Source organism: Centruroides vittatus, unplaced genomic scaffold (genome assembly GCF_030686945.1).
Source record: "Centruroides vittatus isolate TY-2023 unplaced genomic scaffold, ASM3068694v2 contig_738, whole genome shotgun sequence".
Lineage (NCBI taxonomy): Eukaryota > Metazoa > Arthropoda > Arachnida > Scorpiones > Buthidae > Centruroides > Centruroides vittatus.
In genome coordinates, this window is record NW_027122474.1 from 4,015,377 (window position 1) to 4,271,089 (window position 255,713).

General features: G+C 31.1%; 18 protein-coding genes and 1 long non-coding RNA gene across 19 annotated transcripts; 9 read left to right on the top strand and 10 right to left on the bottom strand.

The window, feature by feature from the left end:
• The first annotated feature begins 36,317 nt into the window (after window positions 1-36,317).
• On the top strand, window positions 36,318-68,189 carry san (Probable N-acetyltransferase san). Its single transcript, XM_067277129.1, has 5 exons — window positions 36,318-36,437; window positions 51,738-51,877; window positions 59,869-59,988; window positions 67,069-67,135; window positions 67,743-68,189. Exons 1-5 carry the CDS (start codon window positions 36,424-36,426, stop codon window positions 67,921-67,923), a joined length of 522 nt encoding a protein of 173 aa, XP_067133230.1. The 5' UTR covers window positions 36,318-36,423; the 3' UTR covers window positions 67,924-68,189.
• On the top strand, window positions 52,740-54,616 carry LOC136980929 (uncharacterized). The gene is made up of 5 exons (XM_067277128.1): window positions 52,740-53,106; window positions 53,192-53,348; window positions 53,437-53,519; window positions 54,137-54,277; window positions 54,357-54,616. The coding sequence occupies exons 1-5, from the start codon at window positions 52,959-52,961 to the stop codon at window positions 54,575-54,577; spliced, it is 750 nt and encodes a 249-aa protein (XP_067133229.1). The 5' UTR covers window positions 52,740-52,958; the 3' UTR covers window positions 54,578-54,616.
• Window positions 54,540-57,326, bottom strand: LOC136980928 (uncharacterized). The gene is made up of 4 exons (XM_067277127.1): window positions 57,200-57,326; window positions 56,126-56,227; window positions 55,573-55,702; window positions 54,540-55,502 (listed from the first exon to the last, which is right to left on the bottom strand). The coding sequence occupies exons 1-4, from the start codon at window positions 57,253-57,255 to the stop codon at window positions 54,639-54,641; spliced, it is 1,152 nt and encodes a 383-aa protein (XP_067133228.1). The 5' UTR covers window positions 57,256-57,326; the 3' UTR covers window positions 54,540-54,638.
• A 2,438-nt stretch (window positions 68,190-70,627) lies between the features above and the next one.
• Window positions 70,628-72,416, bottom strand: LOC136980954 (ammonium transporter Rh type B-like). Its single transcript, XM_067277153.1, is given in 9 exon segments — window positions 70,628-70,743; window positions 70,807-70,885; window positions 70,888-70,990; window positions 71,060-71,193; window positions 71,298-71,435; window positions 71,493-71,658; window positions 71,812-71,942; window positions 72,020-72,170; window positions 72,234-72,416. Coding segments are annotated over 9 exon segments (1,155 nt in total). The 5' UTR covers window positions 72,371-72,416.
• Window positions 72,417-73,240: 824 nt separating this feature from the next.
• LOC136981016 (uncharacterized) lies at window positions 73,241-75,416 on the bottom strand. Its single transcript, XM_067277275.1, has 2 exons — window positions 75,005-75,416; window positions 73,241-73,307 (listed from the first exon to the last, which is right to left on the bottom strand). Exons 1-2 carry the CDS (start codon window positions 75,407-75,409, stop codon window positions 73,260-73,262), a joined length of 453 nt encoding a protein of 150 aa, XP_067133376.1. The 5' UTR covers window positions 75,410-75,416; the 3' UTR covers window positions 73,241-73,259.
• A 7,039-nt stretch (window positions 75,417-82,455) lies between these two features.
• Window positions 82,456-84,088, bottom strand: LOC136980931 (patched domain-containing protein 3-like). Its single transcript, XM_067277130.1, has 2 exons — window positions 83,908-84,088; window positions 82,456-83,830 (listed from the first exon to the last, which is right to left on the bottom strand). The coding sequence occupies exons 1-2, from the start codon at window positions 83,978-83,980 to the stop codon at window positions 82,509-82,511; spliced, it is 1,395 nt and encodes a 464-aa protein (XP_067133231.1). The 5' UTR covers window positions 83,981-84,088; the 3' UTR covers window positions 82,456-82,508.
• Window positions 84,089-89,574: 5,486 nt separating this feature from the next.
• On the bottom strand, window positions 89,575-94,098 carry LOC136980932 (patched domain-containing protein 3-like). Its single transcript, XM_067277131.1, has 4 exons — window positions 94,016-94,098; window positions 91,417-92,411; window positions 90,979-91,305; window positions 89,575-90,905 (listed from the first exon to the last, which is right to left on the bottom strand). The coding sequence occupies exons 2-4, from the start codon at window positions 92,402-92,404 to the stop codon at window positions 89,602-89,604; spliced, it is 2,619 nt and encodes an 872-aa protein (XP_067133232.1). The 5' UTR covers window positions 92,405-92,411; window positions 94,016-94,098; the 3' UTR covers window positions 89,575-89,601.
• Window positions 94,099-95,261: 1,163 nt separating this feature from the next.
• On the bottom strand, window positions 95,262-131,848 carry Ube4A (Ubiquitination factor E4A). Its single transcript, XM_067277264.1, has 18 exons — window positions 131,767-131,848; window positions 124,365-124,644; window positions 123,399-123,490; window positions 120,743-120,907; window positions 120,211-120,346; window positions 115,396-115,613; window positions 106,868-107,053; window positions 104,754-104,871; window positions 101,266-101,481; window positions 100,887-101,144; window positions 100,556-100,812; window positions 100,323-100,483; window positions 97,163-97,355; window positions 96,980-97,093; window positions 96,198-96,449; window positions 95,853-96,116; window positions 95,621-95,778; window positions 95,262-95,549 (listed from the first exon to the last, which is right to left on the bottom strand). Exons 2-18 carry the CDS (start codon window positions 124,621-124,623, stop codon window positions 95,438-95,440), a joined length of 3,159 nt encoding a protein of 1,052 aa, XP_067133365.1. The 5' UTR covers window positions 124,624-124,644; window positions 131,767-131,848; the 3' UTR covers window positions 95,262-95,437.
• Window positions 131,849-137,348: 5,500 nt separating this feature from the next.
• On the top strand, window positions 137,349-139,843 carry LOC136980933 (uncharacterized). Its single transcript, XM_067277132.1, has 3 exons — window positions 137,349-137,416; window positions 137,482-138,077; window positions 139,777-139,843. The coding sequence occupies exons 1-3, from the start codon at window positions 137,350-137,352 to the stop codon at window positions 139,822-139,824; spliced, it is 711 nt and encodes a 236-aa protein (XP_067133233.1). The 5' UTR covers window position 137,349; the 3' UTR covers window positions 139,825-139,843.
• Window positions 139,844-140,248: 405 nt separating this feature from the next.
• On the top strand, window positions 140,249-142,373 carry LOC136980955 (ammonium transporter Rh type A-like). Its single transcript, XM_067277154.1, has 9 exons — window positions 140,249-140,434; window positions 140,671-140,854; window positions 140,918-141,068; window positions 141,146-141,270; window positions 141,407-141,593; window positions 141,653-141,790; window positions 141,895-142,028; window positions 142,099-142,209; window positions 142,304-142,373. Exons 1-9 carry the CDS (start codon window positions 140,263-140,265, stop codon window positions 142,371-142,373), a joined length of 1,272 nt encoding a protein of 423 aa, XP_067133255.1. The 5' UTR covers window positions 140,249-140,262.
• A 1,533-nt stretch (window positions 142,374-143,906) lies between these two features.
• LOC136980956 (astacin-like metalloprotease toxin 1) lies at window positions 143,907-146,019 on the bottom strand. Its single transcript, XM_067277155.1, has 4 exons — window positions 145,962-146,019; window positions 145,580-145,703; window positions 145,162-145,337; window positions 143,907-144,142 (listed from the first exon to the last, which is right to left on the bottom strand). The coding sequence occupies exons 1-4, from the start codon at window positions 146,017-146,019 to the stop codon at window positions 143,907-143,909; spliced, it is 594 nt and encodes a 197-aa protein (XP_067133256.1).
• Window positions 146,020-146,926: 907 nt separating this feature from the next.
• Window positions 146,927-152,524, top strand: LOC136980957 (putative leucine-rich repeat-containing protein DDB_G0290503). The gene is made up of 16 exons (XM_067277156.1): window positions 146,927-147,592; window positions 147,668-147,745; window positions 147,847-147,900; window positions 148,006-148,146; window positions 148,246-148,311; window positions 148,440-148,479; window positions 148,599-148,681; window positions 148,954-149,217; window positions 149,298-149,375; window positions 149,483-149,557; window positions 150,382-150,492; window positions 151,080-151,258; window positions 151,354-151,398; window positions 151,491-151,559; window positions 151,646-151,756; window positions 152,446-152,524. The coding sequence occupies exons 1-16, from the start codon at window positions 146,966-146,968 to the stop codon at window positions 152,522-152,524; spliced, it is 2,100 nt and encodes a 699-aa protein (XP_067133257.1). The 5' UTR covers window positions 146,927-146,965.
• Window positions 152,525-156,704: 4,180 nt separating this feature from the next.
• Window positions 156,705-179,590, top strand: LOC136980959 (uncharacterized). Its single transcript, XM_067277157.1, has 29 exons — window positions 156,705-156,800; window positions 157,614-157,710; window positions 157,778-157,830; window positions 157,928-158,024; window positions 158,095-158,220; window positions 159,808-160,045; window positions 161,085-161,224; window positions 161,301-161,430; window positions 161,500-161,569; window positions 161,668-161,776; window positions 161,854-161,942; window positions 162,552-162,692; window positions 162,762-162,927; window positions 163,044-163,128; window positions 173,607-173,763; window positions 174,164-174,241; window positions 175,137-175,233; window positions 175,294-175,346; window positions 175,420-175,516; window positions 175,585-175,716; window positions 175,798-176,035; window positions 176,408-176,547; window positions 177,793-177,922; window positions 177,996-178,065; window positions 178,143-178,251; window positions 178,323-178,411; window positions 178,917-179,057; window positions 179,113-179,278; window positions 179,386-179,590. The coding sequence occupies exons 1-29, from the start codon at window positions 156,745-156,747 to the stop codon at window positions 179,461-179,463; spliced, it is 3,372 nt and encodes a 1,123-aa protein (XP_067133258.1). The 5' UTR covers window positions 156,705-156,744; the 3' UTR covers window positions 179,464-179,590.
• LOC136981020 (putative nuclease HARBI1) lies at window positions 167,248-168,674 on the top strand. The gene is made up of 2 exons (XM_067277277.1): window positions 167,248-167,966; window positions 168,034-168,674. The coding sequence occupies exons 1-2, from the start codon at window positions 167,406-167,408 to the stop codon at window positions 168,538-168,540; spliced, it is 1,068 nt and encodes a 355-aa protein (XP_067133378.1). The 5' UTR covers window positions 167,248-167,405; the 3' UTR covers window positions 168,541-168,674.
• LOC136981021 (myb/SANT-like DNA-binding domain-containing protein 3) lies at window positions 170,349-171,804 on the bottom strand. Its single transcript, XM_067277278.1, has 3 exons — window positions 171,149-171,804; window positions 170,957-171,033; window positions 170,349-170,684 (listed from the first exon to the last, which is right to left on the bottom strand). Exons 1-3 carry the CDS (start codon window positions 171,567-171,569, stop codon window positions 170,379-170,381), a joined length of 804 nt encoding a protein of 267 aa, XP_067133379.1. The 5' UTR covers window positions 171,570-171,804; the 3' UTR covers window positions 170,349-170,378.
• Window positions 179,591-184,477: 4,887 nt separating the features above from the next.
• On the bottom strand, window positions 184,478-185,206 carry LOC136980960 (uncharacterized). The gene has a single exon (XM_067277158.1). The coding sequence runs from the start codon at window positions 185,204-185,206 to the stop codon at window positions 184,478-184,480; it is 729 nt and encodes a 242-aa protein (XP_067133259.1).
• Window positions 185,207-194,151: 8,945 nt separating this feature from the next.
• Window positions 194,152-195,181, bottom strand: LOC136981023 (uncharacterized). Its single transcript, XR_010881636.1, has 2 exons — window positions 195,105-195,181; window positions 194,152-194,228 (listed from the first exon to the last, which is right to left on the bottom strand). It is a non-coding gene; the product is annotated as an uncharacterized lncRNA (long non-coding RNA).
• A 37,049-nt stretch (window positions 195,182-232,230) lies between these two features.
• On the top strand, window positions 232,231-237,974 carry LOC136980961 (cytochrome P450 3A4-like). Its single transcript, XM_067277159.1, has 12 exons — window positions 232,231-232,323; window positions 233,086-233,182; window positions 233,250-233,302; window positions 233,401-233,504; window positions 235,505-235,644; window positions 235,711-235,840; window positions 235,910-235,979; window positions 236,078-236,186; window positions 236,263-236,351; window positions 237,390-237,530; window positions 237,600-237,765; window positions 237,888-237,974. Exons 1-12 carry the CDS (start codon window positions 232,268-232,270, stop codon window positions 237,972-237,974), a joined length of 1,242 nt encoding a protein of 413 aa, XP_067133260.1. The 5' UTR covers window positions 232,231-232,267.
• A 6,916-nt stretch (window positions 237,975-244,890) lies between these two features.
• On the top strand, window positions 244,891-250,825 carry LOC136981019 (cytochrome P450 3A29-like). Its single transcript, XM_067277276.1, has 14 exons — window positions 244,891-244,986; window positions 245,883-245,979; window positions 246,040-246,092; window positions 246,166-246,262; window positions 246,327-246,458; window positions 246,540-246,777; window positions 247,989-248,128; window positions 249,039-249,168; window positions 249,242-249,311; window positions 249,389-249,497; window positions 249,569-249,657; window positions 250,163-250,303; window positions 250,359-250,524; window positions 250,632-250,825. The coding sequence occupies exons 1-14, from the start codon at window positions 244,931-244,933 to the stop codon at window positions 250,707-250,709; spliced, it is 1,596 nt and encodes a 531-aa protein (XP_067133377.1). The 5' UTR covers window positions 244,891-244,930; the 3' UTR covers window positions 250,710-250,825.
• Window positions 250,826-255,713: the final 4,888 nt, after the last annotated feature.

Here is a 255,713-nt window from a genome sequence, read left to right on the forward strand (position 1 = left end):
GTCAAGAAATTAAAGAATTTTAATACAAAAATTCAAATGCTAGAAATATGTTTTTTTTTTATTTTTTCCTTTTAAAAAAACAAGAAAAATTCGAAAACAAAATTAAATTTTAAACTACTTCGAGTACAAGACGTTACTTTTTAAAGATTTCCAACGTTAAATATTAAACATTTTAAATATTTTTAAAAACGAAAATATAAAAAAAGAAACAATTTAATTATTTATAATGGTACATTCTCACTTTTAATATAAAATATTAAAACTTATTATTAATAAAAATTCGTAAATTAACCGTACGTCAACGTATAAATTAGTCAAATTATTCATTTTAAATGAAATATACGTGTTAAAAAAATAAACAGTATAATTTTTAATAAATCAATATATATATATATATATTTTATACTTTTATATTTAATAAATTTTGTAATATATATATTTTAAATGCAACAAAAACGACATGTTGAGTAAATCGCTGGAGGGTAGAAAATTTAATCAGTTCGAATCAAATAGTTGGATATTATCTTGATAATATTGATAAAGGGGTTGCATTTCAACTTGTCAAATCATAATTTGATTAAAATACATGCAAAATATTTACATATTTATCCAGATGCATCACTCGGACACACGGTTGGAAGGTGTATACGAAAGAACTATACAATACACAAAACACAAATAAAAAAACAATTATTTGTGATTACACAGCTATCTTCTGTTATATATATATATATATATATAGAAAGCTGGCTGTGTATATAAAAACTTAAATTGATGGATTTCTGTCAGGGAAAATCTATTAAGAAACTGTGCATTATAGGTTTAAGTGTAATTCTGAAAGAAAATGCTACACTTATCACACTTCGAATCCAGTTTATAACACTTAAATCCTTAAATAAATACAAAAGAAATCTTTAGGAGAATTAGGATTTTCTTTACAACGGATCCTCACTTAAATTATCCATAAAATTTCGTATACTTTTCCTCTCTTAATTTAATAGAAGAGAGATGTAAATACTTGAAAATTCGAATAATTACCTTAAAAGCATATAAAAATTTAATTATTTTAAAGTGAATTTGATCGTTTTTTTCCGGTAACCTAAACACGCAAAACAACTTATTTAAATACTGTTAAATTATTTAATTTTTTAAAAAAAATGAATTTTTAAGTGCACCCGTTCGAATTTTTTTTTAAATATAATTAAACAGATTTATATTATAAAAATTAAATAATTAGTGAGTTTTCCATTGAAAGTAATTAGTTAAAATCAAAAAAATAAAAAGAAAAGAAGAAAAAACAGCGTTATATAGAGGTAATTAACAAAGACTTTCTGCGAAATACAGTATTGGATATATTAAACAAGTGATTTTAGATAACGTATACTGTTATAAAGATTCATTAAAAAGCAATTTTCCACTTAACACGTATTTTCTAATATTAAAGCTTGTTTAAAACTCTACTTCATCATTCCACGATTTAATTAGATTCTTTTAATTTTCATAAAATATCCCTGCTACAGAGTAACACCTCACATTTTTTTCTTCACCTATGTTAAAGTTTGTACCAGTTTAAATTATTTTAATATATTAAATACAAAAAAAATCCGTTTATTATTTAAATTTTCATAAATTAAATATTTTTAAAATGACTTTTTTTTGGGGGAGGTGGATGCAAAATTTAAAAACGATTGTACGAAACTACAGGGTGGACCAATGTAAAAAAATATAATTTGAAATAAATTTATTTCCTTTTAAGATAAAAAATTATATTATTATTAAATGTCTGCATTCTTTTCTTATGTCGTTTAATATGTGAAGTTCCAGATTGGAAAGTAATAAAGACATTTAATATTAGATGTTGGAGAATATTGCGATAGGAAATTCAACTAAGGAGATATTAATTAATAATTAAATTCCATTCATAGTGTAGGCAATAATTAAATTTGACACAATTTTTTTTCCCAAATTAAATAAATAAATAAATAAATATTTATTTATTTATTTTGTATATAATATCAATGAATTAATGATGACATTTTTCATTAATTTAGTTTCTGTATTTACATAAAACCTCCGACAGTAATTAAGTAAAACAGAATTATTTGTATTCTAAACATAATTAAGGATTTAATTATATTTATTTTCCTTTTCATTCTTGAATAATTTAATTGTTATTTATGTGATTTTTTTTTTTGGTTCTATGATTGATCGATGAATTTTATTATTCATTTATATATAAATTGCTCTGTTATTTAGTATTGTGTCTTTTATAAAGTAATATATAAATTAAATATTTTCTGTTACTAAATGTTTTATATCATCAATAGTATATTTAATAGTACGTATAGTAACATTTAAATCAATAGTGTTTCGTTCATATATCGTATCAGTTTATCATCATCAGGGATATATCCTATTCAGGGACCTGGGCTTCTGAAGAATTTAGGCTATTCAAGGGTGTAGGCTACTTAAGGATTTGGGCGCTGTAGGATCTAGAAAGGAAGAGAGTGGTCTCATTCTGTAAGGTAGATTGAATCAGAAAGTACGAAAATAAATACGGTATTTGTTGAGAAATATTTACGTAGTAGTTGCAGTTACATAAAGTAACAGCTTCATTACAGTATAGTGAAGGCAATAGGACTCCTGTGTAGTATTTACAAGCATATGTATCAATATATAGTAATTTTTAGAATTACTGTAGAGTTGTTCGTATGGAAAATGGTATAAAATAAAGGTGTTTTAAAGGTGTAATATAGTTTTATTTTATTTAAATATAAAAGACGTGTTAAGAAATATATATATATATAATAATTTCTTAGAATGTCAGAAAATATGAGAGACAGACAAACTACTTCCAAAAAAAATCATTTATTATTATTTAAGTTTGTTTATCTTTGTTGCATCTTTTCTATATTTTAAATACTTTCGGAACATAAAGGATCATACTTTATATTAATTTTTTTCGATTTAATGTGATTTAATGTAAATCTCAACTCTTAGAAAATATACAGTACATTTGAAACTTTTACCTGGTAGATAAATTCTCCGTAAAAATTGTGTGTCTTGTACGTAAAGTGACAGCCTGTAACTACATTTAATTGCACTTTTTAACGTTATTACATAGAATTATTTATCTATTTTCATAAGAAATCGTAATGGTATTTTACATTTAATTTCCCTTTCTCTTAAATATAGATTTTTCCTCTTTCTACTTAAGTTAATTTTAGTCCCTGCATCGATTCCAGAAGTTGGTCGTTGGTCATAAATATTCATTCGTTTCTTCTGAATTTATTTTATTAACAATTATATTTTAAATATATTCTTTTCTTTTTTATTTTTAGGAATTAAAAATCCAAAATTGTCTTCTAAAAGAATTTGACTACATAATTCTTAACAATAACATAATTCATACGATCGCTCGTCGATTTAAAGACTTTATACATATATCTATCTATAATATATGTAAAGAAATTCTAGAATTTATCAAGAATAAGTTTATCTATTTCTAATTTTAGAAGAGGAGAAGCTAGAAAGAAGGTCGACTCCTTTGCATAAGCCTTCTTATAATGTAGAAAGTAGGGCCTCGCTAGTCAGAAAATGGCCTTTTTGAGGCCTCCAGTATTTTAAAAAGAATAAAACTATCTTAAAAAATTTTATTATTTAAAATGATAATAATAATAATATTCGTTTTTGAGGCTTCGTAAATGCGAGTCCTGCATCGGAATGGACCAACTGGCTCCTTTTATAGGAGTATAAACTCCAAAATTTCTATTTTTTTTACACTTTTAAAGAAAATTTTGTCTGATTTTTCTATAAATATAAGAAAATTTATAAACAATTCATCATTTATTTGCATTTTTTTCAAGTGTTTTTATATTTTAATTAGTTCTATTCTCTTAACTCGGTTCTTTGTATCCCAATCATTATTTGTTATATAAAGTATTAATTATTTATATTTATATAAATTAACTAATGTCACACTTAATTTTTTCCTTACATAAATACACTATAAACGTTTGTATTGTATCAAATAAAGATGTGTTGCGATCTAGAAACATTTCCTTTTTTCTCTTCTAAGAGATTTATTGGGATCAGGTGACAAATAATTTTGTCTTTTTCTCTTAACAATGTTATCTCTTCCAGTAGTTTCACTTTAGTTTCTTTTCCCTCCTCTTAGGCGATGTTTTATTGTGTTGCAGAAATTTTTAATTTTGTTTTTTTAAAATAAAAATTAAAAATTTAAGAAAACTTTTCTAATAACAAAGTCTCCATTACCAAGTACATTAAGAAGTTAAGGATTTTTTTTATTAATTTATTCTAAAGAGAATAAACACTATTCAAGAAACGACTTTTTTTTTTATTTTAAAAGGTGTATAAAACCTAAATTTGCTTTTAATATTAAAAATTATTTATTAATAATTAAACTTCTGACATTTTTAAAGGAGAAAAAAATGATCAAAATTAATATAATTTCGTGCAATTCTTTGGAATTTTCTTAGAAAATATGCTTGAAAATCTAGCAAAATTCTTTTTTTTTTTTTTTTTTGGTATTAAAAAATTGATATTTTTCGACAGGAAACAAAGTAAAACCTTTATTTTTCAACACATGTGAGACATTTTCCTCAATTTCCGCTAAGAAAAGAAGAGAATAATTCGCACATTTCTTTGCGTGTAAATTATTTATTGTATATAAAATTGCACGGAAGCCAAGAGAGATAGAGAAAAACACATTTAAATGACTTTTTAAATAAGTTTAAATTATTTAAAATGCCTTTTTTTCGTACAAGTTGTTTCTGTATTAGTTACATTCCTTCAACTTGGTCCGTTAGTCTCTTAATAAATTATTATTCTTCACTTAAAATGCAATCATTTAGATTTAGGATGATTGATGATGGTAGTTTTCCTATCTGATTTATTATCAAGAATATCAAACGACTAATTTAATTTCCTTATAAACGGATTAGAAATTACTTTTCTTCTGTTTTTAGACTCTTGTAAATCTGCTAATTCATCCTTTATAAATAAAAACAAGAGAAATTTATATATATTTAATTATAAATATGGACAAATTAATTAAATATTTTACCTTCCATTTGCCTTCGTTTTAGTATTTAAATGATTAATTTTCGAGATTTATTCGTGTTTCTCGGACCTGTTTTTTCGTATTATAAACGGAATTATCGTAAAAAAAAATTCTTAAAATTAATTTCACTGGAAACAATTTAAGATTTTATTAAACACCAAAAAAAAGACCGAAAATTTAGTTTTTATTCCGGTTTTAATATGCAGAAATTCTATTTTATTTTTTAAATACTCAACAATCTTACTGATCCAAGAGGTATGTAAAGGTACAAAAAACCCAAAAAGTCACCAATGTAAACACGAAAGTCGTGCCTTATTCAAATAATTAAGCAGCTTTTGGACCATCCTGTCTTTATATATTTCTTATAAAACAATTATTAAATTAAAATCAGTAAGAGTTCTATTGATAATTACTTAAATACGTTAGAAAAGTTCTCAGAAACATGATTTGAGCATGCAATATACAGAAGATCAGTATTGATCGTTCGATGCCAAGAACATGCCAACAAATTTTCCGCCCGTTTTGCTCGTATTAAAACAATTAAATCCAATTCAATTTATACGTTATTATGAGCTAAAAGCAATATTTTTTAAATGTAAATTATATATATATATATATATCTTTTTATTATTCTTTTTTGTAAAGCCCAGAACACTTTGAATGACGTCTATATGGCAACGTTTACTGTTATTACTCTTTATGTTTGAAGAACTTTAAACTTATTTTTAATACTTAATACGTACGTAGAGCATTCAAAATTTTCCATTTAAAGCATTTCACTCGTTTGATAAATGGAAACTGCTTCAAACAATAATCCAATAAGAAAAATAATAAAAATAAAATATCTTAGACACAAGATTGCTTCCTATTCGCGAAAGAGAGAAAGAAGAACAACTTGGATGACAATTTTACTATTTTTTCTTTTCTTTTCTCTCATCTTTCCTCCTTATTTTCATCCTATGTACACATTAACTTCTAAATAAACCTTTATCCACTCATAGAATTTCCTCCCTTTAGAAAACATACATTTGCTTTTATCATATCAACAAGATAGTTGACTCTTAATATATGATCCGATTTTTCATTTTATTTTATATATTTTTATATTATTAAATCGAAAAGTTCCGCGTAATTTCATTACGTAACCTTATAATTAAAACAAGTAATATATAAATATATAAACACGCTATGGATCCGCATATAAATTTAATCCCTCGTATTGATAAGAAGGATTTCTATTCATAAAAACGAGTCGATGACCTGAAAAAAAAATGATGAAAAATTGTGATTTTGTTAAATATATAAAAGGTAAATCAAACTTTTAATTACTGTACGTAGTAATTTAATAGACTGTAATTTGCACTTTATAATTACTTCAGTATTGAATTTCACATTTTCATCAACTTTTAATCCATTCTTTTGTTAAATTAATGAGAAAATGTTAAAAATAAAGAAATTTATTTGTAAATTATTTAAGAAAATAATGCTTTTAATCCATAGAAGAAAAAAAAAACCATAATGCTTTTACTTTAAAAACATTTATTTTATCTTCCAATTGATTCTATTCTAAAAATACTCTCATTTTAATTATTTTTCTACACAAGTTTACATGGAATTTTTTCTTAAATTTATATAAATAAATAATAATAATAAATTTTTCTTCTTTTAATACACTCCATTTATCATAAATATATTTGGAAAAATTGTAATTAAAGTAGAAATGTTATATAAATTGTGTATTTTATTTTTTAATTTTATAAAGTGCAATAAAATAAATAATTAATAATCTTCAATTTATTTTATTTTTTATATATTTTTGTCCAAGCAGAATTAAGTTCTTCTTGATAAGTGATTATTAAAAATTAATTGCATTCCGAATTCCATTAATTATGTTTTACAAAGTTAATTAAATTCATCCGTTCAATTCATTGATTGAATTGCTAATTTTCCTCTACCGGTAATTAAATCCTGAATCTTCTTAAACGTTTATACATTCCTTCATTAGTTATAAACTTAATTTGATAAATTTAAAACTAAAATGTATATTTACTTTTTATAAGTAAGAAGCCGCCATATTGTTTCAAAATGGCGGCCAAGCGAAACCACGTGTATATTGAAATCCAATCGATTTCAATATACACGTGGTTATATTCGATCGTAGACGGAATTTCAAACTTTAATAATTTTAAATCTATACGTGATAAAAATACACTGTAAGCGGCATATGAAAGCTTAATTTTTAAAGTTTTATTACACGTCGTTGGTTGCTACAGATTTCAGTTCGGTGGGTCGTAATTCACGTTTAAATTTTCCTTTATACTGTCGCCATTTTTAGTCAAAGAATCTGAAAGTAGATCGAAATTAAGAAAAAATTGCCGATACCAATACATTAAACTTTAGGAATTAAGCTCTTATAAGCTGCTTATAATGAATTTTTATCACGTGTATCCAAAGTTTACGCTTAAAATTTATTAATGCTTAAAAGTGTACGCTTCGTCTATGCTTAAAATTGTGTATAGGCAACCTTATTAAAAGTGTTTTTAAAGAATTTTAACTAATATAGAATTATTTAAATTACTTTACTCCATTTATAACTTTAAATTCAAATAAAAACACAAAGTTAAATGTTATAAATTGGATCCAATTTTATTACAAATTTCCGAAATCTTGTGAAAATTTTCTAAATTATAATCAACGACTTTTTACTTTACAAGTTACAAGGCAATGCCCAATGAACAGAAGAATCCACCCCAATTAACAATTTAAAAAAAATATATATATAGCAACGAGTTGTTTAACTTTCCCGGCAACACTTGATGGCGCCATCTGTTATCATATTTTATTTTTAGAAACTTATTTTTAACTATTATAAAATGGTAAAAAGCTTAATTTTGAAGGTATTGGTGGGTTTTTATAAAAAGTTGTAAATGCTAACAACGAATAAAATCGTCATTAAGTCCGACCATACTGGAGATACGACACACCAATCCCTTTTATCTCCCGCCCCCTCGACCTTTAATCACCAAAATTTAATAGCATTAATCCCCCTAATTCACAGATCTCCCGACAAAACATCAGAAATTTTCGACAAAAAGAGTTATTAAGCTTCAAACAGGGTGAAAAAAATCGTGCTACCCCCCCACACACACACACAAACATCCATACATACGGAAAAAACCCAATTTCTTTACATTTCTCGATGTTTCAAGATGTCCTCACAGTCTAAAAATGTAAAAATCTTGGGGATCATTATTAAATTATTCATTACTAATTATTCATTATTATTTTAGTAAAGTTAAGTAGTTAAAATATTAATTTTTAACTACTTAACTTTAACTTTTATCATCAGAAATAGTTTTATCTTTCATTCTGTTTTAGTTTATTTTTTCTTTATTGACAAGTCAGCGAGTAGAATATTATTAAAAGAAGGCATTCGTCTAACTTGATTGAAATAGGAATTCAATAAATTGTTATGTTTGACAAAAATTTCTCTCTTTCTTTTGCATAAGCTTTCATGATCTTTCGAATTTTTATTGTTACGATTTTTAGACAATAAATGAAAAATTCTCCCCCTTTTTTTTTCGTATCTTTTTTAACCTGACATTTGACATGATTTTGATTAAAATAGTTTAAAAAAAAGTAAAGATATCTAAAGAAAAAACTTCGTTCCTACTCTCTTCCTTTCTAATGAGATTTATTTTATATATAAAAATCGCTGTAAAAATCTCATTTTATTCTTATTAAAATGTATATAAATTTCTCGTTTATTCATCTCTCGATTTAAATGAATAAAGTTTAATAATTTAATTTTTTTTTAAACATATATAAATAAAAACATTCGTATAATACAATAAATGCTAGCTGATGTTTGAATAGCTTCCACATGATGCCATTAATTTTATTTTCGGATCCATTATAATATAATTTGACTCGCTTATTATCATTAGAATTTTATTTAAAAAAAAATTATTAAATTAAAGAAAAAAAATTGTTGTAATAAATAAAAAGAATTTCTATTCTTTTCTTTTTTAAATCTCAATTAAGAGAAAAGCTTTCTAACTTTCAATTAGAATAAACGAGCCATCTGCATCTTTTCATAATACAGATCCGGTGACAATCTACAGTAATTTACTTTTTCTCTTATATTCTTATATACTTATTCACTTAATGAAGTTATATACTTTACCTATTTAATCTAGAAGAAATAAAGATCTATTTGATGATTGGTTATTCTTAATTTAGATTTAAAATAATAATAATAATTTATTTTTCTTTACACGCTCCTGAACTTCTTTCCATCATTCTTGACTTAATTAATGGATAAAAATTCTCTTCTATAATCATTACTTATAGGGAAGAAAAACACAATTTAATCTTAAAATAAACTTAAGAAATCTATATTAATTAATACGACTAATTAGTTTGTTTAATTAGGAATTTAAGTCGGAAAAAAATGCATAAAATTTTAATTTATTTTTATCATTTTTTTTAAAATTGTAAATACCTTTAATTGGTAGCAAATATACACTCTTTACACTTTATTTTTTTTAATATTATATAAACAATAAGTGTGGAAAGTTAAAGGAAGAGAAAGATATTGAGTTGTCTAATGGATCATTCGATGTAAGTTAAGAAGAATTTCAACATTTACATCTGAAAGAATCCATCCCCATTTTATCACACGATCAAGTTATGAAGGTATTGGCTTGGATTCTTTTTTTATATGGATCCAACTCTTGTCCTGGAATATTGCAGCTTTATTTCAATAACTCGAACTGTGTAAGGAATAGGAAATGTAGGAAGAAAAGGTGGAGAGAGAGGAGGAGCAGGGGAATATATATATGTAGGTATATAAAGTGGCCTGGAGCAGCGGTAGAGATCTGTAAGGCATAGAAATAATGATTTTATATGAAAGAATCGATTATTCACTACTTATGAAATTTGCAAAAGGGTATTCCCTTCTTTTCTTTAATATTAGATTTGTTATAAAACACACACAAACTGCATACATATGTATAATAAAAAAGGCCTGTTTTATGAAAAAAAAAATAATAATATGAATTAAAGAATATCCGAATTATTTACTGTAATTTATATAAGGACATTACATACAAAGGTTATTTCAGATTTCGTTCCTTTCTAATAGAGAAATTCCTTTAAAAATCTAACGATATAATTATTTATCTAATTGAACTAATTCACGTGATGTTGATTAATATACAGCACATAAATTAAAATGATAATTACAGAGATGATGTATCTTAATTAATTTCTTTAAGACTGCATTTATTATATAAAAATTAATTTGCTTGCATTAATTAACGAATTAGAAAAATAAACTTTTAATATTACATGTCCTGAAATAATATAATACAAGGAAATTATGAAATTATTGTTTTCGTAAGCAGAATAAGAATATTTTATTTATAAATTATAAAAATATTAATATTCTGGAGTAGGATCACAGTATTTTATAGCATAGTAAAACAAGGTATCATTACCATGACACTAAATACGTTGAATAATCAAATGGGAACTTTTCAATACACTTGAATTCACCTTTAACTTCTATTATATCCACGATAATGCTGAATCTCTTCGTTACCATCGTGAAATTTAGACGTATCATCATCATTTTCTTCTTCTACTACCATTTATAATAGAAGATAGGAGAATCTTCATGTAAGTAGAGAAGAAAACGATGATCTACATCATCACGTTCTAGAGATGCTCTTGTAATCAAAATTCAATTCTAACCGAGCGGATGTTATATAAAAATTGTTAATGTATTATATATTGAAGCTCAAAACACGTCAATAATATTCATAAGATCGACACTACTTTAACTAAAATTTTTCGTATTTTGCCTTCTAAGTTTACAAACTTTCTTGTAAACTTAGAAAGTAAATTTGTAGATTAATAACCTTTAATTTTTTTTAATATAAAATTATAAATATTTATATTAAAAAAAACAAAAATTTTTTTGGAAATTTGAATAAATTTGTATAAAATTCATTCTTTTCGTAACTGTTTAAGAAAAATCGATTTATTTAAATAGTTTAACATTTTAATTTCGAGTAATTCCTAACATTGTACGTGAAATAAAAAAGAAAATTGCATTAGTAGAAACAAGCCACACGAGAAAATTTAACCAAGAGTAAAGTAAACTTCATTTATCTTATCTTCAATCTAAATTGAGAGATGAATACACTCATTTCGGCAAAATTTCCATTTAATAAAAATAAAAATTCCTTGAATTTATATTGTAAACATGTTTCTGCTACGTTTACAGTTAAAGAGTATTGTATGCCGAACAAATATTGGTAACATAATTACATTAAATTTCTTTCTTCTTTTTTATCTTTTTTGCCCTCATAAATCATGTCAAATTACTGAACCAAATTCAATTAGAAGCTCGACTTGATCTTGTTTACTTTTTAAAATTTTATTAACGTTCTCAACAATGTTTTCGTGTCAAAAATGTAAGTTAAGATGAGTCAATGAATTATTTTATTAATAATAATAATAATAATATATATATGTATATAAAGTAATAATGCAAGCATGGCAGAGAAATAACATGGTTGCTCGAGTATGGCATGGATAAATTTTTTCCTCTTCTATCCCCTAAAGGAATTGGATAAACCTTAGTGGAATACCAGTTTTTTGGAAAGTCGATTGATCGGCCTAACAATAACAAATCCCACTTTTTTTTTCTATGACAGAAAATTTAAAAAAATAAAAAATAAAAATTCCTAGAAATCCATCTCGAAAAATAGAATATTTCAACTCTCCGCGTTGGTCTTTTTCATCACTTCTCGTGATTTTAATAGAAATATTTCATTTATAAACCTAAAATCAGAGTTTTATACGCGTATAAAGTGTATATTTTTATGCATTTTTAGTTAAATGTTTTATATTTAAACACAAATTTATAAAGTATAAACCTTAAAAAATTAATTTCAAAAATCCCTATACAAATAAATCTCTTCTTCTATGAACAGATTTATGTTCATCCTGCTTGATACTTTGTGTACTTAAATACAAATAAAAATAAGAAATTAATTATTTTCCAAGATGAGTCACGTGTTTGATGTAATACTTCCAAATGGATATCCAAAATGGATGGTTTTTTTTAGTCATATATTGTTCATGTTGCATTATAAGTTTGACTTTGAAGGAATTCTTTCAAGTAATCTTTTGATCTGTTCAGCAAGGCAGAAGAGGCATGCTAGAATAGATATAATGATCGATAGGAAATAACGATGCAGTAAAATGTACAAGATACCTAAGAATAGTTTCTAAACTCCATGTTACTCTACTTGCATGTTGACGATAACTTAAATACACTCGAAAATATATAAATAAATAACAAAAAAACATAGGACGAGATCAGGTTTTACAAAAATGAATTTAAGAAATTCCACTTTACTTCTATCCCATTTGAATTATGTACATAAATAATAAAATAATATAAATTTTATTATATATTTAAAAAAATAAATAAATAAACGAAATATATAACACACAACCACGTGTTTTTTTTCATTGTTGAAATTAACAAATTATTTAACAAACTAAGCACGTGGTCGGTGTGATATAAACCACGTGCCTATTTTACGTTTTGTGCACGCGAGATTTGTGTTTGTTTATTTTTTTTTTGCAAATATACATAAATTTAAATGATGTATATCAATATATAGGCTAGTATACCATACGTTACACTCGGAGTAGACTTGGATCAGTGTTACTCACAAAAAATAGCACGGTATATAAAACTTTCACATAGATAAAAATATATATATATATATAAAATTCTTTAAGTGAATGATACATTATTCATACGAAACTTTCGAATTTTATTGGCATAATCTCCTCCATCTGGGGGAGGGAGCCGGTAATGTATATATGTTAAGCACTATACGTTACGCAATTATGAGTTAATTAAACACGATTATCATAATCGTTAAACACGTTATAAAGTATATAACGCATGCTAAATATACAGAGAAGATTAATGCTTTAATGATATAATATACATAACTACATACAGTTCACTTTATAAGAATAAAATATAATAAAAACATCCTGAATTTCGATGAAGAAAATAAAAATAATTCGATTTAAATTGAGTAGAAGGAAGGAAGAAAAATTCATTTTTCAATTGTCAAGAACCAATTCAATCATCGAACACATAAATATTTTGAAATTTCATTTTATCAAACTTTAAAATAAGTTTGACAGTTCTATAATTTAACGAACACTTATTTATTTATTTAAAAAAAAAATTCACTTTAATATAACTTTATAACATCCAAAGAAATCAACTGAATCGATCTAAAAGATGTAGAAACTAATTATTTAAATACAAGAATAAATTATACATAAATTAATATTTTATAAAATGAGGAAAGTATATATTATTATTATTATTATTATTCTATAAGTTAATTTCTTAAAAAACAACTCTATAATCTGATATGTTATCTAGAAAACCCATCATTTCTAACAAAATTGTGATAAAAACCAATATTTACTTTGCAAAACGTTCTTCAACTTTCCAGCTTTCACTTTCAGATATTACGAAATCTATACTTTCGTTTCCATATAAAATATTTATCAGAATGAATTAAATTCTGTCGAAATTTCTATAATGTTATCATATATTTCCAGTTTTAATAAATATATTTATATATATAAATATATATATATATATTTTTTAAAAGAAAATAAAATACCTTATACAGTTTCTTTTTATCTCTTCCTCCTCCTCCTCTTCCTTCTCTTCTCTTTCTCCTACTCTACCTCCTCCTTCTCGTACGTATATTTGTATGATTGTACGTAAGACCGTCCTAAAATTATAAAAACGTTTTATAAATATAAATTTTATAATAAGGTAAACTAAAAAAATTATTAAAAATTCAAACTAAAAATACTATATATTATAACTGCCATATTTAAATTTGATTATTAATATTTATTACTTAGCAATTAATTTTTAAAAAAAAATCATCTTTTAATTACTCTTAAATTTAATACTTTATATAATTAATTAAATTATAAAGAAAAAAGTTTAAGATGAATTACAATTAAGAGAGATGAAATTATTTAATTATAAATTAATTAAAATAAAATTTCGTTATTCATTATTTTTATATAAACAATACTCGTTGCTGATTAATTATTTAATAAAATATATATAAATATTCCTGATATTTTTATTCTACAGACACTACATCGATAAACACATTTGTAATTTTATAATTGCTTCGTATGAATTATTTTATTAAAAAATATATATGATCTTATAAGGTATTTAAAGACGATTTACTTATTAATAAGTTTAAAATAATAATTTAATTAAAGTCTTATAACTCCATTAAAGTTTAAATAAAAATATATATATATATATATATATATATATATCAAGATAGAATTTTATTTGTTTTTAGAATCAAATTTAATATTTTAAATTGAATTATTTATAAGTTAAAAAATCCTTTAATATTTTAAATAATTTGAATTTTATCTTCAATTTAATATCACGGTATGCAAAAGAAGAGGAGGAAGAAGAAAGTGGATAAAAGGATGAAGAAGAGAAGGAGAAGGAGAACGAAAATGGGAAAAATGAAGATGGGATAAAAAAGACGAGGAAAGAGGAAGAAGAGACATAGGATGACATAAAAGATGAGGATGGAGAATGAAGAGAAGAAAGATGAGAAGGAAGATGAAGGAAGAGGAGGTGAGACAGGTGAAGACGAGATAAAAGAAGAAGAGGAAAGACAAATAAAGATGAAACGAGAGAGGAGGAAGAAAGAGAATGTTTTAAGAATCTGAGGAAAATTGATAAAAATTTATTTTACTTTTTATTCCCATAATCTGCAATGCAGACATCAATAAACATCTCACTAAACAAATTATTCTGAGCAACGTTTACTAGAATAATAATTACAAGTTATCACGATAAAAAAAAAACCTTTGAAAAAACTTATCGATGCCTGAAATTTTTGATTATGAAATCACTTTTAGCTTCATTTATCTTGAATAACTTCATCACAATAAGAATAAATTTTAAAAATAACCTTGTTATATAAACATATATATGTATTTTTATCATGTTATTACGTAGGCTTTTGTATTGTTGTTATTTAGTTATCCTTATTATTTTCACTAGAACAACTTTCAATCTTCTGCGTAATTAAGAATTCTTTTCCTACTTTTTCGAGTAAAAAATAAAAAAATAAAAAGAAAATAAGGAAGAATATTTCGAAGAAAATGGAAGAAAAGGAAGAGCAGAGTCAAGTCGAGTAGAATATTTTGTTAATTGTAGACAAATTATGGTACAAAAATCGATTTGTAAACGTAAATTGAATTGATGATATTTATTGATATTTATGGGAAGTTGCGTGTCCTTTAATTTGATGTAAGGACATTGAATACCAATAAATATCAATAAATTAGACCAAAAACAAAAAAGAAAGGCTAGATAAATCAATATTAATGAATTAAACGAATTAAAATTGTAAATAATATCCCAATTAATCGATCTAATGGAGTTATTTTTAAATTTAAATTTATTATTTTCTTAAAGATAATTAATTTAATTCTTTTTTAAATTACTTTATTAATATACAGGGATGGCTCAATGTTCGGTTAACATTCTAAAGACTAAATTAAATTGCTGTCTCATTCGAATACTTACAAAAAAAGAAATTGCAGGCAAAAAATCTCTTACTAATTAATCCCTTGAACGAGGGATTAATTAGTAAGAGATCCCTTACTAATTAATAGATAGGTAATATTTTATTCCAGTCTTTAGAAATGATTTATTTTTTTACCTAACGAAGTAAGAAATATTCACTAGATTTCATTTCTTAAGGCGATTTTTATTACACGAAATCGTTTAAGACGAACTTTTTTTATTTATTTATTTATTTTAAAGCCGGAAGTTATCGAAATTCCTATATAGTTTACGAATACAAAATAGTTTGTGGATTGAATCGTTGGTCATCAGAATTCTCTACTCTGACTTTCGGATTAGATCTTCACTCGTGGGAATTGGCTGTGACTCGGGTCTACCTTAATGAACAAGTGCAGCCAATATGTCTCGCCTCATTACTTCTTCAGAATGCCAACGCGATAAACAGTGTAGCGGATGATGTATTTTCCAGATAGGAAATGGCAAGGGATAAAATCGGTTTATGACTTTTATATTTAAAAGATTACAAGAAATATTATCGCCTTTGAAGGTGCCTTAACACGTATCTAGACTGATTATCTAGACAATTTCTTCCGTAATAACATTATTCCCTCCCCCTATTCTCAACAATTAATGATTTTATCTGAAAGATTCTTTTCTCTTCCTCCTCCTTTTTCTGAAAACTAAGATAATAAATTGAGTTTTCAAAAGTTGAAATCTCTCGAGACTTTAAACTATGTTTCCAACTTGAGTTACTTGTAAGAGATGACGACTTATTACCCTCTATCTTGTGTTAAATATTTGTATAAATTTCTCGATTTTAGTATTTACTTCAATAAAATTGTATAAATTTCTTCCCATAAAAATCGAGAGGGGTGGCCAAAACCGCATTTTTTTTCTGTTCTACACAAGAGTTTATATGGGCGTTATATCTTTTCCAAAATGGTGAAAACGCTAATATAGTACATGTGGTTTAATGTTCGAGAGAGCAGTTAACTAACCCCGTGTGTTTTAAATCGTTTACATTTGGCACTAATTTACCTGCATTCGTTTTTAATTGAATATTCTGACTAAGACGTGTTCAAATCAGCCATCAATTGAAAAATATATGAAAGCTTCGAGATGTAAAACGGTGTAGAAAAAGAATTATTATTATTATTATGTTGGATTAAGTTAGATATACTCGGTTAACACCGGTGGCTGTGTATTATTATTATTCACTTTACAAGAAGATACGTGACTTTTCCCATCTTTTAACATTTCAAAATTATAGCTTTGCATTATGTTTACATTCTTCTACTATAATAGCCGAGGATCGATTTGGAGATTCTATGGATTTTTTCATAGAAATTTTTCAATTTTATTCAATTATAAAGCCCCGAAAATAAAGTTTTGCTTGTGATGAAACATCAAAATATTCTAATATTCGTAAAGTGGACAACAAATCTTGAAGAAGGAGTCGAGAGAAGAAGTAATTTGCAATTTATTCTTCATTAAATTCCGAAAGTTTTTTTTTTTTTCTTTTTTAAGAAGAAGAAGAAGGGGGAAAAATTCAATTTCTCTTGTGAATTTTTATGAAAATAAAATAAATATCCGTTTAATACGTAAACATTTTTCTCTCCACCTTCTTATTTTGCATTTTAAGCATTGGAGTCATTCAGCTAACTTTTTCTTTAGAATTATTAAAAACAAATTTACAAAATAATTTGCATAGATTTTTTTTTCTTTTTTATTTAAAGGAAAGGGGAAAAGATTAATATTAATAAAATCTTTGAAGAATTTCGCAACGTATACAGGGTGGGACCTAAATTCGGTTAACCTCTGCGAAGACTGTCTTCTTAAACGAATACTTCGTTGCAAAAATTGTTCAAAATTAGATTATATACAAATTATAGCGCTTTAACGGTTTAAATTCTAACTTTTTGACAAATTATTCCAGCGATTCACGCGGTTAATAACTGACTTTTGCACAACCCTCCTGGACGTTGGTGAGAAATGAAAATTTCAACAAAAGACCTTTACTTTTCATTACGTTTTAACACAGAGTAATGTAATGTGGCTAAGAAATTATCTTTACAAATGTTGAGGAAATTCGAAAGTGTCCTCAACATTTCCCTCAACTTGAATGGAAGCGTTTATTGGGCTGCAATTTGAAAAAAAAATTGTAGCCATATAAATATCCACTGTGGTCCGTCTCCTCCTTAATCTCGAGAACGTAGATAAATAAAAGACAAGACCAGATATGAAAATCTTAGGGGCAGGAGACCCTGATTAACTAACGAAATAACGTGACTTCAGGTACAAACAGGAAGTCACGTTATTTCAATTCAAAAATTTTCTCCGGAAAGGAGTTAGATAGATAACCGGCACGACTCTACTGCTAGCAGGAAAAGTATGATGTACAGGGGCAAGACACCACTAATTTGAGGTGGAGAGCATATATTTTAAATTAAAGAAATTTAAAATATGATTAAAAATTGCTTAAAAATAAGTAAATAAATAATTGCTTGTTTATTTATTCACTTATTTAACATAGAAACTCACCGGATCATCAATGTAAGGAAAATATGGCGATCGGTCAAAAAATGACCACCAAGATTTTTGTTTTTGGACTTTGGGACCTTGAAACCTTGAGAAATAAAAAAAATTGGGTGTTTTTTATGGTATTTATAGATGGATGTCTGTGGGGGACACGATTTTGTTCACCCTCTTAAAGCTTAATAACACTCGTGTCTTTTGCTTAAAATTTCTTAAATTTTGCTGGGAGGTTTGTGTATTAGGGGCAATGATACTATTAAATTTTGGTGGTTATGGGTCAAGAGAGTGGAGAGATAGAGGGAGGGGTCATATGACATATATCAAGTGGAGTCGGACTTAATGATTTTACTCATTATTAGCATTTACAATTTGTTTTTTAAAGATAAAACTCATCTCTATCATAAAAATTAAGCTTTTTGCCATTTTATAATAACTAATAATATAAAAAAGTTTACAAATAAAATCTCGTATAGATGGTGCCATACAATTTTAATTGTTTTGCCGGAAAAGTTACGTTAACTCGAATTTTTTTCTGTTGATAATTGTAAAAATCCATTAGAAACTTCAATTTATATATTATTTTTCAAATTTAAACTAAATTTCCGGTTCAATTTCCTTTTTTCCCTAATTAAGAGAAGTGTATACATTTACAAAAACATTAGTTTATATGATAGATAGGTAAATGATAAAATAATTTTATTTTATTCATTAATTACATTCTCCTTATCTTTAATCGAGCTTATCTTGTTGCTGATAAGTTCCGCTCTTCACCAATTTAAACTTATTTTTGCCTAATTATATAATAATTTGATCGACTGTTAATGAATATTTTTAATAAAATGAAGAGTAGAAAATTAATTAATTAATTAATTACGTAGGGAACCATTGTCTACTTGTAAGGAAACACGCGCCAAAAAATTCTTCATAAATTAGCTTAAGTTTAATAATCTAATTGATCAAAATCTATTTTAAATGTAATTCTAAACGTTAATAAACCTTAAAACTTCAGAAATGTTTACATTTATGTAGCATTTATTACGATAAGAACAACTTGTATTGTTCTTATCGTAACTTTTAACATATAACTTCTACGCGAATTCGTGTGTATAAAGAAAAATTTGTTCTAATGATTCTCTAGAAATTTTCATAAATTAAAATTTTAAATGGGAATTCCAAGTTAATGATTAAGTTATAATGAGATAAAGTCATTTGCAGCAACCAAAATTAACACTGTCAGTTAGCAGTTACATAAATTAAAATGTTATATAAAATTCGATAATTACAAATGAATTGTTTATTCATATTTTCAAAAATTTTACAACTCGTTTAAATAAAAATTAAAAAGTAAATATTTTTATTACAAATTAGGCAACCGTTCGAATATAGGGTGGACCAAAAGGGTTAACCTCAGCATAGAAAAGAGTTTTTATCGTGTTTCTATATATATGTGTGTGTGATTAAAGATTAAAATGTCCATTTGCACCGCTTTAATCTTTGATAAGGAAGTTGTTGGGAGTCTTAAATGATACTTCAGGATTATTTAAAACGCTTAAAAAATAATAATAATAATACTAAAATATTTTTTTTAAATAGATTTTTTATCGGAGCATTTAACTTAACATTTAATTTGACATTTAAACTCTTCTTACAGTCTCATAAACACTCATCTTAAGCAAAGCTGGCAGCATTGTTAGTTAAATGGAGTTTAAGACGAGGGTATTGTAGATAGTTAATGACAGATGAAGAAAGAAAGAAAAGAAAAATGGCGAAGTAGACAGACTTTAATGATATCAAAATAAGGAAAAGAAAAATGCAAATGCATACTAGCAATTTGTAAAATTTAAATGAAATGGTCTAATTACTTGAAATTCCTTCTTTGTATTTTTCAGTCCTTTCAACTATCTTTTCTGCTTTACAAGTACTTTTAAGAAAGTGGGTGTGTTGAGCTTCGTTCAAAATGGAACAGATAGAAAGTTAGTCGAGTTTTCTATTGATTTCTAAGGTTCTTCCTTTCGTATACGCCATTTTTTTCCTTTCCTCCTCCTCCTCCTTCTCCCTCTTTCTTGTAAGTCGAATTCGCTCTCTTCAATTATTAATTGAACAATTTAAGAATGCCAATGTGATAATTAATGTTATTATCTAAGGATACACTTAAATGTTAATTGCTTTTTATTCTGTATTTCGTGACTTTTAAGCTCCTTTGTGGTACTTTAATACTTCAATTTTGATTATCTTGATCGATTAATTCGAATTTTTCTTTTAAACTTCTCCTAGATTTAACCTTATAGCCGTACTAAACAAGAGAATAAACGTATAAAACCTTACTAAATAGGCCTTGTGTGTATCTAATCTCATAATGTACGAGTTAAATCTATATATTGTATATAATAACATTACTTAAAGTAGATAAAGATTTGAAGGAAAAAAAAATTCAATTTTTCTCTTATACAATTGATATATAAGTCAATATATAGAAAGTTTTCCAAAGGGAAATTTGGGATATACACTGCACAAATCTGGTTTGGATGAAGTGTGACGCAAAGCTATTTTTTTTGCCCTTTGTATTGTGTGACGTTTTCGGTGTGTAAGCAATCACGTAAATTCAATTGGATAAATGACAAAATGAAACAGGAAACTGAAGCGACTTTCTCCAGTTACTTCTTAGGTACTGAAAGAGCCACAAACAGTTAATGACCCATAGGTCTACATTTATTAACAACTAACAGATGTTAGTTAGCCTTTGGCAATCAGTAACAATCGATGTTTGTCTATCATTTAATCAACCCACTGATTACCTTCCAGCTATGATAAAGTGATGTCTAACGCATAGAAAATTTTAAGTAAGCTTCGTTAAGCAGCTAGGACATTCGATAATTCGGATTTTTTAGATATAAAATAAGTATTGAATTCTCTTTCCCAATTTTCATGCGTGTCTGTATTTTCTTAATTGTTAATTCGCAGGAAAAATATATCACACAGCTTAATTAAACAACAAATATTTAATATTCTAATATCATTAACATCAGAAAAATATATCTAAAAAAATTTAAAATTTTAATCTGGCATCACTACGTTATCATCGTTTCATTGTTAAACTTGTCACTCACGTGGTTTTGACTATTGAAAAAATGGCGGACCTATCAGACAGTTGCGACAAACATCAATAAAGATGTTTTTTTTATTTGTTTTTTTGTATTTTTTAGGCTTAAGGCATTAAAATATCAAAAATACTGAATGAAAATACAGCGTAAGAGTAATTCAAAAATTAAAAAAATGCAGTATTTTTCCAACTCTGGTCGTTTCGAAACGTTCACACCAAAATTTCGACAATGGAAGACCATCCAAAGAGTAACCATCAAAACAGTTGGCAACAGCAATTTATACTTGTAGTGTGTTGTACAGAAGTTTCTGGAACATCTGTTGTTCACATGTTTCCACCATTATTGTTGAGTTTGTGAAGCGTTGTTTTCTTGTAAGTAGTGATATATGAGTGCGTCTGTAGTTTTTGAGGAAGATTTTAAGATGAAACTATGTAAATATCTTCTAGTGCTAAAGTTATAAAGTTCGTTAAGCAAAATGGTCTCGAAGATTCCGTCTTTCCATCCGAGATGCTACCTTAAACAATAGGATAATCTAGAAAAACTCTTAGCTAAAAACAATACCTCTACTCATTCTAGTGACTTATCACAGGAGAAAGATGGAAATTTACAATGGTGGTGGTTTGTTACATTAGCTCGACAAACAGGAGATGGATAGCTAATATAATAATATCGCTTGAAACGAGAAAAAGGATGTGATCTCTGTATAAGAATGGCACGGAAATATCAAAAGTTCATCTTAAGAGGTAAGCAGATAAAGTGTTGATAAGGTTAAATAAAAAATTTCTCTCTGTTAAAGTTGGAAGAACTGTTCTAATCAAGATCCCGGAATTCGATAGAGGCAAGATCTCACCCAGGAACAGTGGCAATGGAAAAGAACGAAAATGACCATCGCCGTCAGAGGCGTAATTGGTAAGCTCTTTGTACACAATGAATTTCAGATTGCTGATGTAGAATTTCTGAAAGTAAGTAATATTCCTGGAAAAAACTTCACTGAGAAGCGTTGCAACCATCATTAGGAACAAGGATTCGTCAAGTGCATTGTTTAGATTAAATTGGATTGGATTAATGGGATAAGGTAACCCAATACACGGACGATGTAGGGAATGCTTCACGGAGAACTTTCTACTGGAAACTGGCTCCTATTTAAGTGTTAGACATGTTAAGAAAACCCGGAAAACGCCACGCAACCTGCCCGTTGGTCGGGCGCGAACCCACGACCAGTGTTCAGTGGTTTTATGTACTCTGCCACCGGTGGGCGTAAAATTAGTCAGAATAAAGGAGCTTACATATAATTATCAAATGCCTAATTTTGCACACATTAAAAAAAAAATATTTCGAACATTAATGAAAACGAGTAACAAGGCAATAACAAAATGTATAATTATCGTAACAAGAATCCATGTTTATTTATATATTCTTTGATAATCTTTTTCTGTCTTCGATATCAGTTTTGGTTTTCCTCGAACAAGAAAAATGGCATAAAATATTGAAAAAAATTGATGATGTAATTATAATTTTTCTGTATCGGATAATTTATCAATTCGGACAGAAGAATCATTCTTTTCCCCCCTCCCTCTCTAGATCAATGCAGAATTTAATTTTCTATGCATTCTTATATAAGTAATATGATAAATTCGTTGGTAGATAAAGTTCTCCTATCTCTTAATAACGAAAATTCAATTATTGTTAATAGTAATAAGGTTTCGATTAAGTAATTAAAGTTTTGAAAGTGAATTATACATAAAATAATCTTTTGTTACGTACTAGAACTTTAAATAATTAATTTCATATCATTATAATTAATCAATTAACTGGAAGCAACAGAATATTATAAGTTATAGACCCAATTACACTCATTACTAGAGGGACCAACCCTCAATGGGGTCGAACAGCACAAGCGAGGAAACGATGTCTCGACCCGTACTATCCATGATAAATTATGGGCATGGGATCGATTAGCATGGAAGAAGAATAGGAAATGACGGGTTCGATCAAGAATTCCGTAATAAATTACGGAAGAGTATGAATCAAATTCGAACCCCACGGCGGTAGGCTAACAATTTACTACGTGGCCACCCGAACGCATTAAAATTACTTTAATGAAGCAAAAGAAAAAAAAAAAAATATGGTTCAATGCCAGAAGCATAAGGCATAAATGCGTAATTGTGATATTAACTTATTTTGTAAAGAATAGCATTAAATAAATTTCATAGATTATCATTTAATCGCCTTTATAATCGCTTTTAATTTCTAATGTTTCGTCACTTATACTCATAATTTTATGATCAATTTTCTTACTTAACTGTTTAATAAGTAATTCTATAATAATTTCTATAATAATTCCGTAGTGAAGATTAATATATTTTATAACTAAAAGAATAGTTTGATACACCTGGCTTTTCATTCTTTTATAGGTACATAGAATGGAATCAGATCAATATCTTGTCTAAAGAGAGATTTACTCGCTCCTTTTATTATCGTATCTATAATTGTTCAGTATAGTGATCACTTAAACAGAGTTTACAGCACAATCATTTGGAAAATTGATGACAAAATCCAGTCATCTCCATGAATTATGCGAGCTGTTAAATAACAGAGCGGGTCCAAAATATAAAACTTCTCCTACTAATTCTTTGATAATACTTTGCTAAGTAAAGCTATGCACAGTATAAAACTCATCAAACTGATCGTTAAATTGATGTCGTAACATAAAACCTGGCTGCTGGCTCCTGGAAGTAGAAAATGACCCATAAAACATCCCTATTGACTAAATTCACCCATCCCAATTAAGAAATTAATAATTTCTAAAAATAGATGATTAAAGATGTTGTATAATATCCTGTTAAAATCGTATATTTTCTGACCTGTCGATCGTATATAAAAAAAAAAAAAAAAAAATGAGGATTGTTAGACGTCTTCCTCGGTCGAAAGAAATTTCCTCACCCCTACAGGCACTTTGAATAGTGAGAAACTACATCCTGTCTTCTATATCCTGCCGTCTAGTCAATGTGAAATACATTGATCAGGCTGCAAGAATGACAAATCCTATTTTCTTCTGCATAAAAATCTAAATTGTGACGTGTGCATTGTTGCGTTGTCCCCTTTGCAAAGAAGGAAACATTTGCATTCTCCGCTTTGCAAATAGCGAAAATATTGATAAAGATTTAAACGAATCTTTCCTTTTACTATATAAAAACACCAAAATATCTTATTTAAATATTTATTTACTATTTATTAATTTCTGTAACTCGTAAGGAAGAGTTCGTTGTGGATGCGTTTACATTAACTCAACGCTAACGTGTGCCTCCACTTCCTCATTATTAAACATTTTAAACAGTAAATTTATAATAAAACATTTAAATTCTTATAAGTGAAATTTACTTTAAAATATATTAATGAAAAATATTAAAACAAACAAACACACAAGCACGTGCCAACACACCTAATTACAAAGATAGAAACAAGTACTTATTAGTAAGATTATTGATAAACAAGACCAGAAAAAATATAAAGTTTTAAAAAATTAATTAATTCGAAACATATTTAAGTAAATTAAATTAAAATATACTTTATTTTTTATTAATTTAAAGTATTAAATTACTCTAAAACACTTAAATAAAGCCGTGCATTCATTAAATTAATTTACATGATGGATACTAAAGCACACCCTTTTAAAGTTAAATTATATATATATATTTTTTTTTATACATTTTTTTTTATAAAAAGAAATCAACAGAAAGGCGTAGACGAACAATAGAAAAAGAATAATAATAAATAGCATAAATTATATTATATCTAATATTTTTACTTAATTTTTTTAAGGAAAAATTACGAAGAATATCTCATGTGAAGCATAAAGCCAATTATGTTGAAGTCGAATAACTTTCTTAATTATAATTTTACCTTCGAAATTCTATGAATAATTAAAGATTTTAATCCAATTAAGATTATGTCATGCAACGTTTTCTATTATAAATCAAATTTTATAAAGCCTCTGGCATGTATTTTATTGAAAAGTTAAATCTAAATCCATACCCTCACCGGAGTTTTATTACAAAAATTCAAATTAGAAATTACAGGGAAAAAATATCTATCTTTAAAATTATTTACTAAAATATTTTCGAAAATTAAATTTAAAATAAAAAATATACACTTTAATATAGCTTAAAATGTCAAGACAAGGGGAGAGGAATGGCGAAAGACGTTTAAAACGTCATTTCAGAAGCTTAAAAAAAACGAGTTTTACACACCTTTTTTTAACTTTAAAAAACTTAATTTGGTTCTTTAATTTAATTACCAACTTAAATCAATTATTTTCTTAATTTTAATTAACTTTTCATGTATTAATAGCTAAGTTAATCTTCACACTTTTCAATTATTTATCACACTCGAGGGAGGATTATTAATAATTAAAAAAATTAATCATTTAAGATTATTATTTTAATTTTAATTTAAAAAAAAATTAAAAACTCGTGACGTACAGTACATACCTCATTTTTCTTACTTTAATTTTAATTGGTTACATATATATTTTAACTTTAAATAATAAACGAGAGTTTATGACACGTTGGCAAAGATTGAAAATAAATTAAGTAATTAAGTAACAATTAAAAAAATAATAATAATAAAATTTTACTATTATTTTTTTTCATTATTTTCCTTAATTCTCATTAATTATACCATATTAACTGGAATTTATAGGTGTTTAAGTAAATTAAAAATTGTAAAAAATTGAGTGTATACATATATATACTATTTTAATAAGAAAATAATATTTGATTAACCCCTTCGAGCGAGCATCTTATTAAGATTAAATATAGTTTAAGGTATAATTAATGACTTATAAAATTAATGAAAGATGCAGGAGGATACTTCTTCATCTCTAGCTTCTGACACCTGTTTGATCCCCTGCATTGCCACCTCATTACTCTCGGTAGAAGCGAATTAAAGAAAGATTCCTCAATGTGGATACCAACCTGGTATTAATGGCATGTCTTCACTACAGGAGTTCTATAGAAGATCCTCCAACATCCATCATTTCCACTCAAATGATAATCTTCATTCAGACTGCTCTTATTTAACTAGGATCAATCTTATTTTTCATTTTCTTGTAATATTTAAAAAAAAAATTTTTTTGTTTACAACTTCTATTTTTTAGTTCAGAATAGAAGAAAATAATAGTAAAACATTTGCTATTTTTTACAGCTTCAGAAAATTAAAAAAAAAACCATTTCTAATTTTTACAGCTTCTACCTTAATAAATATAATTTTCTTCTCGATTTAAATATTATTATTATTATCATTATTATTTAATTAAATAAAGTTCAATTTTAATTTTAAATAGTTTATTTTAATATTTACACTTATTCTGTTGTGTAAATACAAGGCAAAGGTGATTAAACTCGCTTCCCTGTTTAACAATATTAATTATAATAATAAAATATTTAGAATAATATAAAAATTAGTAAAACAATCTCATAATTATTCACTAATTATTCAGGAATATTTGTATGTAAATTACACAGTTAAATTTGTTTAGGAAATTTGATTTTTATGTTATAACAATAAAACGTATGTTATTAAAGTTTAATAAACTTTAAAAAATGGGTAAAAATTTAATTATAATTATTACTCATTTTTATAATTAAATTTATTTAATTTACTCGAATATTTTCCGAATAAACTTAAATTTCTTTCGTTCTTCAATCAATGTTGTATACGTTGTTAATTAAAATATTTTAAAAATAAATAAATACACATTAAAATTATTATTTATATTAATTTTTAATACGTTAAGACTTTAAATATAAATATATATATATATATATATATATTATATATATATATATATATTATTATTATTATTATTATTATTATTAAATTATAATGAAATAATTATAAATCTAAATAAAACCGATACATAGAAGCAGCAAATTTTTGGTTTAATTTTAATTAAAAAATTAAAATGTTAAAATAAATATAAAATAAAACTTTATATAACAATTAAAATATGCCGAATAAAACTTTTTACATAAAAGAATTAATGCCTAATGGTGCAAAAGTGTGGTAGGAGGGAGAATTTCAGCTTCATTCCCCAACACCTTATAGAACTTGTAAACAAGATCCCAGTTACTCTACTTTAAAATATAATTATAGAATAACTAGCAATTATTACCAATGCCAGGCTGCAATTTTTAATTTATTTAATTAAATATATGCTCTCCACCTTAAATTGATAGCGGCTTGCCCCTGTACATCATACTCTTCCTGCTAGCAGTAAAGTACTGCCGTTCATCTATCTAACTCCTTTCGGGAAAATTTTTGAATTGAAATTGCAGCCCAATCAAACGGAATATTAAATAATCTGATAAATTCAGCAGATAGATAAATACTTGTAGCAAGAAATATATAAAGATGAAAGACGAAGATGATCTCGAGAGATAAGAAGTGTGCCACTTTGGTGAGTAGATGGACTCCAACTAGCATAACAACATCCCAGGAGATTGGGACATTAAAAAGGCCGACTTTGGTCCATCCGATGCATCCAACAGTTTGCAAGTGACTAGGCATATCAAATAGGAATTGCTGCTTCTTATACAGGGAGATCAAAATAATGTCTATTATGTAGCCAAAGGCACTTTGTAGTTTTATTGCAACGATCAATAGGCGATTATTCTTCGAGTTTTCATAAAGAAACAACGTTTTAAATCGCACGAGAGTAATTAAAATTGCCTCCCTTCTCCTATACTTTTAAAATACTTTGATTGATTTATATGACAGATTTTTATTGATGCAAAATATACTTTTCCAACTGGAAAGGAAGAAAATTTACTTATTTTATTTTCTTTCTTCTTTATAAGAAAATTCGAGTGCAAAATTCCTATTTTAATTTTAAATTTTAATATATATATTGTGTGTGTTAATAAATGATAATTAAATTTTCTCCACGATTTTTATGAATTTCTTCCTTTCAATTTGCATCTAATTTTCCTTATTGTTACTTCAATATAGTCCCTTCTCCTTTTAAAAAACCTTTTATTCTTTACGTTTTCGAATTTATCAATTTAATTTTTATTCTTTTTAACTTTTTTTTAGTTTATAAATATTTTTAAATGTTAAAAAATTAATATATTTTACTCATTTTCTCTAGAAATTCACTTTAAAAATATTTTTATTCGCTAATTTTACGTTTAATTTGTATAAACCTCGCACAATAGATGCGCTTTACGACCTTGCACTTCACCACCCCCGCTTTTGCGACCGGGATAAATTTATAATTATAATTAAAGCCATATTTTCTGTTGACCAATTTGGTTTGGTGCAATTTATAATACTAAGCGTAGACTTCGATATACGATATACTTTTATTTTACAAAATCCTGGCAACGGTCAGTTAGACTTGTGGCCCTAAACTATAATATTTTACAAGCTCTTTCCCTCCACCAAATACATGTAAAAATGTGAGGCCCTAAGCTGCAGCTTATTTAGTTTATGCGTAAATCCCATCCTGGAAACGTGCTAGTTTGGTCAACTGACCCTTTGGGCCACCCTTTATATATTCAATCTAAAGTTTACAGAAATAAAATACGGTTATTATAAGTATTATACCAAAAAAATCATAGTAAAGTTGGGCAATTTTTAAAGTATTGTAGCGATACATTCCAACATGCCATAAATCTATAGAAAGTTTTTATGTATTTATGACCGGATATGCTGACGTAGCGCACTTAACCACTATTATTACGATATCATAAGAGACGTGTGTAATGGAGTCACGTACGAGATCGTGTGGTGTATTATTAGAAAGTGTCATAATAGAATGCAATGGACACAAATCAAGACACGACTCGATACCAAATTCTGTAAGAAGATTCGAAATTTCAATTGCGAGTCAACAGCCAGACGGATAGAGTAAATAACACCAGCTATACTTTATATAAAGTCATAAAAGAGTTTAAATAAATTATATATAATACAATTAATTACCTTTGTTCTTAAAGATTTATGATGTTTTGCACGTGACGACACTCTTTCTAACAATCTTCTTTTAACTAATTTGCATATTTTTAACGATTATTTTGCTCTCGTATTTATAAAATTGCCAAAATTTCTAAAGCAAAATCTCGTATATACGCTCGCAAATATTAATATTAAAATATAAATAAACTTTAACACCCAAATAGAGGTCAGTCCCCTTTGGCAAATTGCCCACGTGTTGCTTTGCTTTATTTTATCATCCCTATTTTCTTATATACACCTACATGTCGGTCCCCTAGTAACACGTTTGCTCACCCATGTATACATTCACATAATTAATATAAAATTACGCATACACTAAACACTCAGTCACGTTATATACCACAACAAGCTCGTCAAAAATTTTAATTAAGAAATGTTATTTTCGAAAATTTGAATAAAGGACTGACAGATTTATTTAAATTAACGTAAAAATTACGGGATATAAATTTAGAATTTTGTGTATCTCGACTAATTATAACCCCCTCTTTCATATCTTTTCGTTCCTATTGTTTTCATTGGATCACTTAATGGAGACGAAATTTAATCTAAGTTTCGGAAATCAAACAATCCACCCAATTGTTTGAAGTAACAGAAACCAGCCTAAGGACATTTGCACCAATCGAATCGACATTTTAACACATAAATTCACAATAACCTAACGTCGAATACGTCGATTATACGAATTAGTTGACAAAAGTGTTCCTTTTCTTGTCTTACGCATGTTTTTGAGAATACGAAACGTAAAATAGAGTTCGGTACAACAAAATATATACCCGAATTTCAAAAATTTTAGGGTATAGTGAGTAGTATTCGCAGGCCCTAAAGTCAATTAATCATGTTTCATTTTATGTTTTACATATGCCTGTGAGAATATAACGGGATTTCCATTCGTTAACACGCTTTAAAACAATACAGTTAAAACGAAGTGTGACGACTTCATTGGTAATGTCGCGTGTATCTTTAAATTCTCGACATCTGCTACTGACGCTTTCGTAATTTCAGTTAAATTTGGCGATATTTCGATCACGTGATTCACTTATCCCCTTCCATACATCATATTATCTCATACAAAACTACATTAAAAATACATTTACAGTAATGTGATTAAAATGTAATCATTTCCCATTAAAAACTTAATTTTTAAACATATTTTTATTTACATCTACCCTTCTATATACAAATCTATTATACAAATCTACCCTTCTATATAAGTATAATTAATCACTTTAAAACGTGCTTAATTATAATTAAAGAAATTATAATAATTTTATAATATTAATTAATTAATTAATATTTTTAATATAAGTTAATAAAAATTTTTAAAACATTTTTAATAACTTAAAAAATATATATATATATTTTAAAAACAGCACAAGTTGCCATCTGTTGTGTAATTTCTTAATTAAATGTTTATAATTTAAAAATCGTAATAAATAAATAAATATTTAATTAAAAAAAAATTAAATGTTGAATTTAATGTTAAATTGTTAAAAAAATTAAATTAATTTAGTGTTAAATGTTAAATTATTTAAATTTTATAAATATAAAGATTTAGAATTATAATAATACAATTGTAATATTTTATAAATTTATTATTTAAATAATGAAATTAAATAAATAAATAAACACACGTTATATGTTTAAATATATAATTTAAATTAATTTAAAAAAAAGGGATTTATTTAAAAAATATTTTAATTTAATTTCTGTTTAAATGCCATTTAAATGTAATTAAAAAAGAATTTTTTATGTCAAGAATTAAATTGTTTTTGTTCTTTTACTCGTTTAATTATTTTTTAAATTAATTTTAATTTGAAATTTTACATTAAAAATTGCAATTTTTTAAAAAAAATTACAGCAATTTTTATTTTTTTAAATAATTTTTTTCCGATTGAAAACTTCATAATCATCAATCAACGATAATTTAGTGATGATAAATGCTTACCACATCCATATAAAGAGAGGAGAAAAAGATGCTGCTGCTGATAATGATGATGATGGATACTAAATATTCATTTTTCCTTATAAAGGGAGGAGAAGAAAGAATAAAAACATGATAATGCTATTCCATTTAACAAAGAAGAAGATTACGATGCTAAATACAAGCTCCTCCAAAGAAAAAAAAAAAAAGGAGAAGGAAGAAGAAGATGATGATAATGACGTGATAAATACTCGCCACTCCCGTAGAAAGAGTGATGGTGGAAGAGAAAGAAGAGGATAAAGACCAAATACTCATCATTCTATATAAACCAGAGATGTTAATGAAAATGCTTACCACTCCACACGAAAAGAAAAGAAGAAAATTAATATTAATAATTGATAATAAAATTCAAATATTTACTTTCACGTAAAAGAAAATTAATTAAAATAAATAATTGAAATCCGATCTTACGAATTTATAAATATTTGACATTTTAAGCTTAATTTTAATTACATGAATACATTTCATTTGTTGCACATTTATTTATAAATATATAAAACGATAAATTTATTTAAAAAGTAAACAATAAAAAGTATATAATGTAATTGAATTTACAGGAGTCAATAAAGAAAAGTTTATCTAGAAATGGGCTTACAGTAGTCCTTAGTAAATTGTTTCGCATGTAAGTTATTTATCTGGATGCTATCGTTAGTTTCTTCTTTACAACATGTTTATGACTGTAAGTACTTTGATTCCTGAGATAAAAAGAAAATTTATTGTTTAACAACCGAAATGATTTCCTAATAAAACTTCTAAATGTCATAAATGGTTCGAAAGTAGTAACGTGGTAACATCTCTCCAAATACTTACAAAATTAATATTTCAAACAGTTTATACTTAAGCTTATGGGTTGGGGCCGGTTAACTTGCCTTATTAACTTATGTTTTACCTCATATGTACTAACGAATCGTAAGCGCAATTATACGAAGAACAGACGGGTAATTAAATTTTATTCCGCCCTGCCTATTATTATTTTACAAAATAATGATTAAGTAGAAAATAGGAAAAATAATTTAAGATTTATATAATTATATTCATTATATTATTTTTTTCTTCGTGTTTTATTGTACAAAAGGGTTATTATAAGCTATTATTATACTTATAGAACCAAATAATGAAGAAATAAACTAATGATACATTTTAATTGGTTGCTTCTCCGACAAAAAAAAACACGTAGCAATTATTAATCTTGCAAAAAAAAGTAATTTTTTACAATATAATTTAATAAAAAACAATTTTATAATAATAAAATGTTATATTACAATTTATTTTTCATTCTGATCATTAGTTTGTTTAAAATTAATTTAAATAAATAAACTACAGTTTATCTTATTTTTATAATTTTCTTCAGTATTATGAAATCTAAGCAAAAAATCGTAGTCATATAATCACCCTGTTTGATAACTACATTAAAATAGACGACCCAAAATGGAGTCGATCAGCATGAGCGGCGGTTTATGCATCAATTACAGTTAAGCATTTTGAAGATACTAGTGTTAATATTTGGATTTTAAGTACATTCTAATTGTAATTTTGTACTCTATTATATTATTTTGAATTGAGTAATATATAAATATTTTTATTGAAAATCTTAATATGAATTGTCCATTAAAAATCATAAGGATCCGGATTTGATTCGAGCCTGGATTCTACAAAATATTACTAAAACGGATTTCAAAAATATATTAAATTCGAAACTATAATGAATTAGTTTTGAGTGTAATTAAAACAATCTTGAATCAAGGAAAATGTGTGACTCAGAGTTATTTGCATTTTGTGAGATAATATTTTACACAATACATGATAATGTATTGTGTAAAATATAGTGTAATTGTAATGTAGGTTACTAAAGCGAAATACTCGATGATAGCTGCATGTGTCTCATGTGTAATAACACTCTGACTTTGAATCCAGAGATCAAAGGTTAAATCTAGGTAAACCCTTAATTTTTTGTTTGTATAACTTTATTACGTGTTTATATATCATTCAAACTAACAATTACACAATAAATCCGGTTAATTTCGGGAATTTACATAAGGACTTTTTAGAATAGTTTTGTTTGGAAAATGGTCAAATGAATAGAGTACTTCGTACTTTTGGTTTGTAATTCTTATTCTTGACTCTTACAATTCAAGAATAAGAATTGCAAACCAAACTTTAAGATTGTACCTTGAGTATGGCGTCTTAGACCACTCGGCCACTTTATTATATTTTACTATAAATATCACATCATACATTAGAGAGTATTAGATCATACATAAGTATCACATCATACATTAGAGGCCGAAGTTTTAAACGGGAGAACGTGTACGTCGGACGTTTAGCACCGCCTTCCTGTAAGTCTAGAAGTTTGACAATGACGTTTGGAACGTCAATTGAATCATACTCGACGTTCCAAACGTCATTGTCAAACTTCTAGACTTACAGGAAGGCGGTGCTAAACGTCCGACGTACACGTTCTCCCGTTTAAAACTTCGGCCGCAACCTCTCTAATCATAATAAGAAATACAAGAAAAAATATGTAGTAATCATAAGAAAAATAGGAACTATATAAAAAAATCACATTTTTTTCTGATTGAGCGAATTAATAGAAATTTCAGTTATTAGGGAGCAATTAGCATATGAATTTTAAAGTAGTGATAAATTCAATAACAACATTCTGTTTAGATAATACTTTGAAATAATACAAGGAATGATATGTTTGACACATTGTTTCTTTGCTGAAATGTTTTTATTTTATTTTAGTTTGTCAATTTGCAGGCCGAAATATTCTTGCGCTGATGACATTTGCAATGGCATTCGATCTTGTTTTAATGTTATATAATACTCTTATATGTTTCGGGACATGACATTTTTTAAACACAATGACATATAAAGTAACAAATACTACGCAAGCATTTTCATCGTGAATTTTAATGTAAACCAACCATTTTAATGTAATTTTGCTATCAAATAACTATTAATGTAATGTAACTTAATTTTGTACAAAAAAGTAAAAGACAAGAACAATAAAAGTGATATTAGTATTTGAATTTTTGATGGTACTATTTAATTTTTTAAATTTTTAAATTTTAAGCATTATAGTTTAATAGAACATATAATAGAAAAATATATCAATATTTTAATTATCAATAAATAATTATGAGCCTCGTGCCTTATTGTTATAAATACAGATTTATCACACATCTTTTCGATTTTTATTTAACGCACGATTTCCAGTAATGCATTTCGGCTTATTCAATAGTCATCTTCAGCCGGGTTACATGTATACTGTACTTTCGACATTGTGGTATTACAATTAAAACATTTATAAAGGAAGGAATTTAATAAATAAAATAAATACACAATATTCATATAAACCGATAATTGCTATATAATTAACCACGTACAATATTATAACAATAACTATAAAAAACATTCGTGAAAATTGATGTTATCCATAACTTCAAGAACTGTATATCACACAACAGTGTATAGAATTGATTTTAAGTATGGTTACAATATACATTTCGACTATCATTAGATTGAAATTACGAGTTTCTCTTGTTATATTTGAGTTCTCTTGATATTCAGTATAATAACCATTATCACACATAGTACCGTTTATAGTACATTACCGAATTTGCTTTACTAACTTGATCGATTGATAAGTAAATAAAAGTATTGTTACTTTTTTACTTTTTTTTTCCTTCTATCTTGCAGGCATCAAGAAGGCCTCTTTTTATATTCATTATAGGCTTGACTATGTTTGTAATAGGGCAGCCCGGTGACGAGGAACAGAACCCGACATTACTGTTTCTTTTTCGATCTCCTTTCATCAAAGCAAATATTCACGCAAATTGTTATATTATAAATTCAGTACAAAGAGATGTCTCCTTAATTCTATATGATGGCAGAATTTAGCTTCGGATTCAAAACCTAACATTTTCAAATACGAATTACAGATTTGGGCTCGAATAAATGAACGAAAATTTTCATACAAAAACAACAGATTTGAAAATATTTCTAGAATCACTACATAATACAGTATACAATCAAAATCGTAAATAGAGGCAAAATGAAATTTCAAACAGTAGTAAATAACTATGGCATTCTGCTAATAATTAATTTGAAAGCGCTTTAAAAATATAAACAATAAATTTGACAATGACGTCTATTATAAATAACACATATTGAATAATTAAGGAAAATGCTTCGTTGATTATTTTAAAACAATCTCTTCCGAAATTTACTCTTTGAAGGCCATTCTTAGGAATTTCAGAGAAGAACACATACAATTTGCTAGAATCCCATTGGGGAAACTGATCTAATTTAGGTTAAATCATCTATGAATATGTCAATGTCTAAGCCGACTCAGATTCGAACCCGGGTCCTCATGGAGACAGGCTAGTGTCAATATCGCTTCGGCCAGTTTAAGTTCTTTATCGTATAGATGTTTTCATTTCGTAATTTTAAAAATCGAGTAAAAATAATTAGAATGTGTTTGATCTATTGTTAAATATATAAAGTAGTTTGAATAAATTCGTCATTTAAAAGAATAAAGATATGACAAAGATCGGATCTCTGAATTCACACTAATCTCACATTTATAAGGGCGGCTCTTTCATAAATGTGAGCCGTTATCGCTATAAGAATTCTAATATTTTTAAAATTCATGCGTAATGAAGAGATAAAGATTAGAATCAACGATTATGATATTCCAACACAGAAACATTATTATTTTTATAATACTGTAGATAAGAAAAATTTTTACTAAACAAGAATTCTAAACTTTAATTAAAAATTAATAATAAAAATATAACGTAAATTATTAATATATTTTAATAAATAATAAATAATAATTTTAGAAATTATGTTAATTTTTTTTTTAAATTAGGGACGATTTTCAAAATGTGATAGAGGTCGCCACCGTAAAATTCTGAATGGCGGAAAAACTCGTTGTGTGAGGATAGTACAGAAACGTTGGTCAATTCAGTAATAAGTATAAATATATAAACAAACAATGACTAAATCAAGGTTAGTAGATTATATTAATGGCTACGAATATAAATAATTTAAGACTTTCTGTACACGTGATTACGGGATTATATTTGTAATTTATCTTCTAAGCCTATTTAAACGTGGAATTTTAAATATTTGCTCCTAGAAACATTTTCTTTAAAAATATTGAATTAAAAAGTGATCATTTCTTTAATTTATTGTAATTTTTTAAACTAAAAATAACTAATTTTTATATATTGAATGTTGAATTGATGTTGGATTTTATGTAAATCGATACACGTGCTCACTGTGTATGGTCTTCATATTGAATTCTTTTTTAATATATTATTTAAAAGTTTTACGAAATCGCATCGAGGAATTAGTAATTAAAACAATAAATATTTGTAGAAAGTTGTCAATATCTAGTGATGAACTCGTTAGAATGTTGGATTTGAATGATGATTTCAATTTCAACGAAAGAGCCGCGAGAGCTTACTTATAGCTGGGCACAGCGGTAGAGTGGACCTCTTTTGTCATTTGTTTGTATATGGCAATGCAACTGGTGGACGATCTGCCGAGGAGGATGGCTCCCGGAGGACTTTCCGCGGAATACTGGCACCTATTTAGATGTCGCAAATGTGAAGAAAACCCAGAAAACTCTGCCCGGCCAGCCTGTAGGTGGTGCATGAACTGGCGATCGACTACCGGTGTTTGATGGTTTTTTCCGCTTGGTTGTTGGCTGGCGAGTTTTCTTTGGACTTTGTGTAAAATCCCTGGCTATTCCTTTCGATGGTCTTGCCAATGATTCGTTCAAATCTGTAAAATTCCATCTTTTTCTTTTGCTAAATTTTTATAATTTCTCAGATGTTTAGCTCTAAAATAATGTAATCGCTTTACAATTTTTATGATAAACTTATAATTTATTTAGCATTTCAATACTTCTTCCGGCAATTATTTTCTTTAAAAAAAAAACGTTTTCGGTCTCTTCGTTGGCTGCCTTCAGTTATATTTGAGCAGAAAAAAAGGATTCAAAAGCATTTCCAAAAATTGGATAGAGTTTTAATGAAGCTAACGACGTTGGAATATTCTATACATTCAAAATTTAAATTGGCAGATATTCAAATTGGCATTTAAATTTCTGAATGTATAGAACACTTTAACATTGTTAACTATGTTAAAATTCTATGAAAACTTTGGAAATTGGAATAAATGTTGGAAGAAGTATTGAAGCACTAGGTAAATTATTAGTTATCTCATTTCCAGCTTCTATGGATGTTTTTACAATAAACATAAAGAATGTGAAAGGTCTCAAGCAATTTTTGAAGTTCTATTATTAATAATTTAATGTTTTATTTTAAATAAACATGCTTAGAAACTGAAAGTGGTATCTATTGTCAATTATGAGAATAAATGAAGACCTACAATCTGAATAACTTTTTAAATTATCCATTATTTTTACAATATGATTTAGAAAACTGCTCAACTATCAACTATAAACTATCTAGACTTTATTCCTTTGTTAACAAAGGAATAAAGTCCCACCTTTGTGGACAAACATTAATTTTTGCTGAAAATTTCAATTATAAACTAAATGATTTTTGCAACATTTTGAAAAAAGTAAAAAACAAAAAAAGAACAAATGAATCATTTAAGATATTCAAATGATTTCAATAATTGAATGATCAGTATTTTTCAACATTAGTAATGCCATACAGGGTGTTCTGCTCGAAAGTACCCAATTTTAATTTTCCATAAAAAATTAATGATGTATATGGTGTAAGATATATAAAAGCAATAAATGGTATCTAGTGGGAAAACTCATCAAGTTTTATGGAGATTTTTTTTGTACTGCAAGATGGTGCAGAAGTGGAATCGTGTCCCGTTCGCTTTTCTACAGGAGAAAGTGCAGGTCATGGTCTAGTATGCCTGATAGCGTGGCAGCCAACATCTCCCAATCTGATCTCCTTGGATTTTTTTCTGTGGAGTTATATGAAAGATATGGTTTATGCAACTTTAGCCAGAGATCTTTAGAATCTGGGAATGCTATCTTTAACTGTTAATTTTTTTTTTATAGCCAAATCAAATTGGGTACTTTTGAACATCCTGTGATAAATCCTGGAACATCCTGTATGAATGATACCTGGTGATAGGAAATTAAGTAGCAATAAAAATTTGTTGTTGTTGAAAACACGCACACACAGGGTGATTGAAAAGAATTTTACATCATTGAAAGCATGTAGAATTTTTGTCGAAAGACTTACACAATTGGTTGATACATGATATGACAGTCACATAGAACCAAATTGGTGATACAATAGTCACTCCAGCTGAATTCAGTTTCTTTTCAGATTCAGTGCAGCATATCTGTTGTTTTTTCAGTAACTGTGACAATGATTCATGTTATGAGCTCAATGAGATTTGCAGGAAAGAGTGAAATAAATGCTAGATCTTTAACATATACATTGATTGCTAAACTACAATTCTTAAAATCACTATTTCAATGCCATTTTTATATTGTGTATTTTATTGTGTAAATTTTTGTATTTAAATAAGTTATGTAACTTAGGTACTAAACTGGAACTCTTTAATATATATATATGAATTTATGCGGAGTCCACAGAGGAAGTTAATGGATGGTCCTTTTCAGAAACAAATTGTAGACCCCACAGGTGACCCAGTATGACCTACTTATATGCTGCTTTATAAAGTGTTGATTTCAGTTTCATTAGGGGCGGAACATTTTACTTTTAATATATGTACAGATTCTATATGCTTTCAAACTTGTAAAGTTCTTTTTGAGTCATTCTGTATTTTAATTTTAACTTTGCAGGCACTAAGAAGACTTTTTCACATTCATCATGTAGTTTAGTACTATATTTCTTATAATTGCCTAATTGTAATGTCTATATTTATAATCCAAGCTTAAGAATCAGATTGTAACCGAAAGTTAACTATTACATTGTTATATATTTAAAGTGAATGCTAAATAGTTAATTTCTAAATCGGCAAAAACCTTCCATGAATGTGTGTGTTGGCATCTATTTCGCTTAATATCTCAGGACGGGGTGAAAATAAAGTAACGAAATTTGGTATAGTAACTTGTATATAAAGGGCATCGATGCTATTAAATTTTGGTCACGAAAGGTCAAGAGGATGGAGAGATAGAAGGTGATCACGTGTCATATCTTGCAAGGGGTCAGTCTTAATGAAGATTTTACTTGTTAGCATTTACAGTGTTTTTATAAAACCCATCTCTACCCTCAAAATGAAGTCTTTTGCTATTTTATAATAATTAAAAATATATAAAGCCATTTAATAAAAAAATAGTTCGCACCGGTTATCGGTTTTAGAAGGTATTTAATTTTTTTAGTTATTTATTTTGATTAACTAATACAGATAAAGAAAATGTTCAAAAATTGCTCCAGTCCACGATAATGATGTTATTGATGAAAGACGTTAATCTAGCAGAACTAGCATATGAAGTTCAGGGTGGTAAAATTAGAAATAATGAAATTAAAACAGCAACAAAGAAATTCACATTAAAAGAACTTGATGAAATGTTTCATTCTGTGAAAATCTTAAGCAAAAACAAATATTGAACATTTGGTGAAAGTGTTCTAATAAATAGAAACTGCCATTCACTATTAGAGTTATGTACCAATTTTTGAAACAAAAAGTCTTCTCTTGATACATTATTTTTATGAAAATAACTTTATGATTTCTGTTTAATAATAATAATGTTTAAACTTAAAATTACAGTAGAGTCCCGCTAGTCTTGAACTATCAATAATTGGGACTGAGCCCAGTTCGGAATAGCCGAATAATTGAAACAATACAGAAACAAGCAGGTTTATATAGATCCAACACTATCAATGACGTCATCGCCCCACCCTGGACAAGGGTGAAAGTGAAATGAAATTGGCTGTAGGGTTTGGAGTGGGCAAGGCCACAAGCTGTAGGGTTTGGAGTGGGCAAGGCCACAATAATTGACCCAATAAGGTTTTTTCCAAAAATTTTTTTTTGGAAAAAAATCGAGCAGTTTTGGGCCTTCTACTTCAGAAAAATCAGTTGAAAATCAACAAACAGCAAGGATTTCAATGTTTGACAAACTTGATGAAGCCTTATTCATGTGGTTCACTCAGGAAAGAGAAGGGGGACACCCCTAAGTGGGCCTCTTGTTTTGAGAAAATTTCCTCTTCGGTGACCAAAACATGTTCGGACTAGAGGGACTCTACTGTACATTTAATTTATTACGTTCTTCCTATAAGGTACATAAATAAATATCTAGAGTAATTTTTTAATATTTAAAGTTTTAATCATAATTTTGGTAACAATCTCTTATTTCCCAAATGTTACTCCTCTCTATTATCGTGGTTTTGATTATTTCATTGCTTTCCCTGGCAACATTAAACACAATAACTGGGATTTCCCTATATATATGCAAACTAGTATTGTATGAAATAAATCCTACAATACTAGAGGACCATCTATTTTCAGATTTTAATACAAATTTTTTTAGTTGTTCATCTTATTAATGAAATTCTCTTTATTTGAATTTCTTTCACATATATTAAAGCAATATAAATTGTTATTTATGCATCATTTGTATATCATATTTCAGTATATTGTATTATTATAATTATAACGATTAATTGCAAAACCAAAACTTATTATCATTGTGACTAATATAAATGTAAAAGTAAAAATTAACAGAAAATACTCAATAAATTAAGCTTTTAAATTTTTACCGTTTCTACATATTTCTTATCATGATAATTATTTACATGTTGGTAATAAACTAATTTATCATTATACTTACTAATAAAAATTCAAAGTGACACTGCAGTTTTTATATTTTTCTTTATATTAGAAGTCACTGTGGATTTATATTAAGGGTTTAAATCAGTAGTTTCCAAAGTGGGTGCTACTGCCGCTCTGTAGGCGATGAGTAAATCTAAGAGGATAAAAAGAAAATGGGTGGCAAGAGGGTGCTGGAGGCAAGTTACCAAATGGTAACCATAGGCGAAGGTTGGGCATTGACAAGGACAGTAAAAGTTTATTGCTCATGGAAATACATTCCTAAAAACAGTGAGAATTTAGAAATTTAATTTATACTATTTTGTTAATTTTAATCATACATTAATACTTATTTAGGCTGGGACATACAAGTGTATTTGTTGCATGGAAGTATAGTACATTACACACTCGTGGTGTCTAGGCAACGCCCATACAAAAGTATGTTTGTCATAATGGATATACTTTATACACTCACGTATGTCCAACCTTATTGTATTTATGTTCAAACTGATTATTGACTTTTAGTTTAGAGCTTAAATCACTATAGTAACTGTTGCTACAATAGTGTCATTTTATAATGATTGATGCTAGTATTATGATAATTATAGTTTTTGTCTAACAGTAGAATTGTATTTTTTAAAATTATTGTTGTTTTTATTGCTATTACAAGTTTAAATCACTAGTAAATTGACTAAAAAATGTGGAGTGTGGTAAAAGGATCAATTTTTATCAATTTAAGTTGTTTTTGTTAATTTACTAGAATTTATAGCAACAAAACAATTAATAATATATCTGTTGTAAAGGAACAGTATTCTATAATGTCAGTACAACTCATTTCATGTATCTTGATAATGCTATAAAAATGACAATCTGTATCAGAGATTAGTTGAAAATTTCAGTTAATTGTAAATTTTTGCCTGAAACTAAATACATTTTATATTAAAAATATTTTACATGAAAATGTAATTAAGTAGTGATATGATATATATAAATTATATAATTTTAAAACAAAAATGTTCATTTATACAACAAACCAAGACATACACAAATAATAGTAGTGGATATGCTGAGTACTCATATTCTCATTATAAAAATGAATCTTCAACTAACGACCACAAATATTTCAAAATAAATACACGTATCATTTGCTTAATTGAAGTAACATGAAATATATACTGGTGTATAAGACGACACTAAGATTTTCAGCTCGCAATTCTGATTTAGACCTATAACTTTAATTTAAATTGATTCTGAAACATACAACAGGCTATTGGAAAGCTAAAATTGGAATTTGGATGCAGAATAAGATAGTCAATGTGTAAAGCACATAATAAAGCATAATCACTTTCATTGAAACTTTGTCTGCAATAACTTTCAAACATACAATAAATAAATATTTTATAGTTCGTATAAAAAGAAATGTACATTATGCTACAGCTGTTGGATACAGTACGCAGTGTAAACGTTCATTTATACTGAATTTTTATTATTATATTAGTCTCTAAATAAGTTCACCAAACATGAGTTTTATTTGAAAATATTGAATATTTCTAGCCTGCTGGTAGTGATGTTAAAATGCTGTTCTACTTTATCATCAGCAGTAAAGGTTCACATTTCATAATTGCCATATAATTTGACTCAGTTTTGGTCTTTTTTTTTTCAGGCTTAAAAAGTAGACTTATACACTTACAGACTTAATTTATTGCAATTAACTTTAAATTAAGAAAATAAATGTAACGGGAGAGAAAATCAGCAGTCAAATTTCTTAATAATTTACAATTACACTATAATAAAAATAAAATACCAGTAGCAAAACAGTTTAAGATGTTGATATAATAGTGATTTTGCATAAAAATTACAAATATTTAAAAACATTTTTATTCGTATAAGCAAGAATTATTTATATTATTTTTTTAATCTGATATTATCTGAGGTGTAAAATATTTCAAATAGCATACCGTGCATTTGTTCACCTTTGCAACTCTATATCAACTAGAATCAGTTTCAGTTATTTTAAGACTGGCATGTTGGCTACATAGTGCTATTTACATATTGTAATTTGGCTGATATTTTCTTAGATATATTAGGAGGTTTACACTGAGTTGCACACGCCTTTTATCTGTTTATGTAATCAAATGGGAAATAATATAGAGAAGTTAGATATTTTATATATTTTTTTAATGAAATTTGCTTAATAAGTTTATTTTGTTTCTTTAAAAGCTAAATAAATTTTTTTACTAAAAAATAATTTATTTTTAATAGATTATTATTATTATTATTATTTAGACATTGAAAGCTTGATTACTAGTCTGATTTTCTATTACTAGAATGAATATCTAAGTTAAATGAAAGAATTTAGAAAATTTTTGCTTATATAATATCGTTGTGACTTAAGTATTACAATTATTTTACTACAAATTAACATTTTTATGCATAAAAAATTAAAATCTTATAAAAATTGTTGATTTGAAAAAACTTTTCTTACTTTATATTTGTAGGTTTGACTTTCAATTAAACTTTTTATAAAAAATAATTTTTTCTCATATACAAGTATATATGTTTGTGTGTATCTTACCACAAATTTCATATATTTATTTTTAACTGTTCAAAAAAATTTCCCTCCGTTCTGATTTATATACATGAGAATAAGTTATGTTGATAACTTTCCATTACAGAATGCGTTTGTAGACTAATTTCATGAATATATGCATTTAGTGACATAGTTTCTATATGACATGAGTGAATTGTACAGGTACTCTTCACTTTACGACCTATCTGCTTAACGACCAATCGAGTTTCGACCTGCAATTCGGGGAATCCCCTTTCTCGGCTTGAGTGTCGATCGGTGGCGAATGGTGACATGTGCACTAAGCATACTATAATAGGCTAATATCGTACTGTAATAGTCTTTTTATGAATAAATTTGAAGTTTGTCGCATAATTTGTATAATTTTACAATGATCCTATATTCCCAGCACAAGCTCCTCGCTTATCGACCAATTCGTTTAACGACGTAGTTGTCAGAACGGAACTCGGTCATAAAGTGAGGAGTGCCTGTATTTCATCTATGAAGAAGATAACAAAATAGAAAGCGATAATATATATCAATTATTGAAAATTATTTGGATTGTAGTCAACTTCTTGATGATGCAAGCTACAACCTATCAGTCTATCCTCTTTTTTAAATAGCCCTGACAATGCTATACTCCTGTTTCTTCCCAATTCTCTGGAAGAGTTAACGTATTCATTAGGAGTAATGGATACTTAAAAATAAATACTACTTTGACGTATGCTAAATATAAAATTAATTTGATGTATTTCCATCATTTCCATAAATAAAAGTTATCAAAATGTTTTAGGATGAAACATTCACTTTCTTTATATTAACTAGACAAAAGATACAACTAAGTGTCATCTGATTAAATTCTTAGAACTAGCCAAAATTCTATAGATTTACTGACATTGGAACAGCAAAAAATTATTTATGATGATTATTCTTTTAGAGAAGAGTAATTTTAAATAAAAATTGAAAATGTTGGTTTAACTTCTTGATAGTGAATTAAGTCAGAATAGCAAGTGGTATGTTATAAGAATTATGGGAGTAAATAGACACCCACAACTGCCGTAAGTAATCGGGCTGTAATTTGGTAATAATAATTACGAATTACAAATGAATTTGACACTAGAGCAAATGAACAAAATGAATTTGACTACAATGCATCCCCAATCGGCACCATAATAACCGACAATGGTTATATCTTAAACTTATATACACTTGAGGAGATTGGACCGGAGGTTCCGGTAGTGTAACTGGCAATGTATCACACGATAAGCAGGAGTTGTGGGTTTGAGGCCCGCTTTGGGCCAATTCTTTTCTTCTAGTTTAATCTAAATTATTTAATTAAATATTATAATTATTAATTTTAATATGAGATGGCACCTAATGCCTCCCTCTAGTGTCAAATTTGTTTATAATTCATAATTATTATTTCCAAATTATAGCCCAATTATTTACGGCAGTTGTGGGTGTCTATTTGCTATGCATCGGGTTTTGGTTGGTGTTTATATTTGATTAGGGCAACATTTTATGGTTACTGTATTGGATACTTGTGCATTTCAGTATTTTTAACATATTCTTGAAGTATAAAACACATATGTTAACTTAGATGAAAAGCAGTTCAAAATGAGTTATGACATTTATTTTCTCAATAATTTTATTAAATACTTTACCTCAAGATTAAAGTTTCTTCATATTTGTTACTTAAAATAAGCTATTGCAATTTAATTTATTGTTTACATTAATCCAACATAATTATAAATAACATAAAAATTGCTATTGTACATGTTTTTGCATTTAGATTAGTGATATAAAATACATCAGGCATTACTGGAAGTTTATAAGTGGTGTAGTTAGTTTGTTTAAAATGTATATAAATATAATTCAGAAAACTTAAATGTTGTATACATGTAATATATTTAATAAATTATCATAAATGAAATAAATTGCTGTGAAATATCTTGGAAATCAAATGCATTTATTAAATTGAAACATTTTCTGTCAAGTTGGACCATTTGCAGTAATCAAATGAAATGTAGTGGCTGAAAATGTTTCAATTAAATAAATGCATTTGGTTGCCAAGAAATTTAGCATTCTTTATACTAATTTTGTAAATTTTCATGACATCATAACTATTTGCAAGAAAACAAAGATATTTGTTTAATAAGAAGTAGAACTCACTGTGTGTGGCGTTACTAAATATTTTTCTTCTGAGCGCTTTCACGAATGTGTTTCCGTCATCTTCAGGCGAATAAGAGATTTTTATATCAAACATGAACATTCGAAACAGAAAAGAACACATACAAATTTAAATAAAACGATTTTTGGATGACATTCGATATGAATCTGTTGGTTTCTTTTAAAGTAGAGAGCACATAATGTTGTTGTTAAGTGCATTTCACTTAAGTATAGGGCATTTTCTCCATGTCTACGAGGGACACTTCCAAGTGTGGAAAAAATGCTTCTTGCAAAACTAATTAGAAACAAACAAAAGTGCCTTGCAAAAAACGAGCATAACCTCTATGCAGTGCATCTGCAATTTAACAACAGCTGTGATCCAGATACACTTTATGATCAGTTGGGCAAAATACAGAGTATAGCAGCCAGAGCCACAAAAATTCTACAAAAGAAATTAGACAGCAAATTCCAATGGTTGCTATGTTCCATGCACAAGCAACACAGAGTGATGGTGAGCATCCCATATTACAATTATCAGGATCAGATAGTGCCTACCGTGGTACATGAAGTTCTATAACGTGGGCCCAAATACATCCCTCCTCCTAACATCAATCTTGGCCAGTTGGTCCCGGCATCATTGGCAGCACTCAAAGTCGTGCCAGGCAACAACCAAATATCCACAAATGGAGTTACTGATAATTACGAAGCTTGCAACGGCAAAACATGCACCCGATGAGTCCAACACCTTGCAGACTGCCAAACTGTTACACATTTCCTCGCCAAAGCTGACTTAAGGCTTCTAGTCTTGGACAGAGACAAGAAGTTCGTACTGTGTAAAGAAGACAATTTTCTCCTTAGAGCCAATGAGTTTCTCTCCCAGTCACGTTCCTCGGTGATAAGTGAGGATCCTAAACCAACGATCCTATGAAAAACAAAGAGAATGGCATTCCTATCAGGGGTAGTGTCGTCTCTAACTGGGTGCCTTGACCCAATGTTGCATGTCCCAGATTATTTTTTTGAGCCACAAACACACAAGGTGCACTGGCCATTATGACCACTAGTCAACAAGAAATTGCACCCCACCTACTTTTTAGAAAAAGCACTCTCTAAGTTTCTATGTGCATTGATTCCAGACTCAACATATGTTACTTCCTCATCCTTGGCTGCTAAATCCAGTATCACAGCAAGCATTGGTATGGTACAAACAAGCACCTACACCTTCTATAAACTAGATGTGGTGGCCTTGTATCCTTTGGTGCAACGTTTGAAGCTGTAATGCTGGTTAATTCTCTACTCTTTAGGAAGGGCTTTAGTGCCCAGCAGATATTGGATATACGTGATGCGCTGCCTGAACACAGTTATTTTCGTTTCAATCAAAAGATATATTTACAAAAACAAGGACTTCCCTTTTATCTGCCACTCTAGCGGAGCTCGTCATGAGAGTATTTGATTTTCCCCTCACCATCCTTTACCCACTACTCTATTTACGTTATGTGGATGATATTCTCATAGCCTGGAGGACACTGATGAAATTTTTTGTACCTTTGTGCAGCAAGTTTCTAATATATATATATATATCCATCAATTTTACATGGGATAAAGAAAGTAATGTGGCTATAGCTTTCTTAGATCTGTGTATACATAGATCCTCGGAAACACTACTATTCTTCATTCAACACAAACTTAATACGCTACCGTACATCATCCCAGCAAATGCATTCCAGCATGTACATTACGTTGATGCCACCATTGCCGCCCTACTGAGAAGAGCATTCTTGCTGCCATCAACCCAAGAGCTTATATAAGAACAATGAATTAAACAACATTAACTTAGCGGTACATGCAGCAAGTTTCTCACATGCTAAGTACACACATGTACTCAACAGAGTCAAGAAGATGCTGCTTCCAAACACCACATTATCTAACAGGAGGGAAGTTACGCTTGTACAACCAGCATTACCATACCTCAGTCTGCTTTCTCTACGCATTTGCCGCATGTTTAGACAACATGGTCTGCTCCTGCCCCTTTCTTGTGCAGACTTCTCTACAATGGCCGAGACAAGTTCTGTCTTTGAGAAGTCAGGAATTTATGTGGTTCCATTGGAAAATCTGGTAACGGAATAATACGAGATACATTGGGGCCACAGGAAGAATGTTGGCTACCCACTTGACCGAACACCGGGATGATGTGGCAAAAGGAAGGTTGCAACACTAAACTCGCAAGAAGGGTGCACTATATGAATTACAACCCATTATGGGCCCACTCTACTATACTCAGGACTTGCAGTGACCGAAAGCTCCTCTTTATATGGGAGTTGCTATACATAACAACCTTGGAAATGTGCAACGCACCTATTCTGGAACTGCCCAACATATGGATCGCCCTATACAAACAATTAAACGGCGATTTACATCATCTATCACACCATTGACGGGAAACAGTACCATGCATGCACCATATTACATCACATTCGTAACATCGTACGTATTTGAAATCGCAGCGGATTCATATCGAATGTCATCCAAAAATCATTTTATTTAAATTTGTATGTGTTCTTTTTTGTTTCAAACGTTCATGTTCGATATAAAAATCTCTTATTCGCCTGAAGATGATGGAAACACATTCGTCGAAAGTGCTTGGAATAAAAATATTTGGTAACGCCGCACACAGTGAGTTCTACTTCTTATTAATATTATTGGTGTGAATAGCATACTAGACTGTATTAAGATATTTGTTTATTAATGTCAATTATAATATGAGTTTTTGATTTATGAGTAAAACAGATTACATGTTTTAACATTTTATACTATGTATCAGATTTATTACTAGTATACTATATTTTATCCAGAATTATCTGTACTATAAACATGTTTTTAATAAATATAATAATTGTTTTTATCTTTATATTGGTTTAATTTAAATACTGACTAATAAATTTATTTAAACTTTTTTATTACTTCAATAATAATAAGCTTTTACGTCAGCAATAACCAAAGTTCATATTAATCAATAGTAAATTAAGGATTTCGACTGTAAATCAATTGCTGGATTTCAGGCTGTTTATATTACTTTTAACTTAAATTACGGAATTTGGTTTTGCTTAAATTTTAGCCAAGTTTCTTAATTTGATTGATTAAAATTAATAAAAGTAAATAAGATAATCCTACAGTTTAGAAATAAAATTTAACAAATAATTTTTTATATAATTAAAATATAATTTTATTAAGTATATTTTAATTTTTCTCAGAATTTACCAATATAAAATTTGTAATTTTTAAAGATTTGCTTGTAATAGTGTTCTTTTGCCAAACGTCAAAATCAATACATCTGTCACATATACGAGATTATAGAATAATTTAGCGCAAATTAGTTTAATAAATTTACCAGATGCATTTTGCTTATTCTAACTGTTTATAATGACGATAAATTTGTTTCAAAATATCTTATTTTTCTACTGTAAAAGAAAGTCGTCATCTGTTAAACAGAGAACAAACTATTCATAAGGAAATTGATTTTTCTCGAGTTGAATTTATATAATTAACATATGAATAAGTAGCGTGTGTAATTAAATTTTTTTTTATTAAAATATTCAATTTTTGATTTCTAAAAATAATCTATATTTTTTAACATTGTCTATAAAATTTGTTGGTACTTATGGGTTAAGAGGACGCCAGTCGGAAATTGTGATTTTTCCGAATAATGCAAGTTTTTATTTTTCAAATTTAAAGAATTAAAACAATTGTTGAATCAAACAATAAATTAACGATTTACAAAAGGGTTAGTTTTAATATTTAACAAATTTCAAAAACTGCTTACTTCTTACAATTGCAGATAACGGTTAATGTTACCTATGGTGCCAAAATGGCGGCTTGTCTCTGATTCCAGCAAACAGTAGAAACAGTGAGGACCCACGTTCTAACCTAACCTAACCTATTCTAATAAATTACCATAATTATTATCAACCAAATTATTAGAATAGGTTAGGTTAGGTTAGAACGTGCGTCCCCACTGTTTCTTCTGTTTGCTGGAATCAGAGATGTGATATCAATAATCACCCTTCTTGCTGTTTTTTCATTTTTACAACTTAAACAGTAATTTTTTTCTTCTTTTTAGAGTTAAATTTACCAGTCTATTGTTATTTAGATAATTTCATTCAAAAACGCGATTTTGATCGCAATTTCCGACTGGCGTCCTCTTAACCCATAAGTACCAATTTGTTACATGTTAAGATCTGTGTAAAAATGGTTTTAAAATATTAAAAATATTACTGAAATACATAAAATCAAAAAATATAATAATAAAAAGGAACAAAAGCTTTCAGATGTAAATTCATATTGCAATATATAAAACTAATGAGCAGTTATATATTGTGACACTTATCGTCACTGGGGTTTCTCAAACGGGATCCCGGTTACTTTTTTTATCCCGTTTGCCAGTATGTCTCTTTGGAACTGCAAGTACCAGAAAAACAATTTTCTTGCATAAGCACACACGTAGCCAAGTTCTGGGTATGAAAGTGGCCACAGCTGTTGAATATCATTCATATCAGTTACAATGGCTATTATCTTGTCTAAATGCATATTTCTTTGTTTTGTTTTCATAAAACAATGGTAATATTGCAGCTGCATTTTGGGAAATTTGCTGTCATAAGACTTTATGCTAAGACAAGGGCCATTGACTCTACAAGCTCTCAAAAAAATGATCACAGGGAAACTGGATGTCTAGGAGTTCAACCTAGTTGAGGGCACAAACCTATCACTTCACAAATAATTGAAGATATTACCACAGCTGTTGTTGAACAATTAGTGAATAATGTTCTCCAGTAGCAAATGTGCAGTATCCTGTGGCATAGTGTGGAAGAAACTGAGAAAGTTAGTACATTGTTGTTTGCATAAGATGAGCTACAATCAACAGTTACTTGCTACTGAACAGGAAAACTGGACAAAGGGTTTGCTGTTCCACATCAGTGGAACAGTGAATACTTGTAACCGTTGCATTAGGACTTCAAAAAACTCTCTTGTTTACCAGTAGATTTACTGCATTCACCTAAAGTTAGTCTGGTGTGGATTCACATGTCACATTTATTCTTGGACTATTCTTCGAAAAAATTAGTTTCAGTGGGCCTATGATGAGCTCTGATCAGAAGTATCAAAAGATGCTCAACACTTTTGTCGTAATCCAACTTCAATGGTGACAATGTCTCCACAATTACTTTCATGCAAGATGGAATGCCTCTACATATCGGGTATTGTGTACAGTAGTTTGCGACATCATTTCACTAATAACAGAGTGATTAGCTGTGTGTTTTCTATCACCTGCCAACCTCATTCTTCAGATCTTAAAAAGTGTGATTTATCAAGGACTTGTTGCAAATTTAGCAGTCTCAAAAGGCAATATCATACTTTATTGAGAAGAGCACAGTGGATTGATTGATTGATTATAGTCAGCTGTTCACTTTTAAATTTTACATTTGTAGGATGAGGGCTACATTGAGCAGTATTTCCAGCATCGCTAAGTCTCTGTATAACATGAATGTCTTATACAAATAAAATGTTTGTTGTTTACAGTGCCATAAGTGTTACAGTGATGAGTTAGGTACTAATTTTTGTTTTTATGAAAATGTGTCTTGCAAAGCATGTCCTGAAATGTCACCATAGCCTATTTGGTTACATTTGGATTTCTAAATATTTCACATCTCAGTGATAGGTTATAAATGAATTTTTCTGAGTATGATTTACTAATTTTATGGAGTAATTGTAAATATATTTGATAGTAAGAATTCTAATTAAAAATCTATTTTCAGAGGTGGACGAATAGAATTGGGAGATGTGACTCCTCATAACATCAAACAGTTAAAAAGATTAAATCAAGTTGTTTTTCCTGTTAGTTATAATGACAAATTCTATAAAGATGTTCTAGAAGCTGGTGAATTAGCAAAGTTAGGTAAGTCATAAGATTTATAATTCAGAATATAAATACTGACAAAGCAAGAATTGATTGAATGACTATTGATAAAATTCAGAATCAGTTATCAGTTTTAAGTGAATGTTATGAATAAAATGTTTATAATCATTTTGATATCCTTCAAGTATTTTAAGAAAAAATTATTTTATGAAGGTGAGAGCACTTACAATTTATTTAAAGATTGATATTTTTATTGCTTTGTGTTTAGTTGTATTTACTGATTTCTTTACTGGTTATTGAGGCCTTATTACTAGACTTGTCCCGATTGATTCTAAAGATGACAATACACTCTTCTTTCAATACCCTTTATTTTAAATTGGTATGCATTTCGGACTGTTAGTCCCTCATCAGTCAATTTTTATAAATAATTACTCTTGTTATTTTTTAATAAATACTAAACCAACAATGTAACAATAATATAATTACATTACATAGGTTTATAATAAATTAATGTATTCCTAAATTTCTTCCTATAGGGTTGTGTTCAAATGACAGGTGACCTCTTTTCTATTCAGTTTGTACATTTTCACATCGTTAAACTGTAAAATTCCAATAATTATAAACATTTCTAAAATATTTATAAAGTATACGTCTAGGAGAGTTTGAAACATGCCCTCCATGCTGAAGAAAGTGTATCAGTCTCTTTAATGCATTTTAGTGCTTGTTCTGTTTTCCTTACGGAATACCTGATGATCATCATTACAAACAGACAAAACATTTGTATAAGTAAATATTTTTATTTTCTTTACTCATTTTAAACCAAATATTATCCCAACACTTACATTTATAACAAATTTTAGATAAATATCTTGACATTTTGCAATACTTACAACTTAGGGTGGTTTCACACTATGACCGACTGGTCCGACCGGTTCGACTCCAAGTCGTGTTGCTATGGCAACAGCAGTCGTCCCACCGACTGGTCGTTCCAGTCGGACAGATTTAAAAAGTTAAATATTTGTAGTCGGATCGGAGCAGTCGGTGAGCTACAGCCAATGAGAGCTTCGAAGCTATATCCAATCAGAGTTTAGATTTATCCAATCTACGTCGAAGTTAGAAAATGGCGGAAAGTACGGATTTCTCCGAAGTTTTAATAAATGAAGTCAGAAAATATCCGTGGCTTTACGATATTCGGCGAGCCGATTATAAAGATAATATAAAAAAAAATAATTCTTGGACGGAGATTTCCAAGATACTAAACGTTGAAGGTAAGTGATTGACAATATCTAATAAGTTATCACATTATAAATGGTCAACACATATTTCAGATTGTAAATGTAAAATATTTTTCAGAATCATTAGTGAAGAAAAGGTGGCAAAATATTCGCGACCAATATAGACGAAAATGTAAAGAGGAGAATCTTCCTAGTGGTTCTGGAGGTCGCAAGAGACAGCAATGGACATATTTTAATATGCTGTCGTTTCTGCGACCAGGCGTTGAACAAATAAAGTAAGTTATCTGATTATTTATACAATAATTATCTATCTATTCAATTTTTATAATAAAAAATACTTTATCAAATATTTTATTTATTAAGCACAATAAGTAATTTTGTCGAGGAAAAGGACTCTTTCCAAAATTACATAAATCTGGGAGAAGCAAACAAAGGAAATAATTCAGGTTTGTTTTAAATATATCCTCTTATTTGACAATATTAAGAAATTAATGTTTGATTCTATAGTTTTAGTAATTAAAAATTTAATAATCCCACAATAGATGATATCATACAGAGTATGGTAAAAATTAGTTTTATGAAATAAATGTATACATAGACAAATGATGTAAAATTAACTTTGACTCTAAGCTTAATTACTGCTTATAAGAAAGATATCAGATTTTTTTTATTATTTTTATAAAACTAGAATTTATCAATTATATATTAACTTATATTAAATTTTTTTCTGTGTATCTGCTAATTAAAACAGTAAAGCACATTTATTAATAGAATAGATAAATGTACATACATTGAAACATTTATATATGAAATAACATTCTTCATATCCTGTCCATTTATGCAGAGAATAACTTGTTCACTGTTTTTTTTTTTTATTATTTATTTGGGAGGAAAAATTAATATAACAAAAATTTACAGAGTTTATTTGATTAGATAGCATTACTCAGTATGACTTCTATAGCATTTAAAACATAAATTGATATATTTTAACTATTTGCATAATACATGTTCACAGCATTTATCTTAAAATTTTTAAATGTATATTTTACTTTAAATTTTATAGAAGACTCAAATAAAGAATTTGAAAATGTACAGTTAAACACATTCGAAATGCCCTGCCCAGAAACCATATTAACCGTAGAAAACAATGACATAAATGACTGCTTAAAGGCTTGCAGTTCAACCTCAAGTTCAAGTGGCTCAAGTAAGTAAATATAATTTAATCTTATCATTTTTTACATTGTAAGTTTTCTTTTTCTATAAATGATAATTTGTAATTTCAGCTGGATGTAACAAAAAGAAGAGAAAAAATGATTGGGAGAAAGAATTGTTTGACCTTCTTAAAACTACAAATACTCCCATAGTGGAAACTAAACATGATAGTAATTACCATTACTTCATGTCACTATCAGAACGTTTCCGCGAAATAAAATGTAAAAAAAAAAAGAATAATTTACGGAAAAAAATTGAAGAAGCCTTTGCAGAAGCAGAGGAATCGGAATAAAAAAGTTTATTTTTATATGTAAATAAAATTTTATATTTTTACAGTTTTTTACTTGAATAATTTATTTACACAATTCTGGAGTTGATCCTCTTGTTACAACTTCAGTCTGCCAAGGAAGTTGACCTTGTTCACTCATAAAAAAGTCTTGATATAATTCACGAACTTTTTTAGCGTCACTACCGCTATTTTTAAAATAGCATGTAGTAGTGTCTGTCATTGCTTCATTTGTTTCGGTTTCCTTACGCCACTGACCTGGATTTATTACACCATTAAATCCTTCGGAATCCACATAATTGCTCGGGCAATAAGCTTCTTCCTGGGACAGACATCTTATGTCACATGTCCTAAGATAATTATGTAGGCATACTGTTGCCTGTACAAATTTCACAACATTTTCAGGATTAGCATTTATAATATTTTTAAATATGCGCCACCTGGCTGCTAATATCCCAAATGTATTTTCGATAATGCGTCTTGCACGAGACAAACGATAATTAAAGACTGCCCGTCCAAGTGGTAGATTCTTACCAGGGTAAGGGCGTAATAAATTTGGAAGGAGAGGAAAGGCCTCATCCCCCACAAAACAATACGGAACCTTAATATCTGTCCCTGCCAATTTCTCATCAGCAGGAAGATCCAATTTTTTTTGTTCAATTAATTTGCCAAATACAGAATTACTGAACACTCCTCCATCACTGCAGATTCCGGGTGCACCTATGTCAACAATTGTAAATCTGTATTCAGCATCACAAGCAGCCATTAAAATGATACTATTTGTACCCTTGTAATTGTGATAAACAGTTCCAGAATGTTTTGGTTGCTGAATAACAACATGTTTACCGTCTATTGCTCCTAAGCATTGGGGGAAGTTGCAATAGACATTAAACTTTTTGCTGATGTCAATAAAAGTTTTTTTATCAGGAATCTGAAATAATAACATTGTTAAATTTGAAATGATATATTCTTTAAAAATTCATAAAAAGTTTAATGTTTACCTTCAAATATTCACCAGAAAGCACAGTCCATATTGCATCGCATACTCGTTTCACTATGTTATGTGTTGTTGAAACACCAATGCGATAATTTAATGCACATATTTGTTGCTCTCCTCCATGTGCAAGAAATCTGTTTTGTTAACCGAGAAAAAATTGAATTAATAAAAAGTTACAAAAAGTAAACTACTATTTAAAATTAATATGCAGTTCAGTCAACCTGAAGAATTTATGATGATAATGTCCATAAGGAAAATCCAAGATACTATTTTCCTTACAGGCAACATTATCTAGATTCTTAAAGATTAAGATTTTTCAGATTAACTGGTTAGTGCAATTGTAATTATTTGCAATGTAATATAGAAAAATTGCACTAACCAGTATTATTTATAAGATCTAATCCACCTGACTTTTATTTTTTAAGCATGTTAAATAAGAATTATAGAAATATATTACAATTTATTTTGCTAAAATAAATATAACATATACAAATACTTTGTTTTGGAATTATATAGATATTGAAACTTGATTGTAAAGCCTCCTAAATGATACAAACCTTAATGTCAGTGCGAGTTGTTCAGCAGGTGATATGCTTTTCCTATAGGTTGTGTTTTTACGAGTAATTAGTGGGCCAATTTTACTCAACAATTCATCAAATCTAAAAATACAAATAAATATTATTGAAAGTCATTCATAAGTTCAATTTTCATCTGTTATGTAATTTTGACATTACAGAAATTTAATTTTTTTGTGAAAATTTTTAAATATTCATCTGAAAGAGAATAAGAATTTCTATAGTTTTTTCATTAGTAATGAAAACTTTATCTGGCTTGCATGAAATGTGTTTTAACTAAATACATTATAATAGTTTATTATATATTTGTCAACTTGGACATTAATCATTAATACGACAATTATACTGGTGTTAAGCATTTACACAAAAATGAGGAAGTTTTTCAGAGAACACAGACTTTCTTTATTAAGCTACCTGTACTTATACTCACAGGTAAGCTTAATGTTGGTAATCTTATTTGTTCTTTTTTACAAGTTCTCAGATACTTCTCTTGATTCTTTCTATTTCCTTTGACAATCTCTTACCCTGCATTTTCTCACTCACCAGAATATTGGCTGCTGAATTATTAAAATAAAGGTAGATTAATAAAGAAAGTCTGTTTTCTCTGAAAAATTTCCTCATTTTTGTGTAAAAGCTTAACACCAGTATAATTGTCCTGTTAATGATTAATGTCCAAGTTGACAAATATATAATAAATTGAATCAGGATGGTATAGCAATAATAATTAACATTATAATAGTGTTTCTCAATTTTGAAGTGGATTGTTTTGGAATATAAATTATTTTAGGAGTGCAATGCAGAAAAAACAAATTTTAACATTAGAAAAACAAAATTCAATAGTTTATGCAAATGAACTAACATTATAAAAATGCTATATTATAGAACTAACTAAATCATTTAGCAAAATATTCTGAGTTAGCAGAATTATTCAATCTACATTTGAGTAGTTTGTATATAAACTCGTATCTCAGATCATACACTAACGATTTATTAGATTAAAATAAGATTGAAATAAATAATAAATAAAACATGGAATGCAAAAGTGTCAAAACTTACCTTTCTGGGCTCATCCTGAAATACATATAATATCCCGATTTATCACATATCCGCATTTGCTGCACAAGGCTTCTATATTCGCCCTTTTCCTCTCGCTCCAATAAAATAGGGCGAACCCAATGCTTTCTTTTCATGCTGAATTTCTTATAGATAAGTAAAACTGTTGCAGTTCTTTTTATTTCAGACACGAAGTGTTTGACACCTTTGACATAGTTATTACTGATACATTTATTTAAGTTGATTGATTAAAAGTGTAATATACTTTTTTCTCCCAAATTTTAAAAATTTACTATCGAAACGTTTATCAAAGAGGTTCGTTAACTGTCTATAACCTGTGTGTTGTTTATAAAACATTCCGATAGATATTGTTGCCAAAGATATGGCCTGACGACAAATATTAGCATATTCAGGACTACAATTTCTGGAAACAAATGAAATATGCTTTAAAACACTTTGAAACGCACGATCGCTTTCCATGACGGCCATGTTTTCTGTCTAAATTGAAAAACTTACCATGATTCGCTAGTGTTTTGATCTGTAACACGCGTTCCGATTGGTCCTTACGAGTCGGCCACAGACATATAATCGTACTCAGTGTGAAATGCTTTACTACTAGTCGGTCCGATTATAGGCTCGGTCGGGTCGGACCGGTCGGACCAGTCGGTCATAGTGTGAAACCACCCTTACTGTTGTGCTTCGTTTACATTATTCTCTTTCCTTCTCCACTGATCTCCCTATCAGACAAATATGTCTGCCATTATGTATATAAATCATAATTATTATTAGTATTTAATTTTGTTTTTTTTTTCATTTTATTGCCTCTAAATGCTCATTTTAGAAGTATAAAGGGATGAGAATTTACTGAATAGAAAAGAGGTTATATATCATTTTGAACAACAACCCTATGGGAAGAAATTGAGGAATACATTAATTTATTATAAACATATGTAATGTAATTATATTATCGTTACATTGTTGGTTTAGTATTTATTAAAAAATAACAAGAGTAATTATTTATAAAAATTGGCTGATGAGGGACTAACAGTCTGAAATGCATATTGATTTAAAATAAAGGGTATTGAAAGAAGAGTGTATTGCCATCTTTTGAGTTAATCGTGACGAGTCTAATAATAATAGCCAGTAAAGAAATCAATTAATATTTTTATGTAAGATATGTTTGGAAATGTATTCCTTCTTTGATAAAACAATCATTAATAAGAACAAAATATTTTAATTACAAGTGTAATGAAGTTGAAATTTCCATGTAGTCTCTCCACTGTCTATTTTATATGTTTCATTAACTTTGTCTCCATTTCTTAAGAATGTGCCATTCATTCTAATGCAATGTCTAGTTTACTAAACTTTATCTCTTCATTACAGACCCTCTAATGGTGATTACAATTTTATTTTACTCTGTTTTACTTATTTTCTGCTTGTTCATTGTATTAACTAACTATTGTTTTCGCCATTAAATAAAGAAATGTCTGAATAGTTAGATATCCATTTCTCTCTTTGTAGGAACCCTCTTATATCAGTAAATAATCAAATCAACACTTTAATTTTATTTATTTTATTTTATTTCGTTTCATTTAGAATTATTGGTTGATGGACATATAAGTTTATATTGCTTTCTAGCACCTAGCACCTTAACATTATTTTAGGAATGTTTTTCCGATTTATGAGATTTTCATTTATGAGAGGTTTTTGAGGCAATTTATTAGCATACGTCATTCTCAAAAGAATGATGTATCTAATAAATTGGAGTGTATAGATAAATCTGAAAAAGAAACTACATACACCAAATGCCCAAAAGCCAGTGAAAGGAATAAAAATATTTACTTATAGAAATGTTTTTGTTTATTTGTAATGAACATCATCAGGTATTCCATAAGGAAAACAGAACAAGCAATTGAAATTGAACACATGTAAATACTTATTGCCTTGGTAACACAAGCACAAACATGCACAGCTTACCAAGGTAAATTAAAAATTGTAATTTTAAAATTAAATTGCCTATATATAGGTGTACAGAAATAAAAATACGGAAGTCCTAGGAAAGTTTGAAACATGCCCTCCGTGCTGAAGAAAGTGTATTGGTCTGTTTAATGCATTTTATTGCTTGTTCTGTTTTCCTTATGGAATACCTGATGATGATCGTTACAAACAGACAAAACGTTTGTATAAGTAAATATTTTTATTTTCCTTTATTGGTTTGTGGATATTTGAGTGTCTAGTTTTATTCCAAACAATCAGTTTTATTGCTGTGGCAAATGGTGTAAATAAACTTCATATAAAGAATGTTTTTTATAATTTTATAAATTATTTTAATATTATTAAAAGATATATTAAGTTTAGTTATACTAAAATAACTTATTTTAAACTTTAACATGTTTCTGCATCATTTCACCTTCGTTACAATGTATCAGAACCAATTTTGTATCATTTGGATGCTGGAAGTTTTTAATAAATTGTATGTGCATTATTTTTTCGGATGTCAGACTACCTTAAAGTGTAATAAACATTTTTGAGAAAATATTTTATTGCTTGGCTTCTTAGTTTTCCTAAGAATATTTAATTATAATTGTTTTTCATTACATATATCTTATGTTCACTTAAAAGAAGTTTATTATTACACAATAACAATAAATGTTTTTCGTTTTTTTTTTTAGCTTATTATAATGACATTGTAGTAGGAGCTGTTTGTTGTCGTATAGATACCTCAGAGAATTCAAGACGTTTATATATTATGACTTTAGGATGCTTGGCACCGTATCGACGTTTAGGAATAGGTAAATTATTATTTACTTTTTATAATATCATATGAGATGAATATAAAAACTGTTCACTGAATTATTCAGTTTCAAATTTTATTTGAAGTTGGAAATATGATTATTATTTTATATTCAATGAAAATTTTAAAATGTATATATATTATATAAATGCATCTTTTTATTATATAGCTTAAATAATATGTAATCAACAATTCAGTTCCAGTTTCTATTAATCAATTACCAGTTTCTATTAATCAATTACCCAAATTCTGGATTTTTCAACTCTAATGGTAGACAAAAACTGTCCTCAAAAATATAGTGTTTAGGTAATTGATCTAGAAATACAAAATGCATGGGTAATTCAAAAATTAAATTAGTCATGTAATATACAAGTTGATGCAAATTAACAATTTACTTTTTGACTTATTTCCGTATTACTGTTAGACACTTGTAGTGGTGGCCAGAAACTTACGGATTCTGTCAGAGGAAAAGTTCTTTGGTTGGGCATATAGTCAATTGTTCACTACTACTTTCACTTCTTCACTAGTGAATTTGTTACCGTGTAGTGCTTTCCTTAGAAGTCCAAACAAGTGGTATTCAGTGGGAGCAAGATCTGGGCCATAAGTGGATGGAGAAGAATATCAAACTTGATCTTTTTAATGGTTTGCATAATTCTGGAGGCAGTTTGAGGACACATTTTCATGAAGCAATAAAATCTTCTTGAACAGCAGTCCTTTATGTTAAGTGTGAATTACAGGCTTGAGAATGTCTTCAAGTAAGGCACAATATATGCACTATTAACAGTTTGTCCCTGTTCGTGAAAATCCATAAGAATATGATGTTTCATATTTCAGAAAACAATCAACATGATTTTTTTGTTAGAGAGAAAACTTGTAACCTTTTCATGTTGGTGAGCTTGGGTGTTTCCATTGCATGGTTCAACTCTTGTTCTTGGACTCATAATGCCTTCTCACTTCTCATCACCTATGACTCTCTTTGACAAAACACCGAGATTTTCATATTACTACTAAAATCAGCATGCAACACAAATTTGTTATTATTTATGGTAGGTAAAAACTACCTATCATAACTGGTCTTGAAAAATCAAACATTTAAGTTCATTACTTAAAAAAATATTTTAAATAAATTTCTAGAATAGCATTGGAAATTACATCAATAACAATTAAATTTAAAATTGTCTTAATTTTCACTTTAATATTAAAAGCTTGCAAATGAATGTGGTTATCTGCAATTTCTCTTGGAAAAGAAATACAGTAGATTGCTTATTGCAATTACAGATGTTGTCAACAGTTATTTTGTGTTAAAATACAACGATAAAAAGCTGTCTTTTCACAATAGTTTTTTTTATCTGTTAACAGAAAATCAATATTAGAGCCAAAAGATGTAATCTGGCAATTATTTGGTTTTAATCTAAAATTGGGTTTGTGGATGTTTATATTAATCATAATTAGTCTTAACCAGTGCATTATACACTCATGTTTGTAAAAATTGCAAAGCCATGAAGGAATCATGCAAATAAACAAACTTACAGGAAATGAAAAGCAAGGTATGACATGCAAATGATTAGAGTATCAGAGTTATAGTGCATGCATGGGCTAAGAAGTACCCTCTGAATGGTCGAGTTAGGGGGCTGTCCATAAATTACATAAGGTATTTTGGGGTGGGTGAGGGTCAAGGATTTCTTACGATTTCTTACTCGGGTAGGGGTAATAGATCTCGTCTTACGTAATATTCTTATTTTATTTTTTGATCTTGTTGAGTGGTGGAGTTTTGAATTTGGTTTTAATTGGGCAGTTTCTGTTAAGAATGCTCGTTGTACTAATGCCATCTCGTGACGTGATAGAATAATAAATGTAAAAAATGCAAAAAATAAACTTAGATGATGATTACCAAAGATTCTTCAAGTCATATAAAAAAGCACATGCCGACAAGAAAAGTGATAACGTTTAAAAAGATGCAAATCTTGTATGGATCGAAGCAAAAGCTTGATACAGCACTGATATGGAGGGGTTCACTACTTTTATACAACAACGTATAAACCATTACAACACTCAAGATAAAAATAGAAAAGTTGGCTTATTGTTGTATTTTAGTAAGTACCTTACTAAAATACGACAATAAGCCAACTTTTCTATTTTTATGTAAAGTAGTGAACCCTTTCGTATCAGTGCCGTACAGAGCGTTTTATATTAAGTTGCTTTTTATACTTGTTTGCTTTCATGTCAATAAAGTGTTATGAACTTGATATATATATATAATTGTTTTTTTATGAAACAGATTCATTATAACCTAGTCAATCAAAAGAAAGAGTCTGAAATCATTACAAAAATAATAACTAATTTGGCCCCTAACCAAGATGATAATACTCCTCTTCCTACTGCAAAAAGCATCGATGTTAAGTCTACTGTTGAAAACAGTATATCTTTGCCAAAAGCTCATAAAAAAACATACAAAGCTCCAGCTCAAGATGAGGTCACTGAAAAGTTACAAGTTTAAAAAATAAATTGAACATTCAGCTTTTAGCTTGAGATGCCAATCTAGGAGGAGACACGTCACTAAATAATATTTAAAAAACCAAAAATGAACTAGGTATAACCAAACAGAATTTGATTTAAAAAAACAAAAAAAAAAGCCAATTACCGGCAAAAATTCAGAGCTGCTCGAAAAAACAAGCCAAAATCGATATGTGAATCTAATGTGGCTGCAGCTTCAATTTTGAAATTAAAAACAAAAATATGCTGGGAGACTGCACATCGAAGAGGAGCAGCCGGTTTTGTTACGAACTGTTACGGAAATAGCTTCTTTCGGAGGTGCAACGCACGATTGTCGCCACACAGATGAAATAAGAACATGTAAAACTCTCGACAAGTTGCATACAAAAGTTTTGGAAGAAGGTTTAAATTTATCTAGAAGCACTATATATTTGTGACTTCTTCTGCAAAATTCTAATACCATTGAAGGAAAAAGACATGTAACAACCGCTCCCGTGAAATTATGTCGAGCTCAAAATGATAGCCATAATGCTCATCCCAATAGTCAGTTTTAGCCTCGATACGTGCTTTAGAAACGCTAGCTTCTGCTCTTGGACCGAAACAAGTTGCATTTATTTCACAAGATGATATAGCACAGGTGCCTATCGGTCTAAAAGCAGCACAGAAACAATCACCTATCCTAATGCACGTAAAGTACAGAGTAAAGCCCTTCGATCACGATTTTATTGTATCGGAAAGACATAAACTGATCCCATCAGTTTAAGCAGGTATAGTGATTAATAGACCAAAAGGACTGGGAGATCCTAAAGCAGTGAGTTACTCAAGGCCAACATATATTGCCATAAAAAGTGGAAAACATGATAAATCTATTGCTGCTAGCCATGCCACAGATTTTGAGTGCCTATTGGAGCTGAAGGAATTTGACAGTATAATGGAAATTAACAATCAAATAAAGCCAGTAGATGAATGGATGTCTGAAGAAGATGTTGAGAGTACAGAATCTCTCGAATTAAAAAACAATGGAAGTTTCTGAATCAGACCCTTTGCCTGTGATCGAATCACTTGAAAATTGGCTGAAAAATCCATGGACAAGTGAAAATTGAAATTAATATAAAAATGAATATTATGACGTTGATTAATGATGATGATGATAAAAAGATTGTTAATAATTAAAAAATAAAGTTCTTAAAATAAATTGTTCATTCGAATTCATTAAATCTTTATATTTTTATATTTGTTCACATAAAGTCTTTTATAAATAATAGTGCATATTAATTAACAAAATATATAATTATTAATTAATTAATAATTATATATTTTGGACCTAAGGTTTTTAGGGTTTCATAAAAAAATTTTTTTGTTTAAAATCTTTCTATAAAATTATGCCTAAATATTAAGTAAGATAGGGAAGGGAAAGGGGAGGGGGATCAAAGAAAATATTATGGTTTCTTAAGTAGGGTTGGGTGGGGGTTTAGAATGGCCGAAATTTCCCTTATGTAATTTATGGATGGCCCCTTAGCTGTATAAATAGAGGTCAGTAGTGGAAAGTTGGAAATACTGTTTTGTTTTCTGCTAATAGTGAATGTTTAATGAGAAATCAGTATGCCATTGTCGACGACAAAGAGTGTCATATGAGCAGGTTTTCATTTTTTTTTTATATTTAATGATCATCATTTTCCCATACAGGGATCAGTCATCCTTGTTCCATCCGTGGAACCACAAGGAGAATGTTTCTTTTAATTATCTTACTAAGATCAAACATACATTAAACAAACAAAGAATTATTACAGAGGTTCTTTATCTTGTACAGAGGTTGTACAAGATAAAGCTGGCTGATATGTAGGGGAGTTGGCTCGTCTCCCCACCTTTACAAAAATGTTTTCCTCGCAAAGAACTATAATTCTTTTGCAAGATTTCTATCGTGAATGAGGTGATAAAGTTCTAGAGTTTGGGATCTCATATTTTGTTCATGAAGCAGTCTTAACTCCAATCTCTCTTTATTGTATCTACAACAGTTTAGGAGTAAATGTTCTAGGTCTTGAGTCTCATCATCACAGTTGCAAACTGTGGTACGTCTTCTACCAAATCATTTTAAATACTCTCCACTACTAGTGTCCAATATAAATTTGACTAGTTATGAAGTTGACTTGGAGCCAACGTAAGTCTTTAGTCCGTTCCTTTATATTCGGCAAGAGCCAGAAAGTTACGCAACTCTTGTCGTGAGTGTGACGATTAGGGGGAATTTTATTCCCTTTCATCAGGATGATTTAAGGCCCTCGCGTATGTGAGTGGTGGTTTGCTGAGGCAGAAAAATGACAAGTGTCACAAACCATTTACTTGGTTAAAGGTTTTGCTTACATCCAAAAATTTGAGTCCTAAAAATAGTATGGAATCTTGATGTTGGTTTCTGTTGGTGTTTCATTGATAGATGCTGGATGGGCAGCTCTGGGTCAGTGATGAAATAGTTGAGCATTCAGACTTGTTGAAATTTGCGCAGTTGAAGTTATCATGGGAGGAGTCAACAATGTTTTCTATATTCGCACAATGTAGTTGAGGATGATGATGATTTAGATGACCAAGCCCTTCTGGATCAAACTGATAGATCGAACCCTTCTCTTTGGACAATCGGGCTTTTATAATTTCTCGTTCTCAATTTCTTTTCTGATTGGTCAGGCTTTCCCTTCCTCGCTCCCTGATTGGTCTCTTACCTGTCTCAAGGTAGAATTTGAGACCAAGATAGGTCGTTAGAAAGGTCTGCCCAGAATGGTTTATCCGACACCATCCTCTCAACTCTGATCGCGATTCATCGATGATTAAGACATCTGCATTCATATTGCGCCTCATTGCTTCCCTTTTCTTATTTGTTTTAAGTTTTAAATAATTCCCCCTTTTTATTTTCTTTTATTCTAAATATTGTTTTCCCTCTATTCTTTATGAGCAATGATGTCAAAGTCCGGTGTCGCTGTCTCGACACATATATTACTTGTTTTCTCGATGGTTTAATTTAATAAATATACATTTCCTTTTTAATTATGGACTGTTTGTGGGACCTCCACATCATTGCTAGATTTTTACAACAGACTTTATTTTCAATTTAATTTTGAACTTAATTGTCATCTGATGAAATTCTACAAATATATATACATATATTATTTTCTATTAATTTTAACTTTGGAGTTTTAATAAACTTTACATGTAACAATTGTAAAATATTTTTGATCTCAGCAACATGAGTATGTTCTGTTGTTGTTTTTGTTCCCCAGGTGGTGGAACTTGTTCTAGAGTTGCACCCACAAGATGATGATACTAAGAGATAATTTGATACGTAAGGTACTGGAATACAAAATTATTCCTCCATCTAAAATTTACTTTTGTATATTCTTCATTTCCCATTTATGTGAGATCTCACTGTTTAACTAAAATATGTCTAATTTGAAACATACTTATAATAAATAATTATAAATGAATGATAGTTTGAATAGTTTCGGGCTAATGCCCACCTTCAGAAACTGATTACAAAATCAAAGAGAAAGTACGCCATCATTCCATGGAAGTGGAATAGTTAGTTGCCATGTGAAATATAAGAAGCATAAAAATAAAAATTTAACATAGATAATAATAAATACAAGAAATAAAATAAAGTTAATTAAATGTTTAACATTTTTTATTTTTTTTTTTGTATGAGGCAAGGCTCTGGTATTTGGTAGGCTATGAATTACAGTAGCACAAGAGTTCATATTTTTGTTTTATAGTACTTCTTTAATTTCCTCTTTGTCTCTAGATTTAACTTCTTTAATAATTTCATGTTTCTCCAGAGAACTGTGACGTTTGTCCAAAGATTTTTCATTCATAGTGTTTATGTATTTTCTTTTAATGTCTCATTGTTGTCGTAGAATTTCCCTTGCTTAATTTTCTTTTTGCAATTCTGATGTATTGTTGTTCTTGGTTGTTGTCATTGACAAGAATTCTATATATTCTATTCTCTTAGAGAAGAATGTTAGCTTTATCGGTTTAAAGGATTTATAAAATCATATTTACAGTAGATTAACGTGTAAAAAATAGAAAAAGCGTCATTTATTTATTTGAAAAATATTGCAATTAAGTTAGGTAATGTTAAAACCATCAATGAAGACACTTCAAAAAATTTGTTTATTTGTTGTTTATTTTTATTGTTATGCGGGGGTGGAAATTATTTGTCTCAATCAGACTTTTCCTAATGTAACTAAAATAAATAAATAAAAATTTATGCACACTGTGCATGTAAGAAATTATTTTGCCATTTGTTTTAGTTGGCATTTTATAATTTGTCTAGATAAACTGAACATTTGTATGACATTTTAATGTACCTTTCTGGAATAGTAAGTAAAAAATGTACTATTTACAAATGTAAAAGTAAGAAAAATTAGTATATTTTATTTTTATATTTTAATATACTGGTATACATTGTGTGTGTGTGTGTATATATATATATATATATATTATATTTTTTTCTTTTGATAAAGATAACTTTAAATTATTAACTACAACATCTTTATTTATTAATGAAAAGGTAGCAGAAATATTATTTTTATTGTTTGTTTTTTAGGTACAAAAATGGTAGAACACGTGTTAAACTTTGTTGAAAAAGATGGCAACTTTGATAGCATATTTTTGTAAGTACTGATTTTGACATTGCTTTCAGAGATTAAAAACTATAGTTAATTAGGCTGCATTCACTCTGCCGATAACAATGACGGATTGTAGATGATGAGAATGGAGTGTCTCTCCTTGTATTTTGTTCATCACCAAAGTGTTCTTGGTTTGTTAGTTTTGTGTATTAAAGCATGTGCGATTTACATTATGTTTAGCATTATTCCATGGATTTCTGTACTTTTAGAATGGACTTGTTTCTGTTTTAAAAATGGATATGCAGAATAAAACGATAAGTCTTCTTCAAAAGCTGGATTTATTAAGACAAAGTCTTTTTTCAATACACAAGATTAGTCATTCCTCTATCTTGTTAAAAGAGAATTGAGGGAAGTTCCCATTGATTGATCAATACCATTACAACAAATGTTGAATCTTGGCTAACTTTTGAATAACAAGTGACTAGGACGAAAATGCAACAATAACGACTAGTGTGAAAATTTTACAAAGACAAATGATAAAAATATCTGTTGTTGGCATTGTGAATGCAGCCACACATACGATGCAAAAAAAGATGTTACACAAGTAGAATGTTTCTATTTAAACATCATAAATAAAATTACATGATTTCAGGCATGTACAGATAAATAATGAAGGTGCCATCGAATTCTACAAAAAATTTGGGTTTGAAATTGTTGAAACAAAGCAGCATTATTATAAGAGGATAGAACCGGCCGATGCGCACGTTCTTCAGAAAACGTTAAGAGGTTCCAGTCAACCGTTACCTGTAAATAATTCATGGAGATCTGAGTGATTGTAAAATTAAATATCAAAAGGCAATAAACAGTGACACAGGAAAGTTTTTACAAGTAACTTACCTTTTAAGGAACAAGAATTTAATTGTAAAACATCCAGTTTGATAAAAAAAAAAAAAGAGGGAAAGTATGGAAAAATCTCTATTGTGCATAAATATGACAGCACATAAGAGTGCCTTTTCTTTTGTGTGTGTGTGCGTACGAGTATTGGATTCGTGTTAAAATTCATCAGAGATGGAGATGAAATAAAAACAAATGTAAAATATTCTTTTGCATTTTTTTGAATTTAAAAACATAACAAAATTAACAAACGAATATTTAATAATGATATTTACCACATTATTTACTAATTTTAATCATTTATGAGTAAGGAATTAGGTGTATTCTAGTCCTATCCCTTCAGTCACATGGATCTAATCTCAATTTTTTCCACATTCTTCCTTGATCTTGCTTTATCGTAGGATAATACTAAAGGGCAGCTTTACACAATCTACTTCCTCCCATTCAGTTAACAGGCTGTAACCATTTATACTGGTATACCTATATTTCTGACCTTTAGTCACTCTCTTATATCATTATTTTTTTGATGGTTCATCCTTACTCTAATACATAAATTAATAGAAAAGTTTTTGCAATAGAATAAATCATTCTTTAACTGTTTGGCTAGATAGAACACACATCTAATTTATATGATGGGATTTCACTATATTTTTAATGATAATTATCGAAGAAACAACTTTGCCACAAAACTTATATCAAAATATTAACAAACACACGGTATTCATACTATTTCTTAAAATACAAACTGGGGGTTTATTGTATATTTTGAAAGTACAGTACATTTTTTGATTTATTTACCATTTGAATTTCAGAATAGGTGAGATTATGGAAAAACCTTTCATCTGTTAAGGATTAATAAGTATAAAAGATGGATTTACACAAAAGGCTTTGATAAGATTAAAATTAACACCAAAATGACAATTCATTTTGGTGTTAATTTTCCAAAATTTTCTATACAAAACATTATTTTTAAATACTTTCAATGAAATTACAGCCATCTTCAGACAAGAAGAAGAAATTGGAGAAAAGAACATGCAGTAAAGCAACTTTTTAATTATTATTTCTCTCAGAATAAGAATGGTGCTGCTGTTCATTAGTCTACATACGTGAAGGAAAATAGCTTTGTGTTTATTACAAAGTAGAACATAATATCCAATTCTCTATCTTGGCAAGCAAGACAATGCTGAGAAATCTCACTTGATTTCATGCATTTTTGTTGTTGTCCAGACAAAAGTTACTTTAATTTTGAAACACACTAAGACTAATTTAAACTGTGTTGCTACCTTTTGTAGGAACAGATAAGATTTTGCTCTATGAGAAGGGTGTTTGGGGATGCATAATGACAACAACACTGAAGAGTCCACTAATGATTGCCTGTACTCTTGTGCACTTATATTTAGTTAATATGTAAAAGCAGGAAGACAACCTGCTGCAATGTTTTTATTTACTTAACTGTGTATAGAACAGGTATGTTTAAACTATTGTTATCTGTTTGAAATTTCTTGCAATTTATTGTTAAAATCAGTTTGCTCATTTCTTCGAGTTTGCTTCTTCACCTTACAATTTGTGAAAGTAAGTTTTGCAACCATAATTACATCTCTTGAAATTAATTGTTCAAAATGATTAGGGGAGCATGTGACTGCTCATTGAGAAGTGGCAAAGAATCCTCCATCACCTCATTAATTCCATACCACAAATTTGCAGCAATTTGGTTGATCACAGAGATCATACACCCTGCTAAAGTCAGCGCAATATACTAAATGTCATTTGTTATGGTTATGCAGGTGTCCATGTTGATCAAGTTGCAATAAATGCAATAGATGAAAATATGATAACAATTCAGGCTTAAATGCATATTTGTTTTTCATATACAGTATTACTATATATTTATGTAACAACAACAAATGATGCAAATAATTTCCAATGCAACATCTCTTGCTCTCCGAATTGTTTTGATCAGTGGATTTGTTAAGTATTATGATTTTCAAGGCGTAGTTCTTCAAGGCCTGACATTAGACTTCAAGATACCATTTAATAACGGTATCTTAAAGTCTAATGTCAGGGCATAGAAGAAATTTTCGTAAAAAAAGTCAGTACCAAAACTTTCCATTAGGGCACTTTGGCGCTGAAAGCAACAAACTATATACAGGATGCTGAACAGGCGATACTGCTCAATATGATCCCATTCTGAGGCGTTGAAGTGTTAAATTCATCGTTATCGATTCTCAAGATGCTTCCACATGCAGTGTGATAGTCTTTCAAGGCTTCCAAATTTGAACACGTCTGCGATAAACCACATTAACTGGCTCCACAACCAGAAATCTAAAGCACCAAAAGTACCATAGTGGTGAGGTTTTCAACTAATTTTTTACAGAAATGCCTTCTGCATGTCCTGAAACGCCACCTTGCCAAATTTGACTACATTTTGACTGCTAAATATGTCTAGACAGCATTGAATAGGGTTACTTTACGATCACCCGGTAGAATAATTTTAAAAATTCCTAATTTTTTCTATATTTTGAATTAAATGTTTGTGTAAAAATATAATATAGGAATATACCATAAGATTATTAGAAACATTTTATTAAACAATGTTAATTAGATATTATTTTATACTGAACTTTATATAAATTTAGAAATTACTTATTCGATATTAAAAGATTGTCTTTGTTTAGGATACTCGTTCAGTTTCCAAAAATTAACATCACACGAATATTCGTGCTCGGAAGGATCCCATATGCGTAGCTTTAAAAGAACACCTACAAGAAATTTGCAACGTGAAAAAAAATGGCGGCACGTTAAATGGTAATTGTGTTGTTTACCTGTTAGAAGTCCTCCAATAATTGAAATTGCCAGCGTAGAAACTAACGCAACCAGTTGATAGACAGCCTGCTGTGAGGTAAAGAGCGATTTTTTCCTGCATCGATGGGTACATAATCAGCATGAATTTCGTATAGATCTGTTGAATTCTCTAATGGAGCAAGAGCCGGAAACAGTTCGTAGATACTAAACACAAGCAAAGATTTATAAATCGAAACAGAAAATTTAAAAAAAAAATCAGTAATTGATACAAACCCGAATCCATAATGGCTTTCTTTAGCCTTTAAGGTCAAAATAACACCTAAGATTCCTCCCATTACTCCGGGGAGTCCGTGTAAATTATGCACACCGCAAGTGTCTTGAATTTTAAGTTTTCTTGCCAATAGCGGCTAAAAATTATACATTTATCCTTGAAATTCTTTGGAGGTTTTATTGTGGAGGCAAAAATTTCGCCAATGTAGTATGACGTATTTTGGATATTTGCATATTTTACCTTTAGAAATGCGTAACCAAATACGGATAGGATGGATGCTGCTAATCCAACTAACATGGCACCGTACGGTTGGATCATCATATTTGCTACAGTTCCAATGGCTACACCGCCGGCGATTGATGCATTTTGTATGTGAATCTGAAATTTTACTTGTTTTATTCGTGTATTATTGTTTTACGTGACAAAAATACTCACGATATTGAATCGATTTTGTCCTTCGAGCAGAGAAGATAAGCCAAAAGTAGTCAGAGTGCAGGAAACCAGAGCTAAATACGTGTTTACAATAGCTCGGTGACTATCGTTCCCTAAGATTCCAGAAGAGTTATAACTTGGCCAAAATGCCCACAAAAACAGCGTTCCTGAGAAAATAATAATAATAATAATAATGGTTCTCTTAAGAATCTAGGCTGAAGAAAGGAAGAGAGAGTGGGTACTGAACATAAGGATGAATCAGAACGTATGAAAAGGAATATTCACATTATTCGAATTCTATTATTCTTTATTCTATTATTCTATTAACGAAAACAAATTTGATTTCCCAGAATTTATTTTTGAAAATTCGGATTGATACAGAGAAAAGGACACCGCCAAACCAAAATAAGCGCCAAAAACGTGGACAAAAATCGAATTTCCAGCATCGGTAACCTTTAAAAATTCGAAATTTGCTGTTTAATTTACCTAAATTTCATAAATTCCTCAAAATTTTTTTTTCGATGTTTTACCTTAAAAGTATTAAATCCTAGTTCTTTATTCAAACTGTACAAAACAGTTTCAATTAACGACATTATTATAAGTTGTAGGGGATTTATTCTTCCCAAGACAGCACCAGTTGATACGAGAACGGCTAGAGATGCGATATTAGCTTCCACCATACTATTTTAATGGATGATTATAATTGATAAAGTCGAAAATTCTTTTCGACGAATAAAAACTTACCTAACAATGCCAAAATGCATAACTCCAGATTGCATTTTCCAGATATTTTGCATAATGAAACTCCATTGGATGGTCAGCGAGCATAGCAATAGATTAAATCCTACACCGTTAAAGGCGTACTTCTTCAGAAAAGTCATCAGAAATCCGTATCCAACGACCAACAACACGTTAACATCTTGAAATACTAAAGTTTAAACATTTGTATATATATATATATTTTAAATTAAATTTAATATTTAAATGGCAAATATATTTTTATAAGTATGCCGGAACAGTGGGAGGATTCTCATTAATTCATCAAGAAATTACATCACTTGATGAATTAATGAGGATGTCCATTTGGATTTTATAAAATGTCTTTTATATAAAGAAAAATATTAATATTAATAGAATTATTTAATAAGTAACAGGGATTTATACCTGGATGATAATGCTGAAGCAGAGTGAAGAAATGCCCAAATCCATCCAACGAATTACTTAGAGTATTTGCCGGGTAAGCATCTTTGTGGTATTCCACAAAAAATACAAAAATAATAATAAATGCTACTTGTAATGTCGTTATAACGAAGGCAAGTTTACCTCGTTTCCACATCTCTTCTAATTAAGAAGAACGTGAATTTACTAAGAATTCGTTAGTTGACCCCACGCCCTTACCTGGCTATTGGTTAAGAGGTTTTGCATAATTTATGAAATGAATTCTTACACAATTTTCCTGTGATGAACTCCACGCTATCTACAGGAAAATTACACGAAATATTTAGAGAAGTTATTGATTTAAAATCACGGAAAATCGAATTTAGTTTTGATATACATATATATTATATATATAATTATTAAATGCGCTCTCGAATTTCCATGAAAAATCTCCCTTTTAAGCTTTCTGACATTCTGCGTGTTGTCAGTTATGTGAAATTAATTTATGAAACTTTTTCTGTGAACGGTTTAAAACGTTATAAACGGAATTTTATTTAGGATAATTTACGAAAAAAAATTATACAGGAATTAAATTTTTAAAGTCCTTTCTTCCTATGAGAATTCCTGCTCGGCCATCATGAGGACGTGAATTGCCACCACCTAAAAATAAACAAAAAATAATAATAATTTCGAATATTGTGCTGTATTTATCGAGTAGTGTTTCATAATTAAATACAGTCAAGTCTCGATTTAACGCCACCCCTTTAAAATTGGCATTAAATCGAATATGGCGGTGAATTGAAGTATCTCGAGGTTTACTCGCAACTTCAAGTCATGGAGGATCTAGAAGTATCCAAACGTAAAAATTAATTAGTGATTATTTATTGTGAGGTCACAATGCCGGGCTGCAATTTTAATTATATTTTTTAATTTATTTCATTTAAAATATATGCTTTCCATCTCAAATTAATAGTGTGTTGTCCCCGTACGTACATCGTACTTTTTTACTGCTAGCAATAGAGTCGTGCCGGTCATCTATCTAACACCTTTTGGGGGGAATTTTTGGATTGAAATAACGTGACTTCCGGTTTTAAAAACCGGAAGTTCATATATGGTCAGTCGTGGCCTCCTGGGGGCGTTGTGATGCGTTCTTGCTGTTGGTGCATTTTCTTGTTGAGTGTCAATTAGGAATTTTTTGTATTTTGGCTGGTGTTGTGTTTTATTGAAGATATAAAGAACTCTTTAAAGTGGCAACAGTTTTCAATTGATAATATGAAGAGAAATGGTTCTCCTGTGATAGACAGCCAGGAAAAATATTTACACGGATACTGCAGTTGAAAGGTCTGATCATCCAGATCTTCGTGTGTTAATTCGAGGTAACTATGATAATTTGTTTGAAAACTAAATTTAATTATGATGTTATTGAGAACTTAATTTAATCTTTGAATTCTGCTATTTGTGTGGCTTCTATACCCGCTGTATTGCGTTGCAAAATACGCCCCTGTTTCGCAACGGAATATACGGGTTCTGTTATTAATTCCGCTTATATATTTAATTTTAGCTGTTTGGTAGACAAAATGTAGTAGAATCAACGCGTGTATTAACCTTGATAAGTTTTCAATTGTGTTTTTAAAAAATACAGAGGTTGTTTGACTAAAGATAAAACGTGGTATATTTAATAAGGGAGTAAATCATCGGGTGTACTTGGATATAGGACTTCTAGTTTAGATTTTATGGAAATTATTCTTCTAAGATAGTATTAAAGTAGGTACTGAAAACTCAATGATTTCTCTGTTAGTATTTTTACATGCTGCTTTTGTGTACATTCTCGATGATATAAATATTTTGGAGAGCACTCAATTGATTTTTATAGGAAGTTGCAGTATTTTTCATTGAGAGAGATGTACTTGGGTATGCCATTCTTTCTTTAATCTTGTTCCTATGGTACAAACACAGCTCTGAATGAGGCGGTTGGGACCTTATCGGTGCTGCAAACCATGCCCACAGAGTAAAGAAAGTCACGTGGGAAGTAAAGGGACGGAATGTGTTTTGAGTACGAGGTATTTTGACCCCGGTTCCTTCTGATGAATATCCCAATCTTTTCTACATCGTCGCCATCTGGCGACTGAACACTAGTCGTGGATTCGGGCTTGACCAACCGGCTGGTTGTGTGCAGTTTACCGGGTTTTATTCCACATAAACGGGCTACTTTCCTATAGAAAGTATTCCCAGCAGATAGTTCACCTACGTGTTGTAATGCCAGGCCCTATGAAACTAAACCAAATCGATCATCTGGCGAATTTTAAGATTATTCTAGGCGAAAGAAGATAATGCAAGGGCTAAGTTTTGGCACTTACCAATAAGAATGACGTAACGAGTCCGAACAAATAAATGATAAAGCGAATTTTCTCTTTCAAGTAAAGCGTGACTACGACTCTAGAATTACTTTCGGGACAAATTGCCTTTAAGCATTTATCATCCGCCAGCAAGAGTGGTAACTGATGGCGACATTTATCCAGTTCCACTTCCTCTTCGTACGTCCAAAAGATTTTGACGTAATCGTAAACATTTGCCAAAATTTCTTTGATTCTTCTGGTTGTTTTATCGCTAATTGCCATGAATTTTCTGTAGTATTTTTTTGTTACGTCCCAAATACTCGGTTTCTCCTGTTGGGGACAGAAACAATCCGCAACAGGTACATTGCATAGATTTTTGAGATCGAGTTTCTTTAGCCATATTTTCCAAGCTGGTTCGAGTTTCATCCAATCAGCACATTGAATGACTACGGAATTTTCTTTGCAGTAAATTTGAGGAATCCAATATGAAATTTTTGCTTTCGTTGCTCTGTACCAATTAAAAATTTCGTTCCATACGCTCCGAATTAATTTTTTGCAACGTTCTTTTTGTTCTTTTTTAAGCAAGTCGATGTTTTTGATGCAATTTGCGATGCTGGCTGCAAACGTAAATTATGTTTACTATAAAAATTAATTGTATTTAAGTTTGCATTGTTTAACTTACCCATATCGACGAATAAAAATAAAGCCAGAATAACGAGAAAGGAAACGAAGAAAATCTTGTGCGCCATTTTCACTACTGGGATGTACAAAAGACTGATTTTTATTGTTCTACAAGGCGTATTTTTATCACTTTATTGTTTAACAACAATGTCATAGTGTAACAATATACCTTATGAATAAAATATAATAAAAAATTAATTTTTGGAAAGCAGTGGCGTGTCGTCATTGGAAGCGTTGAAAGCGCCGATTCCACCTTCCAATGACCTTCCCTTGTATTTTATAAAATATAAATTTTCATATTTTAACGTATAGCATTAATTAAAATTAATTTTTTATTATAACTGCATTATGTATCTTTTACAAATTTCTATACTACATGTGAAAAAAAACGATAAGCTTGCTATTGTATATTCGAATAATTCGGTGGCGGAAGGAGTGTCGAAACCGGGTCAGTTTGCAATCAGCCATATTATATAGGCATTGGCACATGCGGTTTACAGAGCACCAACGTCACCCGGTTTAGCTGGTGGATGCTTCACACATAAAGCTTCTAATTTTATATCCCGGACCGGTTATGGGTTGTTAGCCGCCTGCCTGCAAGATATTCGGCCGCCCTCGCCCGAGTATGTGAATCACGAGTAGACTAGATCAACGGCGGGCAACCCCCGGCCCGCGGGCCAGCTACGGCTCGCGAAAAGTTTCTATCCGGCCCGCGAGATCTTTAATAGAATATTAAATTGGAAAAATAACTAATTAATAGTCATTTTTTCAATTCTCTGTAATTTTCGAAAACGATAAGAGAAATAAATGTAGTAATTAACTTTTTATTTATTTATTTCATATTTGCAGACTAAAAAAATTACGAGTCACAAGAAGGCGTCAATTAACTACTACGGCCCGCGGAAAAAAACGTAAAATTTATTCTGGTTCGTGTTATAAAAAAGGTTGCCCACCGTAGACTAGATTTATATCTTAACCCAACCGATAGGAATTTACTGGTATGTTTTTATGATAGTTCTGTATAGTTGACAGGCGTTTAAAAAAAAAAAAATTCATTAAAATATTTGATATTATTCTGCGTTTATTCCCCTCTCCCATCTTATATTACTTATGGATTTCAATGTTAAACCGGTGATATTACGATTTAGTATGTCCCAACTGTAAGGGGATGCAGAAAAAACGGTTAAAGTATACCTAGGAAACCCCAATGGCCGCGCTTCCGGCAATCTCGACGGCAGGCGATGTTAGAAATTCGGTGTAGATGGCGCAATTTTTAAATAACGCTATCGTATGCAAATTTTTTGTTTTTTGTGACGGCTTGACTGCTGCGAGTGGTTTTTTGACCAGTTAAACATTTTTGTAGAAAAAGTGTTAATTTTTGTTATTTTTTACAGTAAATAGGTAAGTTTCTATTCCCTCTAGTTTTAATTGTGCAATGTGTTGCAAATTTAATAATTTTATCATATTCATATTTGTTGTCGGAAGTTTTTCTTTTTTGGTGAGATAATGGCTACCGCAGACATAAATTCGGAAAATTTTTGGAAGAATTGTACCACTGGACAATTCTTTCGACTAATGTACTCTGGTTTCGATGATTTGGCGATAGATAAGAAGATACCGAGTGATGTGAAATTTGCAATATTCTTGAATTTGCAACATGTAGAAGAAGTATGCAATAAATGTGGAAAACGTCGTAAATTAATGTATAGAGCAGATAAAAACTCTGTATCGATGCGATGTAATGTTTGCAAGACAAATTATTCAGCATTCCAAGGAACCTTTAAAGGAAAATGTGGTCGTTTGTCATGGGAGAGTATTTTGTCATTTATCTGGCACCTATTGTGTTTAGAGTGTTCGCTAACTGTTGCTGCTGGAGCTTCAGGAATCTCCAAAAAAACAGCAGTTGATTGGGCAAACTTTTTACGTTTTGTTATGATGGTTTCTATTAATAACCTATGTACTTTTAAGATTGGCGGGATAAATAAAGTTGTGGAAATAGACGAAACAGTAATTGCAAAGAGAAAATATGAGAAAGGTAGAAAATTGAAGGGGACGAGGTGGGTTGTAGGAGGTGTATGTAGAGAAGATGATACCTGTTTTATATGCCAAGTAAACAACAGAAATGAATATACTCTGAATTGGGTGATTTCAAAGTTTGTTAATTCAGGTAGCACAGTGATAACAGATGAGTGGAAAGGTTACAACAATATAAATGATTTAGAAGGTTTGGATATAGATCATTTAACTGTAAACCATTCGAAAAATTTCGTGGATCCAAAAACAGGAGCCAACACTCAGAAAATCGAAAGATTGTGGGGATTTTTAAAAAACAGGAAACATCTTCCGGTACATTATACGGAGGAATTGTCAGAATCCTATCTGTATTCTTTTATGTATAAAAAATATCACAAATGGCAATTGAAATCTGCAGGGGAACGTTTTCAAATTTTTATAAAACATTTGAGCTTTATTTATCCCGGGTCTGGAATTGAGCCGAAATGGAAAGAACCAGAGTCTGTTCCAGCTGCTCCACAAAACGACGAGTGTAAGAAGGTTAAAAAAACTAAGGCACATTCGTGTGGTGAAACTAAAAAATGTGTAAAAATATCAAGTAAAAAGAGAAAAAACAGCGATAAGGATCATAAATCAAACAAAAGTGAGAAAAAACGAAAAGGAAATGTATGACAGAGCGTCAAACACGTGAGTAAAGATTTGTTTTATTTTATAGTTAGTGAAACTTGTAAAATAATCTTGAAACATTTATTATTTACTAATGTGATAATTATTTTTTCAATAAATTCTAAATACTAACTAATTTGCATAAGTTTTTGAACATAGTACGCGTGCGTAGTACAGTAAACAAAATGGCGACCGGAAGCGCGGCCATTGGGGTTCCCTAGGTAAACTTTAACCGAAAAAACGTGTACAATTCTAGTACAGTGTTAAAAAATTAACTGTTACTTTGGCAGCATCATTTACAATCAAATTTAATGAATGAGACGTACAATGGTACAAAAAAAGCTCTAGAATTTATTTTCCTTAAATTTACGATTTATCTATCGGTTGTCATAAAAATTTCTTTTCACTTCTTTCCCAAGACTACAGACCAACTACAAAGTAACCGGTTTCGACTTAATTCTACTTAAGAAGTAGTTAAATAGTTAAGCGATTAGGGAATTAGAAACATAAATAAAACCCTGATGAAAGAGCCGAAATTTTACTTAAACAGAAGCTTAACCGAATCAATCTCTTGCCGAGTACAGGGGTCTGATCTCTTCGTAATATTAGATGTAATAAAGACAGAAATTTTTCCAGTTCAATGAGAGTGACTGAACAGTTGTAAATTTTGGAAATTTCTGTGAACTCCTGGTCCTAAAACGAATTAGTTAGAAAACGAACGACGGACAATCTGTTAAGTTTAACATATTTAGATTGTTACAGCTATGGTGAGAAACGTTTAAAATCTACAACAACCCTGTCGCGTTCTTTGATATATACTAGTGATGCGACAAAAGAGGCATTTGACATTGACCGGTATGGGCACTCTCGGGATTTGGCACGCGCACGCCTACCTGGACCGTCTCCGACTCCATTCATTAGCCACTCGTAGGGAGCTATTTCACTAAGTGGATTGTTTTAAGATTTAAAAAGTAAAGAATAATTTGTTATTTTTGTGTACGTTTCTTCACAAAGTTATATTTAATTATAAGTTTCTTTAAAAGTGTATTCATACAATTGAAGAATTTTTTGTACTAGGTATGTATATTCGTCACACATTTTGTTTTATCAAGTAAGTTTTTTTTATAATTCTAATTTTAGCCCTTGTATCGTGGCTAGTGATTCAAAAATTTATTTTAAAAAAGTTTTGGCTCGAGACCATATAATGAAAAAGAAAACATTATTAAAAGAGAAAGACCAATGCCTAAATTAAATATAAATACGTCGCCAAAAAAATTTCGACATTTTGACGATAAAATTTATGAGGAATGACGATTCTTTCGTAAAATTGAAGCAATTTGGAAATCAAAGCGGAATAGAATTTAACATTGGTAGACAATATAAAATTAAATATTGAAAATTATAACAAGATAATTACGATTAATAGATGTTACATGTTTTTTCTCAAAGCGAGAATTGGCATTTAGGGGGCATAGGGAATTTATTGAATCTAATAACGGAGGTAATTATATTGAACTTTCTTATTTATTAAGTATGTCAGATAATCTATTAAAAATACATTTAAAGAAGTATACGGTTTTTACTGGCTTATCGAACAAACGAATACGAACGGGCCCTGACGCGCAATTAATTGATTGCCCCTGTAAGTCGGCTTCCTACAGAAACACAGCTTCCCTATCATCAAATGTCACGGCACGCCACTGTTGGAAAGTACTTCTTTGTTTTGCCACTTTACACATACATACACTGGCGAACACTAGGCAATGTTTCCAAATAAAAAAAGCGTTGCTGCCATTAGACGGATGTCGCTACTGGTAAATTGGCGCTAGTGTCATCTGAGACGTTCGCTGATTGGTTGTTGGTTGCGACGCGTTGTCCTGTTTTCCAATCTTCCGGAAGCCCAATATCAGCCAACTTCCTTGTCGGGCAATACCTTCTCGGGGCATCCCTCTTAGCAGATGGCCCAAGTGTTGCCATGTCTCTTCTTATTTGTTTGTAATTTATTGCTTCAAATATATGAAACAGAAGATTTGAAATTTTCAATTGTATTTTATCCATATTTTGCTAGAGAAACAATACATTTTTCATTCGTCGTCTTTCGGAATTAAGGAAGTTTCTGCTTGAATGTGGATGATTATTAACATCGTGATTATTTTCTCTTATCTGTAATGAGATTTTACCGGGATATTTTTCAAAAATTTCTGTACGGATGAGTGACAAGTTGAAACAATTATATTATGATGCATTATTACTGTTATTTTCGTCTTTTTATCCATGGACGAAACGATTTACTATAAATTAATTTAATATCTAGGAAAGATGACGCACGAGAGTATTATAATATGTATTGTATACTATTGTATTGTAATGTTGTACAATGAACTATAGTTAAAATAAAATTCTTAAGTTTTCTCCATTGATAGATTGTTTCTTTATTTAACACCCTGTATATAACGATATATGCGTTGATTTGGTAAATAGGACACACCATACACCTTAGTAAACAGGTTGAAAACTCAACCGTTTTGGGGGTATTAATGTTGAATGTTAGTATCATCGCAAGTGAGTTATTGACTTCTACATGTCTCGTAAAGGGGATGCTAATCTTGCCAAATCTTACAGGTATGTTCGACATATCCTCCTCCCGTTCTAATGCGCTCTTTGTATATACGAACCCTCGGAAATTCCAGGCCTTCCTCTGATTATTTTGACCTTGTTTACTCAGTATACCACATAAATAAATGCTGGATGCTTTTTAATTGCCTACACAATAACCTTGACAAACAATATATAATAGAACTGTCGAGAGAAGGTAACGATAGCAGTTGGTGAGGTGATTAATAGAGCTTATATTCAGAGAAGAGGAAAATTACCGTAAAAAACAATATAATTATTCACTTTTGTTTTCCTGAATAGCTGGAGTTAAAGTGCTTTTAATTATCTGTCATTAATTACAGTTGTCATCTGTAGACGTTATGTCCATTATCCAGTTAATGTTATTTAGAATATTATGAACATGAATTTATAATAAAGTTAACTAGAAATAGAACGTATTGGATTGGATTGATGGGATAAGACAATGCAATACGTGGTCGATCTATCAAGAGGTGAAGCCCTGTGGGAGGACGTTCTACCTCTATTCGAGTATTAAAAAATCACGTGGCAAAGGTCGCGGGTTCTGACCTTTGTCACATGGTTTTACATGTTTTCACTTTTTATTTTGTAACGTTTAATAAAATATTTTACACTGATCATTATATTTATTCATCTTATTTTCGTGAATAGACACGTCATGCTGATCTTTACAATGTAAAAATAACACACACTAATAAAATCAGATAAAATTCATTAAAATAAAAGAAAATAAAAAATTACAAAATGTACACAAGTTAATAATTTGAATACAAAAAATTATAAAACAGAATAAATTACAGAATTATAAGTAAATATAATTAAAAGAGGGAATTTTTAAAATGAATTTAATTCTGTAATGAAATTAGGAACATTTAAGTTTGCATTTTATTTGATAAAAAAAAGCGTATCTAATTATGAGAATAACAAATTGATCCCTTAAATACAATATTCTTTAATACAGTTCATAAATACAATCTTCATTTAGAAAATCACAAAATGGTACCCTAGATCTCAGAATGAAAGGATGTGCCACTTTGGATCCAAGGATGGACCACTGTGGATCTCAGGGTGAAAGGATGGACCACTGGATCTCAGGGTGAAAGGATGGACCACTGTGGATCTCAGGGTGAAAGGATGGACCACTGTTGCTCTCAGGTGAAAGGATGGACCACTGTGGATCTCAGGGTGAAAGGATGGACCACTCTAGATTCAATCAGAATTGCAAACCTTCCTAAGCCCTGTCCATCATCTGATTGCTTTCGCTGTAAGCCTGAAGAACCTATGGTTTGCAAAAAAGAATTCTTTGGCTATCGTAATGCCTTCACAGTTCAGATTTAAAAATATATACGCTTGAGATAATCCATATTTGTCGTTATTTAAACAGAGACATTCTAACAGACAATAATTTATATTTTTATTATTGTTCTTTACCTTACTTTTTGGAGAATACAAATTTCTACGCTGATCAACATTTGAAAAGCAGCGATTAAAATCTAAAAACATCCCAAAAACAATCGATTTTATAAGGTAATTAGAGTTTTTCCGAATAATAAAAATTTAAATTTATACTTCCTTCTACACGTGTTTCCGCGTCATTAGTCATATTGCTCCTTTTTATTTTATTATATAACTTTTGCTTTGTATTATTTATTGAGGCCAGAAGAACTGGAAGAAAGACTAAGGCATTAGCGGCAGAAAATAAAATAACTAGAAATATAATTTTAAAAGTGGCAACAAATATATACGCCAAAGGGTAGGCTAATGGCAATATTGATATTATTGTAGTTGCGCTACCTTGAAATATCGCTAGTCCTATAGAACTGATGCTTTCACGAAGTCGCTGATTGTGATCCTCGCTGGGGCATCGCTTGTAAAAATGCGTGAAGTGTGCCGTAAAATCGACAGAAAATCCAGCGCACATCACTAAAACCACGATGGACACTTGAGCTAAATCGACACCCCACAAGGCCATGTATCCCAACGTACAGATTTCTGTACAGATTATAGAGAAGGCAACCGAAAAGGTGGTAACAACGTCTGGCATGAATATAAAACAAACGATAATTACAATAAATATGATACTACCCAGCATCTGAGCGGTAAATTTCAAGTGTAGATCGGAGTCATCCACCCAAAAGGAGTTGTAATGATAAGGGAAAACGTGGAATGGGGCTCCGTCGGTAATTTCTCGTACTTTTTTCAATGTGGCCACTTCGGCATCTTCGTTTTCCGTGAAACCCGTTTGAGCGAAGAATCTGCTGCCGATTATTGAAGTGTAATTCGAATTGAAAGCGATGTCTTCGCTGAAACGTCGAGCCACCGGATGACGTAGAAATGCTTTTCGTAGTACAGCAATGAAATCCCTCTGGTCACTTACATTGTAGGACTTCAGGAGGAATGATATTCTTTCGTCTTTAAGGAAATCTAAGTACCATCTGAGCCAGGATTCGGTTAAAGACGCCACGATTAAACCATTTTCTTCCATTTGTAATAATATTTTTTCTATATCTTTTTGAATTTTTTTATCAGCATAATTTACTTCTTCGTCGATAACAATTTGAATTCTGTACTTATTATACGAGTAGTATTTAAAATATTTTATGTAATACTTTAGTAAGTACGAATCCGAAGCGAGTGACTGGGAAGTGCTTCCTACGACGTCAACATAACTTATGCCCCACAGTCCTATCGATACGTGTAAAATTAATATTAACAAAACAATTAATTTAGTGGGCCACAATGACAAGAGATTGCCCAGTCGGATCCATATTGTGGATAAGAAATTCAGTTTACTGTTTTCGTATTCCCATTTTTGACTCGTGAGGAATGTTTTCCTGAACCACGTTTGGCCCTCTGAAAATAATTATAGAAACTGTTGAATGTTTTTATTATATTTATTTTAAATAAATAAAGCTTTATAAATAAAATACCGTTAGATTTTTCCAATTGTACGAATAGGAACGAATGCCTATTTTGTTTCTCCGCGTATCCGAAGAGGGCCATGCAAGCCCCAACGAACGTGATCTGATAAACGTAACAGAAGATAACGGTTACGGAAGCGTACGCACAGAAGTAACGAATTACTCTGTAAGGGGCCAATAATCCCGAAGAGAAAGCTATTAAATTTGTTACGGAAGTTATGGTTACGGAGATGGCAGATTCCGAATAAACGTACACCATTCTGTCCTTTACGCTATTGTTGCAATCGGTCTTTTTCCAGGCAGCCAAAAAAACAAATGCGTCATCCATACCTATACCTAAAACGGAATAGTTTAATAGTAATACTTGTGAAGGGGGAGCGCATTATTCGATTTTGGTAATTAAACATAGAGTAGTGTATTAAACTTACCTAAAATTAAAAAGGGGATAGACCCAACAGCAACTGTTAATGGTATGTCGCAGTACAGAATTAAACCAAAAGATGAAGTTAAAGCCATTCCACCGGAAGTCAGTGCTATGACCCCTATCCAAGGCTTGCTTTCGATCCAATTATTAAATAAACAAGTAAGAGTAGAGAACACTAAAACGGCAATTATCGCTAGAGGAATTCGCGGAAACACTTTGTAAATCACATTATTGAGTTCTTGAGGTGTTGAAATCGTAGCATATCTGTCGACATTTATGTACCGGAAGTTAATAGACGATGTCGCGTTCAAAAACAAGCGTTGCCATTGTTCCGCGTTACGTTTCTTCATCATTGTGTCGTCATTTAAATAATAAAACAATCGTATGGCTTTGGCACTCGTCACCATGTCGTCATCGTTCGTTTCCACTCCTCCAAGAAATAAACTGTTCAATTGATAATCATAATTTCTTTCAATATTTAATGGGTATTTTATGGAATAATTTCCATTTTCCATCATTTCGACACGTTCTTCGGCTAAAAGAATATGATTTTCGAAGCATCCTCCTCTATTGTCTATGGCGCAAAGATCTTTGTACTTCATGCTACGAATCTCTTCAATTCTCAGATTTTGAATAATTTCGTCCAAATTTAACATTTCTTTAAATATCTCGTGTCTAAGAACGGATCCGCCATCTTTGGCTGTGATCAGAACCGATGCAAGAGACGGTTCTCTATTCATTCTCTGTATACTCGCATTGTGAGATAGATCCATTGGGAATAATCGTTGTATGCTGGCTTCTTCTGTGACGTGTCTTGTGTTATCCGGAGCGAATAAGTATTTTATATCATTTACTTCTCGCCATTTTTGAAGTCCAGTAGCTAATATTAACGAAACAAATACAGGGGTTATGATGAAGTAACTGGTGTATGTCGCCACGTAAATTCCCAAATTTCCAAATTTCTTGGATAAGTATTTGTTGAAACTGTCTAATTTCATGATTCTGCAACAAAAAAGAAAAAAAAAAACATTAAAGAATTATTGAATCACGCAAAATTTCCTGACAATTGTAAGGCCAGATATGGAAACCTTAGAAGCAGGAGGCCCTAATTAACTATATACGAACTTCCGGTTTGTACCGGAAGTCACGTAATTTCAATTCAAAAATTCCTCCTGTTACGTTGCTCTGCTGTTTTACATGAGCGGATAATGATGATGATTAGCTTATTCTCAAGTAACGAATGATGTCTCTAGTAAGAATAGTTATCTAATTAAATTATCCTGTAATATCCTACATGCAGACATACGAACGGATTTTAATATATAACTTACATAACCAGATGACTTACATCTTGTTGTATGCCAAATTATAATTATTGTATTGTTAATTAACTGTATAGAAATTTTGATAAGAAGTTTCCTGTAAATTCGTAATTTCTTTCTGTTTATTTTAACAGAACAATCAGTGTAATTAATTATCACTTTGTTCTCGTTCTAGGAAATGTTTATAATAAACTTTCTTTCGTTCTTTAAATGCATTTATTTTTTTATTATTTTTAAATTTATTATAATTTATGGGGGAATTTCACTTCGTGTTTCGGTTTTACGCTTAAGAAAATTTCCCGGAGCATGTATAATGATGTCCGTGCCCCGGGGGCCTCTCCTTATAGACCTGTTTATTAATAGTAATTTTGTTCTATAGTAAAGAGGAATTACATAAATATACATAATAAGTGCGCCTCAAAAGCGCTTCGTACGTTACTACACGCAAAAGGGCCCCTTCCACGCATAATAATATAAAAGGCATGAATTTTAATCTTCGGTGAATTTATAATAAATTATATAAAGGAAGATCTATAGGAAAGGGTAAAATGTAAAATTAAATAGAATTTGCCTATTGTTGGGGGAGAGGAAATTGCCTAAAGGAGTAAATAACATTAAAACAATTAAAAAATGCTTAACCAACTTTCGTTAAAGATATACAAATTATAAAAGTCGTTTAGAATTGTAGGTAAGTATAGGCATTTGTATAATGAATACGTGCTTAATTCTAATTATCCTGCGCCTATTTTTGAATTAAATATATCTTTATACAATAATTAACAAAGCACTTACTTAGGCTAGTCCAGATTGCAGCCAGTGTCTTCGAACTATATTATCGTGACTAAATATTCGATTAATTCTTCTATTCGTACCTAGACACTATATAGGAGTCAAAATGAATGATATCGCTTCAACATAATGAGTTATTGCTTACCTGATATCGATCAGGGATCGAGCCTTGGAATGAATAAATTTCTATGATTACATATAATAATAATAATCGGAAAAATCGAATGACGTACTTATATTGTTGCTTAAAAAACAAAAATACTTCAAGGCTACGTCGATAAACCTTGTGTTAAACAAGAGGAAACTCGAATATAAACACTGGGTATTAAGGTATACGTTAATCTTGGCTTCTGTAACGCGTGGACACGTAACTAACACGAGTAATTGTGTATAGGCATTAAAAATTTAAAAAATAATTCAACTAAGGACCCCGAGAAGCTCGAGATTGTATGCAATTTTAGTCCAAATTGCTGCGTTGTACCGTAAGATACTCGGTTCCTTATTATTTTTCGTATAATTCAAATTGCTATTGAGGTCTGCAAAGGGGTGCCATCATAAAAGAAGATCCAATCGCATTCTATGGAGTACAAGCGTTGAATAAAGTACGAAAATCATCATTGTCTTCAGGATGCTTACGTGTTGACAGGGCAACTTTATTATTCCGTAATACAATACACGCAAACACAATGATCCGTAACTCGATTATCCAAGATTGTTTTCACTTTCAAATCGAATGAAGGTTAAATTTGTATTGGATTAATTAATTTCGAGTGCAACTTTCTGTATTTATCTATAAATAATCAACGTAAGTTTAAATATGGATAAATTAAATATGGCACCCCATAAATAATTGTAATGATGTTAAATTCTTTTCGTGTGGAGTTGTGTACGACTATAGTTATGAAAATACAGTAAACTCTCGATTTAACGGGAGAAAGGGGTATCCGCTATTGCCGAGAATCCATTAAATCGAGTGTTTACTGTTTCAACTTTTGAGCGTATTGTTATTAAGTTTGGTATTAAAACACACGTCACACTTACGTTATTACGACGTATTAAACGTAAGTGTGACGTGTGCATTCATTTCGTATGCATTTATTTAGTAAATACGAGGTTTTCGGTATTAATTAATTTATTTTTTACTTAGAAACTGCCACAGAACGGATAAATATTGTATAGTGTTAGTCGATTACATCCATTTCTCTTACCGTGTGTCTATTGTTGGTAGCGTGCAATTACAAGGCCTGTATGAATAGTATACATTATTTGTGTGTCACTTTATAGATAATGTATTTACAGTTTAAGTTTTGACTCCATAAAAGTGTTAGAAATACCGAGAGAATTATTTTATTTGCAATGTTTATCTTCCGAAATACATTGTTTAACCTGCATACGAAGGACTTTACAGAAGTTCTTCATATGCAAGTTAAACAGTATAATTCTGCATTAAAAAGAACTTCATACATACAAGATATAACTTTTAAAATAGGGCCTCTCCGCCTTAAAGGCCTTATCTCTCTACTAATTATTACTATTTTTGTTTTATGTCTGTATAATGCATGTAAATTACGATTTGATAACGATCCACCTTAATATTTAAGGACAGAGCGACATAACCTTGTAACACATACTGTATTTATATATATTAATATATAATGATTTCCGTATAAATTATATAAGGTAAATAGAAGATAACGAGGTGTTTTATTAGCCGAGGGAAAGGAATTTATACGAATATAATCGAGATTTTAAAGAGACAGAATAATAAAAAAAAAAAAAACAATTGTAAAGTCACACAGGGCCTTGTTTCAAGGAGGGCCTCGCCTTCTGACGGGCCTTACCTCACTGCTCATTGATAATAACTTTGTTTCATACAATACCTTTTAAAGAAGTTGAAATCGATTGCATTTTTGATTTCCGCGAGGAGTGATGTAGCATCGCGTGCACTTACTGGATAAGATCTTGTTATAAAGACAATAGAAATGCATTTATAAGGAAATAACAATGGCAGTAATCGTCTTCTGGCATATTTTTTAAATTAAAATCTCAAAATTTTTTAAACGCCAAGCACCTGAAAGTATGCATCTATCTCTACTGTACTTAAAATAACTATTATATTTCTGGTGTTGTAATTTCCTAAATTGAACAATACCTTTTGCGAGATTTAAATCGATAAATTTTACACTTTAAAATTGCTTTTGCGAGTGCGCTATATCAGTTATAATATCAATAATAAATTCTATTATTACAAGGAAAATTCGTTTTGGTATACGAGGATAATTGTATAGAATATTAAAAAGGGGTAGGAACAAGAGGAAAAATTTCAAACCTCGATATAGCGCCCTTTGTAAAATGCCACTTGTAATTGTTGTCGCCAATTTATTTTTGTGTATAGATCTTAATTCTTACTTCTTTGAGGCAGGAGCGGATCTACATAGGGACTAATAGGGCTTAAGCCTTGGGCCCAAAGTGTCAATAACTCACAAAAATTGAATCATCATAAATTTTTGATACTTTTTCATTAACAATGAGCACTTATCGTATAATAAAAAAATAGTTAATAGGTTAGGTTAGGTAAGGTAAAAATGGGGCCCCATTGGACTTCAATAAGCCCTAAGCCCGAAAAACCTAGATCCGTCCCCGGCCTGGTACAGTAAATTTTGGATTACAATGCTGACCTAATGTAGACACATTAGATCGAGCTGCAAGTACACGTGTACCTGCTCAAGCTGGAAGACCTGTAAAAGAACAAATTGCTGGTCTATGACGCCCAGAGGGAGAGCAAAATGAGCAACTTTCCCTGGGTTCCGAGGAATTAAGGGCCCTTACACGACGTTTCCTTCCTTGACTTTAATGTAACAAGGTAATTGGCTATAGGGCCCTCCTTACCCTATGGGTGCCCCTGCCAATAATAGATTCGTATAGTCAATTTGAACAGAACAGTATTGTTGCAACAGTAATAGATGATATTAAAAAACTTGTGTAGAAACGATACACTATTCTATTGATTATACAGTTTATTTTTTTATTTTATTATTAAATAACAATAAGCATTATAACACGAAATTGTTCTAACAAATCATTAATTAAAAACTAAGTAGTAAAAAATAGAATTCCGAATATTACATTGAATGCTTGTTTATAGAATAAAGATCTTCTGTGTACGAATTAACGAACGGATGCCGTTTCCGAAGAATAAAAACTCAGATTTATTTGTTCGTTTGTTTCGTTGGCATCGTTATTATTAATAATTGTTTCGTCCGAGCTGCAACAGTTACGTTGCTTTACGTCATCGAACAATGTTAAAAGAACGGGAAGAATAATTAAAGCGTTTAGGACAGAGAACAGAACCACCAAGAACACGACTTTGAACAGAGCCACGAAAACGTAAGCTAAAGGATACGCTAATGGTAACAAAGATATTATTGTAGTTACACTGCCTTGAAATATAGCGTGACCTACGGACTCGATACTGTTACGCAGACTTCGACTTTGCCGATACGCGTAACACAGGTGAACCGAGTAGTCGACGGAAAATCCGGCACACATGACTAAAACAATTACAGACACTTGAGCAAGTTCGACGTTCCACAGGGCCATGTAACCCAAAACAGAAACCTCTATAGAGATTATAGAGAAAACAATAGATAAAGTGACGACAGTGTCTGGCATGAAAACGAAGAAAACAACAACGACGACCAATACGACGCTTCCTAACATCTGAGCTGTGAATTTCACCCGAAGATCCGCATCGTCTGCCCAAAATGAAAAATACACGTAAGGGAATGCCATAAATGGTAACTGATCGGTAACGGCCCTCATTTTCTGTATGACGTCAATTTCCGCTTCTTCGTTTTTGATGGTGTTGGTCTGACAGAAGAATCTGCTTCCGGTTATAGAAGTGTAATTGGCGTCGAACTTGATGTCCTTACGGAAATTTTCGGCAGCCGGGTGCTGCAGAAAAATGCGACGTAACACCAAAATGAAATCGTAACTGTCGCTGACGTTGTAAGTGCTTACCACGAGGGACATTCTTTCGTCGTTAAGAAATTCCAAGTAGGATCTCAACCAGGATTGGGTAAGCGAATCTTCAATTAGATCTTCCTCCCTCATCGTCTGGAAAATCTTCTCGATCCTCTTCTGAATCTTTGCGTCTGAGTAATTTATTTCTTGGTCGATGACGATTTGAACCCTGTGTTTGAATCGCCAGAAGTGTTGGTAATCGTTGACGTAATACCTCATTAAGTACGAATCGAAGGCACAGGACTGAGAAACGTCGCCTATGACGTCGGTCTGCGTCATCCCCCAAAATCCCACGGAGACGTGAAAGGCGTACGTCATCAGAACTAAAATTTGAATTCGTCGAAGTGACAGGAGATTGCCGAGTTGTGTCCACACGGAAGAACCCGCAGTGTCTTTGGTGTTTTCGGATTTCCACACAGAGAAAACGTCTGTGATCCACGCAGGAAACTCTAAAATAAATAAATAAAGATTACGTGGTCGACTTTTGGGCTCTGGCGTATATAGTTATTGAATATTTCTTACTCTTGGGTTCTTCCAAGCGTATGAAGTAGAGGGAATGTCTGTTCTGCTTCTCGACGTAACCGCAGACGGCCATGCACGCGCCCACAAACGTCAATTGATAAACGTAACAGAAAATGACTGCGGTCGATGCGTATATACAGAAACACTTGATCATTCTGTAAGGAGCGAATATCCCCGAAGAAAATGCTAGAATATTGGTGAGGGAGGTTACGGTGACGGAAACGGCCGATTCCCAATACACGTCACCAATTCTCTCTGCTACGGATTTTCTGGGATCCGTTCTTTTCCAAGAGGCCAAAAACACAAATGCATCGTCCATTCCTACTCCTAAAATTCAATTATTATTTATGAGAAAAAATCTAGAAATAAATCTCTTGCATAATTAGGCCCTACAGTCTTATCCTACAAGACAATGGTACGTATTGTATTCATACTTACCTAATATGAGGAAAGGTATGGATCCGGCAGAAGCAATGAATGGTACACCCAAATACAAGATCAAACCAAAAGACGATGCCAAAGCCATTCCTCCAGATAACAGTGCAATGGCTCCTGTCCAGGGTTTACTTTCGATCCAGTTATTGTGAAGAGACGTGGCTATGGAAAACAATAGAATTGCTATTGTTGCAAATTGCATTCGAGGGAACACTCTGTGGACAATCTTGCTGAGCTCTTCTTCGACGGAAATGGAAGAGTATTTGTCCACGTGAATGAAACGAAACGAAGTTCTCGTCAAAGTATCTAGAAACTCGCGTTGCCATTCGTCAGTGATGTCATTATTGTAACTCGTTTCATCGTTTAAATAATAAAACAGTTTTAGAGCTTTGGCACTCATCACGTTGTTTTTCTCGTCGACTCGAACTCCACCAAGAAATAAGCTATTCAGGTGAAGATCAAATATCTTTTCTTTATCCAAAGGATATTTTATCGAGTAATTTCCTTTCTGCATTCCTCTAACTTGATCCTTTAATAGAAGAATTGAATTTTCGAAGCATTTCATGTTATTTTTCGCGCAAATATCTCCATATCTCAAGTCTGTTACGCGCGTAACGGTGATGTTTCGAACGATGCCGTCTAATTGTATTATTTCGTCGTACAAATCTTCTCGAAGCACGGATCCTTGGTCCTTGGCCGTAACTAGAACAATGGCTAAACAGGGGTTTCTGTTCATTCTTTCCATGCTAGCATTGGAGGATAGATCCATGGGAAACAACTTTTCTATGGTAACCTCTTCTTTAGAATGTCGTGCGTTAAGGGGAGCGAATAAATATTTTAAATCGTTGTTTTCGCGCCATCTTTGAAATCCGGTTGCCAGGAGTATCGACAGGAATAATGGAATCATAATAAAATAACTCGGGTTTCTAGCCACGCACATTCCCATACTTCGAAATTTTTCGGATAAAATCCTGCTGAAATTCACGCTCATGATTTTTCTGCAAGAATGACGGCAAAATGAATAATGTAAATAAAACAATCGATTTAACCGCGAAATACTTGACTAATTTTATGTATTTGTATTGTGAAGGGATCGAGCCAGTGGACGAATATCGAGGGAGGGAGGAGAGGATTGTCAGGTGAAGACAGTACTTGGATAGAGTAACACGCAGAAATCTTTTGCAGTAATAAGCGTAACTTCCCATTTACAAAACTAAAAAAAGTTAGTACAACGAGTTTCGTAACTTTCCCGGTTGTTATGAGAGTCTATTTAAAAAATAACTTTTATATTATTAATCACAATAAATATAACCGTGTTATGAGATTTTGTTATAACACTTTTCTATATATTTAATCATTATAAAATGGCGAAAGACTTAATTTTAAAGCTAGAGATGAGTTTTGTATACATATAAAATAATAATAATAAGTGCTAACAAATAAAATCTTTAAAGAATTAAGAATCCCTAAACTCAATATTAAAGTTAAAACACACAAATTGCAAGAATCATACAGACAATTAATAGATATTAAATATGTATCCATCTATACATACAAGTATTATAATTGATACATTAACTAATTTAAACTGTGATAATTGGGTAATTGAACTGGTTCTGTTTGTTGTAGTAATAATTTTTTAGACAATATGACGGCATCTTTATGGGTTCATATATAGGCCCTAAACTAGCTGAATTATGTATGTTAAAAATAGATTATATTATTAGAAACCTCAGAGGCATAATAGAATACAATAGATACGTAGATGACTGCTTCATAATTTATGACACTACTTTAACCAACCTTAACAGTAGCAATAATATATAGTACCCAACATAACTTTTGATATAGAATTTGAAAATAATAACAATGTACCATTTTTAGGTCTCATAACAAGTAAACTGATTACTAAGTCAATTGCCCAACATACTCTAATGTCAATTGTAACTCATATCTCTCTCTTTCTTTTGTAAAGTCTAAGGACTGAAGAGGGGTCATTAAGACTCGAAATGCATTTCCTTTAATAAAATATACATAAATCAACTGTTCCTTGTGTGATGTATTACTGAAGAAAGAAAGCCACTAGCTTTTAATTCCTTAGTCTACAAAAAGCCAGTAACGGAAACCTAATTAATTAAAATCTTCATTAAGTCTGCTCTCACTCGAGATACAACACGTGACCACTCTCTATCTCCATTCCCTCGACCTTTCGCAACCAAAATTTAATAGAATTAATGTCCCTTATAATACAAGTTTCCTTGCCAAATTTCGTTTCTTAAACTTCACTCCATCCTGAGCTATTAAATAAAATAGACACGCGCGCGGAATTTTTTTGACCTGATTTTATTGTTAATCTGTGCCCGTATGGATAACACCACTAAACACTGGAAGTGGTGGTGAATTCGCACCCGACTTAAGGCCGGCCGCGTGGAGTTTTCCGGGATTTCTTCGGGCTCCAAACACCTAATTAGGGGGCGGTTTCTTCACAGAAAGTCCTCTCCCTGGGCAGAGTGATGTGTTGCCCCATCCCGTCGATCTAATCCTCTTAATTATTATTACTTAAAATGTCGTTAATACAGAGCGCACGTATGACGTAACCTACCTGTACGAGTGTGATGATATTGTTTCTTTTCTTAAATCTTCCCGGACGATCCTCTTCAACGTGAAAATCCTTAATTTAGGAGGGCTTTTCTTGACCGTACTTCACATGTGCAATACTGAATTCCTGGTATTGTTTCGTATAATCGTCGAAGCTTACGTGTCTTCTTTATTTCTAACAATAGCATTTAGGGAAATTAAATATAATTTTTTTCTATTGATCTTTTGTCCTTGAGCCAATAGGTACCTGTACCACTCGAATAAGCCATGTTCCTAACAGAAGCGTAACTACAACCGATATAAGGAGGGGGTCGGAATTAGAACACGCAAATACCGAAGTTTTCATCCATTTGCAAAAATTTCAATTATATATAAAACCTTTACCTATAGCCACTGGCTACAGAGGTTTTATATATAACCAAGGTATATAGGTAGAGCACTGGAGAAGTGTGTGAAAAGCAACAGAAGCCTAAGAGGAAGGTAGTAGTATGGACGATCGAGGTAAAACAAACCTATCGCATGTGTGTCTGGTCTGGGAGCCGTGTCAAAGTGGACCATCGAAAGATCGCAATACCTCTTCCTATTGTGGATAAATGGGAATTGGCTGGTGGTATCGTCTGCGAGAATGCCAAGCAACTGTATAGTGACGTTAAGAAACGGGACTCATCATTCATCACTGAAGCACAGTAATTATTTATTGTTTAGGACATATAATTTAAGGTAAAAATAACAATGAAGTATCTATTTCGATAAATTAAACAACAAATATATCTTTTAGGGTCTGGGCTGAAAATTGTAGACCAATAAATTCCCATTGTCGTTCCTTAATACCGAGAACAGAGTTAAATAGATGAAAGCCGAGACCAGATAGGGAAAGATTCGGGGGTAGGAAGCCCCGATTAACTATATACGAACTTCCGGTCCGAACAGGAAATCACGTTTTTTCAATTCAAAAATCCCCCCAAAGGAGTTAATTCGCTGCAGGAGGCACCACGGTATTTAAATTGATCTTTGTTTTTGGGTATTTATCCACTTACTAGCGTTATCTGAGACTCTCTACATGAACAATATTGCTTTGAAACCTGAATTGACGTCATATTAATGGATAACGATTAACAATGACGTAAATTGTTCGAATAAGACACGCTTGAGATTAAAAATAAGTTGTAAAACAATTTATACATTAAGTTCTCGTTTGTAAGTTCTTGATATCAATATTATGTACTGTGAAAAAATTATTTATGCGTAAATGTAACAAAACTGATGTTTATTTAAATATAAGGGCACCGTGAAGAAGTGATAACTTAATCACAGATAGTTATTTGTCAACAATATATCCATTTGATTTCAATTAAATATTCTTATGTACAGTAACATTTACAAATTATCCTCACTGGCAGTGAACGCTTTCGAGTCAACAAACAATTCAAACGCCTCTCTTCTGACTCAGCCACTGTTCGATTCTCGCTTTCAATTCCTCGGCCGGTTGCACGTTGTCCATTGTCAACGGACTGCGGTTGAAAGGGTCCGTCTGATCGCTGAAATGAACAAACACTTTTAACCTTTTCCCAAAAATTGGTTAAACCGCTGTGTATTTTTAATACTTTACCTCAATAAATGACGAGCGATGGTTGCTCGATCTACGTAAATTCCAGAGGAAGGAAGTCTGACTGGGTCTCTCATCACTGTGTTCATAATGGGGTCTAGGAATTCGTCGGGTGCGTCCTCCATCGTCTCCTCTTCCCTACTTTGTTCTATCGCCAGTTGCTACACCACGTTAAACAATACGACGTGAGTATAGTGTACGAGTTACGCTGATGCTAGTTTAAAATGTAACTTACTCGGACTTTGGCGGCTAATTCGTCTAACTTGGTGGCTAATACTACTTGCCCGATTTTCAACAGTACGGCGTGAGCCTGGGGAAATAGTTCCTCGCTGTAGGATCTGCCGTCTCTACTCACAGCCAAATTAAATGCCCTGGCCGCTTTGGTGTCTCTCGAGCCCAGATGAAGATATATTCGACAGATGTCTCTCACCAGTTCCTGGGGTTTAAATTCGTACTCTCTCAAATCTTTTACTTTGAAATTCTTCTTCTGAGGTCCCACCTGAAAACAACAATCTTTTTAAAATTTTTACCAATAATGGTTTATCGGATTTGATTGTTTTATTCCAAATATTATAGTTACCAAATTTAAGAGGAAGTAATTAAGCATGGCGGTTATGCGGTCGACGATGGTGGGATGACAGAAAATGGAGGTGATTTCGGAGGTCAGCCACTGCAGGGTGTGAATGGTTTCGTTGCTCATGACGTTGTGGAATCTGGCCAACAGACCCATGTGCTGAAAATTTGCCTCGTTTTGCTGTCGTGTCATGGAAGGTAGAGAAGCCCATTCTCCATTGTCTCTCTGTTGTTGCTGCTCTCTCAACTTGCTCATGTACTTTGTTTAGTAAACAGAGGCAATAATTATATTGAAGTGTAAATTCTTACTATTTTGTTTACTATTGATATAATTATGTGCCTTATACATAGAGGTAAATTACTAGGGACGTTCGAATGAAAACGAGCCAAAGGAAATTGTGACATTTTGGAAGGTAATATAGGTGATAACACGTGCCCCACACCGAATATTTCAGTTATTGTCTTGCCAAATTTAAACGGAAAACACTCCGGCATTTGCGAGGTAGCAGATTCTGGTTGAAAGAAGAGGTGGGATGCCATTTACCAATGGTTTTGGTGGCAACTCCGCAAGTTCTACGAATGAGAAAGTGACCGTTTGGTGTCATGATCGGATAAATGCCTTAACAGTTGCAATAAAAATAACTTGCTAATACACCCTTTAGCTCATTTTCGTTTGAATGACCCTATTCAGACTAAAAACTTCAGCAATTAAACTAGATACAGCATTAACACACAATTATAAGATGAGGAGTAAGAATTTTTATTTTTTCGGAGTGGTTTAAAACTTACCGACAGAGCTTCGTCTAATAAAAATATAGCATCATTAATTAGAAGATTGATGAACCTTAAAAACAATGGAGGATGAGCCGATTCGATAAGTTCTTCGGCCTCCTTGGCTAATTGCTAAGATGTTATTTAAATAAATTAAATTTAAAAAACTCAACATATGTTTTAAATTAACTCAAATTTTACCTTCATTTTCTCTTTGTGTACATCAATGCCCCAAATGTAATCTAAAACTAAATACATGGGTCTTCGATACTGAAATTTCTCTTCGAAGGCCACGCTCTGCCCCGTCATTTCGATGCTGACGAACACGTGAAGCAGAGTGGGTACAAGCTCCGAAATGTACGGGTGCTCCTTAAATAAACGCTCCCTATAAACGCTGAAAATTAAATAAATTAATTACAGGATTTACTAATATTAAACCAAACAAATGCAGGAAAGCTCTTCACATTTTAAGTTATCTGTTGGATTTCTAATATAAGTGTGTAAGATCCTTGGAAGAAATTATACAAACAGTATGGTCCATAAATTTTCAATTTCTATCCTAAAGTACAAGAGATAATACATACATTGAATAAAAAAGTATGATCAATTGACATGTATTAAGGCTTTAGCAGCCATACAATTTTTAGAGAACCACAAAAATTCCTCTTTTTTGACTATTTTGAAGGAGACAAACTAAAACTTCAACTTGGGAAATACAAAATAGTCTTGAGGGAACAAATGTGGTGGAATTTCTTGTGTGTCAAAAGTGCATGCATATGATTGCCTTTAGGAGGCAATCATATGCATTCAGCAAACCGTTTTCTTTCCAGTACAAATTCTTTGTGAACTGCAGTCAAAAAATGATAATCATTTTCATGTGTGACTTTTGGAATTTAAATTTTAAAGCTGAATGAATTGGTGGAGATGTCTCACCAACCCATTCAGAACTTTGTTTTGAGATTTGACACAATTATTGTAAGTAATTTACAAAGAAATCCATCTGCCGTTGGAATGATGTCCTGACAAGATAAACTCGATCTTCTTTCTTTGGCTGTCAAGGCATGTGGGACAAAAACAAGCACAAACTTTCCTCTTCTTCAAATCATCTTAAGATAGCAATGATTTTGATGTTCAGTCTCACAGTTATCATCTGTGATGGTGAAGAATGATCAACAAATAACTTGGCAGCAGCAATATTTTCTTTTGTTCAAGTCAATAGTAGTTGACATCTCATGAAACTATGAATACACAGACACAATGAGGCTGTCTGGACTGTTATATGTAGTATATCAATTAGCCTTTAATCCCTTTGTTTATGTACTAATATTTGTATTACAAATATGTAATACAAATTTTACTAATACAAATGTTGCATTTTAGTCTTTTTAAACTAGATCTAGTCTTACTTTTGAATTTTGTTTAGAAAAAACTACATAGAAGTAGTAGTCTTTTTTGCAATATACTTTTACTGTGTTAAAATTTTTTTCCATTCCATGATTTCCAATGTTACCAACTGTAGCATAACTATCAATTTATACCATAATTTATAGACATATTTCGATAATAAATTATGGTACACTCAATACCATAATTGATAATTGTAACATAATTTTACCATTTTAGTAGATTATTTTTGTTTTGGATTTTGTACCCCAAAAAAAATTTTAATTGAAGCAAGCAAGCTTCCCTGGTAGAAACTCAAATTGATAAATTGCTGAAACACATTTTGGTCAAATCATTTTCTTCACAATTTGAACAAAATGTTGCCCATTAATAGAACTAATAAAACGGCATGTTGTGATGGAGACTGAATTTTAAAATTTGACCTAGAACATGAGATATTGATAGTCAAAAGTCATCCCCATGATAAGTCAATTTGTCATTGTAAAAATATAAATAAATGAACATGTGCTACACAACATTGACAAGAACTCTGCTGTATTTCTAATTTTTTCCTCCCTATTTATCTCAAAAATTAACCATGTATATCTTAATCTGTATACCTTAAACTATTATACCTTGTTATTAATTGCTTATTGAAAAAAAAATTTATACAACAGTACAGTGGGAATCCAAAACTCAATATAAGTCTATAATAGAAGTGAACTGGAATTTTTCCCAATTTTACAGGGTTTTTTTTTGTTAAAAACAGGAATATTTTAAACTACATTAATAGTGATGTGTGTAAAATGTTCCCACCACATCTTAACTTACATAATAAAAGTTGAAGTTTTAGAACAAAGCTATGAATTAACTGCTTGTGTGGAGTGACAAGTCTCTTTAGATTATTAGGGAAGCCTTAAATTTAAAGTGAGTTTACAAGCTGTTGCTGCACTTCAGAGATGAAGTTCTCCTAGTTTAAATTATACTTTGCAAAATCACCACCCTCTTCTGTGTATATATTTAGACTTTTTCAAAAAAGAAGCCAAATTCTATCCCTCCTTTACTCAATAAACTGCCTAGAGTTTTGGACCAAAAACTTTCAATTATAATCTATTGATGTCCAAGGGCATTTGTATGTACAGTCAAGGTGAATTACCAAATAATATAAAAAATGAAAAGCTGGTTGATAAACACTGATGCAAAAGAGTTTTTTCCCAAAATTATTTATCCATTCAGCCACTGATGGGCGCAATTATCCTTCTCTCCTTGATTTATTTCTTGTTCTGTAAACATGGAGTTGCACCAATACTTTACATGTGTTGTAGGTTTTAAGTTAATTTACCTGGGTGTTATTGTTTTTAAAATGGTTTAATGAAGTAAAAAATTTGGTTTATTTTGAAGAAACCGTGATGTTAAAATTGGTACAAAGGACGTAAAACCAGTGTTAAAGCAGGTCTTTCTGCTACAGAAATGTCAAAACAAAATTTAATCATAATTCAGCAACAAATGCAGTTTTTGTTGCTGGGGCTGTATTCTGGTCACCATTTCTGGTCTCTCATCTCTCACAAGCTGGTCCACTGATTGGCTAATCCAAATGATTAGCTTGTGAGAGGTGAGAGACAGAGACAGTGACCAGAATACGGCCCCTGATGTTACAACTCAGCAACTGTTGCTAGTTGCATTCAGAAATTTCTATTACTTAATTAGCACATTGGCCAATACATCACTTCACTTTTGTTCTGACAAAAAATTAACTTGTAAAACTTATGGACTGCACTGTGTATACCATTTTTCTAGAAGCCAAATTTAGGTTCTCTTATATATAACATAATAGGGATATAAGAGTTTTTCAACAAGGATGTTTATGGGAGTATTAAATAGTGTATGAATCACAAAATTAGTTTGCTTTCAAATTTACTTTTGAATTTGAAAGAAAATTAGATCATGACTATTTTTATCTTAATTTGCATAATTTTACCATGGTATTAATGTATTATAATGTTCTCCCTCTTTGGCAGGCATCAGTGCTTCTAATAATTCGGACAGTCTGGCTCTCATATGGGGATTTTTCATTCGTTCTGGACTTCCCATAAACACCAGGACCAGAGTAATCAAATGATCCAAAACTGCTCCAGAAATCTGAACAAAAACAATTGTTTTTTTTTTAGATGCACAATTCAATACTAATTTTTAAATTGTTTGAAAAATTACCTCAAATGTTTTTGAACTAAATCGATGAATGAATAAAACACAATCAGCAATATTCTCAATAATAAACTCTGGGATGGTGCGAAGATGACAAGGTACTTCACTCTGTAATGGTAGAGTTAGAGATTTAAACTGCGAGTGATCAAAATTTGTTGCCACATTTATTAACCAGGTGGCAGTCGCTATGTGGAACTTCAGCATGGAATCCAAGGTCTGCGGTTCCAGAAGGGCAGCTTTCACAGATAAGAACTTGGTCATTCCTAAAAATTGAATTCTATTTTTGATTAGTTAGAAGCTTTACACATCAAAATAATAAAAACAAAATTTAGTTAACCTTTATCCATGTTTTCCTTAATTCTCTGAACTACATCTGCAGATTCCCCACCCTGAATTCTGGCTTCTTCATACACCCTTTGAATTCTGCCCAATTCTTGGCTCAATTTAACTAAACGCTCATGAACTACGTGAAATCCTAGAGCAAGAGCACGGTGAGTGGCAAAAAAACATTCCGTAGGAAAATTATATTTCGTATTCCGAACATCTGGTAATTCATTCTCTTCGGAGGGAATGACAAACGTTTCTTTATTTAAATCTAAATTAATTAGTTTTGATTGTCAACAGTCTCACTTAATTAATCATACAATTTATACTTCACTTCAACAATTTGAAAGTTGATTACAATTAATTGGATATGATAAGCCAATTACACATACCTTTTAAGTGAATAGATCTTTCCCTGGCATCTTCATTGTTTAAAGCACGAGCGGCACAATACGTTGGATTGATTTTTAGAAGTTTGGGAGAGAAAGGTTGGCTGAAAGGACTACACAGCTTTAGTAAAACAGCACCAAAATTCAACATGAATCCGTCGGAAGACTGAACGATACCAAAGATTTCAGGCAGCTGATTGTTCCACAGTTTTGCTCTATCTAATGAGAAATAATGGATCTCTAGATTTATAACATATTTATAATATTGAGATTTTAATCTTATGTAATTCAAATATCTGGAAATACCTTGACATATTAATTCTGTTGCATTGTGAGTGCAATAAATTTAACTGATGATGATAATTTTCATTAAAAGATAACATGAGAGGATAAACTAATAAAAGTCAAGTTTTGCACAAATACAGTATACTGTGATTATACACCAATCAGTAGTATGTGTATATGCACAACACCTGGGGCCATATTCTGGTCACCGTCTCTGGTCCCTCGTCTCTCACAAGCCTGTCGCTGATTGGCTAATCCAAATGATTAGCCGATTAGCAACCGGCTTGTGAGAGAGGCGAGACCCCAGAGACAGTGACCATAATATGGCCCAATTTTACCATATATATATATAGATATAGATAAAACAGTCAAACTTTGGGTTTTGAACTTAATTTATTCCTAAAGGTTGTTCAAAAACAAATGAATTTTTCCATAATCAATATAATATAATAAAAGCAAAATGTTCCATCACTGCTGCCTGAAACCAAAACTTCAAAAGTACTGTAAATAGAGCAACTCTGACTGCCTGGATGAATAATCACCAAATCAATCAACAGACAATGAGTACATTAATTACATAAAGTGTAGACAATGAGTACTTTGTCTACACTTTCCGAAATATTATGTTTCAATTTTTTTTTGGTGTAAAGGTCATTTTAATTATTATTTTACTATTTTTTAAAATTATTTTTAGTTTAATTAACTAGCTACCTAATATTAATATTCTTTAATATATGTTATGTTAAATTAAATTAAATGACTGACAAAAACTTATTAGCATTCAAGAATTTGTGTTTAAATATGCTTATTTATGTTATGTGAATGTCAATTAAAATGGTTTTTATTAATTAATTTGATTTAAAATTGATTGTGGCATGTACCAAAAAACAGAAATAGTACCTTTCCCACATGCACACTGAAATGTAATTTAAATATCATCATTGATGATTTGTACTGTGATGCAATCTTGGTGTCACTAACTTCTGAATCAGTAGTCCGTCATTGATTGGTTGGGCTGTCAACTTCCTACATTAAAGAAAGTTGACTATTGGTGGCTAGCTCTGCTGAATAACTTGTTTGGCAACCAGGACAAAAAAAGAGTTCAAAATTTTGTTCGTAAACTGAAGTTTGACTGTACTTGTATATATAGTAAAATTATATATAAATATGTAAATAATATTATTCTCCACAAAAATTAGAAAATTCTTCAGTATCTGCAAATCACTGAAAATTATATGATTTTGACTTTCAAACTCAAATTTGTCACAGTATATTTTCAACTTCAAGTGCAATTGCTTTGCATGTGTTTTTCCATTGTCTTTTTGTATTTTTTAAACTTCTTTTGGGCTTGTTATGTAATAGGGGGTGGAAATCAACTATCTGATGGTATTTCCAAAATTTAATATAAAATAAGTAAATTTTCAACTCAAATGATTATATTGCCTGAAGCTAGAAATAATATGATACATATTCACATTATCAAGAAACACAATCTGTTTATCATCTTATTGTGTAGTCATCTTATTAACATAGTCTATTGCTATGAAGGATCAAAAGTTGAGTCTGATCTAGACTGCCATAATTAATCAAGGACAAATAGATCTGACCCTCATTTGAGTTTTTCCGAATTGTCTATCTATAAATAGATTGAACAATGTGGCAGGCAATGTAGTATTTAACATGTAAATACCTTGCATTGACAAATAACTTACAAATTAATCATGAATACAGATAGAGTAATCAATTTGTAACTTATGGTTCAATTTGGAGATCATGTTAGAAAACTTAAATATGATATCCTACCTTTTCCCTTAATGTGGCAAAACTTCTACCTACCTAGCAATTGTTTGACATCATTATAACATAAATGAAATAACATTATTTTATTTCTTCTATCATTGAGGATTTTAAACTAATTCAAAATGCAAAATAGTATTTAAAATAAAATGCTGAAGCTGAATTTGGATCTTCATTTAAACTTGCAAAATCACTCCAAATCAATTTATAAGAATTTATAGCACTGGACAAAATATCTGGCAATCTGTAGCACAGCAGTATTTCATCATGCACCTGCTTTTTGTTTTGGTTTTGACAGTGTAAGAGTCACACAATATCAGTTCCAGGGTGAATGCCAATATATAGTATGTTAAAAACAGTTTAATTCTTTACTTTCCATTGTTTATTTTGAAAATCCATAAATCTGATCATTTCCAGTCCCAAACTTGCTAGATGCTTGGATCAATACTGCATAATTATTGTTAAAGATTGCAATAGCAAGGAATGACAATTTATGGGAGAGAACTAAACATTTCTATGATCCAAAAGTGATATTTTTTGATATGTTTAGGAATAGACAATAACACATTCTTTTACTTTGAATATGTTACATCCTGATTTTAAAATATGTATATTTCAAATAGCCATGAAACTTATATTTGGTTACACAGAACAGTGAACTGACTTATTCTAAAAGTGTTTAACAGTAATATATCTGTTATAAATAGGTGAAATGAATATCTTGTATAAAACTATTCTGCATATTATTATTACAAAAATTAACTTTCTATTAAAAACCAGTTAAAAGAAGAAAATTACATAATGTGACAATAACAGCAGCTTAGCTTATGTAAAAGAAAATTAATTTAATATTAATCATCCTTTATTGTTTTATTTCAAATGTGTGTGTGTATATGTATTTGTACTGTACAATGAGCAAATCAGTTTTAAAATAAACAGATATTTAAGTGATATTAATTTAATTTTGTTTATTAATTACTAGTTTTAAATGTAATAAGAGAGTTCTCATAAAACCTCCAAATTTCTACACATGCTCTCCATACCTGATATTTCATTATTTGGAATGCAATTTCCAAAGTTCTTTCTCATTGATTTACTAATGAAAATCTTTGTAAACTGCAGGTAATGAGGAATTTTATAAAGCACAAGACCATCATAAAAATTTTTAGTTAATTAAGACTATCTACTAATACCAGAATGATCAAATGAAAGTAGAACTTTCAAGATATAGTGTGAGGAGTTTGGCAACAGTCAGACTTATCATTACTAGCTGCCACACTTCTTGCTCCACTAGCTGTCAGCTCTGCAAAACTCCTTATGCTATTTCTTGTGAGTTCTATTTCTGTTTAATCAGGATACAATAAAAAATAGCTCCTCAGTAAATTGAATATACTGAAAATGTAAATTACCATTATTTGCTTGAAGACAACAGCCAATCCACGTAAGTAATTTGTGTTTAGTTTCTGGTGACTGCCTCAGCAAATTATAAAATATATGATACATTTCTTCAGCAATACTGGAAAGTGGCTAAAATAAATAAATTCTCATTAGTAAAATGTAATAAGCCTACAAATTAACATATCTAAATGAAAGCAGGCATCATATATTTTCATATAACATTATTTATATAGATTTATATGTATGCAGTCTTTTACTTGTTTATAAGAACATTCACAAAAGAGAAATTAATTATATTTACTAACTTACTAACATATCAAAAACAATAATCTCTAAAAAATTGTAAAATTTCTTAAAAATAAGAGAGTTTAAAACAACTCTTGTTCTCTTCAGTGGACACTACACCCTTACATCACCAGTACATTTATATTCTACCAAGCTGTCCCAGCATGCATCTACAGATACGCCATTATTTAAATTGATAACATTTGCATAACCTTTGATGCAATAATGTTCAACGATGCATCTCGTTACAATGTTTTTTATTTTATACAATATCTTAATATTATTTCTATTGATTAAAGTAAAAAATCTTTTAGACTTAGAGCCTGGATGTGAAATCAATGTACCCATCAATAAAGTGGAATTTTGTTTCAGAATGCTTAAGTAACTATAGTTTACCTAATTACATTTTAGAATTTATACAATTTGCTTTTAAAAATAATTATTTTATAGTTTCTACAGATTTTTACCAACAAAAAGATGGGATAGAATGGGGTCCGAAGATTGCAGATACTTGCATGACATCACTGAATAAAAAAATTTTCCAGTTCCGGGGTATCTCCTTTTATGCTAGGTATGTAGACGACATATTGATCCTGTATGATTCCAATATCACTACAGCTAAAAACATCAAAACTTATGCAAACAGTTTAAATAATGACATTAGATTCACCTACGAAGAAGAAAGAAATAACGAAATTAACTATTTAGACGTTACAATCACAAGACAGGAAGAAACATTACTATTTCGTAAGTACGAAAAAAGTTGTAATAATAATAAGGCGATTAACTATAAATCGTATCGTTCTCTAGGCATAAAAAGAAATGTTTTTCTGATGGAATTAAGAAAAATTTTTAATAGAACAACATTGCAGAAGCATATAGAAATCGAAACTGCAAACCTTTTTAAAAAATATTTATTCAATGATTATCCGCAACAATTAATACGTAGGTGGTACAATTGTTACACCATCAATATAATGTAAAAAAGGAAAAAATTAATATCTAATTTATACATTAAAATTCCATATATTAAAAATTTTTTTGAAAAATATAAAAATAACTTTAAAAATTGTTCTGTCAACTTAGTAGGTGAACAGAGAAATAGATTGAGTATAGGCATTTATGTGGTGAATAAAGGAGTTGTTGGGCATTCAAGGAATCCTTTGGAAGTAGCAGGAGTCGTCTACAGATTGATGTGTCCATGTGCAGAAAGTAAAATCTATGTTGGCGAAACAGGAAGACAGCTTGAACAGCGGCTAAAAGAACATGAAGCGGCAATCCGACTAAAAAGAACTGAATCCCCATGGCATCAACATTGTAACAATAAAAATTGTATTATAAATAGAAATAATATTAAGATATTGTATAAAATAAAAAACATTGTAACAAGACGCATCATTGAACATTATTGCATCAAAGGTTAGCAATTTAAATTTAACATTTGCATATCTGTAGATGCATGCTGGGACAGCTTGGTAGAATATAAATGTACTGGTGATGTAAGGGTGTAGTGTCCACTGAAGAGGCAAGAGTTGTTTTAAACTCGTTTATTTTTAAGAAATTTTACACCTGAGCAGGTGAACTAAATAAAAAATATTATTTCTGATCTGTAAGACTAAATATCTGCATCCATAATTTTCCAGTATAATAAGTCCTGTTAATTAATAAATGTACTAGTATACAAAGATAAATTTAAGTTATGATAAAGGACACAAAGGCATAATAATTGAATTAACCGATCCCATTGTTTGATATTTATTTATTACTAATATATCATTTAAATTTTTTTTCATTTCTCAAAAATATATAAAATGTAATTCACACAAAAGAAGTAACTTACCATCCATAAATTCTGTTCAGTAATGCTGTGTTCTTGTGCACTGTAGAGAGACGGAGTGTTAAAAAAATCGTAACCATCTGTTTCTTTACGAGGCAAACAGGATATACTTAATGGAGCACCTAATAAACTACTCTGGTATGCTCTAGCACTGCCCAAATCAGATGGAATGCTGTACTCAATCATAGCCTAATAAAATTAAAATAAATACATTTGAATACATAGTACTGTCTAATTTCTTTGAAGCTGGGAAATCACCTAACATACAATGTTACATAAGCAAAAATGAAAACAAGGGTTGGTTGGTTGGTGCTAGGCCTAGACTTTTAAATGGGCAAAAAACACAAATTCGTTCAAACATAAAAGATTGGCTAAAGTATGAAAAAACCCAAAATAAATACTAAAATTTAATTCTTTTTTTTTATGCATAATCATTACATGACTGACTATATACAATATTTAATAGTAATAAATATGAAATAAGTTAGAAAAAATAACCCATACGGTTTGTAAAATTCAATGATAATTTTATCTAATCAAATCCAAAACCAACAAGTCTGTACAAAAAAAAACTTTGCTGACACTTGGAAACTTAAACTTAGAATTAAATTTAGTATATCTTCACAGAATCTGTCAAATATGAAAAATGGACAATTTACAAAATTCACAAAAAAGTTTTCCAATCTAACTCGCCTAACTGTCACACCAAAAGGAAAAAGACATCTCAAAATCTTTGATTGTCAATCACACTCACTCAAGAAGTTCACTTTGTCTATCTTTGGTCTTGTTGGGTCTTTTATATTCACTGGTGTGACCTAACAACCAGCCAAACCATTTCAACTCATTTACATACTTAATAACAATTGTTATTAACTTTTTTCTTTGCAATCTTTTGACATTTGTCTTTACCAATCTTTTCAAAAAAGATTACTTCTGATTTTTAGAACCAATTACAATTTGGATTAAGAGACCATTCTTTAATTCCTATTTGAAAATTGTTCAATTTGGCATGCTATAGTAGTGGTGACATAGGCAGTATGAGTGTCAGTCATGGTAAGATTTATTTTTTTCAAATTTAGATTTTTCTTTTTCAGTAGGGTGTGAAACTCTTGTTCTTTAACAAAATAAAACATCCACAAAATAAATAATAACGAGAACAACTAAAAACCCCAAAATAAAAGTAAAATTTGGACTCAACTCTTTTTATATTTTTGGTTATATTACATAATTTATTCCTATATATATATATATTAAGCAATTCATATTATCTCTTTTTATATTCATATTAATCTTTATTTAAATATATACCCGGAAAAGTGAAAAGTGAAAAGTTATATATCAAGCTGTGCAAGATTAAGCTCTAATATAGATTTCAATTCAATTGGAACATGGATGTGTACTACTATCAAACTACTGAATGAAAAATATATGTGGAATCTTAAATTATAAATCAACTAGCAGGTAGGCCCGGCATTGCTCGGGCAAAAGTAACGATAGCGAAGATTAAGATTATTACGTTATAGTCACAAAAGAAAAAGACTTAGTTTGTTGATGAAATTACTATTTCTAAAGAAAGGTCGAATTTGAAAATCGAATGTTCTAAAGAAGAACGGTTGAGAAAAACCAAACTAATGTGTTTAAATTTGAAAATCGAATATGTTCTAACATATTACTCTTTTTCTTTCTTCTCCAGCGCCTGTAAATCTTGCACGTCACTTTCTCTTGTTCTCCATTGTTACTTAACACTTTGGTGTAACACAATTGCTTACCTTGTGTACTAAATTCCAACTTTCAACTCCTAACCATTTTAGCGAAAATTAAGATTATTACGTTATAGTCAACCTTACTCGTTTTCACAGAATGCAAGAATTGGGTGGCCCGTTTCCAGACTACAGAATTTTTAGATGGGTCTAAATATATGTTCGATTTCCCGCAAAAACGAAAAAAACTGCATCTGCGTCTTGCACGTCGCTTTCTCTTAACACTTCCATTGTTCGAACAATGGAAGTGTTAAGACTTAATCCTGTTCCTCTCCCCCATGGAGAGGAATTTCAAAAAATACCTTCTTAGCATGCGTTCTCATAACGTACCCTAACTGTGTACCAAATTTCAACTTTCAACTCCTAATCGTTTGGGCTCTGTGCTGATTATTATTATGTTGGGTTAAGTGAGATAGTACACAGCCACTGGTGTTAACCGAGTATATGCCGGACCAAAGTCAAGGCGTAGTGACCAAAACAGAAATTAAAGAAGTGTATCAGTGTGTGTGTCTGTATTCAGGAATTTTCTCACAATATGACATGTATTCAATATAGTGGCCTTCTGTAGTGTGATGTATGTGTTTCTATTCAATTGTAATGTGCCCAGGCTTTTGTGTAGTGTGTGTGGTATGACACCTGTAGAGGAGAGAACAACAGGTACAATAAGCACCCTATCCATCCTCCACAGATGCCTTATTTCCTGGGCGAGTTCTGTGTACTTGCTAATTTTTTCAGTGCATGCGTTTTGTATATTGTGAGTGTTTGGAATGGATATGTCTATAATGTATGTGATTTTATTGTGTTTGTCAATGAGTGTGATGTCTGGTCTGTTGTGGTAAATTGTTTTATCTGTGATTATGGCTCTGTCGTAGTACATTTTGTGCGTGTTGTTTTCCAATACTGTCTGTGGAATGTATTTGTAGTATGGTTTGTGGATGTCTACTAATTTGTGTTTCTTTGCAAGCTCTTGGTGTATTATATTTGCTACTTGATTATGTCTGTGTAGATAATCTGTCTGTGCCAACAGCTTGCAACCAGAAGTGATGTGTTGTATAGTTTCTGGCATGACGTGACATTTTCTGCATGTGTCATTTGTGAGTGTTGTATCTTTGAGTATGTGTTTTCTGTAGTTTTTAGTATTTATGACCTGATCCTGTATGGCAATCATGAATCCTTCCGTCTCCCCAAAGAGGCATCCCCAAGCTAACCAGCTGTTTGACGCAGTTTTGTCAACAAAATCCTGGGCCAGATCATAAGGATGCCTGCCATGGAGTGCCTTTCGAGCCCACAATTGCTTAATGGTGTCTATGCTTTTTATATGTTGTGTTGTGTCCATATGATGTGAGTGTAAGTTTAATGGTGTGTTATTTGAGTCTGCTAGAGTTACTGCTTTATGTAATTGTGATGTTTCTTGTTTTTTGTAGAAAAACTCTCGCAGTGACTGTATTTGTTTGTAGTGAAGGTTAACTATGTCAATCAGGCCACGTCCGCCATCTTTACGTGGAAGGGTTAATCTTTCTGTGGCAGATTTAGGATGATGTTGTTTATGCTTAGTAAGTGTTGTTCTTGTTTTCCTTTGGAGTTGCTCAAGATCTGTGTGAGTCCAATGTATAACTCCAAAAGAATATGTTAAGTACTGGAATGACATATGTGTTTATTGCTTTAACTGTGTGTTTTGCATTTAACTGTGTTCTGAGAATAGCATTTAACCTACTTTGGTATTCTTTAATTAATCTTTGCTTTATTTGTGTATGTTCTGTTAGTTTGGCCTGTTGGAATCCTAAATACTTGTAGAACTCGCCCTCTTCCATGGATTCAATAACGTCTCCATTTCCAAGTGCAAAATCTTCTTTCTTCAGGATTCCTTTTTCTATGTGAAGTGTTTTGCATTTATCTAGGCCAAATTCCATTTGTATGTCCTTGGTGTATGAATGTGTGATTTGTAGGAGTTGATGAAGTTGTTTTTGTGTGGATGCATAAAGTTTTATGTCATCCATGTACATGAGATGTGACAGTGTAAACTGTGTTGTTTTTTCATGTCTGATATTGTAACCATATTGCGTGTTGTTTAACATGTTGGATAATGGATTCAGGGCTAAGCAGAACCAGAGAGGACTCAAGGAATCTCCTTGAAAAATTCCTCGCCTAATAAAAATTTGGTTTGTTTGTATGGAAGTGTTACTAACCCTGAGATGTAGTGTTGTTCTCCAGTGCTGCATAGTGTTTTGAAAGAATGCAATGAGTGATGGATGTATTTTGTACATGTGTAGGATATGTAGCAGCCAACTGTGTGGAACACTGTCGAATGCTTTTCTGTAGTCTATATATGCCATGTGTATGTTTCTGTGTTGTTTGTGTGCTTGCCGTAGAATGACTGAATCTATGAGTAACTGTTCTTTGCATCCCCTGTGGTTTCTACGGCAACCTTTTTGTTGTTCCGTTAGAATGTCGTGTTCTTCAACATGTTTGTATATTTTGTTTGCAATACAGGATGTCAATAATTTGTAGAGTGTTGGAAGACATGTAATTGGTCTGTATTGTGTGGGGTCTGTGGTATTGTTGTTTTTAGGTTTCATGTAGGTGATGCCCTGAGTAAGAAAATTTGGCATGTCTTGTGGATTGATGATGGTGTGTGTTAGATGTTTAGCTAGTTCCTGGTGCAGTGATGTAAACTTTTTGTACCAGAAATTGTGAATGTTGTCTACACCAGGTGTCTTCCAGTTGTGTGTTCTGTTAACAGTGTATTGGAAATCATGTATGCTTATTTCAACACAGGGCATAGTTGGTATGTTGTGTAAGTTTTTGTTCTCCTCCTCGATCCAGCCTGCTTCAGCATTGTGCGTGACAGCACTGGACCAAAGAGAAGACCAATATGTTGTGAGTTCTTCTTCTGTTGGTGTGCCACTGTGCTGTGTATCAGTGTTTGCTTTGTTATTAATTTGTCTGTAAAAGAGTTTTTCATTGTTTGTAAATAATTTATTTTGTTGTTTTCGTAGTGTACATGTTTTGTATCGTTTGAGTCTACGTGCTTTGGCAGCAAGTTTTTGTTTTAGTGTATCAATGTATTCTGTAATGTGTGTGTTGTGATGTTCATGTTTTGTGTGTGTTTTTATTTTCTTGAAAATGTTTTTGAGCTGTTTCCTTAATTTGGGTGTTATGTTGTTTTTAGTGTATTGTGTCAGCCTGCCTAATTGCTGTCTAATGTCATTTATTTGTGTTTCTATTCTTCTCTGCCAGGCAGACTTGTGATAGAATTGTGTTTTCTGTGTATTTGTCTGTGATTGTACTTTCAGTCCATGGTGTGTCACTACTGTGACTGCCCCAGCATAAACTAATGTATGAATGTCTGCGAGTGTAGAAATTGAATGAATGTAGTGTGGTAGTAAGTGAGTGTTTACATAATTTAGTGTTTTTCCTACTTCCTTTGACGTGTTGATTTTTGGTATTCGTGGTCTTTGTGTGGGATCTGTGCCTGTATATTTAGTGAGTGTTTCCTGAAATATAAGTGAGAGCATATTAACTAAATCCATGTCTATGTTATCAGTGATGGATGAGGAAGTGTCTGTAGTATCATTAGTGGTAATTGTTGTATGTGTGTTATTATCAATGCTTGTTGCTGGATTATCTGCTGTAACTGACAGGTTACATGATCTTCATTAATGTTAGATGTTTCCGTCTGTTGATGTATTTGATCAGCAACCTGTTGTTTGATAAGTTCAAGTGTTGTTTGTGGAATAAGGTTGTTGTGTATAATTGTTCTTTTTTGATCAACAACCCTTTGTTCGGTGACAGTGAGGTGAGGATATTGTTGTGTGAATCTATGGTGTAGTTGTTGTCTGTATGCTGTCATGTTTGTTTCGAGTTTTGTGATGGTGTAGTAAGTACGGATGATAAACTCGTTCATTTCTACTGTCCATTTCATCCGTTGGCGTGGTTTTCCAGCCTTTGTGGTCTGTGGATGCATTGCCACAGAAACACCAAGGCTGGGTTGGTTCCTCATATCTGTTGAGGGCATTGCAGTAGCCATGCTTGGCCGTGCTGCTTTTGCCACCGGTAACCAAGGGAGACTGTGGCCTATTTTTCGAACGTGAGCCTCTGCCTAACCCACGAACGCGGACCTTGTTAACCCGGGCAACGTCTGAGCCGGTATCACACTTATTTATCTATGGTAATAACCAGATCAATCTCCACAGAATGTGGGTGTGGTCACTCTTAGCTTCATTTCTCCCCATAGACCTTACTGGCATGGGTGTCCCTACCAGGAGCTTGTGCTCCAGCCTGCATTGCCCTATGGATCAGTAAAATTACTGGGCTCTCCCACCACAACCAGGTGGTGACCCGGGAGAGTTATAATAATAATATATTATTATTATTATATTATTATTATTATTATTACTATATATATAATCGAGATGAGCTGATAATAATAACATTTATTTTTCATAACTTGCAGCAATTTTATTTAATATAAACTAATTGATCTGTGTTTAAAGATTTCAAAGTATTCCTCTAATTTTAAGAGAGTTTAATAAACAAAGTAACTTTTATTTTTCTTTAACTCCAACTTTTAAGCTTACCTTCTCCATTGTTATAGAGATTCTCCCACCAGATAAAACTAATGTATCATCTTTCTTTTCAGAACCAACCACCAAAATTCAGCCTGGCTCAATTATGAGGAAGCCAATCTGACAGAAAATATGTTGACTAACTATAAAATGACTATGTTGAGGGAAGGAGTATGAAATTTTTGCTAATTACCAGGTCCAGACAGTTTCTCTGTATAGTGTATTCCTATTATAATCACATCTAGTTCTATGTTTGACAATTAATTCTCTCCTTGAATTAATTGCCAGTCATAGAACTATGTCTGAATCAAATACTTGAATATTAAATAACCAGAATAACTATGTGTATGTGGACAGAGCTCTATTAATAAAAAATACTTATAATTTGTATCCAAGTGTTGTCACTTTCTGTCCAACTCATACGACATTGCTTAACTCATACATAATACAATATATAATACAACTCATACATAATACAAGACATGTCTTGTATTATGTATGAATAACTATAGAGGTTTATGTAGGCCAACTGCTCAGACCTGACCACAGACCTCTCACGTAAACAACCAAGATAATTACATAGAATAAATAGTTTGCTAAAAGTGTGTATCAACATTTATATTAAAAGACTTAAGTTAATATACATAAATCTGTAATATTCTTTTCAATGTTTTGAAACTTTTACTGTAAGATTAACAAAAAATGATTATCAACCGATTTTTTTTTATTGTTAAATGATTAGAAAAAAAAGCATAGAAAATTACAAAGAAATTCCAAAAACTGAATTTAAATATTTCACTCATTTCATATATTCATAATTTCTTTTTTTATATAAAAAAAATAATATGCAGTGAGGAATCAAACAATGTAAGCTTTTGATTTTCTATCAGAAAAAAAAAATTTATATATATAAAAATTTTAAAGAAATGCTTTTATTCACATAAATATAAAAAATAAATTTCATCAATTTTTATACTATTCTTGGTATTATATGACCAAATAAAAGGGTGGAACACTCATGTTTAAAAATATTGTTAAGTTATCCTTCTTAGTTATCCACAAAAGAAATTGCTGCCGAAACCTGTAATGCATATCACCATTAACGATGTGAAAAAGAATAAGATGAAATTAATATTAAAAAAAAATCACTATTCTAAGCTTGAAGTTTGTCACTGGTTTACAGCTGAATGAACAAAAGAAATGTTATCATTAAAATAAAATAAAACTTTTTCATTTTCAACTTGCATTTTTACTCTAAGCATTTGACCTGTTTACTTGAGATTATGGTATTGTCCTTTTTTAATAACAGAATTATTTTGTTCTTCAGTTATATGAAAAATAATTATTTCAGAAGCTAATAACATTTAAACCTAAATGAACATTTAAAAAAAAAAAAAAAAACACGAAATTTTAGGAATATCTGACTTAAGTGGATAATGTAAGTAATTATCTTAAGAATTTTATTTTTCAAATTTGTTAGTAATTTTTAAAACGGAGACAATAATAAGTCCTCTTTATATTACAAGAAAATGATTATAAGCTCTCTCATTAAATATTCTTTATGCAAAAGAAAAATAATTATTAAATTTTATTATGAATTAATACCATTGTTTTCTTTTAATATTTACATTTATAACTTTAAATGATGATGATAAAGTCCCTATCAAATTTTTTTTTTTCACAGTAGTAATTACATTCTGAGAAAAACTATCACTAACAATTAATGCAGGGAATTTCTTAACAGTTAAATATTTCAAATACATGGCATAGAATTTTATGTTTTTTGGAGTTTTATTTACTTTATTATTTATTGCATTTGAACTTCCAAATCAATCCTGAGAAAGCTTACACAAGAGATGCAATACAAAAGAAAAAAATCTTTCAATAAATAGCAGATTAAAATTAATTAATGTCTATACTATAATTTTTTCTACCAAACCACATTCAATACTAAAATATATAAATATATACATTTATTAATTCTTTTTAAGCAGAAGATTTGTTTTTGTTAAAAATGGACCCAAAATGATATTAGCATCAGAAACAATAATTTACAAAAATATATGAAAACAATAAATCCAAAAGTTTGCTTGCTTCTAAAAATGTTCTGTTTTATCATCACATGTATAAGACAAAATATTTAATAATATGAATTAATCATTAATGATAACTGTTAAAAAATACAATTAATATTTGCGTAACTTACCAATGACAAGTTGACAGATTTGGTAAAATACTGAAGTATTCCAATATGAAGAAGCATCTTGCAATCTACAACTGAAATTCTAAGAAGCCTTTGTGCTAATTCGTGAAATGACGGAGAAAAAGCAGATTTCAAATCAATTTCATCTTCCCCGATTTCAAATTTGTTTTTAATATTATCGCTTACAGCAATAAGAAATGACGACAAAACATCTGGTTTTCCTGTTGGCAGATTTAAAAATAAGCAATTTTAATATGTATTACTCATATTGCTATTAAAATACTAATGATAATAATTTTTATTTCAATAAATTATGTAAAAGTCCATAATATAGTAAATTACAAATGATTTTTATATAAATCAAAATTTATATACAAATTTTTAGTACTGCATATTGGGTTGAAGATATTTTTTTGATTAGGGTATTATTATTATTATTGAGCCAAATCATTGTAAAGAGTAATAAAAGTAAAGCGGTTTAAAAATATTAAAATCTGAACAAGCAAAATTATGATAATGCTCTTTGATTTTTGTGTGTCATTATCTATCACTATAACAACATTCCATAAAATGTAATCACAACAGTAAAATCATTAAATGATCCAACATGCACTAATTACATAATGATATGTACTAAAAGATTATAAATACATAAAAAGAAAAAATTATTTGTCAATATTAATAATAAATTTCACTACTTTATAATAAAAAAAAACTTTTTATTTAGCTTTTATCAACTTGTCATTGCCTTTGAGTTTCTACAGGAGGACTGAAATTAGGTTTGAACTACGAGTTTTTACAGCTAGTTATCTCATATTTGTAATCTCAGATACCACAGTTTATGATTCTGTAGATGATGATCTTGTGATATGTGAGGCATGACATTCATCAGGACTCAACTAATATGTTATGACTATAACATATCACAATTTGTAGAAGAATTCTGGTAACTATAGTTCTACATATGTTGATTCATGTCCATCAAATTCTGGTTAAAGCCATTAAAAGTACTTTTAGACTCAAATACTGGATAACATCACTACTAGATTATTAATGGTAAAACTGTAAGAATGTCTGTAATAAATCACATAACATTGAAATTATATTATATATTAAAAACTAGAAATCAGCATTTTTTAAATAAAAAATGAATAAAACTTTGTAGTTAGGATGAAAATGTGTGTTAAAATGGAATTTAAATTCCTTTATCAGGTGTTAATTGGTTCATGAATGCAATCATTTATGGATAACTTACATCAGACTTTTGTATTTTCAGATATGAAAATTAAAAAATTTTCTACAGTAGAGCATCGATTATCCGACTTATCGGTTAACCGACCGCGTTCTAGTCGGCAAATTCAAATGTCCGCTAGTGACGTGGCGCTACAATATTTGGTTATATCTTGGCTACTTTAATATTATTTTTGTTAAATTTTTGCATGTTTTAGCTGGCAGCACTGGCTCGACCATAAAAGGGAGGCTAGTATTTAAACCAGGCCTAATATACTATACTAATAATGTATTTTTTCATACTTTTCGGTTATCCGACTTTCAGTTATCCGACCACCCCAGTCCCCAATTGAGTTGGATAATCGATGCTCTACTGTATTTCTCACTCTCAATACAATTTACACTTTATATGATATATATTCAAAATATATATTGAGATGGATATATTTAAATATTGTTAAACACTATAAATGTTTATAAAAAAATCAACTAATAACATTTAATATAAGATGAGAACTTGATGAAAGAAACTTGAAGAAAATCAAGAATTATTCATTCAACACAGGAAGAATTCTTTAAATAAAAAAATATTCATTCATTCATGTCTAGATTCAAACTTTTGCATTTCATACCTAAAGTGTGTCCCAAAAGTATATATATATAATCAACATTTTACTGCTTTTCTGAATTGTTAGAAATTTAAGAGAAATGTAAATTACTTTACACTAATTTTTGATAATTTCAAAATTAAAGATATGTTAATAATTTGACAACAAAAATATATATTTTAGCTTTCCCAAAAGTATAGATAATAAAACAGAATTGCAAAATTTGAAGTATAAGAAACTTAAAATTATGAAAATAATAATAGACACCACATAAAACTTTTACTTTGTTGTCAAGACTGTAGTGTCAAGGACGCTGCTGTTTTAATCAACAGATTTACTCCTGGAATTTATAAAATTTTGGATAAATCATCAACAAAACCTTCTACACATCAATCAGGAAGACCCAAAATCATGTCTGAAAGGGACGATAATTGAATTGTGCACCTTGCATCACAACAGGTTAAATCACTTTCAAATAAACTTTGAAAGTGAATTAAAAATATCAAAAAACACTGTTCATTGAAGAATTTCAGTAGCTCCGCACATGAAATTTGCTGCTATGATGAAAAAAACCATTGCTAACAAAACAACACAAATTGGCAAGAACGCAGTGGACTAAAGATCACATGTTGTGAAATGACCAATGGCTCTCAATTGTTTTCAGTGATGAAAAGAAAAGTTAATCTGGATGGGTGAGATGGATGGACTCATTACTAGCATGATATTATGAAAGAGCAGCACAGTTTATCAGCAGGCAACAGGGTGGTGGTTCTGTTATGGTGTAGGGCTGCTTTGGATTTAATGGTTTATCAAATTTATGATTTTAACTGGTAGACAGACATCTAAAAATTATCAAGAAGTACTAAAAAATAATTTATTACCTATTGAAGAAAAATTAGTGGACCTGATTGAATTTTCTAACAGTATAATGCCAGTACTCATTGTTCACACTCAACAACTAAGTGGCTCAAAGATCATATTATTCAAGTTATGAAGTAGCCAGCAAAAAGCCCGGACATAAATCCAATCAAGAACTTGTGGGTCATTCATGCTTGAAAAATTTACTCTAAAACAGGCATTTTATGACAGTTTCAGAGCTTATACAAGAAATCATTGACTGCTGTTTCAAATGGAACCAGAAATCTTTCACAGTTTAATTACATCAATGCCTAATTGCACTTTTGAAGTCATTAAGCATAATGGTAATTTTATTTCATATTAAAACAATTTTCATCAATTTGTTATGAACTATTGCAATATAGATAAGTTTAAACTTACCTTGTAATGTCCCAAAAATATAGATAAGTATTTTGTGTTTAACTCTTTATGTAACTGTAAGAACCTGGAATTTGACAAAGAAATGCATGATGTCGTCATACCTATTTGAATGACTGTTGTTCTTTACTACGCGAGAACATCTCGATTTACATTTTCTCAATGGCGAAAGGGACGCTTTCCCGTGACCCTTTGACCCCCGGCTGTTCTCCACCATTTTAATATCATAATTAATGGCCAAAGGAGCCAGTTCCTCCATGATGCAACAAGTCACCACCTGACCCTATAAAGGAAGTTGTTGCCCATTTCATCACAGATATAGAACCTTGTGTCTCTCTACAGCAGTGATTCTCAACCTTTTTTCGTCACGGTACACTTTTAGTAATTTAAAAATTTGGCGGCACACACAGTTACTTCAGTAAGTACTGCAGGACAACCAGTGACATCATAACAGTGATTTTTCACAGTGGCGGCACATTTCAAAAATCTTGCGGCACACTAAAGTGCCGTGGCACAGTGGCTGAGAATCACTGCTCTATAAGAACATCGAACACGATCTCCTGCCGATAACAGATTGTCATTTCCTCTGGTTCACTTCCATCTCCAGAGTCTCCATCACGTCCACCACCCAAGGAAATTTCCTACTCCTGTCCCAGATAGAACCTTCCACACCTTTCTTCAAACTGTTCCTAGTGTGCTCCGAACTTTCAATTATAAAATACTCTAAAGATGATTGAACAATCAAGTGGCTCTCTCCTGATTCCAGGTATTTATAACAACATGTGATCTCACTGTAAACGCTCTCTTGTGCAAAACACGTCGATGTCACTCTCGTACCCAATGTCTAATTATCTTGCTACTGTTAGCCTGTAGATCTAGTGACAAAAAATAAATGGGTATCTGTTTTGTTAACCTAGTATCTGAGTGTCTTGCTTCCATCTGAATTTGATCGCCTGTGCATGCGACTGCTCGTGTGACCTCACAACAATAACTCTGACATTAAACAAAAACAGCCCTAGTTACTGTGCAGTGTCTTCTATCCTAACATAGTCATCGCCAAAGCAATGTCGACAGAGGGGATGCTTAGAGCATTGTCACATAACTGTTAAATACTGTAAAAACAATTATATAACGTTGTACTGTGCTATAAATAAAAATTAGTAACCACTTGCATTGTTAAGAAATACTTAATATTTAAAAAAAGTGAACATAGATTATCTATATTTTTGGGACACACCGTGATCTGATAGAAACATACATATCGTAATAAAAATGAAAAATATACAAATTATTATATCAAAAATGTAAATGTTCATTTTAGATCACAGTTAAAAAAATAAAAATAAACATTTAATACTGAATAATAATGGTAAAAATTACAAAGATATTTTCATGATATAAAGATATTGTTAAATAAAAATATAAAATCTGTCATTCTTATTCAAAACAGTTTTGTGATCAATTTAATAAGAAGTATTATTTCTTACATTAAAAATGTTAATGTTATTAAATTTCTATTTGCAAAGAAACTTTAAAAACAGTCTTATAAAACAGAAATTGTTATCCATTTTTTAAAAATTCTTTTTGCTTAATTTTTCTATAGCTATAAATATCATTACAATTTTTATATTATATCAAATTACTTTCTATGCTTATAATGTGTTAAATGAAGAAGACAAAAATTAAATAAATTATATAAATTTACCTGATTCCATGTGATTTTCAATTAACAAATCAATAAGCTCTGTATGTGGATTTGAATGTGAAAAAAATTCGGGATGACAGAGAGCTGTCGAGACATCAGAAATTATAACAGATGCTAAAATGTACGAATCAGATTCCTATTCATAAATTTAAAAAATTAATTCAATAACAACAAAAATTTTTAAGATATTATTTGAAAATGAAATTATAAATAGTTTAGCTAAAATTTCTAATTATTAAGTTTAAATGAGATTCAAAAATCTCAAATTGTAAACTTAAATTAACAAAGTTCTTTAATATTCAAGCCATCAATCTTTAATACATATACTTATGTTAATATTGAAAATTACATAATTTATTAATGTTCAGGTTTTAAATATTTATTTTTAAAATTTTCGCTAAAAAAATATAAAACGTTTGGTTTTCATTATTTTTTAAGAAATTGGAAAAATTTATTAAATTTCAATTAATGTAATATAATGTAATTATTCCATTAATTCATCACAGTTAATGATGATAATTTTGTTACTTACTAGTAAATTTGTATGATGAACTTTTAATCTAAAATAGCAATCAAACAGATAATAAATAATGCGTTTTTCAATGGCTTTCTCTTTATTATAATCGTCGTCTTCTGCGTCTGATGACGTAATAAGAAACTTGCTTGGATCATCAATCATTAAACGTTCAAATATTACCTTATAAAAGAAACAAAACCATTAAATATTTACAACTTTTACACAGTTAAACAAATTAATAAAGGAATATAGGATATATAATAATATTACAAAATTACACTATTAAAATCTATAAACAGGATAAAAATTTTTTAATAATATATAATGATTTTTATAAAAATTTGTATCTTTTTATATCTAACTTGATTTAAGTCGAAGCTTTTAAGATAAATAATAAAAATTGGCTAACTTCTTGTCTAAAGATAAAGATTAGTTGGCACAAAAAATGATTATGGTTTTTAAAAGACTGCTTTTGTAATTGGCCTAAAAAGACTATTAAAAAAAATTTTATGTTATATAACAAATGTATTTCATATCTTTTTAAGAACAGAATATACTAAAATATAATTTCAATACATCAGTAAAATTTATGTAATTTCTCAAATAGTATATATTTTACTGAAATAAATGGGTAAACAAGACCCAAAGACAGAAAACTTTGACAAACAGGTAAAAGTAAGCTTACGGTTATGACAGCTCATAGTTGTTTTAGAATCAAATGTGAAAATTTCAAAATTATGAGAATTATTTTTATAACTGCAAAAATCTCTAACCTATAATTAGTGAAATTGTGATGTGCTATAATTTTCATATAAAGATGTCAAAGACGAAATTGTGTTTCTGAAATGTACTTCAAATTTTGTGATGTTGCTAAGCAACAGCATAACTAACTTTGAGCAACAACTGGATGTTTGTTACCTTTCTGCATGTCAAAGAACATTTTCTATTTTTTGAAACTTTTTCATGCATATTTTTGTGATAATGTTACTTGGTAACTGAATAGAAAAAAAAAATCAATTTGAAAATTAATTAAAAAATAAAATTTAAATGAGAATTTTTAAACTCATTGCATAAAAGTAATATTTCTATTATAAATTTTTAAAATAAATTCAATACAAAAAGTGAGAATAATAAAAATTTAATGAGTTCAGAAATGTTCATAATCACTGTGTACAGATGATCCAACAAAGTAATAGAATATGTATCATTTCGTATAATTTCCCAGTGAGACTAAAAACTCTAAATCTTCCATTAATTATGGATTTTGCACTAAATAAAAAACAAAATACTAAATTATATTAAAATACCTATTGAATAATTTAATTTCCTGTAATGATAAGATTATTATTATATACTTCTCTAATTTGAAGCATGGAAAATTATGTTTAATGAGTATTTGTCACATAACTGAAATTAATTTAATCAAATCTTGTGATAATTAAACAAAATTCTAAAATATTCTATATATTCTTGTGGAACTAAATTTTATATTCATATTATCTAATTTTGATGCTGATGAGATTTTATTATATTGTATTACTGGTAAATATATTTGGTATGTTTCTACTCACAATTTTGTTCAGAATTATCATCCAGACAATTAGTCTGAATTAAAAACCTTCAAATGATAGAAAATGTATAATTACTTAACTAGACAAATATGGATGAATATTAAATTAAAATGACTAATGTGGAGAGCTTCAATATACAGATAGAAACAACTTAAATACAAAAGATATGACTTTGAAAGTTATTTTTTAATTTGTATTTTTTTTTTTTTAAACATTAGAATTATATGGTTATTAGATCATAAAGATAGTTTATTATAAGATAACTCATTCTAATTTAATATATATATATATATATATATATATAAATTATATATATATATATATATATACATATATACTTTAATTTTATTTTCTATATTATAATGATAAAGACCATTCTCAATTTGTTTTACTTTACAATTTTATGGCAGATTCATTGTTATCAAAAAGAACAGCAGCAGTAATTCACAATAAATATATGATGAAAGGAAATGATATTCAAATAAATAATACAAATATTGATGATTGATAGTAAATGCACCATCGTTCTGATAAGGAAGAAATAACAAATTTTCAATAATAACCTGTGCTAAAAGAATTGTTAAGTTACAAACATTACAAGCATCATTTCAAAAATTGATGTAATAGTTTAGTAGTGTAAAATTTAAATAATAACTTTTATATGTTACAGTAGAATCTCATTTTAATGAATTGCTCGGGCTGCTGAAAATCATCCATTGTTCTAAGAATCCATTATATCCGAGAACAACAGATTTCCCACATACCCAAGAAAATATCCATTAATTAACCCCATACTTATAAAAAATACCTGTACTTGAAATTATTCAGTCTCTTGAGATATGTATTCAATTGTACTGTCTCAAGTTCATCATCAAACTACATAAATTCCCAGAAGCACCTAAGTATTAACTAAACATTGAAAAAAAAAAAATGCAAAGTTTACAATAGATGGAGGGGCTAGAAAAAATCTTATGCAATTGCTGAATAAGTAACTAAATGCAATTCCAATTCTGTACAGTTATGTTAGTTTATTATTTAAACGTAAAAGTATTTTTATTCTAAATTAATACATTATCAAAGTATTAAAATAAATATCATACTTGCTCTAAATTGTCAGAATCAAATAATTGGACTTGTAAAGCAGACGAAACTTCAGATAAATACAAGCAACTTTTCGGTCTTGTTACAGAATCTAATTTATAAAATTATTCAAGATTATTTTATTTGTATATTATATTATTAAAAATAACTATTTTAATGTTTATTAATATATATTACAAATCTAAAAGAAATTCTCAAATTTATTTACAACTTCATTTTCCAACTTTCTAGTCAACACATTTTAATGAAAATTTCTTTACTCCAAAAAAAACAGTAAAAGATCTAAGTTATTAATTTATAAGCACATCTGTTTATTACAATAATTATTTACTCTCGGTGAAAATGTTTGCTATTCTTAAAGTCTGCGATGTTTCTCATTAAATACAACAAAGCTTTTTAAAACTGTTTACATTCATTTCACTTTTATTTAATTGATAAATATGTTATTAATTAGCTGTTAAGCAATTATCATACAGAAGAAATCATGCAATTGTGACATGATGATTGCTTCTGTTAAAAAGCACAGCCAATTTTAAAATAATGATTTTATGAGTAATAATAGCAAGGTTGAGGCCAAAGTTTTCAACGCGAAAACATGTACGTCGGATGTTCGGCACCGCTTTCCTGTAAGCCTAGAAGTTTGACAATGGCGTTTGGAATGTCGAACACGATTCCACTGACTTTCCAAACGCCATTGTCAAACTTCTAGGCTTACAGGAAAGCGGTGCCGAACATCCGACGTACATGTTTTCGCGTTGAAAACTTTGGCCTCAACCTTGCTATTAATGTTTTAATGTAATCATTTTCAAATTAAATTCAAACTTCCAAAGTGGAGATAGAACAAAGTAATTCTCAGCCAGTGATATGAGATTTTACTAAGAATGTATTACTTATATTATTTAAAATTGTGATGCTTATATAAAATAATAGTTTCATACATGAAATTCAATAAAAATAAAATATACCTTTGTTTAAGGTGATCCTAAAAACATCTTCACAAATAGAATTGAACTGAAATTTATCAATAGCTTTTGTTAAATTATTATTTTGAAGAAGGCTTGATTGTTGCACATTATTTTCATTGCCAAGAGTTTGACTTTTTCCTTTATCTTTATTGTGTGCAGATAATTCTATCTGAGACTGAAGATTTCTAAAGTTTTTTGCATCTTCTGGAGATGGAAATAATGCTGCAAATGGGTTTTTTGTTATATCCCTTTCTGACATCTTTCTTCTTTAATATGAAATCTATTAAAATTAATATGTATAAATTTAAAATAAAATTATAAAAGTTAATCATCATCATTCTATTTATAATTAAATAGTTCAAAATATTAAATAATGACAATATAAAATTTATTTTATTATACTTATTAAAGATATTGAATGTGATTAACAATTTTAATAAAAACATAACTGGAAAATTAATAAGTCAAGAGTTTGTAGAAAAATATGTAAATATAATAATGTATTTTGATATTTCACAACTGCATAAATTCACTTATATAAAGGGTAAATGGAAAATAACTATGCATTGAAAAATCACTATAATTTCAATATTTATAAAGCAAAGACAATGAAAATTATTCAAAATACACCTCATTAAATGGAAATATGGATGCGTACCCTAAAATTAAATGGTGCCATCCATCAATGACATGTTTTTCTCACATCATAATGTGGATGGATGGCCACTTCTCTGTATGTCCACAACCAAACCTGCAGTCCTTTCAGTTTCAAATGACAATTTTTGATTATTTCTGGACAGACTGTGGTTTGACATCCCTTCACCATACCCTATCATCTATGAAAAACAACCACCACTGATTTCCAACCTCATAGCATGCAACAATCTGTTCTCTCTCCTGAACAGACAGGCAGTCAGCCAATGTTTTTGCTACTGCATATGCAGCTCTCTCAGTCACTGACCACATCATTAATGCAAGAATTATAAAATTCCATTGACTGATGTATATTTACACAAATTTTATTATGAGTGCCTTATTATTTCAAAAATGATAGTGATTTCTCAATGCCTAGTTACTTTCCACCCATCCTACTTAATAAATTTCTCGAATACAGTAGAGCGTCATTTATCCGAATCAATTGGGGACTGGGGTTGTTCGGATAACTTATTTTTCGGATAACCGATTATGTACGAAAAAATATATTAACTTATCCCATGTTGAAATTTTTCTCAAATTGCGTGTCGCTTTGTGTTGAATTTTCGTCGATTTTAAGCTAACGAAAATTTTTATAATAATATTCGTGGCTATTGTATCGTTAAAAATTATTTCTTTATTTTGTACAAATAAAATAAATATATTGAAAAATATAAGAACAAAAAAATTATACTTTAGAAGTTAATCTAGTATAAAAAACATTCAATTCAGCACGACACAGTCTGACTGGAAACCTTTCGGTTAACCGACGTTTTGGTTGATTGGCTTTTGGATAAACGACACTACTGTAATCTTATGATGATAAGGCTACAGACTATTTAATAATATAAAAAGAATACATGTATTTTTAAAATAAATTTTTTTTGCAATCATATGATATGATTGCAAAAAAAATTGATTTTGTAAATACATGTATTCTTCACATGTTAATAGTTTTATTTTCTTACAACAATAAGAAAAAAATAAATTTCAATTTTATTACATTCTGATAAATTTTCTTGTTTTCTTTTGAATTTATATATCTGATATATATTTGAATGATGATATAACTAACGAAGGAAAACAATTTAACTTGTAATTTGTCATGATATATGTTTTGTACAATTGTTTACTAGAAAAAAGAATTATAGGAGTAACATGAAAACTTCCAAAGATCAAAAGTATATTTTCCTATTGAAAGGAAAACACTAATGATAATGATATAATATTTTCCGTAGATAAAATAGCATTAAGAAAATACTGTATAAAATATTATATAATTTAAATTTAAATTAAAAATTGAATAATAAAATTAATTTTGATTCAAATTATTAGTATAGTTATTTTCAGTATGATGATAAATAATATCAAACACACATCTAGGTAAAAAATACATTTTTGAACTGATCTAACATTTCTATTTAATTACAAACAAAGTATGTTAATATAATTGCGAAAGTGGTTTTTCATCTAGGTTATATATCTCAAACCTAATGCAATAAGTAAGTTTTTGATCCTTTTGACCCAGAAACACACTAAACTCTTTTCTATAAATACAATCATTTAAAACTTAGTTTACTAATCATTTCATTTTTATTGATTTAATATATAACTTCTTATCTAAAACTATTATTCAAGTCAAAGATATTTAAAGATAGGAATATTTCTTACAAGAAAAAAAAAACACTGTTCATTTTTATAATTCCAAGGTCATATCATAGATTTATTTATAAGATATACTGTATACACAAACAAATGCTAAAATCTTGTTAAAAAATACATTTCTACACATATGAGAAATATATTATTTTTATTTATTGAAATTATTTATAAGAAAAGTTGGTTAATGTTACCTATGGTTCCGAGATGGCGGCTCGTCTAATTCCAGCAAGGAAACAGTGGGGACGCACGTTCTAACCTAACCTATTCTAATAATTTTGTTGGTAATAATTATGGTAATTTATTAGAATAGATTAGGTTAGAACACTCGTCTCCATGGTTTCCAGCCGCCGAGACGAGCCGCCATCTTGGAACCATAGGTAACATTAACTGAAAAGTTTAATGTTGTAACTATTACTGAAATGTATTTATCACAATCATTATCAAGAACACCATTTGGTAGCCATATTATTATTCTCAGTAATGCCTATCTACCAGACAGCTTTTGGAATTTCAAATTAATATTAAAGAAAAGATTGTATTTCTCTTCTGTTATGTATAAACTAACTTTTTAAGCTTAAAAAAATAAATTAAAATTTAAACACAGAAGAATCTGCCTATTGTAACTACTTTGGAATTTATCTCTACTAATGGTAATAACTTACTAATAAAAATCCAGCAGCAAGTTGCTTAACTTTCTTGGGAACATTTGGTGAAACCAACTGTTATCAAAAATTTTATGGAAAAACTTTTTTACTATTTTTAATTATTATAAAGTGGCAAAAAGCTTAATTTTGATGGAGGGATGGGTTTTATAAAACATGCTAATAACGAGTAAAATCATCATTAAATCTGACCCTACTGGAGATACACGTGACCCCCCCCTTTATCTCCCCACTCTTTGATCTTTAACCACCAAAATTTAATAGCATTAATCCCCCTAATACACAAACCTCCCTGCAAAATTTCAGAAATTATCGACAAAAAGCACAAGAGTTATTAAGCTTCAAACAGAGTGAACAAAATCATGCACTAACATCCAGAAAAAACCCCAAATTTTTTTGCATTTCTTGATGTTTCAAGGTGTCGACTCCAAAAATGTAAAAATCTAGAGGAGGTAATTTTTGACCAATCACCATACTTTCTCTCTGTTATATGTAACAGCCTGGAAAGTTATATTAAGTGGGAAAAAATAAAGAAGACAACAATTAGTATCAAAATGCTAATTTTATTGACTAACATTAAAAAAACATGCTAAAACAGTTAAAAAATGTAAAATGGTTTATTAATTATAAGTAATTCGTCCAAGGTTGTTCACTTACTGTTTTTTGTAATAGTTTATTAATAAAATACTCATATTTATAATGGTGTTATAGGAATGTTTAAAGGAATTAGTTAAGAGTGATAATGATTATACATTATCAGCCATATGCTGAGGTTGACAGTGAAAAAGACAGATTAAAATGACCACTTATCTGAAGATAACAACAAATATAAACTATTGACTGTAATAAGCACAGTCTTAAGTGTATTTTAATTTATATGTTTTGAGACTTGTTTAATGTTTAATGTGTGTTGCTGTTTACTGTTAATTATTATTAGAATAAGCAACTGATGATAATGTATAAATTGTATTGTCTTATAAAATGAACAGATTATAAGCTGTTTGCTTTATAATGGTTAGAAATTACCATATAAGAGCCAAATAAACTTAGAGTAGTTATAATTAAAATGACACTACTCACTTGTCAGAGCAATGCTGAGAAAAATCTACTTAATGGATTACAGTGAAAGTCAATGGTTATCTTAACATGGGAAAGAGAATTTACAAATAAAAAAAATTAGCTAGTTGTCATGTCACCAGGTGATGTTGGTGCACTAAAATAAAAAAGCGCCAAGATGAACAAACATAGCCTTTATTTACAAAACAAAATTTTCAATATGTGAACTATTAGTGTGCAAAATATGCTGGAAATGTAATATAGCATGTTTTGTAGTTGCCTGTAGCATGTCTTGGGGAATGACTAAAGTATGATGAGTAATTCTTGCCTTCAGCAAGTGGTTGACCATTACCTTTGTAAACTTGGCTTTTCAAATAACCCCATAACCAAAATTGCAAAGGTTTAGATTGGAAAAACATGGTGACCAAGTATTACAAAATTTTTGAGAAATTAACCTGTCATCATCACCAAATGTGGTACACAGCAATTGTGTTTGTTGTATGTGCAATATGGGGTAGCACTGCATCTCAAAAGATTAGGGATATTAGGCAATTACTTTACTGCAAATCTGTGTAATAAGCCTCATTCATTGATGCACAAGGCCTTCAGCCATGATCTCAGTAAAAAATGGTCTGATTATAAAGTTTGTGGTAAACCTCACCTTAAAATTATATAAAATGTAGGGACACTTCATGCACAACATTCAGTTTTGTACATCTCCACATATGGCAGTGATATGTATTCATACCTATACATATGAAAAAATGCACTTTGGTGATCCAGTAGTAGTCCACTTTTGAAGGCCATATGTCATCAAGATGCATCCTTACCAGAAATTGCAAAAGTGAAGTTGGTATGCTGTTTAGGGTCATATAATTTACCATTTTAAGATAATCCATAAAATGGATAGTTGACCATGAAAGTTGCAGTTGCTAGGATACATACGGTAGATATGTACATAGTTCTGACTCTGTATTTTTGCAACAGTAAGTGTGACATCATCTACATTGTTTTCTGCAATGTATCACTACGTTGTTGCCTCTATCCAGAGTATACACACCCAATTTACTTATTTCTTCAAATTTCTGTTTCACATTCTTCAGTCCATTTAATTAAACCTTATTGTATTTTTATTTGTGTAATGCATTGGCAGCATTAGTGAAATTGGTAAGAGTTTCTATAGTAAAGCTCAGTCCTTCTTTCATATACCAATGGTTCCTTCTAGCAGTTATAGGAAAGACATTACACTTTACAGTGTGCCTCATGCAACTCTCATGTGTGAGTGGCTACAAAATGATGAGAAATTGTCTTGTTATAACAATAAATTTAGAAGTTAATAAATTTGGCTGCACGTTTAAAAGGTTTTCGAGTAAGTGTTTATCTTGTTATAACATGCCACTAATTTTGTTTTATTTGCAAACTCTTTTTTCCATATTCTTATTAAGATAATGAATCACAATAAAAATTGGTGGTTATGTAAATTCTTCTGTACAATGCTTTGAATACTGTCAGTTTAATTATAATTACCTTGTATATCATGAGACAATATAAGTGATTCAATCTTGTATATTTCGCTAAGTGATGTTTTATGATTAAATATATTGTATAAGATATTAGATAAGATATTGTAATGTCTGTCATTATATATTTTTCATAACTTATAACATTATTGTAAGAATTACTCTGTTACAAGATCTACATCTATCAAATTTTGATTTGTAACATTTTATGTACACACTTCATGTGTGTAGCCACACTTAATGATAAACATTACTGACACAAACCGATTAATTTTATTAGATAAGACTTATAAGACTTACAAGGTGTTAAGATTTTGAAGCTGGGATTGAATATGGACAGTTGAGAAAATCCAGGAATTTTTTGCCACCATCTCTGTGACCCAGCCAACACTAGTATTGACTTGGGAAAACACAACAGGACCAAAAAAAGCTCTCAATGCCCACAGAGCAGAAAGAGTAAAATTATATAATCATAATAAAAACGAATGGATTAAATACGAATCATTCATTATCGAATCACTTATAATTTGTTCATATGAAATGTACATTTAAAAAAAAAAAAAAACATGCAAATTACCAAAAAGAGAATTTCAATATATTTTTACTCAAAGTTTAAAAAAAATACTTAAAAATGTAAATAGAAAAATTCCCATCCTAAACTAAACATTAAATAAACAAATGAAATATATTTACTATATCTTAATGAATAAGATTCTATCTAGACTGTATTGAATTAAAAAGTTTAGAAAAAAGAACACATTTTTAGTTTATCTACAAAAAATTGTAATTCATACAGAATAACTTCATTAAAATAAATGATCAATGTAATTAAATATATTTAATTCTGATTATTTAACACAGGAATCTCCAAACTATGGCCTGCAAGCACCACCAATTTGGCTTGCGATAGCGTGTCAGATAAGCCCGACATCCGGCCCGCCAGAGTTTATTTCGATTACATTGTAAAATTTACAATGTAAGTAAATCATACAAAATAATAATCAGATGTTTTTATTTAACGACCAATTAAGAAACACAATAAGTGACATACATAGGTAATTCACATAATGAAATTAAACATTATAATTACGATTACGTATCGCACAGCACGCGCATCAGCTATCTCTGCCACAACGAAACGTCCCTGTAAGTACCAACCGAAATTGCAAACGGAGCGGAGTCCACCCTGCGCCATAGATATCTCACTCACCGGCTAGTCCCGAAATGAAAATTTGCACCTAATTCAAAACTACAGTATGTCGGTATGGTGAGCTAGCTAAGGGCCACACTGACTCCCCCACTAAGTCCCTTAAGACTTAGTGGAGGAGTCAGTGTGGCCCTTTAGGCTAGAAAGTTTGGAGACCCCGGATTTAACACATACCAATCCAGTTTGCGTCACCGACAGAACATAGTGGATTCGCAAGCATCAGCATTTCCCTTAAATACTTTACCTAAACTGCTAGTAATGTATATAATGATCACTTATTTTCTAAGAATTGTGATTACTGGTAAATTATATTAATTATGAACAGTTTTTCTGTTACAGTGATCTGTTTTGTTGAAATGTGGGGAAAACACAGTGTTTCATTATATTTTCGTACATAGGGTTAATTCCCCATCTTTATCAACATTAACCCCATAAAATAAATAATATATAGAATTAAAATGTCCAGCTTAGGGAAGGTAAAGCTTGTATTTTAAGTAATGTGTTGATCTGTACGCAGAAACTGTTGTAATATTATAATTAAGTTAGCATTTTCGTTATTTCATAATTAATTTCGTATAAATAATAATTAGGAAGCAAATTACCTTCGTTCGAATGTTTATTGTAATATACAAATTTTCCTCCTTCCGACTTCTGCGTTTGATTAATTGCAGCGACCTCTGCTTTTTCACGTAGCCATAAAATTATTTTATTAATTATTAAAATTAAATTAGTATTATTATTGCGATATAAATTTTATTAAGTTAAATATGTGCTAATTAAATCGATAATTAATACAATTAATGGTATTAGTTTATCCCTTATATACCAACGTTTTTCCTCTTAATTATATTTATAATAGAGACATACATGCTAGACGTGTCCAAAACACATCGAATATATGAAAGGTAACTCATTTAAAAAACGCTATAAACAAAACATCATAGGACTACTTACCGACTGTGCACCACCATCGCTTAAGCTTGTTTGGTCGTGGAGCTGCACATTGGAGGGCGGACGCGCACACAGCGTGTCACGTGACTTGGATTCGACGTCAGTCGCTCACGTGACTACAGCTCTGACGCCTTTCCGGACAACTTTTTCTTGTAGCGGAAGAATTCGCGTGATAGAGTAAAGATACCTTACGGTGCCCACATTAATAGCGGTGGCTCCGCCGGGCTGCTGTTTGTAGACATTTGCGAACGACGGTGAAAAAAAGAGACGTCCGTAATATCGTGATCTATAATTTTAAAATATGCGTTTTTAGAGAGAAAATTTAAAAGATGGGTTTCAATAGCGTCCAAAGTAGCTGCGAAGAAACTCGAGACGACACTTACATATATTGACGCGCGTTTTCACAACTTGTAAATTTTCATTCATAAAACTACATAATGGACAGCCCGCGGACCAGTTTGACGAACTTTGCTTAGTTACGCTTTCGTAACACCGTAACATTCTATAACGAAATTCACAAGCTAAGATTTGACAACGACGATTTATTTTTCGAGATTAACTTGTTAAAAAGAGAACAATCAAATTACTTTAAAATTCAGATTAAATGTTTGTAACTATAAATTTATAAACACGTATGTTTTACACAGCCTAACTAATCCTTTAAATTTAAAAATGTAAAGTTATATAACAATAATTTATATGTAAGATGTGGATCAATACTACTACATAAAGACTTTTCTGTTTGGTAATGTTTTATTTAAAAACAACAGAAGCAACGCGCGTCAGAGCGAAGTTCTCACACCCAGTTTTTTTCTTTTTCCATTCGAATACCTCGCGGACCAATACTTTTGTGAATTAAAATAAAAGTAATGATAAGGCGGATCACAGTTTGAGTACGTCCAGTTTTTTTTTTTTTTTCTTTAACTCTTTCCGCCCTGTGGGCACTAAGAGGGCCTCTATTAGAAGGCCCATTATGGGTTCGGCCAGGCCCACAATGGGGCGACCGGGTGGTGAGGGACGGGGCCCGACATATCTGAACGGACCACCCCCCGAAAAATTCCTGGGGATTATTCGACCCGTTCGGATTCGATCCCGGGTCCCCCAGAGCGGTAGGCTGCCACCTTGACCGCTCGGCCATCCGGCCGTCGAGTACGTCCAGTTAGACCGCCAGCGACTTTCTTTTCATTTCTTTTATGAATCGCACAAATTTTACTTCTTATCAGACTTTTCAACTAAACTCGCAAATATCTGCAGCTTTTAACACCAAAAGGTATACAAAAATGATTCCATATTGAAAGAAATCGGAAGTAACGTAGTCGACAGAAAATTGTCAACCCGGATGTATTTAAAGAACGAATAACGTAACCTTTCTAGATATTTGGCTGGATTCTTAATGCTTAATGTAACGAAAACGTTTGCCTGGTAAAAGTTTTGTGCTCGATATCTAAAAAGGTTTGGTTATTCATTTTTTAGTAACGCCGGCTTAAAAACAAATCTTTAAACTTGGAAATTTTTCCTACTGCTTCGAGTCGAATAAAGTCGGATAAATGAAAGACTTCTGAACGCGTTAAGCGACAATCAATCCTAAAAAACAGTAAAATCTTATAATTTACTTGCGGTTGTAGCACCCTTAAATCTTTTCTAGAAAATTACTCTTTTAAAAGAGATTCTGTAGAAAAAGTAGTGTATATTTTTAATATTACTGTTAACGGTTAAACGTTTAAGAAAGGAATACAAACACAGCATTAAGTAATGCAAAACATGTATTATGTTACATAATTCTTTTTTACATAAATATTTGCATATACAAGCACCATAATGCGAGTCCATTTCGAAAACTGCGCAGATAAATTTTTCTTGTACTGTGTACACTCAGGAAATAACAAAAATGACACATTTTCAGGAATTGCTCGTAAGCAAAACATAGAGAATACATTGACAGAAAAATAGTTTTTTTAATGATGTTAGTAAACTTGTAGGCCTTGTACTAAATCAGTGGTTCCCAACCGGTGTTCCGCGGAACACTGGTGTTCCGTAAGCGTCTCCCAAGTGTTCCGCAGATTTAGTCAGAAATCGGAAAGTGTACAATCGTATTCGAGCCACCGAATATCAAAAAATTAAAATCATAAAATTTTCATAAACTTAAATACATATGTACGACTCGTACTTATGGAGTGTACTACTGTTTCAAATAAGATGAAGGAAATGATAAAAACTGAATGAAATATGTAAAAAAACATCAGGCACAAGTTTCCCATTAAAGTTATTTAGGTATATTTTTTCCTGTCTTAGCATTGGCGTTAATAATATGAGTAGAGATTTTGAATTATAACTGCTCAATTCTAATAAAATAACTGTTGACAAGCTTATGTATTTCATATTAACTTAAGTAAGTGTTCCGCTAAAGAAAATTGCTCACAAAAGTGTTCCGCATCCTAGAAAAGGTTGGGAACCACTGTACTAAATGAATAAGGAACAATATCGTCTGCTTGGAATAATTAAAGTATTTTCTTCAACTATCACTATTCTAGCTGTACATATGACACACGTGACAGTAATTCTCTCTTTAGGTACGAGTAGCTGACCATTTACAGTCCAGCAGGAGATCCATTTCAGAATGAGTGTAAATGGAGTATAAAGCAGTGGCGTGCCGTGACATTTGATGATAGGGAAGCTGTAGCTGTGTTTCTGTAAGAAGCCGACTTTCAGGAGCAATCAATTAATTGCGCGTCAGGGCCCGTTCGTATTCGTTTGTTCGATAAGCTAGTAAAAACCGTATACTTCTTTAAATGTATTTTTAATAGATTATCTGACGTACTTAATAAATAAGAAAGTTCAATATAATTTACCTCCGTTATTAGATTCAATAAATTCCCTACGCCCTCTAAATGCCAAGTCTCGCTTTGAGAGAAAACATATAACATCTATTAATTTAGATATACCGAATAATCGTAATTATCTCGTTATAATTTTCAATATTTATTTTATATTGTCTACAATGTTAAATTCTATTCCGCTTTGATTTCCAAATTGCTTCAATTTTACGAAAGAATCGTCATTCGTCACAAATTTTATCGTCAAAATGTCGAAATTTTTTTGCCGACGTATTTATATTTAATTCAGGCATCGGTCTTTCTCTTTTAATAATGTGTTCTTTTTCATTATACGGTCTCGAACCAAAATTTTTTAAAATAAATTTTTAAATCACTAGCCACGATATAAGGGCTAAAATTAAAATTATCAGAAAAACTTACTTGGTAAAACAAAATGTGTGACGAATATACATGCCTAGTACAAAAAATTCTTCAATTGTATGAATATACTTTTAAAGAAACTTATAATTAAATATATCTTTGTGAAGAAACGTACATAAAAATAACAAAATATTCTTTACTTTTTAAATCTTAAAACAATCCACTTAGTGAAATAGCTCCCTACGAGTGGCTAATGAATGGAATCGGAGACGGTCCAGGTAGGTGTGTGCGTGCCAAATCCCGAAGGTGCCGATACCGGTCAATGTCAAATGCCTTTTTTGTCGCATCACTAGTATATATCAAAGGACGCCACAGGGTTGTTGTAGATTTTAAACGTTTCTCACCATAGCTGTAATAATCTAAATAAGATAAACTTAACAGATTGTCCATCGTTCGTTTTCTAACTAATTCGTTTTAGGACCGAGTGTTCGCGGAAATTTCCAAAATTTACAACTTTTCGGTCACTCTCGTCGATCTGGAAAAATTTCTGTCTTTATTACATCTAATATTACGAAGAGAACAGACCCCACTGTACTTGGCAAGAGATTGGTTCAGTTAAGCTTCTGTTTAAGTAAAATTTCGGCTCTTTCATCAGGGTTTTATATATGTTTCTAATTCCCCAATCGCTTAAATATTTAACTACTTCTTAAGTAGAGATAAGCCGAAACCGGTTACTTTGTACTCGAATATCTGTAGTCTTGAGAAAGAAGAGAAAAGAAATTTTTATGACAACGGATACATAAATCGTAAATTTAAGGAAAATAAATTCTAGAGCTTTTTTGTACCATTGTACGTCTCATTCATTAATTTGATTGTAAATAATGCTGCCAAAGTAACAGTTAATTTTTTAACGCTGTACTAGAATTGTACACGTTTTTTCTGCATCCCCTTACAGATGGGACATACTAAATCGTAATATCACCGGTTTAGCATTGAAATCCGTAAGTAATATAAGATGGGAGAGCGGAATAAACGCGGAATAAATATATCAAATATTTTAATGGATTTTTTTAAACGCCTGTCAACTATACAGAACTATCATAAAAACGTGCCAGTAAACTCCTATCGGTTGGGTTGTTATAAATCTAGTCTACGGTGGGCAACCTTTTTTATAACATGGGCCAGAATAAATTTTACGTTTTTTTTGCGGGCCGTAGTAGTTAATTGACGCCTTCTTGTGACTTCGTAATTTTTTTAGTCTACAAATATGAAATAAATAAATAAAAAGTTAATTACTACATTTATTTCTCTTATCGTTTTCGAAAATTACAAAGAATTGAAAAAATGACTATTAATTAGTTATTTTTCCAATTTAATATTCTATTAAAGATCTCGCGGGCCGGATAGAAACTTTTCGCGAGCCGTAGCTGGCCCGCGAGCCGGGGGTTGCCCGCCGTTGATCTAGTCTACTCGTGATTCACATACTCGGGCGAGGGCGGCCGAATATCTAGCAGGCAGGCCTAACAACCCAAAACCGGTCCGGGATATAAAATTAGAAGCTTTATGTGTGAAGCATCCACCAGCTAAACCGGGTGACGTTGGTGCTCTGTAAACCGCATGTGCCAATGCCTATATAATATGGCTGATTGCAAACTGACCCGGTTTCGACATTCCTTCCACTACCGAATTATTCGAATATACAATAGCAATCTTATCGTTTGTTTTCACATGTAGTATAGAAATTTGTAAAAGATACATAATGCAGTTATAATAAAAAATTAATTTTAATTAATGCTGTACGTTAAAATATGAAAATTTATATTTTATAAAATACAAGGGAAGGTCATTGGAAGGTGGAATCGCCGCTTTCATCGCTTCCAATAACGACACGCCACTGCTTTCCAAAAATTAATTTTTTATTATATTTTATTCATAAGGTATATTGTTACACTATGACATTGTTGTTAAACAATAAATTGATAAAAATACGCCTTGTAGAACAATAAAAATCAGTCTTTTGTATACATCCGAGAAGAGAAAATGGCGTACAAGATTTTCTTCGTTTCTTTTCTCATTATTCTGGCTTTATTTTTATTCGTCGATATGGGTAAGTTAAACAATGCAAACTTAAATACAATTAATTTTTATAGTAAACATAATTTACGTTTGCAGCCAGCATCGCAAATTGCATCAAAAACATCGACTTGCTTAAAAAAGAACAAAAAGAACGTTGCAAAAAATTAATTCGGAGCGTATGGAACGAAATTTTTAATTGGTACAGAGCAACGAAAGCAAAAATTTCATATTGGATTCCTCAAATTTACTGCAAAGAAAATTCCGTAGTCATTCAATGTGCTGATTGGATGAAACCCGAACCAGCTTGGAAAATATGGTTAAAGAAACTCGATCTCAAAAATCTATGCAATGTACCTGTTGCGGATTGTTTCTATCCCCAACAGGAGAAACCGAGTATTTGGGACGTAACAAAAAAATACTACAGAAAATTCATGGCAATTAGCGATAAAACAACCAGAAGAATCAAAGAGATTTTGGCAAATGTTTACGATTACGTCAAAATCTTTTGGACGTACGAAGAGGAAGCGGAACTGGATAAATGTCGCCATCAGTTACCCCTCTTGCTGGCGGATGATAAATGCTTAAAGGCAATTTGTCCCGAAAGTAATTCTAGAGTCGTAGTCACGCTTTACTTGAAAGAGAAAATTCGCTTTATCATTTATTTGTTCGGACTCGTTACGTCATTCTTATTAGTAAGTGCCAAAACTTAGCCCTTGCATTATCTTCTTTCGCGTAGAATAATCTTAAAATTCGCCAGATGATCGATTTGGTTTAGTTTCATAGGACCTGGCATTACAACACGTAGGTGAACTATCTGCTGGGAATACTTTCTATAGGAAAGTAGCCCGTTTATGTGGAATAAAACCCGGTAAACTGCACACAACCAGCCGGTTGGTCAAGCCCGAATCCACGACTAGTGTTCAGTCGCCAGATGGCGACGAAGTAGAAAAGATTGGGATATTCATCAGAAGGAACCGGGGTGAAAATACCTCGTACTCAAAACACATTCCGCCCTTTTACTTCTCACGTGACTTTCTTTACTTTGTGGGCATGGTTTGCAGCACCGATAAGGTCCCAACCGCCTCATTCAGAGCTGTATTTGTACCATAGGAACAAGATTAAAGAAAGAATGGCATACCCAAGTACATCTCTCTCAATGAAAAATACTGCAACTTCCTATAAAAATCAATTCAGTGCTCTCCAAAATATTTATATCATCGAGAATGTACACAAAAGCAGCATGTAAAAATACTAACAGAGAAATCATTCAGTATTCAATACCTACTTTAATACTATCTTAGAATAATTTTCATAAAATCTAAACTAGAAGTCCTATATCCAAGTACACCCGATGATTTACTCCCTTATTAAATATACCACGTTTTATCTTTAGTCAAACAACCTCTGTATTTTCTAAAAACACAATTGAAAACTTATCAAGGTTAATACACGCGTTGATTCTACTACATTTTGTCTACCAAACAGCTAAAATTAAATATATAAGCGGAATTAATAACAGAACCCGTATATTCCGTTGCGAAACAGGGGCGTATTTTGCAACGCAATACAGCGGGTATAGAAGCCACACAAATAGCAGAATTCAAAGATTAAGTTTAGATAAGTTCTCAATAACATCATAATTAAATTTAGTTTTCAAACAAATTACCATAGTTACCTCGAATTAACACACGAAGATCTGGATGATCAGACCTTTCAACTGCAGTATCCGTGTAAATATTTTTCCTGGCTGTCTATCACAGGAGAACCATTTCTCTTCATATTATCAATTGAAAACTGTTGCCACTTTAAAGAGTTCTTTATATCTTCAATAAAACACAACACTAGCCAAAATACAAAAAATTCCTAATTGACACTCAACAAGAAAATGCACCAACAGCAAGAACGCATCACAACGCCCCCAGGAGGCCACGACTGACCATATATGAACTTCCGGTTTTTAAAACCGGAAGTCACGTTATTTCAATCCAAAAATTCCCCCCAAAAGGTGTTAGATAGATGACCGGCACGACTCTATTGCTAGCAGTAAAAAAGTACGATGTACGTACGGGGACAACACACTATTAATTTGAGATGGAAAGCATATATTTTAAATGAAATAAATTAAAAAATATAATTAAAATTGCAGCCCGGCATTGTGACCTCACAATAAATAATCACTAATTAATTTTTACGTTTGGATACTTCTAGATCCTCCATGACTTGAAGTTGCGAGTAAACCTCGAGATACTTCAATTCACCGCCATATTCGATTTAATGCCAATTTTAAAGGGGTGGCGTTAAATCGAGACTTGACTGTATTTAATTATGAAACACTACTCGATAAATACAGCACAATATTCGAAATTATTATTATTTTTTGTTTATTTTTAGGTGGTGGCAATTCACGTCCTCATGATGGCCGAGCAGGAATTCTCATAGGAAGAAAGGACTTTAAAAATTTAATTCCTGTATAATTTTTTTTCGTAAATTATCCTAAATAAAATTCCGTTTATAACGTTTTAAACCGTTCACAGAAAAAGTTTCATAAATTAATTTCACATAACTGACAACACGCAGAACGTCAGAAAGCTTAAAAGGGACGATTTTTCATGGAAATTCGAGAGCGCATTTAATAATTATATTATATATATATATATATTATATCAAAACTAAATTCGATTTTCCGTGATTTTAAATCAATAACTTCTCTAAATATTTCGTGTAATTTTCCTGTAGATAGCGTGGAGTTCATCACAGGAAAATTGTGTAAGAATTCATTTCATAAATTATGCAAAACCTCTTAACCAATAGCCAGGTAAGGGCGTGGGGTCAACTAACGAATTCTTAGTAAATTCACGTTCTTCTTAATTAGAAGAGATGTGGAAACGAGGTAAACTTGCCTTCGTTATAACGACATTACAAGTAGCATTTATTATTATTTTTGTATTTTTTGTGGAATACCACAAAGATGCTTACCCGGCAAATACTCTAAGTAATTCGTTGGATGGATTTGGGCATTTCTTCACTCTGCTTCAGCATTATCATCCAGGTATAAATCCCTGTTACTTATTAAATAATTCTATTAATATTAATATTTTTCTTTATATAAAAGACATTTTATAAAATCCAAATGGACATCCTCATTAATTCATCAAGTGATGTAATTTCTTGATGAATTAATGAGAATCCTCCCACTGTTCCGGCATACTTATAAAAATATATTTGCCATTTAAATATTAAATTTAATTTAAAATATATATATATATACAAATGTTTAAACTTTAGTATTTCAAGATGTTAACGTCTTGTTGGTCGTTGGGTACGGATTTCTGGTGACTTTTCTGAAGAAGTATGCCTTTAACGGTGTAAGATTTAATCTATTTCTATGCTCGCTGACCATCCAATGGAGTTTCATTATGCAAAATATCTGGAAAATGCAATCTGGAGTTATGCATTTTGGCATTGTTAGGTAAGTTTTTATTCGTCGAAAAGAATTTTCGCCTTTATCAATTATAATCATCCATTAAAATAGTATGGTGGAAGCTAATATCGCATCTCTAGCCGTTCTCGTATCAACTGGTGCTGTCTTGGGAAGAATAAATCCCCTACAACTTATAATAATGTCGTTAATTGAAACTGTTTTGTACAGTTTGAATAAAGAACTAGGATTTAATACTTTTAAGGTAAAACATCGAAAAAAAAATTTTGAGGAATTTATGAAATTTAGGTAAATTAAACAGCAAATTTCGAATTTTTAAAGGTTACCGATGCTGGAAATTCGATTTTTGTCCACGTTTTTGGCGCTTATTTTGGTTTGGCGGTGTCCTTTTCTCTGTATCAATCCGAATTTTCAAAAATAAATTCTGGGAAATCAAATTTGTTTTCGTTAATAGAATAATAGAATAATAGAATAATAGAATTCGTTAATAATTTGTTTGAATATTCCTTTTCATACGTTCTGATTCATCCTTATGTTCAGTACCTACTCTCTCTTCCTTTCTTCAGTTTAGATTTTTAAGAGAACCATTATTATTAATTTCTCAGGAACGCTATTTTTGTGGGCATTTTGGTCAAGTTATAACTCTTCTGGAATCTTCGGGAACGATAGTCACCGAGCTATTGTAAACATGTATTTAGCTCTGGTTTCCTGCACTCTGACTACTTTTGGCTTATTTTCTCTGCTCGAAGGACACAATCGATTCAATATCGTGAGTATTTTTGTCACGTAAAACAATAATACACACGAATAAAACAAGTAAAATTTCAGATTCACATACAAAATGCATCAATCGCCGGCGGTGTAGCCATTGGAACTGTAGCAAATATGATGATCCAACCGTACGGCGCTATGTTAGTTGGATTAGCGGCATCCATCGTATCCGTATTTGGTTACGCATTTCTAAAGGTAAAATATGCAAATATCCAAAATACGTCATACTACATTGGCGAAATTTTTGCCTCCACAATAAAACCTCTAAAGAATTTCAAGGATAAATGTATAATTTTTAGCCGCTATTGGCAAGAAAACTTAAAATTCAAGACACTTGCGGTGTGCATAATTTACACGGACTCCCCGGAGTAATGGGAGGAATCTTAGGTGTTATTTTGACCTTAAAGGCTAAAGAAAGCCATTATGGATTCGGGTTTGTATCAATTACTGATTTTTTTTTTAAAATTTTCTGTTTCGATTTATAAATCTTTGCTTGTGTTTAGTATCTACGAACTGTTTCCGGCTCTTGCTCCATTAGAGAATTCAACAGATCTATACGAAATTCATGCTGATTATGAACCCATTGATGCAGGAAAAAATCGCTTTTTATCTCAGTAAATAACGTTGGAATTTTTGGTGCATACTTCCTTAAGCTGGGAAATTGATGTATTTATTCAAATATTTTACACATTTTACGCGTCTAATTAGTCGAATTCAAATTCCCAGAACTTGTAAAACTGTCAGCGGACCTTCAAAGGATTCCACTCATACGTTATAAAGGATCTGTAATGAAGATTGACAGGTAGCTATGAGGTGTAAGGAAACAAATTATTTTTCCAAATAATTTCAAAAGAAGATATTTTAATTAATCCAAGCAGACGATATTATTATTACGAATTACACCCGCAATATTCTGATACCAATTTCATCAAAGAATTAACTGACAACAAATACTGTATACGTAACGATCGAAGATAAATTACAATACGTATAATGTTCACATTAAACACTTCCCATATGGTCAAATTTTATAAAAATAATTTTATTTACAAGCTTAGGAATGCGTTTAGGCAAGACCTCAAATGGTATTTTAGTTAACCTCTGAATAACAGAAAAACGTAATTCTCGTGCGCATGTTTGTTCTTGTAAATCATTAACATTTTAACTATTGCGATAGCAAATACCTGTAAATTAATAATTATCATCTGTATTTTATCAATCGTCACCATTTCTGTGCTTCTCATAACCATGTAAGTTAAAAAACTTTACAAATTTTGTAACAGTGCAACTAAACAGTTACGTGACAAAGAGTTGATAAGGGACTCGAAGTTCGAAAAATGCATACTCTAGGGGAAAAAATGTGATTTTCTAAAGCTTGTCCTGTTTCTAATTGATGGTATAATAAGTCTAGCGAGAAAGATCTATATTGTGCATTTTAAATAACTAAACTTTATAAAATAACGTGTTTTTAAAAAGACGCTCTTTTAAAAATAATTCTGTGTTGACGAGTCATTTCTCTTCGTCATTGTCATCCTTTGAAATAAAAAGTATCATATACGTATTTTGATTTTGAACTAATAGGAAAGGCATCTTGTTAATTTGGCTTTCTTGGTTTGACGGCACGATTATAACAAACAGTATCGCGTAACTAGTGGCCGGATGGCCGAGCGGTCAAGGTGGCAGCCTACTGCTCTGGGGGACCCGCGATCGAATCCGAACGGGTCGAGCAATCCCCAGGAATTTTTCGGGGGTGGTCCGTTCGGAGATGTCGGGCCCCATCCCTCACCACCCGGTTGCCCCATTGTGGATCTGGCCGAACTTATAACGGGCCTACTAAAAGAGGCCCTCTTAGTGCCCACAGGACGGAAAGACTTAAAAAAAAGTATCGTGTAACTTCTTACGTTCAAGTCGTGTATTGTCTGCCACTTAATACATGTTTGAAATAGTTTTTAATTACTTTGCTTATTTACGATGTTTAAATAAAAATGTGAGTTTTACTCCTTTCACCTTTTCCTAGCCAAAATTCTAATTTTTTCGATCACCGATATGAAATTTCGTTACGCATTGTTCCGTGAGTGAAGCTGTATCTTACCAAACTAAGATATTAATTACAATATTCATTGGGCTAGTCCATGGTTAGATTTTTTATTCCTATTATTTTATCTTTTTTAGGTGAAATATAAAGGTGTACTGTTTAGTAACGAAATAGTTTTATTGTCGGCATATTCTTATCCACCTTCTAAACTAGACTTATTACATCAGTCGAATAGGAATTATACGATATTCAGGAAGTCGTCATTTTTTATTTCGTTTATACATCTTTCATTTTAAAGTCGGAACCAAGATAGATTTTTCTAATTTTACAAATATCTGAGTAACTAAGTGTAAACTTTTTTGTTAGCAATTTTCTTCCATTTTTCGCTTTTATTGTCGGAAGTCTCGAATCTTTCGAGAAGAATCGTTCTTCGTACAACATAATTGAATTGAAATCAAATTCGTCGTTATGCACGTCGTATTCCGATCTTACGATAAATTGCTTCTCTTCATCTGTTAAAAATATATATAATAATAAATACGCCATGAAACCAATTACATAATTTTTGTAAATAAACTTTTACAGAGAATATTCGAGGAATTAAAGTAATTTCCTGACTAACCTTGAAGTTTGTCTCGAGAATTTTGAGAATAAATTCATCTAAATTTAGATTTTTATAATTTTGAATCGTTTTTAGATTTATAAAAATAAAAATTGATGGCTACAATGAATTTAATTCAAATTTGGAAGGAATTTTTGTAATTGAAAGATAGGATCAGAAAGAATATAGATATGATTTATATATTCTAAAGATATTTATACGATTCTATATCTTAAGATCATTAGTTCCTAACTTTTTCCTCTGTCTGTATCCTGTTAAATTTTTGGTTTGGTCATTAAGCGACGTCATACTACAATCTATGCCGAAACAATCAAGAACCGTCCATCTACCTTACGATCTGAGAAAAACGTGTTGTTGGCGAGTGGCGCAAGTGCCTACATTAAATTTTAAGGTACGCATTTATATTTTTATTTAACAAGGTGCGTTTTAAATAATTCTTATTGTCTTTGAATTAGAAATACAGAAATTACAGCGATTTCTTAATGCCTAGTTACTTTCCGCCCATCCTGTGCAATGTACGAACCACTGTTTTACAATAGATGAAAATAAATGTAATTGTAATTTAAAATATTGTAATGCTGATCAATTTAAACATTATATTATCAATAATAATTGATTGACTAAATCAAGGAAGCAGCGTAATGAGGTTATATTTTATCACAGTTTCGTCCATTAGAAACAGATAGGCCAACACGGAGAACAATGCTACAGTCCATAATAACCACGATTAAATATAAGATGAAGATTCGATCCTCCGCAGCGACAGGCTTACAATGTGGCAATAAATAAGACAGCTCAAACTTAGTTAACCTCATTAATTCCTCGAGTAAACTGTATTGTAACTGTACGTCTTTACAATGGTCAATTGACTTCGGTATATTATTTAAGTAAAAGTAGTCTTAATCTTACCATTTAGAATATTATCCCAGAATATTATAACGTTATCACTTCTTAATTTTCTTTGATGCTCGTGGATTAATCCAATGGCGTGGCATAATTCGTGAAGACATTTACTTAAATCGCATTTATCTGTATCTAATGACAATATTTGTTTACCGCCAGCACGTCCGATATACGAGGAACATCTTCAACAAAATTAAATTTTAAATTAATTATAATTACAGTTTTAATTTTATTCTAAAATTATAAATAATACAAGTTCTATATTCATAACTATAAACATAAATATAATAATTTATAAAATTTTACATTTAATTATAATTAACGTTTTAATTATGTAAAAAAATACAATAAAATAATCTTTTAAATGTAATTAAATAATTAATACTAGTAATTTAACTATCATTAATTCAATTACGTGACCTACCTCGTGCCGGTTGTTACCATAATGTAATCATTCTCATCCTCCCACGGTAAGAAAGTAATACATTTAGTCTTATAAGATAGAGTTTTCATGGCTTCTTCAATAATATTTTTGCAGTTATCTAAATCTTAAATAATTATAAGTGATTTATTGTTATTATTTTTAAAAATCTCATTAAATGTTTAAAATTAATTAATTTAATAATTCCTCTACAGATCCACTAATTAACATCGACTGCACCATAAACGTAAGCTTAAAACTTAGCAAATAGTATAAATATTTAAATTATATATTTAAAAACATATTTATAATCAAATTTTTAATACTAAATTTAATTATAATCAATTGAGATAATTAAATAACTAAAATATTTTCTCATACATACCTGCATCTGGATCATACGTATAAGGAATTTTGCCTTCAGGCCATAAAAATGAATGCATTTTTAATTGAAATCGGTTTAACTCTAACATAAAGAATAAATAATTTAAAACTATAAAAACTCTACAGTTTCGAGAGTGAAAGTAATTACTTTATTTTTAATTTTGTTTGAGAAATCGTGACAAATATATTTTATTTTGCTTTTTAATAACGGTCGTAAAGCGATAGCCTGTATAATTAATTTATATAGACCTTCGCTTTACGACCGCTTGCTGTAAACTCCCGGTTTTTACGACCGTTTACTATAATTATATACAATTTTATATTTATGCACTGCATTTTTTTTCCTATGTTGGTATAGTAAAATATAATTGAAATGGTTTTTTCAGGAACAGAACTTCAATTGATGGCATTAAACGTGTGGGAAATTACGGTTCGATTCACGACGCCTTGTTTCCAAGAACTAATTAATCATATTTATAATTTATTAATAAAAACAATTATAAAATTATCGAGTTTTTCCTCTGATGATTCAAATTTTCAATGTATTTCATGAATACTTTGTTTTATTTTCAACATTTTACTGTATAAGTTTAGGTTTGAAAAGTTGTGTAACAATATTTTTCATAAATGGTCACCATTTTCTTCATTTACGTATATAATAAATGTATATTGCGTTTATCTTCTGTACATTATATATGCAGAATTTTCAGGTGAACAGTGTGCTGGACCTGTCATTTCTAGTCCCTCAACTTTTGACACAAGGAGTCTTTCGAGCTTCAGTGCCAAATGGCTTCCCCACACACTTCACTATATTAAATACATCAACTTTATAGACGAATATCACTAAATTTCATACATTATAACGCGAATATTTGATTTGTTTTGTTAGTTTTCAATATTTTTACTGCTTTATTCATAATCAAAACTACCGAACAATACTTAATCTTCAATAATCAATTCTTTCATTCTTTGTTAAATTCTAAAGATAAAGGAAAAGTCTGCATCATGACCATTCAAACGTACTCTCTTCTTGAGTTAGTAGATTTAGCATTAAAGACTCCTATGATAGGAGTTGTAAACTTTGGAATCTTGAGAGCTGTTCTTCATATATTAATTAATGAGATGGGGCTGCAATCCTTTCACGCAAAACTAAACATCACAGATATGAAACCCCAAAAAATCGATATGCCAGCTGCACTGAGACGGCCGTCTGACATTGCTGAATCGGTTGATAGAGAATTAGAAGAAATAGAAAATATTGAAGGAGAAGTACCGGAATCAGAAAACATAAGTAATCTTTCAATTGGAGAAGAGCCTATCAAACTAGCAGAAGAAGAAGATAAAGAATGTGAAGAGTTTCAGCCGTCTACAATGGATTCTGAAGAATCTAAATCGGAGAAATCTGCAGAAACTAAATTATCGGAGAAATCTGCAGAAACTAAATTATCGGAGAAATCTGCAGAAGCTAAATTATCGGAGAAATCTGCAGAAACTAAATTAATCGACAGTCGTAGTGATATATCTGATAGTTCTTTCAAAGAACCCGCTGCTTTCCAAGAGGATATGGCTAAATTTTGGGAATCGACAACAGTAAACAGTAGAATAACCGCTTTAGAAAGTGGTTTGGAGAAGGTAAATTTATCATTTTTCTGTAAATTAATTTCCGTAAATAAATTTACATATTAACACAAATATAAACTCTTTCAGATCATTGACATAATTGATGAACAAGCAAGAGATCTCGAACATTTTAGAAGAGATACAGAAAGAAGAAGAACGAAAGATGTACTTAAAATATTCTTTGAATATTTTAATAAACTTTAAATATTATAATTAGGAGATTAAAAGATTTATTATTAAATTCATTTTAACTTGTTTCCAATTAGAACAATAATACCAAGAAACTTCAGCTCAACTTAGAAGAGCTCTGTCAAACGACTGTAAGTTAACGAAAGATACTTCAAACACTTGTTCAAAATGAATATATTTGTATGGAATTTAATTAAATTCATTTATAATTAAATAATTATCTTCATTTTTTATAGAACAAGCTTATTACTAAAATGGAATCTTGTGTAACCGAAGAAGGATTCCAGATGGCATTGGAAGAAAATGGCAAACATGTTTTACAGATTAATAATAAATTGCAAGATGTAGACGACCGATTATTAAATTTGAATAATAAGGTAAAAAATATAAAATAATTAATTTATTAAAATTATTCTAAATATTTTATTAAATCGTTAACAAGACCATAATTAAAAATATTCATATTTTTGATTTAGCTCGAAGGAGATTATGAGATGCACGAAGTTCTGGATGACATAACTGATATAAAGAGCATTTTAAAAGTAAATAATTTTATGTGACAGTTCTTCGAGATTAAATTATATATATATATTTTTTTTAATTAAGAATTTGTATAACTTTTCTTCTGATCCAATTCAAAATCGAATTAATATTTTGATTTATGTCTTAGATACCAACTAGAAAACAATTGGCTAGTCAATTTGGAACTGGTTAGTTGCGAATGTTTTAATTTTAAAAATAAAAAAAAATTAATTAAGCATTTATAATAACTATTTAAAATCATTATTTCAAAATTAATATATGTACATTTTTTTTTTTAATTTTGAAGAAAACATACAATATGGTGAATACCCACCTGATATGCAACAGATATTGGGAGCAGCAATTAACCTTGAAGAGCTGCAAACGAAAGTAAGATTCTTAGAAATTTGTCCTTAACAATGAGAATATTTAGCTTTATAATAGATTAATTGATTTAGATTATCTTAATAAATAGATTAGAGCTATAAAATGTGTTTCAACCACTGAAGAAAATAGCAACGTGTAATTCACTCTAATTCGCTTTATTACACGATGACTAAACTTTACCATTCAAATTTAATGCTTGGACCAGAATGATTAAACTCGAAACCGTTCTGGACCATCCCGTATAAGTAACAAAATTTAACTTTACAATTTATTAGGTAACCGCAGTAGAAGAGAAGGTAGAACGAATTGCAGAATCTAACAAAGAAATGCTGCGAATGAGAGCCGAAGAAGCAATCGCTAATGAAGAGAAAATGGCTGAAACAGAAGCTATTATCGAAAATATTTCTTTATACATGGATACAGCAAAAGAAAAAATGTCAGACTTTCAAGAATCGTTAAATGTTTTGAGTAAAAAATTGTCTAATTTAACAGAGACCGTTACGGAAATTGCAAAAATTCAGGACGACATGACGGTGGAGGTCATTAAAATTCATATTACGATACATGGTTAAATGTGTAATTTTTTAAATTATTTTTAAAACTTTCAAATACTTTACAGGGTAGAAAAAATCTTCAAGATGTCGAAGATCAATTGAAAGAAATTTTTAAAGAATTGAAAAAGCTTTCGATTATAGATGTATATTTTTCATTCGTTTTTAATATTTCATATATTTATAAAGTTGCTATAAATAATTAAACCACTTTATTTTACCATTTTTCAAATTTTAATTTATCAAAATATAGGATATACAAGTTCATGTGGAAGATATTCGAAATTATAAAGCAGACAGAAGTGAAATGGTAGAAGAACTTGAAAAAGTAAGAACAATTCTTTTACATTATACTATTTAGAATATGTTATGTAGAAGTATTTTAGAAAAACAGTACATTGTTTACTTCGTTAGTAAATACAGTAAATGAAACATATAATGCGCCATAAATTACATTTATCTTATCTGTTGTATAGCGGATAAAAATTATTCGTATATTTCTATAATAAACTCTTGATCTTCGACTTTACGTATCTCGATATAATTACCGATTCGTTGGTCGCCGATACAATGCGGATAACCCGTTACCATTCGAGGATGTCAGAGTCAAATATAAAGTGATTTTTAAATGAGATTTGATACGCGATACAATGTACAGTAATTATGGTAAATCGAGAGACACGAGCACCATACTTCCAAGCGTATATTTAAACGAGATGCTGCATAGTGAACGTTCCACATAATAAGAGTCGCTTTCCGAAATTCTCAATTACTGTATTGGGTAGGATATTTCAGAAAGCCCTTTTTTAAACTGTTTCCGCTTTGTGGACACTAAGAAGACCTCTTTTAGCGGGTCCATTATGGGTAGTGAGGGAAGGGGTCCGACATATCCGAACGGGCCACCTCCCCGAAAAATTCCCGGGATTCGTCAACCCGTTTGGATTCCATCCCGAGTCCCCCAGAACGATGGTTGCCACCTTGATCGTTCGGCCATCCGGCCATCTCAGAAAACCCTTATGTCGAGTTACGTGAAATCCGCATTATCGGATCATCGCGCCCTCCAATATTCCACTATATCTAGGGTCAACAGTGTACCATTTAGAAAATAAATTTTGAATAATATTTAAAATAAATGTATTAATTTCATTTCAGAAAGCCGATAAGACACAACTAGACGAAAAAGTCAATAAATCGGAATATTTAACTTCACGTGAAGAAATAAATTCAGGTTTCAACGACATAATTGCTAAAATTTCTGGTCAAGTAAGTTCATTAATTCCATTTAATAAATTAAATAATAAGCATAATTAACAAAGTTTGTTTATTACACGCTTCTGTTAATCTATTGACGTTTTCAAATACAATAGAAACTAGCCATAAAGCGGTTCAATCGAGTAAAATACGGAATCGCATTATTTCGAGGTTAATAAATAATAATGTTTTAAAATTGATTTTTCAATTACTATGTAAAGATCGGATGGTTCTGAATGGAAAATCGGGCAAAATAAATCAAAATTGTTAGAAAGCATTGGAATAATTTACACCTAAAATCGACTCATTTGTTTAAACTTTAATTGTTTTATTCCCACTTCCAAAAACTCTACTAATTATAATGGACCGGGAAGAGAAAACGTTTATTATAAGAGGAAAGAGTTTGCATTTATTTACTTGGATCTATAGCTTAAATATAAGAATAGTGAAATTACATTGTACGCAGTCGTACACTTAATTATTGTGTATAATTTATCGCGTACTCATATTCCAAAACGTGGAAGAAGGAACTATCGCGTTAATTCGAATTCGTGTTATTGCGAAGTTTTATTATAGAATAACTACTATTATTTTGATAGGAGCAAGCAATGGAAAGAACAATACAAGATTTAACTGTACTTACGAACCAGAAACTCGAAAGAAAAGAAATGGATAATTATAGAGAAAATCTGAAAGAACGACTGAAGACGATTGTCGCGAAATTGAAGCAATTGAAAGAAGCGGTGGAAGAAGGACCGAGTGCTGCGGGCGTTAAACTGTAAATTTTGAGAAAGAATTTCATAAAATTGAAATCAATCAAATTTCTAAATAATATATCAAAATTAATTTTAATTAATTACTTAATTGCATTAGACGGTGCATATCTTGCGATAGATCACTAAGACCAAATGAGAAAAAGTGAGGTTTTTCTTATATATCAAAAATACCTTAATAATTTTAATTTTTAAAATTAAATATTATATTAAATTTACAAAATTTGAATTTTTCAGTGTCGTAATAAGCGACGGTAGCCATAACGCAACGATGCCAAAACGCATCGGAGATCAATTACTAGAATGGTAAATGGATTAAATTATTCGCTATTTTTATAATACTTTTTTTGTATAATTACAAATTATGACTAATATTAAAGATTATGTTATAGCCAAGGATTTTTACCGCCTTTGCAATGCGCCGATAGATCAAATCGTTCAGTCGGAGGTGTACATACTCTTACAACTCCGCCGTTATACTTGAGGAAAGCATCGATTGTTGGGTATGTCTCATGAAATTCTACCTCTACGGTGACCCAAAACCCTATAAAGACTAAATTACTCGAATACTCGATCACTTAAGAGTTTTGAAGAACGTGCTCAAAATGAGAGCCTTCTTGTTTAGTACGCCTGTTACAATCCCTACAAATACTTGCACGTTTGCAATTCGGCCATTTCGATAAGAAAGACTTATTGAAATGGCCTAATTGCTTGGAATATACACGATTAACTGACTTTTCAGTGCCTTTTATATTTGTAGTAATTATATTCAAATTTTAAATTTATAAAATTTATTAATTTTTTATAGGTCACAGTCGACAAAAATTTGGTAATTATGAATTTTATTTTTTAATTTTAATATTTGTGGAAAATATTATGACGTTTTTAGTTAAAGAAAGATAATGTTTTTAAAAGTATTTTTGTGTTAATGTTACCCATGGTTCCAAAATGGCGGCTCGTCTCTGATTCCAGGAAATTGAAGAAAGGAAACAGTGGGGACGCACGTTTCAACCTAACCTAACCTATTCTAATAAATTACCACAATTATTACCAACAAAACTATTACAATAGGTTAGTTAGAACGTGCGTCCCCACTGTTTCCTTTCTTCTATTTGCTGTCAGAGACGAGCCGCCATTCTGGCACCATAGGTAACATTAACCTATTTTTGTAATATATTTTTTAATCTAATAGGGAAGAAGTACCTTTACAAGGATCGGATGGAAGAATATATCGTGGTTATTTAGAGAAATCAGAACGTGTTCGTGTTTAAAATGAAGTATCACTTTTTAGTCTTTTTTATTATTATAATGCAAAATTTATTAAATATTAAAAGTTTGATTTTCTTTTGTAGGTAATAAATTTTGGAATTTTTTTCATGTTTTTTAAGCAGATACCTAAAATTTAAAATGTAGTGAATAAAAAATTATATATGTTTATAATTAGATATTTTTCTTAAATACTTTTGATAATCGCAAACATAAAAATAAAAGAAAAATTGTGAATTGTTTTATTATTATTCTTTCCGCACTGGGACCTTTTAATCAACCCCCGTCGTGGGTTCGGCCATTGCTACAATGGAATGGGACTGACATATGCGGGACGGACAACCCTTGAAAAATTTCTTGTATTTTTCGACCTGTCCGATTCATATCCGCATCCATAAGAATTATATGATGACACCTTAATCGATCAGCATACTGACAACTCAAAATTGTGCTAGCCTTAATCCTTAGTGAAATCTGACGAGCGTAGATATAAACGTCATAAGGCTCGGTAGAGGTAAGCCGTGAAGTAAGCGAACGGACGAACGAACGGCTTAACAGAGCCAACCTTACTATACTGGAATTAGAACACTTTTTGTCTATCCGAATTCATATTTTGTTTAAATCATATTAGTCGTTTTAGTATAATGTTGGAACGCTGGGTTAGAAGTGGGAAAAATCCAGTTCTGCCTCTGGAACTGGAACTGAACTGATCCAAAAGTATTCCGATGAATGGTTTCTCGGAACTTCTTAGTCTCTTGGACTAGACAGTTCTACGGAATCATTATGTTCTGTCGGATTGCTGTCGAACTCGACGGGTTTTTATCGGTTATATACAGTCAAACCTGTTTTTATGCGGTCTTTTTTTGTGCGATTTTTTAATGCGATTTTTTATTTGTGCGGTATAGTTGGCGACTAGTCTCGTGCGATTTGTCATGTCTCACGTTGACTTATTATAGCCAAATAAACTTATTGTAGCATAAATCAACTTATTATAGTAATATTATTGCATGAATATGCGAATAATGAAATAATTTATTTTTTAAGTCAACAAAACACCACCTGGACAAAAATATGTAAAACACGATAGACTAGACGATGCAGTTAAGTGCTGACATCTGTTGTCAATAAATTCTATTTCGTACGGTTTTGAGTTATTTTCTGTGAGACTTTTTTTATGCGGTCCCTATCCATCGCATAAAAACAGGTTTGACTGTATATAAAACTGATGAGAAACCAATGAAAAAATATATATATTTCGGTTTTTAAACGCACACGCCAAGCGGTTCCGTTCCCTAAACACTGGGAGTTCGGTCGGGGATTCGTGCCTGACCAAGAAGGGATGGCCACGTGAAGTTTCTCGGGTTTTCTCCACGTCTGTAAACCCTGAATATGGGCCAGTTACCCTTAAAAAAATCTTCCGGAAAGCATTTCCCTAGGCAGATCGCCCAAGTGTCGCGTTGCTATAACTCAGTGGTTCCCAACCGGTGTTCCGCGGAACACTGGTGTTCCGTAAGCATCTCCCAAGTGTTCCACAGATTTAGTCTCAAATCGGAAATGTACAGTACAATCGTATTCGAGCCGCCGAATATAAAAAAATTAAAATCATAAAATTTTCATAAACTTAAATACATATGTACGACTCGTACTTATGGAGTGTACTACTGTTTCAAATAAGATGAAGGAAATGATAAAAACTGAATGAAATATGTAAAAAAACATCAGGCACAAGTTTCCCATTAAAGTTATTTAGGTATATTTTTTCCTGTCTTAGAATTGGCATTAATAATATGAGTAGAGATTTTGAATTATAACTGCTCAATTCTAATAAAATAACTGATGACAAGCTTATGTATTTCATATTAACTTAAGTAAGTGTTCCGCTAAAGAAAACTGCTCACAAAAGTGTTCCGCATCCTAGGTTGGGAACCACTAAAAGGTTGGGAACCACTGCCATAACTTAACAAAAACAAAATAAATCAAACGCACACTCGGCGGTGCGCTCATTGCACATCATCAATTCTTTTTAGTGTTGCTTTAATTAAAAAATAGAAAAAATCATTTAACATAAATAATAGAAAAAATAGTAAATATTCTTATGAACCAAATTACAAGTAACATTGAGAATTGTGTATTTTCACAAATTTTGAATTAGGTTGAACTACTTGAATTTTTTAATTTAAAAAAAAGTGAGAACGTAATCGAATTTACGAACGTATATTTAAAAATAAAATCCAAAAAATATACTACTGTGTAGAATAAAAACAGAAGAAAACGAAGGTGTAATCTGCTAATGTCTAAAATGTATGGTTCTCAAGAAAAATAAAATTAAAAACGCCGGCGCATTTCTGCGCCAGGGAAAGTTATCAAACTTTTACATTGACGCCATCTGGAGATCACAATAGTAACTCTTTTACATACACAAATAGTATTTTATATATTAAAAAAATGAAAAAAAATAACATATTAAATACTACACAATAATAATTAGAAAGTATTATATATATGTTTCATTATAATAACTTTTATGAATTTTATAATTATAATAATAATAATTTCATTATTTTATTATGTTTAAATTTAATTAATGGTAAATAACTAAACAATGAGAAATGAATTTATTTACTGAAACAATGCTTCTAAATAATAGAAAACACTTAATATTTTAAATTATTTTTATTTCTTAAATAGCTTCTACGTCATAGGAAGGTGACAGGAAATAGAATGGCGTCACCTGACCTGCGGCAGGGGTTTCTGCGGTCATGTGACCTGTCACGTGACCGCAAAGCACGTGGGTTTTTTTTACAACATTTCTTGCTATTATATTTGGTAAATTAATTAACAAAATTGAATAAAAATGTAATAAATTACAGAAAGCGATGAATAACAAATATATAAGAGCATAAATTAGTACAAAAACGAAGAAAATAATATAAATAATTTACATTTATTAGAGCAAATAAATTTAATTAATTGTAATTTTTTTTAATTACGTAATCTGACAAAACACATTGTTAAGTCTTAGAAACATTTCGCCAAGTACAATACAACAATTACACTGTAATTTAAATTTACATTGTAATCTGAACATGACCCATTCTATCCAAGTAGTATGTTTATTTAAAAAATCAAAAATGACGAATTTATTTGAAAATCGAAGACGAATAACAAATAACCATGTAAATAATAACAGAAGAAGACGATGGCGTGTTCTGCTTGTATAGTTCTCAAGAAAAATAAAATTTAAAACCCCGGCGCAGAAATCTTCCGGGAAGAGTTTAAACGGGCGTAAAAAAAAACAATCATCAGAAAACACGAAAAGTATAATAGAAATATGTAATGAACTAAATAACTTTGTAATATCACAAAAATTAGCAAAATAATTAAAGAAACAGGGAGGAAAAAAAAAAACCATTTACTCCAATACTAAACATGATACACTTCTATCTAAGCAGTAAGTTTATTTTAAAAATCGAAAGCAACGAATTTATTTAAAAATAAAATCCAAAAAGTATACTACGATGTAGAATAAAAACAGAAGAAAACGATAATGTAATCTGCTTATGTATAAAATGCATTGTTCTCAAGAAAAAGAAAAGTAAAAATGCCGGAACATTTGTGTGCCAGCGAGAACTAGTCTTTTGAACATTAATTTTATTTCGAAATTCTTTCAGTTTTTTTTAGAACTGGAATTGACTCCAAATACTTTGAGGCCTAAACATTGTGTACGTATCAAATTGATACGTAGCTTCGATACAACTAACTCGATACGCTCAAGATATGTTTATGTCACGTGTACAAATAAAGTACAATATTTTGAAAGTTGTTTTTCATATTTATTAATTAATTTATTAATATAAAATCGATTATAACGGTAGGACGATGGCTCAATTTCTTGGCGATCCTGCTATAATTATGGGTTATAAATCAATGGACGAAAATATATTAAGATTTGCCAATATTTTAATTATAATACAAGTATACAGAGTGGTCCAAAAGCTAGCTAACAGAAATACATGCATATATATATATATATATACATATATGATCGGTTTAACTGACTTTTGATCCACTCAATATCTTTAAAATCATATCAGATAAAATAGATAAGAATCGATAAGAATTTTGCTATGTCAACAGCTATCAGAAATTGCTTTATATCTAAGTGATAAATAAGTTAATTAGTTTGTTTTCATCGACACCCACTTTAATCATTAGAAATTTCGCCATGTTTGCATATATTTTGCTTTCTGTTTTCTCCTTTATTCTATGTTTATGGTATCTGTAAGTATACATCCCATTAACTTTTCGTGTTTAATCCTCTCTCATCGAAATTAAAATCTATTTAAAGAAAATATCTGCAGAAAAACCCTCCTAAACCGGAATTGCATGTTATCGAATTTTGTTTTCTGGTTTCGGTAGGTTTCCTCTTTAGATAGGTTTTACTGTAATTATAATTAGATGTAAAAATTTATTACTATTTGAATACAATTTCTTGCATAAAGAGATAAACGCAAAATATATATATATATAACAATGTAAATAAAAAATGGCGCATATGGCGCAAATGGCGACATGTCGCAAATGGCGCAAATGGCGACATGTGACATATTGAACTTCGTTATAGATATTGATATTATTTTGAATTAAGCATTGAAATTACGACTCTATCGAATAATTCGAACATTAGTAATTGCATTTATTTTGTAAATATATAACAAACGGCTTGGCACAATCACTTAGTTAATATTGGTAACATCACTTTATTGTATATTTCCGTCTTTAATGTATAATGTAACCTTCACGAGATAATAATCTGTATTGTACCCAAGATATCAACTAGTAAATAGCTTTAAATTTTATTGTTAATTTTAATTTAAAAAAGGAAAGTGTTTCTTTCCTGTTTGCAAAATTACACATTAACAAGAAATCGCTGTATGCGGGTTGAAGACGTATTAAAAGCCTTATATTAAGATATTAAAACTAAAATTCTGTATGTAACGTGTCGTTTCAAACATTTCACCATTTTTTTTTTTTTTTTTTTGTATTTTGTTTTACTTGTCAAATTGAAATTTCATTAATTCTTCCTTTCTGTAGGAAGAGAAAAAAACATTTTTCTTTGTTTCGAAAGTTGGGCATTCCCGGTCCTCCACCAAATGTACTTTTTGGAAATTATTTGGAAATATTCTTAAAGGTAAAGGCTAAAACTAATATGCTGTATTTTAAATTAATCAATATACGATAATCTAAACTTTCTTCAGGGAAGCATACGACCTCACAAACAATGGATCTCCAGATATGGTAAAGTGCTCGGGTAAATAAAATTTTACATTTAAATTCATAAATATTAAAGTATGCTCGACGTTACAATTGAAATTCTTTTAATTTCGGTTTTAACACTTTTAATCTAGATATTACCACGGCGAGGTTCCGGTTTTGCTAGTGGCGGATGCAAATTTATTGAAGAAGATATTGATCAAAGATTTTCAGAAATTCACAGACCGATCTGTAAGGAAATTCTGATATTAATATAAAAATTAACGACAAATGATCTAATTTCTTTGCATAATATTTTTAGACACTAATGAGAGAAAATTCAACTATGGGACGTGCATCTGAACACTTAATTTTTTTGAGAGGAACGAAATGGAAACAGCTCAGAAGTGTTATGACACCTTCTTTTACCACGAGCAAGATGAAAATGGTAAAACACAACCAGTGGTGACTTGGAACAAAAGTAATCTTACTCAAGTATTGTTTTAAAAAAATTATTTTTGGGCACTTGAATACATCGCGCGTAAATCATAAATATTTCGGTTTTCTCTAATAAATATATATACGGTATATATTGAAATCCAAATTTCCAGACTTCTAGTTACTCTAAGATTTTACTATTAAAAATGGATTACAGATTTGCTTGATCGAATTTTTTAAAACTCTTTCTGTCTGTGGGCACTAAGAAGGCCTTTTTTCCTTACCAATCGTGATTTTGGCCAGTGCCACAATGAGAACGGACTTGTAAAGAACGAGACCACACATTCGTTCTGCCACGAATGTGTGGTCTTTTAGAGTGATACGCTGATGACCTAACCCGTCTCGGTCAAAGCCTTTGTCCGAGACTGCCATCTGTTTGTTTTTCTTCACCAATGTTGCGTAGTCACGCATATTTATTTTTCTAGATCGGTACACATTGGAACTTATAAAAACATAAAGAGCAATTCACAGATAGCAGTAAAATGTATCGCAATTGCAATGTCAATTACTAGATCAAATTGCTGTTTTTATCATAAGAAACTTATATTTATCTTTTAATTAAAAATTTATATTAATTAGAAATAATTAATAAAGAAACAGTAATGTTCAAAATAACACTCAGTCGGTTGAACAAAACACAAAGTTTATATTTACAATACTAATGTACAAAATAATACAAAGTAGCGTTACAGTTAATTATGCACAAACACTAATCCAAGCGACAACCGTCTATATCCGTACAAGTTCGTCGGAAAAACTCCTTACGATCACCGCAAACAGACTTATAATTAGCAACACCTCCGAGTCTTTTTTTTTTTTTTTTTTTTTTTTAACTCTTTCCGCCCTGTGGGCACTAAGAGGGCCTCTTTTAGTAGGCCCATTATGGGTTCGGCCAGGCCCACAATGGGGCGACCGGGTGGTGAGGGACGGGGCCCGACATATCCGAACGGACCATCCCCCGAAAAATTCCTGGGGATTATTCGACCCGTTCGGATTCGATCCCGGGTCCCCCAGAGCGGTAGGCTGCCACCTTTACCGCTCGGCCATCCGGCCGTCAACACCTCCGAGTCAGGAACAAGTTCGTAATAAACCACTGGAGTTCACTTTCACCAGATTTCCGTAACGTCCAACGAGAGAGATAGTTAGAACTTCGATAACAACGATCCTGATCCGATCCGATCCCCTCCGATGTTCCCGCCGAAACTACTGCTTATATAGCGGTCGGCGTTTGAATCCTCCGCCAATCAAATTCGAATGTTTCTACAACGTCCGGCCAACGGTCACTTCCCCCGGCCAATCGTCCGTCTGTCGTCGATTTGAAACACAAAGGATTTTTTAACGGATCTTTCTAACGGTCCTTCCAACGGTTCTTCCGTTACGAAAGTTCGTTATCTTGCGAACAGGGCGGGAAGCGCTTGCCTAGGCGATTCCCAACCCTACAGAAACTTATATTTATCTTTTAATTATTTCAATTCCGTATGACACGCTTGCTATTTATAGTATCGATTCGATGTTAAAAACATTTGTTACTTTGTAGATGTCACCCATGATAAATGATGCCATTGAAGATCTACTGGAAAATTTTGAGAAATTTCGGAAATCTGGAGAAGATTTTGAAGCATATACATTCTTTCAAAGGTTAACTTTAGATGTGATTGTCAGAATTGCCTTTGGAATTCAATCTAACGCGCAGAAAAATTTGAAAGATCCCTTATTTCATTTGGTTTATCTTATGTTTCGTATTCCGTTTCGATTCTTGTTCTCTCTTTTAACAAGTAAGTCAATTCTATACAATAATATATAATTATTTTTAGTATAAATAACTAAAATTTTTAGTATAAATTATTAGAAGTAGTTAACATCCTAAGAATTTTTTATACAATTTGGCTATTTGTTGACAGAAGGCGTCATTTTGTTTTCCCAGTGCAATTAAACGTCAATTAATCTGATATTAAGATTTATATATTTGATTAATTATTGTATTAATTGTTTAAATATACAAACAAATTTTATTCGTATTAAATAGGACTACTAAACTGAAATATTTTATATTTCAAATTTTATGTTTTTATAACTTACAAATGTATTTTCTAGCAGAAAAATTCAAGTCGTGGTAACAGAGTAAATTATTTCTGAGAAATATATTATGCAAATATATATATATATTGCGAACCAAATTGTTTGAATATGCTCATGTCAAAGCATAATTTCAGTTCTTATTGTTTAATATTTTTTAATTTTTAATTCGAATTAGCACGGAACCCGGCCGCACTGATAATTGGCACAGAAAAAAAGGCTCTAATAGTGCGTTTTTTCTCGTGCCCATCAACTATTCCAGAAGGGTCTCGATGAGAGTGGCCGTATGTTAAAGAACAAGACTGATATATCCGTGACAGACAATGAAAAATTTTAAATTTCTGAGGATCTCGACTGAAGTCCCCTCCAAAGTGTGGTAAGCTGACAATGCCCTTCACCTACTGGAAAGTCGAATGTCTTGAATGTTATGTTAAAAAAAGTCTGTTCCCAAAGAACTAGAAAGCGAATTTAAAAATTGATTTTTCATTTCATTTTTTAATAAAGAATATATTACGATTAGCCATAGATTAAAAAGAAAACAAATGTAGTTTTAACAAATGATTTTGCCGATACCAAACATAAAAAAAAGCTGGTAGAAAAATGCCAATGCACATGTCGAAATTATAGCTTGTCCATTGAAAATTTATAAAAGTCCAAATTTGGCATACGAATAGCCATGTAGAAATAACAAAGTATGGTGCACGAGAAAATTGTCCGAACATTTTCATTTATTTATAGAATCTTTCGGTTTTCTTCAACCGTTTATGAGAATAATTCGAAAAGTAACTGCAATCATGAAAAACAAAGGTAGTAGTCCACTAGATGATCTTATGAACAAATGTGAAGCCATTGTCAAAGCTCGACAAAATGATCCAACGGTAATAACAAGAAATTTCGCCATCATTTTTCAACGATTTTTCTAATTTGTTTTAATTTATTTTACAAAATACACAGCTACGAAAACCGGATCTCCTTCAACTGTTAATCGATGCGGAAATTAAGGAGAATGTCAACGTTGATTACCAAGATTTGGCTGCTAGCGATAACGTAGAGAATGAAGGCGATGTTAAGCGAGTGAAGAATGGTATCTACAATTTAAGTTTTGTATTAAATTATTTTTGCATTTTAACGAATAATTGAAAATTTTCGACAGAAACCGTCAAATCCAGACGTTTGACTATGAATGAGATGACATCGAATGCATTTATAATACTTTTGGCCGGGTGAGAATAGTTATTTAGCGTATTTCCATAGATTTTAATCGTTATATAAATATAAGTTTGTTAGATTCTTAATGCTAAATATCTTACGAACGATTTAGATACGAAACCACGAGTACCGCTCTGGCTTTTTGCACTTTGATGTTAGCTAATTTTCCCGACGTCCAGGAAAAAATAAGAAATGAAGTAAAAACTCTGATAGAAGAAGGGGTAAATTTATGAAGGACAATCATATTTACACAGTAATTACAGTTTGTATTATAAAAAAAATTTTTGTTTTCTTTTAGAATGAATTGGATTACAGCACCGTTCAGAAATTACAATATCTGGATCAAGCATTTAAAGAAATACTTCGTCTCTATCCTCCAGTATATTTGTAAGTATTCATATACATATTATCTGCCAGTTAGAATCCCCGTAGTAGATGAAGATCAGTTGAAAATTAAACAATTATTATCAAAACTGGGTTTTTAATTATTCTCGATTAAAAAGGAACCATTGAAATAAATCTGCAAAAAACAAAATTAACATAAAAAGAGGTTTTTTTAAAAGCAACGGACTTGTTCTACAACACATGTTAAATCCGGGATTATTAATTTACCACATTGTTGCACTAGTGTCACTTATCGCCATTGCCAATTTCGTAAATTTAGCAGGAATATTGTGAAGTTCCTGAAATCTGCATATATCAACCTTCCGATTTCACAAATTACGCAATTATTTTTTTTTTCATATTTCACGAAATGAGCAATATTCTCGGTTTTGGCAACATATATTATGTAGGCCTATGTATGAAGCAGAAACATTATTAAAAATTACAATATACTATTATCTTTCATATCTTCTCAAATTATATACGTAAGCCGATAGGACTTATATGTATATAATGCGGAGTGTGTTGTAAAAACTCCCGAGCATAAATACATAAATTCACGAATATCGCGAATATAAAAATTATATTATATTAAATTTTCGTTTATCACAGATTCGTAGATCGTGAAGCTAACGAAGATGTTGTTTACGGCGACATTTTCATTCCTAAAGGGATGATAGTGCAAGTTCCCTCTTTCTTGTTACACCGCGATCCGGATTATTGGGATCGACCCGAAGAATTTCGTCCCGAAAGGTAAACTGAAGAGATTTTAATCAAAATTTACAAATTTACTAAAAATTTCGTGAAATATTTTCGTTTCAGATTCGCACCGGATGTTGCCCGTAAAAATGACCCTTTGGCATGGCAAACTTTTGGAGCTGGACCCAGAAATTGCGTAGGAATGAGATTTGCACAGATGGAAGCAAAATTAGCTTTGGCTCACATATTAAATAAATACCGCATATTACCTTACGAAAAGACCGATAAGGTAAGAAATATTAATTTTATTAATAGTACGAATATATATGAATATTTTATCATTTTCCTATAATAAATTTCATCCTCTTTCTATAAATAATAATTTTTTTCTTCGAATTCTTTCAGTTTCCTTTCGAACTGGAATTGTCTCCAAATGTTATAAGACCTAAACGTGGTGTATATGTCAAATTACAACGTTGTTCCAACAACTAAATCTTTATTATTAGGAAATAACGAATTAAAGAATGTTTAGATAAAGAAAGTTGCTTACTGTGACATTCACAGCCATTAAGTTTCATTAAAATTAACACACAATGAACAATATACCGTATAATAAAAACATTGTAAAATTAAAAACGAAGCAAGTTTTTAATACAGGCATACCTCGAATTACGTCGTTTGTCAAAAAAGCATACGGAAAAAATAAAAATCAAGTTTAAGTCATTTTATTCGACTTTAAATCCGTCCGCCACAAACATTGAAGTCGCGATATCACTAGAAAAGCGTTAAAAGCACATAAAATCATATTAAAATATGTACATTTACATTAAATGTTAATATAATCATCCTAAATCCTAGAGAACGAAACATGAAAACATCTGTGTTTCTGTGTTGTAGTCTTATTTATCGGTCTTTAAGTCCATTATTGGAGTTTTCCGCGCCACTCAATATTGGTAAATTTAACATAACTTAGTTTATTTTCTAGTATCGGAAAATAATTTTGATAACTGTATTTGTTATTTAACCTTAAAAAATCATCTTATTTTATAATGTCTTAGAGAAACCACATTCACAGATAGAGTCCGCGATGTACTATAAACCTCACCAAATTGTAAACATGTACTGTACATTTACAAGTATGTACTGTACGTAGTGTACTGTGCATGTATTCGTAAATTTAGATTACTTTTTTCTGTACTATATTAAAAACTAAAATTTATTTGTTTGTAAAGCTTCAAATAGATTCTTATTAACCATATATTATTAAAAATGCATTTATAAATGAAATACAGAACTAGGAATGGTAATTTGTGGTTTAGCCTAGTGACAAGTAAATTTGACTTAAGTCGCCTCTCCTGGAACCAATTACCGACGTAAGGTGAGGTATATCTGTAGTAATAATTTTTTTAAACAAAGATAAGGTTGTAACTCGACAAAAATGACGAAACATTAACTAGTTGTCTCGTGAATCAGAATTACCTATACGAAGTTTAAACTTACAACATCGTATTAAGTTTTTATTTACGAATTCCATTTGCATAATAAATTTCGCTTAAATATTCAAAAAGCTCGGACGATGCTGTCATGAAATTACAATTTAAATTACTGTATATTTTCAGCCGAAAAATAAAGTACGAATTTCTATTGCATAAACCAAAAAAAATTTTTTTTTGTATTTTCCGGTCGAATTTTTCATGCTAATATTTAAAAATAAATAAGAAAAAATAAAAATAAAGTAGGTTATTTTTCTTTACGTATGAGTGTGTGTCTGAAATACCATTTTATTCGTCTATTTTCAGGCTTAGTTATTCCTGTACCTTTTGTTGAAAATTCCTGAAATTTGGGAGGGAAGTTTATTTATCAGGGGGATTAATGCTATTAAATTTTGGTGGGTAAAGGCCAAGAGGACGGGGAGATAGAGAGGGGTCACGTGACGTATCTCGTGTGTAATCGGACTTAAAGAAGATTTTATTTGTCATTAGCATTTATAATGATTTTAAATATAAAAATCATCACTACCTTGAAATTTAAATCTTTTGCTTTTTTATTATAATTAATAGTATAAAAGATACTTTTTAAGAAAATTTCATAGGCGTGCCGTGACATTTGATGACAGGGAAGCTGTGTTTCTGTAAGAAGCCGACTTCCAGGGGCAATCAGTTAATTGCGCGTCAGTGATGGTCTAGGGCAGTGGTTCTTAACCTTTTTATACTCGCCGCCCACCAAATATTTCATAATTTTTTTGTGACCCCCATTTTTTAATAATAATTTATATTTGATAATTTGATAATTTATCTATAATAAATTGATTTTTTTATTATTGCTTTATTTTTTATATAATAAATGTAAATCATAACTTTATTATTTCATTATCTATTTAAATAACATTCAAACTTCACAATTAAACATGAAAACTCATTAATTTTTAACAGAAAATAAAATAAGAAACATGTCGATAAATCGATCCAATGTCGATGCTAAAACTAAACTAAAACTAAAACGCCCACTTGTGGTAAGGATTTTGCATATCTTTTGCAAAAATATTTAAATTTTCAAAGCCTACTATTTTTCCTAATTATTTTTAAAATTCCAAGCATTAATAGTTTCTTAAAATTGCTTTGGAATAAAAGAAGTAAATACTGCGGTGTAAGTAGCATATTTACATTTATTTCTTCTGTACTAACAAAGTTGTATGTAGGAAGAAATACAAAATAAATAAATAAAAACTAAATAGGAAAACTTTATCTTTCTTATTTCACTTTTCAATACGATATTCGGATTATACATCAATTTTCTTTTTATTATATTCTGAAGGAAATTTTGCATAATTTGGCGGCCCCCGGCAAACTTCTTATGGACCCCCAGGGGCCGCGGCCCCCTGTTAAGAATCACTGGTCTAGGGTCCATTCGTATTCATTTGTTCGATAAGCCAGTAAAAACTGTAGACTTCTCTAAATGTATTTTTAATATCACAATTACATTCTGAATCGCTAGCCACGATATAAGGGCTAAAATTAAAAATAAATTATAAAAACTTACTCGGTGAAATAAAATGTGCGATGGATATACATACCTGGTACAATGTATTGTTCGATTGTATTAATATACTTTTAAAGAAAATTATAATTAAAATATAGCTTTGTAAAGAAACGTACATAAAAATAACATAAAATAGTCTTTACTTTTTAAATCTTAAAACAATCCACTTAGTCAAATATCTTGATACGAGTAGCTAATGGATGGAACTAGTGCCGGTCCAGGTAGGTGTGTAGTGAGTGTGTGCGTGCCAAATCCCGAGGGTGCCGATACCGGTCAATGTCAAATGCCTCTTTTGTCGCATCACTAGTATATCTCAAAGGACGCCACAGGGCTGTTGTAAATTTTAAACGTTTCTCACCGTAGCTGTAAAAATCTAACTATGTTAAACTTAATAGTCATTCGTTTTCTAACTAATTCGTTTTAATACCAGGTGTACACGGAAATCAGTTTCCCACTGTACTGAGCGAGTGATTGGTTCTGTTAAGCTTTTGTTGAAGTAAAATTCTGGCTCTTTCAACAGGGTTTTATTTATGTCCCCATTCCCTAATCTCTTAATTATTTAGTCACTTCTTAAGTAGAAATAAGTCGAAACCAGTTACTTTGTACCTGAATATCTGTAGTCTTGGGAAAACAGTGGAAAGACAAATTTTTATGACAACGGATATATAAATCGTAAATTTAAGGAAAATAAATTCTAGAGCTTTTTTTTTGTACCATTGTATGTACTGTACGTCTCATTCATTAAATTTGGTTGTAAATGATGCTGCCAAAGTAACAGTTAATTTTTAACACTGTACTAGAATTGTACACGTTTTTTCTGCATCCCCTTACAGATGGGACATACTAAATCGTAATATCACCGGTTTAACATCGAAATCCGTAAGTAATATAAGATGGGAGAGCGGAATAAACGCAGAATAAATATATCAAATATTTTAATGGAGTTTTTTTAAACTCCTGTCAACTATACAGAACTATCATAAAAACGTGCCAGTAAACTCCTATCGGTTGGGTTGTTATAAATCTAGTCTAGGGTGGGCAACCCTTTTTATAACATGGGCCAGAATAAATTTTACGTTTTTTTCCGCGCCGTAGTAGTTAATTGACGCCTTCTTGCGACTCGTAATTTTTTTAGTCTGCAAATATGAAATAAATATATAAAAAGTTAATTACTACATTTATTTCTCTTATCGTTTTCGAAAATTACAAAGAATTGGAAAAATAACTATTAATTAGTTATTTTTCCAATTTAATAATCTATTAAAGATCTCGCGGGCCGGATAGAAACTTTTCGCCAGCCGTAGCTGGCCCGCGGGTTGCCCGCCGTTGATCTAGTCTGCTCGTGATTCACATAATCGAGCGAGGGTGGCCGAATATCTAGCAGGCGGCTAACAGCCCACAACCGCTCCGGGATATAAAGTCGCGTACTCTTTACGCGTGTGTCGCTTCTACCAGCTAAACCGTGACGTTTGTGCTATGTAAAGCGCATGCGCCAATGCCTATAATCTGGCTGCTTGGAAGTTGACAGGCAGGCGGATAACAGCCCACAACCGCTCCGGGATATACCCCCTATTTCACCAACAGACGATTAGGCAAATCGCAGGATTAACGGCTATCACTAATACAGGATTACTGATTTTTCGTTCCACCATTCTAAGATTAGACGTAATCTGGCATTAGTAACTAATCCACCGAATTCGGGCGATTAGTGTACTAATCTCGACAAACATGGCGGAAGATTTGTCTTACTTTTCAGAGTACGTGTATGAAAACGAAATAATGCAAAATTACTTTCGAATTCCACGACGATTAATTTGTGATCGATCCAATCCTATTGAAAAGTTTGACGATCAACTGTTTATCGAAAGGTATAGGCTTTCTAAAAGAACTGTTGTACATGTATGTGACGAAATCAAGCACCTCTTACCATCATATAATACAAGAAGAAACCATCCTATATCACCTCTATTGCAGTTATTGATTACTTTACGTTTTTATGCCACAGGAAACTTTTATCACGAAGTAGGAGATCTGACTTCAACATCGAAATCAAGCGTATGTAGGATAATTAAAACTGTATCTAAAGCTTTGGGGAGCCTTTCAAAAAAGTACATCGCATTTCCATCGACCATGCTGGAATACAGGAAAGTCATTAAAAAATTTTATGATATTGCTAAGTTTCCAGGTGTTATAGGTGCTATAGACTGTACTCATATTCCAATTTCATCTCCTGGAACAAATGCAGAATTATTTAGAAATAGGAAAGGTTATTTTTCAATCAATACCCAGGTATGTTAAATTTTATATTATTTTTTATCAGAGTGTTTACATGAATGAATTTTGTATGTATTTTTAGGCAGTCAGTGATGCTAATTTACTAATAAGAAACTTAGTAGCAAGATGGGCTGGATCAGTACATGATTCTACAATATTTAATAATTCAGAATTATGTCTGAAATTTGAGAATAGAGTTCCTCCTGTCACATGCTATCTTCTAGGAGATGGTGGCTATCCCTGCAAACCATATTTGATGACACCACTTTTAAACCCAACAACAAATGCAGAAGTTAAATATAATGCTGCTCATATTAAAACTAGAAACACAGTAGAGAGACTATTTGGAATATGGAAGAGTAGATTTCCTTGTCTAAGGTTTGGTCTTCGAACTAAACTAGAAACATCACTTGTTATTATTGTTGCTACTGGTGTTCTCCACAATATAGCTATACTATGCAAGGATGATTCACTTGTTTTAGATATGGTTATTCAGCCCGAAGAATGTAATGGAGATGATGCTCGGGATTGGACTGTTCAAGGCGGAACAGCTGTTAGGAATACAATAATACAAGCTTTCAATGAATGAGAAATATGTAGTTATTAATTTCTTATTGAAATTTGTGTGTAATTACAGACTTTGATATGCATAATTCATAAATAAAGCATTATAAAATTCAAATGAAACTTTTGTAAAATAGTTTATTTTTTGTATAAATAAAATTTGTTTATATATATATATAATCTATTTGATTATCAGTTGTGTTTGGTAAGTTAATTAAACACAATGCAAATTAATATAGACAGTATTGTATTTAATAATAAACAACAAAAGTTTCCTGGAAAATGTTAGTTTTTCAGATTATGCTTCCAGTTTTTAATAAATTAGTAGATAGAAACATATTTCTAGTTAAAAGGTACAGAACTTGAAAACAAAAAGAAATAAAAATTGTTATATACTGTATATGAACCGTTTATTTTGAAAGTGGTGTAAGTCCATTTTTTCTTCTTTCAAGATATTTAAACGTTTGCCTTTTAGTTGATTCAAAAATATAAATAAAGTGTACTAAGTTTGACAATGTTTCTATGACTTTAGAAATATGTAAGTTAATTGCAAAATAACTGAACTTTACAGTTCAATAATTTTGAAAGTGGTGCAAGTCCATTTATGGCCCAGAAAGAATATATTAGTTTAGTTAAATTCACATAGAAGTCTTTATGCAATTAACTTACATATTTCTAAAGTCATAGAAACATTGTCAAACTTAGTACACTTTATGTATATTTTTGAATCAACTAAACTACATGTTTAAATATCTTGAAAGAAGAAAAACTCATTAAATTTCTATTATGTAAAACTCAATTTCACTTGAAACACATTGTGTTTTATTCTGATTTTGTTTATATATAATAACAAGAAATAAAATTGTGTTGTTTATTCTGAACATTAAAAATATTTACTTATTGTTAAACTGTTTTATGATAAGTTTATCATTATGAGCTACCATTAGACACCACTTTTTATTTAGGTTCATTACATGGATTTTTTTTCCATTCTATCAAATTGTACATTTATGGGTAAAATTCATAGTTTTACTCCTCAGTTATAAGGGGCTGTCCATAATGATGTCCACTGGAAGGGAGGGAGGGGGTTAATCCCTTTCCTTAAGACAAGTTGGACAAGAACAGTTGAGCATTAGTGGACATCCATTTATTTCATTAAATTTTATGGAGTTTAAGCATTTTATTATATATATTTCAAAGTTTCTTGTATGTTTCATTTCTACTTACAGTATCTATCATTCATAAAGTGATGAAGATTTTAATGGGGGTTGAGTTATGTTGGACATCAAAAGAGGGGAAGAGGTTACAAAAACTTGGAAAAACTGGGACGAGAAGGGAGTAAAAGTTTCAAGAAAAATGCACATGTAATTTATGGACAGCCCAAGTGCTTAGACTGCAGAAAATGGACTTACACCATTTTCATAACCAATGGTTATGCAATATCATTTACCGATGAATTTTTAATTGATCAAAGCTTATGGTTATTTTAAAATAATAAGTGTGAATTGTTTATAAATAAAAAGTTCACACTAAATTATATGTATATTATGTGACTTCACAATTTTTTCCAAAAATGGACTTACACCACTTTCAAAATAAACAGTCCATATACTATATACTAGTCCTTTTGTTTCTTTTCCTTGAAAATGTTAATTTAAATTTTTAATCATTAAATTAGTCTATTAATTGTTAATGTTATCATGCAAAGTCAAAAAATCCCATTCAATAGTTAGTTTGGACCTCTGAAAGAATTCTATATCACTTTCATTAAATTTGAATGTGTAATTAAAATAAATTATTGAATTTAAAAATTATAAATAATTTTCAACAAAATAACTATAAAAATTAAATTTATTAATAAGACTATTTTTTAATGCTTTTTAATTTTTCTTGCAGTAATTGTATTTTTAATTGTTGTTCTTTTTTTTCTTCTTGCAAGAGTTCAATTCTACAGTCATGCTCTCTCTTTCTTCTTACATCTTCTTCCTTCATAAAATTCATTTTAGCTCTATGTTCTTCTTTTAAAAAATGCATTCGAGCTTTGTGGTATTCTAGTGCATATTTATCAATATTTTTAAATTTACTGCGGCGATTGTTATTGGGTGGTTCACTTGTTGGGTCGTCAGAAAATTCTGATGGATTCACTACACATAAATCCTGTATGAGTACCTGAAAATATGTGTGATATATAAATGAACACTATTTTTAAAAAGTAATATAGCTCTAAAAATTAATTTCTGCTTGGCTAATTAGTTTATAGTATCAAAACATTATCATGATTAAAATACTTTACATAATTTATATTAACATCAAATTATAATTGTTGATAAAAGTTTTATTACTTTTATGCTAATTTTACAGTACTCTATATACAGAGGATCACTAAAATACAATCCTAAAGATAAAGGGAAAGGGGTATTAATTAACTATTTAACACTTACATTTGATGCATTCAAAGGTTCACTATTCGATTCTCCCGATTGCTGTTGCAGTAATTCAGGAAATTCAGCCACATTGTCTGAAAATAAATACCAATGTTTATAACTGTATTTAATAAATTTTCATTTATTATTATTAACTGCTTTACTACTGTTTAGTTTTGATTGAGTATAATTAGATATAAGCAAATTTACCTTCGACAGGGACATTAAAATCGGCATCACTGTCAACAGGATTCGAGAGAGGCGTAAATTGCTCCGGGATTAAGGAGAAAATTTGTTGGGTAATTGGTGGCATAGGACACTCGATATCGGCACATACCCCTCCTCCAGTACTCATCCGTGCTCGTTTATTTGACGCCACATCTTTTCTGGCTTTCTGTTTTAAATTTTTCCACAAAACTTTCAAGTTTTTCGTGTCCCGTTTACTAACCTCAGGAAACTTATTAAATTCTTCGGTTAGATTTTGCCACGTTTCAGTTTTTTTCTTTAAGGATACGGCATTCGTTTCCTTCGATTCGATTATATGTTTGTACTTCTCGACTAACTCCATTAAATATTCTGTTTCTCGATGAGAAAAATCGGGTTGTCGACTTCGTTTCTTGTTTTCTGCCATGTTTTTATCTAAGCGCGTATTACGTCTTTCCGAAATATCCAATCGAGTAACGTGTAAGAAAATTTTCTAGTAACGCTGGTGTCGAGATTATCGGATTCACTAATCCTGTTCTTAATATCTCGGGATTTACTAATCCTTCGCTAAAATTTGTTGGTGAAATCCTCGCGTCAGTAATCTCGGTATTAGTCTAATCGCCGGATTTACAAATACCACGATTAGGCAATGTTGGTGAAACACCCCGATAAAGCTGTACTCTTTACGAGTGTGTCGCTTCTACCAGCTAATCCGGGTGAGGTTGGTGCACTGTAAACCGCATGTGCTAATGCCTATATAATCTGGCTGATTGGAGACTGACCCGGTTTCGACATTCCTTCCGCCACCGAATTATTCGAATATACAATAGCAATCTTATCGTTTTTTTTTTCAGATGTAGTATAGAAATTTGTAAAAGATACATAATGCAGTTATAATAAAATATTAATTTTAATTAATTCAAAGTACGTTAAAATATGAAAATTTATATTTTATAAAATACAAGGGAAGGTCATTGGAAGGTGGAATCGGCGCTTCCATCGCTTCCAATGACGGCACGCCACTGCATAATAGATGGCACTACCCATAATTTTTAAACTGCTGTTATGTTTCTTAAACAAATATTTCTGCCGGAAAAGTTATGCAACTAGTTGTGAAATTTTTGACAGATGTAAAGGTTTGTAATCACATGTTATAAGTGATGAAAAATTAGAAACTGTTCTTCCTTAATTAATCTCGTGAACGGAGTTAAGAGTTAGATAGATGAAATCGACACCAGATAAAATTGAGAGCATTGTGACGAAGTAACAATAAACAATTGCACGTTGTAGGTTAAGATTTTATCAACAGTAATAGCGTTTGTTCCTAAAATTTGTCATCGTCTATGTTAGAAACATACTGCAAACGAATTCGAACCATAGAATAATACAGTATGTAAATTTGCTTTAAAATCATTTACATTAAATGTAATTTTAGATATCTAAATAAATTCTATTAATTTCAGGTGGAAAAATACCCTAAAGTGTAATAATATACATATATAAGATAAGCCACACACATAAAAAAACAAACGAAAGGAACAAAATATACATAACTACGGAAAGTTTTTATTTTGTATTGTGATATTTTAAGTATGGAATTAATGAGCCTGTAAATAAATATTCACTAAGTATGAGTAAATATATATTATGTGATGTGAACCAAAATGTTAAATGTATGATGGCTGTCGACAGCTGTTTGTCTGTTTATATATGTTTAATGAATGAAATACCATAAAGTACTCAGCAAATCACCAAACAAATAAATAACACCTTATCATTGCTGAGAAACGTATTTATTTCAATAACAAACGTTTAATGAATATTTTACTCACTATTAGCGTTCACAATTTTTTTCTATTGAATCTGATCTAAGTGCTTCCACGAATGCTGACTTAATACTTTCCCGGCTGTTATACAGTATAGGCCTACGACAAAGAAAAAGAATGGCGATCAGTGAAAAAATGACTTTTCCAGATTTTTATTCTTTTTTGACTCGGGAAGATTCGAAACGTAGAGATGTACAAAAACATACGGGGTTTTTTCTGTATGCACGGAACGTTAGAATATGTGAAGCACAATTTAGTTCTACTACATTAAACCGTAATAACTTTTGTTTTAAACCACCTGACTCCGATTCAAAAACTGCAGAAGTTATTAAGCTTCAGTGTGAACAAAATCTTGTCCTACAAACACAGTCTAACATCCATACATGCGAAAAAAACCCTCCAAATCTTTTGCATATCTCGACATTTCAAGGTGTTCTGAGTGCAAAAATGTAAAAATTTGGGGGGGGGATCATTTGATCGATGGCTACACTTTCCCTCTGTTATATATAACAGCGAGAAAAGTAAAAATTATCGAATACATATTTATATATTGACTACGTCATTACTTAGAGGAAACCTTTTCCTCGAAATAAAAAAGTTTCTACGTTCTATCTTTATTAAAACTCTATTTATTGAAGCTTTTAGTCTGAGGTCAAATGACGACATCAGAATTTCCGGGCCTATTTTGTTAAGAAATCCGCCCCTGGCCGGAGTCGGAGTCAGTAGATTTTTACACGACTCCAAAGCCCAAATAATAAGAGAAAAACCTTTCTTTGAAATTCAGCAAACCATTCGGTAAGATAAGCGTTTATGGTAATTATTAAGCATTTAAAGGTACTTAAATGTTTAATAATTTAATGCTTAATTTTCAAAATACCTTCCGGCCATACAATGTGGCCATATTATTCATTATATCGGATAATAGAGCATTACACATGGCATAGGTTATCAAACATGACTCTTCAGAGTATTACTCTGAAGTTTTCTAACTTCCTTTGCTACCTACGAAATGCATTATTTGTAAATTTGATATTATAACTGTTTCATCGTTTATGAAATACGATAATAATTATTCGTCATTGATAAATAATACAAAACTGCAGCGTCATTTATATCGTTATCTGTAAGCAAACAAAGGTTATATATATTATGAAGTACACTTCATCTGATAAAAGACTATACTTTAACGACACTCCTACTTTCTCTACTGTCTCGTAATGTTTTTGCAAATTTTTTTACTAGTTTTCTCCATTTTGTTGTATTTATGGTATCGGTAAGTAGTACAAATTTTAATTAACTAATTTCTAAGCATTAAATAATTTCTCTTTAGTTTTATATAAAAATCGAGATGCTCTGTTGTTTTATTGAAAGACAAACAGTTTAGACCGGTCTGTCAATACTTTTACCATTAGATTATCTTACATTTTGTAAATTATTTATATAATGTCTGAGATTTTTTTATCGTTTCATTTAAATTACATATAGTAATTGTCGCAGATGAAATGAAATTATGATAGATTTTAATTGTGAGTTCAATATTTATGCATTTTTAATAATGCTAGGTAATACGGTTTTAATACTATAGTAGCTAGGTGCCATGATTTTGATGTTGATACTGAAAGCCAGTGAGGTATCCCCTTTCATTTGAAACGAGCTGTGTCATTGACTTGCTGTATCAAATGGTTTTCTAATCAGTTAATAATTATAATGTTTTTATTTGTTATCTGTATATAAACGAAAAAAATACAAAGAAATCGATAAAGGGTAGGAACTAGGTGCAACGTTATATAAAAATAACGGTGTTTTGATCACACAAAACTGCACTTTACACAAGTATATTTTTAATAAACTAATTTTTCATTCATTACTATTTTAAAAACGTATTATAGTTCTTACACATATCAAAAGAATACTGCAAACATTATAAAGATTTATATTCTCATAAAATGTTCTCATTTAAACAATCTCTAACATTTATTACAGAATATTCTATGGAATTTTAATTAAAATTTATGCAGAATTATTTACAAATATTTCATATAAAATTATTTGCGAAATTATTATTATTAAATATAAGAAAAAATTTTATAATACATCACAATGACGAAATCCTACCGGTTTCTTTACAATTATCGTTGAATAATTCATCACTTTCCTCATTTCTGTAGACAAAGAAGGAAGCAGTTTTCAGTTTTCAATAAAATCGGAATTCCCGGGCCTCAACCAAACATATTTTTTGGAAATTCGTTAGAATTATTTTTAAAGGTAACTTCTGAATTCATTTTAAATTTAACGTTAAGAAGGTAATTATAATATGATTTTTAGGAACCTTTACGGACCCACAAAGAGTGGATTTCCAAATATGGCAAAGTTCTAGGGTAAGAGAAATTTATCCATTTTTATTGCATGTATTATAATAAATATAAATATTGTACATTAATATAATTTCAGATATTATTTAGGCACGACTCCGGTTCTGTTTGTTACAGACACCGAATTATTGAAAAATTTTCAAATCAAAGATTTCCATAATTTTTCAGATCGACCGGTGAGGAAAGTTTATTTTAATATAAAATATTACTCTACAGATTCTGTAGAAAAGAAAACATTTTTTAGACTCTCCATTTAGAAAACAACAAGCTGCCTTCAAATCGTTTAGCTTATCATTTAATTAATTTGAAAGGTGCAAAATGGAAGCAGATGAGAAGCGTAGTTACACCTTCTTTTACCACGAGCAAGATGAAACTGGTATAAAAATATATAAAATCGTTATAACTTATATTATAGCAGTATTTATAATAATATATAACATTTAATATTATGTGTCAGATGTCGCCCATTATAAACGATGCCATTGAACTTCTGTTAAACAACTTTGACAAATTATGTGAATCGGGAGAAGCCTTTGACTCCTATGCTCTGTACCAAAGGCTGACCATGGATGTAATTGTCAGAACTGCCTTTGGTTTTCAGACTGATATTCAGATAAATCCCAAAAGTTCTCTTTATAAGTTGTGCAATATTTTAATTCATGCACCCTTTAGACATTTCTTTCTACTCTTTGCAAGTGAGTCGTTCTTATTTTATATAAATCAAACTTTCATAAATAAATTAGCATTAATATATGATAAATTTCTCAAATATTTAGTTCAAATATTTTAATTTATTATAGTCTTTATTTTTAAAAATATTTATATGTTACGCAGATTTGATACAATGTAAATGTAAATAGTCTGTTGATATATAAATTATAATTAGCTTTGAATCAGTTACAAATCTAAAGAGATCGCAGACAATTGAAAGAAAATAAGTTTAAAAACGATAATTAAATTCAATTTTAAACCTTTCACAATAATATTTTAATATAAATTTTGTAAAATTAATAAATTTTAAGTTTTCATTTTAATACTTACCTTTGTTTAAACTTATTTTTCCTTAGGATCTTTTGAGTTTCTTCAACCGTTTTTTCGACTTGTTCGCATCATTTTTGGTCTGATAATCAACAGAGGTAAAAATCCTCTTAAGGAATTGTTAGATAATTGTGAAGCCATCATCAACTCTCGCAAGAAAGATCCTACGGTAACGATACAAATTTCATTCTTATTTAATATTCATTTCAATAGACTGAATACAGGTATTCCTTACTTTACGACCGAGTTCCGTTCCGACGACTACGTCGTTAAGCGAATTGGTCGATAAGCGAGGAACTTGCACCGGGAATATAGGATCGTTGTAAAATTATACAAACTATGCAACAAACTTCAAATTTATTCATAAAAAGATTATTATAGTATGCTATTAGCCCATTATAGTACGCGCAAGCCTATTGTACTACGCTTAGTGCGCGTGTCACCATTCGCCACTGACCGACACCCAAGCTGAGAAAGGGAATTTCCCGAATTGCAGATCGAAACTCGATTGGTGTAAGTGCGAATGGTCGTTAAGAAGATAGGTCGTAAAGTGAGGAGTACCTGTAGTTATAAAATTAGTTTCCCCGTACCGAACTCTCTGGATGGAAAGACAGATAGGACATCGCTGTAGAAATTAGTAGGTAGTACTTATCTAGAAATATGTGGAAGCTGTTTAGAACAGAGAAAGCTGCCTGAGAGTTCTGTCACCAGGGAAATAAATGGCATTGGAAACACAATCTAAAACACGGAAATCAAAATTTCACGTTTACTGATTTCACGAATATGTTACTGAAGCCACTGCTCAATGTGCTATCCACCACTAAATCTGACATGATGAAATGAACTGCATGATTTGTATGGCAGTACTGCAGGTTCTGTTTAATGTTCACTTTCATATCCACAGACGAGTATACGCCTTCGTCATACGCTGTCTTTCCACAATCACAATGATAGAGGTCAGATGATGGTAGTTGCAGGGATGACGAAAATTTTAAAAATACTTTGTTGCTGCATGCAGCAGTTCCTTTATCTTTTGAACAGATTCAAAGGTATAGTTTTAACATATTCCCGTTTCTGCAAAGACAGAATCAACTGCACGAAATCATGATTCGTGCTTTTATTCTCAGCATGTCGTTTCCAGTTACAGACAGAACATTGAGTAGCTGCTGTAATATCATACTCGTGAAATCGATAAAGAAATTTAAATCTGTTTTTTTCTTCTTATTTTCCGATCATGCTTATTTTCCTGGTGACAAAATTTGAACTAATTTTTGTATTAAAATGCTTCTGCGTATTCTACATAAGCCACCTGTCAACTATGCAGCGATATCTCTCGTCCGTCTACCTGTAAGAGACTCCAATTTAGGGAAATGTATCTTATAATCACCCAATACGTTAATTTTCGTGTATACAGAAAAGACGAGCAGATTTTCTCCAATTGATGATCGATGCCCGAATCGAAGATAAAGCCAACATTGATTATCAATCTCTGGCTGCTAGCGAAAGCGTCGATAAAGAAAGTAACGAGAAAGAATTAATTAACGGTATTTCTTGTATTAAGGATATTAATATTCAATGAAAACTTTATTACTTCTAAACTGGTATTTTCATTTTTAGGCACTTCCAACTCTAGATCATTGACCATGGACGAAATGGTAGGAAATGCATTCCTATTCCTTCTTGCTGGGTATGAAAAATTCAGTACGATTGACTTGTTTATGCTAATTTGGAGTGTGTTAGTTAGAAATATTTACCAAATGTTAGGTTCGAAACTACAAGTACAGCTTTATCTTACTGCTCTCTGATGCTGGCTAATTTTCCGGAAGTTCAAGAGAAGATTAGAAAAGAAGTAAATGCTCTGATGGAAGAAGAGGTAAATGATCGCCAATGATTGGATTGTTTATCCTGTCGTGTTCTGCATAAATATAAATATCGATTATTCAGAAAGAATTCGATTACGGTTCAGTACAGAAATTGCAATATTTGGATCAAGTACTCAAGGAGATACTTCGTTTGTATCCGCCTGTTTATTTGTGAGTAGTTAATGTTTTTTTTTTTACAGAAATACATAAAATTTCACAAATTATTTGATAACAATATTCTAGACTTGGCATATAAAATAATTCTATGGAAAGTAGTTTAATATCAACATAAGTTTATTTCTAACATTTAAAATTACATCAGTTGTAAATAAAAATAGAAAGTAGTAAAATATTACAAAATATAAAATATTGTGGAGCTAATCATTTGTATAGAAGACTGTTTATCAAAATAATAGTTATAAATTAATAATTTAAAACTAAACATAAAAGCATATTACACTGACAGTTTTTATATTTTATCTTCCTTCGATATAACTGAACACCTCTGTATTTAATTTCACTATATCGTAGTTGCAAAAAGTTAGATTGAACAAAATAAAATTTTATATATTAACCAATAAATTAAATTGTATTAATAATACAAGTGCTATTATTAATACGTCGATTATAAATTCATTCAAAGCAATATTTTCTACAAACTTTGTACTTTTCTCAGATTTGTAAACAGGGAAGCTTCCGAAAATATTCAATACGAAAATATATTTATTCCAAAAGGAATGTCTATTCAAGTTCCAGTTTACTGGTTACATCGCGACCCGGATAACTGGGAAAATCCCGAAGAATTTCGCCCAGAAAGGTAATATATATGACTTAAATCTGTATTTTGTTGGTTTATTAACACACTGTTACAGGTTTGCTCCAGAGAATGCAAACAAACACAATCCTCTTTCGTGGCAACCGTTTGGAGCGGGACCCAGAAACTGCGTGGGAATGAGATTCGCAATGATGGAAGCCAAATTAGTTTTGGCTCGGCTCTTACGAAAATACCGTATATTGCCGTGTGAAAAGACCGACAAGGTAATTGATTTTCGAGTATCACAGTCAAATTATAATAATAATAATTTAATTTAAGTAATTTATAATATAATTAATATGTACGTCACATTCATCGAATTTTCTTTTAGCACCCCATTCAGTTGAAACCTTCGCCGATTGCCGTCAGACCGAAGTATGGAGCTTATGTTAAATTAGAGCGTTGCTGATCATTCTACATTCTGTTATGGAATTATGAAAACATTTTGCGAATTAAAATGTTTTTGTTGAAGATGTGAATAATATTCGGCCATGAATAGTTTGCCGCTAAATTTCAGAAGTTTATAAATAAAATAAATATAAAAATAAACGTTTTGAATGTTTCTAATCATTTAAAAATTGTGTAAATTCAGAGTTACGTCAATATGAAAAATACAGGAATATTTTTAAAAAACTGTTTCGCCTTATATGTTGGCTTATCTGAAGAAAATCTGTTATAAGAGCTATTTGTTTTATTATTTTCTTTTAACTTTATAATAAATTTGTAAATATTAAGGTAAGTTGAATGTATACGGTTGATAACATATATTAAGAAATTACCTTTGAACGAAAGTAGTGGTTACGTGTTGCAACGTCACGTTGGAGTAGGTCTACATTGATTCCTTTAATGAATATACAGGATGGTTATAATTAAAGTTACCCTACTCAGACCTGTCTAGAGCCTGTTCTCGTAGACGTATTTTGATGAAACTTGGTATATATGATATATAGACCATAGGAAAAAGTAAAATGCAAAAAATTATTTAGTTCGAATTTTTACCACTAGGTGAGAAAATGGCGCATTAAGAACAAGAAACACAAAATGGAAATACGCAAAAGGTTTTTATTCACAACATTTGTTCAATGTGCAATCCATTTGCATTAATAACATGTTCAAAACGTCTTACAATGCTGTAAGGTGTTTTGAACACGTGCAGTCACGTGTGAGGTAGAAAGATATTACGATTCAGCTTCATACCTTGAAAAATTTTTCTGATAATATAAAATTCCGATATATTTCGCCGACTTTCATTCTCACTACTTTTCAAGTACAGGTCGAGTACCTGAACTTCGAAAAAGTATCAAGTTGTTTTCAATATATTATGTATTGTATAGCTGTTTATTACGCTTATAATAAGTACTTCTTATGCGATATCTCTGTGAAGCCGAACGATGTTCTATTGTTATCGATTATCCGGCCAAAAAATATTTTAAATTTGAAAATTTTTCGACTTTGTTTAGCTTGAGAATGCAAGTTTCTGTTACCATAAGTGATTTAAAGTTATTCCAATTCATTCGTGGACTAAACTCAACAAAATGTGAATGCACGATTACTTATCACTCACTGAATTCGTCATTTCGTAAAGAAGATAATGCTGCATATCGATTGTTATCGTGATAATAAAATGCCTCATCATTCATATAAATCCTTGTATTCGTAGGAAATAGAAATCGCTGGCGTAACAACGATTTTCTTAGAACGAATTGTCGAAATTAAACCAAAAAAAGTAATGAAGAATACTTTATATGATTAGGAAAAATACATTTTTAAATAATCATAATACAAATATTTATAATTGCTGTGAAATTCCAAATAACGTGCGTTAAACAGTAACCTTACATAGCATGGTAATGAATATTTCAAAGTTTTAATGAGTTAATCCCTTCAAATCAGTGGGAATTTTTCGGAGCCAAACACATTTCGATGGCTCTTTTCATAAAGAAAAAGTAGAAAAAGTTTCCTTTTTACTTCTATAATTTGTTTTACAGCCACTAACAGTACAGTATCTTGGCATTTTAAAAACTTTTATATATTCTGTAAAACAGTACATATCCAATAATTATTACTTTATAATTAACCTGTGTTGGATTTCCCTGTCACTACAGATTCTAATCCCCGGAGATTCTGTAGACTGTAACGAGACTCGACAATGACGAGCCCATTCTCCGTTTGTTCAAAGTTCAGTGTCGATTTTCTCGACACCGTCTTAAACGGGAGTTTCTGTGCACAAGATAATGAGAGTTTGGCAAAAAGTCCGCCGGAAACTGTTTACAGGAGACTTCCGGCATTATCCGGAAGTCTCCTGTAAACAGTTTGTAATGAAAATATGGTAATACCAGTGGTATTATACAGCTGAGCAGATAACAGCTATGTCGTACCAGATATTCTGTTAGGTCGAATTCTCAGACACTTAGACAACACATTAGAATAGATTTACAACGGGTCCCGGGTCATGCGGGAGTTATCCGCGAGACCGCTGACCGTCTTGCCAAACAAGCTGCAAAGTCTTCAGTCACTAGTACTTTCAGTTATACTCCTACCTCGTACAGTACATCAACAATCACGTGAAGAAGCAAATCTTCATTCTCTGGCAAGACAGCTGGGACCAGGGCCGGATTTACCAATCCAGGGGCCCTGGGCACAAATTCGGTGGGGGTCCCCCCTTTAAGAGTAGGCAAATTTGATGATTTAGAAAATTTACACAAAATACTGTACTTTCAATTAGATTTGAACTAGGAAGTTGTAAATTTCATTTAAAAATAAGGTTATTGTAAACATACATATATTTTATTGTGTAAAACTAATTATTTTAATTTAACTGAAAAATACCTATGTGAAATTTTTTCCCGAAATTTTCCGATGTTTCATAGGTTTTTTTCCCGGGTTTGGTTTTCTCTGCCTGTTGCCCTCATGATTAGCCACACTAGGCTGTCGCGGTAATAGAAAAAAAAATTATGTTTAAACAATTTTTTTTTAGTTTTGTGGGGGCCCCTATTTTTTGGGGCCCTGGGCACAGGCCCCAAATGCCCTTATGTAAATTCGGCCCTGGCTGGGACCGTGACACCATTGGTAGGCTCACCTACACTTTCATCCCCAAGGTTGACATTACTGCGATTCTTCGCCACTTTTCCCTAGTTACACCCTCACTCGGCTAGGGTAAACTTGCCTAATTCGTACCCCTTAAGGAAAAACCATCATATTATCGAAATTAATAAACAAAAATTATTTTTCATTTTAAGTAACTTTTATTTGAGAAATATTTTATTACTATCATAATCAAATTTAGCATAAATCTTATAAACTTCTGAGAAATAAACAATTTAAAAAAACACTAAAAAAGTACGATTTAGAACCATTCATCTTAAATCGTACTGATATATTCTTAAATCGTACTTTGAGATCCTATCATTGGTTTGCATCTTAAGAATCAAAATCTTAATCAATAATGTATTAATACGTGTGTAGATTCGGCTGATGGTCTTCGCCAATTCTTGGCAGTCATTGCAGTTGTAATCCGTTGCTTTTTATTGGTTCCTGCGCAAAGTTCATATACCCATATCTCACATCGTGTTCATTTGATCATACTTTTGCGGTTATTTTTGAAATCAGTAACTTAGTAAAACATAACAGTTTAGGAGTCGGTAATAGCTTATTGTGACATTCATCTAAAATGGTTTTCCTAAATCGTACCAGTACGTTTTAAGAACTTGCTTTGAGTACGAAATAGGCGCAAGAGTCGAACAAGTTTTACATTTGCCTCCAAGAAATTTGACAACAAATACTCATATATCATCACATCAGGTGAAATCACAAAAATACCCATTAATACGTCACAGATAGTTAAAAAACTTATACACGATCCAATTTGAAGAACGTTCTTACGAAATGTGCAAAAATATTACAGAAAAAGTTGAAAAAACTTACCCTTTCAATATTTTTGTCGGAAGCAGCGTAACAGCGTGTTGTCTGTCAGATGGTAATATGGCCGACTGTTATTTACTTTTTTTGTCACTAAAGGCACTAATAGCTACTACCGGAGTCGAAATATAAGCGAAGTACGAATTAGGCGCAAGTACAAATTAAGCAAGTTTCCCCTACTTACAGGACACGGCAACTTTAAGCAATACTTGCATGGATTTAATCTTGGGACCAGTGGGGTGCCGTCATTGGAAGCGATGGAAGCGCCGATTCCACCTACCAATGACCTTCCCTTGTATTTTATAAAATATAAATTTTCATATTTTAACGTACTTTGAATTAATTAAAATGAATATTTTATTATAACTGCATTATGTATCTTTTACAAATTTCTATACTACATGTGAAAAAAAAAAAACGATAAGATTGCTATTGTATATTCGAATAATTCGGTGGAGGAAGGAATGTCGAAACCGGGTCAGTTTCTAATCAGCCAGATTATATAGGCATTAGCACATGCGGTTTACAGAGCACCAACCTCACCTGGTTTAGCTGGTAGAAGCGACACACGCGTACGGAGTCCAACTTTATAACCCGGACCGGTTCTGAGCTGTTAGCCGCCTGCCTGTCAACTTCCAAGCAGCCAGATTATAGGCATTGGCGCATGCGCTTTACAGAACACCAACGTCACGGTTTAGCTGGTAGAAGCGACACACGCGTAAAGAGTACGCGACTTTATATCCCGGAGCGGTTGTGGGCTGTTAGCCGCCTGCTAGATATTCGGCCACCCTCGCCCGATTATGTGAATCACGAGCAGACTAGATCAACGGCGGGCAACCCGCGGGCCAGCTACGGCTGGCGAAAAGTTTCTATCCGGCCCGCGAGATCTTTAATAGATTATTAAATTGGAAAAATAACTAATTAATAGTTATTTTTCCAATTCTTTGTAATTTTCGAAAACGATTAAAAAAATAAATGTAGTAATTAACTAAATGAAAACCAACAACTTTAGTGCCTTTGACCGGTGCTGCTTCTCTCTTCTTTCTCTGTAAAACGCAAACGTTTTCGAACCTCGTTGGTTCTTCGTCAGGCGTAACGGAATTCTGTTCGACAAAATTTTAGAAAAAATTTGCATTCTGGAACGCTGTCGCGTGTAGCCGATGTCGTCATATTAGACTTGCGCGATGTGAGTATAGCGCTACGTCAGGGATCTGTTGAGAAAGGCTTCCCAAGCCGATGATAAGATGATCTCCTTTTTAAAATTGATGCAGTGCGTGTTACTGCGGGTGTTGAGTAAGATGTATATAGCTTCAAGCCATTTGAGGTGATCTTGTCGAAACGTGGGGTGAATGATTGCGGCACGGGTGAAAAGAGGCTCTATTTCTGGATCGGATGAATAGACTGCTAGGGCGGTGTTTTGTCTATGGTGTAATATGTCCGCTTTGTGCTCTTTGATCCTCGTCTGTATGTTGCGTTTGGTGGATCCGATGTAGATGGCTTCGCTGTTATCTCTGTGGTCGGCGATGGGTATAGAGTATATTCCCGGAAGTCTGTTTTTTATCTGGAGCGTCTTTTCCGTTCCTAAGCCACTCGAAAATCGTTGGGCATCTCCTGAAAGCTAAGCGGATATCCTTTTTCTTCGCTATTTGGTAGTATATGGTCTTCAGTGCCGGATTGTAGGTGATCGGTATAAATTTAGGTGGGGAACCATTGGAAGGAGGGGTGTGGGTGGAAAGAAGCCGTAGTGCCTCAAAGTTGTTTTTGCGTGCAATGTTGTGATATCCGTGTTGTTTAGCTATATTCTTGATGTGCCGCATTTCCGAGTTGAAGGCAGCTTGTGAGGAGGAATGCGTGAGTGCCCTTTTGAGTAGCGCCTTAAAGGCTGCCATCTTGTACTGCGGAGGATCACAGGAGAATGCGGGTATATATAGAGGTTCGGTAGATGGTTTGTGATAGACTTGCGTATTGATGGAAGATTCTTCTACAGTGATGTAAATGTCCAAGAAGTGTGCTTGGGTATGGTGGGCTTGATCCAGTTCTAGTGTTAATCCATATGGGTTGTCGTTGAAGGTGTCCACTAAGGCTCTGATATTTGGGATGTCCTTCCATAATATAAGGATATCATCAATATACCTTTGGTAAAGGAGGATATGTGAGCGTTGAGAAGAAATGACTTCTGATTCCAGTTTTCTGACCACAAGCTCACAGAGGTCTCCTGCGACTGGGCTACCCATAGGTACACCCTGTTGTTGTTGGTACGTAATGCCGTTGAATTTAAAGAACGAGTTAAAGCAGATCAGGTGTTAACTTTTATAATAATAAAATAAATTATAATAAATAAATAAAATTAACTTTTTATTTATTTATTTCATATTTGCAGACTAAAAAAATTACGAGTCACCAAGAAGGCGTCAATTAACTACTACGGCGCGGAAAAAAACGTAAAATTTATTCTGGCCCGTGTTATAAAAAGGGTTGCCCACCCTAGACTAGATTTATAACAACCCAACCGATAGGAGTTTTACTGGCACGTTTTTATGATAGTTCTGTATAGTTGACAGGAGTTTTAAAAAAACTCCATTAAAATATTTGATATATTTATTCTGCGTTTATTCCGCTCTCCCATCTTATATTACTTACGGATTTCAATGTTAAACCGATGATATTACAATTTAGTATGTCTCATCTGTAAGGGGATGCAGAAAAAACGTGTACAATTCTAGTACAGTGTTAAAAATTAACTGTTACTTTGGCAGCATCATTTACAACCAAATTTAAGGAATGAAACGTACAGTACATACAATGGTACAAAAAAAAGCTCTAGAATTTATTTTCCTTAAATTTACGATTTATATATCCGTTGTCATAAAAATTTGTCTTTCCAATGTTTTCCCAAAACTACAGATATTCAAGTACAAAGTAAATGGTTTCGACTTATTTCTACTTAAGAAGTGAGTAAATAATTAAGAGATTAGGGGATGGGGACATAAATAAAACCGTGTTGAAAGAGCCAGAATTTTACTTCAACAAAAGCTTAACAAAACCAATAACTCGCTCAGTACAGTGGGAAACTGATTTCCGTGTACACCTGGTATTAAAACGAATTAGTTAGAAAACGAATGACTATTAAGTTTAACATAGTTAGATTTTTACAGCTACGGTGAGAAACGTTTAAAATTTACAACAGCCCCTGTGGCGTCCTTTGAGATATACTAGTGATGCGACAAAAGAGGCATTTGACATTGACCGGTATCGGCACCCTCGGGATTTGGCACGCACACACTCACTACACACCTACCTGGACCGTCACTAGTTCCATCCATTAGCTACTCGTATCAAGATATTTGACTAAGTGGATTGTTTTAAGATTTAAAAAGTAAAGACTATTTTATGTTATTTTTATGTACGTTTCTTTACAAAGCTATATTTTAATTATAATTTTCTTTAAAAGTATATTAATACAATCGAACAATACATTGTACCAGGTATGTATATCCACCGCACATTTTATTTCACCGAGTAAGTTTTATATAATTTATTTTTAATTTTAGCCCTTATATCGTGGCTAGCGATTCAGAATGTAATTGTGATATTAAAAATACATTTAGAGAAGTCTACAGTTTGTTACTGGCTTATAGAACAAATGAATACGAATGGACCCTAGACCAGTGATTCTTAACTGGGGACCGCGGCCCCTGGGGGTCCATAAGAAGTTTGCCGGGGCCGTCAAATTATGCAAAATTTTCCTTCGGGATATAATAAAAAGAAAATTTGATGTATAATCCGAATATCGTATTGAAAAGTGAAATAAGAAAGATAAAGTTTTCCTATTTAGTTTTTATTTATTTATTTTGTATTTCTTCCTACATACAACTTTGTTAGTATCAGAAGAAATAAATGTACATCAGGGCTACTTTAATGAGAGTTGCTATTCTTGAAGGGTACAACTGGTCTTACAATCCTCACCAACTCATTCACACACGTACAATGTTCCATCATCTACTAACATTTATATGCCTTAGTAGGGCTCTTGAAAACACTCACTCCAGAGGTACGGATGGCAATTAGCTTTTCCTTGCTTTTTTTCAACTGTCAGCATTTAGCTGCCTTTTTACTTGTATTTTAATTCTTTTTTCTGTCTTCTTTTTCAGTCTAAATTCGGTTAAGTCTAAATTCAGTCTAAGTCCTAAATGTTAGTTAGATTAGGGACTCTTAGCTTGGTTTCCAATTTAGGATATAATAAGTTAGGTTAAATTAGATTAGGGTTTGTTATCAGTGGCGTAGCGCTGGTGTCAGCCGCCCGGGGCGGAGGAAAATTTCGCCGCCCCCTTATTTAGGTATCTCAATTTAAAAAACTAAAATATTCAGTAATTCTAAGAAACTTTTTGGCAAGAACAATCATCATTATTGTGTATTGTACAGGTTACAAATAAAAAAGTCATGTATATATGTTTTACAATATAATAATCACATTTATTATAAAAATGTTTACACGTATGCCACTTATTCACACTGTAATGTAATTTGCAGGTGTTATTAGGCTATACAATATTGAACACTATTCTTTATATGATAGAAGTCATTCTCGCTGAATATTAGTCTTAAACAATCCAAGCACAAAATAAAATACACGAATCCCTACAAGTCGGTACAGACGTGTTGCCAGTCGCTACAATGAGCAAGATGTCATTATTATAGATTCATTTAAAGAAAGGGGATTTCCCAGTTTCGTGACAGAATAAGTAACAGAAAATTCCCGTGCTCATTTCAATCGGTTCGAATCGTAGGTGCGACAAAAATATGAAATGAAATGGTTCAAATTTTTACAAGATATTATTATTATTTATTGTAAAATTTTGCCGCGACATTTGATGATAGAGAAACTGTGTTTCTGTAAGAAGCCGACTTACAGGGGCAATCAATTAAGTTGCGCGTCAGGCCCACAGGGCGGAAAGAGTTAAAAAAAAAAAAAAGGGCCCGTTCGTATTCGTTCGATAGACCAGTAAAAACCGTATACTTCTTTAAATGTATTTTTAATAGATTATCCGACGTACTTAATAAATAAGAAAGTGCAATATAATTACCTCCGTTATTAGATTCAATAAATTCCCCATGCCCTCTAAATGCCAATTCTTGCTTCGAGAAAAAACATATAACATCTATTAATTTAGATATATCTATTAATCGTAATTATCTCGTTATAATTTTCAATATTTATTTTATATTGTCTACCAAAGTTAAATTCTATTCCGCTTTGATTTTCATATTGCTTCAATTTTACGAAAGAATCGTCATTCGTCATAAATTTTATCGTCAAAATGTCGAAATTTTTTTGTTGACGTATTTATATTTAATTCAGGCATTGGTCTTTCTCTTTTAATAATGTTTTCTTTTTCATTATATGGTCTTGAGCCAAAACTTTTTTAAAATAAATTTTTGAATCACTAGTCACAATATAAGGGCTAAAATTAAAATTATAAAAAAAACTCACTTGGTAAAACAAAATGTGTGATGAATATACATACCTAGTACAAAAAATTTTTCAATTGTATGAATATACTTTTAAAGAAACTTATAATTAAATATAACTTTGTGAAGAAACGTACATAAAAATAACAAAATATTCTTTACTTTTTAAATCTTAAAACAATCCACTTAGTCAAATAGCTTCCTACGAGTGGCTAATGAATGGAATCGGAGACGGCCAGGTAGGGGTGTGCGTGCCAAATCCCGAGGGTGCCGATACCGGTCAATGTCAAATGCCTCTTTTGTCGCATCACTAGTATATCTCAAAGAACGCAACAGGGTTGTTGTAAATTTTAAACGTTTCTCACCATAACTGTAAAAATCTAAATATGTTAAACTTAACAGATTGTCCATCGCTCGTTTTCTAACTAATTCGTTTTAGGACCAAGTGTTCACGGAAATTTCCAAAATTTACAACTTTTCGGTCACTCTCATTGAACTGGAAAAATTTCTGTCTTTATTACATCTAATATTATGAAGAGATTGGTTTCGTTAAGCTTCTGTTTAAGCAAAATTCTGGCTCTTTCAACAGGGTTTTATTTATGTCCCCATTCCCCAATCTCTTAATTATTTAATTACTTCTTAAGTAGAAATAAGTTGAAACCGGTTACTTTGTGCTCGAATATCTGTAGTCTTGGGAAAGAAGTGGAAAGAAATTTTTATGATAACCGATAGATAAATCGTAAATTTAAGGAAAATAAATTCTAGAGCTTTTTTTGTACCATTGTACGTCTCGTTAATTAAATTTGGTTGTAAATAATGCTGCCAAAGTAACAGTTAATTTTTTAACACTACTAGAATTGTACACGTTTTTTCTGCATTTCCTTATGGATGGGACATATTAAATCGTAATATCACCGGTTTAACATTGAAATCCGTAAGTAATATAAGATGGGAGAGCAGAATAAACGCGGAATAAATATATCAAATATTTTAATGGATTTTTTTAAAACTCCTGTCAACTGTACAGAACTATCATAAAAACATACCAGTAAACTTCCTATCGGTTGGGTTAAGTTATAAATCTAGTCTACGGTGGGCAACCTTTTTTATAACATGGGCCAGAATAAATTTTACGTTTTTTTCCGCGGGCCGTAGTAGTTAATTGACGCCTTCTTGTGACTTGTAATTTTTTTAGTCTGCAAATATGAAATAAATAAATAAAAAGTTAATTACTACATTTATTTCTCTTATCGTTTTTCGAAAATTACAAAGAATTGGAAAAATAACTATTAATTAGTTATTTGTTCAATTTAATAATCTATTAAAAATCTCTCGGGCCGGATAGAAACTTTTCGCGAGCCGTAGCTGGTTCGCGGGCCGGGGGTTGCCCGCCGTTGATCTAGTCTACTCACAATTCACATAATCGGGCGAGGGCGGCCGAATATCTGGCAGGCAGGCGGCTAACAGCCCACAACCGGTCTGGGATATAATATTGGACGCTTTACGCGTGTGTTGCTTTCTACCAGCTAAACCGGGTGAGGTTGGTGCTCTGTAAACCGCATGTGCCAATGCCTATATAATATGGCTGATTGCAAACTGACCCGGTTTTGACACTCCTTCCGCCACCGAATTATTCGAATATACAATAGCAATCTTATCGTTTTTTTCACATGTAGTATAGAAATTTGTAAAAGATACATAATGCAGTTATAATAAAATATTAATTTTAATTAATGCTAGTACGTTAAAATATGAAAATTTATATTTTATAAAATACAAGGGAAGGTCATTGGAAGGTGGAATCGGCGCTTCCATCGCTTCCAATGACGGCACGCCACAGCATTTTAATTAACAATATAAATTATTATTTAAATTAACACCCACTAGGGGCGCCTAGCGAATGTTACCAGCAAAGGTAAATAAACAAATTAAACTATTTTAAAGTATTTATAGAATGTTTAATAACACTAAATATTGATTTTTAATTATCATGAAAATTGTAAAGAATGCCCACTAGGGGGCGATCCCTGGCTCCTAGTTTATAGCAAAGTCTGTATAAGAAGGTCAGGACACGCGTGACCTACTTCTTCAGCCGCCATTTTGGGGTATTTTGAGTCGCATGTTTTATACGACCATTAATTAAACTAAAATTGCATAAATCCAGTAATTTCCAGTTTAAAATTATAATAATAATTTCGGATGATTATGCATCCCCAATTTTATGTAACTTTTCGATCAAATAGTTTAAAAGAATCAATCATCCACATCACTTCGCTGTCGTGAATGAAACTAATTAAATAGGTGCTAAAACTGATGCAATTACGTATATAAGCACTTGGTAAAGTAATGCAATAACATAAGTTATCCAAAATTTTATTTTAAAGCATTTACCAATACAATATTAATGCATTAAAAAATAAATACTGGACTAACGTTTAATTAATGAACATTTTTGGTTTTACAAAGGCTTAAACCTCATATTTTTCTAATTATATAAAATTTAATCAAAACGGATGATATTAAACACAATTTGATGATATTTTTAACAGAGCTTATCTGAGACATAACTTCTTTCTCTGTAAAAACACAAGATACAAATATAATATAATATCATTTTCGGAAGTTAGCAGAATTACGCATAAATGAGTTTTTGCTTCCATACAATTTTTTTACATTCAAAGTACTGTTCCTATCTCTAGCAAAAATATGTAATCTCACTGACAGAAAAGTTGAGATTAACAGTTCAAACTGAGATTCTTCGAAATGAAGCTGAACAACAAATAATTTAATGTAAGCTCACGTATACACTCAAACCTGTTTTTGTGCGGTCTTTTTTTGTGCGGTATATGAAAATTTCAATCAAATTGGAACATAATCGATTCCTGTAAAATTTTTTAAAACTCTATTGGATGTTTTCTATGACATCAGCAGGTTTTTTCATTTTTATTCAGTAAAATTTTTTTCTCATACGTTTTTTTCGGTCCCCTTTCATTTTAATAGCATAAAAATCATAAATATTATGTTATATTTGAACAGATGCGGTAAGTTAGCTCTCCTCCAGCTTTAGACTGTAGGTGTGAAATTTCACGCCTTGTTAAATGAAATAACACTTTCTGCAGCTATATTTATCAAATAAAATCATTTGTTAACGATTATTTTTAACTTTTTAATGTTAGATTGGTATTTAAGTGGAAATAATTAATTAATATAAAAAATAAAATTCTTAGAGGATTTTTTCCCCCATTAGGGATTGCAGAAAAAGGCTCAAGGAGTTAAAAAGCAATTCCTAGTTATTTCGTACGGTTATCACGTAGAAAAGTCTCACGTATTTTCTACGTGAGACTTTTTTTTATGCCGTCTCTATCCACCGCATAAAAAATACTTTTTAATTGTGTTGCGAAAACTTTTTTATAGCTACTCGTGAAGTTTTGTGCGATTTTTTTATGCGTTTTCTTTTATGCGGTCCCTATCCACCGCACAAAAACAGGTTTGAGTGTACATCTCAAAGACAGTACCTATAGAAAAATACATAATATACACTACTCTCACATAGTTTAGAATGTTCACTTGGCTGCCACTTATCCCGTCTGCAGTTCTGCACCCATTTCGCTTTCCTCTGCTTATCTGCAGGAAATCTAAACAATCGAAGGTCGGTAGACTTACTTTTACAATTAGGTGCCACAGAATAACCCATTGTTTAACGTTCTGAGTACGTATATACGTAATAATAGTCGACTCACGTAGGGGCCACGTATGGTGATCTCTATCGATATGCCCCAACACGGCCGCTGCCGCATAGAATCACGGGAGCGTGTCCTGACCTTCTTATACAGACCTTGGTTTATAGACTACCTATATTATCATAGTAGCGACACACGAGTCATCGCCGCCATGTTCTGTCAAATGTCATCACGTGGCCTATGGGTTTACATTAAGAAATGACGATTTTTCAGTTTAATAAAGCATTTTTTTCGTATTTTTATTCAAGAATATGACTGGGTGGATGAATCTTACAGGCTCGATAAGTTTTAAATCTCTAGCATTAGTATTTTTAAATAAAAAATAAAGTTTGTTTACTTATTAAAAAACTTCTAGATCGATATTCCAAACGTTATGTTACAGCAAACGTAAGAAATTAGTCAGTAGTTAATGAAATGGATATTCGGCTTGTCAAAACTACTACTGTATTTACTAATTTGACAGGATTTAATGTTGAGATGTACAGTACAGCGAACGCGTGCTTACGCGACATTGCAAAGGTAAAGCTGGGTGTTAGCCTGACGTAACTCATCTCCTCTCCCGGGAAAGCTTTTGAAGGTTTTATTAATAGTCGTTTTGTATTTTTATTTAACGTCCCGTCTTTATACTGTAAAAACTATTTATTTTTTTTCTTTAAATAAAATTATAGTAGTTCTCACACTCGCTGGAGTAAAGATAACATTCTTTTATGTGTTATTTCACCACATAAAACTTTTAACATCAAGGCTATTACATTGAATTACTTTAATATAATAATCAACCAAATAAAAATTATCATATTTGTATCTCTATTGCAATATTGTATGATAAAAAGTAATTTAATAAAATTTTTTACAAGTTTAAAGCTTTTTATATATGCATAATAATTACACAAGTTCATAGTAATAAAGCATATCAAGATCAAAAGGCTATGCGGATAAAATATAAAAACTTATTAAATGAACAATATGGAACTGATACAAATAAAAATGTATTTTGTTACATCAATGTTCAAACTGGTGTTGATAAATATGGAGGATAGAATATGGCTAATTTTGTAGCTTACTCATGGATTTACTTGCATATGGATTTGTTAAATTTTTAATTTTTCTTTTGCTTTTTATTTTTAACATGAAAGAAAATGTTGTCACAATTTTTTCTTTTAATTTATGGCAATCTGGAATATGGTCATTTTTAATATATTTGTTAAATTTTTCCAAATAAAATTTTCTTATATCAATGTTTTGATTTTCCACCACATTGTAATATTGCTTTTAGACATAAAAGATATGTCTTCCATGTCTAAAAACATATCAAAAGTTTTATTATTACAAAAAAACATGGATTTTTTTAAACTTTTAATTTCAACTAATTTTGAATATTCTAATAGAGGACTTTCTTTGGATCCTACTGATGTAATACATTTGTTATTTGAGGTTTGAGGTTTGTTCTATACTCGTTATTAAATAACCAGTTATATCTAATGAATTCGTTTCTGCATTGTTTACAGGCATATTTTCAGCTTCAAAATTTTATGGTATAACAACTTTATCATATTAATAAATATAAATATATCTTTTGTATGTTCTTTAGATAATGTATCATGATTTACAGAAATGTCTTCAGCTGATGTGGTTTCTTCTATATATGTTAAAGATGTTTCAAAATTTGTTGATGGTATAACAGTAGTATAAATTGTATGTACTAGAGAAGTAACTTTTGCAGTTTTTACTTGTTTTATAACAGTCCAGGATCTTCCTTTTGGTGGTTTTCTATGAATAATTTGTTTTATGAATGAAAACAAAGTTGGAAAGGCATTATGCTTTAATTTCTTCTTCCTATCAACTCTCACTTTTCCTTACATTTGTGGTTCAAAATGAACTTCACACAAACAAGAATTATTTGTAGGTTTTCAATTTTCTCGGTATACTTTTTTAGCCCAAATTTTTCTCCAAACATGATCTCTTGGAAAACATTTCATGATATATCCTTTTACAGAAGAATTAGAACAATTAAAAGCTGAACATCCAGGCATTATTTCAGTGATATCTGCATAATAAAATTAAAGGGTATATTCTAAAACTGGACTCAAAATGACTTTTAAGATACCTTTAATGCATTCAGCAGAATAACAATACAAAAATACTAGTATGTAAAAGAATCATTTGCATAATGAATTTTTATATGCCTTCTAAATTGTATTAGCTTTACAAATTATATTTTAAATAATCACATATTACCAAATAAATGCTGCCTTTCAATAAGGTAGTGTGTCTTTGTATTGTTATTGTACAGAATGTATTAAAGAAGTCTTAAAAGTATTAAAATTAAATTTGTTTTGAGCAGGATAACAAACTAAGTTTTTAGGTACTAAAGTACATGTAAATGTTTAGTTTTATTATAAATAATACTTTTCTATAGCAATATTTTTATATGTTTAAAGGTCTGTAACTATATCTCTTTCATCTATATAATTTATTATGTTAGAAAAAACTATAGTACAGCATAATTATTACAGTACTCCAGTCAGATAAGCTTCATTCGCTGGAACACTAATTTTTAAGTTATTCTAGCAAAAGAAACATGCAAAATATTAACAATTTATGCTTAGTTAAACACAAAAAGTTCTTTAAACATAGATATTCTTCGTGGATGGACGGTTTTCTAAGAAGCAATAATTTCGGAAAAATTAGTAGAAAATAAAATTTGGTTATATTTTGCTACCTTACACTAATTTTTGTACTTCTTTTTGTACAATACAAACAGTTTATATATATTTTTTCGTTTTAATAACATCGCTTAAGAGGATATCGGATCTAATGTAAACAAATGAACAAAAAAACGATAGTTTTTTTGTTCATTTGTTGCCTTAGATAAAGCTTAAATATGAACGTAAACGTAAAAATATAGCAAATTCATGCCAACCTGTTGTCAAATGTGTTCAAAAACTTCTAGATTTCTTTATAAACGACTTTAAAGAACACTTACCATTCAAAATACACGCGGAACTTTTGACACAACATGGCGGATTTTAACCACGTTATACAACTAACCAATAGAAAATTTGACAACTTATTGTCGCTACTCTCATAATATAGGTACTCTACCCGTACAGTATGTGCACCCTGATGTATCCACGAATCCAACACTTCCTCACAGCAAATTTGAACAGTTCAAATCGATTTCGCCTATGATGCTCACATACCCAGAAAATGCTGAGGGAGGCGACCCGTTCCCTGGTGGATTCCTAAACTGGCACAGATGAGGAGCATCAATAACAACCTTTAACGCAGATATCAACGTTGTCTGGACTTCCAGCGTGTCATTGGCAGAATTGAGTATCTCCGATATCAAAGAAGGTATAAAGTTGCCATCAAGGCTGCCGAAATGAAATCTTCGAAGGCCTTCTTCCATCGCAACAGTGATGATCCTTGGGCTTTATCTATAAGTTTTCCTCTGGAAAGATAACTTCTCATAGCTACTTATCCAGACCTTTCTCATATGCTGATCTGGCTATCACTGTCCACACTCTTTTTCACCAGTTCTGCCCACCGGATTTAGTGGATGATGATATTCTCTTCCATAACAATATTTGCAACAACCACGATCTCTCTAATCTTTTTCCCGATGATCTGCCTTTTAGTAATCCTGAGAATTTCATTCAAATAGCCAACGGCAGGAAAGCACCCAGACCTGAGAACATTACTGCAGACAGTCAGTGGTCTGTGGCAGATGCGTTTAGACCGCCTCTTTCATCTTTACAATTTCTGGTTAAGCCATGGTGTTTTTCCGATTGCTTGGAAAAGAGCACACTTTGCCCTGAATCCTAAAGATAAATCTCACCTGCCAACCACAAGCAACCTCCGCAACATCTCATTTTTGTCTGCCTTCGGTCCTTGACAAACTTTTATGTAACTGACTTACATGGCATTTGGAATCTACTGGACAATTATTTTCACCCTTCTCAATTTGGTTTTAGAAGACAGCGTGGCACTTGATGCTTTGATAGCCCTTACCTCCAAAGAACGTGAATACCTTTTATCATTGATATATGTTCTAGGTATCAATTTTGACCTGAAGAAGGCTTTTAATTCTGTCTGGCAGTCTCTTATTCTACACAGGCTGAGAAAAGGCGGATGTCCAGCTAACCAGGGATTTCCTCTCCAACAGAGAGGACATCTTAAGGTCAGGTCCTAACACCTTTTCTGATCATTCGGAGCGTGGCTGCCCTCAGGGTTCTGCTTGTTGTCCTCTCCTATGGTGTATCCTTATTAATGACTTTCTTTACACTGACTTTGGAGAGCATGTTTATACTCTGGCTTATGCTGATGATGCTCTCCTCCTTATTCCTGGCAACTCGAGGCGTGAGCTCGAGACTAGGACTGCCGCTGTTCTTCCTGCAGTCAGGGAGTAAGGCAGATGCAATAAGCTCCAGTTTAATTCCAACAAGACCAAAGGTATCGTCTTCACTAACCCATACTCTCCCCATCTTTACTCTTGCACTCCATGCGTCAAACTCCAAGGTTGATCCATTTGCATTGTCCCTCACTTGAAGTTTCTGGGTGTTGTTCTTGAGCATAAACTGTCTTGGAGTCTCCACATCGATCAGATTACTGATAAAACAACTGTTATTTTCAATAACTTACAAAGAATTGCTAGAAATCACTGGCGGCTAAATTATGCTGCCCTCAACTGTATTTACAATGCGGTCTTCATTCCTATTATCTCGTATGCTATGGATGTATGAGAAAGCGCTGTCTCTCTCAGTCACAAGTACCATCATCTTCAATCTGCTCAGCGTAGGGCTCTTCTCAGGCTCACCAGAGCGTACTCTACCGCCTCAAATTATTCACTTTAGGTCATCAGTAGGAAACCACCTATAGATCTTCATTTGAGACACATTGCTAGTACTTATCATGTTAGGAAAGGCCACGACATCTTTGCGAACTCTACCTCCTATGATGAAGGCACTGTGAGACAGATGTCCTGTTTACCACTCTCTCTGATCCAGCATTGATACGTGAGTTTGACACATCTTTTACAGTTGCTGCTGATTATACAATTTTCACAGATGGTTCAAAGAATAAGAAGAGCACGGGCTCGGCGTTTGTCGTTTTTGCCAATTTCGTTTTTGTCCTTTTCGTCGATTTACTTCACGTAAATCAAAGAATGTTAATACTAGCATTTTTTGATTTACTTTTAAAGATTTCGATTTTTTCTTCGTGCATTGCTAATGATAAAAAGGATTGTCGTATCATTCCATTTAACTACAGAGTGTTCTGCTTGTGACATACAGATTAAAACTGTGTTGCAGTGCCCTTTGTTAACGTCATATTTGTGCTCCTTAAGTCTGATAGCTAAATTCCTTCCTGACCCCAATATAGCCCTTTTTAATTCCTAATTGCTGACTTTCAAATGGAATTTTATATACGTCTGATTTTTTCCTTTTTTAAATGTCTTTATCACTTTTTAAAAATACTATATAAATTAGGAGATTTTTTGAAAACTATTTTAGAGTGTCTTTTGTCCGACACATCTTTCGTGATGTTCTTGATGTTTTTATTATAAGTGAACTTGGAGATTTTAAACTGATTTGTTTGGGTTTTTATTATATTGTTTCCTTCATGTCTTTTAATTAGTAATTACTTTTTTATATCCCAAGTTTGAAGCTGTTTCTTTGATTCTATTAATTATTTGTCCAGCACATTAGAGAAATATGAATACTCTCTTCTGATGAGTGCACGAAAGACGCACAATTTGTATCCGTAGAGGTCGTTCGAGTTATCCGGAATGTATAGTGCACTATGTGTTGATTTTATGTAGATACCTGTTAATAATTAATATTATCAAATATATATATATATTAATAAATTTAAATTAATATCTACAACCGGAATATAGTGTTCATACAATAATTATCTTACAGAAAATTTTTTTTCTATATTTTCTAATATCAATTCACGCAAACTTTTGAAGAAATAAAAGTCGTATCCATTGTTCGTGAATTAGGTAATATGAACTAATCGGACGAAAACCAGGTTAATGCAGCTTAAATTTTTTGCATCATTTTGGGACTTTCTGCTCTTTTACAAAATAATTACGAAGATTTTTCATTTATATTACAATTACGAAACACCTTGCAGAATTCATATTAAGAAACATCCGATTGTTTGTGGTTGTGTGTATTTTGTGATTTAAGACATCCATTTTAATAACATGAATAAACAATTGAATTACTAAAAGAGATCTCTTTTCGTAATTTAATCATTCGTCTACAAACATAATTCCATGCCACGTCCTTTATTCTTTAGTAATTTGAATCGCATTATATAAGCCTTGTGTAGCATTATATAAGCATTATATAAGCCTTGTGTAGCATTATATAAGCACCATATGTTATATCAATATTCTTCAACGCATATACGACAGTGTATGAAAGAAATAGGATCTATGCAACGTACAACTTTTAATTAGTATTAACTCGTATGAGCAAGTTATAATTTTGAAAGAAACGTTGAATATAAGAATATTATCAAATTCATTTACTCACATTATATTTAAACCTGCGCTTAGTATTTAATTTTAGAAAAAAATAAACATGGTACAAGAGATTGAATTGTGCTTGAGATGTTATTTCCGACCGTTGCTATCTATGGCCTTAGTGTCTGGTGTGGATCCTTTTTTACAGTGCGATTGCCAATGTTCGAGTAGAAGTAGTTGTCTGAGCAATTTGTTTAAAGCCTTCTATTTCGAAATGGTCGAATACATTTCTTGGTTTTATTTACTTATATTGATTCTCTCCAACATTGCAGTAATAAACGAGTGGGTTCCTTGCGCTGAAGTATTCAAAGTAATTGGAGACGACACAACAATTATAAAATTAACAATTACTGGTAACGTGATGATATATACGATAATGAACAGTTCGATGAAACGAAAAAAAATGAATACAACGATTAAATTAAGAAATATATCTTTCTCGGATAAAGAAAAAATAAATTATCAATTAAAATCACTATTTAAGTATACGGTATCCAGCATTTGCTTAGCCGTTGTACTGACACTAATTATAGTTCTTATTCTATTCTATTTTGCTTTCAAAAAAGGGTATTACTCACGTAATGAATCATTATTCTGCAATGTTGCAATGGAAATTTCTTGCATGTATTTCTTTGCCGGAGAAAACTGTATTTGGGCTATTATTACTATAGTTATTTCAGTACTAAAAACTGGATTTCTGAGTTTATCCAAAGAACTTTTATTAATTAACAAGAATGACAGAAATTTGTTTTGTCAAATAGAATCTGTAATCCTCTGTCACGACCAACTGTGGCTGTTTATAAATGACATAAACAAAATCTACGGCTCTGCTTTGTCGCTAAATTACTTTATTTTGATGTTGGTGACCTGTTTATTCGCTTACAGTCTTTTATTCGTAAAAATGCATGAAGTCGTTACGTTAGTATTTTTTTTTATTACATTGGTTTTCTTGATGACTTGTCTTATAGTCGCCTATTTAGCATCTTCATTTACTGCCGCAGTAAGTATTTTCATAATTGTTTACGTAATGGACGTTCAGTTTTCAATAAATTAACATTTATTTCAGATGCAAAATGGCTTTCAAGACATTTGGATATTCGCTTGTCATTTGAATCTTAAACAGAAGCTAAAGGTCAGTATTTATACAATTATCCTGGAACAATTATTGAATTTAAATCGTTTAATTCTCTTTAATTACAATAAAATACTATATCAAAAGTTAAATTTACGTAAATGATTTGTTTGAACAGATTTTGAATTTTATGAAGAGATTCGGAAAAGCATCTTTATCACTTACGGCGCAAGAATTCTTCCTTATAACGAAGAAATTTCCTATCAAGCTAAAATGTAAAATCGGAGATAAGTAATTCATTGTTTTTATATTATATTTTAATACTATTTTATCGAAATGTGTAAAATTATGTAACACGTGAATGTTAAACTTATTGATAATTTCACACATTTCGAATGGAGGTATTCTAATGATAATATGTAATTGTAATTATGTAATTTCACTTCTTTCCCTTCGTTACTATTGAGTTGATCGTAAATTATGTAAGACTTCTTTACCTGCTTGATTTTTATGCGTATTATAACAAAGAAACAAAATAAAAGCACAAAATTTTGTAACATTAACTTGTGATATTATTTTATTTTTATAATAAAATAACAATACATTATTTATTTAAGTTCAATTCATTACGGTTTATCTAACAAATGAATATGTTAAAATCATATTTACTGATGCGATAATCCTAAAATTATAATTAATTTAGTTAAGTTACCACAAAAAATAAAAATAAGAAACCAAAATAAAATAGCAGGAATTAAAAAATAAATTTATCTATATTCTACGATCTTGTTTTAAATATTCAAATGTTAAAAATTGTTTAAACTTGTAACGTTAAATAATTATTAACAGTTGTAATACGAATTAAAATATTCAAATAAATTACAATATTTCATTCTTTTCCGAAATGTATTTACGAATGATAATTTTTTCATCGACTGATCGTCTGTAATTTGTCTTTTCTGAATGAATTTTACAATTTTTCTCATTTAAAGGAATTCGAAACTAAAAATTACGTTGTTTAATATTTTAAAGAGAAAAATTTACAGCCAAATGTATTCGATTATTTATTATATTTAAAGAGTTGTTAAAATGGTTGTATTTGATTTGTTCGCAGATGGCAAATTCTTTGTATTCGATATACTCGAGTCTGTTGAATTTGAGAAGTGCGCAGCAAGAAACTGTAAAGTGTTCAAAAAAATCTCTGCTGTGAAAAGAAGATTCGATTTGAAAGTAAAGAGCACAAATTAGAAATTACCTGTTTGATTTTTAATGAAGAAACCGTTAATTTTAGCATCAATTTCAAAATTTCAGTTTGAATTGTTAATTCTAAATGTAATTACGAATGCAGTGTAAAGCGTAGTATTACGTCTATCACTGTGTATTTTGATTTTGTATTTTTTATGAAATAAAAATGTGAAATGTTGCAATAAAACTATATTTTGTTTACTAAGAACAAATAAAAAATGATCGTTTTCGTGTTACTTCAAATTTTAAAAATTATTTTACAATAAAAATGCACAAAACTTGCGAGGATTTCGTGTCACTAGAAGAAATAATGCCGTGATTGAACAGTTTCCTAAAACCAATCAGTATATATACAATACATACATACAATAAAGTACGGTAAGTTTCCATATTTAAAGTACACGGTTGCTTAGATTTTAATTAAAACCCATAAACTGATAAACTTCAACAATGTTAACAAAGGTATCGTTAGTAAACATGTCATTGCTATTTCTTAGTGTTCGAAATTATGCAATTTCGTAAAATTCTAATGCGTATAAAACTCTTCTAGAGCGTTTTTATTGCATATAAAAAAAAGCAACAAATTTAACCCTAGTAAAAATCGTAAAGTGACGAGTATATTTTCTATACTGCAATTTCTCATATTTTCTAGGACTTCCCGGAAATTATAAGCTCCTTCCTGATTTTATTCGTGCTATAAACACCTAATCCATTAGCCCATTTGTATCAGTTTTCAAGCGTACTTTCAATCTCGTGTGGAAAATAAAAGCTAGTATAATTATAAAATTTTCTTATACAAACATCGGCCGAAATCGCGTCCTCATTGAAGACGTTTTTTATTAATTATTATGACGTTTGGGTGTTAAACTTTTCTCAATCTCTGAAATACCTTCAAGCTTCACACCTACATCAACATTGCCATCAATCTACTGCAATGTTGTAAAGGTTAATCTGTTTTCCGCTTTTTTTTATTATAAATAATTAATGTTTAAACACTACATTTTTAAGTTTTATAGTTTTTAAAATTTTTCTGATTTAAAGTAATTTATTGTCTCCACAAGTAATGCGTGTGTGTTATTTGTCGAATGTTGAACAATTGCAATACGCAGCAAATGTTACGAATTGCGATCGTATAAATTGCTTCCAACATCAATAACATAGGCGAGATACTTGAATGTAGAAAACAAATTCCACAAATGGAATGCATTATGACGGGACAGACAAATGATTTGTGCATCGTAAGACAAGGACGAGACAAATATGGACACGAATTCCGTGTTGTATCTTTGTTAAAGTATGAAGATGCAAGTAAATTTAGGTCACTTGCGTAATTATCATTATACATTTTTTCCAATGATAATTAGAAAAATATCCGAACATTGAATATATTTATCGGCATAATGCATTTATTTTTTAATACTTATAAATTTATAATAATAAAAATAAGTTTTGCATAAAATATATCATTATATTTTGTGATGTTCGGTAAATTATTTGCTCATATTAATATTACGAAAATAAATTGTTTCACGTAAAGAATTTGGCTGCAATTTGAAAAAATTGTATACTTACAAATTCCCACTGAAGTTTCTTCCGTCTGATGTCTGCTCGTCCGTCTGCCTTTCCATAATCTATAGAACGAGATTAGACAGATGAAAGACGAGACCAGATATGGACACAATAAGCGCAGGAGGCCTTAAGTACATAAGAACTTTCGATGCGAACCGAAAGTCACGTTATTTGAATTAAAAAATTTTTCCCTGACACGACTCTATTGTAAAGGAAAAGTATGATGTACGAGAGTAATCACTACTAATTTGAGGCGGAGAACTGTTATTTTAAACTATAAAAATATAAAAAAAGTTAACCAGATTAATGTAGACAGTGAGGTTTAGATTAGAAAAATTATGGAAACAGTTTATAAAATACAAGGACTAAAATAAATGGTACAAGAAAAAATTAAAATCAATCCAAATAATACGAATATATAAAAACTCAATTTCTAGTAAGGAACGCCTAACCTAATTCTAATTAAGGAAACGATGATGATAAACATAAATCCAGCAAGGCAGCGATTTTCTGAAAAGAAGAACAACTTTTATATCTTTAAAGAATCTCATTGGTTTTATTACACGACAGGATGATAAGTGATAAGAAATGATATTGCGAGTTAAACATGCCACACATTATTACAAACAGACTTTTTCCTTCTTTCCTTGATTTCTTTGTATATATTTATAACTAATGTACTAAAGTCTACATTATGTCTATATTTTCTATTAGAAATAAACACAAAATTTTACAAAAACAAAAGTTATGTCCATTATTCTTGAATTAGATAATATGAACTAATTAGACGACGACCAGGTTAATGCAGCTTTTATTTTTAACATCATTTTGGGACATTTTTTCTCTTTTACAAAATAATTACAAGATATTGCATGTATTTTACAATTACGAAACATAACGCACAATTTAAATATACGAATACTAAATAACATCTTGTTATTTGGAGTTGCGTGTATTCCGCGATTTAAGACATCCGTTGTAATAACATAAGTAAACAATTGAATTACTAAAAGAGATCTCTGTAAGTGTCTGAATTTTGAACCTACCGTAAATTTTCCATGACGTCATAGTTGTCTCCTTGTTGACAATTACTACTACAACTTAACAACTAACTATCAACCGTTTACATGAGAACGTATCCTTTATTTAGTTCCCAAAAGCAGTTCTCATCACCTTCGCCCTAAAGTGCATTAAACAAGAAAACAATACTTCGAAAATTCGGGCAGTTGTCGCTCGGATAGCCGTGGGTGCAGAAGTACTTTTACGTGTGCTACCTCCTGAATTTTGTGCCAAACCAAGGATATCAACGCCATTTAACCCTACGAACGCCGCCAGAATCAACGCCATTAGAACCTCCGAACGTCGCCAGAATCAACGCCATTAGAACCTATAAACGCCGCCGGAATCAACGCCGCTAGAATCTACGAACGCCTTTCCCAAGGTATTTATCACCACGCGAACTCGTTTGTAAGCTCTCTCTCTCAATCGCGTCGCTAGACCCTTGATAATGTACATGAATCCTGTTCCAATTAAATATACGTTATGTTTTGTTAAAATGGCCTTTGTTATCTCTTGTCCTCCATCCCGAATCCAATCGCCCGAAAAACGCGACCGCTCGCGCGACCGATCGTAGAATCGCCGCGGTTTCCGTGTCAGCCGAGACACTGTGGTGTCAGACCTGACGTGACACCAAAGAGGTGCCGACCCCCCGGTCACAATCTCTTTTAGAAATATAATTGTTTGTCTACGATCAGAATGCCATACCACGTCTTCATTCTTCAGAAATTTGAATTGCAAGGAATTATACATTTCTAAACCGGAAATGTCTTTCATTTCTTATGTCTAACATTCCATCGACGATTTATTATGCAAATTTCAAACATTATAAATATTTCTAAGATTTCTCATACGATTGTTTACATATTTACGTAAATGTTCGTTGCAAGAGAAGATTCCAGTCATATTTTTTGCATTATACCAATACATGCTTAAATGTATCTCTGAGCAGAATTGCTGACGATTTAGTAATCGAGACTCGCACACTAGAAGTATTAAGCGTTTAAAAGCACAACAATATAATCGATCTTATCAACCATCAACAGTTGAAAAAAGATTTTAACAGTCCTCAAAAATTCATCTACTTGTGACTTTATCTTATTACTTTATTCGAGTTGAAATAAACATGGAAGAAAAAATTAAACTGTGTTTGAGATGTTATCTCCAACCGTTGCTATCCATGGCCTTAGTGTTCGGTGTGGATCCTTTCGTAGAATGTACTTGCCAGTGTTCGAATACAAGCACTTCTCTGACCAAGTTCCTGAAAGCCTTGTATTTTAATTTGGTGGAATACATTTCATTTCTTAATTTATTTCTATTCCTTCTTTGCAACATTCCAGGATTGGAGAATATGTTCCTTGTTATACAGCATGGAAGATAATTGGAGAAGACACATCTTTCTTTAAATTAGGGATGACTCTTTACGTACTGACTAATACATTGGCGAATAGTGTCTTGAAGAGAAATAAGATGAATACAACAATTAAATTGAGAAATATTACAAATTCGGATAAAGAACGTTTCAATAATCTATTAAACTTTATTTCCAAGACTATCTTTCTTCAGATTTGTTGCTATATCTTAGTACTTGAAATTCTAATTACGCTTGTTTTCTATCTGACATTCAAAGCGGGATATCAAACATATAACGAAGCACTTTTCTGCAATGTAGCATTGGGAATTTTTATCACGTATCTCAATGCAGTACAATGCATTATTTGGAATGTTTTTCTTCTTATCGCTTTGATAGTTAAAACGGGATTTTTGAGTTTATTCAAAGAACTTTTATTAATTAACAAGAACAGCAGAAATTTATATTATCAAATAGAATCGATAATTCTTTGTCACGATCAATTGTGGCTGTTTATTAATCACGTGAACAACATCTACGGCTTTGTGTTATTAACTGCATATTTTATGCTAATGCTGATTACGTGTTTATTCATTTATAGTTTATTATTTATAAAGACGCATGCCGCCATGACAATAATAATTATCTTTTCCACATCATCTTGCAATTGCAATATGCCTTGTCGTCGCCGTTTTAATGTCAATATTTACTGCCGCGGTGAGATTTTTCTCATTAATAATATAATTGTGTGTCTTGTAATAAATACAAATTTCTTGTTTCAGATGCAAAATGGCTTTCAAGAGATTCGACAATTCGCAGACTGTAATTTGGAGCTTGAGCAAAAGCTGAAAGTAAGCATTTGTTAAGTGTCTGTATGATTATAAAAACATTCATTTAAAAGTTTTAAATATAATTTACTATTGTTCAGACAATGAAAATGACTAATATACTTGTTTTAGACATTTCGTGGAATTGGTTATAATACATAAAATGCCATCGCACATGATAATTAACAGAAATAACATTTTAATGAATACAGTAGATTCGATATGCCCGAAAATTATGAAGGGATTATAGTTGAATAACCAATAACATTACATTCTTTATTAATTACTTTAAAAATACTACTAATAATATCATACAAATGAATTATCCATTAGTCCTATGCAAATAACTGTGCGTATCGATTAGAATTTGTTTATTTGAACATAAATTATTTCTGCCTTTATTCTTTTGAAACACAATGCTCATTAAATGTGGATAAGTGATTTTTTTCATTACAGAAACTTATTTTATTGAACATAAATTTTCTCATTTCTTTTTATACAACTTTTGAAATTAAAACGTAAATTTATTTCATTGATCAAATCACTTCACTTAAAACAATTGCCTTTAAAATTAAAGAACACGCCTTGTAATTATCATGAAATGCATATTATTGGTTAAATTGATTAAATTTATTTTTGACAATAAAACGTTATGTCAGATTAGACAATTTATGCCAATGATTTTCTTGAACAGATTTTGAATTTCATGAAGAGATTCGGAAAAGCTTCTTTATCGATTTCGATGGAAGACTTCTTCAACATTACAAAGAAGTTTCCGATCAAGGTAAAGTTTCTAAACGTTACAGATAAGTAATTCTATGATCCGCGGTTGAGTGACACTAAAATAGTTTTAACCGAGATTGCTCACTTCCTCGTCTTTCTCGTCCCTCCGGAGGTCAATTGGAAATATTACTGATCACCGGTAGTTGGTGGCTGGCCGCGCCCAATCAGCAAAATATTTCTGTGAAGTGTTCCGGGATTATTCCCATTTATAAATAAGGCTAATTTCACATCCAATAGCCCTTTGCACATCTCTCGTGCGTTGAATCGCCTTATCCCATCGAAATAATCCGTTCCCCTCCCCAATATAAGGAGATACTATAGATTACCACCTATGGAATTTTGGGTCTTTGGGTATATATCTGAACTCAGGGAGCGAGACGAGTTCAACGATACCCTACTTTTGGACCGGAGACGAAAAATAAAAAAGTTATCATACTTTATTCCGGTGATCGCGGGATGATGGGAAGTCGCGTCGCTCTCTTTGCTCTCGTATCGCGTGTTTAACCCTTCGGGAGATGACCGTAGTCCGACGTCATGGTTTGCAGACTTTACCGCAAGATGGCAGTACTAGCAACTACGGTGCCATCTGCATGAGAGCGTTAAAAAAGTATTATACAAACTTTTTATTTTTCGTCTCCGGTCCAAAAATCGGATACCGTTGAACTCGTCTCGGTCCCCCGAGTTCAAATATATAATCAAAGTCCTGAAATTCCATAGGTGGTAATCTATAGTACACCCCAATATAATAAAGCATCGCTTATCGTTATTTTTTTGCCCCCTTATATAAAGTGTGTATTTTATTTGTCGATATCTGAACGTATTTTATAAGGAAATTATTTACTAATAATTGGTTTTCCGACTATTATTTAATATGAAAACGTTGTCGATATGTGTAACTTTGGTGATAAATTAAAAATTTTTCTTACAAAAATTAAAAATTAATCTCCTTACAAAATATTTGCAAAAAGAATAATTTTACTACAACATTTTTTGTTTTTTCCATTAAAAGGTGAAGAAAACGGTTTCACTTTGGATCTTAATCCAAACCATGTTCCATAATATTTTATTAAACTTCATATTTTACTATCTAATTATATAATTTCCATTCTGATTTTCACATCGGTAATATGTAGTATCTCGAAAGAAGACGGACTTAATAAAGATTTTAATCGTTTTTAGTAGAGTATCTATGTTATCAGAGTAGCGACACACGAGTTATCGCCGCCATGTTCTGTCGAATGTCATCACGTGGACTATGGGTTCACAGTAAGAAATGACGATTTGTTTTAGTTTAATAAAGCATTTGTACGAATAAAATCCTTTATTAAACTAAAACAAATCGTCATTTCTTACTGTGAACCCATAGTCTACGTGATGACATTCGACAGAACATGGCGGCGATAACTCGTGTGTCGCTACTCTGATAACATAGGTACTCTACTTTTCAGCATTTACAATATATTATAAAACTTTTTCACTGCCCTGAAAATTATGCCTTTTGCCATTTTATAATAATTTATCACCAGAGATCTCGATACGTAAAATTTTAACATTTTTTTGATGGGAAAGTTAAACAACTCACTGTTTGATTTTTCTGTTAGTTTTAACTTCTTAGCTAGCGGAAGACCTTCGACAGATTTTCGTTTTTATGAACGTATCATACCGGTATGCAACTGCACGGGAATTTATACATGTTTACATTTATTGTATGTGCCATAATGTAAGAAAATCATTTATAAATATATTATTGAAATATTCATTTTCCATTAAAAATAAAATTTTCTCAGAGATATTTAATCTTTTAGATTGCGTAGCTTATTTTCTATGAAACATTAGCCATCGTTTCATTAGAATATTCAAACTACATTCCCGTTTTCTTCTCGTGTGAATCGCACAGATTAGTATTTTTTACATCATGCAGAAGAAAATAGAAATTTTAGTTTCTAGATAATAATTGAAGCAAATATTTGAAATCTACAAAATATATTAATTATAAAACATTCCATTAATTTATTTATCAAATTATAATTTTTATTTCGGTCCATCTCCTTGAAAGTTCTCAAGAACGAATTATAAATCAAACTGTTTCAAAAAAGTTTACTGGTGACCTCCAATTTCCATTTTAAATTTAGTGATTGAAGAAGAGAAAAACGAGCTTATTTATTTATCACATTTACAGTATTAAAAAAAGCGAAATTACCGTGGTACAATATTTGTATTTGTTTCTTTGCAGATGGCCAATAGTCTGTACTCAATATTCTCCAGTCTGTTGAATTTGAGAAGCATCCAGCAACGAAACGAAAGATGCAAAGAAATATCACTTTTCGATGCACTAATATAAGATTGACAATGAAGAACTAGAAACGATGAAAAATATAAAAATTATTGTCCGAAGTAACAAGGAAACTGAAACTTAACTGTACAAAAAAACTTGAACTACATTAAAATAATAAAGTCGTCTGTATTTTTCCATTTGCTTCGTTTTATTTATCATTTACTTTTACTCTTAAAGACAGAGAAACGTTCAATTTTATCAATCAATTTTTATAAAAATTTTTAGTTAAATTTCTTCATGCATAATTTACAATGGAGTTAATTGATTAATTTTATTAAAAAAATTAATTGAAATAATTACAAAAATTGATTAACACACATTATGATGAAACGCCGCACTGGAAACTCTGTATTAAATTTTTATAAAATTTGTTAGTGCGAACGAAATAACGATGTTAATAAGTGGTAATAATATGGCAATGGGACAATTTCCTGTAGAACGGTCAATTATAAAATAACCATTAGTAGTTTGTAGGGCTTTCTCTTGCCTGTATGAAGGGTCAGGCAGGGAAGCATACGGAAATCATTTGCTATTCTTTGACAGATTCTTTGTCCTCGGATGTGGCAACTGCTGGATCGTTTGCACTGATAGTTGGCCACGTCCGATTCCCTGACTGATTCCGCATATGCTCGATGAGCGACAAATGTGGAGAACAGGCGATCCAGGCGAATGTGGCAACGTGACAGATCTATTTCTGGGAAAATCTAGCTCTGTTCGGTCGAGTATTATCTTACTTAAAAACATAATATGAAAAGCAAAAATAAGGAACGTACCACAGTGCGTTTGACGTCTTTTGTATCATTGAAAGAGCTGATTGGTTGTCATATGAGAAATTTACTTTCTTTCAACTACAGTAACATTGCATTCTATCCATTCGTCAATTTTTTCGAAAGTATAAGTGTAATGCCAATTTTGCAATTGTTTGTTTTATTAAGTTATGGCAACGCAACCTCCGGCGATCTGCCTAATAAGGGAATTCCTTTCGGGAAATCCCTTTAAGGATAACTGGCCCCTGTTCTAGGCGTTACAGACGTGGAGAAAACCCAAAAAACTCACCAGCCCGTTCTGACAAGAGCAAACCCATGACCGAACTCCCAGTGTTTAGGAACGAAGCCACTGGTGGGCATATTTTGCAATTGACGTCGATGGGTTTAACCGACTCTAGAATACGAACGAAAAAACAAAAAATGAAATTGACAATCTTAAAACAAAACGTTGTTTAAACGAGTATAAATTAAAACTTTCTGTTTAAATTGTACATTTCCTTTAAATAATTCACACGCATTACTTTGAGCTTTTGTAATTCTGAGTAACATTTTTAATAAAAATCATTTCTGACAATTTTATCTTTATGAGCGTTAAATTAAGCCGTAAAACTAAACTAGCACTATGGTAAACATTCTTGAACTTTGACCCGTCTCCCCGGAAGTTTGGACGGCACTTCACAATAACAAAAAAGGATTAAGTTTATACTTTAGATTTTTAGACCAGGTAGTTTTTCTCTACCAGAGTCTGCACTGTGGAATGAAGACAAAAATACAGCTTTTTAAGCTATTTTTGTATTTTTCCTTTGCTATAGTTTTGGCAACCGCTTTATAGATATTGAAATTCTGCACACTACCCAAAAAAATAATTACCTTTCGAGCGAAATATTCGGAATTACTTTAGACGTTTGGAGACAGAAAAATCGACCCCTGAAATTGGCAACTTTGATTCCTGTATATACAGTCGGTCGGCGATTTTTTATTTGGCGAGCAGTCGCGTCCGTGACTCTCGATAATTTACAGAATAAGCTCATACAAATTAGCAAATTGAATGTAAAACAAACTTATAGTTGACCGATAAAGATGAATTTATTTATTACTCAATACTTCAGTAAATGAAAAGAAATAAAGTACATTAGCAGTATAGGCCCGAAAAAATAGATAATTGTCAGGTGAAAGTGAAGAAATAAAACTCTTAGTTTGGCTTTACTGCAAAACTCCTGCTGAGTGAATATTACAAGTAAACTGTATTTAGCGTACGAGACGGAGTCAAATCACACCATATTTGTTAATTAAGAGAAAGAAGACTAGCGAATGTTAACGATGAAAAAAATACAATGTTTGTGAACCTGGATTAAGAATCTCGACTCTCACCATTCCTTGTGTAATTCTCAAGAAGCAAATCAAATTACGACATAAGTTCTTCTATAATAAATGTCTAGAAAAAATTCAACAAATCAGATAAAAGTACAAAATATTCTAAATAAATATTTTAATTTGCAGGAAAAGACTCTTTATAAATCGCTTCGTAATTTATTTATCAAAAAAACTGAAGGTCAATTATTTAATGCATTATCTCTCGAATGACCAAGTCATAACGAAAATATTGTCTTATATATGTTCGAATATATTTAATTTTGCCCAAAAGTCAGATAACTGATATATGTTTTAAGATTAATTTAAAAACAGTTAAAGTCCATTTGGATCAATTACATATTATTATTCGTCATTTAATGACTGCACTAAAAAAATTGAAACGAAAAGAATAAATAATACCCTTATTTTAAATAAATTTTATTTATAAAAAAATAGTTTTTAACAACGCTTAGCGTTTTAATATACTGCACTAATAGAAATGAGGCTAGAGTTTGTCTCCATGTGTATGAAGCCTCGAACATAGATAGATACAACAACGTTCCAGTCTTTTGCTATGTTCTATACATTAATTTCTTTAATTTATTCATCTATAGAAATTAATGTTTACATATTATGTTTTTCTAGTTTTATATCATTTAAACACTTTCTAATTAAAAGTAAATTAATTTATTCTTTGTTTCCCGCGAATAATGCGTGTGTATTGTTTGTCGAATGTTACACAATACAAATACATAGCAAATATAATATTATGAATTTCAATCGTGCAAATTGCTACCCGAATCGAAAACATAAACAAGATATTTGAATGTAGAATACAAATTCTACAAATGCAAGGCATTATGACGTGACAGAGAAGTGATTTGTGCGTTGTATGGCACGAAGGAGACAAATATGGACACGAATTCCATTTTGTATCTTTATTATGTAATATAAACACGCCTAGATTTCAATAGAGTTAATCTAATTATTATTTCATATTCGTCAATTAGTAACAAACATAAAATTAAAAAGTTACTATAGTATATATAGTGTATAATTATACTTTGTTATATTCTATAAATTATTTATTTAAATTAATTATAAAAAATAGATTTTTTTCTGTCAGATAATTATTGCATTTACAGTATATTTTAATTGTAAATAAGAATTTAAATTCTTTTATATATTTTTTTTCTTCCTGAATAAATGACATTTTTTCTTCAATGTTCTGTACAATTATTCTTCATCGAATTCGTGAACTGAGCTGTTTCCAACGTGTATCATCCTTCTTTATAAATAGATTAACACTTAAAATTGTTTAATATATAGTCGGCTTGCTGTATGGGATCACAATGTGGATTAGTCTCTGTAAACCTCGTAGACTGGTAGACTTATCTCACAGCAGACTGGTGAGCAAACTATTTTTATTTTTACGAACGGACTACAAATGCATTTCGGGTTGACACAGTGTATTTGCAAACCCTCATCAGTGCTAGTCCAAATAAAACGGAATTAAAACCTGACAATGGTATACCTTAAACAATAATATAAAAACAAAAAACACAATGCACCTTAATGTAAATTATGAAGTAAAGCTACAAGCAGGGTGTGGAAGGATCAACTTTCCTCATCACAAATCATTATCCAAGTGGATACAAATTGTAAACATTATATAACGGTAAGGATGGTTGCCAGATTTCAGTTGACTTGGGAAAATGATCACATGTGTTGATAATGTGAGGGTACACAAATTCTATTATTAAAGGTTATAACCGTACAGGATTCACATTTACAAGTGAAATGTGTTACAAATATACAGAGTAAAAACTTAATCACTAGAATTAACAATTTTAGCCTCATTTATCAAATCATACCATCTGTGATCAATTTGCATACCATCTGAATTATTAATTAAGTTATTTTTTTGTTTTCTAATTACTAAATGTTCTTTAAATTTCCTTTTATAGATATCTTTTTCAAAATGTATAATTTTATTTTATCACGGTTTATTTTACAATTATAGTTATTTGTATGGTCATACCTACCTACCTACCAATCTATCTTTGACCAATGAAATTTCACAGAATATTTATAGATATCTTAATAAGAGTAGTAATAATAATATGGATTGCCTAAAAATGACTGGGGTTGTATACAGATTGAAGTGTGATTGTCTGAGTCCGTACATGTACATCCAGAAATTTGTTTATGGGTTTCACTCATAGGTATAGCCCAGAAACAAGAAGAGGGAAGAAGGAGGAAAGGTTGAAGAGTTAAGGTGAAGGTGAAGGGAAAGAGAGATAGGAAAGAATGAAAGATAGTTGTGGTCCATGGGTCCCATGGCGTCTGCATCGCATTCTTAATTCTAAGTAATACTACATAACAGTAGAGCAAGGAACATAGAAACTGTTTAAATACATATTTAAGCACGTGGAGTGAACAAGGCGTGACTATTTACATAAGTAGTACGAATGGCAATTAACGTAGTTAACACCAAACTTCCGTAAGCGCAACGTAAATCGACTGACCATATTGTTATAACCACTGAGTAGGAGAATTCAGTTTAGGATGTTGATACTTTTTGCGTATTCTTTAAAGGCTGCATATATTTGCTTGTTATTAATAAACTTATTCAGTTCGCATGGCCAAAGTTCATTTTCACTATTTACCTTTTCTCTCAGAATTTTCCTTTGGTTCTTAAAGTTTGGACAGAGATATTTGAGATGTTGTGGCGTGTCTGCTTCTTGCAGAGGGCATTGGCACATGCCGTCTGTCTTTTTAAGAAACCTCCTGAGGTAATTCCGAAAGTTCCCATGTCCCGTCAACAGTTGGGTTATGTTGAAGTTGGGTATTAAATGTCCGAATTTATTTCGTTGCTTGACGTCTGGAATGTATTCGTGTGTTATCCTTCCAGTCGTGCCCTCATCCCATCTCTTCTGCCACCTTTGCCAGATGAATTCCTTGATATTTTTTTAAACCAAGTTATGGGAGTGTAACTATAATTGTAGTTATTTGTCCAATTCGGAGCCGAGCGAGCCAAAAGCTTCGCCCTCTCGTTACCTTGAGTACCCGTGTGCCCTTTTATCCAATTTAGATTAATTCTAATTTTACTTCTTAGGTGTTTAAGTATGTTAATGCTTTCTCTAACCGCAATCAGCTTGATGTTCATGTTTTTAATCTGATGCAATGCCACTCTGCTATCGCTGTAGATCGTTACCCGATTGAATTTATGGTTTTGTCTGTTTTCATTTATCCAATTGAGAGCCCTGTAGATTGCATATGATTCTGCTTGATTTGCTGTACAGTGGTTCTGAAGTTTATATCTAGCCTGGTAGATGTTTTTGTCTTTGTTTTTCACGACTATGGAACATCCCACTCCCGCTCCTGACTTTGATCCATCTGTAAAGATACATAATCCGTTTGCTATAGCGCTTTCATTCAAATTGATGTGTCCTTCGATCGTGAAGCTAGGATGGTATGCGTAGTCCTGCGGTTCCTTATCCAGTTTGTACTTCTGTATGTGATCAGCTGTATTTTTTGCTTTTTCTTTGACCCCTATTTTTTCTGTTTCTCTGTTGTATGTTTCCCTATTGATACTTCCCGATGATAGTTTTAGTTGTAGAAATTGTCAGACCTTTTCTGTGATGATGAGGTCAATTGGTGGAAGGTTTGCAATGACAAGAGTGTAGTCAGTAGGGGCTGTCCTGTAAGATTTTGTCCTATAAGATTTCGAAATTGCAGGTGCTTTGTGCTGAAAGGAGTTTCCTTTTAATGTGTGTTTTTGTAACCGCTTCCCCCCAGATCTCACAACCATAGGTGATCATTGGTTCAATTACCGCCATGTAGAGTAACCTGCATGCCTTACTATTGTAGCCTCATTTGTTCCTTGCAATCGATGCTAAAGAGTGTATAGTATTGACATTCTTATCGTATATGTAGTATACATGATTCTTCCAAGTCATCTTGTTGTCTAGTACGATACCTAGATATTTTTTCTCTGTGCTGTTTCTGATTCTTTGATCATCCATTTTAATGATTGGTGCTTTCTGAAGTGGAGTGGATTTTGGGAATACTATGCACTGACATTTCCCGTAGTTAATTTTCAGTTTCATCATTTTACTCCACTGCGAGATTTTCTCAAGAATTTCGTTGCCCTGTTCTGAAGAACTTCCTGGTTTCTATGTGTAATTGCTGATAGCGTGTCATCTGCATAACCCTGGAGTTTACAGTTAAACTCCTTTGGTATTGTACCTTCAATTTTCAGTAGACTGTTATATATGAGATTCCATAGGAAGGGACCAGATCTGGACCCCTGGGGGCAGCCCCTTTTTATTTCCTTGTTGAGATAAGTTTTACTATTATTGATTATGAAAATTTCTCTTTTCTTTAGATAGTTCTCGACCATCTTAAAAATATTCTTAGGACATTTTGTATGTTTAATCGCTTCCAGGATGGCGGGCCACCATGCGTGGTCAAACGCCCCTTTGAAGTCAATAGTAATTAATAGAGTATGCTCCCCTTTTCTCTTAGCTGTTTTGATATATGTGACCAGTGAGTCTAGAGCACTTATTGTATTTTTCTCTTTGCGGAATCCAAACTGATTTTTATCTATGTAATTGTTACTCTCGCAATGGTATTGTAATCTATTCACCATTAAGCCATCCCGTATTTTCCCTATAACCGATAATAAGGATATAGGTCTATAGTCCGATGGTTTAGTTGGGTTTGCAGTCTTTGGGATGAATTTGATATTGGCTCTCTTCCAAATGGTGGGGAAGAATCCGAATTGCAAACATTTATTAAAAATTATTGTAAATGTGACTGGTATGGCCTCGTATGCCATTTTTGCCATAATTGGTGTAATACAATCAGGACAGGGTGCCTTGTTCAGTTTAAGATTTTTAAATTCTTTGTAAATTTCTTGTCCAGTGAAAGGGGTGTCGTCTGCAGAGAGGTTCTCAGTGTTGTTATTTTGTCTAATTTCTTGGTGTGTACTTTCGTCTAATAATGGGTCATCTCCTGGAAAGAGTTCACTAGTAATGATTTCGTACGTTTTTTGTATTGAGTTTTCATTGTTATTAATATTAGTGAGTAAGTTATCCGGAATCCTAGCTTGTTTTGTCTTTTTCCTTGCAATATAGTATGGAATTGACCATATTTGATCTTTTCCTAGGCTTGTGCAAAACTTCCTCCAAGACTCAGTTCTTGTCTTGTTAATGTTTGTTTTGTATTCCCTGAATTGTTTCCGATACTCCTGCCTAAGTGTTTCTTTCCTGTTTGTATCAACTTCTCTTCTAAATTTATTTCTCGTTTTCCTGAGTGTTCTCCGCTGTGCCGTAAGATCTGCCGTCCACCATGGAGTAGTATGTTTTACTGTCCTAACCGTTGTGGCATGATGGTAAGCTGAATATATGATTTTATGTAATTCTTCCACTTTGATTTCTAGTTCCGTGGTATTTCGTATGTTGACTATGTTCTCACAGTTCCAGTTTCTCTTAATGTAATTTTTGTATTTATCCCAATTGGTGTTTTGTTTAATTGTATAGTTCTTTTGTATTCCAGTTACCATAGGTCTTCTGAGTAGGTGTTTTTTTGTGTAGTATTTCCTGTTTTCAGTTCCTGTTTATTCTTTTGTCTCAGTTCCTTCAACATACCATGCATTTGGTTCAGTACAGCGTACATTTTCATTGCTCTTTCCCGTACCTCCACTCTCTCGCGCACCCTCACAACGGTGTTTCCTGATTGTGGGCATATTTCTATTATTCTGCCCAAGCAAGTGCTTGCTTCCTGTAGCATTTCCTCCTCTTTACACCATGCTGTCCATTCCTTAGCCTCGGCTAAATATCCGTCTGGAGTACCTGGCTTCGGTACCGGGGACCCTCCGTTCCTTGTATCTTGTGATTCCATTGTGTTGTCCGAACTCCAGTATATTTAATAGGCGAATATCCGTCATTGGAAGCGGTGGAAGCGCCGCTTCCCTTGTATTTTCTAAAAAATAAATAGATTGTGCGATTATTTTCATATAATTAAAATTAATATTTTATTATAACCGTATTATGTATCTTATTACAAATTTCTATACTACATGTGAAAAAAAGATAAGATTGCTATTGTATATTCGAATATTAGTGGCAGAATGGAAGCGCTGTATTGTCAGCTTCCAAACAGCCAGATTATACTCATTCGCGCATGCGCTTTACAGAGCACCAACCTTACCCCGTTTAGTTGGTGGAAGCTACACACATATAACGCTTCCAATTCTATCCAGGACCGGTCCTAGGCTGTTAGCCGCCCTCGCCCAATTATGTGAATCATGAGTAGATTTATAACTTAACCCAACCGATAAGAATTTACTGGTATGATGTTTTTATGCTAGTTCTGTATAGTTGACAGGAGTTTAAAAAAATCCATTAAAATATTTGATATTTTTATTCTGCTCTCCCACCTTACATTACTTACGGATTTCAATGTTAAACCAGTGATATTACGATTTCGTATGTCTCATCTATAAGGAAATGTAGAAAAAAAAGTGTACAAATCTTGTACAATGTTAAAAAATTAACTATTATTTTGGCAGGATCATTTACAACTAAATTTAATGAAAGATTCATAAGGTACAAAAAAAGCTCTAAAATTTATTTTCCTTAAATTTATGATTTATATATCCGTAGTCATAAAAATTTGTCTTTCCACTTTTTTCCAAGACTACAAATATTCAAGTACAAAGTAACCAGTTTCAACTTATTTCTACTTAAGAAGTACAATAGTTAAATAATTAAGAGATTGGGGAATTGGGGACACAAATAAAACCCTGCTGAAAGAGCCGGAATGGAACCAAGATCATCACTGACGCGCAATTAACTGATTGCCCCTAGAAGTCGGCTTCTCACAGAAACACAGCTTCCCTATCATCAAATGTCACGGCACGCCACTGGGATTCAGAGAACAATTTAGTACCCAATATACATAAAATAAGACTAAATTAATACTAGAAGGTGTGTTTGTTGGAAGGAGGCACTGTGCCCAGATATTCTGTACTGCCAATTAAATCAGCTGCACAGAATGAAAGATAGCTTAAGTTTAACTTATTGCTACAACTATTATTATTCTATTAGTAATTATTACAAAATTATTACAGATGGACAGATGTTCGTTACAGTATTTTAGATCAAGAAAATCTGTAATCAACAACCGTTGCTGACGAACGTTGTAAAGTCCGTTGCTGTAGACTCAGTGGTTCCCAACCTTTTCTAGGATGCAGAACACTTTTGTGAGCAATTTTCTTTAGCGGAACACTTACTTAGGTTAATATGAAATACATAAGCTTGTCATCAGTTATTTTATTAGAATTGAGCAATTATAATTCAAAATCTCTACTCATATTAGAATTGGCGTTAATAATAACGCCAATTCTAAGACAGGAAAAAATATACCTAAATAACTTTAATGGGAAACTTGTGCCTGATGTTTTTTACATATTTCATTCAGTTTTTATCGTTGTTTTTATCTTATTCGAAACAGTAGTACACTCCATAAGTACGAGTCGTACATATATATTTAAGTTTATGAAAATTTTATGATTTTAATTTTTTGATATTCGGAGGCTCGAATACGATTGTACACTTTCCGATTTGCGACTAAATCTGCGGAACACTTGGGAGATGCTTGCGGAACACTTGGGAGATGCTTACGGAACACCAGTGTTCCGCGGAACACCGGTTGGGAACTACTGCTGTAGACTGAAATCAATGACCGTTAGAGTTTGAATTTCTGTTGCATGTTCAGTGAGAAAAATACAGAAGTTTATTCTTGCTCTGATTTAAAAACTATTTATCATATCTCTACGAAGTTTGGACAGAATATCACACCAGTGGTCCTCTCACTAGAGGTGCCGTCAAAAGTCTTAGATAACTAAATTTAGACTCGATGCGGCCCGATATGTCCCCAGATTAAAAGTTAAATATCTCCCCCGAGAATAGTTCAAAGGTCGCCAAATTTTACACAGTACTCACTGTTCAAGTGTCCACCGATATCCGTCTTTCAGTCCGGTTGATCGAGCATTCCTGTCCGGAAAATCGGGCCCGAGAATTCCACTTTTAGGTTGAGATTTTACAAAATTGAGTGGTCCAAATTTTCCAATTCTGACGTTATTCGACCCTACTAGTTATCCTCTTTCGAAAGATGTATCACACTATGCACTTATTCTTGGTCTGCGTCCCCCAGCCACATGACATTTGATCTTTGTGTTTATTTGTTGAATTTGTTCAACCAATATTTACTGAAAAATCGCGAAATCCCGTATATGTACAGTACATAGGTGAAACAGGACGTGTGTTAGAAGTTAGAGTAAAAGAACATGAAACGGCCATTAGTTTGAAGTACAGTAATTCCCCGAGGTGCGACCACACAAATAGTTACAGTAGTTATAATAGTAAAATTAACCGTAATAATATAAAAATTTTGCATTTTGAAAAAGATACTTATAAAAGAAAATTTAAACAAAATTTAGAAATAAGAAAACAAAAAATAATTTAATAAATAACTCGGAAAGTATGCAAATTGATTACCGTTGGTATGAATTGATAGATAGCGCTAAAACAAGTTAAAGGTTGCATTATGTTTTAACACGGTATAATTATTTGCTAATAAGATTTGGCCTGGTAAACGTGAATCCTGATACTGACATATATTTTTTAATAATATTATAAGTGTAACAAACCTCTACATACGTGTGTCAATATTTATTGTATTAACATTTTTACAGCTCTTTGAGCGTCTGTTGTATACACATGTAAAAATTTTAAATCATTGTGAGTATAATGTACGTTATTGTTTGCTTGTAGTTTTATTTATTTTGGCTGTATATTAATACGGAGTTTACAATTTATGTTTTGGATACAGGTTAGGGATGAGGAAGGTTTGCCCTACCACCTTTCTATTTTAAGCATAATTTTGTAATTTAGATAATGATTAATTGTAAATGTTTTTATTTATGCTGTTTTCTATGGTATATCATTGTCATGTTCTAATTTAACTTTTTTGTTTTATTCGAACTAGCACGGAGTACATTATACCAACTCCAAATGCATATGTAGTTCATTTGTAAATAAAAACAATTTGCTAACCAGAATTTGCTGTGAGATACGTCTACCAAACAAAGTATTCTTTTGGGATTACAGAGACTGATTTACATTGAAATTGTATCGTCGAGTTAGCCGGAATGTATAGTAAACTATGTGTTGATTATATATAGGTAACTGTTGTGAATTAATATTAACAAAAACAAAATATTAATGAATTTAAATTAAGGGTGTACTATAGATTACTACCTATGGAGTTTTAGGACTATGATTATATATTTGAACTCAAGGGACCGAGTCGAGTTCAACGGTACCCTATTTTTGGACCGGAGACGAAAAATAAAAAGGTTATCATACTTTTTAAGTTACCATACTTTTTTAATGATCTCATGAAGACGGCACTATAGTTGCTAGTACTGCCATCTTGCGATAAAGTCTGCAAACCATGACGTCGGACTACGGTCATCTCCAGTAAGGTTAAAACGCGATACGAGAGCGGAGAGAGCGACGCGACTTCCGATCATCGCGCGATCGTCATTTCGGTTAATGTTACTTATGGCAGCGAACGTTCCCACTGTTCGTGCTCCCGACTGACCTCCCGGAGGGGAGCCGCCGGCAGGCCGCCACGTGCTAAACGTCACTAGTTATTTATTCACGATAGTTCTTGAACAAAGTAAAAAAAAGGGGGAAACGTCTACTGAAGGCAATTTTAACGGCAAGCGACGCGACTCTCGATCGCGATAGCGAGGCCGACTTAGCGGAGAGAGCGACGCGACTGCCTATCATCGCGCGATCGCTGGAAAAAAAGTATGATAACTTTATTATTTTTGTCTCCGGTCCAAAAGTAGGGTATCGTTGAACTCGTCTCGGTCTCCTGAGTTCAGATATATACTCAAAGACCCGAAATTCCATAGGTGGTAATCTATAGTATCCCCTAAATTAATATTTACAATCGCAATACACTGTACAGTACATACAATAATTATCTGACAGAAAATTTTTGTCTACATTTTCTATTATGAATACAAACAAAATTTTGCAAAACTAAAAGTTATATTCATTATTGTTGAATTAGCTAATATAAACTAATCGGAGGAGAACCAAGTTAATACAACTTTTTCTCTTAACGTCATTTTAGAACATTCTACTCTTTTACAAAATAATTACGAAAATTTTTCATTTATTTTACAATTACGAAACACCTTGCAGAATTCAAATATACGAATATTAAGAAACTTCCCATTATTTGTGGTTGTGTGTATTTTGCGATTTAAGACATCCATTGTAATAACAAATGAACAATTGAATTACTAAAAGAGATCTCTTTTCGTAATTTAATCGTTTGTCTACAAACATAATTCCATGCCACGTTTTCCATTCTTTAGTAATTTGATTGGTAAGGAATTATTTCCAAAGCGAAAATTCCTTTCATTTCTTAAATCTAACATTTCATTGACGATTTATTTTGCAAACTTCAAACATTATGGCTATTTCTAAGATTTCTCATACGATTGTTTACATATTTACATAAATGTTTCTTGGAAGAGAAGATTAAAGTCGAACAAATGAAACTATTTGTATAGAAAGGTATATTCGCTCGCATCGATTTGAATCTTTCCAATTGGCAATAACTCTGAATTTTAATATCAATAATCAAATTCGTCTTATTCTATCCATTTATATAAAAATTCGATAGACTTCTAATAAATTTATGAATATCCTGCTGTGTAGCATTATATAAGCATCGTATGTTATATCAAAACCCTTAAACGCATATACGACAGTGTACGAAAGAATCAGGATGCATGCAATGTACAACTTTTAATTTCTATTAACTCGTATGAGCAAGTTATAATTTTGAAAGAAACGTTGTATAGAAAAATATTATCAAACTCATTTATTCACATTATATTTAAATAACTACTAAAATAGATTATAGTAAAAAATAAATATGGTACAAGAGATTGAATTGTGCTTGAGATGTTATCTCCGACCGTTGCTATCTATGGCCTTAGTGTCTGGTGTGGATTCTTTTTTACAGTGCGATTGCCAATGTTCGAGTAGAAGCAGTTCTCTTAGCAATTTGTTTAAAGCCTTCTATTCCGAAATGGTCGAATATATTTCTTGGTTTTATTTACTTATATTGATTCTTTTCAACATTCCAGTAATAAACGAGTGGGTTCCTTGCGCTAGAGTATTCAAAGTAATTGCCGACGACACAACAATTATCAAATTAACAATTACTGGTAACGTGATGATGTATACGATAATGAACAGTTCGATGAAACGAAAAAAAATGAGTACAACGATTAAATTAAGAAATATATCGCTCTCGGATAAAGAAAAAATAAATTATCAATTAAAATTACTATCCAAGTATCTAGTATCCAGCATTTTCTGTACTATTGTACTAACACTAATTATAATTCTTATTCTATTCTATTTTGCTTTCAAAAGAGGGTATTACTCACGTAATGAAGCATTATTCTGCAACGTTACAGTGGGAATTTCTTCCATGTATTTCATAGTTGGACAAAACTCTATTTGGGCTGTTATTACTATAGTTACTTCAATACTAAAAACTGGATTTCTTAGTTTATTCAAAGAACTTTTACTAATTAACAAGAATGACAGAAATTTGCCTCGTCAAATAAAATCTGTAGTCCTTTGTCACGACCAATTGTGGCTGTTTTACAAATGACATAAACAAAATCCATGGCTCTGCTATTTTCCTGGATTACTTTATTCTGATGTTGTTGACCTGTTTACACATTTACAATCTTTTATTCGTAAAAATGTACGAAATCGTGACGTTAGCATCTTTTATCATTACTTTGGTTTTCATGGTATCCTGTCTTATAGTCGCCTATTTCGCATCTTCATTTACTGCCGCAGTAAGTATCTTCATAATTGTTTACGTAATGGACGTTCAGTTTTCAATAAATTAACATTTATTTCAGATGCAAAATGGCTTTCAAGACATTTGGATATTCGCTTGTCATTTGGATCTTAAACAGAAGCTACACGTCAGTATTTATTCAATTATCCTAGAACAATTACTGAATTTAAATCGATCGGAAGTTAAATTTATGTAAATGATTTGTTTAAACAGATTTTGAATTTTATGAAAAGATTCGGAAAAGCATCTCTATCACTTTCGGCGCAAGACTTTTTCCTCGTAACGAAGAAATTTCCTATCAAGGTAAAATGTAAAATCTGAGATAAGTAATTCCTTGTTTTCATATTATATTTTAATAATGTTTTATCGAAATGTGTAGAATTAGGTATAACGTAAATTTGAAACTTAACTTCACACATTTCGAATGGAGGTATTCTAATCATAATATAACAGTTTTATGTAATTACACTCCTCTCCCTTTGTTGCTATTGTGTTGATCGTAAATTATGTAAGACTTCTTTACATGCTTGATTTTTATGCGTATCATATTAAAGAAATAAAATAAAAGGAAAAAAATTTGAAATATTAACTTGTGATATTATTTTATTTTTATGATAAAATAACAATATATTAAGGCTTATCTCACTAATGAATATGATTTTAATATTTTAAAATCATATTCACTAATGTGATAATTCTTAAAATATTATTAAATTGGTTTCGTTACCACAAAAAATTAAAATGAAAAACGAAAATAAAATAGCAGGAATTAAAAAGCACATTTATGTCTTCTCTGATTTTGTTTCGAATATTGAACTATTAATGAATTATTTATTAAACTTGCAACTTGAAATAATTGCTAACAGTTGCAATACGAATTAAAATATTCAAATAAATCACAATAAATTACAATATTTCATTTTCTGCTGAAATTTATTCACCGAATGATTATTTTTCCATCCACTCTTCATCTATAATTTGTCTTTTCCTTAATGAATTTTATAATTTTTCTTATTTAAAGGGATTTGAAACTAAATGTTAAATTATTCAATATTTTATAGAGAAAAATTTACAGCTATATGTACTCGGTTATTTATTATATTTAAAAATTTATTAAAATATTTTCTATTTAATTTGTTCGCTGTATTCGATATATTCGAGTCTGTTGAATTTAAGAAGTGCGGAGCAAGAAACTGTAAATTGTTCAAAAAAAAAAAAAAAAAAAAAATACATACATAAATCGTAAATTTAAGGAAAATAAATTCTAGAGCTTTTTTTGTATTATTGTATTGTACGTCTCATTCATTAAATTTGATTGTAAATGATGCTGCCAAAGTAACAGTTAATTTTTTAACACTGTACTAGAATTGTGCACGTTTTTTCTGCATCCCCTTACAGATGGGACGTACTAAATCGTAATATCACCGGTTTAACATTGAAATTCGTAAGTAATATAAGATGAGGGAGCAGAATAAACGCAGAATAAATATATCAAATATTTTAATGGATTTTTTTTTTAACTCCTGTCAACTATGCAGAACTATCATAAAAACATGCCAGTAAATTCCTATCGGTTGGGTTGTTATAAATCTAGTCTAGGGTGGGCAACCTTTTTTATAACATGGGCCAGAATAAATTTTACGTTTTTTTCCGCGGGCCGTAGTAGTCAATTGACGCCTTCTTGTGACTCGTAATTTTTTTAGTCTGTAAATACGAAATAAATAAATAGAAAGTTAATTACTACATTTATTTTTCTTATCGTTTTCGAAAATTACAAAGAATTGGAAAAATAACTATTAATTAGTTATTTTTCCAGTTTAATAATCTATTAAAGATCTCGCGGGCCGGATAGAAACTTTTCGCGAGCCGTAGCTGGCCCGTGGGCCGGGGGTTTCCCGCCGTTGATCTAGTCTACTCGTGATTCACATAATCGGGCGAGGGCGGCCGAATATCTAGCAGGCAGGCTAACAACCCAAAACCGGTCCGGGATATAAAATTAGAAGCTTTATGTGTGAAGCATCCACCAGCTAAACCGGGTGACGTTGGTGCTCTGTAAACCGTATGTGCCAATGCCTATATAATTTGGCTGATTGCAAACTGACCCGGTTTCGACACTCCTTCCGCCACTGAATTATTCGAATATACAATAGCAATCTTCTCGTTTTTTTACATGTAGTATAGAAATGTGTAAAAGATACATAATGCAGTTATAATAAAATATTAATTTTAATTAATGCAAAGTACGTACGTTAAAATATGAAAATTTATATTATATAAAATACAAGGGAAGGTCATTGGAAGGTGGAATCGGCGCTTCCATCGCTTTCAATGACGGCACGCCACTGGTAATAAAGACAGAAATTTTTCCAGTTCAATGAGAGTGACCGAAAAGTTGTAAATTTTGGAAATTTCCGTGAACACTCGGTCCTAAAACGAATTAGTTAGAAAACGAACGACGGACAATCTGTTAAGTTTAACATATTTAGATTGTTACAGCTATGGTGAGAAACGTTTAAAATCTACAACAACCCTGTCGCGTCCTTTGATATATACTAGTGATGCGACAAAAGAGGCATTTGACATTGACCGGTATCGGCACCCTCGGGATTTGGCACGCAGACACCTACCTGGACCGTCTCCGATTCCATTCATTAGCCACTCGTAGGGAGCTACAGTATTTCACTAAGTGGATTGTTTAAGATTTAAAAAGTAAAGAATATTTTGTTATTTTCATGTACGTTTCTTCACAAAGTTATATTTAATTATAAGTTTCATTAAAAGTATATTCGTACAATTGAAGAATTTTTTGTAGTAGGCATGTATATTCGTCACACATTTTGTTTTACCAAGTAAGTTTTTCTGATAATTTTAATTTTAGCCCTTATATCGTGGATAGTGATTCAAAAATTTATTTTAAAAAAGTTTTGGCTCGAGACCATATAATGAAAAAGAAAACATTATTAAAAGAGAAAGACCAATGCCTGAATGAAATATAAATACGTCGGAAAAAAAATTTCGACATTTTGACGATAAAATTTATAACGAATGACGATTCTTTCGTAAAATTGAAGCAATTTGGAAATCAAAAAAAAATAGAATTTAACATTGGTAGACAATATAAAATAAATATTAAAAATTATAACGAGATAATTACGATTAATAGGTATATCTAAATTAATAGATGTTATATGTTTTTTCTGAAAGCGAGAATTGGCATTTAGAGGGCATAAAAAATTTATTGAATCTAATAACGGAGGTAATTATATTGAACTTTCTTATTTATTAAGTATGTCAGATAATCTATTAAAAATACATTTAAAGAAGTATACGGTTTTTACTGGCTTATCGAACAAACGAATACGAACGGGCCCTGACGCGCAATTAATTGATTGCCCCTGAAAGTCCGCTTCTTACAGAAACACAGCTTCCCTATCATCAAATGTCACGGCACGCCACTGCTGACAACTATTCGTTCACTTTTCATTATTTATTATTCATTAATTGTCTGTAATATAATTCATTCAAACTTTGTATGAAAAATGTTATGACAAAAAACATACTTATGTCGGGAAAAAAATTGTAATGCGGCTACGACCGCTCCAAAAATTGTAAACTCCTGCAAAGCTTGACCAAGCAGGATATACTGGAATAAAGCAGACCACCTAAACTCCTGATGCGGCCAAGCACCAGGAACGAAGGAATGGTCTATTAAGTGTGTGTTCGCATCTATAAAACCCCTCGAGAGAAGACAGGAGACGTCGACGAAAGTCGGAGAAGGCTCTCTGTGTCTCGCTTATTTAAGCCAAATACTTTCAGTCAAATTTTGTAATAAACATCTTTTTACAAACCAACAATATACTTTTTTTTTATTTTGTGTAGTATTTCATTAATTTTTTTCCTAAGAATTAACATATGGTTTTTTTTAAATTGATAAAAACAATTTTAAAAAAGATTTTTATTGAAATGGGTATAAAAATTTAATTAAATTCAGTTATAAAACAGAAGACTAGTGAAACCTCACATCTTTTTCTTTCAATAACCGTATTGAATCAGAGAGATAGTCTGATTTAATTCTTTTTTTTTATGATTGATTCTAAAATTGTGAAGTAGTTGGTAAAAGGACTTAAAGTTTAGCTTAGGGCTTCGAAATGCTTAAATCCGTCCCTGTGTCCCACACAAAATTACTGGCATTTTAAACTTTAAGAAAATATCTTTTAAAATTGACAGCATAACTTTAATGTTCAAGTCAGGATGAATTAAAACATTTATTTTATGAAGTTGTTGACAATAAAGTAACATATCAATAACAGTTTTTGACAATAACAATTGTTAACAACAACAATACAACTACAACAATAACAATTGTTGACAGTAACATATGAATAAAGGGTTAAATATTTATTTAATTTTGACATTTAAAAGTGATATTATTAACTTCGTAACATTGTTGATAAGCAGCAGTATATATGTTGGAGTCATTTGCCTGTGTAACAAAGTGAAATCCATGATAGTCAAAAAAAGGTTATTTATAAAGATATATTTTAAATTATTTACCGTACATATAGTTGAAAAATATATTGAATGTCATTAGATAATTTTTTTTTACAATAGCATTTCTTTTTAATAACAAAAGTTAAAAAGGCGCCGTTTCTATTCTTGGCCATAGGCGTCCAAAATCCTAGTTACGACTCTGTTCGTTGCTACAGTAAGTTTTTATCATTGATTATATAACTATGTGTCTTGAAATAAATTAATATTTATCGTTCCAGATGCAGAACGGATTCCAAGACGTTCGAAAATTTGCAGATTGTCATTTGAAACTTGAAGAGAAGCTGAAAGTAAGTATTTATGCAAATACTATAACATAATTATTAGACGTAAATCGGTTGATTCATTTTTATGATAATTAAACGTAGTATTAATTCGTGTAAGTGATTTTCATCAACAGGTTTTGAATTTTATGAAGAGATTCGGAAAAGCTTCTTTATCGATTTCAATGGAAGACTTCTTCAACATAACAAAGAAATTTCCCATCAAGGTAAGAAGTCGAATCTTTAAATGCAAGTCATTTTAGTGTCGTCGCATACAAGTACTGGATTATATAAGCATTACTTCTAATCTCTCCAATCTCTCCAATAGGTTATAAAAAATTAATGTATTTTCTTTCACAATAGTTTATATCAGAGTATATTTCATTTGTTTGTTTCCTACATTTATTCTATAAAAGAATGAGCTACAAAATAATAATTTTTTTTTATTATCAGTTTGACAAACTGATAATTGTAAGTTTGATAGTTAATTAAAAACCAAAAATAACTTTTTATAAATCAAAGCCAGATACTGAGCTTAAATAAAAAACTTATACGGCCAATCTGAATATTTATGACGTATTTATGTAATTTTTAATACGCTTAAAAATCCTTTATTGTGCCATATTACATAGTTACATACAGAGGAAATGCAATAAAGTTAGCTACATTGATTAAGTTCATAAAATTTATTACGTATTAATTCATTTCTCAACAATTTTCTCGTTAGTTACGTTTTTCTGTTAATTTTTACTTTATAACTAGCGTAAAATCCTCAACAGATTTTCGTGTTTATAAAAATATAGTCGTCGATAAAATTATATAAAGGATATGTGATTTGTTTACATTTATTGTATACTTTACTATACAAAGTTAATGGTGTAGGTTATACAGCTGGGCTAATAATGCAAGAAAACTATTTATAAATAAATATATATATATTTTTGATAACTTGAAACCGTGTCGTGTTCTGTTTCTATTGTTTCTCATACACAAGGCAGTGTAACTTAACGATCACTTGGCTTCCTTTCATCTTCATTTTAGTTGATTTTGATTTATTTGTTACACTGATTTATTTGTTACACTGATTGTTACACAAAATACCACTGTTGCACTTGGTATTTTGGAATTACTGCGATAAAATATTTGCCTTTTTGCAGATGGTCAATTGTCTGTACTCGATATTTCCAGTCTGTTGAATTTGAGAAGTATCCGAGAACAAAAAGAAATATGCACAAAAAAATCACTTTTTGATATACTAAAATAAGATTTTGAAATAAATTAAAGAATTACACAAGATTAATTAATAGAATACAAAAGTTTTATAGTTGAACAGTATATAAAAAGAACGATATTCAAATAATGTACACGTGTATTTTTCGTATTTACTTGATTGTATGAGGTGGATGTGACATTTTCTCTTCAAGGTCATTTAATCGATTTATATTTAATTTATTTATGGATGATTTATAGTGTAGTTAACGATTCGAATAATTACAACAATTATCATCAAATTTTAGTGTAATTACGCATTCAAAAATGTATAGATAGACTAGTACAATTTATGCCTCACTGTATTTGTACTAGAATTAAATAAAATATATTTGTGTTACGCTGTATCAATGTTTCTAAAATTGGGTTATGAAGAAAGTTAAGAATCAACGTTTAAAAATCCAGCAATGAATTACTTAACTTTTCCGGCAACAATTAAAACTGCGTGCGTGGTGCCATCTGTTTTGATATTTTATTTTAAAGTTTTATTATATTTTTAACTGTTATAAAATGGCAAAATGCTTAACTTTTAGGATAGACAAGGGTTCTATAAAAATCGTAAATGCTAATAATCAGTAAAATCGTTATTACGTCCGATCATACTGGAGATAAACGCGATGCCATTATCTTCCTACTCTCGTGACCTTTAATCACCAAAATTTAATACCGTCGATTTTCCTAATAAAGAAACCTCCCTGCAAAGTTTTAGAAATTTTCGACGAAAAGCACAAGAGTTATTAAGCCTCAAACAGAAGGAAGAAAATCGTGTCCCCCCACACACTCGAACATTTATACATACACGCGAAATTTGTTGCATTTCTCGACGTTTCAAGGTGTCCTGAGCATAAAAGTGTAAAAATCTTGTGCGGCATTTTTTGATTAATCTCCATACTTTCCCTCTGTATATACAACAGCCAGGATAGGTTTGGTTCGGTTGTTAAGTTATGGCAACGCAACGCTTGGGGTGCTTTGCGGGAGGTCTTTTAAGGAAAACTGGCTCTTATTCGGGCGTCATCGACATGAAGAAAACCCGGAAAACTCCATGCTGCCAGCCCGTCCGAGCTAGGCGCGAACCTCAGACCGAACTCCCAGTGTTCAGGGTCTAGTCCACTCAAAAGCAGAGATGAAGACAGCTCGGCCACTGGTAGGCTGATGAATTTTTCTTAAAAGAAAAAGTATAAATGTTAATGACGAGTAAAATCGTCATTAAGGGGCACTAATGCTATTAAATTTTGGTTGTGAAACGTCAAGGGAATAAAGCCAGAGAAGGTGGTCACGTGATATATCTTGTAAGTGGTCAGAATTAATGAAGATTATACATGTTAGCGTTTACAGTGTTTTATAAAATTCATCTCTACCCTCAAAATTAAGTCTTTTGCTATTTTATAATAATTAAAAATATATAAAGTTTTTATAACAAAATCTTATAATAAATGGTGCCACACACAGTTTTATTCAATTTGTTAAATAATATAAAAGTTATATTTAAAATAGGAACACATAACAGCCGGGAAAGTTGTGTAGCTCGTTGTTGAATTTTTTAACTTCTCAATAACGGACATTTCCCTAAAAATGGCGCTCCGAAAATAATAATGCGTTATACAAAATTATTCATTATTGATACGTTGGGTAGTTTGACTCTTGGATTTTCATTCGGTTAATAAACTTGGCTGTAAACGTAAAGAATATTTTACAAATATTAAAAATAGTAAATTCCTTTTATCTTCAATTTTACACAACTTTTCAAATTTTCAGCTCACCTTCCACTATGGTCACATGCGAGCAACGGCCATTTCTTTCACGTTACCGTCGGCGGCCGCTTTTTAGAGGTTCGTAATTCTTTCTGGTAGACAATCGTTAAACTAGATTTAGTGTAGTAAATTCCGAAAATATTACTTTTTGTGTGTTTATTTCTGTATACTGCAATTCTCAATTTTACTTGTACGATTTCAGTAAAATATTTCCTGGAATTTTGACAGAAATGACACAAAAACATTTTAATTTAGCATTTTGTGAAGTGGTTTCCACTCGTATATTACGGATTTTATTCATTGGTGTATTTCAAGTTAATCGTATTATGTTAATTTTTTCGTTTATCTTAGATTCGTAGCACGTGAAGCTGAAATGGAGTGCAGGTATCATTTATTGTGTTAAACTAGTGCTTTGAGCTTTTATTTTGAATATTAATTTTATTTCGAAATTAATTTAGTCTCCTTTAGAACTGCAATTGACTCCAAATACTTTGAAGCCTAAACATGGTGTACGTATCAAATTGTAACGTTGCTTCGACGACTAACTCGATACGCTCAAGATATTTTTACGTCACGTGTACAAATAAAGTATAATATTTTGAAAGTTGTTTTTCAATTTTAATGATTAATTTATTAATATAAAATCAATTATAGCGGTAGGACGATGGCTCAATCTCTTGGCGATCCAGCTATAATTATGGGTTATAAATCAATGGACGAAAATGTATTTTATTATGTACCATGATATACAATAATTAAATCCGGATCTTTATGTAGTTAGTCTGTCAAACTGTTCACGATTGAACAGTTTGACTGACTAACCACATAAAGATCTGGGTTTTTAAATAAATGAACTTATACAAGTGAAGAGTTTACAATAAATGTAAACTCTTCACTTTTACATTTATTCTTATGCTCCAAAAATAGTACTAAGATCAAATTATTAGGAACAATTTCAAGTTTTAATGTGGGATTTTAACGGACATTAAATCAATTTTAATTTCTCCAAAAGTGACCCAAGTCAATTAACCATTGTAAAATCTTAACTTTCTGTTCTACTAAAATACGATTTCTAATCGATCATTTAAAAAAGATTTGCAATTTTTTTTAATTACAATACGAGTATACAGAGTGACCCGAAAGCTAACTAACTGAAATATTTGCATACATTTACATATATATACATATAATAATATCAGTTTAACTGACTTTCGATCCACTCAATACCTTTAAAATCACATCAGAAAAATACAAAAGAATCGATAAGGATTTTGCTATGTCATCAGCTATCGGGAATTGCTTTATATCTCAGCTAAGTGATAAATAAGTTAATTAGTTTTGTTTTCATCGCCACCCACTTTAATCATTAGAAATTTCGCCATGTTTGCATATATTTTGCTTTCTGTTTTCTCCTTGGTTCTATGCTTATGGTATCTGTAAGTATACATCCCATTAATATTTCGTGTTTAATCCTCTCTCACCCAAATTAAAATCTATTTATAGAAAATATATGCAAAAAAACCCTCGTAAACCGGAATTGCATGTTATCGAATTTTGTTTTCTTTAGACAGGTTTTACTGTAACTATAATTAGATATAAAAATTTATTACTATTTGAATACAATTTCTTGCATAAAAAGATAAATGCAATATATATAAATATATATATAACAATGTAAATAAAAAATGGCGCATAAACACTTGTGATATATTGAACTTCCTTATAGATATTGATATTATTTTGAATTAAGTATTGAAATTATGACTTTATCGGATAATCCGAACATTAGTAATTGCATTTATTTTGTAAATAAATAACAAACGGCTTGGCACAATCACTTAGTTAATATTGGTAACATCACTTTATTGTATATTTCCGTCTTTAATGTATAATGTAACTTTCACGAGATAATAATTTGTGTTGTACCCAAGATATCAACTAGTAAATACCTTTAAATTTTATTGTTAATTTCAATTTGTCATTTAATAAATATGAAGTGTGTCCTTCCATTTTGCAAAATTACGTATTAACAAAAAATCGCTGTATGCGGGCTGAAGACGTATTAAAAGCCTTACATTAAGTTATTAAAATTAAAATTCTGTATGTAACGTGTCGTTTCAAACATTGCACCATTTTTTTTTTTTGTATTTTGTTTTACTTGTCAAATTGAATATTTCATTAATTCTTCCTTTCTGTAGGAAAAGGAGAAAACATTTTTCTTTGTTTCGAGAGTTGGGCATTCCCGGTCCTCCTCCAAATGTATTTTTTGGAAATTATTTGGAAATATTCCTAAAGGTAAAGGCTAAAACTAATATGCTGTATTTTACATTAATCAATATACGACAATCTAAACTTTTTTCAGGGAAGCATACGACCTCAAAAACAATGGATCTCCAGATATGGCAAAGTGCTCGGGTAAATAAAATTTTACATTTAAATTTATAAATATTAAAGTATGCTCGACGTTACAGTTGGAATTCTTTTAATTGCCCTTTTTAACACTTTTAATCTAGATATTACCACGGCGAAATTCCAGTTTTGCTAGTGGCGGATGCAAATTTATTGAAGAAAATAATGATCAAAGATTTTCAGAAATTCACAGACCGATCTGTAAGGAAATTCTGATATTATTATAAAAATTAACGACAAATGATCTAATTTCTTTTCATAATATTTTTAGACAGTAATGAGAGAAAATTCAGCTGTATCTATGATTCGTGATTCTCAACACTTACTTTTTTTGAGAGGAAAAAAATGGAAACAGCTTAGAAGTGTTATGACACCTTCTTTTACCACGAGTAAGATGAAAATGGTAAAGACATGAACTAATGTTTGAGTGACTGGAAAGAAAACACATCTTACTAAAGTATTGTTAAAAAACAAAATTATTTTTAACACTTTCTTGAATACATCGAGCATAAATCATAAATATTTCGGTTTTCTCTAATAAATATACAGGTATATTTCGCCTTACGTCGGTAATAGTGTCCAGGAGAGGCGACGTAAGTCGAATTTACTTGCGTAATTACGACGTAAGTCGAAACTACGGTGGATAACGGCAATAATGAGCATTAAAGACCGCTAAATAAGACGACGACACAGAAACACAGATATTTTCATGTTTCGTTCTCTAGGATTTATGATGATTATATTAACATTTACTGTGAATGTACATATTTTAATATGATTTTACGTGCTTTTAATGCTTCTCTAGTGATATTACAACTTCAACATTTGTGGCGGACGGATGTAAAGTCGAATAAAATGACTTAAACATAATTTTTATTTTTCCGTATACTTTTTTGACAAACGACGTATAATCGAGAATGACGTAACTCGAGATATACCTGTATATACAGTATATATTGAAATACAAATTTCCAGACTTCTAGTTACTCTAATATTTTACTATTAAAAATAAATTTCAGATTTGCTTAATCGAATTTTTTCAAAACTCTTTCTGTCTGTGGGCACTAAGAAGGCCTTTTTTCATACCCATCGTGAATTTGGCCAGTGCCACAATGGGAACGGACTTGTAAGGAACGAGACCACACATCCGTGGCAGAACGATCCTGGATCAAATCGCTTGGATTTGATCCAGGATCTTTTAGAGTGATACGCTGATGACCTAACCGTCTCGGTCAAAGCCATTGTCCGAGACTTCCATCTGTTCGTTTTTCTTCACCAATGTTGAATAGTCACGCATATTTATTTTTCTAGATCGGTACACATTGCAAAGTTATAAAAACATAAAGAGCAATTCACAGATAGCAGTAAAATGTATCGCAATTGCAATGTCAATTACTAGATCCAAGTGATGCTTTTTTCCTATATTTATCTTTTAATTATTTCAATTCCATATGACACGCTTGCTACTTATAGTATCGATTTGATGTTAAAAACATTTGTTTACTTTGTAGATGTCACCCATGATAAATGATGCCATTAAAGATCTACTGGAAAATTTCGAGAAATTTTGCCAGTCTCGAGAAGGCTTTGAAGCATATTCATTCTTTCAAAGGTTAACTTTAGATGTGATTGTCAGAATTGCCTTTGGAATTCAATCTAACGCGCAGAAAAATTTGAAAGATCCCTTACTTCATTTGGCTTATGTCATGTTTCATATTCCGTTTCGATTCTTTTTCGCTCTTTTAACAAGTAAGTCAATTCTATACAATAATATATAATTATTTTTAGTATAAATAACTAAATTAAAGATTATTAGAAGTAGTAAACACCCTAAGAATTTTTTATACAGTTTGGCTATTTGTTGATAGAAGGCATCATTTTGTTTACTCACTGCAATTTAGTTTACAAATTTAGTTTTAACAAATGATTTTGCTGATACGAAAAAAATATAAAAAAAAACTGGTAGAAAAATGCCAATGCACATGTCGAAATTATTGCTTGTCCACTGAAAATTTATAAAAGTCTAAATTTGGCATACAAGTAGCCATTTAGAAATACCAAAGTACGGCGCACGAGAGAATTGTCCGAAAGTCAAAGACTACGTTACATGTAATTTCTTGCCATGAGTAGAAGTCTCGCATTAAACAGAAATATTAATACTTTTGAACACAGTTATCGCATTTTCAGAACAATTTTATTTATTTATAGCTTCTTTCGGTTTTCTTCAACCGTTTATCAGAATAATTCGAAAAATAACTGCAATTATCAAAAACAGAGGTACTAGTCCACTAAATGATCTTATCAACAAATGTGAAGCCATTGTGAAAGCTCGACAAAACGATCCAACGGTAATAACAAGAAATTTCGCCATCGTTTTTCAACGATTTTTCTAACTTATTTTACAAAATACACAGCTACGAAAACCGGATCTCCTTCAACTCTTAATCGATGCGGAAATTAAGGAAAATGTCAACGTTGATTACCAAGATTTGGCTGCTAGCGATAACGTAGAAAAAGAAGTCGATGTTAAGCGAGTGAAGAATGGTATTTACAATTTAACTTTTGTATTAAATTATTTTTGCATTTTAACGAATAATTGAAAATTTTCGACAGAAACCGTCAAATCGAGACGTTTGACTATGAATGAGATGACATCGAATGCATTTGTAGTACTTTTGGCCGGGTGAGAACAGTTATTTAGCGTATTTCCATAGATTTTAACTGTTATATAAATATATGTTTGTTAGATTTTTAATGGTAAATATCTTACGAACGATTTAGATACGAAACCACGAGTACTGCTCTGGCTTTTTGCACTCTGATGTTAGCTAATTTTCCCGACTTCCAGGAAAAAATAAGAAATGAAGTGAAAACTCTGATAGAAGAAGGGGTAAATTTACGAAGGACAATCATATTTACACAGTAATTACAGTTTGTATTACAAAAAAGATTTTGTTTTCTTTCAGAATGAATTGGATTACAGCACCGTTCAGAAATTACAATATCTGGATCAAGCATTTAAAGAAATACTTCGTCTCTATCCTCCAGTATATTTGTAAGTATTCGTATACATATTATCTGCCAGTTAGAATCCCCGTAGTAGATGAAGATCAGTTAAAAATTAAAGAATTATTATCAAAACAGGGTCTTTAATTATTCTCGATTCAACAGGAACCATCGAAATAAATCTGCAAAAAACAAAATTAACATAAAAACAGGATTTTTTTAAAGCAACGAATATGCGCAATTTTGTTCTACAACACAAATGTTAACACTAAATCACCACGGAAACGAGAGGAATGGTAAAATGGTGACATTGCCACCAATGAAAAGACACTTACAGATTTCGCCGTGGTAAGTTAAGTTGAGACGAAGTACAGGCGAGAATTGATAAAATTTCAAGCAAGAGATGGAATTAAACGTATTTCGAACACTGTTTAATGTTCAATTTGTATTAACTCGATTGGTACTCCTCTTTCATATCTTCCCAAATTATATAAGTATTAGCAGGTAGGCCCGGCGTTGCTCGGGCAAAAGTAACGATAGCGAAGATTAAGATTATTACGTTATAGTCAACCTTACCCGTTTTCACTGAATGCAAGAATTGGGTCCCCCCTATTTCCAGAGTAATTACAGAATTTTTAGATGGGTCTAAAAATATGTTCGATTTCCCGCAAAAACGAAAAAAAGTGCATCTGCGTCTTGTACGTCGCTTTCTCTTAACAATTCCATTGTTGACACATCTATTGTTACTGAACATTTCCACTGTTACTTAACACTTCCATTGTTAATTGTAATCTTGTTCCTCTACCCCGTGGGGAAAAATTTCGAAAAATCCCTTCTTAGTGTGCGTTCTCGTGACGTACCCTGACTGTACCAAATTTCAACTTTCAACTCCTAACCGTTTGGGCTCTGCGCTGATTATTATTATTATTATCATCATCAACTCGTCTCGATTATATATATCGAAACGTATAGGGCTTATATGTATATAATCCGGAGTGTGTTGTAAAAACTGGCGTGCATAAATACATAAATTCACGAATATCGCGAATTTCAAAATTATATTATATTAAATTTTCATTTATCACAGATTCGTAGATCGTGAAGCTAACGAAGATGTTGTTTACGGCGACATTTTCATTCCTAAAGGGATGATAGTGCAAGTTCCCTCTTTCTTGTTACACCGCGATCCGGATTATTGGGATCGACCCGAAGAATTTTGTCCAGAAAGGTAAACTGAAGAGTTTTTAATTAAAATTTGCAAATTTACTGAAGATTTCGTGAAATATTTTCGTTTCAGATTCGCACCGGAAGTTGCTCGTAAAAATAACGCTTTGGCATGGCAAGTTTTCGGAGCTGGACCCAGAAATTGCGTAGGAATAAGACTTGCACAGATGGAAGCAAAATTAGCTTTGGCTCACATATTAAATAAATACCGCATATTACCTTACGAAAAAACCGATAAAGTAAGAGAAATATTAATTTTATTAATTAATACTACGAATATATATGAATACTTTATCATTTTTCTATAATGAATTGCATTCCCTTTCTATAAATAATAATTTTTATCTTCGAATTCTTTCAGTTTCCTTTCGAACTGGAATTGACACCAAATATTATAAGACCTAAACGTGGTGTATATATCAAATTACAACGTTGTGTCAACAACTAAATCTTTATTCTTAAGACATAACGAAGTAAAGAATGTTTAGATGAATAAAGTGCTTAATGTGACATCGGATTTAAGTTAATCTGTTGCATCAAACACTAAAATTTATATTAAAAAATGTAGTGAAGATTCTAAAAAACACTAAATGCTAATAGAAAATTTAAAAATAAGAATTAAATTATCTTTTATAAGTAACAGACATGTTATCAATGGTGCGGCTTCTTTATATTGTCTAAAATTCAATTTCTTAAAAATAATTGATGAAACTTCATAGTTAAGAACGATAAGTTCAACCGTTGTTATTTTATCTGGACCGCATTTCATCAGTTACAAAGACTACTGGGTTTTATCTTCGTTATTCTTTATTTTACTATGCATTTCAAGCGCAATCTTTTGGTCTATTGCACCCCGCATCAGGTGTTACATTTCTGTAAGTGGTAGAAAACACATTCGTTACATTAATTATTGTAGTGGAATTTTTACAAGTTACACGAGCAATATGCATAGGAGAAACAGGAATGCAACTCAAAACCAGAATAAAAGAACATGAAGCAGCAATCAGACTCAAATATAACCAATCACCATGGACTAACCACTGCAGCAAATTTGGATGTACAATCGATATCAAAAGTGTAAAAATAATCCACAAAGAGGACAATTATTTACGAAAATTCAAAGAACAGTTCGCAATAATTAATAAAAACAACACTATAAACTTAAACAATGGCATGGAGATTGACGAAGTATGGGAGGAAATGGGAGGGACTAAATAAAGCAAGTAAACCGACAGAAAGGCCGTTAGAAATGCCTTAGGGGACAAAACACCAACACTTCGTAACTGAATGTCTAAATATATATATAAAAAATGGGTTAGTTCACTATAATGTTAATAATAATATAATTTGTAATAACTTCTTGTAACATGTAAAAAAAATTGTAATAACTTCGTGTAACTTGTAAAAATTCCACTACAATAATTAATGTAATAAATGTGTTTTCTACCATTTATAGAAATGTAACACATGACGAGGGGTGCAAGTTAGCACGGATGCAAAGATTGCATCCGAAATGCATAGTAAAATAAAGAGTAACGAAGATAAAACCCAGTAGTCTTTGTCTCTGATGAAATGCGGTCCAGATAAAATAACAACGGTTGAACTTACCGTTCTTAACTGTGAAGTTTCATCAATTATTTTTAAGAAAGAAAGATCTTTTTTTAAAGAAATTGAGTTTTAAAGAATTAAATTAGTTAGCTGAATGACCCACTTTTCATGTATAGAATAAAACGCCTCAATGGTACCTGAACGAAAAAAGCACACAGATTGTAGAAAGAACTTTTAAGATTTATCTGAATATCGATATGAAAACCAAAGGCAGTTCTGACAATCACATCCATGATCAGCCATGATACATGGTATAGGATTCAAAGGTTTCTCTTGATTCACAAAATTTTTCAAAATTGTTTAACAGAAGTTCAATGGCATCGTTTATAATGAGGACATCTAATGCATAAGAATAAATAACAATGACAATTAATTATTCTTTAGTGTCAATTTTAAAATTATACTTTTTTTTATACCAGTTTCATCTTGCTTGTGGTAAAAGAAGCTGTAACTATGCTTATCATCTGCTTCCATTTTGCACCTTTTAAACTAATTAAATTATGAGCTAATCGATTTGAAGGCAGTTGAGGTCCGGGAATTCCGAGTTTACTGATAACTGAAAACAGCTTCTTTCCCATTTCCGCACGATTTGATTTCTTAATTATTAGTTTTTATGTAATTAAACATAAAAACGAAAAAACAAAAGAAATGCGTTAATTTTTAAGAGAAAGCTTCAAAGTTTAATTTCCTTTGTCTCATCTTTTTGCAAAATTTGACACCGATGAGTTATCGTGTTTACAGATGGATGACCTTGAGAACAGCTGGTATCGTTTTTCGCGGGACATTCTGATAAAAGTCTCAGGAGGACAAGGGTATAAAATAGGGTGAATACTAGGTGGAAGTATATTTCTAAATATTTTTTAAAAATTACGATTTTAATTGAAATTTCCGACCCCCCGACTTAACTAATATAATAAAATCCATTATATAATAAAATCTATTAATTAAAAAAATTAAAAAACTATTGGCTGTCGTTTTTGACATCAGAAAGTATCTTTAAATAACTTTACCGCAGTAAAATCTGTGCACGAGAACTTTAGAACGATGAATGAAATTCTATAAAAAAAAATCTCATAAAATACAATTAAGCGTTAATCGCGCGTCATTAAAGGTTAATTAAAATCGCTATAAAATTCTTTCGCGTGGGTAAAAATTTTTTAAAACAATCTGAGGACTTAAAAAGCATCCGGAAATTTTTTTAAAAAATATTATTTTTCCCAGAGCCCAAATGTCCGTCCGTTTGTAACGCTATCGAACTTGCTCGAACTCAGTTCGAGCGTGGGTAGGAAGGGTAGAGAAATGAGAAAGTCACGAATTATGAAAGGATAATAGTAAACAAACGAATAGGATTTCGTCATTGTTTGTGATGTATTATAAAAGTATTTTCTTTACAGTTGATGATAATTTTTAAAGTAATTTTAAAAGGCAAATGAAAAACTAAGTTACAACACTATGGATGGGTATATTTATCGTCAGAAAGTTATATATATATAATTGATAATTTCGATATTATATTATAATTTTATTTTAATTATCGTTTTTTTTCTATGTGTAAAGCTTAAAGTTGAAGTAGATATCGTTATTTTTATGTATTGTTTTAGTCTAATCAGTCTCGTCTTATCATCTTTTTTATCTACTTATGTGTACATATTTACTTGTTTAAATATATAAATACACATTAAAAAATATCATCTTATCATCTGTTTACGTACCGCCTCTTCAATACATTTAATTAAAAATTCTGTAATTAGAATTGCCAAAAATTACATTTCGTTTAATTCTTTTATAGTTTTTTTAATCGGAGAAGACATCTTACAAATAATATTTAAAAATGCACCCCATTGGCCGAGTATAGAAAACTGCACATGGCTGGCCACGAGCATTTTCTGTTTTCTTCACGTGTCTAACACCTAAATAGGAATATTTTCCAAAAACGTTTTGACGGAAGACACATCGTGGTAAATTTGAAGTGTGTTCGTGGCTTTTTCATTAAATCTGCAATATTTAAAGCAATTGAATTTCTAGGTAAAGTATATGTTGAGGTGTTAAGAAAAATTCCGAACTTATCAGATTTGGATTTGAACACGCTACAAGAGGTCCTACGTTCTCTCTCAAATAATACTGATTAATACATACTACCGTAATAATTTATCGAAAATGAAGCGAGGTTTCTCGTGGCACCAGGCTCTAATCTGTAGTTTATTAAGCTCATTTGCAAGTCAAGCCACAATGCCATTGATGTAACTTCACTTGACTACGTACTCTCTACATCACTTTATAGTTATTTGCATTTAGAATTTGCTTATGTTGTTTATATTAGAGTCTTATTAGAATTAAAATCGTATAGATGAATTCTAACGTAATTTTCATGACAATGGGTGCATAATTTTTGCCATTTTACCGAATATTTAACTGTATTCTCCAATGAAAAATATTTTTAAACATGTTTTTACAGTTACGCAGATGTTTTTAAACTTCGAAATTTCGAAATTTGAAGAGAAATTATAAAAATAAAGTATAAATTTACAATATTTCTTTACGAAATTCGAATTTTATCAGTGACGAAAATGACGAAACATTAACTAGTTGTCTCGTGAATCAGAATTACCTATACGAAGTTTAAAGTTACAACATCGTATTAAGTTTTATTTACGAATTCCATTTGCATAATAAATTTCGCTTAAATATTCAAAAAGCTCGGACGATGCTGTCATGAAATTACAATTTAAATTACTCTATATTTTCAGCCGAAAAATAAAGTACGAATTTCTATTGCATAAACCAAAAAAAAAAATTCTTTTTTTGCATTTTCCGGTCGAATTTTTCATGAAAATATTCAAAAATAAATAAGAAAAAATGAAAATACAGTAGGTTATTTCTCTTTACGTATGGGTATATAGTGTGTGTCTGGAATACCATTTTGTTTGTCTATTTTCAAGCTCAGTAACTCGTGTACCTTTTGCTGAAAATTCCTGAAATTTGAGAGGGAAGTTTATTTATCAGGGGGATTGATGCTATTAAATTTTGGTGGGTAAAGGCCAAGAGGACGGGGAGATAGAGAAGGGTCACGTGACGTATCTCGTGTGTAATCGGACTTAATAAAGATTTTATTTGTCATTAGCATTTATAATGTTTTTAAATATAAAAATCATCACTACCTTGAAAATTAAGTCTTTTGCTTTTTTATTATAATTAATAATATAAAAAAATACTTTTTAAGAAAATTTCATAATAGATGGCACTACCTATAATTTTTAAACTGCTATTATGTTTCTTAAACAAATATTTTTGCCGGAAAAGTTATGTAACTAGTTGTGGAATTTTTGACAGATGTAAAGGTTTGTAATCACATTTTATAAGTGATGAAATAATTAGAAATTGTTCTTCTTTAATTAATCTCGAGGACGGAATTAAGAGTTAGATAGATGAAAGTCGACACCAGATAAAATTGAGAGCATTGTGACGAAGTAACAATAAACAATTGCACGTTGTAGGTTAAAATTTAATCAACAGTAATAGCGTTTGTTCCTAAAATTTGTCATCGTCTATGTTAGAAACATACTGCAAACGAATTCGAACCATAGAATAATACAGTACAGTAGAGCGTCGATAAGTGGAACCAATTGGGGACTGGGTCCTTCCAGTTAATGATTTGTTCCAGTTTCCGACTTTGTACGAAAAAATACATTAACCTGTCCGATGTTCGAATTTTTCTCCGTTGCGTGTCGCTTCGTGTTGAATTTTCGTCGATTTTAAGCCTAACGAAAATTTTTATAATAATAATCGAGGCTATCGTATCGTTAAAAATTATTTCTGCATTTTGTACAAACAAAATAAATATATTAAAGAATATAAAAAACATGAAAATTATACTTTAGAAGTAAATTTAGTATCAAAAACATTCGATTCAGCACGACACAGTCCGACTGAAAATCGTTCCACTTTCCGGCCATTCCACTTACCGACGTTCCACTTATCGACGCTCTACTGTATGTAAATTTGTTTTAAAATCATTTATATTAAATGTAATTTTACATATCTAAATAATTTCTATTAATATTAGGGGGAAAATACCCAAAGTGTAATAATATATATATGTAAGATAAGCCACGTACGAAAAAACAAACGAAAGGAACAAAATATACATAACTACGGAAAGTTTTTATTTTGTATTCTGATCTTTTAAGTATAGAATTAATGATCCTGTAAATAAATATTCACTAAGTATGAGCAAATATATATTATGTTATGTATTTATTATATACGCAAAGAAATGAGATAACTCGTATGTAAAAGGAAATGTAGAACCAAAATGTAAAATGTATGATGGCTGTCGACAGCTATGTGAGGGATGCCACGGCGAGGGTGCCTTTCAACAGGGAAAAGAGGGGTTAGTAAAGTCACGTGACCGGAGAGTTGATGGACCGTTGTCCCGCCATTTTTGAAACTGTATATCCGTTTCCGAACGAACAATAATGTGTATTGTTCTTAGACTCATCCATTTCTGTGTTATTGCGCATAGTCACAACAAGCTATTTGTCTGTTTATATATGTTTAATGAATATTTTACTCACTATTAGCGTACACAATTTTTTTTTTAATCTAATCTGTGCTTCCACGAATGCTGACATAATACTTTCCCGGCTGTTATACAGTATAGGCCTATGACAAAGAAAAAGAATGGCGATCAGTGAAAAAATGACTTTTCCAGATTTTTATTTTTTTTTGACTCGGGAAGATTCGAAACGTAGAGAAGTACAAAAACATACGATGTTTTTTCTGTATGCACGGAACGTTAGAATGTGTGTGAAGCACAATTTAGTTCAATTACTTTAAACCGTAATAACTTTTGTTTTAAACCATCTGACTCCGATTCAAAAACTACAGAAGTTATTAAGCTTCAGTGTGAACAAAATCTTGTCCTACAAACACAGTCTAACATCCATACATGCAGAAAAAATCCTCCAAATCTTTTGCATATTTCGACATTTCAAGGTGTCCTGAGTGCAAAGATGTAAAAATTTGGAAGGGATCATTTGACCGATGGCTACACTTTCCCTCTGTTATATATAACAGCCAGAAAAGTAAAAATTATCGAATACATATTTATATATTGACTATGTCATTACTTAGAGGAAACCTTTTCCTCGAAATAAAAAAGTTTCTACGTTCTATCTTTATTAAAACTCTATTTATTGAAGCTTTTAGTCTGAGGTCAAATGATGACATCAGAATTTCCGGGCCTATTTTGTTAAGAAATCCGCCCCTGGCCGGAGTCGGAGTCAGTAGATTTTTACACGACTCCAAAGCCCAAATAATAAGAGAAAAATTTTTCTTTGAAATTCAGCAAACCATTCGGTAAGCTAAGCATTTATGGTAATTATTAAGCATTTAAAAGTACTTAAATGTTTAATAAACACGTCACTTTCATAGAAATTACGCCTTCTAATTTTCAAAATATTTTCCGGCCATACAATGTGGCCATATTACTCATTATATCGGGTAATAGAGCATTACACAAGTCATAGGTTATCAAACATGACTCTTCAGAGTATTACTCTGAAGTTTTCTAACTTCCTTTGCTACCTACGAAATGCATTATTTGTAAATTTGATATTATAACTGTTTCATCGTTTATGAAATACGATAATAATTATTCGTCATTGATAAATAATACAAAATTGCAGCGTCATTCATTACGTTATCTGTAAGCAAACAAAGGTTATATATATTATGAAGTACACTTCATCTGATTAAAGACTATAACGACACTCCTACTTTCTCTACTGTCTCGTAATGTTTTTGCAAATTTTTTTACCAGTTTTCTCCATTTTGTTGTATTTATGGTATCGGTAAGTAGTACAAATTTTAATTAACTAATTTCTAAGCATTAAATAATTTCTCTTTAGTTTTAATATAAAAATCAAGATGCTATGTTGTTCTATTGAAAGACAAACAGTTTAGACCTGTCTGTCAATACTTTTATCATTAGATTATCTTACATTTTGTAAATTATTTGTATAATGTCATAATGTCAGATTTTTTAAAATCGTTTTATTTAAATTACATATAGTAATTGTAGCAGATGAAATGAAATTATGATAGATTTTAATTGTGAGTTCAATATTTATTCATTTTAAATATTGCTAGGTAATACGGTTTTAATACTGTAGTTGTTAGGTACTACGGTTTTAATGTTGATACTAAAAGCCAATGAGGTAGCCCCTTTCATTTGAAACGGGCTGTGTCATTGGCTTGCTGTACCAAATGGTTTTCTAATCAGCTTATGATTATAATGTTTTTTATTTTTATTTTTTATCTGTATATAAACAAATCGATAAAGGGTAGGAACAAGGTGCAACGTTATATGAAAATAACGGTGTTTTGATCACACAAAACTGTACTTTACACATGTATATTTTTAATAAACTAATTTTTCATTCATTACTATTTTAAAAACGTATTATAGTTTTTACACATATCAAAAGAATACTGCAAACATTATAAAGATTTATATTCTCATAAAATGTTCTCATTTACACAACTTATAACATTTATTAAAGGAAATTCTATGGAATTTTAATTAAAATTTATGCAGAATTATTTACAAATATTTTATATAAAATTATTTGCGAAATTATTATTATTAAATGTAAGAAAAAATTTTATAATACATCACAACGACGAAATCCTACCGGTTTCTTTACAATTATCGTTGAATAATTCATCACTTTCCTCATTTCTGTAGACAAAGAAGGAAGCAGTTTTCAGTTTTCAATAAAATCGGAATTCCCGGGCCTCAACCAAACATATTTTTTGGAAATTCGTTAGAATTATTTTTAAAGGTAACTTCTGAATTCATTTTAAATTTATCGTTAAGAAGGTAATTATAATATGATTTTTAGGGACCTTTACGGACCCACAAAGAGTGGATTTCCAAATATGGCAAAGTTCTAGGGTAAGAGAAATTTATCCATTTTTATTGCATGTATTATAATAAATATAAATATTGTACATTAATATAATTTCAGATATTATTACGGCACGACTCCGGTTCTGTTTGTTACAGACACCGAATTATTGAAAAATATTCAAATCAAAGATTTCCATAATTTTTCAGATCGACCGGTGAGGAAAGTTTATTTCAATATAGAATATTAATCTACTGATTACAAGAGAAAAACTTTTTTAGACTCTCCATTCAGAAAACAACAAGCTGTCTACAAATCGATTAGCTTATCATTTAATTAATTTGAAAGGTGCAAAATGGAAGCAGATGAGAAGCGTAGTTACACCTTCTTTTACCACGAGCAAGATGAAACTGGTATAAAAATATATAAAATTGTTATAACTTATACTATAGCAGTATTTATAATAATATATAACATTTAATATTATGTGTCAGATGTCGCCCATTATAAACGATGCCATTGAACTTCTGTTAAACAACTTTGACAAATTATGTGAATCGGGAGAAGCCTTTGACTCCTATGCTCTGTACCAAAGGCTGACCATGGATGTAATTGTCAGAACTGCCTTTGGTTTTCAGACTGATATTCAGATAAATCCCGAAAGTTCTCTTTATAAGTTGTGCAATATTTTAATTCATGCACCCTTTAGACATTTCTTTCTACTCTTTACAAGTGAGTCGTTCTTATTTTATATAAATCAAACTTTCATAAATAAATTAGCATTAATATATGATAAATTTTTTAAATATTTATTATAGTTTTTATTTTTGACAAGACTATGTCTTGTTTATAAAATCGTACTGCCTGCTGTCTTACCAGCTTAGAGATATGAAGGAGTACATGTCAGGATTTTAAATTTGGCACAGAGTATTAGGTGCCCAAATCGTGCGCGCATGAAAAAAACCAGACTTGTAGGTAGTCAGGGGACCGTGAACCGAAACACAATAAAATACAAAATGGCGACACTTTCTACAAACAGGCAGCAGTGCGAGATTTGCGCATCCGTTGCTGGTTGGTAAGTTGGAAATACGAATATTGTAAAATCGAATTTTGACACACGAATCTTTGAAAAAACTCCATTTACCTGTCTCGGGTTATTTCTGTCCCCACATATTTCTGGTCGCCACGTGCTAACCTCGACCGATTGACCTGAGATAACTCGTTTCGTCATCGGAACTTTTTGAAACTAGATGGCGCGTCGTTATAATTTTATAATTTTATATTAAAACTAACTTCCGAAATATAATAACTTTTTCTTTTTACATTTATCAGTATATATATATATTTCGTTTCTGCAAAATAAATAAACAATTGCGAACGATACAATAGCCACCATTATTTTTTTTTCAAAAACGAGAAATTTTTGCATTGACAAAAATTCAACCTGGGTCGTCATCCAACGGAGAGAAATTTCAACATTCGATAGGTTAATTTTACCGAAAATGCATCGTGGATGACCTCGTGGTCATGGCTATGGCCGGCGAAGTTTGAATGATCGCGCTCAAAACCAGCGATACCCAAGATGATTGGAGAATGAGAACGAGACCCGACGTGAGCGTCGAAGTGATCCGGCTTAGTAGCGAGTCTCCGAGACATAGTCTTGTCCGAATACGTCTTTGCCGTTTTATTTGTTTAAGATATTTTTATGTTACGCAGATTTGATACAATGTAAATAGTCTGTTTATATATAAATTATAATTAGCTTTGAATCAGTTACAAATCTAAAGAGATCGCAGACAATTGAAAGAAAATAAGTTTAAAAACGATAATTAAATTCAATTTTAAACCTTTCACAATAATATTTTAATATAAATTTTGTAAAATTAATATATTTTAAGTTTTCATTTTAATACTTACCTTTGTTTAAACTTATTTTTCCTTAGGATCTTTTGAGTTTCTCCAACCGTTTTTTCGACTTTTTCGCGTCATTTTTGCTCTAATAATCAACAGAGGTACAAGTCCTCTTAAGGAATTGTTAGATAAATGTGAAGCCATCATCAACTCTCGCAAGAAAGATCCTACAGTAACGATACAAATTTCATTCTTATTTAATATTCATTTCAAGTACACCGAATAGTTATGAAATTAGTTTCTCCGTACCGAACTCTCTGATGGAAAGACGGATAGGACATCGCTGTAGAAATTAGTAGGTAGTACTTATCTAGAAATATGTGGAAGCTGTTTAGCAAAGAGAAGGCTACCTTAGAGTTTTGTCATCAGGGAAATAGGTGCATTGGAAAAACAATCTAAAACACGGAAATCAAAATTTCATGTTTACTGATTTCACGAATATGTTATTGAAGCCACTGCTCAATGTGCTAGCCACCACTAAATCTGACATGATGAAATGAAGAACTGCATGAGCAACTGATTTGTGTGGCAGTACTGCAGGTTCTGTTTAATGTTCACTTTCATATCCACAGACGAGTATACGCCTTCGTCATACGCTGTCTTTCCACAATCACAACGATAGAGGTCAGATGATGGTAGTTGCAGGGATGACGAAAATTTTAAAAATACTTTGTTGCTGCATGCAGCAGTTCCTTTATCTTTTGAACAGATTCAAAGGTATAGTTTTAACATATTCCCGTTTCTGCAAAGACAGAATCAACTGCACGAAATCATGATTCATACTTTTATTCTCAGCATGTCGTTTCCAGTTACAGACAGAACATTGAGTAGCTGCTGTAATATCATATTCGTGAAATCGATAAAGAAATTTAAATCTGTTTTTTTCTTCTTATTTTCCGATCATGCTTATTTTCCTGGTGACAAAATTTGAACTAATTTTTGTATTAAAATGCTTCTGCGTATTCTACATAAGCCACCTGTCAACTATGCAGCGATATCTCTCGTCCGCCTACCTGTAAGAGACCCCAATTTAGGGAAATGTATCTTATAATCACCCAATACGTTAATTTTCGTGTATACAGAAAAGACGAGCAGATTTTCTCCAATTGATGATCGATGCCCGAATCGAAGATAAAGCCAACATTGATTATCAATCTCTGGCTGCTAGCGAAAGCGTCGATAAAGAAAGTAACGAGAAAGAATTAATTAACGGTATTTCTTGTATTAAGGATATTAATATTCAATGAAAACTTTATTACTTCTAAACTGGTATTTTCATTTTTAGGCACTTCCAACTCTAGATCATTGACCATGGACGAAATGGTAGGAAATGCATTCGTATTCCTTCTTGCTGGGTATGAAAAATTCAGTACGATTGACTTGTTTATGCTAATTTGGAGTGTGTTAGTTAGAAATATTTACCAAATGTTAGGTTCGAAACTACAAGTACAGCTTTATCTTACTGCTCTCTGATGCTGGCTAATTTTCCGGAAGTTCAAGAGAAGATTAGAAAAGAAGTAAATGCTCTGATGGAAGAAGAGGTAAATGATCGCCAATGATTGGATTGTTTATCCTGTCGTGTTCTGCATAAATATAAATATCGATTATTCAGAAAGAATTCGATTACGGTTCAGTACAGAAATTGCAATATTTGGATCAAGTACTCAAGGAGATACTTCGTTTGTATCCGCCTGTTTATTTGTGAGTAGTTAATGTTTTTTTTTTTACAGAAATACATAAAATTTCACAAATTATTTGATAACAATATTCTAGACTTGGCATATAAAATAATTCTATGGAAAGTAGTTTAATATCAACATAAGTTTATTTCTAACATTTAAAATTACATCAGTTGTAAATAAAAATAGAAAGTAGTAAAATATTACAAAATATAAAATATTGTGGAGCTAAACATTTGTATAGAAGACTGTTTATCAAAATAATAGTTATAAATTAATAATTTAAAACTAAACATAAAAGCATATTACACTCACAGTTTCTATATTTTATCTTCCTTCGATATAACTGAACATCTCTGTATTTAATTTCACTATATCGTAGTTGCAAAAAGTTAGATTGAACAAAATAAAATTTTATATATTAACCAATAAATTAAATTGTATTAATAATACAAGTGCTATTATTAATACGTCGATTATAAATTCATTCAAAGCAATATTTTCTACAAACTTTGTACTTTTCTCAGATTTGTAAACAGAGAAGCTTCCGAAAATATTCAATACGGAAATATATTTATTCCAAAGGGAATGTCTATTCAAGTTCCAGTTTACTGGTTACATCGCGACCCGGATAACTGGGAAAATCCCGAAGAATTTCGTCCAGAAAGGTAATATATATGACTTAAATCTGTATTTTGTTGGTTTATTAACACACTGTTACAGGTTTGCTCCAGAGAATGCAAACAAACACAATCCTCTTTCGTGGCAACCGTTTGGAGCGGGACCCAGAAACTGCGTGGGAATGAGATTCGCAATGATGGAAGCCAAATTAGTTTTGGCTCGGCTCTTACGAAAATACCGTATATTGCCGTGTGAAAAGACCGACAAGGTAATTGATTTTCGAGTATCACAGTCAAATTATAATGATAATAATTTAATTTAAGTAATTTATAATATAATTAATATGTACGTCACATTCATCGAATTTTCTTTTAGTACCCCATTCAGTTGAAACCTTCGCCGATTGCCGTCAGACCGAAGTATGGAGCTTATGTTAAATTAGAGCGTTGCTGATCATTCTACATTCTGTTATGGAATTATGAAAACATTTTGCGAATTAAAATGTTTTTGTTGAAGATGTGAATAATATTCGGCCATGAATAGTTTGCCGCTAAATTTCAGAAGTTTATAAATAAAATAAATATAAAAATAAACGTTTTGAATGTTTCTAATCATTTAAAAATTGTGTAAATTCAGAGTTACGTCAATATGAAAAATACAGGAATATTTTTAAAAAACTGTTTCGCCTTATATGTTGGCTTATCTGAAGAAAATCTGTTATAAGAGCTATTTGTTTTATTATTTTCTTTTAAATTTTTAATAAATTTGTAAATATTAATGTTTTAACTTTAAAAAATTGTTTTATTACATAAATTTTTATGTAATAAAACAGTAAATAAACTTTTTCTGACTTGTCAGCTAAACGTGGGTGTGGGAATGAAGGATTTTTCTCGCTCTCGTGGGTCATGAAAGCACGTGACACACGACTTTTATCACTAAGAGAAGAATTCCTGACAGCGCATGCCAGTTCATGCTGTTAGCAGTACAGCAGCGCGGATCCAGCCGTTCGTCACAAGGGGGTCGATAAAAAGAGGTCCTAAGGTCATTTTTTTTATCTGCTTCCGGTGTTTCTGATTTATTTATTTGAATTGAATAATGAAAAAATCAAGAAGTAATACGCAGCACGCTGGGTACAATTTAATCAATCCAATACAAGAGAGCCTAAATGGGTTTGACAGTTTTAAGTTTTAATGTCTAAACGCTGAGTTTTTGGTTATTCGAATATTGGAAGCTTGGGGGCGATTGCACCCATCGCCCCCTGAATCCACGCCTTCAATACAACTAATCTATTGTAATATTATTTGGATGGAAAAAACATTATTATTGTCGTTGGTATCTGTTAAGTGAAAAATGAATGCAGGAAGAAGGCTTGATAATATCTGGAACCAGTACAAACTAATTTCTGGAAATCCAGGAAAACAGGTACGCAGGGTGCAATGCAAAATATGTACGAAAGAAATTGCTGGATTAGTCACTCGTATGAAAAAACATATTGAAGATAACCACCTACAGAATGATATACAGGGATTGCAACAGGGGAGGTAAGTATTTTAAACCATTATAAGTTTTAAAAATTTCCAAAGCTTGCTATAAAGTTTTACATAATTCAAAGCTCAATTTGTATAGTATACAATTACGTATCATAATCATTGTGAACTGTGAACATACAAAAGTGTGTAAATTATTAGACTCAAGCATAAAGTGTATTATTTTTGATCTTATCCTAAAGTGTATCATTTTATATTGCACTGGTCTGTCCTTGCAGTTAATTAGAGGCTTATTTAAATTAGGTAATATATTTTTTTCTTTATTTTTTTGCAAATCACTGTTATTTTCAGTTCATGTCATGTGTTCGATTAAATTCATGATAAAGCTAAAAAATATTAGTGAAAATTGTGTTTTATTACTGTTTTTGTCAATTAAAACAGTTCTGATAATATAGATAAAATTTGTTACCTTCGAAAATTTTGGAAAATAGTAAGAATTTAAATATTTTTGAAGGAAACTGAGAACAATTAATGTGAAATTGCATTGCAGGTAGAGTGAGCCAAAAGTCTGTCTTCTGTGTACAAATTCACAACACAACGGAAAGTCATATTAACTAAAATGGTTTTGGTTAATATGACTCTCCATTTTGTCATGAATTTTGTTGATAGGATCTTATTTTAGTCCAGACGAGTCTAAAAACTACAAGGGTAACCAGAAAACATCTCTCCGAAAAATTTAGAGGTACGCCAGTAATCTGAATAAAAATACACTTGAGTCTAATAATTTTCACACGTCTGTATATAGTAGTAATTTTAAAAATTTACACCTAATTAGTAATTAATTTATTGTTTCTATTTTTATTATTTAAATTGGCAGGATTCAGCAAGTCAGGAGACCAGCGGGAAGCGCTCCTTTACCAGTTGTAGCTCCACTAGTGGTAACACAAAGCAAAGCGAAATTGCAACGCATTGATTCATTTATTGTGAAAACGTCAACTAATAAAAAAATGCAATTGGATGTCCATTGCGCAAAATTTATAAATGCCACCAATTCACCCTTTACTCATGTAGAACACCCCGAATTTATAAAATTTTGTCAGATGTTGCGACCTGTATATGACTCTCTATACAGAAAGGAAGTTGCGGGACCCTTGCTGAACACTGTATACAATTCCATTGAGAATGATTCAGCTAATGAGTTAAAGGACATTACAGTCTGTATTACAGCGAAGGAGTTGAATTATGGTTTAGGTGAGTTACTTTAGCCAGAATTGTTTTTGTAATTAATCTAATTTCAAAATTGTGTTAATCAAATTCATTAATTTTATACATGTAATGGTATTATTTCTTTTTAGTGTTCAAAATGACTTGCAACAACTTGGGATCAGTAGAGTCACGCAAGCAGCCAAAGATAGATTTGATATGGCTATCACAGACTATCACCTTTTAGCAAATCTTCTGGACCCAAGATACCAGAGTGCAAAGCTCACAGACAGTATGAAGGATGCTGCAGTAACTGTGCCACTCTTACTACCCATATGCTATGCCTTCAATTTTAAAATACTTAGCAAAACCTAGTTCATTTCTGCAACACATGTTTGCCGAATCTGTACTATCACTGCTCTTACATGGTGGCAGTCACTACGTGACAGAATTAATGAACTTCTTTTAAAATTAGTTACACAGCTCCACACAACAGAGTTTACATGTGCTTCTTCAGAGGAAATTCAGAGGATAGCGAGGTTGAGGCCGAAGTTTTAAACGCGAAAACGTATACGTCGGACGTTCAGCGCCGCTCTGCTATAAGCCTAGAAGTTTGACAATGGCCTTTGAAATATTGAGCATGATTCTATTGACTTTCCAAACACCAACGTCAAACTTCTAGGAAAGCGGCGCTGAACGTCCGACGTATACGTTTTCGCGTTTAAAACTTCGGCCTCAACTTCGCTAATTTTATCTACTTATGGACTTGTTCATTTGAAACTCAGAAATCGACTTGCACAGGAAAAGGCAGCAATGCTTGTTAAAGTTTTCAAGCACCTAAACAAACATTAATGAGTATTGTACATTTCTGAAAAAAAAAAAAAAAAAAAAAATTCTTCAAGCTGAAGAAGTCACTGCTGTTTTGGTGTTTGTACATGTGAATTTTAAAAATCCCATTCCATAAAGAAACTTTTAAAAATGCTATATTTTATATTAAATAAAACATTCTGTACATTCTTGAGTCTAACTCTGAAGTTTTTCTGCTTTTTTTTTTCTATTTTAAAACGTGGGCATCGGATTTAAATCGGTGGGCATGTTTTTAAAATCATGCCAATTCTGCTTATTATACGATATCTCTGTGAAGCCGAACGATGTTCTATCGTTATCGATTATCCGGCCAAAAAATATTTAAAATTTGAAATTTTTTTCGACTTTGTTTAGCTTGAGAATGCAAGTTTCTGTTACCATAAGTGATTTAAAGTTATTCCAATTCATTCGTGGACTAAACTCAACAAAACGTGAATGCACGATTACTTATCACTCACTGAATTCGTCATTTCGTAAAGAAGATAATGCTGCATATCGATTGTTATCGTGATAATAAAATGCCTCATCATTCATATAAATCCTTGTATTCGTAGGAAATAGAAATCGCTGGCGTAACAACGATTTTCTTAGAACAAATTGTCGAAATTAGACCAAAAAAAGTAATGATTTATACTTTATATGATTAGGAAAAATATATTTTTAAATAATCATAATACAAATATATATATAATTGCTGTGAAATTCCAAATAACGTGCGTTGAACAGTAACCTTACATAGCGTGATAATGAGTACAGGTATACCTCGAATTACGTCGTTCCCGATTATATGTCGTTTGTCAAAAAAAGTATATGGAAAAATAAAAATCAAGTTTAAGTCAGTTTATTCGACTTTAAATCCGTCCGCCACAAACATTGAAGTCGTAATATCACTAGAAAAGCGTTGAAAGCACATAAAATCATATTAAAATATGTGCATTTACATTAAATCTTAATATAATCATCATAAATCCTAGAGAACGAAACATGTAAACATCTGTGTTTCTCTGTTGTCGTCTTATTTAGCGGTCTTTAAGTGCTCATTATTGGCGTTTCCTCCATTATTGGCGTTTAGTTACGACGTAAGTCGTAGTTTCGACTTACGTCGTAACTACACATGTAAATTCGACTTACGTAGCCTCTCCTGGAACCAATTACCGACGTAAGACGAGGTATACCTGTATTTCAAAGTTTTAATGAGCTAACCCGTAACCCGTAAAAAATACATAAATTTAGAAAAATATTATGACACTCTACTTTAAGAAATACTATAATGATTATCTGTACAAACACATCATTGTTCATAGATATGTATTACAAATCTAATTTTTTAATCTTAACGCCATTTTTATCGCAACGAACCGGTCAAACCTCTGAACAACGGCCACTGACGGAAACGTAAACAATGGCCGCTGTTCAGAGGTGACTGTATGGCCGTTAGAGATTCAATTGTATTTGAAAATGAAAATCATTTCAAATTTATAATTTTAATATGCTAAATTTTATTACACAGAGTGTAAGTATTGTATCAAATAAGCCATTTAGCTATACGAGATAGAAATTTTTATGATTTTTAACAGAAAACAATTCAGTTTTCAAGAAACAAACCGTGGAAATCAGGAGTTATAGTGGATCCAGTCATAAAATCTGCTCTGGCTACTTCACGAAAGTTCTGTGCATCCAAAATTACAAGAGAAACTTTTTCTTCGTTGTCATCGTACAACACTGAAAATAATATCACTCCTTCGTCTTCCACAATAGAATTTGGTTTCTGAACAAAGATGGCCTCTGAAGGAGATGTATTAGGTTCGTTCCATTTCAGTATTGACTTGTTCTTAACGTCTACTTTGATCAAACATCTCTCTTCAATTGAAGCTACATATCCGATTCCATAGAAGTATTG

What these genes read in the sequence shown, in the direction of transcription:
- san (XM_067277129.1), top strand. An exon ending in GTATCGACGTTTAGGAATAG is followed by an intron (nt 59,989 to 67,068) that starts GTAAATTATTAT and finishes TTTGTTTTTTAG; the next exon opens with GTACAAAAATGGTAGAACAC. An exon ending in AACTTTGATAGCATATTTTT is followed by an intron (nt 67,136 to 67,742) that starts GTAAGTACTGAT and finishes ACATGATTTCAG; the next exon opens with GCATGTACAGATAAATAATG.
- LOC136980929 (XM_067277128.1), top strand. Translation starts at nt 52,959, where the DNA reads ATGGCGGAAAGTACGGATTTCTCCGAAGTTTTAATAAATGAAGTCAGA. An exon ending in CCAGGCGTTGAACAAATAAA is followed by an intron (nt 53,349 to 53,436) that starts GTAAGTTATCTG and finishes TTATTTATTAAG; the next exon opens with CACAATAAGTAATTTTGTCG. An exon ending in AAACAAAGGAAATAATTCAG is followed by an intron (nt 53,520 to 54,136) that starts GTTTGTTTTAAA and finishes TAAATTTTATAG; the next exon opens with AAGACTCAAATAAAGAATTT.
- LOC136980928 (XM_067277127.1), bottom strand. Translation starts at nt 57,255, where the DNA reads ATGCGGATATGTGATAAATCGGGATATTATATGTATTTCAGGATGAGC. An exon ending in TTCAGGATGAGCCCAGAAAG is followed by an intron (nt 56,228 to 57,199) that starts GTAAGTTTTGAC and finishes TTGTATTTTTAG; the next exon opens with ATTTGATGAATTGTTGAGTA. An exon ending in CAACTCGCACTGACATTAAG is followed by an intron (nt 55,703 to 56,125) that starts GTTTGTATCATT and finishes TTAACAAAACAG; the next exon opens with ATTTCTTGCACATGGAGGAG.
- LOC136981016 (XM_067277275.1), bottom strand. Translation starts at nt 75,409, where the DNA reads ATGAAACTCGAACCAGCTTGGAAAATATGGCTAAAGAAACTCGATCTC. An exon ending in TCGTTACGTCATTCTTATTG is followed by an intron (nt 73,308 to 75,004) that starts GTAAGTGCCAAA and finishes GTTTATTTTTAG; the next exon opens with GTGGTGGCAATTCACGTCCT.
- LOC136980931 (XM_067277130.1), bottom strand. Translation starts at nt 83,980, where the DNA reads ATGGCCCTCTTCGGATACGCGGAGAAACAAAATAGGCATTCGTTCCTA. An exon ending in ACAATTGGAAAAATCTAACG is followed by an intron (nt 83,831 to 83,907) that starts GTATTTTATTTA and finishes AATTATTTTCAG; the next exon opens with AGGGCCAAACGTGGTTCAGG.
- LOC136980932 (XM_067277131.1), bottom strand. Translation starts at nt 92,404, where the DNA reads ATGAGCGTGAATTTCAGCAGGATTTTATCCGAAAAATTTCGAAGTATG. An exon ending in CATACCTTTCCTCATATTAG is followed by an intron (nt 91,306 to 91,416) that starts GTAAGTATGAAT and finishes ATTGAATTTTAG; the next exon opens with GAGTAGGAATGGACGATGCA. An exon ending in ACGCTTGGAAGAACCCAAGA is followed by an intron (nt 90,906 to 90,978) that starts GTAAGAAATATT and finishes TATTTATTTTAG; the next exon opens with AGTTTCCTGCGTGGATCACA.
- Ube4A (XM_067277264.1), bottom strand. Translation starts at nt 124,623, where the DNA reads ATGTCAGAAAGGGATATAACAAAAAACCCATTTGCAGCATTATTTCCA. An exon ending in TACACAAAGAGAAAATGAAG is followed by an intron (nt 97,094 to 97,162) that starts GTAAAATTTGAG and finishes ATAACATCTTAG; the next exon opens with CAATTAGCCAAGGAGGCCGA. An exon ending in ATTACTTCCTCTTAAATTTG is followed by an intron (nt 96,117 to 96,197) that starts GTAACTATAATA and finishes TGTTGTTTTCAG; the next exon opens with GTGGGACCTCAGAAGAAGAA.
- LOC136980933 (XM_067277132.1), top strand. Translation starts at nt 137,350, where the DNA reads ATGGCGTACAAGATTTTCTTCGTTTCTTTTCTCATTATTCTGGCTTTA. An exon ending in ATTTTTATTCGTCGATATGG is followed by an intron (nt 137,417 to 137,481) that starts GTAAGTTAAACA and finishes TTACGTTTGCAG; the next exon opens with CCAGCATCGCAAATTGCATC. An exon ending in TCGTTACGTCATTCTTATTA is followed by an intron (nt 138,078 to 139,776) that starts GTAAGTGCCAAA and finishes GTTTATTTTTAG; the next exon opens with GTGGTGGCAATTCACGTCCT.
- LOC136980955 (XM_067277154.1), top strand. Translation starts at nt 140,263, where the DNA reads ATGTGGAAACGAGGTAAACTTGCCTTCGTTATAACGACATTACAAGTA. An exon ending in ATGCATTTTGGCATTGTTAG is followed by an intron (nt 140,855 to 140,917) that starts GTAAGTTTTTAT and finishes CCATTAAAATAG; the next exon opens with TATGGTGGAAGCTAATATCG. An exon ending in TTGGTTACGCATTTCTAAAG is followed by an intron (nt 141,791 to 141,894) that starts GTAAAATATGCA and finishes TATAATTTTTAG; the next exon opens with CCGCTATTGGCAAGAAAACT.
- LOC136980956 (XM_067277155.1), bottom strand. Translation starts at nt 146,019, where the DNA reads ATGCATTCATTTTTATGGCCTGAAGGCAAAATTCCTTATACGTATGAT. An exon ending in TACGTATGATCCAGATGCAG is followed by an intron (nt 145,704 to 145,961) that starts GTATGTATGAGA and finishes TAATTATTTAAG; the next exon opens with ATTTAGATAACTGCAAAAAT. An exon ending in CTGGGATAATATTCTAAATG is followed by an intron (nt 144,143 to 145,161) that starts GTAAGATTAAGA and finishes TATTTTTAACAG; the next exon opens with ATGAAGAGAAGCAATTTATC.
- LOC136980957 (XM_067277156.1), top strand. Translation starts at nt 146,966, where the DNA reads ATGACCATTCAAACGTACTCTCTTCTTGAGTTAGTAGATTTAGCATTA. An exon ending in AAAGAAGAAGAACGAAAGAT is followed by an intron (nt 147,746 to 147,846) that starts GTACTTAAAATA and finishes GTTTCCAATTAG; the next exon opens with AACAATAATACCAAGAAACT. An exon ending in AAGAGCTCTGTCAAACGACT is followed by an intron (nt 147,901 to 148,005) that starts GTAAGTTAACGA and finishes CATTTTTTATAG; the next exon opens with AACAAGCTTATTACTAAAAT.
- LOC136980959 (XM_067277157.1), top strand. Translation starts at nt 156,745, where the DNA reads ATGTTTGCATATATTTTGCTTTCTGTTTTCTCCTTTATTCTATGTTTA. An exon ending in TGTTAAGCGAGTGAAGAATG is followed by an intron (nt 161,431 to 161,499) that starts GTATCTACAATT and finishes AATTTTCGACAG; the next exon opens with AAACCGTCAAATCCAGACGT. An exon ending in GAAGAATTTCGTCCCGAAAG is followed by an intron (nt 162,693 to 162,761) that starts GTAAACTGAAGA and finishes TTTTCGTTTCAG; the next exon opens with ATTCGCACCGGATGTTGCCC.
- LOC136981020 (XM_067277277.1), top strand. Translation starts at nt 167,406, where the DNA reads ATGGCGGAAGATTTGTCTTACTTTTCAGAGTACGTGTATGAAAACGAA. An exon ending in ATTTTTCAATCAATACCCAG is followed by an intron (nt 167,967 to 168,033) that starts GTATGTTAAATT and finishes ATGTATTTTTAG; the next exon opens with GCAGTCAGTGATGCTAATTT.
- LOC136981021 (XM_067277278.1), bottom strand. Translation starts at nt 171,569, where the DNA reads ATGGCAGAAAACAAGAAACGAAGTCGACAACCCGATTTTTCTCATCGA. An exon ending in TTTTAATGTCCCTGTCGAAG is followed by an intron (nt 171,034 to 171,148) that starts GTAAATTTGCTT and finishes ATTTATTTTCAG; the next exon opens with ACAATGTGGCTGAATTTCCT. An exon ending in AACCTTTGAATGCATCAAAT is followed by an intron (nt 170,685 to 170,956) that starts GTAAGTGTTAAA and finishes ACATATTTTCAG; the next exon opens with GTACTCATACAGGATTTATG.
- LOC136980960 (XM_067277158.1), bottom strand. Translation starts at nt 185,206, where the DNA reads ATGGGTAGCCCAGTCGCAGGAGACCTCTGTGAGCTTGTGGTCAGAAAA.
- LOC136980961 (XM_067277159.1), top strand. Translation starts at nt 232,268, where the DNA reads ATGTTTGCATATATTTTGCTTTCTGTTTTCTCCTTGGTTCTATGCTTA. An exon ending in CTCGACAAAACGATCCAACG is followed by an intron (nt 235,645 to 235,710) that starts GTAATAACAAGA and finishes CAAAATACACAG; the next exon opens with CTACGAAAACCGGATCTCCT. An exon ending in AAACTCTGATAGAAGAAGGG is followed by an intron (nt 236,187 to 236,262) that starts GTAAATTTACGA and finishes GTTTTCTTTCAG; the next exon opens with AATGAATTGGATTACAGCAC.
- LOC136981019 (XM_067277276.1), top strand. Translation starts at nt 244,931, where the DNA reads ATGTTTTTGCAAATTTTTTTACCAGTTTTCTCCATTTTGTTGTATTTA. An exon ending in TTTCTTTCTACTCTTTACAA is followed by an intron (nt 246,778 to 247,988) that starts GTGAGTCGTTCT and finishes ATTTTTCCTTAG; the next exon opens with GATCTTTTGAGTTTCTCCAA. An exon ending in CGTGTGAAAAGACCGACAAG is followed by an intron (nt 250,525 to 250,631) that starts GTAATTGATTTT and finishes ATTTTCTTTTAG; the next exon opens with TACCCCATTCAGTTGAAACC.